We start from the raw sequence: 283,650 nt of genomic DNA on the forward strand, positions 1-283,650 counted from the left end.
AAATTGAAAATCAGTTTGTTAGGTATTCAACTCAAGAAACTAAAAAAAGTGACAAAACAAAATTAAAGGAAGATGGAAAATCATATAAAATATAGGCAAAGAAATTAATGCAACAGAATTCAAAGAGACAATGGAGGATAAACAAAACCCAGGACTGACTCTTCAGGGTGGGATGGGGAAAATCTAGCAAAACAAGCAAACCTCTAATTAGAAAACAATGAGAAAAGACACAAACAATATTAGAAAGAAAAACGATGCAATAACTACAGATATGGTCAAGATTTACTCCAAATTTATATGTGTAATTTTATGCCAAAGAAAGTTGAAAACCTACATGAAATGGAAATTTTTCTAGAAAAAAATGTAAATAATTAAAATTACTCCAATAGAAATTGACAAACTAATTAACCATGCAATCAAAAATTAAATTTGTAATCAAATGTCTCCCTGCCTCTGTCCACCCAGTGTCCCCACAGAAAAGAAGAACGTATGGATTTTCCAGGTAAGGTCTACCAAATCTTCAAGGAAAAGATAATCTTTATTTTAAATAAACAGTTTCAGAAATTAGAATAAGAGAGAAAGCTTCTCAACTCATTTTGTGAAGTAATTATATAACCTTTCCTAAACAATGACAGAACAAAAAAACGAATGTTAAAAATAAATCTTGCTAAGGCATATAGGTGCAAAAATCTAAGTAAAATATTAACAAATTGAATTCATCAGTATATTTTAAAAAATATGTTATGATTCTAGCATATACTGCTAGTTTTTCCTCAACATCAATTTTTCCCTTTATGCAGTCTAATAGAATTTTCAACCAGACATATATTATCTACAAAGAAATTGCATTTCCAAGGCTCCTTTGCAGGTAATGTTGAAATATGACTAAAGTCAGCCAATGATATGCAGGAAGAACAGCTAATTTGTAGTTTAAGAGAGTATTTCAGATCACATCAACATCTTTTGTCTCTTCTTTTGCCCATCTTCCACACTACTACCCTGAATGCAAATGCTGCCATCTTGAATCTGGGGCTTAGGGCCACACCCTAGAGATGGTGAAGCAATGAGCTGGAAGAAACTTTGTCCCTGAGGACTTTGTGGAGCAGAGTTGCCATATCAGTCATAGATCACTTCCTTCCAGACTTTAATATTCAAAGCTAAACTTCCATCTTGGTTAAGTACTGTTTGCTTCTGCTCTTGTTATGATTATGTGAAAAGTGACTTTAAATTGCTTTTAAGAATTGTAAAATGTCAAAAAAGTTTTTTAATGGTATACCTGAACCAATTATAAAATACAACTAAAAGACTTTGACGTGGGGCAAAGTGTTCATTATTCTTTCATTGCTTTTACAAACAATTTTATATAAAATGTGTAGAAATTAGATAAATGCAAAATATTGAATACAAGAGGCACTGCTGAGTAGTGGGATTATGAATCCTTTTTATTTTTTATTTTAAATATTCTATTTTTTCCTACAAAAAAATAATCGTTATTCACATCAGAACTATAAGTGATCCCATAGTATATCTTCAAGAAATCCTTGCAAGCAAGCAGATTCATAAGCATGCACACCAGGGAGAAAAGAAACACACCTTACCACATGAGGAAATGATAATTGTGCCATGAATGAAACAAAAATCTTAACAACAACAATCAACCATGGGGATCTCTAGAGTGCAATAAACTGTGGAATGTAAATATTGATGATCTTGCAATACTAGGTCTAAATTATCATTTGCATCTGGATTTGGTATGATAAAAACAGAAAGAGAAAGGAAGGAAAGAAAGAAAGAAGGAAGGAAGGAAGAGAGAGAGGGAGGGAGGGAGAAAGGGAGTGAAGAAAGGAGAAAAGGAGGGAGAAAGAGGGAAAAAGTGTGGAATGTCCCTCTGCTTTTTACCTCAGTCCAAGAGAAGAATGAAAGATGAGGCAGTTCTTGTGGCAGGAAATAGAAACCACAGGATGAAAACACTTCTTTGAAATGAGACAGTAATTACTGCTGAAAAGAATTGGCTCAAACTTCTTCTCCAGAGCCTTCGTTCACAGCAAAACAATTCTGAAAAGCATGAACAAAAGAATTCACGCTACCCCATTTCAAAACTTATTATAAAGTGACAATAATTAATCCAGTGTGTTATTCACAAAAGGATAGCCACATAGATCAATAGAAAGGAAGAGACAGTTGAGACGTAGCCCCATACAAATATAGACAACTGACTTTTGATAAGGGTGCCAGGGCAATTCAATGAAGAAAGGATGTTTTTGTCAACAAATGGTTCTGGAACAATTGGCTATCTATATGCACAGAAAGAAAGAAAAAAAAAGCCTTGACACATTCCTCTCACCTTATACTAAAGTTAAATCGAAATAGATCATTGACCTAAATATAAAAGGTAAAGTTACAAAGCTTCTCAAAGAAAACATAGGAGAAAATTTGTTTGGCATTGAGTCTGACAGAGTTTTTCAGTGTAATATCAAAAACAGAATCCACAAAAGAAAAATGGACAAAATGAACATTACCCAAAATCCAAAACTTTCATTCTGTGAAAGATACTAAGAGAATGAAAAGACAAGGCATGGACAAGGAATAAAATAGTTGCAAAGCACATAGGTGATAAAGGACTTATAACCACAATATAAAAGGATTTTAAAAATTCAACAATAGGGGCCGGCCTGTGGCCGAGTGGTAAATTTGCGCAATCCACTTCAGAGGCTCAGGATTTCCCCAGTTCGGTGGCTCGGATGTGGTACCTCTCATCAAGCCATGCTGAGGCGGAGACACACATGCCACACTAGAAGGTCTCACAACTAAAAACACACAACTATGTACTGGGGGGCTTTAGGGAGAAAAACGAAAAATAAAATCTTTAAAAAAAAAATTCAATAATAAGCAAGCAACCTAATTTTTTTTAAATAGGCAAAAATCTGTAAACACTTCACCAAATAAGATATAGTTATATTCACATATGAATGATCAACATCACTAGTCATTAGGGAAATGCAAATTAAAATCACAATGAAATACCACTACACATCTTTTAAAATGACTAAAATAAAAAAAAACCACTGACAATACTAGGTGCCAGTAAAGACGCAGAGCAACTAGAACTCTCCTGCATTGCTAGTGGGAATGAAAAATAGTACAACTACTCTGGAAAATAGTTTGGCAGTTTCTTACAAAGTTAAATGCTTACTGTGCAACCTAGAAATTCTACTCCCAGGGATTTGCCCAAGTGAAATAAAAACTTATATATGTGAACGTTTACAGCAGCTCATTCATCATTGCCAAAAAATTGGAAACAACTCAGATGTCCTTCAACAGGAGAAGGGATAAACCAACTGGTATATCCATACAATGGAGTATTACTCAACAATAAAAGTGGCTGAACTATCAATTCTCATGGCAATATGGTTAAATCTTAAATACATTTTGCTAAGGAAAAGAAGCCAGACCAAAAAGGCTACATACTATCAAATTTATTTATATGACATCTGGAAAAGGCAACACTATTGGGACAGAAAACAAATTGGTGGTTGCTAGGGACTTTGGGGTTGGGTTGGGAAGTGGGATTGACTACAAAGGGTAGCATGAGGGAATTTATAGAGTGATGGAAGTGCTATACATGGTACTTTGATGGTGGATAGACAGCTGTACGCATTTGTCAAATGCATAAAACTGTATACCACAAAAGATGAATTTTACTGTATACAATTTTTTTTTAAAATCAACCAAGAAGTCATGAGAAGCTAAGATGGAATGTAGACCGTGACAACTGAATCTACCTGCAGTATAATTTTAAGACATAACCACATTAAAGTGGGTGGGGAAGAAAGGAGCAGACCTGAGTAATTTTAGAAGCAGTTCTTTTGACTAGATAATACAAGGCTAAGAACAAAGCGAAATGTAAACAAACACTAGATTCTAGTTGGTGAATTTGTTTTCTACATGGATATGGGTTAGCAAGTCAGAAACCACTTTACATCTATACTAAAACTAAACAAATAAGTAAATACACCGTAGATAACTAGAGTCAGGTTTTTCAGTGTTGGAGAAAAAAAGTTATAAATGACCAAAACGGGTAATGCTAGAGTGAAACTTGTAGTGTAGAATAGGAATCAGAGGTATCAGCATGAAGTCACATATATTTTAACAGGTAGATGATAACTAGGTAGATAGATAGACAGACAGATGTGTGTATATGTTAGTATAGTGCTGATAGAGCCTAGAAAAAGTGATACGAACAAGCACACCCAGCATCTACATCATGGTCTCTAAATACCTCTCTCCAACAAAAGGAATTAAGACTCCTTGGAGACATAGCTAATTCTAGGGTTGAGCAGGATGCCTGGAGCATCCTATAATGCCAGAAAGTAAGGAAGTGCTTAATAAAAATGGAGTCATCCAAAAAAAAAAAAATGGAGCTATAGCAAAAAGACATAAGATCCAACCCCAAAGAGTTCCCATTTGCCAAACCTTGAACAATTTGAGCAAGAAAATAAATAAAAATGGTGTTGCGTTATAATAGAAAGAATAAATATAAAATAAAATCCATGAGTACATACTAATGCAAATAAATGTTTGATTAAATAAATGTGTGAAAGGAACAACCTTTCCTCACAGAAGAAATCTAATTAATACCAGTGAAAGGAATGAGGAAAATAGAAAATTAGAACACCACAGTAATGTAGTAATTGTTGCTGGCACCATCCACTGATGAATCTAAAATTAGTGGGCAAAGGTTTAAAGAAAATCAAGATAGATGCTTAGCTTCAAAGTATCTCCTCCCGAATATTACTGTGGGGTTTTAAAATATGTCCACAAATTCTTTGAGATTTGTCCTTCCAGGAAGCAAAGTTTAATTTCTCTTTCCTTGAGTATGAGCCAGACTTAGTGACTCACTTCTAATGAATAGAGTATAAAAGGAGAAAAAAAAGATTAATTTTATGATGCAGAAAACTGGCAGATATCATCTTAACCAAGTGATCAACTTTAATGTCACCAGTAATAGGACATTGATAGCGTGTACCCCCTGCAATGAGAAAGGCACGCCACCTCTGTGGTATTCTTCCCCAAATTCCATAACCCCAGTCTAACCATAAGAAAACAGGAGACAAATCCAAATGAAGGAATTACAAAATATCTGACCAGTACTCTTCAAAACCGTCAAGGTCATTAAAGAAAGGGAATGACCAAGAATCTGTTACAGATTAGAGGAGACTAAGGAACCATAATGATTAAATGCAATGCAGTATTCCAGATTGGATCTTGGAGCAAGAAAAGAACGTTTGTGGAAAAACTGGAAAATTCCCTATAAAGCCTACAGTTTAGTTCATAGTATTGTAACCTTGTTAATTTCTTAGTTTTGATCATTTTACCATGGTTGGGTAAGATGTGAGCAATCGGGGAAGCTGGGTGAAGGGTACAGTCACATGTCACATAATGACATTTTAGTCAATGACAGACCACATATAAAACAGTGGTCCCATAAGATTAGTCTCATAGAGCCTAGGTGTGTAGTAGGCTATACCATCTAGGTTTGTGTAAGTATACTCTATGATGGTCACACAATGACAAAATCGCCTATCAACACATTTCTCAGAATGCATCCCCATCATTAATTGACACATGACTACACATGGGAATTCTCTGTACCATCTTTACAATGCACCCGTATGTCAAAAACTATTTCAAAAACTATTTCAAAACAACAAGCTAAACATATAACCAAATAAACTGGACTTGTTTAAGTTATTCTCTCTGTCCTTAATGACTCAAGAGTCTTCTTCATGAGTTTTCTTTGGTTAGAAACACACTTGAATACATCCAAGATATATTTAGGAAATTGGATATGCCATTTAGGTATTGGTCTACCAGTTCTACTTTAAGAAGGTCATATCTGACAAGGGAAATGTGATATATACACACAACGGAATATTACTCAGCCATAAAAAAGAATGAAATCCTGCCATTTGTGACAACATGGATGGATCTAGAAGGTATTATGCTAAGTGAAATAAAACAGAGAAAGAAGAATACAGTATGATTTCACCTATATGTGGAACCTAAAAAAACAAAACAAATGAACAAAGAAAACAAAAAAGAAACATTCATAGATACAGAGAACAAACTGGTAGTTTCCAGAGGGGAAAGGGGTACGCAAAAGAGCAAATTAAGAGGTAAGAGAATTAAGGGAAGAGAATTAAGAGTACAAACTTCTAGTCATAAAATAAATGTCATGGAGATATATTGTACAGCATAGAGAATATAGTCAACAGTATTGTAATAACTTTGTATGGTGACAGATAGTTACTAGTCTTATCAGGGTGATCATTTTGTAATGTATGTAAATGTCAAACCATTATGTTATAGACCTGAAACTAATACAATATTGTCTATCAACTATACTTCAATAAAAAAATCATCTTTTCACCTAGAAAGATTACTTCATCCCACTTCAGACCACCTCTGGGAATTACCATCAACAATATTCTTCTTTCCTTTGCAGGAAGCAACTCTGCCACAAGCTGTGACAAGCAGAGCCTCTTCTAAAGTGCCTTGAGGATGGCCATGGCCCCTGCTCCTGCCCACTGCCTCTCTGCAGAACTCCAACATTGTGAAGCCCAGTCCCTGGCTGAGGTCATCTGGTTCTGCATCTCCTTCCTCTGTCCTCTCTGTCTCTCAACAGTGTTTCCCTCACAGATGTTTTCCACAAAGAACTGCTGTGCTCTCACTCAACTTCACTGTTGATGCTCCCACACTTTATTTGCGCATTGGACTTGCAAAAGTTCAAGATTTATAGGGTGGCGGAACTGCCATTTCTCTGCATGCCTCTCATTGTAAAGAACTTCTCTGAGCTGAGAGTCACTGGTAAGGTCAGTCATTAACCAACAGGTGTCTGTGTACTGCCTCCTGGGGATCAGGCACTATGCTAGGAGGTGGGGTACAGTGATGAGCAAAACAAAGAAAGAGGCATCAGACCCTAAAGGGACCATGTCCCATTTCCCCTCACACTCTTGGAAGCCTTGATCAGCAGAAGGGGTGAGCCAGTGACAAGAACAAGCCTCTCTAAAACCAAATAAGAGGTCCTGAGATACTCCAGGCCTACTTGTCGACCTTAAACAAATAGATGGCCAGGTATTTCTCCAGCAAATTCATTCAGGATCAATAAAGAACTGCAATTTGGGCTCTGCACCCAAGGAAAGCCCCATGCAAGTTCTGAGCAACAAGGGGAGGAGAAACTCTTTATTATAAAGAGGAAGAGGATGTTGGGAGAGCTACTGTAAACAAAGGGTCCAAGGGAGGAATTAAGAGTTCCAATTTGTGAAGGCTTTTCATTGTCCAGGTTGTGACAGTCCCTCATTGGCTGAGCTCTTGCTGGGCAAGAAAAGGAAGTCTGTTCTCCCTGTTGGGCTCTGCCATCTTCTAGGGCACGAGAGCTCCCCCTTCTGGCCTCCCAACTCCATTTTGAATGGGTTTCTGTTTACTTATTTTCACATTTTACAAGCAGGTGGAAACAACCAGAGGGCAGCAGTTATTTACTACACTGTGCTCAAGGGAAAATATTTAGAGTTTAGGAATAGAAATTCAAAGATGAGACGATAAAATTCATAACAACTTGTCTAAAACAATTAATCAGGCCAGAAAACCTTTGAAGGCTTTTGCCTTGTTTATAAGAAGCATTAAGTAAAGGAGAAACCAAATGATGTGAAGATTTTTGAAGACATCTCACTCATCAACCTTCTCATTATCAGAATTCCTTCATTACCATTATTTTAGAACTATGTACATTCATAAAGATTAATATACTCTGAATTGAGAAATTCATTTATCATTATGTGTCCTATGCTTACATTTTAAAATCAGAAACCACGCCCCAAAGTTAAAAGTGATTCTTTTCTTCATTTCTTTTGGTTCTAATATTCCAAAATAGACAGGGTGACTTGCAGTGTTGTTTTTATCCTAAGGTTGGTTAGCCTACCTCACAAAGGAAGGGAGAACTTTTTCTTCAACCCTTATTTTCCTGGTGTCTTATTTAAAATAAAAGGTAAATTTGAGCGTGTAATCATTTATTGTATATATACCTAAAGAAATTTATTATCTCTCAAGTAATTTATTCTACTAAGAAGGTCTATCTCTTGAAAATTGGAGTCTTTCTCCTTTATTATTCTGATTTATAATAAATGTATGTTTGGTCTTTGTCCCTGTTTCTGGAAGAGCTCCTAAAACCCTTGGAATTTCCTAAGTGATAAGAGTTTGAAAGGTGTATTTTGTCATGTTAATAAGATGACTTTTGTAGGGCTTCTAAGGTTGGGGGCTGGTTGCCAGGAGAAGCAATCATGTGATTACAGGGTTGGAACTATCAGTCCCACCCACCATCAACCCCCACCTCTAGAGACAGGAGAGGGGCTAGAGATTGAGTTCCATCATCAATGGCCAATGATTTAATCAATCATGCCTATGTGATGAAGCCTCCATAAGAACCCAGAAAGACTGGATTTGGAGAGCTTGCAGGTTGCTGAACACATGGAGGTGCTGGGAGAGCGGCACACTGGGAGAGGGCATGGAACGTTTGCGCCCTTTGCTACACACCTTGCCCTATGCATCTCTTCCATCTGGATGTTCATCTGTATCTTTTATCACATCTTATTATAATAAACTGGTAAGCCTAAGTAAAATGTTTTCTTGAGTTCTGAGCCACTCCAGCAAATTAATCAAACCCGAGGAAGGGGATCATGGGAATCTCTGATTTATAACTGATCGGTCAGGAGCATAAGACAACCTGGACTTGCAATTAGCATCTGACATGGGGTGGGGACAGTCTTGTGGGACTGAGCCCTTAGCCTCTGAGATCTGATGCTATCTCCAGGTAGACAATGTCAGAATTCAGTTAAACTGTAGGACACCCAGCTGGTGTCATAGAACTTCTTGGTGTGGGGGGAAAAAGCCCACTCATTTGGTGACCAGAAGTGTCAGAAGTGAAGTGTTCTGTGTGAGTAGTAAAGAAAGTCTCACAGGTGGAAAATTGGGGGGTTTTTCCAACTCAAGTATTCTTCCCTTAAATGGTGAGGACACCATAAAAGACTACCAGGAAAAAAATGTTACCTTGTCAACCTTGCATTTAGTCTTTGGCACATACAAAAGGCTCTACAGGTCTTGGTAATAAACATAGTAGGTAAGAAAAGGGACTAGGGGACCAGGTGACTTGTGGTTGAATCTCAGCTCTATCTCTCTATGGATGTGTGACTGGATAAGTTATTTAGCCTCAGTTTCCTCATCTGCAACATAAAGATAATAAAAGTACACTCTTCACAGGGTTGTTGTGAGGCTTAAACATGATAATAAAGTGTTTGAACAGTGCCTAGCACATAAAAAGAACTTTATATATCTTTAAAGTTATTATTATTATTTTCAATCAGTTCCCTGAGGTCACAAGTGAAACTAAGTTAAATGTTGATTGGTGGGCAGATGTTTGAATTAACTGGAACTAGTAAAGAATACTACTCTCAGTACCATGCTAGTGGTTTATAAAAGAAAGTCTACTCAAGTCCTTCCTTGGGCCCAGTGACTGAACTAATACCAACATGCCCAAAAGAACGGAGAGAGCACTGGGAACCAAATGCTTCCATCATTTGCATCTCCAGATTTAGAGCTAAGAATTCTGAGATAAACAAATGGACTGAATTTGGAAATGATGCATCAACTGCTTCCTCCTGTGACACAAATAGTGGAAGCTTTCAGGGATCTGCCCATCAAATTCTAGGGAGAAATTTTCCTCCAGACACCAAAGAGGAGTAATAACTCAGCATGATGAAAACCTGCGGTTCCCCAGAAAATAAATTGTCACCTTTTTGGATCACCTTAGTTTTCACAATTATAGGCGCTGAATGCATCATTGGTATCTTTGCAAATGGATTCATCGTGGCTATAAATGCAGCTGAATGGATTCAGAATAAGGCAGTTTGCACAAGTGGCAGGATCCTGCTTTTCCTGAGCGTATCCCGAATAGCTCTCCAAAGCTTCCTGATGCTAGAACTTACCTTCAGCTCAACATCCCCAAGTTTTTATAATGAAGATGTTGTATATGACACATTCAAAGTAAGTTTCATGTTCTTAAATTATTGTAGCCTCTGGTTTGCTGCCTGGCTCAGTTTCTTCTACTTTGTGAAGATTGCTGATTTCTCCTACCCCGTTTTCCTCAAGCTGAAGTGGAGAATTTCTGGATTGATGCCCTGGCTTCTATGGCTATCAATGCTTATTTCCTTGGGCAACAGTGTGGTCTTCTTCAAAGACATCTACACCGTGTATTCTAACAATTCTTTTCCTATCCCCTCCTCCAACTCCACTGAGAAAAAATACTTCACTGAGACAAATGTGTTCAATCTGGTTCTTTTCTATTACCTGGGGATCCTCATTCCTCTGATCATGTTCATCCTTGCAGCCACCCTGCTGATCATCTCTCTCAAGAAACACACCCTATACATGGAAAGTAATGCCACTGGCTTCAGGGACCCCAGCATGGAGGCTCACATGGGGGCCATCAAAGCTACCAGCTACTTTCTCATTCTCTACGTTTTCAATGCAATTGCTCTATTTCTCTATATGTCCAACATCTTTGACATCAACAGTTCCTGGAACATTTCATGCAAAATCATCATGGCGGCCTACCCTGCTGGTCACTCCATTCTACTGATTCAGGACAACCCTGGGTTGAGAAGAGCCTTGAAGAGGCTTCAGGCTCGAGTTCATCTTTACCTAAAAGACTAGACTCTATGACTAACACTCAGATAATACCACAACACCTAACCCAACCAGCTCTGCTTTTCCCTCACCTGGTGGTGGTGGGGGGGGGGGGAGAGTCTCTTCCTGCCTCCTTTCTACCCCAAACCTGATTTGATCTTTTTACCTGATGTGGTTTTTTTGTATAAGAGGTTGATATTCATTTCTGTCTTTTACTTCATGGCACAATCTTAGTGATGCTTGACATATTCTTTACCTGATCCTTCTTTTTCTACCTCTCTTTGTTCTGTCGAAAGCAGTGATTCTAGACACTGGCTGTACATTAGAATCTCTAGGGAAGATTTTCTTTCTTTCTTTCTTCCTTTTTTCTTTTGCTGAGGAAGATTCACCCTGAGCTAATATCCACGCCAATCTTACTCTATTCTTTAGTATGTGGGCCATCAGCCCAGCACGGCCACTAACAGAGTGGTATAGGTCTGTGCCCAGGAACTGAACCCAGGCTGCTGAAGTGGAGCATGCTGAACTTAACCACTAGGTCACCAGGACCGGCCTTCTAAGGAAGACTTTTGAAAATACCAGTGCCCAGGCCAGATCCTAGATCAGTTAAGTCAGAATTTCTCGTGCTGGCACTTAGAAAATTTTTTTTTTAAGATTGACACGTGAGCTAACATCTGTTACTAATTTTTGTTTCTTTTCTGCTTCTTCTCCCCAAAGCCCCCCAGTACCTAGTTGTATATTATAGTTGTGGGTCTGTCTGGTTGTGCCATGTGGGATGCCACCTCAGCATGGCCTGATGAGTGGTGCCATGTCCGAACCCAGGATCCCAACCGGCGAACCCTGGGCTGCCGTAGTGGAACGTACAAACTTAACCACTGCGCCACCGGGCCGGCCCCACTGAGACAACTTTTGTTAACATTTTCTAAATGTGTATGGGCTCAAACTGAATATAAATTTTTTGGAACCTTTTGTTTTTACTTAACATCTTGATGTTTATTTCCAATTTTGTTTTCCAAACCTTAAAAGACTACTTTCAGATGTAATTTTTCACCTATCAGATTAGCAAACATCAAAAGTTTGGTAACACACTATACATGATTTTGGGGACCAGGCAATCTCATCAATTGACGCAAATGTTAACTGCTACTTCCTCAAGTGCAGTTTAGTAACACCTACAAAAATTATGAGAGTATATCCTTTTATTTAGCAACTTTCCTTGGGGGGAATTTATCTTACAGATATACTTGAGCATATAAAAATTGACATATGTACAAGTTATTTGTTGTAATACTGTTTATAATAAGAAAGAATAATAAAATTGAAATGTCTATCGATAGACATCCATACAAAGAAGGAAGGAAAGAATGGAGAGAGGAGAAGAGGAAAGAAAGAAAGAGGAAACATAAATATGTTTATATGTGTATATGGGAAGGCTTACAAATGTACCATTAGGGAAAAAAAAATGTTTAAAAAGCAGAGCCGTTAGTATACTATCATTTGTATTTAAAAGAGTTTTTAAAAATACTTTAACATGTGTGCTTGCAGATACGTAAATTCTCTCCAGAAGAATTTAATAAGAAACTAATAACATTGTTTTCTTCCAGAGAAATAAATTGGGTGGCTGGGAAACAGAAGTAGAAGACAACTTTCACTGTATATATTTTTGTATCTTCTGAATTTTCAATGGTATAAACATATCTGTTAAAAAAAAAAAAAAAAAGGGGGTTGGCCCCGTGGCCAAGTGGTTAAGTTCGCGCGCTCCGCTGCAGGCGGCCCAGTGTTTCCTTGGTTCGAATCCTGGGCGCGGACATGGCACTGCTCATCAAACCACGCTGAGGTAGCGTTCCACATGCCACAACTGGAAGGACCCACAACGAAGAATATACAACTATGTACTGGGGGGCTTTGGGGAGAAAAAGGAAAAAAATAAAATCTTTAAAAAAAATACACAAAATCTCAGCTGTTTTGTGCTACTAAACGTCGAGAACTTAGTGTGGTTACTATAATATCCACAACCATTCTCTGTGTTTCCAGATCTTTGGTCTGTTCAATTACAAGTGGCACAAAGATTTTTTTCATGACTGATCAAGAACTAGCATATGATATGTGGCGGCTATTCTCAGAGGGCCAGGAGTTCGCTCCGTGTGTGGTAACTTGAATTATGGGGGACATGTTTCTCTGATCTGATAGGTTTAAGAAATCGTGTGTTAAACCATGGTAAACAAGTTTCTCACCACAGCTCTCCTCAGAGCTTTTAATTTGCCAAGATGCATTGTGAACCTACATTTGGAAGTTTTAGAATGAGTTTCTACTTTTTGTATTTTGAATGGGATAGTTTATTACCAGACGTATAAATCAATTTTGCTATTGAACATCCTTCCTTTTGAGCTTTTCAATCTCATATACTTTATTCCCTATGCTTACATTTCTAAAATGGTTTGAGTGTTTTGTTGAATTGTTTTTTACTTCCTTCCTTTTCCTAAACTTGAGATAAAAATTTTTTGTATTGAAGAATGTTCACTGAGGTTTCTACCAACTTAAAACCTTTGTCTACTTAATAAGTGCTTGCTTGTAAATGTAAATTGTAGAACATCTCTCTAAGTGAGTCCTTTATTATCTATACATGAAACAAATTGTTTCTAATTCACCCACTATTGGTATGCTAAGGCCCAGAAAGCTGCCTCTCTCATTTCTATTACATGAACGATAAAACAACATCCCCCATATCATCGGCTGGTTTTTTAGCAGAGAGAATTTCTTTTGCTCAACAGGAGAGCAAGGTAACCTACAGTTGAGTTGAAAAGGCTAGACAGAGATACATGTAAAAAACCAGAGACTAAAAATCAACGGAAAACGAAATTCTGAGGAATCGGTAATTAGAAGCATGCTCGGAGCAGACAATTTGGTGAACCTTTAAAAAAATTGAATTATTTAACAACAAAAGTAGCAGCAATAACAACAAAATAACCACAAGAGAGAAAGTACATAGTCTATAGACAAGGAATAGTAAGACTACCAGTAGAATAGTTAAGTTCAAGTTGTAGTTCTAAATCTCTGCCATCTACTACCTGTTTATCCTTGAGCAAATAACTAACCTTACAAATTTTAACTCCCTCATCCATAAAATGAGGGGGATAATAATGCTGATCTCACAAGAGAGTCCAGAACAATAACTAAGATAATGTATACATGATAAATGACTGATACTTTTACCGAAAGTTCGGTCGCTGATCCTGATGCTAATCCAAATAATGAGAACAGAGTCTTGGGTGAAAAGGGAAAGGCTTTACTTTGCCAGGCAGAGGGAGCAAAGCATGGGCCAGTGACCCAAATGTTGCTAGCTCCCTGTTAAGAAACGGATAGGGGCTTTTATTTGGGGTTTTATTCAGGGGAGTGGGGGCTGTGGCCTTCCTGGTCAGCATTTTCCCATTGGCCTGTGTCTGGGGCTGCTTCCAGCAGAGGAGACAAAGGATTTCTCAGATGAGTGTCCTTGGCTGTTTATCTCCATGGTGGAAGGTAGACTCTGACATCAGGAAGCCGAGGAGTTGGGCCTGGGAAGCTTCGGTTTCTTGATATTCTCTGGACATTAGTTTCTGTATAAAAGAACTTCAAGGTCCTGTGATTAACCACAACTTTAGTGGGAGCCCAGCATGAGGCCATCTGGACTTTAACAATTTGTAACTTCTATTTGGCTCTATAGCTCAGGCAGTCAGAGGTTAAAGAAACCAACACTTACATATGAGTGAAACTAAAGAACCAGGGAACTGGGAATGTGTGCCTTTAGTTTTAACCCATATGCTGGGTTCACTGTAGGGCAACCAATATAAGGGCTGATATTAACTAAGAGCCGGTAGCAATAAGATGCCCGTATTCATTACTGAAAGGAGCCACCTGGAGAGTAGCAACTAATGTTAACAATCTCCAGAATTTAATCTATGATTACCAAATAAAACTTGTTCTACCTTCTCTTCCTATCTTCAAAGAACTAGGTTGAAGTCCTTCTGATATAGAGGCATTATTTCTTTTTCTTTTACTCTTTTCTTAAAAGAGTCTCATTTTCTGAACTTCAATGTCCATGGACTTCCAAGAGGAGATAAATAAAGGCAAAAGAGCAAAATGCAAGAAAGACCTTGAAATTTCAATCCAGGAAATAGATGCTCCACATCATTTGATTCTTTTCAGAGCAGGTCCTGGACTTCAGGTTGAGTCATTGCTCAAGACCTGGAGTGGAAAGGGCCATCATCCTGAGTGGAAAAGGGGTGAACTACCCTCCCTCATTTCATAACCAGTCTATAGGACCATCTGTAAACATGGACGCTTCTGGGAGAGTCCTCACTGGGCCAAAAACTTAGCTGAAGTAGCCAGTATTTCTCATATGGGCCACCATTAAAGGCTACCCACAAGTAATGTGACTTCTATTGACACCATGAAAGCCCTCTAGGAAGGAAAATGACTGTTTCAGGTGTGAGAGTAAGACATAGCCAGTATTTGTCATTTGATCTCTAACAAGGATTTTGTTGTTGTTTAAAAAAAAAAGTATTTGATATTCAAAATGATGACATGCTTCCATGTACCTTAACAAATGGATTTTGAATAATATACTGGATGCTGAGAAAACTGCTAAGTGTACTTTGTAAACACTTTTTCCAACTCATCATTCTCAGGGGCTGAAGGCATTAAGTCAATGCCAGTCAAAACAGTCATGGTCCCCGGAGATGGAGCATCAAAGCCATCAACAAGCCACCTGTGGGAAAATATCTCCTTGTGCAGCTCTCAACCATCCCAGTGACAGATAATTGGGGAAGTATATGTCACATGTCACAATTGTTTGTCACTATTTTTTGGTGATGTTGTGAGGTTTTATTTTCTTGTGAAATAGCCCGATTGCTAGAAAGTTATCTATTAAAAGCGTCATAAATCAACTTCTCACATGTGGCTTTTTAAAAATGAAATTGTCAATACCTACAAAAACATAATAATGTGACTCATTTATAAATCTCTACCCAAAAATGACAGAAGTGAAATTAGTGTTGTTTCAAGTTTTTTTGTTTGTTTGGTTTGGTTTGGGTTTTTTATTGCATTCATAACAGTTTAGATCACTGTGAAATTTCAATTGTACATTATTTCTTGTCCATCACCACATAAGTGCTCCCCTTCACCCCCTGTGCCCACTCCCCACCTCCCTTCTGCTGGTAACCACTGAACTGTTTTCTTAGTCCATGTATTTGTTTATATTCCACATATGAGTGAAATCATATGGTGTTTGTCTTTCTGAGTCTGGCTGTTTTCGCTTAGCATAATACCCTCCAGGTCCATCCCTGTTGTTGCAAATGGGTGATTTTGTCTTCTTTTATGGCTGAGTAGTATTCCATCATATATATATACATACTACATCTTCTTTATCCAATCATCAGTAGATGGGCACTTGGATTGTTTCCATGTCTTGACTATCGTGAATAGTGCTGCAATGAACATAGGGGGACATATGTTACTTTGGATTGTTGATTTCAGGTTGTTTGGGTAGATACCCAGTAGTGGGATAGTTGGATCTTATAGTATTTCTATTTTTAGTTTTTTGAGGAATCTCCATACTGTTTTCCATAGTGGCTGCACCAGTTTGCATTCCCACCAGCAGTGTATGAGGGTTCCCTTTTGGTCACACCTTCTCCAACATTTATTTTTAGTCATAGTGATTATAGCCATTTTAACAGATGTTAGGTGGTATCTTAGTGTAGTTTTGATTTGCATTTCCCTGATGATTAGTGATGCTGAACATCTTTTCATGTGTTTATTGGCCATCTGTTTATCTTCTTTGGAAAAATGTCTGTTCATCTCCTCTGCCCATTTTTTGTTTGGGCTGTTTGTTTTTTTGTTGTTCAGTTGTGTGAGTTCCTTATATATTATGGAGATTAACCCCTTGTCAGATATGATTTGCAAGTATTTTCTCCCAATTGGTGGGTTGTCTCTTTGTTTTGATCCTAGTTTCTTTTGCCTTGCAGAAGCTCTTTAGTCTGATGAAGACCCACTTGTTTATTTTTTCTTTTGTTTCCCTTGTCTGAGCAGACATGGTATTCAAAAAGATCCTTTTAAGTTTGATGTCAAAGAATGTACTACCTTTCAGGACTTATCTTTAAGTCTTTGATCCATTTTGAGTTTATTTTTGTGTATGGTGTGAGATAATGGTCTACTTTCAACCCTTTGCAAGTGGTTGTCCAGATTTCCCAACACCATTTATTGAAGAAATGATCTTTTCTCCATTGTATGTTCTTGGCAGTTTTGTTGAAGATTAGCTGTCCTCAAGCTTATTTTTTTAATTATTATTATCAAAGTAATACCAGTTTTTGGCCAAAAAAGAAAATCAAATGCTGAAAAAGTGTTTTGTGAAAAGCAACAGTCACCTGCCTCACTCCAATTTTCACTCCCTGGAAGCCACATTTCTATAGCTTTCCAGCTTTCGTTTTTATGGTGATTACTCTCACACGTCCAAGTGCATATACATACACACATATGCGCATACTTATATACACACATTATTCTATCTATCTGTAAAGAACATCCACTGACTTGTCACCGTAAAAGATAAGGACTTAAGTGTCACTTACATCGCCCTCAAATTTTCCCTTGTCCTCCTCCCAAATTTCAAGAGTTACACTACTTTTAGCTCTTACTCTTGTTGCCTTTATATTATTGAAGGATCATTTTAAGTTTCAATTTCTTCTTCCACTATTTATACTAATGTCCACCAACTCCAAATTATATAAAAAGAGGACATTAGCTCTGCTATCCTTCCTTCTACTTCTTCTCCCCTGTTCCACCTTCTAACTTCTGAAAGCAACATACCCCTTTTATATTGTTATATGCTGTTCTGAACTATAGTTCAGTTTTCTATTCTTTACCTATGAATCTATTTTAAATGTGGAGAACCAACAAGTAGCATTCCTAATATTGTTACTAAAAGTATTATTGGACTCAGGACCAAAAAGTGCTTTCCATTAAGTTCAATGACACAATCAATAGACCCAGATAGAAGGAGACTATTTCCAGCATAAAAATCAAATGCATTTTATTTTCTTACACTCCATCACTTACTCAACAACACGCAAGAGCTTAGTTTGAGTTTGTGAGAATTCTGCTTAATTGTCTTCCTTTATGTTGTTTAGACCCCACCCGCCCAAAAAAGATAAGTATATGCTTTACCACCTCCTCTAAGCAATTCAGGTTTGTAATCATGCTACTATCAGCTGGATGCAATCCACTTGTTTTTTCCCAGAAGCAACTTTCTCAAAGCCCTTTATCCTGTTATTTCATTCTGAACAACTGGCTCCTAACCCTGACTCACATTTGTCATCACTGAAAATTTCTTCACTGATTGTCTGGGTTATATCTATCAACTATTCTTTAGATCTCATCTTACTCTTTCTTTTCTTTCTTTAATTGAGATATATTTGACATATAACATTGGGTAAATTTAAGCTGTATAATATGTTAACTTGATACATTTATATATTGTAATATGATAGCCATTGTATCAATAATTAGTACTCTATCATGTTACATAATTATCCTTTTTTTACTGGTTGGAAAAGTTAAGTTCTAGCCTCTTAGCAAGTTTGATGATTATAATACAATATTGTTGTCTATATTCACTATACTGTGCATTAGATCTCTAGGGCTTATTTACTACTCGTTATAACTTTGTACCCTTAAACAACATCTACTCTATTCCCCTACCCCCCATCCCCTGGTAACCACCATTTTACTCTCTGTTTTTATTCTTTCATTTATTATTTCCTCTTATTTACTGGAACATATCCTCAAGTAACTTCCTCAGAAAGGTTACCGTAAGATGGTAAACTCTCTCAGTCCTTGAATGTCTGGAAATGTTTTTATTTTGCTCTCACTCTTGATTGGTAGTTTGGTGAGTATATAGTTCCAGGCCTAAAATCACTTCCCTTAAGTACTTAGAAGAAGTTTCGTTATCTTTTGGCATATTTTGTTACTAATTGGAAGTCAGAAAGCAACCTGTGCCTTTTTCCTGTATAAGTTTTTGTGTTTTCTTCCTCTAGAAGATTTTAAGATCTTTTTATCCTTAGTGATTCACTAGGATTGCACCACAACTGCGTAGAACAGGAAATCTGACTACAATGACCATATAATGCCCAATATTTTTTAACATAAATGAAGTCTACAGACTAGAGAAAATGCTCCAGGAAGTCATTAAGGACCCAGGAACATTCTAGCTTCCTGTCCTACCACCCTTACCATGTTGCCGACCCTCTTGTTCATCACAGGATGGCTGCTCCACACTGAGGCATCACCTCTATATTTCAGGCAGAACTGTGTGTACGGATGCCCCTGCTTGGAAATCTGTAGAAGAAATTATTTTTAATTTTTGATTGTGTACACTTTCACTCTAAACAAAACCGGGGCACTTATAATGAGTAAGAGAGATGCATGATCATGGCTTTAGGTAACTAGTATTGAATGCTCCATTTGGTGGAAATTGTATAAGCCCAACTCAGGATTTATCAATCAAAAGACCATATCTTTTATTAGCACTGAGAAATTTTCTTCTATTTTTAAAAAATAATTTATTTCTCTTCATTTTCTCTAATCTTGTTACCTGAAATTCCTTTCAGTCAGACTTTAGACCTCCTGAGTTAAACATCTGTGTCTCTTATCTTTTCTGTTATTTGTTATCTGAATCATTGATTTTTGCTCTGCATTCAGAGAAATTACCTTAACTTCATCTTATTTTTACTGAAATCATATATTAAGTGAATGTAATTTTAAATCATATTTTTAATTTCCAAAAGTGTCTTCTTGTTCCTTGCTTATTTTTCATAGCATCTTTCTCTTATTTTATGGATGCAATACCTTTTCTGCCTTCTCGGAAGATGTAAGTTTAAATTTTTTAAGTGTTATCTTTGATCTTTATTTCTTCAGGGATCATTTATTCTGAATGTTTATCTTGGTCTTCTCTTTCACGCTGTGTATTTTGCTCCTATTTCTGATAATCCTTGATTATTAATTCATGAAGGAAAAAGAAAGGTTGCTTTACGTAAGTACGTATTATTCCCCAGCAGGACATTCTCTAAATGGAAAGACTGATTGTGAGCTTTGTTTTGTAACTAGGCCATGCAGTTCCTCAAGACTGACTTCTGACAACTGGCTTTTCTCAGGTATGTGGGTGAGGAATCTGACAATAGCCTGGAAATCTAAAATGTCTAATAAGAAAGAATTTAATCCGTGTGCAAACACCCACACAGAAGCTCTAGTTCTTCCTGGGAAATGTGTTCAATTTCCCTAGAAAAGAATTGTCAATATGTCAATGGTTCTGTGTGCATCGGTGGGGAAAGGGTTGGAAGGGATCACTGACGCAGCTATCTGGCAGACAAAATTTTAATACTGCCTCTAATTTTGCACCCTGTCTCATTCTTACTATTCAAAGCTAGGAACCCTACATCCAAGGCCCTCAAGGCTTTCATCAAGCTGATCAGCCACCACATTCCCAGAGGTCCACCATGTGCATATTCTGAGCATCCTCTACTCCACTTCATCAACAATATGCTTTCATAGATGGTCCATATCCAAGAAACTGGAAGAAATCTCTAGTCCACCCTGGCCATCTCCACTTCTCTCTCTCCAATATTATGAGATTATTTTTTTCTCAATGAAGTCTCTGAAGAAAGGGGAGGCAAATGAATTTTGTTTGGTCTAACATTTAAAATCAAAAACCTTATACATAATATTTGTTTAACTACATAAGAACCTCTGAGCTTTTTCAGAAGCTTAATCTTTGGTGCCAACAATATTTTGTTATGGACAGTTTTGTATTGTCCAAATCTTAATTTGGGGTCATAAAAATCCCCCAAACTGGTTTTCTACAGGAAGTTTTTAAGGAAATTTTTGAACTGGAACATTAACTCTATTGATAACATGCTTATCTTGTTTTTGTTTTATGCCAGTGTTTTTCTCAATTTTTAACAGACCTGCTAATTCCCTTATGTGACCCCTTGAAAAATTTATCAACCCCTCAAATTGATTAGACAGGGGCAGCTCCCACTTCTTATAGAAAATTTCCAGAAAGCTTAAATTGGTGACAACTGATTGTTGGGCTAAAAATGAGAGGTTTTCATCAATAAGCTAAGTGGCTAAGATATTTAAAATAAAGGAAAACATCCATATGCGACATCTCAGAATGCACTCTACACAGCTATGCGCTTGTCCCTCACCATTATCTTGGGAATTTTTCCATAAGAACAAACACAGAAAAGATAAAAGCAGAATTTAGGACACCCCAGCCAACTCTAACTTGCCTGCCAAGTAGATAAGAAGACAGAATGGCTGATTCCCTGGGAAGACTTGTGCCTGTATCACCATGGAGACACTGCTCCAACAATCAAATAATGGGATTCTGTGCACAAGCATAGCTGAACATAACAATGGAGCTCTAGTTCCAGGAGAGTGAGGAAGAGAAGGGGCAGTCTAAGGGAGAGGAAGAGGTGCCGTATTGAACACAGGTGTCACAGTCAGAGGAAAGGGGGTTGCCGGCACTGACTCTGCAGATGGGAAAGATATGGCTGGTGACTGGATATTTGGCTTGGAGACCAGCCCCAACCACTTTCCTTCTACCTTTAACTAAGAGCAAGGCTCAAAGCACGGGAGAAAATCTTGAGAGGGATGATTGTAACATGAAATGAGTGAGTTTACTGAGAATTATGTTTTTACGCACCAGGTGGATTGGGGTGGGGGTGAGGCCTAGGTAGATATTAAACTAATTACTTTTAAAATGTAAGTTGCTTTCTCCCATTCTTGATTTGAAAATTTTAAAATTCATTCCTACTTTATGTGAGAGCTCATCTGGGATTTTGAAATGCCCTCACTGAGCATACATCTGCACATAAACCAATTCTAACCCTGGACTAGAATTTGGAGTAAAATCATCTCCAGGCAAGGCCTAGGGCCAGCGAGAGACAGGAAACAAGAGACTGAGAAGTGACAAGAACAGTTGAGATGGCCCCTTAAAAGTCACTGCTGATATCAGAAATAGACATGAATTATAATAAAACTGACTTTACAAGAGAACTGCAGAATGCTTGAAATGCCAAGGTAGCTCCATGACGCACTTTTCTCTCTCTCCTTGCATGCTCTCCCTGAGCAAACTCCTGCATTCTCATTGCTGAAGTCTGCCAGACAGCCAATGGCTTCCACATTTGTGTCTGTCCCTATCTCACTCCTGATCTCCATGCCCTCTCTATTCTGAGTCCCTTCTCCTTATCTCTTTTTTGGTCCCAAGACTTTTGCTAAGTGAATGATTCTGTCTCTAACTATCTTCTGCCTTGCAAATGAAAGCTCTTTCAGTTTTAAGAACTATTATGGACTGGCATTTATAGCTGAGATTAAAAATAACCCCCAGCAGACTGCCTGTAAGATGTGGTTTCCTGAGAACCTGCAGGCCCTGGGAATGCAAATCAGAAAATGATCCAATTGCCACCAACACTTACCAGATAGAACTGCCATTTGCATCTGCACTCCAGATCCTGGCTGACTGCAAATAAATCAGTGGCTCATTCAAACCAGAACCTGGGCACAGACTGAAGCTCAAGTGGAGGTGGATTTGGAAGGAGTGAAAAGGACACAGCTCTGGAAATTGGGACTTATGAGTCCATGTCACTGCCAAAACGGAAGGGTGGGCAGTACATTCCCTCATGTCTAGCCCTCAGCTGACTTTGAATTTTATGGACAGCATTCCTTTAGTTTAATGAGTGTTGTTTTCAACTGCCAGCCTTCCCGCCCCATCCAAAGACACCTTTCTATACTTTTAGTAACTACATCTTTTTTAATAATGTCATCATTGCCAGTGGCACATTTTCAGGCCTGGAGCAAAACGGAAGTGATTTTACTGAAAACACGTTGACATACTGTGATAGTAATAGCGCACTACGGCCACAAAGTGGAAACAAAGTCCGGCTTTATCTTGTTTAGGAAATAGATTTTCCTGAAACCACTTCTCTCCTCACACCAGAACACAGTAATTCCCTTCCCATCAATCCTTATCTGGTTCCCTAAACACCAAATCGTATTATATCATAAAACATCAATTAAATAAGTAAAAACTTGTTTCCTTTGAGATTCTAATTCCAAATTCTGACCTGGCTTCCCCTAATGGACAGTGTTTGACCTCTGTTCTGCAGCTTCAACTTCGTCTATACTAAAACTTCCACATTTAGCAACGCCACAGTGGTCTGGATTGCTCCAGAACAGACTAGGCTACCCTGCAAAACACATTATCTCTTGTCCTTGTTTTTAGGGAGCACACTGAAGCATTTCGGGGTGAAGGCGCATCATATCTGCAGTTTCCTCTCAAACAGTTGAGGGAAAAAGTAATGTATATACATATTGAGAGAGAGAGAGAAGAAGCATCGCAGTGAAATGGTAAGATCTGGGCAATCTGGATGAAGGTACGCAGGAAACTTTGTGCTCTTCTTGTAACTTTTCTAGAAGTCTGAAATTATGTCAAAATAAAAGTTAAAGGAAAGAAAAATTACCTTAGGAGCATGGTGAGATTTAGAGGAAATAATATGTATGAAAAAATGCTCTATAAATTATAAAGTGCTGTGTAAATGTTTTTAAACTAAAAATTATGATATATAAAGTAACCAATTTAATTCATTTTCCCTGAAAAAGAAAAAAATCCTAAAGTTTCAATGGCTTAAGAAAACACGTGTTCATTTCTTGCTCATTCGAAGCCCTCTGCAGGCGGAAGCAGCCAAGCGTAGCTGTTCTCCACACAGCATCTCAGGGATCCTGGCTGCTTAGCGCTAACGCTCCACCATCTCCAGAGGCCCCAGGGGTCTCCTTAGCAGAAGGGAGTCTGTGGAGCGGTCACACTTGCTTTTCAGTGCACTGGCAAGGATGTCACAAATCTCCCACTCACAGCGCATTGGCCAGAGCCCCACTCAACTGTAAGGGGTCAGGGAGGGAGAACTCCAGGGAATTCCATGCCATATTTGTGGAGCATCCTCTCTCTGCTCCGCTGTCTCCTGGAGTTCCCATTTTCTGCTGCAGTAAAAATGCTTTCTCTTTCTCAAGGAACGTGGAGAAGGAAAAGAAGAAAAGTACCTATCTTACTTTATTCCCTTATTTCTCTTCTAATCAGCTTCCCAATGCTCCAACTTAGACTCCCTACCTGACCCCGGTCAAATAGAGCAGGTGGCATTGCCTTCTTTAGGGATGATCCAGATTATGTCACCCCTCCTCAGAAACGTAGTGGCTTACACTTGTCAAAACAGAAGACAACCCTCTTGATCACAGACTTGGGGGCTTGACTAGAGAACAAATGAAGACAGCACTGAGAACAAAGAAAGGCAAAGAGTAAAGAATAAGCATTTTCAAATTCCACAAATATTGATCAGCGCCCACTCTGCACCTAGATTCTTAACATTTAATATTCAAAACATCTCTGTTTACACCCATCCAAGTTCCACCCATCTTAGAACAGACACATTTCACAGTCACAAAACTGGGGCCAGCAGGTGGCAGAGTGGTTAAGTTCTCATGTTCCGCCTCAGCGGCCCTGGGTTTTCCCAATTCAGGTCCTGGGTGCAGACATGGCACCACTGAACAGGCCACGCTGAGGCAGCATCCTACATAGCAGAACCAGAGGCATTCATAACTAGAATCTATAACTATGTACTGAGGGGCTTTGGAGAGAAGAAGACAAAAAAAAGAAGAAGAAAGTCACAATACAACACAAAGGCATTTGTGAAGTGAGAGCAAGAGCAATCCCTTCTGGGAATCACAGAATATGGAGAACTCCCCACCGCCCCAACAACAACAACGAAAAACAAGTGCAGAGTCCAAGGCTAACAGTACCAAACACGCAGACAGACAGAGGAGAACCAGCCTCCAGGGGGAGGATAAAGAAAGATCTTAAGGCAAGGCAGCAAATGAGGAGAGCTGTATTACTGTATTAGTGCAGCCAGAGAGAGACAATTTGACAGGTCTTTGCTGAGAATCTGCATTACAAGGGTCCATGAGCTCACTGGTGACCTATTCCATCTTCATGGCAATATTTCTTACCCTCGTTAAGAGAGTCAGGACAGTTCAATTCCTCCCACCACAAACCTGGAAGATCTGCCACCAAAGTCACCTCCTTGCTTTCTCTGTCACAACCCAAGCCCTGGGAGTTCCCTTCACAGAGCCAACCTCCTCCATAATCTCCTGTGCCACTCCTTGTAGCAAATTCATGCGCTGGAGCACACAAGCACACACATAAAGGTCTGTATTTCTTTTCTCCCTCCCTCCTTCCTTCCTTATTTCTTTCCTTCCCTTCCCTCCTTCCTTCACTTTTTCTCTCTTTCCTTCTTTCTCTCCTTTCTTTTCCTTCTTCCTTCCTTCCCTCTTTCCCTTCTAGCTGTCCTCCTTCTTTCCCTCTCTCCTTCCTTCAGCAAATTACTTATTGAGAGCCTAACGTGTGGACAGGCACAATCTCCTTAATTTCGAAAATAAGAGTTTACTACAAACAATTTAAAAGTAAAAGGCATCTGTCCCCCAGTAGACAGCTACAAATACATGGAGAGGGACAGAATCCAGCCTCAGTTAGATACTTCTACCCACCGGCCTGAGGAAAAGAAAAACATCCAGGTTCTTTTCTCTGCCAGATAATCATGGTTAAGATTTTGGGCATGAAGACAGCACACACCCACAGAGGTAATGAGCACATCAACAACATCCTGCTTCCAACATCTGCAGTGCTCCTGGAGGAGAGTTTTAGAAATTCATTCCCATTTAGAACCTAGAGAAAGGCGAATTCTCCTTAGCACCCCTCACTGCTCCCTGCCTCTCCCCATGTCACTCTCAAGCATGGCTCTGCTCTGGGAACCTGGAGCTCGGTAGAGGATTGTACTCTCTTCTCTTGCTTTGTAGTTCCCCAGGCCCTATACTGATGTGGAGTGTACAAAACATTCGTTTGTTTTATTGCATTCTCCTCATTACCTGCTGCACTTTATCTTGACTACTCTACTCCATTCAAACAGACTTTCCAATGCCTCTTTTCCTGCACAAAACACACGTCCATTTTTGGTGCTCCATAATCCCGCCCCCCAAAAATTTTCCCTCACCCCAAATCATTGTATCTCTCTTTTTGGAGCAACTTTTGGTAGAATACACTTGTCATTTTTGAATGCTTAAAATGGTCATTAAAGTTATGTATAAATATATCACATACAATAAAGAACCACAGATAATTTGGGTTTTAGCCTAACGATTGCCCCTCACAGGTTTTAGCCTTTGTGCGTGGCCTGCTCTACTGTGCCCTGGGTCCCAGGAGCGAAGGAAGCAGAAAATTGAGTTTAGATATCCTCTTGGTGTCCTTAAGAAACCCAGGAAAGTTTTCTAGCTATAGTTTAGGGTTTAGGCAGGCCATACATTCACACGTTGGGAAGCATTTTAAAGTTTGATTCAGAGCTGCACGCCGCACCTCTCTCCCTGGAGTGGCCATATGCCCCAGGTTTCCTGCCAGCACAGATTTGAAATACTGTCTACTTGTTGTTCCCCATGAGTAGTTATCAGCCCAGGTTTTTCCCCCTTTCCCCACTCTTTTCTCTTCTCGCTCTTCTTGACTTCTTTCCCCAAACTTCTAGGTGAGAGAAAAATCATCCAGTGTTCCTGGGTAAGTAGAGAAAAGCACGGGCGTCCCGAGGCCCCCTCATCCTCTGCCTCCTGTGCAGACAGGCTCAACACACAGCCACTTCTTTCTCTCTAGGAAGAGGGTCTTTTCAGTTTGTGTGGTGAATCAACAGAATTTTGAAACCCCCTCTTCCCCTAAAATCATCTTCTACCAGGTTTATTCAATGAGCTGAATTCTCCAAGGGACCCTGAACAGCGACTTTCTCTTCCCATCATTGTCTTCAATTTTACTGCTGAAGACCTCCTTTTCCAGACATCAGCAACCATCCAGGTAGACCCCAAGGCCTTGCAGACATGTTGGGAATTAAAACAGCATAATTTTCAGTTAACAGAAAGATTTCAGCCCTATTGTCATCAAAACCATTGTCTCTCGTCTAATTTAAAGCTCTTTCCCAGCTCCAGCTAGGCCTGAGTCACACAGCTCCATCGGTTCCAACGATGGGGAAGGGTGGGGTGAGATCTCTTTTTCTCACTCTCCGGATTTCTCACTTGCTCAGCTGCTTCCAGATCCAGGGAGGAGGCAGGTGGAAGAAGGAATTAGAAAGCACAGGGTATTACTTATTAGTGCTGGTGCAGTCTGGCTACTCAGTGCTCTCTGGTTGGCATGTGCCCAAATACTGATTGTGGTAGGCAGAATAATGCCTGCCCCAAAGATGTCCACATCCTAATCTGTGACACCTGTGAATATGTTAACTCCCATGGTAAAAGGGACTTTGTAGACAAGTGAAGTTTAGGACCTTCAGTTGGGAAGATTATCCTGGATGATCCAGATGGACCCAATGTAATCACAAGGGTCTTTACAAGAGGGAGGCAGGAGGGTCAGAGGCGGAGAAGGAGATGTGATGACAGAAGCAGAGGTCAGAGTGATGCCACTGCCGGCTGGGAGCTGGGAGCCAAGGAAAGGGCAGCCTCAAAAAGCTGGAAAGGGCAAGGAAGTCTCCACTCAAGCTCCCAGAGGGACACAGGCCTGCCATGTTGAACTTCTGGCCTCCAGAACTGTAAGGTCATAAGTGTGTGTGTTTTTTAAACCACTATGTTTTTGGTAATCTGTTACAGCAGCAATAGGAAACTAAAACGCTGAATCATGGGGCAGTGTGTGGGGCTTCCAGACCTCCACGGTGGGATTCTTGGAATGCACCTTTCTCAAAAGCAGTGCTTCCCAACCAGGGGTAATTTTTACCCCCAAGGGGGCATTTGACAATGTCTGGAGACATTTTAAATCATCATGACTTGGGGGAATGCCAATGGCATCTAGTGGGTAGAGGCCAGAGATGCTGCTAACCATCCTACAATGCACAGGACAGGCTCCTACAACCAAGAATGATCAGGTCCAAAATATCAGCAGTGTCAAGGTTGAAAAACCCTGATCTAAAGCAAGCAATGAACTCTTTGGTCTCTTGGGATCTCTCTCTTGTCGAACAGATGGCTCCCCTTCAAGAAGGTCCCTTCAAAATAACTTGAGCCTGATTCACCTGTACAGCATGTGCCTGAGGACCCTTCTTTGCTCCACCAAACACTCGCAGTTCAGGCAGCCCCTGCGCCACCCGTCCTCTTTGCTCTGCCATTAGTGGCAGCTGTAGGCAGACTCTTCTGGTTTCGCCAAGCAAAAGTCGAGTATCCATCTCTATATTGCTAGTGTCCCCAAAAACTGGAGCACTGGTTCTCAACCAGGGTAATTTTGCCCCCCAAGGGACATTTGGCAATGTCTGGAGATATTTTTGGTCATCACAATTATGGGAGGTGGGGGATGATACCTGCATCTAGTGGGTGGAGGCCAGGGATGCTGCTAAACATCCTACAGTGGACAGGATGGCCCCTCACAGCAAAGATTTCTCTGCCCAAAATGTCAATGGTGCTGAGGTTGAGAAGTTTGGCTCTAGAGATCCAGGTTATGCTCCTTCAAGAATGCCCTTGCTGTCTGCTCTGACAGCAACAAGGGCAGGTGGATGAGTAAGAGGCTGGTGTCCCTTTCTCCCATGTGTGTTGACTCTACTAGTGATGCTCTGGAAGCTCTGATCTCACTTGTCTTTGGGGGGAAGGGGAGGACAGCATTCTAGGGAAAAGGATAGGAAAAGCTGCATGCTCTCCTCTGACATAAATTCCCTTTGAAGGATTCTCTCCTGTGTAGGTTGGATGTGGGAATGAATGAAGGATTCCGTCTCCAGATTATGTGGCCACTTATCACCAATTGTATCCCACTTGAAGGGTTTAGCAAATACTCAAGAGCCTCATTTAACATCCTGTTACACACCTTTCTTAAGATGTTTAAGGCATTGTTAGGGCTTAGAGAATTCCCCGTTAACTAAGTCCGCAGGGAAGCATGGCAGGTAAGCATTCCCGTAGAACCATGATGGCTTTCATTCCCTGAATGTGTCTCTCACACAAGATTGTAGCATTAGAGTGGGTAGACGCACATTCTAATAGTGTATCTATCAGAGAAAGGGTATATACAAACAAAGGAGGAGAGAACAGGGAGCACAACAGGGTGTGTATGTTACTGCCCAAGGTGGGGGTCATCTGCTTGCCACAATATATGCTAATAGTCAGGAGGCAAGGTGGTAGGAGAGAAGGGACTTTATTACAGCTTGCTAGGAAGAGGGAAGATGGCCAACTCACATCCAAAAGAACCATCTCCCAGAACAAAGACTACAGGCCAGTTATATACAGGGCTGGTCTCCAGGTTGGGGAGGTGGCTGATCTCTGGGTGGGAGCAGACATCTGGTCCCAGTTCCTGATAGTCCTTTATTTTACTGGATATGTATCAGAGAATGGAGCAATGACCTTTCAGTTGTCATTGACGATGGCTATCAGCATAGGCTCTCTGCCGGGGCTCCTCACATTCCTAGAGAACTCTAAAGAACAAAGTTATCATCTTATCACAGCTGAGAGGGGCTATAAAATCTACAGAGTATGTCTGGGTTAGTTAATCAGAGGTCATTTAAAGTTACAATATGGTTTCTTTTCTACAATATAGCTTCCCTTATGTCAACCTTGTGTTGAGCCGGTATCATGTGGGCTTCATCCAGGTATTCATTAAATCAACAAATACTCTACTCAGATGCCACCATCCCCGTGAAACTTTCCCTGACCACAGTGTTTAAAATAACACACTGCTCACCTAGGCCCACTTTCTCTCTATCCTCTCACCCTACTTTTTCTTTTTTGAGATGTACTCCTATGCCATAAAATTCACTCTCTTAGTGTATAATTCAGTGGGTTTTAGCATATTTACAAGATTTGTGCAACCATCACGGCTACCTACTTCTGGAACATTTTCATCACCTTAAAAGGAAACCTTGTTTCTTTAGCAGTTATTCCCCATTTTCCACCTCCCCGGCCCCTGTCAAGCACCAATCTACTTTCTGTCTCTATGAAGTGGCCTATTCTGGACATTTCATATGAATTTGGAATCTTGTAATATGTGGCCTTTTGTGTTCGCTGCTTTGACTTAGCTTAATATTTTAAAGGTTTATCCTTGTTGTAGTGTATATCAGTACTTCATTCCTTTTCGTGGCTGAATAATATTCCATTGAAAGGATATACCACATTTTTTAAATCTGTTCATCAGGCATTTGGGTTGTTTCCTCTTTTTGACTATCATGAATAATGCTGCTATGAACATCCATTTTCAAGTTTTGATGTGGACATATGTTTTCAATTGCCTTCTCCTACCTAGGAGTAGAATTACTAGATCATATGGTAACTCTTATGTTTAACTTTTTGAGGAATTGATGAACTGTTTTCCAAAGAGGCTGCACTATTCTATATTCACCTCAGCAGTGTATGGGGGTTCCAATTTCTCCACATCCTTGTTAACACTTGTAATCGTTTTTTGTATTTTTGTGATCCTAGTGGGTGTAAAGTGGAATCTCATTGTGGTTTTGATTTGCATTTCCCTAATGACTAATGATGCTGAGTGTGCTTATTGGCTATTTGCATATCTTCTTTGAAAAAATATATATTCAAATACTTTGCCCATTTTTTAATTCGGCTGTTTTCTTGTTGAGTCACAAGAGTTCTTTATGTATTCTGGATACTAGACTCTTGTCAGATATATGATTTGCAAATATTTTCTCTAATTATGTGGATTATCTTTTCACTTTCTTGATGGTGCCTTTTGAAGCACAAAGTTTTAAATTTTGGTGAGGTCTGATTTCTTTATTTTTCTTGTGCTTTAAGTGTCATATTTAGGAAACCATGGCATAATCCAAGGTCACAAAGATTTATACCCATGTTTTCCTAATAAGTTTTATAGTTTTGGCTCCTGAATTTAAGTCTTTGATCCATTTTGAGTTAATTTTTTATATGGTATGAAATAGAAGTCTAACTTCATTCTTTTGCATGTAGATACTCAGTTTTTCCACTGTTTTTGAAAAGACTTATTTTCCCTCATTAAATTGTCGTGGCACCCTTGTTGAAAATCAATACTTTCTTTACGGCGCTTACTCCCATCTGAAATTACATCATCTAGTTACTTGTTTATTATTCCCAAACTCCCTCACTCCCCTTCCCCCTATACTTGCTCTCCCCTCACCCCACACATACAAACTAAACTGAGTTTCAAGAAGACAGAAACTTCCTCATTCACTGTTTATCTCCAGTGCTGGGACATAGTCAGCACTTAATAAATATTTGTTGAATGAATGAATAAATGACACTGAAGTTTTGCTTAGAAGCAATGACCATTTTATGTATCTATCCCTCCTCAGTGCAGGAAATCATTTAATTTAGGGCGAAAAAAGATTGTTGAGCACAAATGATTGTTGTGCCTAAATGATACTTCATAACCATTTCCTGGATTGGATGAGTTAGAGCCTAATTAGGCAAGTTAACTACCCATTGGTAAAGAGAGCCTGCAGAGAACTGTGACAGAAATCTGAAGGCAAGTGTAAAGGGACTCTCCAAGATGCACTCTTGATGTTCCAGTAATGACTTCAACCGGGATATAGCCTTAGGCAGTTGCCTTCACTTCTTAAAGCCTTCTTAGTTCACTCATCTCTGAACAGGGAGCTCGATGTACCACACCAGCTGTCGGGGTGCGTGCAGTACTAGTATTCTAGTGTTCCAATGTTTTGGATTCTTTAGAAACAGGTTCTGTAGTCAACTAAAGTTAGTCTATTCAAGGAATATTGTTTTTACTTGCAACTTACCTTTCAAAGATAAATATTAACCACTCTGTTAACAAAAAAGATACTTCATTAAAAGACAATATGAGTTTTCTCATGAAAACTGTCTGAAATAACTGTGACCATGAATATAAAGATTCAGTGCTCTCCCTAAAAGTAAGTAGATAAAACTCTTAGCCAACTGCCTAAAACAGAAAAGGTTTTCAAAGGTTCCCCTCTTCCCCCGCTCCTATTTAGAAGGAAAGAGCATGCCCTCCCACTAGTGGAGGAATTAAGCAACTGCTCCATTTTCCAAGAAGCTCCATTTATGAGCTCCATCTTGTGGTGAAAACTGTTAGCTAAGCTTTAGAGCCATTACATAATTCATTGCCCACACAATCATTGAAAACTCCAGAGTCTACAGAAGCCAGGGACATAAAGATCTACGAGGGAACATGGCAGAGGTAAGAAAAACAAACCAAGTGCCAGGAAAATAATCAAAACTTTATTTTTCTAAATTATGATTGCAACCATACCACATAATGCACACATGTATAACACTGGCAGTTGTATCTTAAATTCAAAATTGAAAAAATATAAAACAAAAATAGAAATATTCTACTTTTAACATTTTCTCTCACAATTTGTTGACTTTTGTTTTGGAACCAGGAATCTGCGACTTTTTCTTCAGCACCAACATGTCGTTGTTAAATCTTGGATCAAGTTCTATGTGAACACAGAATTTGGCCTTGCCAGGTAGCCCTGACTAGGAGTGATATTTAGTTTTACTTAGTTTACGGAAAACAGCTGTTTAAAAACCTAGGCATTTTCAAACATGATTTTCAAAAATCTTTGCACAATTGTTAAGATATCTACAGGAGCTTGGCGTTCTGGTGTCACTGCACTAAATGTTCCATCCCGTATTACACTGCACATCATCTTTTACACGATTGGTAAGGACTGGTAAAGGAGCACCAAGCAGTGGGAGGTTATCTTCAGAGTTTGAAATCAAATCTGGGAAGTCAGTTTCCACTGTATCACAATTTCCATCACTGGGTTCAGGCCATCAGTTACAGTTCCAGAAGCTAATTTTAGCATAGAAAAGAGAACTGAATAACTACACCAGATAACTTTCTCCATAATGTCTTATAGCTACTGTGGATGTCTTTGCAGGGAAATATCCAAAGTGTTTGTCAACCCGAAAGGCCACTTACGTGATAACGGCCTTTGCAGCTTAGCATAAGCAAAGATTTTTTTTTTCCTCAGAAGATGTGAATGAGTTTATTTCAACAGTTCAACACCTCTCCTTAGTGTTCTGCCATGACTAGGCCTCCCAACCTACGTGCAGTGAGCAGAGTCCTGTCTTACGTGTCCAATTCATCAAACAGCACCCGGAACACTCTATGGCCCAAGTCCCAGGAGGAGATCCAGCTTGCAGGTGGTGAGCTCTGTGTCCATGACATGTTCCATTTTTAACTTCTAGCAGAAAGCAATTCCTGCTGAAGGAAACAAATGAGTGGATGTAAGTCTGTGTCCTTACATAACCTGCCACATGGAACTTCAGTTTTATTGCAAGTCCAATATTAACACCATCTATCCCAGGAACATCATCTATATTAAATTGTTCGAAAGTTTCCTCTATTACAAAAATTAATTTCTTAGTTACTTCCTAGTGTGGTGCCTGTCATGGGCACACTGTCCAAAATATTTTTAGGCATATAAAAATTCTCAAACTCAGTGAATAAATAGAGCTAATTATTACATCTAAGTATTACTAAATATGTACCCATCAGCTGCAATAGTGAATGTCATGATGTTTAAAAATTGTCACACAATTTATCTTTAATTTCCTAGACATATTTCCAGTACACTGAACAACAGTATTTCTGGTTACACTTACATTCACACGTGCTTATATTTTTTCAGGACACACAATTTCTACTACATGCAATAGACACTCTTTTACAAATTGCTATCTGTGAAGAAATTGATGTCCTAGACAGATTTTTCACTTATACAAAACTGCTTATTTTATAAGCAACCAAAACAAACCTTGTTGACATTTCAATTCTCTTTGCAGTTCATTAGATTTTCATCACACATCTTTTCCACATCCCTGGTCTTTGTTCTTACAGTGATTTGTTTCATAAGGGCATCTAGGCCATTTTCTTTAATTATATCTTTTGCCAAATAAGCACATAGGAATGGTCTTTAATTTACAAAGTGGAACATATGATCTTCTAGGTCCGTCGTCTTCTCCTTTCTTCTCAGAGAGATATGAGAAATATTTTGCTTTTCTAACACTATACAGTGGATGTGACTTTCACAAGCCAGAAACTCAGTTTTGCAAAATACTATGATTATTTTATATAATTCAACCTCTCGATCTGGTCCCCTTCTAACTGATAGAAGAAAATGTCCTTTTAGTCTTCAGGAAGTCATTCAGTCACTTCTACAAGGATGCTGAGTGGCACTGTTCCTGCTGGCCCAGAATTGACCCTAAAGCCCGTACTCTAAACCATGAAGGAAGTATCCCTAAAGGGCAGTGGTTCTCAACACCCCCACACTCCCTATTAGAATTGTAATGGGAAGCTTTGGGAATGCCAATGCCTCACTTTTCTCCAGAACAATTACTCAGAATCTTTGAGGGTGGAATATAGGTATTGATTTTTTTAAAGCCCTTCAGGTAATTCAGGCAATTCTAGTATGTAGAGAGGGTTGAGAAGGACAGATCTAAAGAAAGCAGCGAAGAACTGAGGCTAGATACCTACCTGCAAAGCTTACCAAGAGGTGGCAATACCAGCCCTACCGACACCACCCATGGTCCCAACAGCAACCCTCCACCTAAGTCTATACCGATAAAAAGATGAGCAGAGGGGCCAGCCCAGTGGCACAGTGGTTAAGTTCATGCTGTCCGCTTCAGTGGCCTGGGGTTCACAGGTTCCAATCCTGGCTGCCAACCTAGCACCGCTTGTCAAGCCACTCTGTGGCAGCATCCCACATAAAATAGAGGAAGAATGGCATTCATGTTAGCTCAGGGACAGTCTTCCTCAAGTAAAAAGAGGAAGATTGGCAACAGATGTTAGCTCTTGGCCAATCTTCCTCACACACACACACAAAAAGACAAGCAGAGGGAGAGAGCGAGAGGAGTCACTAGAGTTATGTGCAGTACACTGGAGAGCTGCCACAGAGCCCTTTCACGGAACAGCCAGCATATGGATGCCTGGCCCCCAGAGTCACCCATAACCAGATGGCATTCGCCAGGGAAGCAGCAGCAACCACAAGGTAGCACATTTACCACAGCAGCCAGTCAAATAAAGAGACTGTCATCTATCCCCTCTCTCCCACACCAGTGCCCTGGAGAGCCAGGGCTGAAGAGGGAGGGATGGACGTCCCAGAGCCCACGCTGTCCCCATCCAATTCGAGCAGATGAGGTCTCAGCTCAAACTGTGCTTGGGGAAAAGGGAGCAGGTAAGGTTTAAACCAAATAAGAAACTAAATTGGACTGTTAAGTACCAAAAAAGACTAGAAAAGATTAAACTTGCCCAAGATATCACTATGGGATGGGGAAGGGAGATGCAACAGCACAGAGCTGAGCACTATGATTGAAGGAGAAAATCTTGTTCATGTTTATCCCACTCACTGAGTTGACATTGCTCCACAAACCAGTGTTTTCTCAGTCATACCAGACTTAAACACTATAATTACAAGATTTTCTCAGGGTTTCTTCTTCCTGACCTCTCTGAGGAAACATCTGTTATCCTTGGGATCAAACAGAGCCTTGGAGGGAGGCAGGGGGGAGTCTCTTCCATGGCCATTGCTCTGACCTTGCATTGGCTTCATCTGAACCCAAGCTCACAAAGCCTCCTTGATACGACCACCAGACTCCTTTGGAATCCATTAACTCCCTCAGCACATTTCCAGACCCCTTTTGTGAGCACAAGGAAGCTTTAGTAGCTCTCCCAAGTGTGGATGGGCTGTGGGCTCAGGAGCAATCTTGCAGCCCACCTCTGCCTTTGACACCCCCATGCAGCCAGGAGTGGTGGGCCAATATGTGGGGCCCCTTTCAGAAATGCTCCCCTTCTCTAACTCTTTCCTCACTCTTCCCCAACTTGGAAAAGCATTTGCTAGTCTGCATGGTGGTGCTTGAGAGAGAAGTGAAAGGAAAATGGTTCCCATAATCATATATTCTTCCAATCTGTTCTATCCTACCCCTAGACCAAAGCTTTTGAACTTAAAAACCAAGAATTTGAAAACTTTGGTGTTTGGCCCCCCCATGAGAATTTCCCTAAAATAAAGGTGCCTCATTCTAGCTCCCCCAGTGAGGAAGGAATACAGAATAAGAAATGAATTGACCCCACATCCCTATAAATATGCCACATGCTCACCAGACCCCACTGCTCTTGTCTCTTAAAATTAAAGAAAAATGGAAATGAACATCAACAGAAGATGGTACCCGAACAGTGGAAATTAACAATTATGTGCAAGAAATTTGGAGAGATATTATTTGCTACAAACTTGCATAAGTTGGGACAAAATAAACAAAAAAATGAGTTTGGCTCTTTTAAATATGTGAAAGCTGCTGACAAATATACTACTCTCCTCTATTAGCAGAAGTAACAGAAATTAGTGACTCTCTTACCAAAGATGCAGAACTTGTCAACGAATCTTCTTGTTTCCCGTTTCTGCCTATTACAAATAAAGCTACTATGGACATTCTTGTACAAGTCTATGTGTTGACCAGGACTTTTCATTTCTCTAAACAATGCTTTCTTAATTTTGCAATATATTGCTTTGTCTGGTGCTATGTCTATACAAATATGATTTAATAAGACAATTTTATAATAAAAATAAATCTCTGACTACTTGAAATAAATTAATTTGTGGGTGGAGAAATCTATTTTTATCATCCCTCCATTTATATTATAAAAATTATAATAAGGCAAGCACACTGGCACGAGGCCTCAGGGTCAAGAAGACACTAGGAATCGGTGGATACTATAACAAATTGAAAAGTGCATACTTACCTTGTTTTAAATGGGCAGCCACTATTCCACTTCAACCAATTCACCATGCAGATACAATATTGCCAAGTCTACTAATTTTCCAAGAGAAGACAAATTTTTTTTGTGCATCTATGCAATCTCCTAAATTTAAATGTTGGGCAATAAAAAAAATTAAGCACTAGTGGACTAATGCTGTCCAATATTAGACATTACAAGATAAAATACAACTGCAGGCCAGATTTGGCCTAAGACATTGGTTTCTAGCTAAGGCTTTGGTTCTCAATCCTGGCTATGAGCAATACGACCTTTCAGCTTTTTAAAAATACAGCATACCTGGTTTATCTCAGATTCTCCTTTACTAGATCAGCAATGAGTCCTGGGCATCTATCTCAGATTCTGATTCACTGGGTGAAGAATGAGTCCTGGGCATCTATATATTTTTTTAAAGTGCCAGAGCTCATTCTGTTTCACAGCCAGGGTTAAGAAGTAGGAAATTAAATTTCAAATCACAGTGTTTGGCCACATTTTCCAACTTCAACATCGTGTTTGAAACACTCTGAAGCCTTCCCAGACTAACTCTACCTGATTCTGAGCTCAAATAGTGATGGGGATATCAGTAAATTATAATTGGTGATAAAGACAGAAACAATGAAAATGTGACTGTCGAGTCTTTCTTGTCTCTAATTCCCCCAAATGGCATCCAATTTTGGCTTTTCTGTGTACTATTTGAGGACATTATAATATCTGTCCTTGGTGGAAGAAACTGATTCTAAGTAAAAGACATTCATGTATGAGCTGATAGGAATTTCTTATTCACAAACACACCAACCGAAGGAATGAAAACTCTCCCAAAATAAGGGAGATAATAAAGGAAGGAGGAGAAGGCAGATCAAAGAAGCTGTATGCATTTTTACAGATAATTTAGCAGATAACAGGTCTTGTGAGACTGTAGGACTCGAGGGAGGTAAGATCCCTAGCCTGGGATTCTTGCTCTGTCAGGTGAATATGGACTTAAAGTAAATATGGTAAGAAGGTGCTGGGATAGGAGGCTGTCTCACATTTTTTCCAATGGGCTCGTGAAGGCCCAAGACAAATGAGTATGAAAAATGGAGACAGCCAGTAACCAGATCCTCTCATCATTTGCATTTCAAGCCTCTAACTTGTAGTCATGTGACAAGCAAATGAAGACAAATTGGAAATAACCATTAACTGGGGGTGAGGGGGGGAATTATAATAACATTGAGTGAGGGTCAGAAGATTGCAGAGCATATACTAACATTTCTTGGCGTGGACACCTGAAAGTCAGGACCAAAGAGAATGGCGACAGTGAACACAGATGCCATGGATAAAGACACGTCCAGGTTTAAAATCATCTTTACCTTGCTGGTCTCCGGAATAGAGTGCACCATTGGCATCGTTGGGAATGGCTTCATCACAGCTATCTATGGGGCGGAGTGGGCCAGAGGCAAAAGACTACCCATTGGTGACCGCATCCTTTTGATGCTGAGCTTTTCCAGGTTCTTGCTACAGATCTGGATGATGCTGGAGAATACTTACAGTCTACTATTGCGGGTCATTTATACCCAAAACGCAGTGTATAAACTTTTCAAAGTCATCATCATGTTTCTGAACTATTCCAACCTCTGGCTTGCTGCCTGGCTCAATGTCTTCTATTGTCTTAGAATTGCAAGCTTTATTCATCCTTTGTTCTCCGTGATGAAGAGGAAAATCATGGTGCTGATGCCTTGGCTTCTGAGGCTGTCACTCCTCATCTCTTTATGCTTCAGCTTTCCCTTCTTTAAAGATATCTTCACTGTGTATGTGAATAGTTCCATTCCTATCCCCTTCTCCAACTCCACTGAGAAGAAATACTTCACTGAGACCAATGTCTTCAATCTGATTCTTCTTTATTATCTGGGGATCCTCATTCCTCTGATCATGTTCATCCTTGCAGCCACCCTGCTGATCATCTCTCTCAAGAGACACACCCTACACATGGAAAGCAATGCCACTGGCTTCAGGGACCCCAGCATGGAAGCTCACATGGGGGCCATCAAAGCTATCAGCTACTTTCTCATTCTCTACACTTTCAATGCAGTTGCTCTATTTCTTTCTATGTCCAACATCTTTAATGCTGATAGTTCCTGGAATATTTTGTGCAAAATCATCATGGCTGCCTACCCAGCTGGCCACTCAGTGCTACTGATCTTGGGAAATCCTGGGCTGAGAAGAGCCTGGAAGAGGTTTCAGAACCGAGTTCATCTTTACCTATAAGGGCAGACTCTATGACTGGAACCCACAGAGTACTACAGGTCCAGCCAGCTCTGCCTTTTCCTCCCTAGACTTCTCTCCTCACCCATCTTTTCTCCCCTAATCTTGCTCTGACACTTCTCCTCAGGTAACTGGATCCTTTCATGAATGTGAAGCTGAATTTTTAACTTGAGATCTTAGGCAGAAGTAGCTAAGCAACTCTAAGACAGATTGATGAAAGCTCCTTAATCTATGCTCATTCATATCCTACCCTGAGCTCCTCTCCACTTTGTCCTCCCCGGAGCCTAAAGGAGAGGGTGACCGGACATCTCCGTTTGCCTAGGATGATCTCTGTTTGTTCCTATTGTCACTGAGCAACCTTTAATTCTCAAGGATATCTTGGTCTGGATGAAAAATTATATGGTCACTTTGTTTTTTCTTTTGGCTTTTAGGTAATATGACAAGTTTTTAAATTATTTTATTTATTTTTTAATTGAAGAATAGTTGACATACAATATCCTTATTAGCTTCAGGTGTACATCATAGTGATTTGATATTCGATATTTATACACACCCTTCTTATGGCACCCTACTATCCCACAGTTAAGAAAAAAGAGGGCTAGTGATGAATCCTACAGAGAAAAGGGATTCAGGACAGAAAGGCTCACCAAAATTACCAAGTGTTGCAGAGGTTTCAGAAAAATGAAAAGTGAAGAAAAAGGCTATGGGCTTGACTAAATGGAGGCCACGTGCCCTATTAGTGGAGTGATGGGGTGGCATTCAGATTACAGGAGTTTCCAGGGAAGGTAATGAAGACAGTGAGGGAGTTTGTAAAGGCCAATAATTTCGGGAGGTTGTTCAGAGATAAAGATGAAATACAGGGTGGCAGGTGGTTAAGTGGATGGTCGATTGATGCTTTATTTTTCCAAATGAGAGTGGAGAAAGTGAGAAGAGAGGAAGGGAAGAATGAAGGAAAAAAAGTGACCTGTGCCAGAAGCAGAAAGGATAGAAAGAGGCCAGAGTAAAGGATCATCTATTTTGTTTTTCTCCTGACTCTGTGACAATGCAAGTGGCACCTGTGCCTCTGGCTTTACCCGTTTTAGGTCACCTCAAGGGCAGCCTACTTTGGAGTGGCTCTTTGAGAAGAAGGAAACATTATCACTTCATTGTCACTCTTCAGAATGATACTGTCAGCACTGCCTCAAAGGGCTGTTCACCAAATAGGAGACCCCACCCCCCAGATACCTTGGAACTGGAAAATTAGGAATTTGAGGTTTCCTTGTATTTGGTCTTTTTAAAATCAGAATTACTGAGGAAAATATGAAAAGAATGATACTGATCATATCAAGCTTAAGGAGCTCCCAAACGAAAATGTAAGATCAGCAGCACAGACTAAACTCTGAGCTCCTAGCTCTTGAGCACATATTTCAGAGAGTCCCTTACATCCATAAACTGCGAAAAATCACACACATGTGCACACACACTCACCCACAGACATCCCTTTATAGTTCAGACAGCTTGGGACTTATTTAACCAGAAAGGAAAATGTTTATGAAAACACCCTACTTTGATAGTTTTCCTAAAAGATATTTATTCATATGAATATTTAAGGTTGATATAGTTGTTAAAGTAAGATAAATTAGATTTTGAGGTTTCATTCTAATTCCTAAAGAATAGACAAACACATTTTTTTCCAAATAATATATACAAACACACCCACTGAGCGTACTCTAATACGTCACAAATAAAAACAGACAATTGATTTAAAGTCATCATTTCATTAATGTGAACCATGCCAAGATAACTGGATAAACCCTCTCTGTGCTTATTACAAAGAAATATTATCTCATTGTTTGCAAGAGCCGAAGACAGCAGAAAGCTAACAAGGATGAGGACACACTTATCAATAATGTACGCTGCCCTACCTTCAACCAGACAAAGTTCTCTCCAGCTCTCCCTTCCTCCTTCCCGCTCTCCCTTCCTTCCTTTTTCTTTCTTGCTTTGAAACCCACCTAAACTTCCAGAATGGGCCAGAATACCTTGTCTTCAAACTGGTTGTCTCTAGACAGAAATCAGAAGTCCTAAAGAATCCATTTTGCAAACTCTATGTGACACCCCTGTCCCTGAGAGAGGCTGAAAGTTACGGTGTGAAGGATTCCTTTACCTACAAAGTCACGCTGGACACTCACCCTCTATGTGGAGCAGGTAAGGTGATTTTGGTTCCCAAGGGACTCCAGTCTGGAAGGCCCAGTTCAGGGCAGGTGTCTCAAAACTGGTCAAGTCCTTACAAAGGAATACTAGACTAGCAGCCAGGGCCAATCTAAGGGCTGGGATTTGAGGGGAACCAGATTATCCCACAGTCCAGCATGATCTTCCCCTTCCAACTACCTCCTTGTCTGCTATATTCAGCCGTGGTCCCTGTTTTGCTTTGAGCTTGCTCTGTAAGAATTCTCTTTTATTATTCTCTCAGGAGTTCTTTACTTTGGGCTCCTAGGACAGAAACAGCTATTGAATGAGGGAAAAGAAACTACAAGTTCAATCAACCAGCAAGGAGTTTTGAGTTGGGGGAGGGGAGCAGAAACCAAGCATAGACATCAGAAGCAATCATGGCAGGAAGGGAAGGAAGAGACATCGAGTGAGAGGGAGCCCTCCCATCCCACTGCTGTTTCCTACTTCCCTCTGGAGAGAAATGGGATCCTTAGAGGAGAGGTGGGAGGAATGGAAATTTCTTACCTACTCAGAAAGACTGGTTTGTAGGAGAAGGAGGGAGGATAAACAAGCTGGGAGCCAGTCCTCAATGTGTGAAATCTGAGGGAGCTCTCTAGGAGTTGACACAGACTCTAATATGGGAGAGGTGAAAGTTGAAGGGAGATGCTCATCTCCGTGTCCTCTGGGAGGAGGTAACATGTTATGCAGTTAGAAGTTTCTGTTGGTAGCAGGAGGATGGAAACATTTTGGAGCCCGGGACATGGCCTAGAGGGGCAGGCCTGGGCACAAAGCAGCAGCAGACAGCACAAGCGGTTGGTGGGGGGTGGGGAGGGGGGGAGTGGAAGGCCAGGGCAGAAGGAAGCAGGACGCGGAAGGTGTGAAGGTGTTGAGTGCTGAAGACAAACTTGGCCAGTCCCAGTTGGGAGAAGCACTCAATTTATAGCTCCTGCCTGAGCCTTTGGGGATTATCCCTGCAAACAACAAAACAGAAAGTCTCCCAAGAGCTCTCCAGAGGACCATTTCTGGGTGGGACCCTTCACAGTTCAGGGTGCGGTACGGCAAAGGAGCTCTGTGTCTGCGAAGTTAGCCTATCAACCAGCCTCGCTGGGGGAAAAGTGGATTTGTTTTAAGTTTCTGTTTTGTCTCTCATTTGGTTTTCCTTATGTTCTTAGTCAAGTGTCTTTTGAATGTTCTGCCCCTTCTCAGTTGCGTCAGGAGAACATAAGAGAAAAGGGGTTTTGAAGACAGTCCAAAAAGAAAAAGAATCAACAATCCCCTGGGTCTGGTTTGGTTTGACTGTGGCAGAAGCAGCAAGATGGGATCCAAGGAAAGAATTCCGAGGTGGATGTTAAGGGAAAAATCTCATCTCAGGCAGCTGTGCCCACCTGCCCCACCTCACCTCCTCCCTCCTGCCATGCAGTCTCTGGAGTCAAGATGATTTAAGTGTGGGTCCTGGCTCTGCTACTTACTCATGTGTGACATAGGCATGTTATTGCATCTCTCTGAACTTCAGTTTCTGTATCTGTAAAATGGGAATGACAATAGTAATAATAATACCTTCCTTCTAGGATTATCTATCTCATCCTAAGAAATGAGTGAGACAAAACACACTATCTGACCCAGAGTCGGCTCTCAGTAAATGTTAGCTGTTAATATTCTAAAGGTAAGGGATGTGAGGCTGAGAGGCAGGGTGTCTAGAATGAGGATATTCAAAGCAGGCCAGATGTGAAAAGGCCTCAGCCCAGACTGCGCCGGATGCAGCGAGCTGGGCCCCCACTGTACACTAGGGGGCAGAACATGGCTCAATCCATAGCCGCTCAATCATCTTAGGGAGGGAGGGGTGTGAGTAGGGGGTGCCCTGAAGTATTCAACTCCTGTACCCTCTTCTGGCAACGTCAGAAAGACATCTAGTATGCCAGGGTTTAACCCCCTGGAGATTATTCAAGTGCCTATTTTGAACAAAGCAGGGCACTAGGTCAGAGGTCAACAAACTTTCTGTCAAGGGCCACAGAGTAAATATTTTAAGCTTTGTGGGTCGCGTGTAGTCCTTGTCACAGGTACTCAACTCTTCTGTTGTAGCACAAAAGCCACCAGAGACAACATGTAAATGAATGGATGTGGTTGTGTTCCAACAAAATTTTATTTATGGACACTGAAATGTGAACTTCATATAACTTTCACAAGTCATAAAATATTCTTTTGATTTATTTTTCAACCACTTAAACATTCGAAAAAGCATTCTTAACTCATGGGCTCTACAAAAACAGGCGGTAGCTCAGATCTGACCCCCAAGCCGCAGTTTGCTGACCCTGCACTGGGTACTTTCTCCAGCCCGCAGAGGCACTGAAACCCGCCACCAAACTCCAGTTACCTTCACTGTAAACCAGAGACACTTATCATGACAATTTTTGCCTTGTTTGAACATTGCAACTTCTTGAATAATTTTGCCACTTTCAATTTCTCCAGCTTTCATCTACCCATTTGCAATCCCTAAAACACAGTCCTTTAGTTCTTAGTAAAAAACAACTGATGCCTTAGTCCCCTCTCTCTCACCACCACGATGCTGTTAAGGACTGACACAGGGCCCTAAATGTATTTTTATCTGAAGCTTTAAAAGATACCACCTGAAGCTATTCAGTAGACAACAAGGAGTAAAAATTGGTAAAGAGGTTCCTACAGGGTCCTTGGGAAGGTTTTGAAGGTGAAGTTTCTAGCTCTGAAATGATCACGCTCCCACAAACTCCCGCTGTCAGACTGGATACGAAGCTGCGGCTTCGTATCCAGATCTGATCCAGTGGGGTGATGTTTCTATTTTCGTATTCTTTTCAGATGGCTAAGTAACTGGCTGGTTTATTACATGATGATGGGAAATGCCTAGAGTCACTGTAGCACATGAGAAGAACCTAGACTTTGTTGTCAAAGATCTAGATTTGAGTCCCCACTCTGGGTGATCTTTGGAAAGTCACTAAACCTCTCGTGGCCTCAGTTTCTCCATCTGGAAAACAGAGATGATCATCATATCCACTTCACAGGGTTGTTCTGAGGTTCAAAGGAAACAATATATATGTGCATAATAAACAATAAACCACTACACAAAGATGAGTGTGTTTGTTCATTCAGCAAAAGTATACTGAGGCTGTTGACTATGCACTGAACTAGATGCTGAGAACACAAACGTTAACTCGAGAAAAATTTCGTGCTCCAAGAGCTCAAAGGCTGGGAAAGAACAACTCATTAAATTACAATGTGGAAAATACTTCAGTGGAGGTCTATGTACTGTGTGGTCAGAGATGTACCTCAAACCTCAAATATTCACAATTAAAACTTCTCTCCAAAAAAATTTAAATCCTAATCTTTCTGTTTTATTTCCTTCTGAGGCAGAGAGAGGGGAACTTAGGACAGAACCCTTTTCTCTCAGTATCCACTGGACCAATCAGGAAAGATTAGGGCCAGAAGAATTGTTCCACTGAGCATCCTTAGAGATCCCTATCAGAGCCTGAGCATGCAAAAGAGAAAAGGGGCCCATTACATCCAGCCCTCCCTAGGGAAAGCAGCTGTTGGCATCTCCTGCCTAGAGCCCTCAGAGACTGCAAATAAATCTGTGGCTTATTCAAACCAGATGCTGGATAATAAATTATGGCTGGTGGCCCTGAGTGCAGCTGGGACCAGGAGTGATAGATATGCTTAGCAGGGAGAGGGTAGCAATTCGACTTGGAGAAAAATGTCTTGGAAAACTCAGACCAGCCCTTTGGAGGTTGTGTCTATACAGGGCCCTCCAGCCACTCTCCACCATTTCCTCACAGCCACGACCAGTCTCCCCCAGGAACAATGGTGTATCTGCCAGGAGGATTCTATGGGAGCATGGTTGAGAGAAACTGGATTTTGTATCCTACAATGAAGTTAGAGATAGGAGGAACCATGGCTTACCTCCTACCTCTACCCCTTACTTCCTGCCCCGCTGCCCCAATTGCCTCTCTCACAGCAGACCCATCCAGACGCCCCACCCCACTTGAGCAGGGAGATGGGTGGAGATAGCAATAGGGAATAAATAAAGTCAAAGGTAAGCTCTGGCCATAAAGTGACTGAGGTACAAGAAAGGAAAGGCTACGTGACTTTGTGGGTCTCTGGTTGAGCTGTATCCGAGAGGACAGAGCAACGCTCCAGTGAATCAGCACCCAGACAACCTCGGTGAGTAAACCCCATTATCCAAGCTGCAAACAGAGAATATACAGCCCAGGATCTGCTCTCCACACTGTCTGATGCAGCCTTCTGACAAAAGAAAAGTACCCACTATCACAGCAGAAGACTCTAACTCATCCTTCTATTCCCCAAAACCCCTGGCCCAGGACCTCATTCACAGTGCAGCATAACAAAGGCCAAGTGGACCACATAGATCAATTAATTAAGATTAGCAAGATGAGCAAGTAGGGTGAAATTACGTGCTGTGGAGTATACTATATTAGCTATATGTTTATGTTTTATATTTATACTTTTGACTACGATTTCTTCAACTTTACTTCTTTCTGGGGAAGAGAGAGATTTATTTTAATGTAATAAAAATTAAACATCTCCAAATATTGAAACAGATTGCTTTAACCTTTTTGTGACTAAATCAACCTGCTAAATGATGAAAATGCCTTTGTCTTTGCAATTTACCTTCTCATGAGTTATTTAACTAATTAATTCATGCATCCGTATTCTAATATCTAAAAGTATGATTTACATGTTTGGCCCTGCTTACATTACTTGTACCTGATGGGAGAAGTCTTTGTTTCCAAGGCTACGTACATAACTGAAGAAGATGTCTGGCAAGTCCCAATCTGAAGAAATCATTCTCAAAAGTCAGACCTATGGCCTGAATCTCCATCCTCTCTGGTCCCCCGGGGCATGGGGCGATGTTGACTACCCCCTCCTTTCTCTCCACCTTTGGCTTCTGTATCTGTTCAGCTGCCTCGTTTTTCTCCTGTTTCCTTATCCACCAAGACCCCTTCAAACATATAACTTACTCGCAATTTGTACACTGTATCTGTTGCCATCACTAAGGTGACCAACCATCCAGGTTTTAAAACTGAAAGTTCCGCATCTCAGAAAAACCCTGGGTCCTGGGAAAACCGGAAGAGCTGGTCATCCGAGCACCACCCACATAACTAAGGCTACATTCATATTTCAAGTATTACTTTCATCCAGAGCCATAATATTCACTCTAGTTCCATTCCTGTATGAGCAGACATACACACACTTGAACTTCACATACATATACACATATGTACACACACATGACCTGCTTAAAATCCCCCAATAGCTTCCGTTACCCGGAGACCTTCAGATGGGCATGCAAAGCCCTCCACGCTGCATCTCAAGTCTATCTTTTCTGACAGATCTTGATGCTTTATTTTATTCACTCTACTGAATATAATCATTTAAAGGACCTAATGGCCTGGTTCCCTTTTTAAATTTTAATTATGGAAAATTTCAAACATAACACAAAAGTAGAGAAAATAGTACAATGATCCCCTATGTATCTCAGCCTCAACAACCATCAACATTTTGCTAGTACTGTCTATTGAAGGCTTTTGAGGAGGATGATTATGTTTCAAATATTTCTGGTAGCTTTAGCCCAAAAGATTTTGTAGGTTCTTCTGATTCAAGCTAAAGTTTTAGTTCCTGGTAAGACTGACTAGGCGCCAATATACACCTCTGAAACACACAATATCTGAAATAAACCAAAATATACATCATTCTGGTAAAGATCTCTATATTTTCCCCTAATTCAACTTTGATGATTTCTTAGTTATGGATCATTTGGATGCACGAGATAGAAATCAACTCAAAGAGGCTAAAGTAAAATGTGGAATTATTAAAATGATTCAGGGGCTCTCATGGAACCCCATTCAGGCATTTTTAGGAAATATGGCTGGACTTCATGACAACCAGAAAACCAGCAGGGAATGTCCCTTCCCTCCCCCCTACTCCTCTCTCCCTCTTCATCCAGCTGTCACTAAACAGCTCATACTTCTATGTCTCTCTGCACATCTGTTCCCGGCTCCTCTCTTCATCACCTTCCACTGGAAGGAGATTCCTTACCCCTTATAATTCCAGCTTGCCTGTAGTTTGATATTGCCATGGCTCCAAATCTAAACGAACTTATAGCCCCGTATTGAATACTATGTTTTCTGTGACTTTTAGTTCAAATTCCCAGGGGATAATCTAGCACAGCTTGAATTAGGGGTTGACCTCTGCTCTAAAGAATTATAGCTAGGGGATCAGACGATAAAATTTTTGCATCTATTCCTGCCTAAGGGACGATGGAGGCATTTCCCAAAAAAGTGGGGGAGGACACACGGGCTAGAACTCCCAACATATCTTTCCTCCCATAAATTCTGTGAGGAATAACCCTCAGGTGTGTTCTTCTTACACAGTGTAACATAAATGCAGGTTGATGGTGATTATGTTTGTAGTAATAACATATCTCTGAGCAGTTGTTTCCTGAATAAAGTCAACAAGAATAAAGGTCTTCTCCCAATTACGTGTGTATATGTGAGTGTGCATGTGTGTGTGCAGGTGCACACGCAAAAGGATTTAGGAAGTTGTAGCAGCTCTGCGTCATTTCCCCTAAACGCCATGGCTGTTCTGTTTCTGATCGATTCCCTTCAAACTGGCGTACACGTGTTAGTTCTCTGAATTTTAACTCTTCAAATTCTCCTTTGCTCATTCCAACAATCGTCAAGTAGGTCCTGCTGTATTTAGCTTACATGATTCCTCTAAAAATGGTTCTGTTTGTTTTTCCTGACTCATCTGTCTCTTTGGTCACTTTTAACATGTGCTTTGCAACATACCCTGCACCTCTTTTGCTTTCTTTCCTCAGAAAGAGTTGAGCAACGTCACACTATTCTTCGATAAGTCTTTGTTCATTTTAGGTTCTACATTAGTCATAAACGACCTGTTTCTGTTCTAATACAAAAAATCAAAAAGAAAAGTCTTAAGATCTCTTTATCCTGTTTTTTTTTTTTTCAAAAACTAGGCTTTAATTACTTTCTAAATCTCTTTTCCAACTTCACTAAGAAAGCTTAGAGTTGTGTCTCTGAATTCTCAGTCTTTCTTACCCAGGGTGTGTCGGCAAACCAGCTCTCTGGGAAAAAAGAAAAAAGAGAGAAAGAAAGAAAAAAGCCCTGATGCGTAGAATTTTTTATTTCTGTTGTGTAAATACTCCCACCATGATGGGATTTGAACTACCAACATGATGTCACTGAATGGAATTTGGGAAGAGATGCACACCATTCACACTATCTAGCTGGCAGGAGTCAACTCCAGCATACCACTCCCTCTTCTTCTCAGGCAAAATAGCAAAAATTTTGAATATATCGATTCTAGAGTCATATACTCTAGATTTCAATGGAGTATTAGCTCTGTGACCTTGGGCAAGTTGCTTAACTCCTCTGAGCCTCAGTTTAATTTCTTCATATGTAAAATTGAGGTAATAAATATCTCTGTCTCATGAGGTTATTGCTATAATGTGCAAAATTCTTGGAATAGTGCCTAACTTATTGTAAGCCCTATAAAGTGTTGCCTAGCGTTATTTAGGACTGAAGATCAAATGGTGGTGTCTGCATTTATTGCCGCTAGATGGCATCCTCCTCATTTCTGTAGCACAAACCTTTTCTGCAGAGGTATTTGCAACTCAATACTCAACAAATCACTAATTTGAGTATATGAATTGATAAATAAATGGCAAGCAATAGCATATATTGGGGTATATGAGGAAACCATTTGGTGTAAAACTAAATCGGCCTGTCCTTGTTTTTCCAAAAGGGTCTGACTTGGCCATTGAGCATGCTTTGTATATTTGCTTAAGTTATTTATCATGTTCCAAAGACAAGAACAATGCCCTTTAAGATAATGAAAGATGTAACTTCCCCCACCTCCCCTTTCCTTAAGGATATGCATCTCTTCCTAGGCTAGGGATTGACTGTTGACCTGCCGCCCGCTCAGCTCAAGACCACAGACCTGCTACCTGCTGTGTTCATTAATTGCTGTGTGAATCACTGTGCCAGCTAGGCAGTCTCGTGACTGTTGTAAAAGGGACATGCCAATCATATGCAATACACGCTCTTTGACAATATATAACCTCTCCATACACCCCCACTTTGGAGTGCTCCATTCCTTTTTGAAAGGACTCTCCTGGGTTACATGGTCCTCAGATGTGGCTCATAATAAACTCATCCCAATTTTGATTTATAGATTGGTTATGGATTATTTTCATCAACAGAATTAACAGACATTTTTTCTCCTTCTTTCATCTCTCAGTTTAGGCTCCATATTTCCCTTTGAAACTCCCTTAGGAACCCAGCTTTTGACCCTCATCACTTCTAAAGCTCTATGTAGAGGCTAATCTCAATCAAACGTTGCTAATCTTATTCAGTAATTATAAGAATTAAAACAGAAGTCAAGTTGTCCCTGTTAGAGAAGAGATCAACTCCCTGATCTTTGCTCTCCTCATCTCTCCTCTTGCTCAAAAGAAGACACAATGGCTCCAAATGTGACCTCCATTATCACATGACTTGTTTCCCTGGACAGTCACCGAAAGGAGAGCATAAATCAGTTCATCAATGGATCAGTTCTATAAATATTTATTGAGCTACTATATATGCGAGATACCATGCCAGTTAAAAAGGATATGGAGGTAAATAAGAATCATATAGAAGCAAGGAATTTGCTTATCAATAAATCTAGTAGATCTTTCCAGAAATAAAATATGAATTTTTTGATGAGCCCAACAACTTACTCCAACATAGAAGAATAGAGGTCCTTGAATAGCTAATATCTCTACCAGACATTAAGGCATTCTACTGAGTTATAGTTAGACCAATAGAACAGGACAATGAGAATAAAAATAGACTTATTGGGGCCGGCCCGGTGGTGCAGTGGTTAAGTTCGCACGTTCCACTTCAGTGGTCCAGGGTTCGCCGGTTCGGATCCCAGATGCAGACCTACGCACTGCTTGTCAAGCCATGCTGTGGCAGGTGTCCACATATAAAGTAGAGGAGGATGGGTGCAGATGTTAACTCAGGGCCGGTCTTCCTCAGCAAAAGGAGGAGGATTGGTGGTGGATGTTAGCTCAGGGCTAATCTTTCCCCCTACCCCCCCCAAAAATAGACTCATTTATCCATGGGAACTTAAGATATGATAAAAGTGAACCATATCTAAGTGGGCAAAGGATAGATCACTTATTAAATGGTACTGGGAATGGGGCTCACTGTTTGGAGAAAAAGTTGGATCCCTTCCTTTTACTTTATACAAAGGTAAATCCAAATTGATAAAAAACCTAAATGTGGAAGATAAGTTTACAAAATTAACAGAAACAATATAGAATAACTTTGTGACTAAAAGGTAGGGAATGGATTATTAAACAAGACCTCAAAAGCTCAAAAATTGATTGGCGTTCCACTCAATGAAAGGCACAGATGAGAGTCAGGGAGAAGACATTTACAACATCTAAAAGCTACAAGAGACCACTAGCTAGACTACACAAGGAAGACTGCCACACACACACATACACACACAAACACAAATAGGCAGAGGAAACTCAAATGGCCAACAAACAGAAGTGTTCATCTTCACCTGTAACCAGAAACTAAATTAAAACAATAAAATACTATTTCACATTCATCAGAATAACCCAAAATTACCAAGTGTCAGTGAGGATGTTGGTGCTGCTGGCCAGAATGTGAAATTGTACCATTATTCTGGAGAGCAATCTGTCAGTACTGGATGAAATAAATTATTTATGTATGCTTTGACACACAGATCCGCTCCTGGGGACATCCCCAAGAGAAACCCTAGCATAGGCTCATGAGGGGACATAGGTAAGGATGTTTCTCGCAGCACTGCTTGTGGAAGTGATGAGTTGAAGTCACCCCAAACGAGGAGAATGGGTCAGTAGAGTGTGGTGGATGCCCGGTGTAGAATACCACACAGCAGTCAGCAGCGGAGAACTAGAAATACGAACAGCACTGTGGAGAGGCATCAAGAGAAAATATAAGAAGCAGAACAAGCTCTGTAGCCCAACAGCACTTATGTATATGAAAAACACCTCACACACAGAACAGCACTGTACATTTTAAGAGGTGATATTCATGTCCAGGGACATCACCAAACACAACAGCACATCTGTCTGGGAGAGCATATAGCACAGTAGTTAAGAGCTCAGCTTCTGCAGTCAGACCGCTTGGGTTCAAATCCTGACTTTGCTACTTACTTGCTGTGTCACCTTCAGCAAGTCTCTTAACCTCTCTGTTTAATCAGTTTCTTCATCCGAAAAATGGGAGATATAGTAACAACTCTATGGGGTTGTTGTAAGGATTAGCTGAGTTAATATAAAGTACTTCAACAACATCTGTCAGTAAGTGCTCACTAGGTGTTGTTGTTGTTGTTATGCATAATAATATGAGCAGGGGATCAAAAGTGGAAAAGAAAAATAAAATTAAAAAAAACAAGGGCGAGGTCTTGTATGTATGATAATAGGGAGCCGTGAATTGAAGGGAATGATTAACTCAACTCTCTCTGTACTTGAGGTTAAAGCACACACACAGTCTTCTTCCCTGCAGCAGCTTACAGTACAGTGGGAGAGACTGAAAATTTCAGTATACTATGGTAAGGGCCATGATAAGAGAATGCACGGAGTGAGAGACAAGAATCCAGAGAGGCACACTTAGCTTAGCCTGCAAGCTCACAAAGGAAGTCAGGAGGATAGGAGTCTTGGGGGCCAGGATGGTTTACGGCTTAAGATGTGGGATCTGAGTTTGGATCACAGTTGTGCCTCTTACTAGTCTGTATGATTTTTGACAAGTTACATTCCCAGAGTAACGACCTAGAAAACGACCATGTCCTAAGAACATATTACTAGAACTCAAAGCCCTTAGCAGAACCTCACCATAACCTCAACTATGATTAAGCTTCTCTCAAAGTAGTTCATATCTCCTGAAGAACAAGCCCCAAAATTACATATTATCGATCATGTATAAGTTAACGTAAAGGCCTAACAATGCATCTCCTCATTGGTTCGTGTAGAGCATGTCTCTTTTTTTGTAATTCTTAGCAAAGTACGGGTGCAGAGGGTGGCGATCACATCAAATCTTGGAAGCAGAAGGAAGCGATGACTGTGCTGGCCTTTAAAATCAGGAGGAAGCAATAACGAGTCAGAGGCAAAGGGCTTTTGAGCAATTGGCCCCTGAGTGCTGGAAGGTTGGCCCACATGCCATCATCAGCATGTGTACTGTGGGCGATCAGCTGCTGCATTAAAGAGAAATCCACAGGCACACACGTTGAATCCGTAGCTTGAATATTATTTTGTTCTAAGAAGCTGGTTCTTGGTCCAAGGAAGGGGACTTGGTCACTGGAGAGTTTATAAATCCCAGTTGCAAAACACTCACTAGGTTTGTTCATTTTTCTCACGATATGAACAGAAAAATAAAAATACTTGAGTGGCCTGAAATTTGCTTAGGGAATGACCTTGGAAGTAAAAAAGGAAAAGGATATCACAAACATTCCTTCAGACATAATTCCCACAGACAGAGCTGAATAATATTTTCTCTAGCAGTTTTGAAACCAAGATCAGGTAAGGGAAAGAAAGCAAGGCTCATCCTTTGAAATTGAGAACAATTTCCAACCCAAAAAGCGGTCACTAAAGTTTAATGTCAAGTTCACAGAGGCCAGCTCCAGATTGCACAAGTTCAATTCCCACCTCCACCACTTACAGGCTTTATGACCTTGTGCAAGTTTCTGAACCTCTCCACGCCTCAGTTTCCCCATCAATAAAATGGGGACCACAGTGATAACAGTACCTATCTGAACAGCCACTTTGGTGAACGGTTTGTCAGTTTCTTAAAAAATTAAGCATAAACTTACCATTAAAGCCAGTAATTCCACTCTCAGATAACTACTCAAGAGAAATGAAAATGTACGTCCACACCAAGACTCATATGCAAATATTCATAGCAGCATTGTTCAGCATGGCCAACAACTGGAAATAATCCAAATGCCCATTGTAGGGAGGAAGACAAATCCTCTACCCTCTGGGTCCTTCTGGCTGGGCTACGAATTAAATTGACATGAGACAGGATAACGGGAAAATCAAACAAAGCTTTATAACAAGTATACATCGGAGACCCTCAGGAAAACTGAACAACTCGCCAAAATGATGGAGACTCTCATCTTAAATACCATCTTCAGCTAAAGACAAAGGAGGATGTTGGGGGTGGGGGGAGTCAGTTATGGGAGATTACCAGAAAAGCATAGTATGAGACTTCTCTTTTCTCCACATCCTCACCAACATTTGTTGTTTTTTGTCTTGGTAATTATAGCCACTCTGACCAGTGTAAGGTGACGTCTCATGGTAGTTTTGATTTTCATTTCCCTAACAACTAGTGATGTTGAGCATCTTTTCACGTGTCTGTTGGCCATCTGTGCATCTTCCTTGGAACATACACTACTGGTGAGAATGCTAACTGGTGCAGCCATTATGGAGAACAGTATGGAGATTTCTCAAAAAATTAAAAATAGAAATACCATATGATACAGCTATCCCACTACTGGGTATTTATCCAAAAAACTTGAAGTCAATGATCCAAAGAGATTTATGCACCCCTAAGTTCATTGCAGCACAATTCACAACAGCCAGGATGTGGAAACAACCCAAGTGCCCTTCTACAGGTGAATGGAGAAAGAAGATGTGGCACATATATACAATAGAATATTACTCAGCCATAAAAAACAACAAAATGGCCCCATTTGCAACAACATGGATGGACCTGGAGAGTGTGATGTTAAGCAAAATAAGCCAGGCAAAGACAAATACTGCATGATTTCACTTATATGTGGAAGATAACAAATACATGGATAAAGAGAACAGATTAGTGGTTACCAGAGAGGAAGGAGGTTGGAGGATGGGCGAAAGGGACAAAGGGGCACATATGTATGGTGATAGATAAAAATTAGACTACTGGGAGTGAGCACAATGAAGGATATTCAGGAATTGATAAACAATAATGTGCACCCAAAATTACACAATGTTATAAACCATTATAATCCCAATTAAAAAAAAAAGAAAAGCATAGTAAACAAGTGTAAGGTTATTATGCAGATTTAAGTCCTTGCCTTCCACATTAGTAAGAGTTTCTAGTGATAAGGTCATCCCCTCTTCTTCCTGGTACAGAGACTGGAGATACCTTTTCAGATTGAGATTTCCCGTACAAGAGTAAATGTCTTGTACAAAGGGTAAATTCTACTTTTTAGAGCTTCTCTCATGTCTGCAGTTTTTAAAAGTAACAAGCCCAAAATGGAAATGTTCCAAGACTGGATTGTGGTGACGGTTGCACAACTCTATAAATTTAATAAAAATCATTTAATGGTACACTTACAATAGGTGAATTTTATGATACATAAATTAAACCTCAATAAAGTGCTAAAAATAGTACCCACCTTGTAGGGTTGTTACGACGACGATTAAATGAGTTAATTGTTATAAAGTACCTAGGACATTGTCTGACAGGTAGTAAGCGCTCTGTGCTCTGCGTGTATTTGCTATTTGATGGCTATGTGATTCATCACACAGGTAAATCAGTAACAGTTCTTGCATGTTTTTCTACACCACTTAAGCAATGGAATTACTTCTCTTCTATAAAATACTTTTTAAAAATCATACTAAGCTTGAGGTCATTCAAGTAGACGGAAACTTGTCCTGTGACCTGGCCTCTCCCTGTCTTCTCTTCAGCCTCATCTCTTGCCATTGCCCTCTCCCAAATCTTTCAGCCAAGGAGAACTTCTCTCAGCTCCTCGAGACTCTGGACAACTGTGCTTCTGCACCTGTTGCTGGCTCTGGGTGCGAATCCACCCGTTCTCCCTCTCCATCATCAAACTCCTACCTACCCTTCAAGTCTTCGTTTAGGGTCACTGTCTCTGGGAAGCTTTGTCTGATTCTTTCTCACTGCCCCAACACCCTCCCACACACACACACATACACAAACTTTATACTGACCTTGTCAGCCAACTTTTGGCCTTTTGATTCTCACATCAAAGGATACAGTGAGTGCTCATATTCCTGTGCACTCAGAAGAGTACATGGGGCATAAGGGACCCTCAATAAACACTAGTGCTGTGGTTCTCACTCCTCCAGGGGCGACTCTGACTCCTTGTCCTAGGCAACATCTAGCAATGCCATCCTTCAAAAAATTCTCATGCCAATTTTCAGTCAATCCCCACTCCCACTCCCAGCCTCAGGAGAAACCACTGATCCACTTTCTGTTTTCTATGGAAATTTCATGTAAGTTGAATCATACAATATGGAGTCCTTTGCATCTGTTTACTTTCACTTAGCATAATATTTTGTTGTCACAACTGGGGTTTGAGGTACTACTGGTATCTAGTGGGTAGAGGCCAGGGATGCTGCTAAACATCCCACAATGCACAGGACAGTCACCCACAACAAAATCATCCAGTCCAATATGTCACTAGTACTGAGAAATTCTGCACTCATGGAATGAAAGCACGAAGTGACAAATGGATCAGGTTTTAGACTTGAATTTAAGGATTGTTCTTACTGTCCTTTCAAATTCTAAAACCATCTCTAAAAATACTTCAATATCCCTTCCCTTTCTACAATTTGAACTTTGTTTCTCTAATGAAATTATTTTCAAAGAACCTTCTAGGATGGGAGAAATATCAGAATTATTATTTCAGAAACACTGTGATGTTCTGTACAGATCCCCCTTCAGACATGACCCCGAGCTGGTGGGGTGCTGCCAGCAGACAGCCTGAAGATGAAGAGTCACCCCAACCAAGGTCAGGCAGTCTTCCCAGGACAGCCCACATCCTGTGACTGGCTTATAAAGGAGTGGAAAGGACCAGCCAAATCACCCAACGCGGGGCAACTCTGAAGAATTTCCATGGGGTTGGCTGAGGCCTTTGTTAAGACAGCACCACAGGCCAATGTCTCCCTCAGCCCCATGCCATTTCCTTCCCTCCCCTCCCTACTCCTCCACAGGTGGTTATCATAAAAATCAATCCCTAATGAAGATGGAACACTTCCTAACACATTCTATGAGGCCAACATCACGCTGATACCAAAACCTGACAAGGACACCACAAAAAAATAAAACTACAGGACAATATCATTGATGAACATAGATGCAAAAATTCTAAACAAAATTTTGGCAACCAGAATTCAGCAATTCATCAAAAGGATCATACATCATGATCAGGTGGGATTCATACCAGGGACACAGGGATGGTTCAATATCCGCAAATCAATCAACGTGATACACCACATCAACAAACTGAGGAATAAAAACCACATGATCATCTCAATAGATGCAGAGAAGGCATTTGACAAGATCCAACAGCCATTTATGATAAAAACTCTGAACAAAATGGGCATAGAAGGAAACTACCTCAACATAATAAAGGCCATATACGACAAACCCATAGCCAACATCATACTCAATGGGCAAAAACTGAACGCCATCCCCCTGAAAACAGGAACGAGACAAGGATGCCTTCCATCACCACTCTTATTTAACATAGTACTGGAGGTCCTGGCCAGAGCAATAAGGCAAGAAAAAGGAATAAAAGGAATCCAAATAGGGAGGGAAGAAGTGAAACTCTCACTGTTTCCAGACGACACGATCTTATATACAGAAAACCCCAAAGAATCCATTGGAAAACTCTTAGAAATAATCAACAACTACAGCAAAGTTGCAGGTACAAAATCAATTTGCCTAAATCAGTAGCATTTCTACACTCCAATAATGAACTAACAGAAAAGAACTCAAGAACACAATACCATTCACAATCGCAACAAAAAGAATAAAATACCTTTGGGTAAATTTAACTAAGGAAGTGAAGGCTCTATATAATGAAAATTACAAGGCCTTTCTGAGAGAATTGGATGACGACATAAGGAGATGGAAAGACATTCCATGTACATGGATTGGAAGAATAAACATAGTTAAAATGTCCATTCTACCTAAAGCAATCTACAGATCCAACGCCATCCCAATCAGAATCCCAATGACATTCTTTACAGAATTAGAACAAAGAATCCTAAAATTCATATGGGGCAACAAAAGACCCCGAATTTCTAAAGCAATCCTGAGAAAAAAGAACAAAACGGGAGGCATCACAATCCCTGACTTCAAAACATACTACAAAGTTACAGTAATCAAAACAGCATGGTACTGGTACAAAAAGAGGTGCACAGATCAATGGAACAGAATTGAAAGCCCAGAAATAAAACCACACATCTATGGACAGCTTATCTTCGACAAATGAGCTGAGGGCATACAATGGAGAAAAGAAAGCCTTTTCAACAAACGGTGCTGGGAAAACTGGAAAGCCACATGTAAAAGAATGAAAACTGACCACTATTTTTCACCATTCACCAAAATAAACTCAAAATGGATCAAAGACCTAAAGGTGAGACCTGAAACCGTAAGGCTTCTAGAAGAAAACGTAGGCAGTACGCTCTTTGACATCAGTATTAAAAGGATCTTTTCGGACACCATGCCTTCTCAGAGAAGGGAAACAATAGAAAGAATAAACAAATGGGACTTCATCAGACTAAAGAGCTTCTTCAAGGCAAATGAAAACAGGATTGAAACAAAAAAACAACCTACTAACTGGGAAAAAATATTTGCAAGTCATATATCTGACAAAGGCTTAATATCCATAATATATAAAGAACTCTCACAACTCAACAACAAAAAATCAAACAACCCGATCAAAGAATGGGCTGGAGACATGAACAGACATTTCTCCAAAGAAGATATACGGATGGCCAATAGGCACATGAAAAGATGCTCATCATCGCTGATCATCAGGGAAATGTAAATCAAAACTACACTAAGATATCACCTTACACCCATTAGAACGACAAAAATATCTAAAACTAATACTAACAAATGTTGGAGAGGTTGTGGAGAAAAAGGAACCCTCATACACTGCTGGTGGGAATGCAAACTGGTGCAGCCACTATGGAAAACAGTATGGAGATTCCTCAAAAAATTAAAAATAGAACTACCACACGATCCAGCCATCCCACTACTGGGTATTTATCCAAAGAGCTTGAAGTCAGCAACCCCAAAAGTCCTATGTACCCCAATGTTCATTGCAGCATTATTTACAATAGCCAAGACATAGAAGCAACCTAAGTGCCCATCAACAGATGAATGGACAGAGAAGTTGTGGTACATATATACAATGGAATACTACTCAGCTGCAAAACAGAACAAAATCATTCCATTTGCAATAACATGGATGGACCTTGAGGGAATTATGCTACATGAAATAAGCCAGCTAGAGAAGGATAATCTGTGTATGACTCCACTCATATGAGGAATTTAAAAATGTGGACTAAGAACAGTTTAGTGGCTACCAGGGGAAAGTTGGGGTGGGGGGTGGGCACAAAGGGTGAAGTGGTGCACCTACAACACGAATGACAAACATTAATGTACAACCGAAATTTCACAAGATTGTAACCTATCATTAACTCAATAAAAAAAAAAAGTCAAGGGAAGACTACAAAACAGCCATATTCTTACATCAAAAGAAAAAAAAATCAATCCCTAATAAAACTCCTCCCCTCTAATCTCAGGAGTCTGCCTTCTACTGTGACACCAGGAAACAACAGCTCTGGCTTTGAACATTTATTTTGGAAAATGAAGACTTTTAATATATTTTTAAAAATCTAGTCTAATAGTGACAAAAAGATTAGTGCAAACTAATCTATAGAGACTGACAGCAGATCAGTGGTTGCTTGGGGATGGAGGGCAGGGAGGGGTGGCAGGAGGGATGCCAAGGGACACCAGGACACTTTCTGGGATGGTGGATATGTTCACTCTTTTGATTGTGGTTTTGAAGATGTATACATATGTCAAAACTTATTAACGTGTACACATTAAATATGTGCAGTTTATTGTATGTCATAGTTCAATAAAGGTGTTGTATAAAAAGGAAAAGAAAAACAAGATATTATCCAAGCCCTAAAGGGAGTCTGAGAAATTAAGAAAAATTGGGCATAATCCCTAAGACAGCTATTTTCATTTTTTTCCATTTTCTTTTGTCTTTGTCTACATACATACATATTTCACAAGGTATAATGGCAGCATATATTAGCTGTTCTCAGCCGCGATGTTGTCACACTGGTATGACGTGATCAACTGTGAGATGCTCCAACTAAATTTGTTATTAGTCATATTTAAAGTACTCCAGTTTGCCAAGGCTTATCTCTTTTAGTATAGCATAGCGTTTCCAAATTTAGAACCACAATAATGCCAACTTCACCCTCATGCATCTCGCTATGGTTTCTTAAGTGAGAAAGCTGGCACACAGAATTCCACACAACCCTTTGTGAATCCTTAGGAAAATGTCAGGCATTGAGGATCAGTGATGTAAATACTAAGTTGTATCTTGGCAAACGTTATATCTTAAAACTATGTCACATGTATGGCTACATGGCCTTCGTGATTGACATTTTCCTTAAATCCAAGAAAAATATACAAATGATAATAACTCATAAATAAGTCTCCTTGCAGTTGCCTCCCCCTTCTGCCAGTACTAATTTCTAAAGGTAACTTTCTCCCTTAATTTCTCTGCGTTCCTGCCTCTATCCCTCCTTTCTTCCTTTCTTTCTGGGTAGATAATAAATTCACAAGGGTCAAAAATATAAAAATATTAAATATTATATACAAAGAAAACTCCCACTCCTACCCTACCCTCAGTTACCTAGCTTCCCTACTCAAAAGCAATCATTTTATCTCTCCATCCAGCAGTGTCAACAAGCACACATGTGTATGTGTACACCCACACACTCAGAGAATATTTCAACCCTTAAAAAAAGATAGCAAATCAAATAACTGTTTTACATCTTGTTTTTTGCTTATCAATATATTAGCCAACACTAATATATAGAGCTTCCAAATTCTTTTTTACATTTGAAAATATATAAATATTGGTGTATTGAATTAGTCCCATACTGATGCACATTTAGGTAGTTTCCTTCGCTATAACAGTGCTGTAATAACCTCATAGCACATCATATTGCATGTAAGCAAGCTTGTTTATAGTATAAATTCTTACAAATGGAATAGCTAGGTCAAAGGGGTGTGTATGTTTGCAAAACAGAAAGATACTGCCAACCTGCTCTCCTTGGAGGTTGTTCTGATTTACTCCCATGAGTTATATAAAACAATGACTTTCCACTAATCCCTGCCAACACGCTGAGTCATCACACTTTGATCTTTGCCAACTTGATACATGAAAACATATGAGAGTGTAATGTTTAACTCACAATTTAAATAAACATGCACAGGCAGTTATTTTTATGAGAGTCATCTATGTGTCCATTTCTGTGAATGTTCTGTTCACTTCATTTGCCCATTTTTCCATTGGGCTTCTGTTCTTTTACTTGATTGATTTTTAGCTCTTTCCACATTAGGATAAATAGCTTTTTAATTGGGAAGTGAACCCAAATATTTTTCCCAGTTACTTTTTGACTTATTGGATTTTAGCCAAACAGATTTTTTTGAATTTTATGTAATTGACTGTGTAAAATATTTTCTTTTAAGGTTTCTGTATTTGGTTAGTAAGGCTGCCTCTACTCCCAGATATTTTTCTGAAAAGGTTTTTCCACAAGTTCCTCAGGTACTTTCTTGGTTTCTTTCTTTAACATTTAAATATTTGATCCTTCTAGACACGTTTTTTGTGTAAGGTTTGGGGTACGGGTCCAACTACATTTTGTTTAAACCTCCCAGTTGTCCCAATACCATTTATTGAATAATCCATCTTTTACTGTTTTGAAAAGATAACTTATTTAAAGCATTTCAGGTTTCAAATATTTAATTCCAAATTACAGGATTAACGCTCTAGTGATGTTTCAAATGGAGACAATATCATTGACTCATCTATGAGAGATGAGGATTCGGTTTACACACACCGCCCCTTCCCTCCCTCCTCCAAAGTCTGATAATCACCTCACGTTTAGTTCCTCTATTAGTTACTTTTGCACCTTAAATAATTGACTTACACCACTATTTCTTGTTCCAACAACTCTAATCAGTATCCAGACCCTCCTCTCAGCAATATGAAGACAACTGTGTATAGATGTTTACACATTTTTTGTTGTTGTTCCCACTCCATGTTATCCACAACAGGGCCCAATATAATAATAACAATAATAATAGTGTATGGAGGCAGGATGTAGGGATGCAGATCAATGTTTTACCATTCTATGATTCTTAAAATAAGTATCCATGAGTCCATACTGATACAAATAAATGACTGAATGAATGAATAAATAAACATACATGGGACAATTCTCCTTTCAGAAGAATTCCAAGTAACAAATATAGAAAAAGCAAAGGAAATAGGAAATCACCATTGGAACACCACAGAGATAAGTGCTGCAGGTAAGATCCACTGATGAATGACAACACTGGTGAGAGAAAGTTTAAGGGGGAACAGAATATCGCATAGCCTCAAAGTATCTCCCCGAAAATACTTCTTAACTACCACGGTGGTTTTAACATATGCTCTACAAATTCTTTGCTATTCCTTCCTCCAGGATGTGGATTTAATCTACCTAACCCCTATCACCACCCCCAGAGTGGGCTGCACTTAGTGACTCCCTTCCAAAGAACAGAGTATGGAAAGGAGGAAGGAGTGATTTTACAGTCAAGAAGCTTGACGGTTTCTCCATCTTAACCAAGTGGTCGTTAACATCACTGGTAACATGTTGTGTTGATAACAGGAAAATCCTGGCATGTCACCTGTATGGTACATTTCCCAAAAACCCATAACCCCAGCCTAGTCATGAGAAAACATCAAACCAAAATTGAGGGACATTCTACAAAATACCTGACCAATACTCTTCAATACTGTCAAGGGCATGAAATACAAAAAAAGGTCAAGAAACGTTCATAGACAGGAGGAGACTAAAGAGACATGATAACTAAATGTTATGTGGTTTCCTGGACTGGATCATGGAACAGAAAAAGGACATTAGTAGAAAAGCTGGTGAAATCTGAAAGAAGCCTGTAATCTATTTAATAGTAATGCACCAACATTCATTTCTTAGTTTTGATCACTATACCATGGTTATGTAAGATGTTCACATTAAGGGAAGTTGGATGAGGGGTATGCAGAAACTCTGTACTGTCTTTACAACTCTTCTGTAAGTCTAAAATTATTTCCAAATATAAAGGCTTTGAAAAATAAGTGATCTACTTTTAAAATAAAATCTTACATTACTGGGCTAAATTAGCTCTTGGATACTTTTAAACTAATATTACTGGAAAAAACAAAGTATAATTTTTCAGTTTCAGTGATGGTCGAGCAATTAGTTTAATTTACAAGTTGGTGAAGATAACATTATTTCTCATTCCATTTTACATGTTGTACTCTATGTAAAAGTTTGCATTGTGTCTTCGTGTTCTGAGGGCCTAGGGTTGTTTTTTCAATGAATACAAATGCGAAGTGGAATCTTTATAGCTATGGTTTTCCATTCATAAAATTGGTATTATTAAAAATAATTTTAATAAAATTAAGTGGAATTTAAAGTTTTGTTTATTAGCAGTAAATGTAATCTCAATATAAGACAATAAGGCATATTTGCAAATATAAGTAGGGCAGACCATTCGCCATTATCCCTCCAATTATCGGTTGCAGCGAAGCCTCGCTCTCTCCTTCACTCACTCACAAAATATGTATTGATTATCAAATATGGTCCAGCATTGTGCTAAACTCTGAGAAATACAAAAAGTGCACAATTTGGGCACTTCTTACTCTGCCCCAGTCCCAGGAAGTTCACGCAACTGCCAAGTAACACTAATAACTAACGTGTATCAGAGTCCTTTCACTCCTCACAACTCTACATGAGGTAAGGGGTGTCATTACGTATCCCTCATTTTTATCAGGGATGAGGAAACTGAGGTTCAGAGAGGTGGAGGGGCTTGCCAAAGGCGCAGCATGCGTCTCAAACCACCCTCTTTTGCCCCCGACGCCACCCCAGGGTGGGCAGTCACTGCGAGATGCGCGGGTGATCACACCACCGCGCTCCCCAAGAGACCCCTACGCGGCCCGGCAGCCGGCAGCCGCGCTCGGGGAACCCCGCCCGCCGGAGCCTGCCGGGCGGCTCTCCCCCGAGAGGCTGCGCGGCGAAGGCGGGGGCGGGGCCGTGGGCGCCGGGCCGGGGGCGGGACCGCCGCGCTCCAGAAAAAGCAAGCGCGCGCAGCCGCCCTTCCGCTAGCCGCTCGCTTCGCCTCCCCCGGCTGCAGCATGGAGGCCTTGCCGCGGACCGTGGAGCTCTTCTATGATGTGCTGTCCCCCTACTCCTGGCTGGGCTTCGAGGTGACGCCGGGGGAGCCGCATCGGCCGAGGCTTGGAGGGCGAGGGCAGAGGGAAGAGCGAGCGCAGGGCACAGGGCGCAGGGACTGCGGTCTCGTGAAATTCCTGGAGCTGCCCGATGGCGTTTAGGACAAGCAGATGGAGGGCCAGGGCTAAAGGTCACTTTGTGGTTTATAAACGGGGTACAGTCGCTGGCTCTAGGTCGAGCCGTTATATCCTTAGGCAGTGGTTTCTTACAGCGTTTGGAAGAAGAGGGGTACCTCCAACGAATCACAGAGAAATCCCTGGCGCTGACACCTCTCGGCCCTCCCATGTCAGTTTGGAGGGTGGAGTGCAGAACAGATGGAAACCGTCCACAGAGCAAAGATCCAAGGATCGATTTCTAGGAGTGAAGAGTTTCGCCATTTCAAACCAAACAACTTAGGGTGCCCGCATAACCCCTGCTCTGCGCTTAGAGCCTCTGGCTAATCAGCGGTGGGCTGTGAGACACCCTTCTGTTCCCTCAGCCATTTTCTCTCTTTCCTCCTTATACAATGGCTCTGGATCTTCACCTCTGCTCCTGCAGATCCTGTGCCGGTACAAGAACATCTGGAACATCAACCTGCACCTGCGCCCCAGCCTCATTTCAGGGATCATGAAAGACAGTGGTATAAAGGCAGCAGCGTTTGGGGCAGGGATGGGGGGGCGGTACCCTCAACTGGGTCTTTACGTTGGCACCAGCAGCTAGTAATTTGCCCTCTGCCCAAAACCCAGGTAGGGTCCCCCAAGCCTGGGACCCTTAGGTCATCTCAGCACTGTGCCCACCTTTCCACTTCCAGGAAACAAGCCGCCAGCTTTGCTTCCCCGCAAAGCCCAGTATTTGGCAAGAGACATTAGGCTCCTGAGACAACATCTCCAGGTTCCCATCCAGTTCCCCAAGGATTTCTTCTCTGTTATCCTTGAAAAAGGTGAAGAGAGTGGGATACAGATGTCGTATCAAGTGGAAGGCAGGGAAGTTGGAGAGTGTAGGCCCAGGAAGGAGGGGCTGCACGACTACATTAAATGAAACAAACCTTGGGAAAATGGAGGATCTGAGTTGAGTGAGCAGAAGGTTGTGGGGACAGAAGGGGAGAAAGAGCAGGACAAATCAGCTATAACAAACTTGGGTGGGAGGCTGAGGGCTGGAGCTCTGGGGCATTTCAGAAGCAGGAAAGAGCCCGTCCTCCATGGGAGTCCAGCTAGAGGAGCCCTACCTCTGAATGCCTCTGCCCCACAGGAAGTTTGTCAGCCATGCGATTCCTCACTGCTGTGAACTTGGAGCACCCTGAGGTGCTGGAGAAAGTGTCCAGGGAACTGTGGATGCGCGTCTGGTCTCGGGTAAGGGCAGGGCTCTAGGAACCCACTTGGGAGACTCTGGATGACTTGGTGACCCTCTCCTAGGCCCTTTTCCAGAGCCCTGGTTCTCCCCTCCCCTAGTGTTCACAGACCTCCTGTCCTCCATCACACCCCTCACCTCACCACCCCCTTCCTGCTGAGTGTCCTCTTCTTCCCAGGATGAAGACATCACGGAGCCTCAGAGCATCCTGGCTGTGAGTGTCCTGGCTCTGCCCCCACTATTCTCATAGGGAATCTGAGAACAGTTGGCATTTGAGGGTGGAGAGGACATAGTTTTCTTATTGGGTGGAAGAGGTCAGAGTTATTTGGGGAGAAAGGATGTGTTTGAGGAGCCAAATTACCGAAAAGTTGGAACCAAGAGGACTCTCAAAAGAATATCTCATGGTTGAAAGGGAGAGTTCAAAATTCTACATGGGTAGAATTTATTTGACGAAAGAAGTCGGTGGGAGAGAGATGATAAATGTTGGCACCTCCAGATGTGGAGAGCTGAAGTATTGGCAAGTCTTGGCCCCAAAGACTCCAACACAAACCTCACCAACACATCCAGAGTAGACAGCTGGAGACCTTAAACATAGGCTTGAAGAAGACAAAAAGAGAACGGACTCAAGCCAGAATTATAGAGAAGTCTGAGTGAGAACAAATGGAAATAGTTCAAAACATTGAAATGTATGCCAGCCATAAACAGAGGGTATAAAAAGTAGATTTTTCTTCAGGATTAAATCAGGAAATTCAAAACATATTTTCCCTTCAGTTTACCAAAGACAGTTGAGGCATATTCAAATTTAATATATAAAATGGCAAATCAGAAAAAAAGTTAAACGTACAAAGAAGGGCCAGTATATCCTCCAGTGTTTTTATTCCTGCAAAGTATATGCATAGGCTTGCCTTTTCACTTCAGTATCAACAGTCATTTTCCATGCCATTTTAAGCTCTTTGAAAGTATAATTCTTGGTTTCTACATAGCATTCCATTCAGTGGACCTATTTTTGTTTACTTAACCATTCCCATGTTGTTGAACATTTGGTCTGGGGGACAGTCCTCTCATTTAGCCAAATGAAAGATATTGTGTCATCCCAATGCACTGCGTAACTCTAGGTTTCCCCTCCAGATTGAGGGGGTCAGCCTTGGCTGACCATGGGTTCTCAACCTTGGCTGTATATTAAAAACACCTGGAGCACGTGAGTGCTGTCCTCCAGACATTCCGAAGTAATTGTTCTAGGGGATGGCCTGCGAATTGGGCTTTTTAAAGCTCCCCCAGGAGATTCTAATGTGCAGCCAAAGTTGAGAACCACTGATCCCAAACTATACCAACCATCCCCAAACTGAAGCCTTTCTCGTTCTCTTGAAGTCAGGCAGGTGGCCATTAGCTGTGTGCCCTGCTCAAAAGTCCTCAGGAAATTCCATGGGAATTAGAGCCCAGCCCCTGATTCAGAAAAGCAGAAGATAATCAGGGATTCTGAGAAGTAGGAAGGCAAGAATCAAGGCGTTCACTTCAGGGGACTTGGATTCCAGCACTGACTCTGCTACTAACAAGCTCTTTAATGCTGACCAAGTCATGTACTGCCTCTGGACTTCAGTCTCATTGGTTCATGAAGATGTCACAAAGCTGGTCTCTAAGATGCCCTCTGGCGTTAAGTTTCTGTAACTATGACTCTTTGCCACCTGCTCTTTCTACCAATCTCAAGATTTTAAAGGAAGAAAATAGCCTCTCTGAGCAAGGATAGACCCCCACTCATGCTTGATAAAGGCATTGCCAGGAACACTTGGGGACGGAAAATAAAAAGACCAGAGTTTTCTCCTGGGTCCCCCCCCACCCCCCGCCCTTGCTAATGCAGACAGTTGTGTTCCCTCCCACATCCCCTCAGGCTGCAGAGAAGGCTGGCATGTCCATGGCGCAAGCCCAAGGACTTCTGGGAAAGATCTCAACACCACAGGTGAAGAACCAGCTCAAGGAGACCACTGAGGCAGCCTGCAAATATGGGGTGAGCAAATTTTTCTGTGTGTCCCCAATCCCAGTGCTAAGACAGTCTAAGAATCTCTGCTGTGTCCCCACACTCCTGTCCAAAGGCTGCTCCCCGAGCTCTCCAGACAACCATCATCCTCTCCCTTCCTGTCCCTGATCCCAAGGAAAGGAAAGGAAGGAGACAGATGGTGAGAGCAGAGACAGAGCATCTGAGAGTTAGAAACAGAAAACTCTCCTTAGAGCCATGGAACCTCTTATCAAACACCTCTGGCTGCTTTGATATAACCTTAGACAAGTATTGACTCGCAGCCTTCAACCCCAGCCTAATAAACAGCTGCTCCGTCACCTTCCTCCCTGCACTGTAACTGCTTTCTCCAGGCCTTTGGTCTGCCCATCACCGTGGTCCACCTGGATGGCCAAACCCACATGCTGTTTGGCTCTGACCGGATGGAGTTGCTGGCATACTTGCTGGGTAAGTTACAGGTTCACAGTGTGCTGCCCCTGACCGCAACCCTACCTGCACTATATCAGTTGACCAGAAGGACAGATTCAAGGCAAATAATGTTCTAGGCATTTCCAACAATCAAGCCTCATACAGACAAAGGGGTGCTTGAGATTGAATGGGGAGGGGTCACCTTCATCCCCATAGGAGAGAAGGAAACCTTCTGTACCTTAAAACCAGGCAGAGCTCATCCTGGAAAACCACTGGGGGCTGGTGGGGCCAGCCTCTGACCTGAGTGATTTTCTCCATCCAGGAGAGAAGTGGATGGGCCCAGTGCCTCCAGCCATAAATGCCAGACTTTAAAGGATGCCCAGAGGAAGCAAAACTATTGGTATAAAAAAGCAGACCATCTGCCAACTCCTCCTCCACTGTGGGGTACTGGGACAGTTTCCCTGTGTAATAGAGGTGCCTGTGTAGCCCTGGGGGAGGCAGGGAGGGCTGAGCGGTGCAACTTTCATGGCTGCTCTTACTTCTGTGTCTCACTAGTGCCTTTCAAGAGCCTCAAGCTCTGCTTTCCCACAAAATAAACCTAATGCCATTAGGCATAATATTCCTGGGTCTGTGTCTTCACTGGTGTTTGTGCATTCTTGTTCTGTCCTGCAGTCATATCCTATCCACTCTAGATGTTTGAGAAGCAGCAGCAGCTGCAGGCAGCTTGCGTGGAAGGAACAGGAAACAGTCCCTCTCTCTCTTCTACAGAAACTCCCCAGGTGCCTCTGTCAGGGACAGATGACTAAGCCAAGTGGATCTTGCAGCTAACCAATTTGGCTTTTACTGTCTTCTGACGGGCCACAGTGCCTGAGAAGGCACTGGGACCAGAGGCCCTGTGGGAGTGAAGACTGGAGGGAACCAGAGCAAGACTGAGCTTGCGCCCAGGTATTTAAACCAGGTCCAGCTATGCTGACTGGCAGAACCAGGGATGGTGCAGGGGGACCAGCTGGAATTGCCATGGCCTCGGGGAGCGGCTCACCCCCCACCCACGGTGCAGATCCTGAGAAAGCCCCAGGCCTCTCCCTGGCCTAGTGTAACTCCTGTTCCTCTCACACAGACCTATAGCTTTCCCACTCCCCCAATTATTTATCCAAAGTCCTGCCTCCATCTGCACCCACTGCAATAATCAGAATACATTGTGTTTCAATAGTGTTTGGACCTCTTTAAGAATACTCTTTGTTCAGAAGCTGAAAGCACCATTGGACACTTGCTGGGAACCAGGTGTGGAGCCTTCAGTGGCTGAGGCGCTTTAGGAGGGGATGCCATCTTCCCTTTGCTCCCTCCCTCTGGCTCTTTCTCTACTCATATCCCACTTTCCCCTGTTGTCCCCCATTACTTCCTGTCTTCCTCCTCTGTTCCATTATTCCAGTGTACTCTAGGATTTCAAATCATCCTGACTTGCCTTATCTGTGATGTAATGCCAGAAATACTTCTCCAAATAAACACTCTCTCCTTCAAAGGAGATTTCGTGACATTTACAGCTAATATAAAATAAAAATATAGGAGTATCTCCAGTCTTAAGAAACATAAGTGCAAATTAAAACAAATTGTAACTTCTCATGTATCAAAGCCGCCTAGAATGTGGTGAGTGGGGACAAAGTTTTATGAATAAAGATGCTTGCCTCAGCATTATTTGTAACATCAGATAACTTAAATATCTAACAGTAGGAGGATGCTTGAATAAATTATGGTACATCCAGGATGCAATGTTTCATGGCCATCAAAAATTGTATTAGTGAAGAATTTTAAAGAACATTGGAAATTCTTAGGATATAATATTGATTGTAAAAAAAGATGAAGCTATATATAGTATGATCTTAATTATGTCTTGAGCTATAAAAATTTATTACATTACAGAGGACATTATTATATTAACCCTGGAATAAAATATCTCAAAATGTCTCCATTTTATTTATATAATTTATTAAATGATCATTCTGATAAACAAAAAGATATATATGTAGATAAAAAAATACAAGAATTTGTAGATTCACATTTAGGAACAATTGTGCATCCTTCCTGTTGTTTTCTAAACGTATCAACTGTCTAACTTAATCCTAAATCTTATCCCAGGCTAATGTCAGATAATCTCTTATCATGGATGCATATTTCCCAGCTCTGCCCTGTCTTCTTCAAAGACTCTAGCATCCTATTTTCCTAATCCAATAGCAGAATTTAATCTTCTTTGGAGGAATGAGACAATTTCTAGACTAATCCTTACACACATGATCTAGAGTATAATCTCTGAACTCCGTCTGCCAAATAGAATCCAAAAATGAGTGTATTAGTCAGGGTTTTCCAAAGAAACAGAACAAACAGGACATTTATAGATATATCATGAAATCAGAAAGAGATTATAAGGGATTGCTTACATGATCATGGAGGTTGAGACGTCCCACGATCTGCCCTCTGCAAGCTGGGGGCCCAGGAAAGCTGGTGGTGTTGGTCCAAGCTGAGTCCAGAGGCCTGAGAACCAGGAGCTCCAATGGCTGAGGGCGGGATATGGATGTCTCAGTTAAAGCAGAGAGAGCAAATTCGCCCTTCCTCTGCCTTTTTCTATCCCAGCCCTCAATGGATTAGATGATGCCAACCCACACAGTTTACCCTTCAAATGCTAATCTTCTGGAAACACCCTCACAGACCATCCAGACATGATGTTTTATCAGCTATCTGGGTATCCCTTAGCTCAGTGAAGATGACACATAAAATTAAGCATCACATCAAGAAAGGAAAAAGCCCCCAAATGCAGCCGTGTTTTTTGAAATAAAGGAACACTCTTTTCTTCTAATCCAAAGAGAGTTTCATACTTATTAGTTTCTTCCTCTCTTCCCCTTCTGATCAACAGTTGTAATGTGATATAAAATTAGCAATTATGTCTGTATTCAGAATTGAATCCTGAACCACTTTCTTACACTCTAGTTCAAATTCCAAGCTTACCAAATAACATTATGCTTCCAAAATACAAGCTTCTTAGGTAAAATTTCGACAAGTGATATTTTTTTACAGAGCCAAAACACCAGTGGTAATTGGCAACAACAACAAAAAAGTAATGCATGCACGTGGTCAAACAAACAAAACAAAAGCAAAAAAACAGAGCAAGCTGTCAAGTGAAAATTCAAGTGTCCCCTTTCACACTCGCATTCCTACTCTCCGGTTTTTTGTGTGCTCCCGGAAACGTCTGTACTTTTTAACACACAGATGTCAGACATAATACACAGAGATGCCGTACACCCTTCAACCAGTTTCCCCAGTGGTGACATCTTGCATAACGGGTGCAGTACCACCACCAGGAAACTGACATTGATACCGCCCATCAAACTTATTCAGACCTCACTAGTTTTATGTGCACTCATTTGTGTGTCTGTATTTAGTTCCATATAATTTTATCACCTGTAGACTCCTGTGACCGCCACCACGGTCAAGACAGAACATTTCTAGCATAAGAATCCCTCATTCCACCCTTTTGTAGCTACAGCCAGTTCCTTCTCTCCCCACTTCCCTAACCCCTGGCAACCACTAATCTGCTCTTCATATAGTTGGTTATTTCAAAAATACCGTATAAATGGAATCAGATGGGCGTAACTCGGCATAATTCCCTTGAGATCCACCCAAGGTGCTTCATATATCGGTCCTTTGTTCTTTTTATTGCTAAGTAGTGTTTCATGGCATGGAGGTGCCACAGTTTGGTTAACCTGTCGAAGGACATTTAGGTTGTTTCCACTTTGGGCTATTCCAAATAAAGCTGCTATGAAGGGCTGGCCCCATGGTGTAGTGGTTATGTTCTTGTGCTCCACTTCGGTGGCCCAGGGTTCACAGGTTCAAATCCCTGGCACTGACCTAGCACCGCTCATCAAGTAATGCTGTGAGAGCATCCCACACAAAATAGAGGGAGATTGGCACAGATGTTGGCTCAGCAACAATCTTCCTCAAACAAAAAGAGGAAGATTGGCGACAGATGTTAGCTCAGGACCAACCTTCTCAGGAAAAAAAAAAGCTGCTATGAACATTCATGTCTAGCTTTTTATGTGCATACAAGTTTTCACTTCCCTGGAGTAAATGCCCAGGAGTGCAATTGCTCAGTTATATGGTAAGTGCCTCTTTAGTTTTGTGAGAAACTGCAGTATTTTTCCAGAGTGGCCATGCCATTTTACCTTCCCACTAGTAATGCATGAGTAATCCAGTTTCTCCACATCCTCGCCAGCATTTGGTTTTATTACTATTTTTTATTTTGGCCTTTCTGATAGGAGTATAGTGATGTCTTATTGTGATTTTAATTTGCATTTCCCTAAGGGCTAATGATGTTGAACATCTTTTTGTTTGCTTATTTGCCATTTGTACATCCTCTTCAGTGAAGTATCTGTTCATTTCTTTTGCTCATTTCCTAATTGGATTGTTTTGAGAAGTTTCCATATCATTTTTAATAACAGATTTTGAAAGAATGTACACAGGGCCTGGCCTGATGGAGTAGTGGTTAAGTTCAGCACACTCTGCTTCAGTGGCCTGAGTTTGCAGGTCCTGATTCGGGGTTCGGATCCTGGGTGCAGACCTACACCACTCATCAGCCATACTGTGGTGGCAACCCACATTGAAAGTGGAGGAAGATTGGCACAGATGTTAGCTCAGGAGTAATCTTCCTCAAGCAAAAAAAAAAAAAAAAGAGGAGGATTGGCAACAGATGTTAGCTCAGGGCCAATCTTCCTCAGCAAAAAAAAAAAAAAGTACAAACTGTAAGAACACATTTTTGAGACAATTGGTGGATAATAACATAGACTAGGTATTAGGTGATATTAAGGAATTAATGTTAAGTTCACTAAGTGTGATAATGGCAGGGTGGCTGTGAATAAAAAAGTTCTTATGAGTTGGAATTGCATCCTGAAATATTTAGGGCAGAAGTGGCACAATGCCTTTTAAGAGGCAGGAGAGGTGGACGGAATTGATGAAACAAGAGTGGCAAAATATTGATAGTTGTTGAAGCAATGTGATGGGTACAAGGAGAGTTCATTATATTATCCTTCTTTTTACATGTGTTGGGATATTTCCATGATAGAAATGTTTTTAAAAGAGAATACAATGAGATTGTGACTCTGTGATATTACATATTTTCACCATATCCCCACAGTACTCTGCACACAAGGTTACCTTCATGGATTTGCAACATAGGTTCTTTTCTTTTTTTTTGTGGAAGATTAGCCCTGAGCTAACATCTGCCGCCAATCCTCCTCTTTTTGCTAAGGAAGACTGGGCCTGAGATAACATCTGTGCCCATCTTCCTCTACTTCATATGTGGGACACCTGCCACAGCACGGCTTGACAAGTGGTGCGTAGGTCTGCACCCAGGATCTGAACTGGCGAACCGCAAGCCACCAAAGTGGAACGTGCGAACTTAACTGCTGCGCCATTGGGCGGGCCCCATGCAACCCAAGTTCTAACACGGGGTCTCACACCTGGTTTAATGCTTTGCTGTCTCTGTCTTGAAATTCTTAATAATTTTGAACAAGGGGTCCTGCATATTCATTTTGCACTGGACCCCACAAATTATGTAGTCGTTGCTGATCCTGTAACCACATAATACATGCTAGGTAAATGCTTATCAAATAAATGGGACAAAGAAAAGAGAAGAAAGCGAGTGGTAGAAGGGAAAAAGGAGACAGAGGTGGTGTCAGGGAGGGAGAAATTCCCCCCTTCGACCCTTCCTGTGTTCTGATGCTGGACTAATGATAAAATTGACACAAGACAGATTAACAGCAGAAAAACCAAGTTTAATACATACACACTGGAGATCATAGAGAAATGATGCTCAGAGAGTGAACAAAGCAGGCAGTATATATATCTTTTACACAAAGAAATAACACATTTGTGAGGAATGACAGGACAAAGAAACTTAGACAACGTATATAATAAGTGGGGAATTGAAGCAGAGTTTAGGCTTGAAGCAGTAAATTCGGTTTGTTTATGCAGATTCTTAGCCCTGAGTCCACCAGCTCTGGGGATCAGGATGCAGGGAGAGCACGTTTCACATGGAGATTTATTTCCTGCTCTCAAGGGGAACAGAGACAGGAGGGGCAGAATGCCCGTTTTTCTTCTCAAGTAATTTTAATTCAAAGTACTCAGTATTCCCTTGTGGGATATTTTGGGGTGGCATGCCCTGGGCCCCAAGAGTAGCAAAAAGAAGAAAGAACAAGGTCAAATGAGAGATGGATAAAGTTACAAAGTAGAAAAGTTGAATGGAGACTGGAAGAAATGATGCTGCTGGGGAGACAGGGAGGTTGAGAGAGACAGTAGGAGTCCAGGTGGAGGAGTTTGGGCCCATTAGTCATCATTCTCCTTCTCAGAGTAATCACAGCCCTTCCTCTGACTACAATTCCCAGGTATAGGCAAAAGTGGAAGCAGCAAGAGGTAGCCACTTGGACCCCAGGGTAAGAGAGGACTGGAAGCTGGGAGGCCAACTGGACCGTCCACTCCTGGCTTCTCCAGGCCCTTAATCCCGGCCTAGAGAGTTCCTTCAAGGTCTTCACTGGGGAGTGGAGAAAATTAAAACCTGGCTTGGATCAGACCAATTCCCTCTTCCACCAAGCCCATGTTCAAGGCCATGGCTGGCTCAAACTGATGCCAGACTGAAAAAGACGGGAAAAGGGCATGTGTGGGCAGGGGTAGGCAACTGACAGAGGATCAAGGAGTCAAAAGATCATGAATCATTAAATCACCAGGTATTCACTAACAGGAAATGACACAAGTATTTATTGTCTACTCTATGCCTAATAATGAGAGGGATGTCAAAGCAGTGTAAACAAACCCCACTCTTATCCACGATGCATTCCTGGTCTCCACCCTTCTCAGCACGAAGTCTCTCCTCTGAACCCCAGCAGCACTTTGTACCTTGTCTCACAGTCAGTTATGGACATGTCTTTCCTCTTTGGGCAGCAAGCTCCCTGAGAGTGAGATTCCTATCCAATCTACTCTACATACCCGAGAGGGTCCCACATAGCAAGCGAACGATAAAAAATTTATTGAATCCGAGTTTGATAACCTGCTGTTGATCAGGGTGTGAGGAAACAAGTACTCCTGAATGTGGGTGCGAGTGTGAATTTTTATAACTCCTGTCAAGAGCAATTTGATGATATCTACCAGAAACTTCACTTTTATGAATTTTTCCGATTGATACATGTGAATAAAGACATATATAGAAATACGTTAATTGCAAAATCCTGGAAACAATCTAAATGGTTATCAGTTGGAGAGTCATTAAATAAATTAATGGTTGTTCCATAAAATAGAAACTATTTTTTAAAAAGAGTATAATAGATGGAAAGAAATCAAAACAATAGTGGCCTATGGGGTTGATTGGGGAGGAGCATGATGGAACTTTCTGGGTGATAGTAATGTTTCGTATCTTGATTGGAGTTTGGGTTATACCAGTGTAAGTTTTTATCCAAATTCACGGAATGGTCCATTTAAAATCTGTGTGTTTCACTGTGCAAAAATTTTGCTTCAAAAGAAAAATGTTAACTGTAAACTAATATTTAACTCTAGTTACTTTTATTCATGCCGAAGTAGTTAGGTAGAAGTGTGCTGATGCCTGCAGCTTGCTTTGAAATCTATCAAAAAATAAGATATACATTGATGGATGGGTAAAGCGATCGATAGATGGATAGATATGTAAAAAAGCAAATATGGTCAAATATTAATTGTAGAACATAGGTGGTGTGTACCTGGGTGTTCACTGTAAATTTCTTTTCTGTATGTTTTTAAGAATTCATAATAAAATGGTCTATATGTGCTGACCCATACATATTGATAAGAATAATCTTCAACACATGTTGTTAAATAGAAAAAGCAAAATATAAAACAGTATCTATGGCATGCTCCCATGTGTATAAAGAAAGGAGACTGATTGTATTACATTTGCATAGTCAAGTTCTCTCTGGGGGCTACCCAGAAAAAGTTGGGAAATTGTAGTTGTCTCTAGGAAAGGGAACTAAGAGACCGAGGCTTTGGGGTATAAAGAAGACTTACTTTTTACTATAATCTTTTTTAACTGTAGAAATTTACACCACGAGTATCGATTATTTTTTAATTAACTAAAATAATTATTTTTAGTAATCTATATCTTTAATTTTTCTGTTTTTAAAAATTTGTTAATATCCACACGTTGATACTTGCCCGGATCCCGTCCTTAATCATTATTTAACTCCTTCCTATCGGTATCATCTCTCCATCCACCTCAGAAAATCGTGGAGACCAAAATCAAAAGTGTTACATTTCCTGGGTAGATAATCTTATAGATTAGCACAGGGCTATGTACAATGTACAGTAGTCCCCCCTTATCTGTAATTTCGCTTTCTGAGGTTTCAGTTAGCTGTGGTCAATTTTGATCTGAAAATATTAAATGGAAAATTCCAGAAATAAACAATTAATAAGTTTTCAACTGCGTGCCATTCTGAGTAGCATGATGAAAGCTCATGCTGTAAAGCTCTGTCCCACCCAGGTCGTGAATTATCCCTCTGTCCAGTGTAACCACGCTATTTACACTAGCTGCCCGTTAGTCACTTAGAAGCCATCTCTGTTATCAGATCGACTGTTGACTCTCGCGGTATTGCAGTGCTTGTGTTCAAGTAACCCTTATTTTAGTTAGGAAAAGCCCCAAAGCACCAGACTAGTGATGCTGGCAATTCAGATATGCCAAAGTGAAGCCATAAAGTGCTTCCTTTAAGTGAAAAGGTGAAAGTTCTCAACTTAATAAGGAAATAAAAGAAAATCACGCTGAGGTTGCTAATATCTATGGTAGTTTTATTATAGTATATTGTTATAATTCTTCTATTTTATTCTTAGTTATTATTGTTAATCTCTTACTATGCCTAATTTATAAATTAAACTTTATCATAGGTTTGTATGTATAGGAAAAAACATAGTATAAATAGGGTTCGATAGTATGTGCAGCTTCAGGCATCCACTGGGGGTCTTGGAACATATCCCCTGCAAATAAGAGGGGACTACTGTAAGTTACAAATGCTCCACAGTGAAATCAAGTCCCAGTGACAGGATGGTGGCCCTGCTGGTCCCACACAGGTGTGCCCTTTACATTCAGACCTCGACTCTGGCTTTGGCTGCAGCTCACAGATCATAACCAGGTTGGAGGAGCATGGGGAGAAAGGGGTGATAAACTTGGGCTTATTTTAACCAACTTATAAATTAGGAACTGAAGCTCAGAAGGTTAAGTGCTTACCCAAGGTAAGTGGTAGAACTGAGACTTGAAACCTGGTTTGGCCATCTCCAAAAGATACGTGATTAACCACAATGCCTCCCTGTTTTCTCATATTTAGGTCTCATATTCATGTGGGACCCTGCTGCCACAATCTGTAGGTATTTCTAATAAACACAATGCTCTTTTTTCATTTGGCAACAAGTGCACTCAATTTCTCAAATTCCAGAATCACTTTCTGTGGTCTAGTGCTGAATATGTGAACAAGAGTGACAGCCTGAACCCCTCTGTTCACTCAGTACGTTACCGGTGAGCTTTGTACAAGTTACAGCTGGTTGGTGTGATGATAAGGTGTCCTTACATACTTTATGTTTATCCTTACGTACTTGAGGATTTATGATTCTTTGGGAGCATTTCCATCCCAGAAATACCAACGTTGCTGACCTACTTCATGTCAAATCATGTATCCACCTTCCTTACACATTTGGAGGAGCCGTGAGTGAGGCAACCAACACAGAGGAAAACAACACTCTTAAGTGAGTTAAAAGGTCAAGGTTCTGAGTTTGGTTCTGGCTAAATAAATCATGTACTTTCTCTGAGCTGGTTTCCTCCTCTTTAACATAAAAATGAGAATCAGACTTACCCCATGTGATTGTTATTAAGGAACAAATGAGATCGTGGATGTGGGCAAATTGTTCCTACGCACATATATATATATTACTACCAACACCCTTTTAGAAGTAGTCATGGCACATCGGGATTCTAGAGATGTTCCGTTAAAGATATTACCTTTTATAATCAGTCTTATTTAGCTCATAAAAGATAAGCATCCTGTTACAGAGCCTGCAGTCGTAATTTCCCAATCTTGCCTTATAGGTCAATAACCTTTTTTTATCTTCTCATATTCTCTTTTGCTGCCTCTGCTATCTAAAAAGCAGCCTTTTCTTAAAATGCCAAACAGTGGGGGAAAATAGCACGTAACCAGTGCTCCAGGGAAGCCCAGAGTAATGATCTTCGCCTGTCACAAGTGTTTTGTTAACTTATCATTACTCTGACAGCCAAAAGAGTCTTGAGAGTGGGGTGATTGAGTGGTTAAGAGCCAGCTTTCTGTACTGGAACTGCAGGTTCAAATCTTGACCCTACCCTTGATTAGCCCTACATTTTCCTCAAGTTTCTGACTTCATGTATAAAATGCACATAATAATAGTAACAATCTCTTACTACACTATATGTATTTTAAATTCCTTAATTTGTGTAAAGTATTTAGCACAGTGAACAGTACAATAAAAACCTCCACGCCTATTGCTAGGTCAACTATAACGCAGACCTAGATTCAGAAGCACGAAATCACAGAAATACAGAGACATAGAGAAGGAAATGGTGGGAGACATCCATCACCCTTCACCAGAAGTCTGTCAACTATCTCTGCTTCTCCCTTTTCCCCTTGACCTCCCACTTCCCTTCACCACGATCCCCCAAATTGAGCTGGGAATAGTGGGCAGAGAGGGGTGATCCAACCTCTAGCAAGGTTTGTCGAAGGCAAGCAAGTAGAAAGTGGAGTGACAACTGAATTAAGTGGTGTATTCATATTTTGCTAAGGAGACTAAATTGATGAAGAAAAAGAGACAGTAAAACCTTTGAGAAGCAGTTTGGCAATATATTTCAAAGCAATAAACACCTTCACATTGCTTGTCTCAATAATGACATTTCTTAGAATTTAACTGGAGGAAATAATTAAAAAAGAGGAAAAACTACACATATGTTCACTGTAGCATTATTTTTTAAACAGCTTTCTAGAGGTATAATTCAACTTTTTAAAGTATACAAATGAGTTGGCTTCATTTTTAGTATATTCACAGAGTTATGCAAGCATCACCAATACCTACTTTCAAAACATTTTCATTACCCCTAAAAGAAATTTATTAGCAGTTACTCCCTGTTCCTCCCTCTCTCTGGCCCTAACTGACCATTAGTCTACTGTTTGTCTCTTGAGGCATTATTTTTGATGACCAAAACAAATTTGAATAAAATAAACTCAATCTTATTAAGTAACATAGCATAAAGGTATGTTAATCAAATATGGTATATCCATTCAATAAAATATTATGTGGCTGTTAGATATCACTACAACAAAGACTATATCAAAAGGTGAACTGGGGCCAGCCTGGTGGCATAGTGGTCAAGTTCACGCGCTCCACTTTGGCGGCCCAGGGTTCACAGGTTCAGATCCTGGGAGCAGACCTACACACCACTCATCAAGCCATGCTGTGGTGGCGTCCCATACAGAAAGTAGAGGAAGACTGGCCTGAATGTTAGCTCAGGGACCATCTTCCTCAAGCAAAAAGAGGACGATTGGCAACAGATATTAGCTCAGGGCCAATCGTCCTCACAAAAAAGAGGGAAAAAAAAGAACTATATGCAACACAATGTTTAAAATTTTTTAAAGATATGAAATGGTGAATACACTCTGATCTTAACCAAAGTATGTTCTGGTTTGTATGTGGACAGACTGGAGGAAATATGTAGAAATTTTAAATGGCCATGTTAGGATAAATGAGACTGTGGATGATTTTTTCTTTAGCTTCTAAATATTTTGTAACGTTTTATATTTTTTTAACAAACGGAATGTTTAGAAGATCTATTTAAAGTTATTAGAATAGAGAATATTTTGAAGGTCACAGCTAGCCAGCAGCCCAAGCTCTCTGACTTGGATCCAGCTCTTTTCTCAATTAGCAGGTCTCTCTCGTACACACTCCTGGCAACCAAGAGCCTTACGCAAGAAGGGTGCCACCTCTCCCAGACTGCACAACCTCTCACACTGCAGACTTCCAGGCCCGCAGCCTTTGACCCCCCTGCTTCTCAGCCTATACCCTCCCCCTGCAATCTAGAACTCACTCTTTAACAAAGCCCTCTTACTTATCAGACATACCAACAACTCTTAGCCAATTTCCTTCTATTAATATATTAACTGTAGATCAAAATCCTTCTGATCCCAGGTGTACTTTCCCCATATGAGCTGAACAGGAAGGAATTTGGTGGAAAGAAAATAACAACCAGCTCTCCTCCCTCTCCATTCCCACTTCCAGTTGAGACACACCTCATTTACACATCTCTCTCTCCTCTCTAGTAGTCTGGGTCAGACAATCATCACTGACATCCCACCACTGCACACACACACACACCACGCTGGGCATACTCATCCTCCTTCCTTCCCTCCCACCAAATGTCCCCCCACATACACACTCCACAGCACATACTCCGTGGCAGCAGCCCTGGGTGTGCCCCTCAACTGTCCCTGGGATTGGGTTTGTCCACTGGTGACACTCTGAAGGCATGGAGCCCAGCCTTGTCCAGCTTTCTTTAGGTCTCAAGGACAAAGTATGCCTCCAGCCACTCTGCATCTCCTGGCACCTGCCTCACCCAGACCTACTGCCTGACTCAGTTGAAAAGAGTTGGTGCTGGCCCTCCAGTGTGTGGTGAGGCCAGGAAAATGGGAGCCTTCTTATAAAAGCATTCAACTCTGAGTGAGCACCTGCTATGTGTCAGGACACATATGTGTTAGTTTCAGGGATTCAGAGATGATTGAAAGTAATCGCTCACCTTGAGAAGCTCACAGTGGAAAAAAGATAAGTAAACAGAACAGATAAAGGCTGGGACAGGGTAGGAAGGAATGCTGTGGATCCACATGGAGACAGCCTCCGCAGCAGGCAGCACCTCGGGGGTGGATTTTGAAGAATCAAGAGTTAACCGGGCACACAAACACATCTTACCGGTCTGCAGAAAACAAGGAATTCATAGAAAACATACTTTGGCAGTGGAAGCAGGATACATCACTCAATGCCCACAGCAGTGTTTTCAGTGTGCAAAACACCACGTGATCTACAGAGATTAAATAAGCCTGGTCTCTGCTCCCAGGCGCAAAATATATTACCTCAATATGAGGCAAACTACTCAGAATACAATGCGCACTGAGAGGAAGGGAGAAGGAAAGGTGAATTTAACTCAGGTCTTAAGTACAAAGAGCACTGGGGATGAGGGTGGGGAGCACTCTCATTAAGGCTCTACATGGGGTGGGTAGGGTGAGTAAAACCCAGGAAAATCAAGGTGGGGCAGTCTAGGAGGTCAGCCTGCAGCAGAAGAGGGGAGGAGGAAGTCTGGGCAGGAACTGAGGGATTCGGGCAGAAGAGAGGGTGGGGCCAGTGGGCTCCGCCTCCTCCCCCCCCCCCAGTCTCCTGCTCCCCCCCCAACCTACTTGTGACCAGTCCGGCAGAGACAGGTGAGGGAGGAACTCCTCAGGCTGGTGAGAGGGGCCAGAGGGTCATGGCATTGGGGCCAGGGTGGAAGGAGGGGGTCTGGCCCCTTTTTGGAGTCCGCCACTTCTTGCTATGCAGAGTACAGAGAACTCCTGACAGGCTGGTTTTGGGGTGTGGGCTGCCTAGGCATTGCTGCTGGTTGCAGAGGAAAAACAAGGCTTCTCCCCACCAGCCTCCCAGACCCTGTGGTAACTCCAGGCAGGAAACTTGAAATCTGAGTTTACCGAGTTAGAGCCGCTAGAAGGTGGGGGACCCTGGCAGATATGGGGTGTAGAGAGGTCAGGAATTACCTGGGCCATTGTCTGTAAGATTCTCTCCCACGTAGTTGTGTTCCTGTGGCTTTGTTGTATCTCTGTGCACTTTCTGCCACCAAGTGAAGCATGGGCTGACTGGAGGAAATGGGAAGACGGGGTCAGACTGGGTAAGTGGTGCTCCCTCCCCCTTCTCTCCCTAACAGGGTCAGACTGAGGGCCTGTGACTGGGGAGGTGGGGGGCGGAGGTCCAGTGGGAGCAATGGAGCAGGGGAAAAAAGGCAGGACCTGCCCAGCTCCTGGATTCCAGAGATGCCAGTGAGCACCAAGGCCCCAGGCAGGGCCCGCCCAGGACTGGGTCCTAGATGGTGTAGAAAGATAGAGCTAGAAGGAAGACCGCAGGGGAGAAGGAAAAAGAAGGGTGGCAGGGCCACAATGCAGTAAATTCACATGAGGGCTGGGAGTCGGAATTCCTGGGCTAGTTTCCTGGCTGTCGCACACACACTGATACCCTGGGACAACAGTGTGATCCTAGAGAGAATGACAGAGCTGGAGGGGACCCTGCAGGTTATTTATTTTGGCCATTTATTTGATTTGAGATTGAAGAACCTGAAACCCAAACAAAGCTGTCTAATATGGTTACTTTGGAATCTGACCCAGCCACGATGCCAAGAGCTAGTTTAGACACAACAGCTGTGTGTCTTTTTGCAGGAGTCTGGGGAGGGGCCATGGTGCCAAGCCAGTTCTCGGGGAGACTGAAGAAGCTGCTTGTCTTCCTGTGCTGCGCCTCCCTCCTCCTGGGGCTGGCTTTGCTGGGCATACGGCCGGACACCGCCCCTATTGCTTATTTCTTTCTGGCCTTGGGTGGCTTCTTCTTGTTTGCCTGCCTCCTGGTCTGTTTTGTGGAATGTGGGTTACCATCAATGCAGACCCAGAGCCCGGGGGCTTCAGGCAATGCACGGTGAGTTAAGGGGCGGGCAGGATTGGAGGCATATACCGTGGACCCATTCTCCCTGTGTCCCTCTAGTCTCTCAGGCATACAGTCTCTGCTTTCTTCTGTCACTGGTATCAGTGAGAGGTGGGATCAGGGGCTAGTAGAGGGGTCTTCTGTTGGTAGAAGATAGGAAAAGGGGAAAGGGCTCCGTTCAGGAAGCTACCAATGACCTTATTTCTCCTCCCTCAGGGACAATGAAGCCTTTGAGGTGCCGACCTATTTAGAGGCCGTGGTGTTAGAATCACAGCGCTGCCCCCAAGAGTTGGATCTACCACCCCCCTACAACAGTGTTGTAATCGCCCCAGCACTGGAGGAGGGACAGCCTAGCCATCCAGAGGGGCCTATGAGAGCCAGACTGGAAAGGCGAGTGGGCTCAGAGGGGTCTATAATCACAGGAAGCCCTGGAAGAGTCAGCCTTCGGCTTCGGGGACCACGAGTCGCATCCACTGTTCCTGATCTGCAGAGCTTGGTGACCCTACAGAGGATCCCCACATTGGAGCCTCTTACTCCACCCCCTGCCTATGATGTCAGCTTTGATCACCCTGATGATGATAATGTTTTCTATGAAAACAACTGGACACCCCCCTAAAAGACTTTCCCAGGATATACCAACTCTGCACCAGACCCACTGATTCATTTGACCAATATTTCCCAGTGCCTGCAATGTGTCAGGGACTGTATTTCTGCCTGGACATCACAAATGGTGACTTTAACCCTGAGGGGAGTCAGGCTATCGTAATCCCTTCCCAGTTGAGATGTAGGTGGCACAATTTGAGTCTTCAGGCAACATTCGGTCACCTATCCCTTGTCCACTATTTCCAGAGTTAGACTGAGGGTGTGGTGAAGAGCTGATCCAGAGAACCTAGAGAAGGAAGAAGAAAAACAACGTCTGAGGGAAAGCGATGTCACTTCCGTCCTGGGTGCTTTGCCTCTATTTGATCACTTAGGCTTCCCAGCCTTATGATGTATTATTAGCCTCGGTGGAAAAATGAGGATTCCAGGGATCAAAGAAGTTTGATAATTTGCACAGGCGCATAATGTTGGTAAATAGCATAAAAGTGACTTGAACTCTCCTCTTCTGATCCCAAAGCCCATTGTGTTTTCAATACAACGTAACAGAAGCTGGGCCATCCGCGCATCTCTCAGTCTGTCTTGGACAACTGCTGGTGAGGGGTTACCCCGTTCATGTAGACAGAATAGGGGACCAGTTGTGTCCACAGAGAGGGTGGGCTGAGTGTGACCAGGAGGATACCTAACCTCCTAGAGGTGCAAAGCTAATCCGAGTTGTGAGGACCCCTGCTCCATGTGGGGAGGAGTCCCCCGGGCAGCATCTCATCCTACTGGGAAGCAGAGGTGTAAACTACCCCGGGGGATTTTGAGAATGGGTGGATAGGAGGGTCAAAAAAGATAAGACGTGAGCTTCTTGGTGAGGGGTGGTGGAGTATCTAAAGATCCCTCTTGAATCACCTATTACGAAGCACTGGAGCCACTTGCACTGTGCCTCGAATGGCTTCAGCCTCACCCCTGCGCTCGGATGGCTGGGGTTTTTACCTGGACCTCTGCCCTACTTCCTCAGATCCCAACAGAACACCAGATTTTCTGGAATCACGTGCTGCAGCTGTGATGTAGGTTTTAGCCACTGGGAGCTGCTCAATCATCGCTGACCCACCCTTCTTGGGATGCACTCCCCACTCTGGCCTTCATCATCGCGAGGGGATCTGTCTAGCGCCTTCTAGTGCTCTCCACGGCCTTCTTACCCTGGCCCCAACAGTTCAACTTCAATAAAGTGAAAAGGCCGGCCACACCCGTCTGCATGAAGTTCTTTCAACGGGGGGGGGGGGGGGCGGGGGGGGAGGGGAGGGGAAGGGGGAGGCGCCTGGGAGGGCACCGTGATTTCCGCGGGAACCGGTGACCAGTCTGATTCCCACGCAGATTTTGGGCGGCTCCTCGCTCTCCCCCCACCCCTTCCCCTTCCGCCGAGCGCGCTCTCTCACTCCATTGGACGGCGCTTCCACCGCGCGGGCTCTGCGCCTGCGCGCGCCCAGGCGGAAGCGTTGGCGGCGCGGCCGGCCTCGGATCGGGGTGGAGCTAGGCGAGAGGCGCGCAGGCGCGTTGTGCGCCGGCGGCCGGGGCGGGGGCTGCGGAGGAAGCGACGGCTTTTGGTTTGTTTGGATTGTGGGCGGTGCGTGCACAGCCCGGGAAAAGCGGGAAATGGCGGCGCCGAGCGCGGCCTCCCTGCCCGCGCTCCAGCAAAAGGGGCTAATGGCCGCGGACAGGGGGCGCAGGTGAGTAGGGGAGGGTCCCAGGGGTCCTTCATGGGGCCCAGGGCAGGAGAACGCGGGTGTCAGTCGTAAGGCCCTGGCGCCCCCTCCCCTCGGAGCCCCGGGAAGCAGCTTTCTACCAAGGGTGGGAGGCCGGGCTGAGCCCCTGAGGGGCGCGCGGGCGGCAGGCCTCTTCTCAGCCTTGTCCCTTGTCAGCAGAGACTGCCCAGCCTCCCTTCGTCCAACCCTGGGGGAGGCACACAAGGGGAGCTCTTTCCAGTCCTCCCAACTCTCGGCTTCTCTTAAAGATTCTCCATCTTTTATCCCCGTGGTTGCTTTATGAGAAACTATACTCTGCCGCCTGAAAATCAGGTGAGACCTGCAGACCTCAGAATTCTGCCTGATGTGCATTTGATTGGATTGAACGTATTATGACCCGTATTGTTTTGGATATAGTGAGCAGATTTTCAAAGCAGTTAGCACAGGCTTCGGGGTTTGAGTACTTTGAAAGGACAGGGAGGTTCCCGAGGCTGCGAATGTGTCTCTCCTCTGCCCCAGTTATATCATTTCATGGCAGACACCACCCAGGATAACATGTTTTAATGCCTCCTGGTCCGGACCCAGAAGATTAATTTAGGACTTCAGAGCTGGAACTTGCAGGACAGAGAATCAAGAGCTCCCTTTGTGTCCTTTTCTCCACCCCGTCCTCCTGATTATTTTAGGCTGGTTACTTTTGAAAACTGCAGAGGGGAAGGAGGCTCTAAGGAGTAGAATTTACTTACCCTTTGTTAAGAGACATTTACATTGTAAAGGAAATCTCCATCTGTACAGGTGTCTCCCTCTCTGTACCAGGAAGAAGAGGGGATGACTTTATCTCTAGAAAATCTTAAATCAATGCCAAAAGCAAGGACTTAAGTCTTGTTTATTGTGCTTGTCAGGTAACCTCTGTAACTGACCCCCCCTCCCCACCACCAACATCCTCTTTTGTCTTTAGCTGAAGATAATATTTAAGATGGTGGCTTCTGCCATTTACTTAACCCGGTTTGATTCTTATCTAAAAGTTATAAAACCACCCAATAACGAGACCCCACCTGCACTAATACCATTTTAACGACTTTTTTACATATTCTTTCCTTTGTCTTGTAAAGAAATAACTCACATACATATGCCTTAAATTTAGCCCTATTCTCAACCCACGTTGGCAGAGGCAGCAGCAGCTCCTCCAGCCCGTGGGTCCTGTCCCCCCACAGCAGCTCTGACTGCCCATGGGTCCTGTCCCCATGCAGCAGCAGCTCTTTACTGCCCATGGGTCCTGTCCCCATGCTGTTCCACACTATTCTCTAAATAAAAGAGCACTACTGCCAAACCTTGAGAGTCCAAGACGTCTTTCTTTCGACTCTGGGTTGCTGACCCCTCATCACTCCCATTGCAGACGTGTCCTAAATTTCTAGGTGATTGCAGTTACCTTTGGAACGTCCCCATTTGAGACTCTACATAATATGGAATACAGGAAGGAGCAGGTGTGTGAAGAATGGGTAATGCTTCAGATTAAGCCTAATGAGCTATTGATTGAAAATTTAAGTCTAGAACTTGAAAGAGGTAAGAACTGGGAGTCAATTAGTGAATTGTGAGTGTAGATGAGACTGAATAGGGAGAGGCTCTTTGAGAGGAGGGTGCTAATGGAATATCAGCATTTAAGGGCAAGCCAAAGTTCCTCTGAAGGAAACAGGAACATTAGGCAGAGAAAGGACCTGGAGAGAATGGTGTCATGGAAGCCAAGGGAGGAGAAAGTTAAGGGGAAACTGCTCTGGTAAACTAAGGGAAGAAACCTGAGTGAACCTTCTCCACTATCGTTATCAATCCTAAGGAAATACTCAGCATCCGGCTGTGATGTTATCTTGTCATTGGCCTCCTAACACTTATTTTTACTAGAGTACATATATGTCATCGTTGTGACTGCTTTGGTGTCTTCTAAGGTGATTCTTAAATGGGGTTTTTTCCTTTCTCTAGACGGTGTTGTAGCAGGTTTTTACTGAAGGTTTAGGGTAACAGGACTATTATAACAGAACAGAAACAAGAAGTTGAAATGGAGTTTCAAAGGGCTGGCCTGGCGGTGTAGTGGTTAAGTCTGCTGGTGCCACTTTGGTTGCTGGGGGTTCACAGGTTCAGATCCCAGGTGCAGACCTATACATCGCTCATCAAGCCATGCTGTGGTGGCATCCCACATGTAAAATAGAGGAAGATTGACACAGATGTTAGCTCAGGGACAATCTTCCTCACCAAAAAAAAAAAAAAGAGTTTCAAACATCACTTTCCCAAACCCAAAATTTAATCAAAGTTGGCTGCTTCCAAACCTGGGAATGTTTACTGACCATTTCATCTGCCTTTGGATTCCATGTGCTGTCTTCTTGGATCTCCCTCAGCTCTTCCAAGACACTGCTTTTTCCTCTAACTATGAATCTCTAACCCAGAGTTAAGCCAAGAACATCCTAAACTGCATGCTATCTCACTGATTCTAAGATGCACATTTATTCCCCCACATTTTAACATCTTTGGAATCAAGATGCATTTTTACATAAGTTTTTAAGTTATAAACTGAAGCTATTACTGTATTCTTTCTCACTGCCATGAGGCCCTTATAATCATGTATTTGGAAACTGACTAGGCTGGCAAGCTCTGGGTTCATATAAACTAGACACACAGATGTTATATATTGTACATGGGATTCTTTTAGTTCATAAACAAGCTGATCTACCAAACCTGTAGCAAAAGTGAGATATCTTTGAAATAAAGATATCCCTAGTAAATTCAACTACCAAAATAATTTAGCCTTTACATACTTTAACTTTTTAAGTGATTTAGAGTTATGTTGATTGTGTTCATCATTGGCATTTACCTACTGTGACTTTCTGTCATCTTTCTACTTACTCAGTTCTTACAGGATTCTGCTCATAAAAACCATAGTTGTAATTGGAATAAGTAGGCTAGAGAGTGAGTGTGTATGTGTGTCTATCTGTCTCATTTTTTTTTTGTGTTAAAGCTGGTCATTGGCTTGAGTTTTTGCCATTGTATTAAATTATTTTATTCCTCACCCAGAATCATTTTAAACTTACAGCACTTTCAGCAGCCTGGATAAATAATGTGAAATGGTTTCTGGAATAATCCCTAATTAAAATTTGTCTGTCAGATAGAAGAGTATTCTTTCTCATGAATATGTGTGCTTGTGTGTGTTGTTTTTGTCAAGAAAGATATTTCCCCTACTTAGACCATTCATCTCAGAAGATGGTCTCGGTTGAACATTCTCCATAAAGAATTATACATCACTTCCTTATGACCAATGTGTTACTGCTTAATACTTATTTAATTTTAACCAGATTCAATAAAATGTCTCTAATCTTGGTGATCATATGTCCTGTTCTTTTTGTTCTTCCTGTCCACACCTCTTCCACTCCACTTTTCTGTGCCAAGACTTGTGCTTGACTACCTTTTGTCCACCTTTATCTGTAGGATATTGGGAGTATGTGGCATGCATCCTGACCATCAGGAAGCTCTAAAAAAGAACCGAGTGGTGCTGGCCAAACAGCTGTTGCTGAGTGAACTGTTAGAACACCTCTTGGAGAAGGACATCATCACCTTAGAAATGCGGGAGCTCATTCAGGTATCTGGAGGCAAAAGAGAAAAGCCAGGAAAATAAATTGGTTGTAGCGTTTAACACAAAAGATGGATAATGCAAGAGTAATGGGAAGAACTTCACTCAACACATATTTTTCCTGTAAGAACAAACATGACATTACTAGGAAGCTCATCTGGAGACGTAGAATTATAGCTAGATAAGTAAATATGATTTTTATGTTTTATTCTTCTATCTTAGGCCAAAGTTACAAGTTTCGGCCAGAATGTGGAACTCCTCAACTTGCTGCCCAAGAGGGGTCCTCAGGCTTTTGAGGCTTTCTGTGTAGCCCTGAGGGAGACCAAGCAGGGTCACCTGGAGGATCTGTTACTCACAACCCTTTCTGGTCTTCAGCATGTACTCCCACCGGTATGGAGCCCTAGAAATATGGTGTGTTGAGAAGGGTTAGTTTGGCGGGAAAGGATTTTTTGAGACAGGGTGGAGGAGACTAGGTTTTTGTTTTCTTTGGACTGGACCATCTCCTTAAGGCCTGGCATGGTGGGTCCTGATTTCTTACAGTTGAGCTGTGACTACGACTTGAGTCTCCCTTTCCCGGTGTATGAGTCCTGTCCTCCTCACAAGCAGCTCCGCCTGTCTACAGGTGAGAATTGATGGGATAAAAAGGGTCCTGCAGGTTGACTTTTTTCTTGACTTGTATCGGACTTTGCCCTAGCACAATACCTATTTTCATTTATATTGGGAAGAGTTCCCTCAGTGAATTTTTTAGGGACTAACAGGACAGTTTAGTTGGGCCCATTTCCCTTCCATCACAGATGATATTTTTTATGGTAATTGGCCCTTGGAGCAGCCTGTACAGGTAGGAAATTCGTACATGTGATTGGCCTATCGCCTCTATAAAGCTGAGTTATTTTAGAATCAGAAAAGACTACATTTGAGACTGCCCTGCTGATTGCGTAGCCCAGTGATTAGAACAAGGCTTTTTATCAGATATCCCATTCAGTCGTTCAGTGAGTTGAGTACTTTCTATACGCAGGCTAAGTACAGAGGACCCAGTGATGAGCAAAAGCAGACAGGGTCTCTGCCCTCGTGGATCTTACAAATTAGCAAAACCCCAGTTCAGAAGGGTGCCTGAAGTTATGCTGAAGTACCAAGATTGATGCATAGATTGTGTGCTAGTTTTTTGGCTCTCTGTGGCACAGATACTGTGGAACACTCCCTAGACAACGGAGATGGTCCTCCTTGCCTTCAGGTGAAGCCTTGCACTCCTGAGTTTTATCAAGCACACTACCAGCTGGTGAGTCTTTCAGAATGGCAAGAGTTGAGGAATGAGATATCCTTCCTGGGCGTCTGAGCTTAGTTTGCATATACATTTCCTTCCTGCTTTATTTGTCAGAAAGTCATTGCTGATTGAATGTCTTAGGTGTGCATTTCTCTATTTTTATCTGGTGGGGTTAAGAAGAGTCTGATGTCTTTGTTTTCTTGAAGTGTCTTATCTAGTCAGGAAACATAGTTTCTGTCCTCAAGAAGCTCATGGTCTAATTGGCCTTCCCCCGCCAGGCCTATAGGTTGCAGTCTCGGCCTCGTGGCCTGGCACTGGTGCTGAGCAATGTGCACTTCACTGGAGAGAAGGACCTGGAGTTTCGCTCTGGAGGTGATGTGGACCACAGCACTCTAGTCACCCTCTTCAAGCTCTTGGGCTACAACGTCCATGTTCTACTTGACCAGACTGCAAAGGTACCCAAGGCAGGAAACACTGCCATGTAAATTAGAGAGCTGGGCGGTGCAAATTAGGGTCAGCCAACTGCTTCAGTATTGACTTCCTAGGATAGCTGTGCTCTCCTGAAGAGTAATAGTTCAGGGTTGAATTCTCATTTTTACATGTTAGGAAACTTGATTCCCAGTACTCGGGAGGTGAGGAAGTACTGAGATTCACCCAACCAACTCAGAAAAGATATTTATAGGCCAGGACAGTGCAGGACATTTACTTCTTGATTGATAATGCTACTTACAAGTCCAGTTATTGTTCAAAAGATTACTTTGGCAGATAAAATTCTTGTAAATGAAAGTTTGCTAAAATTGTCCTTATAAATACCATTTTTTTGACAGTTTAATGAATTAGCATATGGGGAAATTGCTCATTCTGAACAGTTGTGTGGCCACAAGACAGATCTTAGGGTAGATTACTTCTGGACTAGATTCCTGTAGATCATTAGCATTTTCATTATGGGTTGTTCCCTGTTGACCTCAATTACCGAGCTGCACTACTGACATTGTTACCTTTAGGTATTTCTGTTTTGAAATTGATAATAGCCTGTTGGTAAATCGATATTAATTATTGATTTTGATTCCAGAATACTAGTACTTTCCTAAATTTGCCTTTCGGAATGTCAGTGGTAACATTAAAGTTTCCAGGAGATTGACTTTGATCTGTTGAGATAGGGGATCTTTGTTTCGTCTTCAGCATTATCTGTGGTCTTTGTTTCTGTTTCTCAGCACTCTTGCTTCTGTGAGAATAATTAAGCATTTGCTCTACTTTTGGTAAGGCCAGTTTCATCAGTAGGTACTTGAGTGTTCTTCTTGACATGCTGTTTTTGCCAGCTTCCTAATGACAGCCCATGCAAAGAAGTAAACCCACCTTTGTTTCAAAGTTATGTCTGGAACAACTGCTTCAGTCATCAAGTATTTAGGTAGAATATGTGCTTTCCTGAGAAGGCTGCTGGGCATGAAGGCATAAGTGTAGGACACCAGCCATAATTCCTAGAGGGAATCCTATAAGAAGCTCACTTAATAAAATGAGTGCTGTTTATGTTTCATATGTTTTGGTCTAGCTGTTCCTTTTACTAGGAATTCATGTTATGGTTTTCCAAATTTTATGCAATTGATAAGGGATGTTCTACACTTGGTTAAAAATACAATCCTGAGTCGCCAAGTTGGCTATATACTACTGTTTTTCAGAAACGTTCAGTAGATTTAATGAGCCCATGAGCCCACTTCACAAATACCATTCCCACTTATGCCAAACCTGATGCAGATCCAAAAACCTATTGGGTCCTAATTCTCTGGTTACATTGTTCTATAAGTAGAATTGCAGATGAGTTAAACTTTGACTTCCTTAAAATGGGGGGGAACTATGTTAGATTTTTAAAATGTGGACCTTGAGTTTAAGGTACCTCATTTAGATAAGGGAGTCTTGACATCAGCCAAAAAGGAAGTGTATCCCTTATGTTCCTAAGGACTAAACAAGATTAGAGACAGTGTCTTCTATAGTAGTTAAGAGGAAGAAACAATCGCCTGATTCCGTATGCTCAGAAGGAGAACTGGAGGATATGAGACTTGAGCTGGTCTTGAAGGATAGAAGCTACTAAAGCAGAGCGGAGTGGTGAAGGGATCCTAGGCAGGGAGAATAGCATATAGAACAGAAATGTGCGTGTGATGTTAGGGACCTAGTGGGTAAACCAAATAAATGCCTAGGGCAAAGGACTGCCAAAAATAAGAATGAAAATAAAGGGACCAGAATGCACAGAGCCTTACTTCCCAAAGGAATTGAACTTCTTTGTTTTGACATTAGAATATCATTAATAATTTTTGAACAGAAAGGTGGTACATTCATAGTAATGATTCAGGAAGATTAATACAACACTATTGTAAAGGATGAAGTACAGACTAGTGGCAGGGAATCCAGTTTGGAGTTAATATTGTAATGCCCATATGAGATGTTGAGGGCCTGGGCAGGAAAGTAGACCAAACAGGAAAGAATTTCTGTGAAAAATAGTCTAATGGCGTGCTTGTACTATCAGCGCTTGGTGATTGATTGTATATGGAGAATGATGGGAAAATTAAGTAAGGAATTGAGGGCCTCAAAGGAAGTCAGGACCAAAGAGGAATTTGGGAATGACTTGTGTGGGAAAAATGCTTTAAGTAGTGAAAGAGTATGAGATCTTTGAGGAAGAGATTAGAGTAACAGGTACAAAAGGCTTAGGACTGAACTTTGGACTCTAGCCCTCCATGTAGCTTAATCCTCAGCTGTCAAGATTCAGAAATGTGAGGGCATGCAGAATCAAAATTGACAGTGCCCAAACTCTCAGATACAGTTAAAATCAGGTAATTACAATGGGTATGATAAATTGATACACTGGGCATCTGCACAAAATACTTTCCTCCTGGTAGGACCTCTCATGAGACTCAGCTCTTTTATCAGGTCATTATTTTATGAGCAAAGAATCAGAACCAAAAAAATTAAGATCCTCTCTTTTTTACCCCTATTATACCTTTTTGATTTTAGAGATAATTCCATTTAAAGATTGGAAGTAGTTTCGGCTTAGCGAATCCTCTTCCCTTGGCAGTGCTAAAGAGCATGCTGGTATTCTCACTGCTCACGTGGGTTTTCAATTTTTCTCTTCATCATCAAAGTCTTTCCTCATTGAGTCTCCCTCATGAGGTTGCTAGTTCTAGAATAATAGTTTCTCATATAATATTAGGAAATGAGACACATTTTAAACTGGCAAATTTCCTTTCACCATAAGTATTGGTTTTTAACTTGCATTTGGGTCACAGACTGCTTTGAGAATGTAGGGACAAGCTAAGGGTCATTCCAGGAAAATGGAGCTACCCAGAAAATTTTGCATATAATTTCACAGGTTCACAGGTTATTATTTTCTCCTCTGTCCCCCATACCCCCAGCCAAAAACACACACAAGAGTTAAGACTCTGCTATTTATAGAAGTACTGTAATTTTATCAGAAATAAATCTACGGATCCTATTTTAAGCTATGCTTCTTTTGGAAAAATTCCTCCAATGACTAATCCCCATTTATTGAATGGTTTAGTCTTATTAAATTCAGTTACAAAGTGTGTGTTCTCACTTTGGGCTTTGTTGTTCTCTATTTACTGACCTAATAATCTCACTTAAGTTTAATACTCGTAAGTGCCAAGCATATATTTTTATTCTCTTCTTTGAGCAAAATTAACCTTAACTACTATATGTTAAATTCTATCATGGTCAACTCCAGGGAGCATCATACTTATGTATTCTCTTGAGATTATATGTTCTTGAAATAAATGAATTTTGGATATATCTTATTACCTTAAGATTTACAATCTTATGGTTGGTTTCAGTTTGGCCAGAAAATATACATACTTTTTCAACAGAGCCAATTTCTCCGTTTCCAGTTAAGTTGCAGACTTTCAAGTTATTTTATGTCATTAAGTCTCAGTTATCTGCAAACAGAAGTATTCCAAACAAAGAGATCAGTAGTTCTCAAACTTTTGCATTTCAGAATCAACTGGAGGCTTTGTTAAACTACAGTTGCTGGGTCCCAAGACTTTGCATTTCTTACAAGTTCTCAGGTGATGCTGCTGTTTTAGGGACCACACTCTGAGATCCACTGCAATGTAATATACAAGTGTGCTTTTCACTGGGGGCTGTATATGGTAACTGTTGGATATACGTGTACTGTAACTGTTCTGCATAGGTAGCATATTCATCATTGTAGTTCATTCATAATAAAATGAACTTGTTTTCTCTTTGCTTATCTCAGATAGGAGAGACAACCCAAAAATCTTGAGCTGTAGAGGGAGACATAGGTTTAACCATTTGCATCAGATTGTTATACTATTAGATATAGTCTATTTTTCCATTGGATGGGCCAAATGCTTAAGGTAGAATGGTATTCATGTAGGGCAACTTAGTGCAAGATAAACAAGATTCTTAACTTGGACTACAAGATTGACCAATAATAGGTCTCTTCGAAAAAATGGTATCCTTGTTACTCTTTGTTAGACAAGCATATTATAATAGTGGCAGATCTTTGCAATATATGCCAGACATAGTAATAAGTCCTTTCTATTTAATATCTTATTTAATCTTCACAAACTTGGAGAAAATTTACTCTTAATTATCTTCTTAAAAAATAGGTATTAGAGCCTTGAGGGGCTAAGTAACTGGTTCCTGTTTATGAACCCAGGGGTCAAACCTAGGTTTGTCTGATTCCGTAACCTGTGTATGAAGTCGTAGCCCTGTACAGAATCCTCCATAGAGTGTGCTCTTCCCTGAACAAAGCATCTATTATACAGACGTTGTCACTGTCTCTGGGAACTTAAAATCTCAGACAGAATATAGCCTAGAAGTACTACTGCTGTTCTCTATTGTTATGATGCTGTTAGCCCTTTGTCACAGAGCAGGTTATTTTCCTATAATTGGAGAGGTAGGTTACTTATTCATTCACAGCTCACCTGGTGGTCCCCCTTGTGCCATATATTTGCAAGGGTATTGCTCTACAGAAGGATCTGGTTGATGACTGGAGAATGGATAAAGTTAATTCACCCATGATTAGCTTCATTAGTAACTTGCTTTAATCCGGGAGTTCTTAACATATCTCAGTGAGTCTGTGAATTTTGTGAAATTATGTTGAGAATTCTGTATCTGAAGTCATGCATTCTTCCGGTGAGTCCACAGCTTTCTTTAGCTTCTCAAAGGGTCTCTGACTTCAGTTATTGACCGCAGGAACGTTCAGAAAACATTTTAATCTTCTAATAGCTTAGAGTGTCAGACACCAAAGTAAAGCTTATGTTGGTGCTGTCTACAGTGAACAACACTAAAAGTTATCTTTATTCTAGGAAATGCAAGAGAAACTCCAGAATTTTGCCCAGTTACCTGCTCACCGTGTCACTGACTCCTGCATAGTGGCACTCCTCTCTCATGGCGTGGAGGGTGGCATCTATGGTGTGGATGGTAAACTGCTTCAGGTACGTGCAGTCTTGTGGATGATAGCTGTTGAAGCCAGGTGGCTTCGCCTCCCCTACCTGCCCGTCTTTCCAGTGATGGATGCTGTTGTATGTATAGAACTCAGGAGGTCCTACTGACTGCTTAACCTCCCTTCTCCCTTATTTCTTTCTGGCAGCTGCAAGAGGTTTTTCGGCTCTTTGACAATGCCAACTGCCCGAGCCTACAGAACAAGCCGAAAATGTTCTTCATCCAGGCCTGCCGTGGAGGTGAGTGCCCTAGCAGACCAGCACCTGGGTGGTGGCTCCTGGGCAGCCTCCCACCAGCTCTCACTTTCCTGTTTGCTCCTCTCAGGTGCTATTGGATCCCTTGGGCACCTCCTTCTGTTCACTGCTGCCACCGCCTCTCTTGCTCTGTAAGTGTCTCCCAATGCGTGGGGTGTGCTGGGACTTGGGCAGCCCATGGCTCTCAGGTTGGTCAGCTCTCTGTGCACCGTCATATCCTGTTCTCAAGACTCTCTTTATCTGTGTCTTTGCCTTCTTTCCTGAGAACTCTTCTTTTTTCTGTGCTTATTAATAACACTGATGCACTTTTTTTTGGTTACTCATTCCAGTTAAGGATTTTCTGTCTGTCTCTTCTTCCTGTCCCTCCCACTTCATCCCCTTCCTCTTTTCCTGTCTCCATCTCTCCCCCCCTTTCCACTTTCTCATTTACTTCTCTTTTCACCTATACTGCCATTCTTGCCTCCTTTCTTCCCTTTGTCATTCCTGTACCCTGCAGGATAGCAGTGCGGAAGCCCCATGTCAGCCTGTGGCTCTTACTCTTCCATGAGCTGCTTCCGTCCCTCTTCTTTCTTGCATGCAGACTGTTTTACCTCTTTAAGTGCCAGGACTCCGTGACTAGGCTCAGAAGACATGCGAGCATGCTGCTCATCCTAGAGGAAAACAGTAATAATTAAAAGCTCTATCCTTGGAGTCAGATTCTACCTCTACCACTGACTGGTTATGTCAAGTCAGAGAAGTTACTTGATGTCCCTCCACCTTAGTTTCCTCCATCAAAAATGTAGATAATTATCAGACGTACTTAAAGTTGTTGTGATGGTTAAATGAAATCATACGAATGAAGGGCTCGTAGTAAATCCACAGAAAATGTAACTGTGACTGTTATAACATGATCAAGGGGCTCGTTGTTTGGTTTAAAGGTCACTTTGTCCAAACATTCAAATAATTTTTTTTTATCTATTGCGTGTTCAACAAATGTAAATGGTTAATATTGTTATTATGCTCCTAATGTCACCAAAGAATATGGTTTGTTAAGGTCCTGTAACATGACGAGGACTATACAAAAGGAAAAGAAAATGTTTTCTCCAGGCCGGTCCTGTGGCGCAGCGGTTAAGTTTGCACGTTCCGCTTCTTGGCTGCCAGGGGTTCACCAGTTTGGATCCTGGGTGCGGACATGGCACTGCTTGGCACGCCATGCTGTAGTAGGCGTCCCACATATAAAGTAGAGGAAGATGGGCACGATGTTAGCTCAGGGCCAGGCTTCCTCAGCAAAAAAGTGGAGAACTGGCAGTAGTTAGCTCAGGGCTAATCTTCCTCAAAAAAAAAAAAGAAGAAAGTGTTTCCTCTCTCTAAAGAGCATACTGTTTCTCAGAAAATAAAGCAAATAAACATGAAGTAGCTTGAGAATGGTTCAAAAGCCTCAAGTAAACAAGAGTGAAATTAATGAGGTGTGAACATTTTAAGTGAGCTTAGTTTGAAGAGATTTTGTGGATAGGGTAAGGCTTTAATTTGGACCCAGAATGATAAGCTTTACATAGATGTGGAGTAGCAGGTAGAACCTTTCAGAGGAAAAGAGGGAATACAATATGAGAAGCATGCCAAGATTAAAAGGCTGCCCCCCCTCACCAAAAAAGAATGGTGTGTTGAACCAGAAGTATGCCCGTATCTAATTAAAAGTTGAGCATCTGTGTAAGTGTGTAGTGAGATGTGGCTGGCCACATGAGATAGATAAGCTGATTATAAACCTTTAGTCACAGCTGAGGTTTTGGACTTTAACAGATAATAGTATGGAGCTATTGTGAGCTTAAGTAAGAAATAATGTGACAAATTTTTTTCCAGGACAATTTCCATGGCGGGGTGCTGCACTAAGAAGAGTGTGTGAGAGCAGGAACTTATTTTTCACCTGCTGTATCTCTAGGCCCAGAGCATTGCCTTATACATGGTAGCCCTTAATAAACGTTGAAGGAACGGATGAAAACTAATTTGCCTAAAAAATTGTAGCAATAATGTAGAAAACAGATGTGGGGGTATTGTGAAGAAAGAACCGATAACATTTATTGATTAATAGATGTGAGATGTGAAGGCAAGAGAGAATTTTCCTTTCTCTTGAGGGACACATTCAGCTTGGCCTGTTTCCTTTTTACAAGGTATCACCAAGCAAAGTAAAATGAAATAAAGACATTCATGATCATTTTCTCCTATATTCAGAGATATGTACAGTGTAGATCTGGATTGGGAGAAATTGTTCTTTTCTGGGGTCATTTGAATCTTTTCTCTAAAATTAAATCCTTCAGGGAATGACCAGTGCTCCTTTGAAAATTTGAGCTCACCTGTCATCTGTCCTATTTAGTTAACGTAATTGATGTCTGTAAGAAGTCCCGTCCTCTGTCCTGTCGTCCCTGCCCCGCACCCCGCTCCTAAACTGAAGTGTAAGCTCCATCAGAGCAGCAGCCTTTTCTTCCCTGTATCCCTAGGGCTCAAAGCAGAAACAGTGCCTGGCATATGGCAGTTGCTCAGTAAATTTTTATTGGATCAGTGAATCTTGGTCATTTTCCCCATAATTCTTCAAGCTTCACTCTGCTTTTAGGCTCTCTTGAATGTTGCATGGAGCAGGAAATACTGTAAAAGAGCATACTCTTATCTTTCGTTTGTTGAGCTGTGTGTCCTCCCTGTCTTTCCTCCCTACAGCACCCCCAAAATAAAACAGCATCAAGATAAGAATATGTGTAGGGATAGATAAGGCCTGGGTCAAGACGTTGGGCATGTACTCAGGGTATGTTGAGAAATGACTGCTAAAATTGAACAATAGTGTTCTTTTTCAATTATATAGAAGAAAATAGTCAAATTATCCTAAGTTTTTCCTCTTTTAAATTTCTCTTGAATCTTGGATGCCTGCTACAATTTGGCTTATGAAATTAATAAACAAGTAGTAAGTGATTTAAAAATACCAAAAGCTGATTATGCTTAGTTTCATGGTGTTTTATTGATACATAGGTTTGAAGTTGTGATTTTATATAGCATGCATATAGTAATCATTTTTAGTTTATTAACTTTTTCTTTTTTATATAATAAAACTAAATGTATCCGTATTTTGTTGTGTATTGCAATAAAAAGCACTGTGACTCCCAGGTATATTGCTAATTGAACAAGGAAATCATGGACATGGATGATTTTTAGTTGTGTTTACAAGGAGTGTGGGATTCAGCACTTTTCCTGTCTTACACAGAATGGACAAAGCTTAGACCATATCTAAGTGCACATGCTTAAGCACCGTGCCTGGCCTGTAATGGGCACTCCCTGAGGAATGGAGGCATGCTGAGAGAGGAATGAGTAACGATTTTTGTTTTTGTTTTAACAGACATAGGTTGGAGGTAACAGCTGGAAATGGCTCTTCCTAGTCAAGATTGTAGGGAACTTGGGCTTGCCTATGATGGGCCCAAGAGAGATAGGAGGAACTAATGTCTTTGTCCATTCTGTCTGCCTTTTTACAGATGAAACAGATCGTGGGGTTGACCAGCAAGATGGAAAGAACCATGCAAAACCCCCTGAGTGCGAGGAGAGTGATGCTGGTAAAGAGGAGTTGCTGAAGATGCGACTGCCCACTCGCTCAGACATGATATGTGGCTATGCCTGCCTCAAAGGTATTTTGAGTTCTAAAAGTTGACACTCTCTTAGACATGTAGTTTTTCATACTGGCTCTCTGACTGGGGAAGGTACAAGGTGCCATGAAAGTCTAGTTTGGGATGTCCAGCTGTGTGAGGGTATTCTGTAACTTTCACACTGTGGTTAATACTGTCCTGTTTGCAGGGACTGCTGCCATGCGTAACACCAAAAGGGGTTCCTGGTACATTGAGGCCCTCACCCAAGTATTCTCTGAGAGAGCTTGTGACATGCACGTGGCCGACATGCTTGTTAAGGTACGTTGGCTCAGTTTGGCTCCATGAACCTTTTGCATCTCCACAGTGTTCTACCTTCCTCCTTCCATGCACTATTTTTCATAGTGTCTCTCCCCTTCTGGTTGTGCTGGTATCGTGCAAACACCACATTCTCAGACTTTGGACTGTTGCTTTCTGCCCTTCCAGGTGAATGCACTTATCAAGGAGCGTGAAGGATATGCCCCTGGCACAGAGTTCCACCGATGCAAGGAGATGTCTGAGTACTGTAGCACTCTGTGCCATCACCTCTATCTATTCCCAGGACACCCTCCCACGTGATGCCACCTCTCCATCATCCATGCTGGATAGAGGCCGCTGGACCACAGGAAGCATGAGACAGCCTTTTCTCTTCAAGATGCACAGTTTCTGTTCTCCCCTCTCAGGGATTGGGAATCTCTCAGGCTTGTTTCACACACTCATCATCTCCGCCTTTGAGTGTGGGACTACAGGCCAGCTTCTCCTATGTGAAGCTCTTTCCCTGTAGAGCTGGCTCTGGCTGGACTTATTGCCAAGTGTCTGGCTGCAGTAGAGGAGCCTGGTAAATGATGTTGTGAACACAGTGTCTTTATGGGGAGAGTGCATATGGGTTTCCTCGATGTTTGTGTTGAGTTCCTGCCCCCAGGGTTTCGTAGGTAGCACTTTGGTAATTGCTTTCGTTACATTAGTTAAGATGTCTCAGAGATCATCTCCTATGTTTTCTTTCATGTCCCAACCCCATTTGTCCCAGAGTGAGTTTGGAAGGTGTCCTGATTTAATGTAGGCATTTTTCATTTGTCTTCAAAAAGACCAACAAAACTAGAGACACACTCTGTTGCTATATGTGGAAATGACCTGTGCATTCCCTTCGGAACCGCAAGCCCACACAGTGGAAGGACAGTCTTCTTAGCTTAAGGAATTCAACTGTTCAGCAGAGCTTAGGGTTTGGATGCCTTGTGTCTGTAACTTGGTGATCTTTGCCCACAGAAGTTCCAAAGATCTTTTAATTGTTGTTCTCTCTCTGAACTTTGTTACTGAAATGAGCCTTGCAGAGAGTGTCAGCTCGTTGATCTTTGCCCACGGAAGTTGCAAAGATCTTTTAATTGGTGGTTCTCTCTCTGAACTTTGTTACTGAAATAAGCCTTGCAGAGTATCAGCAGAGGCAGAGAAGAGTAGCTTGTACTCTACAACCTGTCACCTTATCTTCTCTTTTCTTCCTATGAGAAATGTCCCTTTCTGTAAAAGCTTCCTAGTTGTTATCTCCCTGCTTCCTGTTTCCTCTCCTCTTTACCTTCATTTCATCCTGTTTATTGCTGCCCCCAAATTGCTTAGATAGTACTTAATTAGATCATTGGCTGCTCAAGGATATAATGCAGTACCTTGTTCCTGCTTTCTGCTTCAGTGTTAAATCCCCTTTTGATTTTATATGGCCTGTTTCCCCTTCCCATTACGTCTCCATTTCAAGGAGGGCACTTCTATATGTTATTTGGTTACCCTAGAAGCCTTTATCTTTGCTTCTATGAAACTCTCCTGTTCTTTAAGCCCTTCTTTTCTACTTCCATTCTTGCCCCCTCTAATCTAACCTCTATGTGACAGATTTTGGTTTTGATTTTTAAATATAAGTCTGATCATGTCACTCCCGTGTTTGGAACGCTTTGGTTTCCTTCTATACCTCAAATAAAATCCAACTTCTTACCTTGGCCTACAAGGCCCCTGCCTTCCCCCTTGAAACTCATTAAGTACTAATTTCCCTCTAAATGACAGCCACAGTGGCTTCTTCAGTTTCATAATTCTGAGCTCTTTCCTGTCCTGGACCATCTCACTTTTCTGGGGTCTCCCGCTCTTGGCTTGAGTGGCTTCTTCATTCTTCAAGTCTCAGCTTAAAGCCGCCCTCTGGAGGCCTTCCCAGGCCCTTCTATCTGTAAACAGTCTTCTCCTGTGCTTCTCTCTTACTGCATCCTGTTTAATTCCTTTGTTGCACATATCACAATCTATAATCATATATTTACTTGCTTCACCTGTTCATTTCTGTCTCCCCTACTAGGTCATAAGTTCCATGAGAGCAGAACCCTTGTCTCTCTTGTTCATCAGTATGTACCCAGTGCCTGGCACATGGTAGGTCTTCAGTAAATGTTTGTTGAATGAAAGCAGGAAGAAAGCAATCCTAGCTAGAATCCTCCTTTTTGACAAAATTTCCCTTTGATAATATACACAGTTAAGCGTTTGTACTCTATTTTTCCATGTGTTTTGTTTTATCCACTGGTATTAATTAGCTCCTGAAGACAGATGTCACGTGTGAGACAGATGTCACGTGTGAGACAACTTCCTCCACTTCCCCCATAGTGCCTGGCACAGTGCTCGGCCTACAGAAGTTCAGGTGCTTCGTCAATACTTGTTCTGTGAGCCAGGTGGTTCAGAGACTTGTTGCCAAGTCCTGCCCTTGGGTCAGTATCATATGGAAGTATTTGGGTGATAGAACCTTTCCACTTCCCACTGCCAGGATTTTGTATTGCCATCAGGTGCCAAATAAATGCTCGTATTTATTACTGATGTCTGTGTGTGTCTAGATACTCAGTCTTATGAATCCCACATATTTTCCTTCCGTAGCCCCTGACAGCATTCCTCACCATGTCACAAGGCATACTCAGGGCTGAACACCCCTTATTATTTTGCTGCTAGACCTTTATATGTACAGGTCCACACCTGAGATGAGCCCATCTTAGTTGTCACGGCCACAGACAACTGCTGAAAATGTAGTTAGCACTGGGATTTCTCATGGTCAGAAGATGGCAGAGTCATTAGCAAGCAGTGTTGCTTCTGGATTATTTAGATTATGAGATGGAGGCTGGAAAAACAGATTGGGCTGGAATAGGAGGATGGGGATTGTACAGTTCCATTTCTCATATGGTCCAATTTGGAGTTGATGGGCATAGATTGTAAGAGTGGACTCTAGGGCAGCATGGAAGAGCTCTAATCAATGGGCTGCGTGTGAGTTGGGGATTCTCGGGGTGCAATGTATCTAAAGTGTGTTCTTGGAGAGGCAAATGGGCTATGGAGGTTTAGCAGGGGATGGGAAATTCTGTAGGAGCATTTTGGTAGGAAGCAGCTGTGGACCCTTGGTGATAGTTGTTGAGAAATACACAGGGGAAGAACAAAAAGGGATTAAGTTGAGCTGAAGCCTCTCACCAGGTGGAGGGAGGGGAATTGACTGAGGAAGGACACAGGCAAAAGGCATGAATAGTAGACTGAAACTGGCTGGCTGTACTGTGAGAAAAACAGTGGGATATCTCAAGGGAGGAAGGAATACGAAGTCTAGGAGAGGTTAGGGACGTACTGGAATAGTGGGAGTAAGGTAAGTACCCATGTTCAGGATAGGAAGGCTTTTGGGAGGTGTGATATGTTTGGGGATTATAGAGCAGCATCTGTCTCTGAGCTGGGTTCCATATCCTTGCCAGCCCCGCCCTTGAATAAGGGTATCAGGTTGAATTTCACAGCCCTATTCCCTTCCCCCTGCTTGCCTTTGCCAGGGGATTCTCTGCTAAAATTATCCCCCTCCCTGAGCTGGGGGCTGCCCTTCTCTGCTGCCCTTCCCCATCCTGTTTCCTCTAATGGGGAAGAGGAAAAAAGGAAGAGATGAAACAAATGAGATATCAGAGCCAAGGCGGAAAGTATCTAATTGGAAGGGGGAAGACATTAATAGTCGACTGAGTGCTTGTGTGTCACAGATACTATGCTTGGGCTCTACAGTACGTCCTCCCCACAGGCCAACAAGGTAGTCATTTTTTCATTTTTATCAGAAAAGGAAAATGAGGCTTGGAGACTTGAATTATACAAAAAAGGAAGAAGTGTAGCTTTAAGGGCATGGCCTCTGGAATTAAATAGATTTTGAATGCGGGCTCAGCCTTTTAAGATACATGGGCTAAGGAACCTAACCCTACTGAACATCAGTCTCCCTCATCTGAAAATAAGGAAAGTTGTTTCTACCTTAAAACGTACCTATGAGATTACATGTGATAATGCATGGTGAATCGTGCTGTGTTAACACATTACAGATGCTTAGCGATTGTGAACTATCTTACAGAAGGAGCTTCAGTTTAGTAATACAAGTTAACATTCAGTGCCTACTGTGAAGCAAACACTATGTAGCTTTTTTGCATGCATCCTTATATCTGTATAACCCTCTAGATTACTGCCTTTCTGAAGAAACAGGCCAGGATGTGAACCGAAATCTGTCGGCTTGAGTGTACACTCTTTTTTCTTTTGGTGAGGAAGATTGGCCCTGAGCTAACATCTTTGCCAGTCTTCCTCTATTTTATGTGGGATGCTGCCACAGTATGGCTTGATGAAGTGGGCGTCTGCACCCGGGATCTGAATTCGTGAACCCTGGTCCACTGAAGCAGAGCGCGCAAACTTAACCACTACACCACGGGGCCAACCCAAGTGTGCACTCTTAACTAACAATATTGCTTCTGTGACTTTTCCTATCATGAGATCTCCTTCCTCACTTTTATTGGCTATAGATGCTTCCCACTGAGCTGGGAAAATGAGCCTGAAACCAAAGACTTTATTCCTTCATAGCCTAGTTGGGTAGAGAGTAGGGAAAAAATGTATCATATGTGAAAAACCAGAAGAGGGAGAAAGAGACCTGTCCAGCGCTATCAGGAAGGCCTCATATGCAGGGCATAGGACGGGACCAAGGATTTGTAAAGGATCTGGAAGGCAAGGTCCAATAAGGAGTGAAGAGAAATGACTACCAGTGAGTACGTGTACAAAGAGAGAGCATTTTCAGGAGGAAGTTGCGGTTACGTAAGTGAAATTTTAGAAAGGTGGGTGCTCGTGGTTCCAAGCTAGGTTGGATGAGTGAGGGACGGTGGTGACTGAGGACCTCCTTAAAGAGTATAGTGGTGTATTGTCCAGCAGGTTGGGGAGGCCAGACTTCAAGCGGTGGGAGTCTGAAAACAAGTGTGTAACAGAGAGAAAGTTCATACTTCAAAATTGATTTGGGGATGCCAAGGGACTGGCTCCTCTCGTCCACCTACACAGGTTTCCCCCAATATCTGAAAGCAGAGCGTTCCTATGAAGCCTTTCGTAAGCTGAAATGGCATAAAGCAAAGAAGCAATTACCATTTATTTATATGGGGAAATTTTTTGAGCGTTCCCTGGATCCAAAAAATAACCTACCAAATCATGCCAAATACCACATAAAACCTAAAAAAACATTTTAAAGCAGGAATAGTGTGAGAAATACACAGCTTATATAAAGTAGAAATAATGTATGTACAGTAATGTAGTTTCATGTACCAGAATGGGGGGGCCTGGGCACACTGGAAAGCTGAGAGGTGGTAGTGGTGATGATGGTGGGATTAGGCTGAATCATCAGAGGCTGAGGTGGCGGGAGGTCCAGGAGACGGGTGTAGGAGAGAGAGGAAGAGAGCCACCTATTAACATCTCATTGACTGAATCCATGAGGGCAGGCAGGTCACTAACAGCTACACCTATGTCTGCCTGCCTGGATGTTGAGGTTCATTGTCTGCTGTGGCTGATGTGAAACCTTGAAATACGACAGCGTGTTTGACTGTTTGGTCGCTGCAAAGCACAATGAATGCTTTTTTTTTTTTTTTCTTTGAGGAAGATTAGCCCTGAGCTAACATCTGCTGCCAATCCTCCTCTTTTTGCTGACGAAGACTGACCCTGAGCTAACATCCGTGCCCATCTTCCTCTGCTTTATACCTGGGATGCCTACCACAGCATGGCTTGCCAGGCAGTGCCATGTCCACACCTGGGATCTGAACCGGTGAACCCCGGGCTGCTGAAGCAGAATGTGCACACTTAACCGCCGTGCCACCAGGTGGCCCCGTGAAAGCAATTTTTGTTTTTTGCCTTTTTCGTAAAAGTGAAAATCCTCTTCGGATTTCTTTCAGTTAGCAAAAACAGATAATGTAGATCTTTCATAAAAGAGAAGTGGCATAAAGTGAACTTTTGGATGACCGGGGAAACCAGTACCCCAACACACACCATGGTCATTTGTGCCAACCTTTCTTCAAATAGCAATTCCATAAGCCTGTTAACCTTTTAGTATCACGGACCTCAAGAAAATCTATTTAAAACCCCAGAAGAATAAATATCTTACGCAGTATGCATATTTTATAGAATACATGGGTGCTTATGAATTTGTTTCCAAATTTAGGAGCTTTTCACAGAACCTCCTAGAAATTCAGCTTTGACCTTGCAAATGAGAACCTAAGCACTGTACCCATGGAGTGTTGCGGTGAGGGGCTGGGCATAATTTAATTTTATTTTCTTGTTCTCTTGCAGGATGAAAACCTATGAGATTTTAACTATTTCTAATCTCAAACATGGGAGAATTACTCTCAAATCCTTGCCCTCCAGCACCAGCAGCTGCAGATTTTCTTGACCCTCCTAATTTCAGAATCTGGTTTTTAGAATTGCAGCTGGTGCTTCGACTTGGCTTGGTCAAGTGTGAGGGTTTTCGCAGTCATGCTGATCCCTGCCTTCAAGTCTGAGAGTCCATAACCAGGACCAGACTTTCTCAGGAATAGTGAAGAAACAGAAATTGCATTAGATACCTGTTTCTTGGGGTTATCAAGTCCCCACAGAAACTGGCTACCTTCAGGAGAGCCAAGCTCGACCAGCACTTGATAGGCTTTTCTATTTCTGAAGCCCCCCAAAGAATATAATTTCATTTTGGCACTCTATTTTCTTTATTTACAAAAGCATGCCTTTCATCCCACACCCAACCCTTAGATCTCTTTCCTTATTTTCTGCCTGTGGAGAAGGCAGATATCACAGAGCCTTCAGTCCCTCGAGTCATCATCACAGGTTTGTGATCTTTGTGAGTGGATTATAGGCCTTTGGGCATGCAGGATTGTTAGAAAAGTGCTTTCATTAGTATCCATCTTCCCACCTGCTTTGGACAATTCCATTTAGCCTAGAGCAAAATTAATTTTAGACTAGATATTTGGTGTCCCTACCCTGTATCCCTGAACTCAGACTGTCCTGCAACAGACCCTGCTTGGTGATGGATCCTAATCTACACATTACCTCCTGTTTATAACTTTTCTTCTACAGAGAGGAGTTCATAGGAGAAGGAATGTCCTAGGAAAATTGGTAAATTAATAGATAAATAAGTAAAAGTGATGCAAGATAGGGTAGTTTGGCCTTGGCCAAAAATTATTTATTGGCCTGAAAAGGGAAGGATAGCAGAGTACTTCCCTGTCATCTGTCATGTTGTCAGGCTCATCATGGGAAACACTCACTCCCTTTCCCCTCCACCTCCCCATGCCCCTGGCCCACTTCCCCTTCTCCCCTGTTATCTGACTGGCCCCGATGGACCTAAGATGGGTGCTCGACAGTCTAAATGGAAGTGCAGTCCCTCGCTGTAAATCCAGGTTGCTAGCGTGGCTGACATATCACCTGGGAAGTGGGAGAAATGCTAGAACCCAAGGCTATCACCCCTGCTTCCCACAAGCACCCCACACCCAGTGAGTGATAAGGGTGGGGTCAGGGGATGGCACAAGGCATTATTAGCAGCCTGTGGCAGACAGAAAAAGCAGAGCTGGAGGAGAAAACTGAAACTTGGATGGGGTGGGAGAGCTGGTCTGACTGATGAGGACTGTGCCTCGGGAAGATACAGAGCTGGGAACAACCCCACAGGGAAAGATGGCAGAGAGGCGCCGGTTACTCTCCCAGGTGGGTTACTCTCCAGTGCTTGCAGACCTTCAAACCCCTCCATCTAGCACCCCGCCCCTCACCTTTCCACAGACTGATTTGAAAAGAGGCGGGACACAGAGGGTGCAGATTCCGCTCTCTCCAGGAGCACACAGGTTTGAGAGCATGCTAAGCATTTTTCCATCCTGGTCCGGGCAATATTTATAGAGGAACCAGTGGCTTGAGGCTGGAAGCCTCCTGGTAACTAAGGAGGGGGGCAGTGCTGCTGGCCCTGCTGAGGGAGTTCCCTGTGGGGCTGTTCCTCAGGTTCTCATCCAACCCCTCCCCCGCACTGCTCTCACACCTGCTTCGACCCCAGGCAGATCAGATGTGGCAGTGGGGGGGTCATGTGACGGAGAGATGGCTATAAATAGCTGGGGGTGGGCATGCTGCCCCAGACGCCTTGGGGACAGGCGAGAGGACAGGCTTAAGGAGCTGTATTGTGGGGAGGACTGGGGCAAGCAGGCCAAGGCCTGGCCAGGGGAGGGAGCATGGAGCCATCTGAGTCCCAGAGGCGTAGGGGCGAACAAAGCTGGTGGGGTAGTGCCCCCCAGTACCAGTATATGCCCTTTGAACACTGCACCAGCTACGGACTGCCCTCTGAGAATGGGGGCCTTCAGCACAGGCTCTGGAGGGATGCAGGCCACCATCCTAACGCCCACCCCACACAGGTAAAGTCCTAAGGGGAGGGGGCGGTGAATTTGAGGAGACAGAGGTGTGATGGATTGGGGTAAAGGAGGAATTAGGCAAAAAAAGGGAGCAGTGTTATCTTTTCTAACTTAAAAAAGTACATGATAATATGTTCAAAATATGAAAGTCCTTCAAGGGGCTGGTCTCAGCTGAGTGTGCACTTGGAGAGACGACACTTGTACTTTTATATAACCTTTACTAACAGAATCCTATGGGGACCAGCGGAGCCGCACATGCATGAGAAGCTCGTGCTTACATAACCCACATGGAGTGGCTGGCGTGGGAGCCCACACCTCTGCGTGTGCGAGCTGAGTCTTATACCCTCACCCACATGCAGGCGCCAACCAAATTTCTCCCTCCCCTCCCCTCCGCAGAACACACACAAATAAACACTTGTGCAGAAGGCAGGAGAGTTGGGATAATTGGAGAAAAGAGACTGAATTGCATATCAGTGATCAAAGGTATACTACCGTCAAAATGAGCAGAAAAAATCCAATCAAACGTTCAGGTGGGAAGATTTCTCCAGTGAGAACCTGATAAGTGGTAGGCACCTGGAAAGGCACGGACATATGAGCCTAGCAAGAGGGGCTTGCAAACTGACTCGGGGTGTCCAGGGATAATTATCCTCCAGGAGTGGGGATATAGGAGCGGGGAATGGGGTGGACACAACTAAAGGAAAGGTTGGGAGACTGTCACAGACAAAGGTTGTGATGAGTGAGTGCATGATGATGAGGGCACACAGAGTGTGACAGGATGGAACCTGTCAGGAGAAGTAGGAAACCAGAATTGAAAAGTATTTTAGCTAACGGAGGGGGAGGGGGAGCTTGCGCTTCCTTTAGTTTAGGGGATCTGTGCAGAGCTGGGAACCTGAGGGGGGGGCTGTGCCCGTGGTCTCAGCACTGGGGGTCAAGAGGATCCATGTCTCAGTCCTGATCAGTCCCTGGGGCTGGTTGTTAAAGGCAGCCTTGGGGAATCATTTGGTGAGTGGGGACACAAAAGTTAGGGGGGGCTCGAGTCAGAGGGGGCTTCCTTGAGAAGGTAGGGCCTGGCCTTGGAGCCCTGTGTGGGATTGGACAGAAAGACCCCTCCCTGTGGCCCTGTGCACACTCTCACCCACACAAATGTTCACATCTAGATGGGAGGACAGCTTGAGTAAAAGCTCAGTGGTGGTACTTTCTACTGACAGTGAGGAAGGCAGGCAAACTAGTGTGACGTTTCATGTTGGAAAGGAATGGCAAATTAATTTGGGAAGTAGGATTGGGCTGGTTTCCAGGGGGCCTTGAAAGCAAAGAAGAGCTTCAATGTAAGTTTTTCTGTGTTTAATTTTTTTCAATGGAAAATTTCAAACTTGCACAAAAATAAAGAGAATAGTATAATGAATCCCCAAGTACCCCTTAGCTAGCTTCAACAATTGTCAATAATTTGTTGACATCGTCTCATCTATCCTTCCCATTCCTGGCCTCATCCCTACACACACTGGTGTTTTTGTTAACAAATCCTAGACAAAGCATCCCTTTTGGAGTGAGTTTTGACATCTCCCTCCTCTCCCTTAGCCCTGCTCTGGTGTGGCGGTAAGCCCTGATCCAGCTAGCCAACAGCCAACACAGATTTGGCTTTTTTAGTGTTTCCCAGCACAGGTTTGGTATGAAGCACCCCTGCCCCTTCCTTGGGTCCATCAGTCTAGACCCAAGGGAGCTGAGACAACCTGTGGATGTGCACTCACCTCCATTGGTAGTGTCTTCTCTCTGGGTCCCAGGTAGGGTGTGGGGGAAACACTGCCCCCCTTCATCACTAATCTCATCCCAGAAGATGAAACAGTGTGAGCAGGGTATTAGTGTGCGCCTGTCCGGGACTCAGGCATAAACTCTGCTGCTCGTATTGTGAAATTAGATCTCTTCTACCCAGGCTCTCCCAGAACCAGCAACGTGGCCTGGCCTGACCCTGGCCCCAGAGGACAGAGTCAGTGCAGTGGGGGTGGGTAGGCTAAAAGCAGTTAGAGACCTTGCACTACCCCCTCACCCCACAAACACACATGCTCTAAGTCAGGATGAGAGTAGAGGACTACTAGATCTGAGGGCGCTGTTCCACCCTCTTCTTCTTTAGGTGAGCATCTAATTATCTTGCTCTGGGAAGAAGTAGATTGACTTGCCTTATCAGGACTGGTTCCTGTATGCATACAAGCACAGAGAGGTGAGGTGGATGGGCTTTCTCTAAGCTTCGCAGAGCATCTGAGCCGCCTCAAGTTAAGGCTAGACACACCAAGGCACAGTGCAACCAAGAGTCACCTGCTGGTCTGTCCTCACCCTGTCCACGTCAAGATTCCTAGGAGGGAAGTCAGTGCAGAGGGTCTGGGGAAATAAGAGAAGCTGAGATACGATAAGCAGAGTGACACATAAAACATCTAATTGACACAGATGCCCAGTCTTAGCACAGTTCTCGTATCTCTACTTCAGAATAGAACTTGGCGTCCTTGATGAAGGTTGTCATTGACCAAGATGAGTACAAATAGAGAGAGGATGAGGATGGACAGACAGAGATAAAGAGCAGATAGAGAACAGGCACTGGAGGGCAGGGATGACCACAAAGTGACTCTCCATGAGGCCCTCAACCTCCAGGATTTTAAAAACCTGTTTGTTTTTTCTGTGGGTCTATTCCTTTTGATCTTCAACAGGACAGACATTTCCTATTCTCCCTCTGCCCAGATTTATGGCCATCACAAAGAGCAATTCTCGGACAAGAAGCAGGACATGGGGATGCCCAAGAAGACAGACTCCAGTGCTACCATGGACAGCAAGGATGAGGATCACTCTTCCAAATGTCAAGGTGATGGGGCCTGAGGAATAAAAGAATCTGGACTAGAAGGAGGTACAGGGATTAGAAGACTAACCTAGATGTCCCCTTGCGTATATCCTGCCCTCCCTCTCCACATGCACACCTAAGCTCTCCTCCAAGTACTGAGGAAAGGCATCTCTCCCCTCATCTTCTCACGTTGCCTTGTTCCCTAGATCCCTCCCACCCAGCACCAAGAAACAAGAGTTTTAGAAAGGAATCGGGTATCCAGTGGGGAGTTGGACTTTGGAAGGACAGAGAGGTGAAGAGAAACTCAGTGAATGAGACATGTAGACAAGGCCCTAAGGGCCAGCACCTCCCCACAGTCCCGAGTCATTTCCCCAGAGTAGTGCCCAGCTGGCTGCTTCTCTCTACCCTATTCTCTTCCTAGATTGTATCCACCGCCTGGAACTCGTGGTGAGAAGAAAATTAGGGGAAGACTGGATCTTTTTGGTGCTTCTGGGACTACTTATGGCTCTGGTTAGCTGGAGCATGGATTACGTCAGTGCCAAAAGTCTTCAGGGTAGGTTTAACCTGGCCCTTTACCCTCAGCCTCTCTCCATGCTGCGGCTGTTTCTGGAGTTTCTCCACAGGCTAAGCCAGGTGTGTTTGGGGAGGGGGATGTTGCACAGAGGTCAGGTGTGACTCTGGTCCAGGACAAGACCAGATCCACTTCTCCTACTTTTCCCACTTTCTTCCAGCCATGGTGTGGGTGACCTCTAATAGGGTGACCAATTCATCCCAGTTCTCCCAAGACTTTACCAGTTTTGGCAATGTACATCCTGAGTCCCAGGAGCCCCGGTTCTGGGCAAACCGGGGTGGTTGGTGACCCCACAGCCTTTGACGCCCCACCCGCAGTGCCAGCACTCGACTGTGGTTTGCAGCACTGCCACCGTCTCTACCTCCTACAAGTGATGGGAACTTGAACAGGGCGTGTCACCTCCCGCAGCTCAGGTTCCCCACGTGTCAAATGCGAATAGTGGCATCTTGTGAGGTGAAACAGTGAGCACACTCCTTGCACGCTGTCCTGTGCTATGGTCGTGGGGGCGGTGGCGAGATTCCATCCACACTGGAATTGAGCTCAGGTGCGTGTCTCTGCAGCCTACAAGTGGACCTACTACCAGATGCAGCCCAGCCTGCCTCTCCAGTTCCTGGCCTGGGTCACCTTCCCACTTATTCTCATCCTCTTCAGCGCCCTCTTTTGCCACCTCATCTCCCCCCAGGCTGTTGGTGAGAACTTCCCCATGTATCCTACCCATGTCCTGTCATCAGCATGATCTCATTGGCCTGAAGACCTTTCCACCCCACATCCTCCTTCAGCAGCCCTGACACCTCTTCCACCTGCCTTGTCATGGTCCTCTGACCACAGCCCTCTTCATGCCCCCATCTTCATGTCCACTGTCTGGATGTTCATCTCCTTTTGAACCTCTAACTTGAACTTGCACATAATCATTTTTTAACCCCTTTAGGCTCTGGAATCCCTGAAATGAAGACAATTCTTCGTGGGGTTGTCCTGAAGGAATACCTCACCCTCAAGGCCTTCGTAGCCAAGGTTGTTGCCCTGACTGCGGGGCTGGGCAGTGGCATTCCTGTGGGGAAGGAGGTAGGTGCACCCTTACTGAGGTGTGAGCTAGACAGGCTGTCCAGCAGAGGGCAGCACCGAGTCTAGAGGGAGCTCTAGGAGCAGACGTGGACCACAGGCACAGGGACAGAGCCAGGGCCAAGGGGCATTAAGGAGGGGAAATACCTGGGAAGGTCCTCATCCTGAGGCAGAATGACAAAAACATAAGAGCTGGGAGTGCCTTAGTGCAGAGTCTCCCAACCTGGCCACTGCTGACATTTTGGGCTGAATAATTCTTAGTTACTGGGGACCATCCTGTGTACTGTAGGATGATTAGCAGCATCCCTGGCCTCTACCACTTAGCTGCTGGTAGCACCCCCAGTTGTGACAACCAGAGTGTCACCAGACATTGCCAAATGTCCCCTGGAGGGCAAATTCTCCCCCAGCTGAGGACCTTACCTTCGACCAATTCCCTTGTTTTTTGTTTTTTGGGTGTTTTTTTTTTGCCAAGGAAGATTTGCCCTGAGCTAATAGCCACTGCCACTCTTGCTCTTTTTGTATGTGAGCCACCGTCAAAGCATGGCCACTGACAGACAAGAGATGTATGTCCGCACCCGGAAATCAAACCAGGCTGCCCAAGTGGAGTGTGCCGAACTTAACCACTAGGCCACCGGGGCTGGCCCAAGTCCCTTGTTTTAATATGGGAGAACTGAGACCTAGAAAGAAGCTGTGCTCTGTTCAAGGCTATACTCATGCCCATTCTTGCCCCGCTACAGTTGCTGCAGTCCATACTCCACACAGCAGCCAGAGGCATCTTTTCAAAATGGAATCAGTAATGTCTGACCTCTGGACAAGAGCTTCTAATGTCTTTCCATTCTTCTTAGAGTGAAATCCACTTTTCTCCCTGGGGTCTAGAAGGCCTGTGGTGATCTGGCTCCTCTCTGTCCAGTCTTCTGTCCTCCCAGGCTGCCCCTCATTCACTGTCACTTTGGGTGACAAGGCCTTCTTCCTGTCCCTCAACCACGCAAGCTTGTCCCCCTCTCAGGGCTCCAGCACTTGCTGTTCCCTCAACCTGGAAAATTCTTCCTCCTGACACCCACATGGCTCACTCCCTCACTTCATTCAAGGCACCACACAGTTGTAACCTTCACTGAGCACCTTCCCTAGACACAACCCCACCCCACCCTCGTCTGTCCTGACTCTCTCTCTCCCCTTACCCTCCCTCACTCTCTTCACAGCCCTTAGCACCTTCTGAAGTGATAATATGCTGGTGCATCACCTCTTCCTCCCTGGGATGAAGTTTCCTAAGGGCAGAACCTCTCTCTCACTCACTTCTGTACTCCTGGTACCTAGTACAGTGCCTGGAGCAATCAATGTTCCTCCATCGAATGCCTCAAAGCCTCCCATGTGGGCCCCCTACTCCTGACCCCTCGCCCTCTTTCTCTCTCGCAGGGCCCTTTTGTCCACATCGCCAGCATTTGCGCTGCCGTCCTCAGCAAGTTTATGTCGGTGTTCTGTGGGGTATATGAGGTAAGGTTGAGAAAGTAAAATGAGGTAGGGCTGTGTGTGTCCAGGGTGTCGGAGGGCTGCCTTTGCTCGGGGCTGGCCGTGATGCTGAAATGGGGCATTGCGCTGCTCCACGCTCCCTCATCCTCCACACACATACCCCTACCACCCGCCTAGCCTAGCCACACGATGCCGCTGTTTAGCCTGTGCCGTCCCAGGACACACTGCCCTTCCTGGTCTGTGCACCCACCATGGTCCGCTCCTGTGCTGCCCCTGCTCTTCCATATGCCCCTTGTCTCAGTTCCCCTCCACATTGCCTTCCTGTGCTACCCCTGTCCTTTTGTCGTTCCTGCTCCTCCCACCCCTCCCCCGCCCCCCATCTCTCTTACGTAAGCACTGCCCCCTGCCCCACCCCCGCCCTCCTCGTTGCGCGTGCTTCTCTGTTGCAGACAGTGCCTGGGCGGCTTGATCTCCTGGTGTCGGCCTGCGCAGTGGGCGTGGGATGCTGCTTTGCGGCCCCTATCGGAGGCAAGTCCCACTTCCTCCCTACCCCGGTTGCCTGAGCATGACTTGGAAGGGGAGTTTGGGTGGCCGCCACAGCTTTGGGGTGGAGAGGGATGCTCGCTGAAGAAGCTGGTGGGTGAGCATTCAGGGAGTGACCCTGGATCGCAGCCCGTCTCCAGGCACCCACACTGTTCTACCAAAGGGCTGTGTTTCTTTCGAGGCTGGCGGCTGTTTGACGCAGGCTTTATTGGTACCATTTGTCTAAAGTCGTTTCCTGTCTCTCTTGCTGTTGGCATTCCTTGCCCTGATTATCCCCATCTCCAGCCCCTCTCTGGTGACCATTTACTGGCTTACCTGCCTTCCATGTATTTGCCTAACTTTTATTTCGTTTTCTATGTTTGCACTTGCGCTATAAGGTCACTTCCTGTTTGCCAAACTCACTGAGTTTCTCTTGGCCTGGGAATCGCTGGGGGAGACGGGACCACTATGATTCCCAGGGACTTAAGCCTCTCCTTCTGCCTTACTTCCTACCCTTGCTTGTCCTCCTTTCCTCTCTCTGCCCTCTTCCCCACCCCTCCCGCCTCTGTCCTTGTCTGTCTCTCCCCTAGTAGCAGCCGTACTATTACACTGATATGCTGACGGTGGGCTGTGCTGTAGGAGTTGGCTGTTGTTTTGGTACACCACTTGGAGGCAAGTGATTCCCCCCTCCTACACTAATCCACTTGCCTGATCTTGTTCCCAAAACAGTTTTTGTCAGCATCCCCAAGTGCAAGCATTACCAGTTAAAATGAGCATTACGAGAATAGCTAAAGTTTAGTGAGCATTTACTATGTGTAGGCAATGTTCTAAGCACTTTACATTCATTCCCACCAAAAACTGTACGAGACTGATATGGTAGAGGAGAGAGAGAAGGAAACTGGTGACAGAGAGGACAAGTGACCTGAGCAAGGTCATTCTGTTATCAAGTGTAGAGCCAGGAATGAAAACTGAGGCAGCCTCTATAGTTCCCCTACTTATATTAAAACCTTTTTGTGTTGTTGGGTTTTTTTGCCTTCCACTTGTATCTTCTAACAGGGGACTCTGCACTTTTTTCTCCAAGGGAAAACCTACATTTTGTTGTATGGTATTAAGGACACGGGGGTTTGGGTGGACCTTATTCAGATTAATGGTCAGTTTTAAACAAGGACCACTGGTGGAAGTGAAAGGATCATTGTTCCTGGACAGCAATTTAAAGTTGAGTTCAGCTCTTTCTACACATGTAAGGCAAAGAGTGACCTTTCCAATTATTTTCCTTGTCCTGGGTGACTAACAAATGGGCATGGTCAGGGAAAGCAATTGCATCTGTTTATTTACTCATTGATATTAGTTGATGAGTAAAGGGGGTTAACAGAGCAGGGGCTGTATGGATCATTCACGGTGATAAAAAGGACACCAAGTTGACAATTAGAGAAACAAAATTTCAGAAAAAACATATGCTTCTTAAATGCACCAGCTGTTAGATGTATCTTTTCAATTATGAAAGTGTAATCAGTTCTTTCGTAGAGGAGTCTTCAGGTAGCTAAGACGGCCTGACTCAGGAATGATACATGGATGAGCGTTTAGAGTTCATGAAAAGGTATCATGCTCCTTGTACCAACGCTGTGCCAATGCCTCAGCATGTGGAGATCAGATGAGCAGACGCGTCAGCTCGCAGCCTGTGTGCACTTCTGCTGTCAGCTCTTGTCATTAAAGTCATTAGTCCTCATCAGAGAAGGGTAGTGTGTTTCAACTTCTGCACACATTAAATGTTCACACTTACATTTATACCCACTTTCGCCTTTATTTACTCTTTCACCTTACAAATCCAGAAGGTCTGAAGAATATTTTTCAACAGGTAGAATTTTTTTGCTTTTGTTTTTAATCAGCTAGATCCGTCTAAAGCGAAGAGAATCTGCATTTCCAGCATAAAGCTGGAATTTCTGGGATGAATGAGGAAGGTTCTTTCTTGGTCCTGTGTAGAGTATGGGAAAGACCATAGGCAAGTTACAAATAAAACATGGCTCTTGACACAAGAAAACATTAACCCTGGAAAAGTTAAGATGCCATTTTCAGGATGTCTGTATTAAGTGGCAAGTAATAAATGTCCTGATAGGTAGCATTACTTGATGTTTTAATGAACATAGAATAATTCTGGAAGAAAAAATAAGTATTAAGATAACTTATTCACTAGATAGTCAACTCTTATTTCCCTACATCAATAAAAGAAGTTTCCTTCAACATTCTACTAAAATGACAAACATCTTTTTGCTTCTGTGATGTGCCCTCCATGCTGTGGGATTATAATTACAGCAGACCAGAACTGCTGGAGGATCCAGGGGAAGGAATGATAGGAAGTGAGTCTGGACAGGTAAATGGGGGCTGAATCATGAAGGACCTCGTAGGCCATGTACAAGAATGTAGATTTGATTCTCTAGGCTAGAATTTGCCCAAATGTGTTTTACAGAGTACTGTTCTTCATGGCATTACTAGATGTAAGGTAAAAAGGGTTCCAGCTCAAATAAGTTGGAAAATGTTGTGCTGAACAGATAGTTTTTTAAACTGGAAAAGTTATCAGAATGTTTGATATGCTGACATGCATTGTGAATATCCAAAATGTGGCTCAAATACAGCCTTTCCCACAGAATTCATTTTGCACACACATTCCTATAGGCCTAACTTCGGGAAATGCTGTCGTGGGTGAAGGGGAGCTCTGGAAGAATTTTGAGCAAAGGAATGACGTGGCCAGCTTTGGCAGATGTCTGCAGGATAGATCTGGCCCGTGGATTAACAGATTAATCCAAGATTCACAAGAAGACTATTGTCATAGGCCTGCTGCTAGATGATGAGAGACCGAACTAGGCAGAGGCAGGAGAGATAGAAAAGAGGATGATACATATGAGCAATAGAAAGTAAAATTGATGCAAGCTAATGGCTGATTTTATATGAGGATGTGAAGGATAAGAGAAAAGAAGGAATCTAGGTCAACTCCCAAGTTTATAACAAGGAAAATTGTGTGGATAATGATGCTAGTAAGCAAGATAGGGAATACAGGAAGTGAAACAAGTCTAGGGGAGTAGATACCTTTCACTTTGAATATGTTGAGTTTGGGGTTCCTGTGGCACATCCAAGTGATAGGCAGCTAGGCTGGTGAGTCTGAAGTTCAGGAACTGAGTTGAGAACATAGCTTTGCTAACCAGTAGCTTGTAGTGGTAGTTGAAGCCAGTTGAAGCCATGGGCGTGAATGAAATGGAGAGAGAAAGTGTGTCTGTGAGTGGCTAGAGTAGGAGACCAAGGTCAGGGACCTGGGTGGGGCAGGGGCCAGAGGAGAAGATGAGAACGTTCAGGAAGGACAGGAGAGGAACATTACAGAATCTGAGAGAAAAGAGGGTTTCCAAAAGCTGTTTGTGTTCTTAATGCTTTGTTTCCTTTTAGCAGCACACTTTCTGTTTGGCTCAGGCTAATATTAAAATTAGTTCTCGTTCCTGAGTATACAGTGACAGCCTGTTAGGGAAAGTGTCTCAGAACCACAACGTGGGAAAGAAAATCTAGCCTAGGATTTCAAAAAATGGTTGTGAAATATTCATAAGTTGGATAGTTTACACCCTAACAAATCAAAGCCAACTTTGGTCTTGTTACTGGTAAAGAAAAGGAGAAAGACTTGCTCTACCTGATTCCCCACTGTGTCAAATCCTCCTTTTAGGCAAGGAGGCAGCTTCCTTACCTGATGTGATTTGAGGAGCAGGGGCGAAGGGGTGGTTGGTAAAGCTCTGTCTGCCCCAGATTCCCCATTCCCTCGTTCCGTTTTCTGAAATTCCACCCATTCTATTCTCTTCTGTTCTCTTTCTTCCCTCCCCTCTCCTCTCCTGTTCATCCTTAGAACAGGCATTGGGCGCTGATCATGTACCAGGCACTGTATTAGGTGTTGGGTTCCAAGGAATTTTCAATCCTAGGGGGAGCTCAGATGTAAACTAATAACTACAGCTGAAAGTGCTAAGTGCTCTGATAGTCCCAAATTCTGAGAGAACAAGGTGAGGGAGGTACTGTTTCTATCTGAGGAGGGGGATTGGGGATGGCTTCCCAGGAATGGTGGCACTTGAGCTGACCACTAGGGATCCTCTGCCAAAATGCTACAGCTACTCCGTTAGGGAGTAACCTGGAGGTCACCCTCCCCTTGACTCAAATGACTTAGTGTAACTATTGCCTGTCACCTATGGAAGAGAGGGTGGGAGTCCCAAGGGATTCAAGAGATGTGATTTTGAATATAGAATAGGGAAGAGAAAATGCTTAGTATTTGCCACCTGAAGAGGGAAGCAGGTGGGAGTTCTTCGCCAGGCCATCAGCCGTTTGCTGTGCAGAGCAAGGAGAAGACCAACTTTACTAGTTCCTGGTCTTTCTTGGGGCCGCACCCCTTCTCCATTCATCTAATTATGGGCTGTATTTCCCTGGTTTCCCATTCTCTTTAGCTTAGCTAGGTTTGGGTAATCTTGTCATCAATTTTTTACTTTGCATCTAATCAAAGTCCACTCCCTTGCTCTAAATATGTTCAAAGATTTTTTCGTCTAATCTCAACTCTCTTCTGTGCCCTCATTAGCATCCCCACCAACCCTTGCTGTTTTTCTGGATGTCTGCCTCCTCATTTTCTGCTCCAGCATCTACTCTCAGAAACAGTGCTACTTGGGACAATTAATTAGCTTTCCTTCGACCTCACCTGCCTTTCTGAAGAATAATTGTCTTTAACTTCTTCCAGTCTCTTGGTTTTCCCCTTGCTTTGGTCCTTTTAAGTGACATTTTTAATAATAATTTTTTAAAAGTTTGGATGAATCCTCTATTTTCTTTTCTTGGAATATTGAGTAGTGTCAGCTCTTTTTTTACTCTTTCACCTTACAAATCCAAAGTCCTTTCCTGTTCCTTTTGCTTATTTCTTCCTCATCAAGTTGCCCTAGGGTACACGGTGCATGGGAGAAGGGAGGGAAGATTGGAGGGGTGTTAAGGAAGGTCCCTGTAAATCCTGGGCTCTGCTTGGCAGCTCTGTTGAGCACCTGCTCTGGAAGCTTTCTCTCTCAGAACTTTTCTGCAGAAATTTTTCAATGACCTTTAAATACCTGTTCATATCCGATAGATGTGAATCCTGCCCAACCCTGTTTTCTAAGGGGGAGTGGGTGGAGAGGGCAGAACTGCCTGATCCTGACTTTCTGTGGGTTGAGGTCCCTCGTTTCCCATCCTCTCTGTATCTTGTTGAACCGCATCCCAGCGTGAGCAGGTATATCGTTTAGAGCTTGAGACTCCAAGAGATCTTTGCTTCCCACTACTGCTTCCCCTCACGATTCAAGTTTCAGGAAGAGGTCCGCAGGGTGGGAGTGTGGGAGAGAGCCTTTCACTCTGTCTGCACCTGACCTGTCTTCCATGTCCCCATAGGAGTGCTATTTAGCATCGAGGTCACCTCCACCTACTTTGCCGTGCGGAACTACTGGCGAGGCTTCTTTGCAGCCACATTCAGTGCCTTTGTTTTCCGCGTGCTAGCGGTGTGGAACAAGGATGCTGGTAACAGGGGAGCCTTGGGCTGGAGGCAGTGTGAAATAAGGAGGCTGATAATGGGGCATGGAGGGAAGCTCTGTGGGGCAGTGCAGAAAAGGAATGGATGGCATTATTTGGGAAGTGGAACCAAGGCCCAAGGGTATAGGATAAAAATAAGGTCGTGGAGCAGACGAGTAATGGTTGTGCTTAGAAAAAGGAAATTAAATAGGAGACATTGGGGTTGGAGCAAGGAAGGAATTAATCCTTAAAGCTGATGACTTCTGGTTTCCTCTCTGTGGGTCTCTGTGATGCTCCCACCATGATCTTTGACCTTTCCGTCCTATAGTCACCATCACTGCTCTCTTCAGAACCAATTTCCGAATGGATTTCCCCTTTGACCTGCAGGAACTTCCAGCCTTTGCCATCATCGGGTCAGTAGGGTCACCTGCTCTGGGAGTGGTGAGCTGGGGCTGGGGTGTGGCTTTGGCTTGGAAGGGACCCAAGCTGGGCAGAAGGTGTGGCGGGCCTAGACAAAGTGTAAACTGTTGTGGGGAGGTGGGTAGAGAGGGAGAGTAGATGCCTGGTATTTGTTTCCCTCAGTGGCTAGATCCAAGGGATTAGGATTTCATTTCTTTATAACTTTTACCCTCAGGATTTGCTGTGGGTTCCTGGGAGCTGCATTTGTGTATGTGCATCGCCAAGTCATGCTCGGTGTCCGAAAGCACAAGGCCCTCAGCCAGTTTCTTGCAAAGCAGTGAGTCACCGACCTTCCTTTGCCCTACCCATTCACTTTTTTCAAGAGTTCCTCCCTTTTAATCTTTGTGGAAGGCATTGAATGCCTTTAGGTAGCCTGTGATAAAATATAGAAGCCCTGATACTATATGTAGGAGGTGAACGGTGTGGTTTCCCCTTCAAAGATTGCTTTTTGGTGGACAGAATGCTCTGTATTTGAAGAACTGAGACTACAGGAAACTTAAGTTTGCAGGAGTTCAGTGTGGTGTCCACTGGGGTTTGGCTATATTAGGGGGAGGATTAATTCTTTTCTTTTTCAGCCTCCTGCTGTATCCTGGAATCGTTACCTTTGTCATCGCCTCATTCACCTTTCCACCAGGAATGGGTCAATTCATGGCTGGAGAGGTCAGCTCCAAGGGAGTCAGAGGGTGGGTCAGGTCACTGAGCCAGGACTGGGCCACATGGAAAAGAGGAAACAGCACAGTTGTCCTTCAGGCTTCTGAACAAGTGTACTCTTGCCCAAGGGTAGAATCTCTCTCAGAAAAGAGCAAAAGGGACCCTTGAAAAATGAGATGGGGAATCAGTTCTCTATAAAAAGGAAGTACTGAACATCCCTGGAGAACTGCCGCCTTTCGCTTCCTCTTCTCACAGTTGATGCCTCGTGAAGCCATCAGTACCCTGTTTGACAACAATACGTGGGTAAAACATGTAGGTGACCCTGAAAGCCTGGGCCAGTCAGCTGTGTGGATCCACCCACGGGTCAACGTTGTCATCATCATCTTCCTCTTCTTTGTCATGAAGGTACCTACTCTACACTCTTGACCCCTAAGCGTCTATCTATTTTCAACCCAGGAACTCAGGGTTTGCCTAGGGTAGGAAAAGGTGTAACTTTATCTAATCTTCATCCAACCTAAAAAGAAATAGCTTGGAGACCACAGCCTAGATAAGTTGCTCCTCTATAGAAATGAACCAATATCTAGGCTAATTGTTCCATTCATGTCGACTTAGTGATGTTGCCGTAATTATTATATCCCATCTAATGGTTCCACTTGCTAAATTATTGAGACATCATAGCAGCCAAGTAAACAGGAATAAGATAGAGTTTATCAATATAGATAACTGCATAAAAACCTCCGAGAAATTAACCAAATCCCCCCATATATTAGATAATTAGGTACTTCCTTCTCCATGTATCTGATTATCCATTTTTAGATGATTTGCATATCCATTTCTTTTCCAGCCTAGTGGGTAATCTCTTTTCTAGACTTGCAAAAGAGATAAAATATTTAAATCAATTTTATTAGCGACTATAAGTAATTTTTATAAATGTTATTATTCTCCGTTTAGGTGGTGAGGCTGGGAGGATTTTGCCATTCGCAAACCACTTTTTTCTAACTGCAATTAGGAAACAAAAGCTGATCTTTCTTACGTCAGTTGTTTTTCATATCCGCCTGTCAAGAATCGTGTATTTATAGACTTCTCAATTACTGCCTTGTACAAAGATATTTTAACTTCCACCCCTGGTTATGACATCTATTACAGTTACTGATTGCTTTTTTTTTCTTTTTTGATGATTGCCTTATCACTAATAGTATGCCTCACCTGAATAGTCGAACATTTTCCTCTGAATATTAGGGCTTTCATTTAAAAGTCTGTCCACACTGAACTTTCACGCTTCTGAATATCTTACTATTAACTTATTCATGATACTTTGTAAGAATCTGTATTTCCCCAGGATATGAGTCACTAAGTTATATTTATTTTGTAATAGCTGAAGTGGGTTCATTTATTCATTTATTCAGGAAATGTTATTATGCACTTACTATGCATCAAATATATAATATACTTGATTGCTGATCTTTGGCTAATTGTATGCTTATGTTGAAAAAAATTATTGTGAAATTTCCTTCTTTGTTTTTTGCTACTCATTTAATGTACTTGTCAATGATCTTAGGATTAGAGATACCAGGTGTTTGACACACCAGGTTCCAACCCTGTAAGTTATATTCTCGAGATTTGCTGTGGGTTTCTGGAAGTTGTATATCTGTATGTTCTTTCCCATTCCACTCCAGGTGGCTTCACTGGGTCTATAGCTTCCGTATTTTGCACACTCACTTTGTTAATTAGATCCTTTTTTATTTCTTCCTTCAAAAGATTTGATATTTTTATCATAAGGAAGTTGTCGTTGTCTTGTTAGAGATTTGATTGTTGGAACTTTCATTATAGAGTTGATCTTCTCTGATTCATAAATCCCAACTGCTTGTAACTGGTTGTTGAGTGTACAAACCCATCTGTAGTAACCGAGCCCAAGTTCTGATGGCATCTCAGAATTTATTCTTCAATGATAATAACTGTGTTTTTCTGATATTCCTCTAGGCTGAGCTATATGGTAATTTTGAGCTCATATATGCTTTAACATATCAAGCTTTTGAAAATTTTTGGAGACACAAAACACTGTATATTTTTCAACATTTCCCCCATACCTCACCTCACCTCCCTGGCTTCTCAAGTATATATCTGGGTTCCACTTCACAGATTAAAGTTTATTCTGAGAAGCCTGCCTGGGTTATATAGAAGGACTCAGCTGCTTGTCACTGTTATTAATTTCTTCCTGAATTACATCTTTGATAATGTTTACATCGTAAGCAAATCAGGAAAAGGAACTCACCCACTTCCTGGGCTATAGTTCAAGCCCAGGAGTTTGCAGCAGGCCTATAAATTTATAAACATACAACCATTCACTGCTATAAATCCATGGTATTACTTAGTTATTGCTGCTTCCAGCATTTTTGCTCTCCTATCGCTGGACACATAAGCATACCCTTATTATTTCCAAAGTGTGGGCAATAGGCCACATAACCAAATCAAAATATAAAAGTGACTACAACTATTTTTCCACAGTCTGTCTTGGAATTTAGCGTATGTGGTCTTCTGGAAGTTTCAGTACAGGCAAATAAGATTCTCAGTTCAGCTTTTTTATAATATTCATAAAGGGAACTTCCTTCTTCCTCAATCTTAAGACATGGAAAATATCATCATGTTGTAAGTCAGGAGCTTTTACAATGAGTGTGAATATAATCCCAACTTCTCAGTTTCCCTTTTAGTAGGTCTGTCATTACCTACTATCAATGAGTTCTCCACACAGCCTGAGGGTCTGTAGAATTCTTTTTCCCTCATCTTCATATCGCTCTTTCTGGTAAAGAGTCTAACAAAAATGGAATCTGTGATAATGGGTCCCTAGTTTCCCAGTTTTCTAGAGTTGGGTGTTTAAAATCTTGGAGTTATTTGTGTCCCACATCACTTACATTACTTCTGGATCTTTCCTTTCGTGTGCTAACAGCTCAAAAAGTTTGCTAGGACCAGCCCCGGGAGCCAGGTGGTTAAGTTCAGGGCGCTCCACTTCGGCGGCCCAGGTTGAGTTCCCAGGCGTGGACCTACACCAGTCATCTGTCAGTGGCCATGCTGTGGTGGCATCTCACATACAAAATTGAGGAAGATTGGCAACAGATGTTAGCTCAGGGTGAATCTTCCTCAGGAAAAAAAAAAAAATTTCCTAATCTCATGTGTCATTCTTTGTGCTATAGGACTGGATAACTTGAATGCCCTCTGATCGTGATCTGTTCTTCCATGTATCTTAGAGAATAATCTAAAGTTCATCCTCTGAAATCAGACCTGAGGTCACCTATTATCTGTATTACCAGAGCTTTCAGATTAACCTGAGCCTACAAAATCCCTTATGGCTTTCGTGTACTTATTCCAAAGAGATGGTACAGAATAGTTCAAGAGGTCTCAAACTGTTGTATGTCAGAATCACTTAAGAAGCTCAAAGTACAAGTGCCTAGAACTCTGTCTCCAGACAGTCTGGTGTGGTAGCCTCCTATATCTGGTCATCTGCAGTTTATACGAGTCCCCCGTGAGCATTACTGTTAGGTGTTTTAGCAAATATTAGCTCTGAGAAGCTTTTTCTGCTTTGCATGAATACTATTTGACCAAGCTCTCTTCTTTCCTTCCTTCCTTCCTACATCCTGCCTACATTTACTGGGCATTGTGCTGGTGCAGAGAGAAGGCAGAAATAACAAGATACACTCTTGTTATACATTCGAGGAATTCTCAGTCTATATTCTTTTCATTGGTACATTTAGCTTTGTGGTTCTCAACCAGTTTAAACGATCATATTCTGACATGCAGAAGTATGTGTTCTTCTGGCATGAAGCCTTCTCACAGCCCCTGCCACTGCCTCTTGAGGTCAGCCCTAGCTCAAAGGAATTCTTTCTAAGGCTCAGGAAATTAAGAAATTTATTTCTGATTAGTTTATGATGCAATTGTTACAGTTTTTTAATTGCATATATTGTGATCCTGGCAATTTGTTCTGAACTTTAGCTGCTGCCATCCTTCACCAAATTAATTTGAGATCCTTTTCTAGGATTGGCTTACTTATTTTGGAAGTGATGTGTAAGTATGTTACTTAATTTATATATTATGTCTTCTATTTTTGTTTCTTTTACAGACATTTCAAAAGTTCAAGCACTACTCCTTTTTCCATTCTATTTCTTAATTCTTCTGCATTCTTTTTTTTTTTTTAAAGATTTTATTTTTCCTTCTCCCCAAAGCCCCCCGGTACACAGTTGTGTATTTTTAGTTGTGGGTCCTTCTAGTTGTGGCATGTGGGACGCTGCCTCGGCATGGTCTGACAAGCAGTGCCATGTCCGCGCCCAGGATGCGAACCAGCCAAACACTGAGCCGCTGAAGCAGAGAGTGCAAACTTAACCACTCGGCCATGGGGCCAGCCCCTCTTCTGCATTCTTTGTCACAGAATGTACATACTGCTTTTGCCTAAAATTGTCCCAATTTCTGTAGGTATACTGCCTGATAAATTTGGCCTTGGAGATCCTTTCTATTCATTGGCTGACTTATCTGGCATTCTCAGTTTGCCCTTGCAATATGACCAGGACAGATCTGATTTTTCAGTCCTTCATTAAAGGTGATTTGATGTCAAATGAAATGGTTCAGACAGGACAGTCTTCACTCTGGGTTCCCTTGTGAGGTTCGCCATACAGTGGCTTTGTAAATGACCATATTCAAGCTAAATTAGTCACAGTAAGTCACTAAGACTTTAAGATGGCTGCCACGGAGAACAAGGGCTCTTTTTCAGAAGCATAGTTTGACCAGGGAAAGGTATCCTCCAGCTTCAAGAGTTTCAGGCTGCTCTGCTGAGGTGAACTCTTTGGGTGAAGAGGGTACAGTGGTCTAGGGCCCTTTTGGGGCAGTGACATAGGAATCCTCTAGGCTCCTCTCCTTGTTCTAGATTGCCTAAGGGCAAATAGAGTGACTCCAAGTAAGAGGGTTTTGGAGGAACTTTCTTGTAGTGTTGTCTTTGGTGATCTCTTAGCCTGAGAGCTCCATGGTTTTTGGATCTGGAGGAAGGGTGACAGACAATATGGCTTCCAGAAGGATTAACTAGCCCAGGATTTCTGAGACTCTTGAAGCAAGAAGGACAAGAACAGTGGGAAGGAGGTTGAGCGTGTGTGTGTGTGTGTGTGTGTGTGTTGAGTAGGTGTCCTGATACCTCTTTTTACCCCAGTTCTGGATGTCCATTGTGGCCACCACTATGCCCATACCCTGCGGAGGCTTCATGCCTGTGTTTGTGCTAGGTAAGTTCTTATGGGAAGCCTGGGATCTTACTGACAGCTGCAATCTAGGGTACTGGGAAAATAAGGGAAGGGCTGGGGATGCTGGGGACTTGTATTTGGTCTTAGTACCCAAGGAGAGATTGGCTTTGAAAATATGGAGGATAAAGAACTTGGATCTCTCAATTCCTTCTTTTTTTCCTCTAGGAGCTGCATTTGGAAGGCTGGTAGGAGAGATCATGGCCATGCTATTCCCTGATGGCATCTTGTTTGATGGCATCATCTACAAGATCCTACCTGGGGGCTATGCAGTAATTGGTGAGACACATTCTATGCTCCTGTAACCAAATATTGAGCACCTCAAATCTCCACAGTCAGACTCTCCCATGACATCTTCATTCCAGCCTACACAGTATGGTTTTAATTTAATGTTATTTAATTCAACTTTTATTCAAATGATCAACCCTGGGCTCTGACTCTTGTTAGCTCTTATGAACTTCTTTGAGCCTTAATTTCTTCATGTAGAAAAAGGATTATGGGAATTAAGTGAGATAATAAGGATGAAAACACCTAGGATTGTGTCTGGATGTTTGTTAAGGGCTTTTTCTTTCCTTTCAAAGAATCATGGAAACAACACTGCAGGTGACTGGCTTGAATACTCCCAACCTTCAGGTGTGCTAATATTGATGAGCCTTAAGAGCACATGACTAAGAGCTAAGAAACATGGGCTCTGGACTCATCCCTGCCACTTGTCACCTGGATGACCATGGAGCAAGTTAGCTGCCTTTCTGAGCCATTCTAAAATGACTTCTGAGATATCTTACAGCTCTCACTTTCTGAAAGTCTATGATAATCTTTTTTGCCTTAAATCTGTTTTCCCATCTGACTAAAAACTGTGTCTAACACAGTGACCAACATAATCCCCAGAATTATTATGCCTCTTCCCTTCCTCCCTTCTTCACCAAAATCCATAACATCTAAGGCCGTGCCTCCTTGGATATAGAAGCACTAACCAGCCTCATAGCACATATGGTGACCTTACTCCCCCATCATAGTCCTTTAGAAGAGCTTCTTTCTTTAGTAGGAGTCTGCTCATATTCTCCATCTTCATGCCTCTTGGGTATCCCTTCATCCTCCCTGATGGAGATATACATATCTCCTGTGATAGTTTATGTCCTGAGGCATATTGTGTGCACCATCCGGTAGAACCATCCCTTCCCACACTTCCCTTTTGTGACCTTTTCTCTTCAATTTTCCTGTATGCCTTCCCAGCATCTTTTCTCATAGAATATCTCTCCCATATTTAAATATGAAGTATAGTTAATGGACAAGGGACTACTTTGGCTGATGGGAAAACATAACCAAAAACAAGTAAGATACAGTCTATCTTCAAAGAGCTTATATAATCATAATGTTTTAGATCTGCAAGGGCCTTAGAACTCATATAATGACCCCTTTCACCTTACAGATGAGAGCATGGGATTCCAAAAGAATTAAGTTCAACTCAAAAAGTTGAGAAATAGTAGATTCAGGATCTGATGCAGGTCTCATTGCTCCAAGAACACAGCATTATTTTTGGGTTTTCACACCATTCACTCATAAATTATTGGCATCAAAACCTAAGGTCCAAAGTAAAATGCCATAACTGGATTTCCAAATGCTCAGTTAAGAATGATCCAAACTTTCAAAAGCAAGGAATAGATAGGACATCACTATCTTTGTTTTATAAATGAAAATTTTGGCACACACAAAGATTTTGTGACTTAACCAAAGGTCATAGATGAGATCAAAATGATTTTCTAACAGTTCAGGATTCTAGCCCCTACTTTTAATGAATGGTTATCTCAGGAGTGTTGGCACTAACCAGGATCATGACTCCCCATTCAATGTCACTCCTGTCACATCCCCACGTGCCCTCCATGCCAAGAATGGTAGGCCTAACCCACCAGTACATTCCTGTGTTTCATTCTAGGAGCAGCAGCGCTGACTGGCGCAGTGTCCCACACAGTCTCCACCGCTGTGATTTGCTTCGAATTAACTGGTCAGATTGCTCACATCCTACCCATGATGGTGGCTGTTATCTTGGCCAATATGGTGGCTCAGAGCTTGCAGCCCTCCCTCTATGACAGCATCATCCAGGTCAAGAAGCTACCCTACTTGCCTGACCTTGGTTGGAACCAGCTCAGGTCAGGGGCACCAGCTGGGATTAGTTGAAACTTGATGGGGTGGAGGTTGGAAGTTCTGAGACTGAGATTGAGGTTAGGGTCAATGTTTGGAAGCAACTGCTTTTTATTTACTTTTATATTCCTATGTACTTAATAAATACTTGGAGTGATCAAATGCATGGCAAACCTCATGGGAGGAAGGGAAGGGACAGCAAAGGGACAGGCATATATGATGGGGCTAACCCATCATGCTTTCTTCCTCCATAGCAAATTTACAATCTTTGTTGAGGACATCATGGTACGTGATGTGAAGTTCGTTTCAGCTTCTTGCACATATGGGGAGTTGAAAACTCTGCTCCAGACCACCACAGTCAAGACTTTACCACTGGTTGATTCAAAAGGTCAGTGAGAAGGAAGGAAGCAGACTCCTGACCTAGTGACCTGAACAAGAGTTCCATAGAGGTGGAGGAGGCACTGTGGTGTGGGTTCATCTCTAGGGGGTATCCAGTCTGCTACAGGAGCCCCAGCCTGTGCTCCTTAGGGAACGTGATCATCCTTGAGGAAGGGAAAATACACCTATAATACAAGCACAAGAAGACAGTTAAAATCCAATTAAAGAAACACAGTCAATCCTAATTATTCGTCATAGTTATGTTTTATAAAGTTGCCACAAACACTGAATTAAGGATACTGTACTGAGCTGTTGCTCCTAGGGGAAAAACAGTTAGGTTCCTCTGGTCACAATATTTTCTTCAACTAATCATTGCATAACCTTGTTTTATTTGTGTTTCTCATTAAAGACACCTTATTTAATATATATTTTTGATTCAGTAACAGTGAACTCATGGCCAACAGCACTATAACTCACGCCTGAACCGATCTTATCTAGTACACGTATTTTCTCCATAGGCACGTCACAGCCTTTTTGCTTGGGGGCAATTTTAACAGCAAAATCACCAACACAAAACACAAAAATTCAAAAAACATGACATTAAATGGACCATGAAAAGAACACTTGTTTACGATATCAGAGGTGAAACAAGAAGGCAGATCATTGTCTTGTTCAACCTCAGTTGAGAATGCGTGCATGGGGCCACTCAAATTTTTGGCTGCTCTGCGCATGTCTGTGAATGACAGCGAAAGCACCGCAAGTACTATTGATTTTGGGTTACAAACATATTTTAGCCAATAGGTGGATTCGAAAATAGGGAATTCGCGAATAATGAGACTCAGCTGTAAATCTTATAATGCTGTACGTGGTTTTCTCTGCTGCGCAGCAAGAGCCTACCTGTTCTTTAATGCCCAACTTAAGGAGGAGATGGACAGTTTTATGAAGGATTGAATGGTTTTAGTAAGCATTGACTTCGCATTTCACTTCCTTCACTATCTGTCTACCCACCTTTGGCACTTAATCCTGCTTTGCATTATTTCTTATTGTGGTTTATATATATCCATGTCTTATCTTCCTCACTAAATTGGATATTCCTTGAGGGTAGAGACTATAACTTCTATCTCCCTCAGACTGCCTCCTTATAGGTATTTACTAGATATTAAATAAATATGAATACTTGCCCAATGTTTGAATTACTGCAATAGAGAAGAAGCATATAGGGCCATTTGGAGCAGTTAAAATTGTTAGTTCTGATTTCAGATAATCAGAGCATCCAAATGGCTCAAGTAAGATTAGTCCTAATATTTTCCCAAATCCCAAATACCTTCCAAGTGGCCTCTAAAGCAGTGGCTCTTCAGTGGAACAGGGGTAGAGCCAATGAGGTGCAGAGTTTTCATAATAATGACCAAGCCCTGGTGATTAGATTTATCTCAATAACACTGCTGCAATTTCATGGCCTTAAAACTTAAGAAAATGTTCACTATAGTAGCAGAATTTTGACAAACATATAAAAGACCTTCCCAGAAAAAGCAGACATTTTATTTATATCCTAAAAGGACCCAGATTCTTTAAGTGATTAAATATCAGGTGTCCTTGTAGACTTCTTTCAAAGTATGTTCACATCTCAGCCTATTTAAATGGCTTTTAATTTTCTTTTTTGGGGGGACAGTGTTGATTAGCCTACTTTAATACCAAGTTCACCTATTTGCAAACAGGCTATATGAGAGCTGAATCAAAATAAGTACACATTAGCACCAATTAGTGTACTATCATTTGAGTCTGTAAGTGCTAAATGGGTGAAATAAAAGGGATTGAGTGAGGTCAATTCTGGAAGGTTTTTGAAATGAGTTTTTAGGAAGAGAGGATAACAGCTGAGAAAAGAAATGGGGGCACTGGGCTTCTGTCTCTGACTCCATCCTGCTGAGTTGGCCAGAGGGGTGGGGACTGAGCAGACCCGCAGGCTGAGCTTGGCTCTCCCCCAGATTCAATGATCCTGCTGGGCTCTGTGGAGCGGTCAGAACTGCAGTCCCTCCTGCAGCGCCACCTGTGTCCTGAGCGGAGGTTGCGGGCAGCCCAGGACATGGCAAGGAAGCTGTTGGAGCTGCCTTACGATGGGAAGGCGCGGCAGACCCGGGGTGGGCATCGCAGCATCTCATCCCAGGGCCGACCTGAGTCCTTTGCCTTTGTGGATGAGGATGAAGATGAGGACCTCTCTGGGAAGCCCGAGGTGACGGGGCTGGGAAGGGCTGGGGGAATGGGATAGATAGGGGCAAGGAGAAAGTCGGAAGAGGGAGGGGAGATGCTGATCACTGAGCAAGTCCCTGGGTCCAGGGACTGAAGGAAATAAGGTTGTGGATGATGGTGCCGATGAGAATTGAAAAGCTTACAGGAATTCTGAACTGGGGAGGAAGAATAGAATTAGATAGATTTCCGAGGACGCTAGCTGGTAAAGGCAGGGAAGCACTGGGCAGCCTCTTATCCAGGACTGAGAATTTTTACTATTCCTTACAGCTGCCTCCTCTTCCTCCTCCTCACCCCTTTCCTACTGCTCCGTTGGCCTCGGAAGAGCCCAATGGGCCCCTGCCCAGCCACAGACAGCAGCCAGAAGCGCCAGAGCCTGCAGGTGAAGATTCTCCCATCATGCACCCTCACTCATGACTTGTGGGTTATCTCTGGGCTCTCGTCAACCTAAGGGCTACTACTGTAGGGAGGGGTGAGGCCAGGGGATGGTGGGAGGGGGTTCCTATTTGTTTAGTCTCCATATTACTGTCCCAAGAAGTGAAGGCAAGGGCTGATTTAGGAGGGTAGAAGAGAGGGTGTCCATGGAGGTGAGGCACCTAGGAAGTAGAGTCCTTGTGCAGCAAAGTGTCCAGGACCACTCGGGAGTCCCTGGTCATTTCCCTCCAGGACAGATATGGCTTTCTTTCCATTTCCATCTGCTCACCAATCCTCTCAGGTCCAAGACCCTCCATCTTTCAATCTCTGCTGCACTGTTTGCTGGGCAGAGCTCGCCCCAAAAAGAAGAAAACAACCCAGGTGAGAGGAGATGTGTTGGAAGGGGTGGTGCGGGGGAAAGGGAGCTTGTCTTGGAGGAGTGAGAAACCCATGGTCCTTAAATCAAGAGGGAGGAGTTCCTGTCAAGGAGAAGTTTTACCATATGGAAGGGATGATGAACTGGAAAGGAGGCATCTGTGGCCCTGACCAGGGGTAGATGGTTAATGGCTAATGGCACCATAGCTTCCATAGGAAGAAAAGGGAAAGAACTTGGACGTATGTCTTTCTTCTCTAGGATTCAACGGATTTAGTGGATAACATGTCACCTGAAGAGGTAAGTGAGAGAAACAGCAACTGGGGGTGGATTGTTCTGTCAAATGAAGACATTGCTCATTTTTTTCTACCTTCTTCATTGCGTTGTTTTAAGACTAAGACGCGAGTCTAGGCAGGAAAGCATTTTGAGAGATTGGAAATGAGGTATGACTACGGAGAGAGTGATGGGCACATTGCTCAGAGGTGGGGGAAACACGAGGGTGTTGTCTGAGGGGACCACCGTCATTTCAGAAAAGGAAAGTTTTGAGCCTCCATGCGTAGAGGGGACCATGGTGCTAAGATGAACCTTAGATCTTTTAGACATTAGGAATGTTCTGGACCAGGCAGAGGATATGCAGGAAGGAGGAGCTTTACCTGCAGTAAAATGGCACCAGGTGGCCAGCACTCGCATGGACCAATGTGGAAGAACAGCGTCGAGACTAAAATGGGGAAATCAGCGCCTGGTGCCGGTTACTATGCTGATCGACCAGGCCCTGACACAGTGGACAACTGGAAAATGCCAGGAAGTAAGACTGAGAAGAGCGCCACATTGAAGGCAAATATTGACAGTGGTGCCTCGTCAGGACAAACGCCTGTTTCCCAAAAGAGGTAGTTATCAAGTCCAGGCAAGAGAAAATCAAGCACACTGAGTGGGCTTGGTTGTGAGGCATGAACAGAATGTGGAGCCGTGACTGGGAGTGGGCAGCTGAGCAGTACTGATCAGTTGTGGAGAAACAACAAAATCTACTGCAACCCAGGGTTGGAGGAGGGGGTGGGGAGTGACAAGAGAGAAAGGAAGTCTTCCTTCTCTCCCCCAGCCAGCCCTCAAAACACACACTTCTGGGGCTGGCCCAGTGGCGCACTGGTTAAGTTTGCACATTCTACTTTGGTGGCCCTGGTTTCCCCGGTTCGGATCCCGGGTGTGGACATGGCACCGCTTGGCAAACCATGCTGTGGCAGGCGTCCCACATAGAAAGTAGAGGAAGATGGGCACAGATGTTAGCTCAGGGCCAGTCTTCCTCAGCAAAAAGAGGAGGATTGACAGCAGATGTTAGCTCAGGGCTAATCTTCCTCAAAAAAAAAAAAAAAAACCCAAAAACCAAAAGAACACACACTTCTGATAAATGACTTATGGGAAAATCAAATGGGTGAGCACAGAGGAAAAAGAAAAACTTGCTTCTGCCTACAAGCAGGAATCAGGTGGGTCCTAACTGCAATCACGGAGCACCTTGCTGGGCTGTGAAAACCAATAATAATACCTTTTTTTAATACACCAAAGAGAGAAAGCCACTTAGTTGATCAGTGAGGCTATTTAATGACCTTTGGAAATAAAGTGCAACCAGGGGTAAAAAGAAGACAAATCATACATTTTTAGCTTATGTCTTTCCAAGAAAGACGTTAAGCAGCTACCAACTCCCATGTGACCCATTGAGATGTTTTGGAGGGATAAGATCCAAAAGGAGCCAAAATTCAGGACATTCTGAACATGGTCTTCAGATTAGATCAAGATGACACCCTTGACAATATCAAGATGATACCTTTGGGGATAGTGAAAGAATTCAATTATAGGTCGCCAGAAGTCCTTGCTAGGACTTGTTTAATTCTGCTACTCTGTTAGGAGTACACACACAGGTAGAGCTCTGGTTTGGAACTGGGGCTGAGCTTTTTCAGGTAGCGGAACACATCCGACCCCAGAGCAGACATCTCCCTCTTCTTGGACAGAAGCTGGGGGTCCTGGACCACGGTCAGCAGTCACGGCCAGAAGACCAGCTCCAACTCTGGCTAATCTTGGACAAACGCCTTGCACACACTGTGCCTCTGTCTCCTCATCTGTAAACTGAAGATAATGATACTGTGGTTGGGGAGGATTAAATGAGTGAAGACGTGCAAAGCAAATCAAACAGTGCTTGGCACAGAGGAAGTGCTTGGTATGTGTGCAGTGGAAATGGTTGTTATTGTTGTTCCTTAAGGGGAGGCAAAATGGAACTAGAGAAGGCAGGACATGATCACAGAAATGTCCAGGAGGACAGGACCAACCAAACCAGGGTGGGTGAGGGTCCAGCTCTCAGTCCTATAAATAAATCATCTCTGCAACATACCTGCTAAGTGATCATCCATCCTGTGCTGTGAGAGCCAGCCAAACTCTGTGTGAACCTTTAGTCAGGGAAGGTGAGAGTTTAGAGGAGGTGTGATTGCAGTCCAGAAAGGTCAGGAAGGAACAGATGGAGAGAGCACCACCGTGGACTAAACATGACATGAGAACTCGGGGATGATGGACTTCGGGGATGTTCTCTGAAGCTGGTTCTGCTAAATTTGGACAAATAGAAAAAGAAATAAAGTAGTAGAGCATTCAGAGGGCACTGGCTGAAAAGAGATTTCAGAAAATTGTAGACTCATTTATGAAAGCCAGAGCTAAACTGGATTATTTGGAATCTTGGGGATTCTGGCGTGTGGATCTAAAATCAAGAAGAGAGTTGGCCTTTGTGCCTTAATGCTTCCATCATAGACAAAACAAGACAAACGCAAAGGATGGTTTTACTCAAGTCAACTCAGTGTCATGTGATGCAGTACAGCCCTTCAAATCCAGCAAATATTTGTAGGATCTACTGTGTAAAAGGCAGACGTGCTCATTTCTTCACTAGATGTAGCAATGGCCACCATGTAACACTCTCAAGGAGTTGACGTCTAGTGGGCAGCGGTGAGACAAATGCCAACACAAGAGCCATGCCAGTTCTGAAGAGAGGCCAGCAAAGGACTATGGGAACTGAAAAAAGGGCAAGGGGTCAGGAACACAGTATAGGGGCAGCGTGGGGCAGGTAAGGGAAATCCACGTGATGAGAGCCACAGATGCAGAAGAGGGAAGCACATCTGAGGAACCAAAAGCAGTCTGGTTTCACTGGAGCGGTGGAAAATAAGACTGGAAAGATGGATGGAAATAACAAGTGTTTGGGGCACCAGGGGGTGGGAGAATTGAGGAACAAGAAGGAGCCCTGTACTAAGTGCCCAAGGGTGAAGGTTGATTTGGGGCCTGAAGAGGGAGGAGAAACGAGGGTGCTGTCCCCTGAGGAGAAGGGAGGAGGTCTAGATATTTGCAGGATCTGTGATAGTTCATTGTGTATTTCAGGGTTCTGGGCTGGGGCTGGGACAACTTTTGAGGCCAAAGCCGCGGATCTGAGGTTGAAGGGGGTTCCCTGACATTGGGTGATTCCCCTACTCTGCCTGACAGATTGAAGCCTGGGAGCAGGAGCAGCTGAGCCAGCCTGTCTGTTTTGACTGCTGCTGTATTGACCAGTCTCCCTTCCAGCTGGTGGAGCAGACGTCCCTGCACAAAGCAAGTCCTTGCTGACCGCTCAGGGCAGCTGGGAGGGCAGGGGCGGTGTGGGGCCAGACCTGCGCTGACCTGCAGCTCTTTCCGTGCAGACTCACACGCTGTTCTCGCTCCTTGGCCTCCACCTTGCTTATGTGACCAGTATGGGGAAGCTCAGGGGTGTGCTGGCCCTGGAGGAGGTAATAGGATGTGTCCCATTTGAGCCGCAGGAGGGAGGGGTTGGCTCAGGACAAGGGGATGGGGACAGGGAGGGGATGGTTTTAATATCTGGGAGGTCCCCCAGATTTCCCTCTCTATTTCTCATGCAGAGAATGGAGAGGGGGCGGGTGCCACAATTGGGAGGTAGAGAGGACTGCAAAGTCTATTATGGCCACAGTCCTGGAGGGGACATAGCTCTCCACCCCAGATGTGGCCCGTGGTCTGCCATGGATGGCATGGGTTTGGGTGGGGGTTCTGAGCATGAGTCAGGGTATCATAGGGTGTATTCTGGGGAGGGCCATGGGAAGAGGGAAGAAATGGGATGTGTGTGAAGAGGCCTAAAGGTCAATAGGAAGGGGCCAAAGGAGGACCCGGAAGGGGCATTGAGATTCACTGCCCTGTAGCTAGGTCTCACACTGCCCCATCTTCTTTCTCTTCTCAATTCCATACCCACTTTCCCTTTTCCTCTACTCTCCAGCTGCAGAAGGCCATTGAGGGGCACACCAAGTCTGGGGTGCAACTCCGCCCTCCTCTTGCCAGCTTCAGGAATACAACTTCAATTCGAAAGAATCCTGGGGGCCCGCCCCCTCCCACAGAGGCGTGGAGCCTGCCTGAGGATGGAACTAGGGCCACTGAGGCAGAGGATATGCCTCCTGCCTCCCCAGAGACCCCTGTGCTACCCCCCTCCCAAGAGCACCCCCTCTCCCTGGCTCCAGCCAAGGTGGAGAGTGACCTGGAGGAGCTGGAGCTGGTGGAGAGTCCGGGGCCAGAAGAGGAGCTGGCTGACATCTTGCAGGGCCCAAGTCTTCGGTCCACAGATGAGGAAGATGAGGATGAACTGATCTTTTGACTACCCCCCGACCTCTTCATGCAGACCGTCAAGAGGCCTGGGCCAGAGGACAGATTTGTGTGGAAGAGGGTATGTCCTGATGTTGGAGAGATCACAACAATATCCTGGTGCCTCCTGGGCATTTTAAAATGTGATAGTGACAGTCTTAGAAGAAGAGTCAGAATTTGGGCAGAGAGTAGCCTCGGTCAATTATTTAGGCCATGTCCTCCCATCCCCAGGACACGCAGGTGGTTCTAACCCCACTGAAGGGCCCCTGATACTCTGTGGGGCTTCCTGAGTATTCCTGGAGTGTGGGTAGGGGATACCCTGCCTATCTCTGCCTCCCCTCACTCCCCCATGATGCCCCAGAGTTCTCATCCCAGTGCCTTCCTGGCCTTGCCTACCTGTCTGTCAGTTTCCACAGGGGTTGGGTCAACGGAGGCCTGGAATGACTGTGGCCCTGTGGAGGAGGAGATGGGACCACTTCATGGACTGATGGCCCCAGGATACACTCTCAAACTGTCTACAGCTCATCCTCTCAAAGCGCCTCTCCTCTCCTGTGCTCCCACTTGCTCATATCCACTCCCTAAAATTTGCCTCCAGACTCCCTCCTGGCTCCCACTATCTGTCCCCAGGCAAGGGCCGTTACTAGGGCACTGAAAGGCCAGTTCCACTTGCCCCTCCTTTGTCCCCAATTTAAGCAGCAAAATGTGGATAAAGAGACTGTGAGGAGGAGCAGGCTGGAAGAGAGAAGGTCTCTTTGTGGAAGGCTCCATATGGAAAGGGCAAGGGCCTTGTTGCCAAACACTCATGTTGCCCCAATGATTTTAACTCCCTCCAGCAGAAGTCTGTCCTATCTCACATCACATCATCCTCCAGTTTCCAGGTCACTCCCTAGAGAATACCTCCCCCCCCCACTGTAGCCATTGATCTGTTCTGCCCACGGTCAGCTCTGCCCTCAAGCTGCTCTGGCTGGGGCTTCTCCTGCCAAGAACTAAGGCTCAGGGCAGCCAGGCCACTGGGTCACTCAGACACACCAGCCCTTCTTAGATGAGTTCTCTATGTTTCTCCTCTGGGGGGGACAGCTGGGGGTTCACTGTCAAGATGGCAGGCATCTCTGATGCTTTCCACACTTGGGAATTCAGATCCTTATCCTCCCTGAATCAGCAACAGGGAGCCTGCCATTAACCTGCCTTTCCTATAAAGTGGTCCCAGGTGCTCTGAACATCCCAAAATCCTCGCTTCCACACCCAAGGCCTTTCTTCCTCCCTCCTTTCATGCCTTCTTCCGTTCTGCAGTTGTATCCCCTCTTGGACATTCTCCTCCTTCCCCTTCCTTGTGCCCAGTCTCCATCACCCCAAATAAGACACTCATAGTCAAAGGTGCCACCACATTCTGTTTAGTGCCATTGAACACAGCCTGTAGCCCTCTCCAGCATACATCCTTTCCCCCTCCCCAGGCCAAGAGAGAGAGGCTGCAGCCCGGGGAGGGAGCCTGTGCCCATGTGTATATAATCTATAATATTTATATATAGATATTTATATATAATTCTTTCTGTAATATATGTCATAGAATCTCTCTTGGGCCTGGAGTGGGAATGTCACATTAAGATAACATGCTAAGACTGGCCATAAGAATGGATATTCCCCAGACCTGGAGGACGGAGGATGGGATGTACAGGTGGGAGCAAGGAGAAGGCAATAAACCCTTTCACCAAGATCCCCTCCTTAACACAAAGACAGGAAGGTGTGTGTGTGGGGGCGGGGGGGGGGGGGTAGGTGGGGCACTGGAGGGGAGGAATGGAAGATTTGGATTTTCCTTTAATAAAGTGAATTGAGAATGAAAGTGCACCCCCCCCACCCAAAGAAAATCATTTAGCAAGAGCATTTTCATTCACAATAATATAAAAACAGCCCTGTTCCAGGACTGCTGTAAAACGTGCTACACAGCCTTTAACCCCAAAGGAAAAGCAACCCTCCCCCACCCCCCACCAGCCTCTTCCTGCACATGCCCCTCCCCTCCCCCTAAAATAGGCTGTAAGCAAACCCCATGCACCCTGCCCCCAGCACCAGAGAGGCAGCTCCTCCCTCTACAAGAGTCTTAAGAGGGTCCCAGGCCAGCTCCTTGGGTCTTCTCCCTCCAGAGCGGAAGGGGAGCTCCTTGAAAACTGCAGACCCCCCACCTGACCTCTGGTCTGTAGTGATGTGCCGGCACCCAGGGATGCCTAGCCCCCACTCATGTATGAACCCTGCTAGATTCCTTCATGGTTTTAGCCACCTTTCAGCAGGGACTGGTTGCCTTCCTCGGGGAAGGGAGGGAGGAGACAATGCTACTTTAATCTACTTTTCCTAACTCCACAGGGCCCTGAGCAAAAGGAACTGTAATGAATGAACCCACTCACTGGAGTGGATGTCTGCTGTGGTCTGGGGGCAGAATAAGCGACATGAAGGGGATGAAACCAAGAGGAAAAGATGATGCATTGAGAGAGTAGGTGGCACAAGGCGCAGAAACAGGGACCCTGTAGGAGGAGGGAACCGTGAGCATGCAGAACCCCAAGGACCTGAAGCAGGAGTCTAGGGCCAGAGCCAGCAGCCAGCCAGGGCATGGTAGGCCACTTCCCAGAGCTCCTAGACATGGGGTCCTAGTGCCTCCTGAGTCACATGATTAAACACAGGTGGTGTTCTCTCCAGAGAGCTTCAGATTAGGTCAGTGACTCTGCACCCACCACGCCCACCATGTCTACTCCTGTTTCCTCCAAGAACCAAGCCCAGGCTAGCCATTTTCCCCCTCCCCTGGAAGATATGGGACCCCAGCCTCGGCTGCATTTCAGGAGCACGTGTATATGAAAGTGTGGACTCAAGGAGAGGGCAGGAACAGATGGACAGAAACACCCCAACTCTCAACTTCCTCATTCCAAAGAAATAGAAGTCTGGGCCTGGGGGTGGGGAGTAGTTTGTGGCCAGGGTCTGGGAGAGGGTGACAGCACTCCCTTCCCAGCATTGTGTAAAGTAGTAGGACCCCTGACAGAGTTTGGGTAGGACACAAGGCCTCGGAGCTGGAGCCTTAGACGGGCATGAGGGAAGAGGGCAGGTAGGACGATGACCCTCTCAGCTTCCTTCTCCAACCCAGGTTCTCCCTATGCCAAGGGCTAGGGATGGAGGACCACTGCAGCAGGGAGGGGCAGCGTGCTGGCCAGCTCCACAGCTGCTGCCTCTTCCCTCTGCACCAGTCCCCTGCCGTCAGGATCTATAGAAGTGTTGGGGCTTCACGTACGTGTGCAGAAGCCCCCACCGCAATGGAAACTGGGTCTGAGAGGGCAAGCAGTTTCAGGGGCCTACACCTCACTGCAAACCCATCCTGGAAGGAAGACTACTCTGATCCTCCTCTCTCCTTCTGCAAGAGGCCTGCAAAGGAAAAGGGAGGGAGGATGCCTGGGAGGCCCTCCTGGAGTCCTGGGAGGAGCTGACAAAGGGGCAAAAGGAGCCGAGTGCCCACAATGCTCCTCAGCAAACAACCCACCCAGGCTGGTGCCTCACAGCACCAAACTCCTCCCTCCAGCCCACTCAACCCTGAGTCCCCAAGAAGTTATAAAAATGTAGAAAAGGCAAAGAGAAAAGTGTAAACAGCTCCAGAGAATTAGGGGGGTAGATGGAGGGAGACACAGCCCTCATGCTTCCCCACCTGGCCAGGACACCTGCATTCTGTGTCGCCCCCTCAGGGTCAGGGCTCCCAGAGCAGAGGATGGAAGAAGGCAGAAAAGGGACACAAGAGCTGGAGCAGCCAGCCCCGCTGGGTCCTTCCCAGATCCTTGGGATCCTCCTTTCAGTCATGGGATAGTCAAGGTCCCAGAACAAGTGGCCATGTTTGTTTTGGTCTCATCAGTGACTCTGCGGTCTCTGGGCAGGCCTTGATAGAAAGAATCATGTTTGTGCCCCAGTGCATCCCAGCGGCCATGCCTACCTCCTCTGTGACTCCTGGTCTCAGAAGCCACGTCACCCACTGAGGCAGGCACTCCACCCACTAAGGAGGCATGGCCTTTACATTGCTTCCCCTGTGCCGTTGAGCCACATTCAACAGCCCCTGAGGTCTGTTCCTCTTAGTAGGGATGAGCTGGGGCCACAACCAGAGAAAACAGAGTCAGAAAAAGCAAGAGTGACATGAAGAAAGGAGGCCTTCAGACAGCCACAGTCAGGCTCCTGGAAGACGAAATCAGGGAGTGAAAAACTGAGATCCAGCTGATGGCCACGGGCCGCTCTGTCCTCCTGTCCTCTGATACACACTGGAGCTTCATCATCACAGACCCAGAAGCCCACAGGCAAGCAAAGTTCACAGCCATCTAGTCGCTCAGTCGCTGGACCTGTAGTTTCTATAGCGTAAACCTGGATAAAATCCCATCCTGGCCCTCTAGTTTCCTGGCGAGGACTGGCAGCTCCCGGGTTCCTCGAGGTCTTCTGCCCAGGTTTCAGCCGTACCGCTGGGGGAAGGGAGGGTAGTGTTGCAGCCATGCCCCTCAAGTGGGCATGGAAGGCAGGGCGTGGAGTGGGAGGAAGCTAGTTGTTGGCCTCGCCTTCCTCCTCATCAAAGGACTGCACACCTGAGGATGTGACATCAGACACCTTCCGGCTCAGAGCAGTGGACATCTCGGGGTCTTCTCGTGGGGAAAGTGACTCCAGGTCCCGGCATCCTGCATCCTCTTCCTCCTCGGGGGCCAATGGCCTCTTCTCCTCCTCCGCAGGGCCCCTTGCCAGGTCCACCCCGCCCACCCCTGGAGCCCAGTCAGTGTCTCCCCCCAGCAAAGGTGGAGGCTCCTGAGCAGAGTATCCTGAAGCAAGTTGGGAAGGCCCCATTTCATGCAAGCTAGGCTGTGAGTCATCAAATGCAGGGCCAAGATAGGATCCTGTAGCTGGAGAGGCAATGAGGGACTGGTCGCTTGCTTCCCAGGCATCCGATGACCCCAGACAGTACATGCCCTGGGACACATAGGAGTGAGGCCATCCATCCATGGGGGCTTGAGCGAGGGCATCTGGAAAGAGAATCATGGAAGTCAGTCGGGTCACAGAATATCAAGGGCAGCGACAATTGCCCTTAATATTCTGTACAGAGAATTGAGGGTAAAGCATGGAGGAGGGAGGAGTGTAGGAAAGCTGAGGTGAACAGAGATGAATGGAGTTAGCCTAGATGGGGTTGGATTCTGGAACCATCCCTCACCCTGACTCTCCATCAACTCCTGGTAGTTGTCACTGTAGTTGCAGCCCAATGGCTCCTGAGTGGAATTGACACTCACGTCCTCACCGTCCATGGAAGACCAGGCCATGAGTGTTGCTTCAGAGATGGCAAACTGTTCCATGACGCCTGGGAGAAGAAATGTAGTTAGTACAAAATATCTTCCAGGAACCCTTAGACACATGCATGGGGTAGGGGTACATCAGTGCAGCGCTGTTCAATAGAAATATAATGCAAGCCACTTAACGCAATTTTAAATTTTCTAGTAGCCATATTAAAATTAAAAAGAAACAGGTGAAATTAATTTTAATAATGTATCTTATTTAACTCAATATATAGAAAAAATTATCATTTCAATATATAATCCATATAAAATTATTAATGAGATATTTTACATTCTTTTATTCACGTGAAGTCTTTTAAACCCAGTTGATATTTTACACTTACAGCATATCTCCATTCGGACTGGCCACATTTCAAGTTCTCAATAGCCACATGTGGCCAGTGGCTACTGTATTGGACAGCACAGCCTTTGTATATGCCCCGAAACAAGGCAAAATCGTGGGGGACTTCCCAGAAGGTCAGATTTAGGCTTCCTAGGGGAAAGAGTTGGGGGTCTTCTGGTGAGATATCCTAAGGGATTGAAATTAGGGATTTCCAGAAGTTTATCTTTGGAAGTCTTTAGGAATGGCAGTTAGTATTAGGTAGTTGAGGACAGAGGAATCTAGATGGAAGGGCTCAAGATCAACAGAGAATGCCCAAGGGAGCACCATGGGATTGTAGGTCCACAGTGGTATCAAGTTGAAAGTTCAAGGGATTGGAAGAAGAGAGGGAGGATAGAATAGTGGGAATGGGTAGAGTTGGGAGTCCTCGTTCTACTCCAAGCCATGAGTAAGTCGAAGCTTACATTGCTAGCTGCCCTCTACTACCCTCCCACTCGCTGTATATTTGTCTCCTCTTCCCACTGATATTTCTTCTATCACCAACACAAAGATACCTCCCATCTCTCCCAGATCTATCATTCTTCCTAGGTATCTTATAGAGACCTGCCACCAGGGCTTGGCCACCATTGTAAGTTCACTATATGCCTATCTTGTACCTATACTTCTTTCCTAGAATGGACTCTCTTGTCTACACCACCCTGTCCTCACCCAGGCCCCTTCATATTCTAGAAGCTGTCACAAGTAATGAGTCCAGTAAGTGAATCCATAACTGCAATGTGCTGGTGGGCAAAGGCTCAAAAAGACTCCCAAAGCCTTCCTTTCTTTTTCCTCAAGAAACATAAGTAGAAGCAGAGCCTTTCAGAGTCCAAGGTCCCTGCCTTTCTTTCTTGTACTGAGGGGGTCCAGGGTTAGATAGTCCCACCATGTAGGAGAGAGGGCATCTGGGACATGTGGACCCACAATCCCATGTGATTCCCCTCAATTTCTCAGATGATAATAAAAATGTTAGAGGGCATTTATGACAATTAATAAGTCAAAGTACTTGAAATTAGAACTGATTGGGAAATTAAGTCTTATGGTCATCATATGGTTAGAGTCAATCCTGTCATAGGGGATCAGGATGGAGGGTCAGTCTCTGGGCATCCGAAAATGTGTCTCCTAAGGGTCCAGGGAACAAGTACCTGCCAGGAAACGTGCCTCCTTCTCGCCATCGCTGAGGTCAGAGTAGGCATCTGTATCCCTGCGCACCGCCTCGTGGCTGTGTTGGGGCTGAATGGCTGGTGCCTTCCCCCAGCCTTGCCACTCAATCATGTGGGCCACCCGGCCTTGCCCCATGGCTGTGGGCTTTGTCACATGGTCCTTCATGCTTCTCGAAATCCCTGAGGGGCCAGACATTCCCCACATCCTCCAGAATATCACACAATATCCATTCCAAATCCTTCCCATTATCCACACCCAAGTCCCATGGGACTCCATCCCATCGGGGGGTGGGCCCCCCCTAGGACTCTGTATACAAGGGGCAGACTGGAAAAAGTTTCACAGAAAGAGCAAATAGGTCAGGGGAAGGGTGATGAAGGTCATCTTCAGGCCTGAAGGAGTAGGGAGAAGGAGATCAGGAGCCTATAAGCATTCCCCTGTCTGGATGCATCCCCAGGTCAGGAGTCTCACCTGAGAAAGATGACTTGGCCAGGGCCCCAATGCCATAGGCGTTAGAGTTTCGCTTAAGCTTCGGAAGAATGGAAGTGGTGTCCTCCATGGAGAGCTGGGAGAGGGAATGTGGGAAGAGGAGCAGAGGAAGAAGAGGGTATGGGGTGCTTTATATGTGGCGGGTTCATGGTTTCCACAAGGAAGGATCAGAGCTAGGGCAGGTGATAAGGAAACCATTATACCCAGGAGTCCCAAGGAGGCATATCCCCCAAACACCCGTGAAAGTTTAGGGGGCAGGCAGAGAATGTGTGGGCTCACAGTGCCTGTTGGAGTCAGGGAGCACTGTGTTCTGTAGATGGCCTATGGGAGAATACAAGGAAGAGAAGTTCGGGTGCTTTGGGGAGGTCTGGGGGCAACTGTACTCACGTTGATGCCGTCCCAGGAGAAATCAGTTCGGGTTTGCTGTGAGGAGAGAGGAAAAGGAGTGGGTATCTCAGGCACTTCCAGGAATGCAAGTAACCCCTCCTTCCTCAGAGGGACTTCCAGAAATGTGTGAAGTAGGGAAGGCTTTCCTGAGATTAACATAGGGAAATAGGATCTCAGCATGGAACATTTGGCTTGTATTTTGAGGGAAGTGGAGACATGTTGTATAAAAGTGTCAGTCTGAAGGAGTGTTTGGAATGTTGTCTCAGAATTTAGGAAGATCATGAAAGGACTAGGCAGCTAGGAATCTTTGTTTATGACGGTTCCTGGGGTCTTTGAGAGGTCCTTTGGTGAGGGGGCAGCTGAGCAGGAGGCCTCACCTCTGTGGATGGCCGGTGGAGGCTGCTTCCATGCAGTGAGCTGGTGCTGTCCATGTTGATTTGGTCGACATCCTTCAGGCCCTTCCAATCCACTGCAATCACCTCATTCCCTGAAGTGGCCACAGGGTTAGTCGCTCCACCTTCACCTCCAAATGTCCCACCCAAAAGGCCCCTCATTGGTCTCAGAACACTGAGACCACACACTGGGGCATCCCCTCCAGACCCTCCCTTCCCTCCAGCTACCACTCTGTCCTCTGATTGCCCGTTTCCTTTTACATCCCTACTCTCCCCAAATATTTGGTAGGAGAAATCATAATGCTGAGCCAAAATATTCAGTTTGAGCTCAAATAAGAATAGCACACTCAGAAAACGTGTTATATTCCCTTATTTGTTGTTGTTTGAATGGAGGGGTGGTCAGTGGTTGGTTTTAGAGGAAAACAGTTCTTCATTCTGTCCTGAGGAATCTCGGAGGGTTTCTACATGGAAGGACGTGGGAGCTGTGCTTTTCACTTACTATGTTACTACAAATCAGGGCAGAGCTTCTCCAGGTGAGCTCTCTGTGTGCGGGCTTTCTTATGTGTGAGGTGGAAGGACTGCATCTTCCCTAGTGGACCCTCCACGCAAGTTGGTCAATTTGTCTAACAGGAAGGATGTTTGGTGGGAATAGAGGCGGGAGTTGGGTGTGGGAGTTGGGTGTGTCCTCCCAGAAGCGGTGAAAGCAGAGTGAGATGGACTGCTGGGAGACAAGTGATGTATTAAAGGGGAGCAGAGTGGGACAGAGGGAGGAGAGCAGGGCACTATTTAAAATGGGAACTAAGAGAATTGGAATTCAAGTCAAAGAGAAGACAAAAGACAATGGGAGGGGGTGGACAAAGTTTGAGGGCTGACTGGGAAACCGCAGGGCCAAGGAGGATGATAACTGTGAAGGCGAGGCCAGAGCTGGTTGTGAAGGGAGATTGCTGGGATGAGGCAGGGGGTATCTACTGGGAGGCTTGGGGAAGAACCCGCTGGGTAGTTACAGAGGGATTCAAGCATCAGATGGCTGCTGAACCATCTGACCTTATAGATCCTTTCTACACGTGAAGTTTTATGATTCTGAATTTAGGGTTAGAGGCCCATTCTTGAGAAGGGGAGAACTGAGTGGAGTCTGGGGCATGAGGAGGCATTTAGCGTGCGACAGCCTGGTTTGTGCAAAAGGAAGGGATTGTGGTTAACAGGTCTGAGGGAGGCAGGACCCCTCCAAAGTGGGCCTGCTTTCTTTTGGGGCTACAAGGGAGTGGCGAGATGGATCAGACCAGAGGCTGTGGCTGGGCGGGTAGCGGAAAGATGAACATCTGGGCATAGAGAGCAGCGGCAATGGGGCAGCCAGAGAACAATCTCTGAAGAGAGGAGAGATGGGGAGGGCAGAGTGGGTGAGAGGGGAGGGGGGACGTGGCCTTTGTAGAGGAGGGACAGCTGAGTCAGAGCCGTGGGGGGCAGGGAGGGGGAGGGAGACAACCCCGAGAAGAGGTGAAAGCAGAAGAGGAGTGGGGTATCCATGGAAATAAATCGGGTCTCAGAGAAATCAGGCTTCCGGAGAGTGAGTTTGTTTGTAATAATAATACGAATTATTCTCTCAGCCTGAGGTCACTGGGGCGTGTAGGCGGGAGAAATTGGGAGTTGGAATGGGAAAAATTGGGGGGTTTGGGAGAGGGCTGGATTAATTTGTTGAGCTGTGAGAGTGGAGTGACTGCTTGGGGTGGGGGTAAGGGGGCGGTAGCAAGGCAAGGCTGAAGGGAGAAGACGAATTAGGAGGCGCCTCTGCGCCCTTCCCCAGTCAAAGGTAAATAAAGAGCCGGCCCCGCCCCGCCAGCCCCCGCTGACAGGTGCAGTCAGGTCCTGGGGTTCCTTCCCCGGGCCGCTCCACCCTCCTGAGAGCGGGTTCCCGACCCTTCTCGGTCCCTCTAAACCCTTCCCTCCTCCCCGCTCCACCGCTTTTCCCCTCCACCCCAGCTCAGCCCGGCCCCATTCCCTCCGGGCGTGGAACCCGTTCCCCTCCCCAGGCACCAGGCTCAGCCCGCCCCCGCCCCGAAGGGAAAATGCACGTGAACAAAGCAAATCGGGGGAGGCAAGAATGACAGAAAAAGGCAACTGAGAGGGAAAGAGATGGGGGCAAAGCACCCAAGCCAGATGGAGCCTGGCGGGGGGGTGGGGGCTGGAGATTGGGGTACATGCGAAAGATAGTTGGGACTGAGATTGAGGCTGGGGGTTCTTAGAAGGGGGGCTGCTCCAGAAATGGACGGGGGCGAGGAGGCGCTGGGGAAGGCAGAGTGAGGAGGATGGCCTGGAGGCGGAGGGTGAGGGGACTGGAGAGTAGAGGAGAGCGACGGAGGAGAAAAGAGGAGGTTGATGGAGAGATGATGGAGAGAGGGACCGCGCCTGCGGGAGGGCGATGGAAGGAAGCTGGAGGGAGATGGAGAGAACGAATCGAGCCAGAGGGATGCAAGCCCTGGAGGAGCGAGGGGAGAGCGGGGAGAAGAGAGGAATGTAAGGACCGCGAGGGCAAGGAGGGAAAGTGAGGGAGCGAAGCCGGGCAGGGCGGGCGCCGAGAGAGGTCCCCAGAGGGACGCGGAGAGAGATGGGGGAGGGGGTCGGAGGACCCGACCGGGACGAGCCTACCCTCGCCCGCCCCCGCCCGCCGCGGTACCCACCCACGGTCCGGGAGCCGATGCAGCCCATGGCTCCGGGGCCTCCGGGGCCGGGCCCTTAGCGCCGTGGGGCGGGCGCTGGGGGGAGCACCAGGAGCCGCGCCGCCGCCCCAACTGCTCTGCAGCGCCGCGGCTGTCTCCGCTCCGCTCCGCTCCCCCCTCCTCTCTCCATCCCTCCCCACGGCAGCCTCCGTCGCCGCCGCCGCCGCCGCCGCCTGGCTCCCCCGCCCCGGCTCGGCTCGCGGCCGGGGAGGGGGCGGCCCGGGGATTGGCTGCGCCCGGCACCTCCCCGCCCCTGCCCCCGATCCGGCCGCCCCGCTCCCGGAGCACCGCGCGGCGCTCCCCCGGGGGCCGGGCTGGCGGCGGGGCCTCTCGGCTCGCCTCCTCCTGCCCATCCCCAGCCCCACGCGGGGGCTCCTGGCCGCGTCCCCGCTGGGCTCGCGCCCGGGGGCTGTGGAGACCTGGAGAATGCCCGCCTTGGGTCTCAGGAGCCTGGTAAAGAACCTCGGGCCCACCGTTCGGTTCTGGGTGATTGATTTTGAGGGTCAGAGTTGGGGATGCCCAAAGAGAAAGTGGGGTAGGGGTGAGAAGAACGCCAGGATGAAGGGCTTTGGCCGCCAAATCCCGCAAACACTTGTTTTCTTCCCGGGGCTGCATCTGGGACACAGCGGGAGCGTGATTGGGTGCAGCTTCGGCTGCTCTGCGCTTCCTGCGCGCTGTCTTGTCCACCAAACAGATCGCGAAGTCTTTGCAAGTGGATCGTGTATTAGACTTCCCTGTGCTCGGCGCTCCCTGGAAATTCGGGGGTGGGTGTGGGGATGGTGCAGATAATCTAACTCCAAGCCTGATTGGGGATAGCGGAGCAGAATGAAGGGAATTTAATCCCACCTAGAGTGAAATAAAAATGTCAGGAACTGGGGGCTGTCTAGAAGACACAGTTTTAAATCCAATTTGACTTTTCTGAGCCTTGGTCTTCTCTGACAAATGAAAGCATGGATGTCACAAAGCAGTCAAGAGAGGGGAGGATTGCCCTCTGGCTAATGGGACCGTGTCTGGTAGGTACCAAGGGCCTCCTGGGTAAAAGAGTGAGAGAGAGAGATCAAAGTTGCAAGGGTCAAGTGGGCATCATAGTTACAGCAGGCAAGAAGTAGAGTCCAGAAAAGTCCCATGAGAAAACTCAAGGAGACTTTTGTTCACGCAGCACCCAGGAGACCCAGAGTGTCAGCAAGCAGACCCCTTAACGCCACTGAACAGATTAGCAAATGCTAATCCAGGGTCTGTTTGCTCCCCACCTGCTTTTATGTTCCTCTTGAGGTTGGACAGGGAGCAGGGCAGTGGTCCAGGGAGCCCTGATGTGGGCATGTAACAGGGAGACAGACCAAATTTTATGGATGCAATTTTTTAACCTTTAGCTTACGAATGGGGAACCACACTTTATGGTGATAAATGCTACATTCTATGGAATCCCAGAGGGGAGAAACGGGAGAAGATGCTAATAATCTAATTGCAGATCTGGGAGATTGGATTATGGAGAGAGAACTGATTTTTGGTTTCTGTGCATGAAGAAATAAACCAAATCTACGTCTATAAAACCATGAGAGAGAAGAGAGAACAGTCAGTTGTAGGTCTGCTTAGAATTTAATTGCCCCATAAATTGGTGGCATGATCTGATACCTTCTTTTGACAGTGCAGAGAATTACAAAGTATTTTTTTCCCATACCTACAATTGTTAGTTATACAAAAGAAGTATCAAATGGTTTCTGCCCTCCTGGAGTATATTGTCTGGCTGCAAAGGAAAGAAAATGGAAAGATGGTAAAAAAGAAAAAGAGAAGAAGAAACAACCTCCATTACTATAGCAGTGCCACCTAAACTCCTAGCGTTTGAGAAGAGAAATCATTGACAGGAATCTCCAGGTCAGGAGAAAATGGGCCGAGTGGCCAGCTCTGCCCACATCTTCCCACCTGCAACAGCTCTTCCCTCCGGGTGCTCTCTGATTCCACAGCTTCCACTGTTACTCTGGTCCAAATGTGGCTATAAACCTCTCCCTAGGTCCCCTTGACACAGCTGTATAAGGCTGGATTTATCCAAATGATTTAAGTCAAGACAAGGGGTTCCAGGTCTTGAAGACTCAGTCCCATCCCACATTCTCTTTTCAAGGTATTTCCTGCACTTGAGAATAGTAGAATATCATAGCACAATGCTGGCCTGCTTCCTTCCTGGCTCTTATACAGGATCCTCTTACTTCTTACTAGTTAGAGGCATTCTCTCAGTCTCTTTGCCATCTTCTGAGACAAGGTCAAAGACTCCAGTTCTGGTATGAACGGGAGCAACCTTTCTGGAGGACAATCTGACAGCACTGATCAAAAGATCTTTAAAATATGCATTGCTGTTGTTGTTGTTACTAAATTGTGACACAGCTATTCCATTTATAGAAATATTCTAAGGAAATAAAAATAGAATGTGGACAAAGATTTGGTCTACAGCGTTCATCAGAGCACTATTTACATAATCATGAAAGATTGTACACAATGCACATGTTCAAACCTGGGGATTAATTAAATAAATTATGGTATATGCTTATAATACAATACTATGCAGCCATCAGTAATATTTTATAACTGTATTTGTTGACAGGAAATTATTCATGATATATTGTGACATTATAAAAAAGCAGGCTATAATATAAGAATTACAGATTATCATTTTTTTGTTTAAAAATCACACATACACATTCTTTTCCTGCCTTTTGTCATGCTTGCCACCCCAAGTAATTTATGGGATTCCTTGAGGAAAGCCTATGTTTTACAAATGTCCAACCCCACTCATTGGTTACACTTTGGCCCTCAGTGAAATCATAATATTAACCAGTCCATTTCCAAAGTCTAAAAATATAGGACTTTGGCAGAATGCCCCAGGATGGTGCTCACACTTCCTAACTGGCCCCCTTTGGGACACAACCCCAAGGTGAAATTATGCTTCCATCCTCTCTGTGGTTGCTGCTTCATGCTCCTACTCTCCTGTGGATAACTCATGGACGGAAGGAACAAGCCAAGTTCAGAGACAGTACTGTCTAAAACAGGGACTCTTGTCCCAAGATCCATGGAAGGAATCCAAAGTCCATAACCTTGGATGGGAAAGCTTACATCTTCAAGTTCACTAACTTGTAACTGAAATTCCCCACGTACTTCAGTTACGCACGTAGGCAGCAAACCACAGTAGTATTAGAGGAGTTGTGCTATGTCTTTATCACCCATAAAAATCGTAGATGTTTCTATTATACAACAGATGATGTAGATTTCTTACAGCATCCTTTATGTTCATCACCACTTTGAAATAATAGTAGTAGTGAACTTGACTCTACATTTTCTTATTTAATGCTTTTATAAAGAAGCAGATATATTACTATATCACAATTTCATAATAATGGTGCTTTTATATAATTAGTTCCCTTTGCAATCCTATGTATTTTATTTTATGCATTTAGTGTAATTCTGACAGGGAAACCATGGATTTTCCAGATTGACAAGGGTCCAGGGCACAAAAAAGTTTAAGAACCCCTAGACTCTAAATACATATTTGGTGGTCAGGGAGAGTTCTCTAATTATTCAGGAGCTTAATAATCCTGTTAATAGTAGCAACTTGAATGACCAAGCAAGACAGTTAACATTCCATTTGGAAGCCTGAGTCCCCAAGAACAAAGATATTTCCCTTTTATCTGCAGAACTGAAAAAGCCGCACCAAAGCTTCACGCCTGCCCCCAACAAATGGAGATGCAGCCCTAAAGCACATGGGCTTACTAAAGTATTTCTTTTGTTTTAATGGGAGACATTAGATCACAGTTAAGGGCCTATGAAAAGATCCAACTGAGAGGGAGAGATTCAAAGTATAGGAGAGAGGAAGATCAATGGACACTGAGTGTAAATTCCTATGGCAGCCCCAAGGGATGGGAGCAAAGCTCAGGGAGAGGGATTAATGGAGCTGAAATGGAGGCCCCAGCTCCTCTATTCTAGCAGAAGGAAAGATGGGGCAGATGCCAGCATATTGCATGTTTGGTGTCGGGAAGACGAGGGATTCCTGTCTGATGGCATCTATTTTCTCTGAGGAGTAGGAGGTGAGATCATCTACTAAGAGCCTGGGAGTGGGGGAGATAGAGAATAAAATAATAATAAATAATACACAAATATCACTTTAAAATTGACAGAGTTTGCAGTCTCTTCTTACAACAACCCACTAAGGAGGTTGTTATCTTTGCATTGCAGCTGAGAAAACCAGGAGTAGAGGCCAATTCACTGTCATTTCCCCGATTACCCAGCTGGAAAGAGAAGGAGCTGGAGCTTAAACTCAGCCCGTCAGGTGGAAATTCATCCTGGATGCTGTAGGAAAAGTTTTATGTATGTGTTTGTTCATTTGCTTTTTAAATAATTAGAGTTACTTGGTTCAGGAAATTTTATTTGAAAATTTTGAAGTGGAAAAGCAACGATCTTTCCTCAGGGTGACTAGCAGCCCTGCTATAGGTCTTTGGTGCTGTCACAAAGCACTGATGACAGGAGCATCTCAGTTCCTACTGTCAAAGTCTATGTATTGTATCAGAGTCTCTGTGTCTCATGGAGACAAGGAGGTGAGTCAGGCCTCCCCCAAGTTTCATCAGCTTTGGGGCAGCTCTTAGTAGCTCACAGGAGGCCCCAGAAGTGGGTGTGCTGATACTGGAGAACTTGGTAAAGGGCTGGAGCAGATTGTTTGGCAAGGCATACCTGAAATAGCATGGCCGGCTGGGTGGAAATCAGAAGAGTCTAAGAATGAGTGGTGATGGAGGTCTGTACTCCTTTAAACAGGAATAATTTCCTTAATACTCAGTGAAAAGGAAGACAAGGAACGGGGTTTGGGGGTTAGGATGCTGACACATAGGGGAGACTCAGAGCTAAGTCATGGATGGGTGGGGATGTTGATAGTGTGTAAATTTTATTTCCACAAAGTAGGAAGTGGCCATGGAATCTGTGCTGGTGGTGTGTGGAGTTCTCTTCCCCACCCCACCCTGCCTCCAGGTGGATTCCAGAGTAATCAATAGTGAGGATCCTGGCCTTTGTGCTCCGCAGGGTGTTTCCGGGCAGGGCAAGTTTCTTGAGGAAGCTGGTTATACATGATGACACTTCCCATAGCAGAAGTTCTCTGGTTTCAGTGTTGGTGGTGGGGACAAAAAGGCCTCATATGACCAATGTCTGATCTGTTGGACCCTGAGGAAGGTAAAACCTTTTAGACTAGCATGGGTCATTGCTCATTTGACTTTTAGATGAAGTTTGAAACCTTTGCAAAATAGTAGGGATCTAAGGTGAGCTCATTCCAATGTGTAGTGAGATAAGGAAGCTTGGCAGCATGGTGGCAATCCCCTCCCACTCTGCCCCTCCCTCCCATCATGGTGCAATCCCCAGAGACCCACCTCCATGCAGGTCAGCATCACTGAATCCACATTAGCAGGATCCTGTGGCTCCATTCAGCAGAGGAGAGTGCTCACACAAATGTTTCCCTGGTGACCCGAATAGAGTTTATTCTTTAGATTATCAGGGGTATGCATTTATCCTGTCCTTTCTTTGAGAAGCAGCCCTGCGGCAAAGCCTAGAAGAGAATCACTTCAGATTTGGGGGTTCCATCCAAACATTCTGATGAGAAAGACCAGGCCAGGGGTTCTGGGTTAATGGGATCCTACATCCCTCTCAGAGAAGGGGAGTGTTTGGTCCAGAGGGCCTGGAACAATGTCAGTGCTTTACTGCAGCTTCCCAGTCAGGCCCCAAATCATAGTCAGGGCCTTGGGGTACCATCATCATGTCCAGGTCACAGGCAGCTGCAGACCTGGCAGGATGCCGGGACCAAGGAGGCAGGCCCGGAGTCTGGGCAGCCATGAGTCAGAAGCCAGGTGAGCAATAAAAGATAGAGTTCATCAATCCCAGGGAGCTGGACCAGATGGAATCTTCAGAGGCCAAGCAAGTCCTCGGCATTCACAAATCTCAGAGCCACTGACAGGGAAAGGAAAGAATTAATCACCGGGCAGTTGCTTCTCCCAGCCTCAATGACCCTACCTGCCAACGTCATACTCCTCCCACCAGGAGGGCCAGTGAGAACCTGGAATTGGAAGGCTTGTCCCTGAGCATGGACAGCTGCCTGGCTAATATTTATGAACTCAGGGGAGAGGAGCAGCTGGTGTCACATCATGCCTCTGGAGCCTTCCTGTCTCCCCTGTTGGCATCCCTGAGCCCCCACCCTTATGCCCAGCTCGTCCAGGAAAGATACTGTGCGTAAGCTTACAAGGCATCATCCCCTAGTCCTGCCTCTGAATCACACCCTGGTGGCTGATGCTTCCTTACTTCCAGACTTCTCTGTCACCAGCTGACAGCTGACAGCCCACCTCTCGGATTCCTGAATATACCCTCATTCTGGGTTCCCCAACACCATGCCTTCCCTAGCTTTTGGGATATCCTGCAACCTCAGCTTGGATTCCTCCTGCAAGTGCTTTCTTGAATGAGGATCTGTTTTTGCTGCAAAGTCTGACTTTGAACCTTTTGCCTGGAACCTTTTGTTCTTTCCTGCAACTGATCCTAATTCTTTTTTTTAAGATTGGCCCTGAGCTAACATCTGTTGTCAATCTTTTTATTATTATTATTATTATTATTCTCCCCAAAGCCCCCCAGTACACAGTTGTATATTCTAGTTGTCGGTCCTTCTAGTTCTGCTATGTGGGACGCCACCTCAGCATGGCTTGATGAGTGGTGCTAGGTCCACACCCAGGATCCGAATCAGCAAAACCCTGGGCCACCAAAGTGCAGTGTGCAAACCCAACCACTTGGCCATGGGGTGGGTCCCCTGGTCCTGATTCTAAATGGTATGTTTAATACATAATGGGTCGGTGTAGCACCAGGTCTCAGCCCCTTCCAGTCTGCCACCTCCTTCTCTAAGCAAGCTGCCCAGGTCCAGAGAGGACAGCGGAGGCATTTTCAAGACAGTGAAGGAGCAGTGGATATGCAGGGCATTAAGTACAGATCCTTGAGGTTACAACTGGATGAGACCTTAGAAATCAAGTCTGTTGCTGTACTTTCAAAGACAAGGGAACATTGGTCTCTCCGATTTTTACAGTCGTACAACTAGTAAGTGGCTGAACTGTGACCAAAATTCAGATCCTCTAAGTCTTTTCTAGCAATCTCTTCCCTATCCTATGAGGCCTCCCTAAATCTAGGTTAGATTACTTTTCTGATTTTTATTGCAACACTAAACACTCCTGAAACATGCTCAGGCCTCATGCTCCTTTCATTCATGTAGATGGATCAACTCCTTTTGGATAAAATGAGGTGAAAACGTTGTAAGAGGGTAGATTCCATCTTAAGGGTTCTTACTGCAATAAAATTAAACAGAAAAGAAAAGAACATATTGTCTTAACTTGGGTGTTCCAGAGCTAACTGTTCTCTTGTTCTTTGTGTTTAAGAATGGGCGTGTGATCCTTGAGTGTATGTTCAGGTCATTGTTTGGTTAAGGTTTTTTCATGGTGATAAGCTGAGAGGGGAAAAGATTTTACTCTCCTGAGTGGTGGTGAGGGTGGGCGTTCACTTGAGGGCTGTTCATTCACTGAGTCAGTCATGATTGTCCTGACAATGGGCAGTGGACCCACCCAGATGGGAAAGTCCAAAAGAGACTGGAAACTTTGAACTCCAGGTCGTGGGTATGTGTTTCTCTCAAGTAATATGTACCCATTTTAGAAAAATTTAAAAATGCAGACAAGCAAAAAGAAGAAAATCAGTCATCACCCTATTTCTTACACTATTAACATTTTACACATTTCCTTTCAAACTTCTTTGTACATGTACATGTGATGAGGTGGCTAATGGTAGGATAGTTGAGTTCTATTACTGATGGTGGAAAATTGTGTTGAGGGAGGGAGTGGAAGCAATTTCTGCATTCTAAGGTGGGAGCTGGAATTTGCCACTTGATCTTTCTCTCCCTGTATCTCTCTAGTTTCCTTCACAGCCAAAGTTCTTGAAAGAGCTGCCAACATTCATCTTCATTTCCTCACCTCCATTTAGTCCTCATCCCACTCCAATCTGGCATCTTCACTTTACTGAAACAGCTCACACAGGGATCTCCCATATCCTTCACGTCAGTAGGTTTTGTTGGTTTCTAATCTTAGCCTGACACATCAGGGGCATTCCACACTGTTGACCACTCCCTTGCTCCTGAACACTCTTTCCTGGTTTTCCTCCTGCCTTTCTGGCTGCTCCTTCTCTACCTTCTTTGCTAGTTCATTTCATTCATTCATTCCATGTTACCAGTATTTACTGAGTACCTACTCTATGTCAGTGTGTTCTAGGTGCTAGGGGCTGAAACTCACGCCTTCATGAGTTTTACAGTCTAGTGAGAAGTAGTAGGGAGGAGACAGCAATAATTAATTTAAGTAAGTGATATAATTTTTTTGGTGTCAAAACCCAGGGCCAAATTATGTAATATATTTAAAGTGATAAATGCTATGAAGAAAAATGAAGGAAAAGAAGATAATAAATAAAGGGTGTTGGTATATGTAGTTTTAAATAGGATGGTTAGGGATGGCCTCACTAAGAAGGCAGTGTTTGAGGAAAGATATGAAAGACACAATAGAGTGATCCATGCAGAAGTCTAGGGAAGAGCCCCTCAGGCAGAGAAACAGCAAGTGCAAGTTCTGAGATAGGAATGTGCCTTGCACGTTGGAGGGACAGCCAGGAGGCCAGTGTGGATGGAGCAGAATGAGCCATAGCAGATGAACCCAGGGAGTGTGTGGGACTCATTGGGGCAGAGCCTTATACTCTGCTGTCAGAACTTTGGTTTTCATTAGCAGTGAAATGGGAAAGGAGAATTTTGTTCAGAATAACATGATCTGAAATAAGATGAAAGGATAACATTGGCTGCTATATTGAGAGTAGATTGTAGAGTGGAAGGATATTGCAGTAAGTCAGGAGAGATGATGGAGGTTCTGACCAAGAAGGTAGTGGCAGAGATTCTGGAAATGTTTTGACAACAATCACCAGGATTTGATGGATTTGGAGTGCCAAAGAAAGAGAAATGTCAGACGACTCCAAAATTTTTTGCCTGAGCCAAATAATGGAGTTTCTACTAGTTGACATGAAGGTGATTATGGGTAGAACATGTTTTGGGGTGAAAGAGTGGAATTAAATTTTGGAGATATTCAATTTGAAATGTCTATTAGATAATCAAGTGGGAATTATGAGTAAGAGGTTGGATATATATGTTGTTAGGTCAGAGGAAAGGTCCAAGATAGAGATATAAATTTAGGGATCATTAACATATAGATGGCATATAAAGGCTTGAAACTGGGTATGGTCATCAGGAAGAGAGTATAGACAGAGGCGAAGAGGTCAAAGGACTCAATCCTGGAGCACCCGAACATTTAGAGGCTGAGCAGATAAGCTGAAGCCAAACAAAGAGACTGAGATGTATGACCCAGTGAGGTTGGAGGGAAAGTAGGAAAATGTGATGTGTGGAGAGTGAAGTAACAAATGTTTCACAAAGAAGAGAGTAAACAACTGAATCAAATATAGCTGATATGTCAAGAAAAGTGGGAACTGAAAGTTGTCCATTGAACTTAGCAATGTGGAGGTCATTGCTCATCTTGAGAGGAGTTATTTTGGTGAAGCAGTGAGGGTAAAAGATGATTGGAGCAAGTTAAGAGAAAACAGGAGAAGAGAAATTAGAGATAGCAAGTAAAGAAAACTTAAGGAGCTTTGCTGCAGAATTGAGCAGAGAAATGGAATGGTAGCTGAAGGGGAAAACGAGGTTAATTATTATTTTTTTTGCTGGGAAAGATTCACCCTAAGCTAACATCTGTTGCCAATCTTCCTTTCTCTCTCTCCTTTGTTTGTCCCCTCCTGAAAGCCCCAGTACATAGTTGTATATTCTGCTTGTAAGTCCTTCTGGTTCTTCTGTGTGAGCTGCTGCCACAGCATGGCTACTGACAGACGAGTGCGGTGGTTTGGCACGTGGGAACTGGGCTCAGGCTGGCAAAGTGGAGCACACTGAACTTTAACCACTAGGCCATCAGGGCTGGCTCTAATTATCCTTTTTAAGTTGAGGCAAACACTAGCATATCTGTATACTGACGAGAATGATCTAGTAGAGAGGGAAAAACTGAAATTCAAGAGAGTGCATTAAATGCTGGAGTAACATCCTGGAGCAGGTGAGAACAGAATCTAATGCAAGAGTGGTGGAGATGGTTTTAAATAGGACCATGGGTAGTTCATTATAGTAAGAGGAAGGAAGGGAGCGGGCAGGAATGCAGACTCAGGTGGGAGGGTGGGTGTAGGGGGAACCCAGGCAAGGTGTTTTCAGTTTCTTCAATTTTCTCAGTGCAAGAGGAAGCAAGGTCATTGGCTGCGTGTGAGGATGGGGAAGGAGAAGTTGAAGAGAGAGGAAAAGGTCTAGAAGTCTTCCAAAAGAGTGGGAGAGTGAAGAGGCAGGAGGCATTGGCATGCTCACCAGGAAGTAGAATTGCTGGCTGGCACTTGAAGCTCCTTGTCATGAATTATAAAATGCAACAGATCAGAAGGACAGAAACAAACAGAAGGACTGTTTTCCTCCAGCCCCCTGAGCTGCCTAGGTGCAGGTGTGGGGTTGGTAGAGTTGGACTGAACCCAGGTGTGGGTTTTGCCCAGTGAGTAGCACAGAGTGAGAGAGAGGCAGAAGGGAGCTGAGAGCACATACAAGGGAGCGACTCTCATGATTGCCCAAGGCATTTAAACTGGGTAAGGAGGGCATGTTGGGGGGGAAGGCAGAGAGAAAAGCCAACACGAATTGTAGGTCCCAGTGGGTCCACGGATTGTGAAGGTTAAAGTAAAAGAAAGGAGTTAGCTGGAAAGACAGAAGGAGCTGGTTGGAGAGAGGGTCACCTAAAATTGAGACTGCGAAGGAGTGGCACAAGGTCTCTCTAGAGCTGGATGGTCCAGTGCAGTAGCCGCTAGCAATCTGTGACCACTGAGCACCAGAAATGAGACTAGTCTGAACAGAGATGTGCTATAAGGATAAAATACAAACCAATTCCCAAAACTTAGTACCAAAACCAAAAAAGAATATATTTCATTAATAATTTAAAAAATATTGATTACATGTTGAGATGGTAATATTTTGGATACAGTAGGTTAAAGTATATTATTAAAATTACTGTCACTTGTTTCTTTTTTAGTTTCTTTTTAAGTTACATATGTGGCTCACATCATATCTCTACTGGTCAGTGTTGGTTTAGGGTGTTACCAGGGAGATAGTGGTTGGGGTAGAATAAAGTCATGGGAGGAGAGAAGTTCAAGGAACAGAGAGGCAGGGGGAAGGATCATCAATGTGGTATTGAAATCACATTAATATTAATAGCAAAGTCATTTTGGGGAGAGTGCCATGGGGCTAGGACATAACAATGTTCGAGAAATGAGGATGAGTGACCCAGGGCAGTAGATGTCTGTACAAGGACGGGCAGTAGGTGTATGAACTCCAGAGGGCACCCCTGACTGTTTTTTTTGTTTTGTCTTTTTTTTTTTTAAAGATTTTACTTTTCCTTTTTCTCCCCAAAGCCCCGGGGTACATAGTTGTGTATTTTTAGTTGTGGGTCCTTCTAGCTGTGACATGTGGGATGCAGCCTCAATATGGCTTGATGAGCGGTGCCATGTCCGCACCCAGGATCCGAACCGGCGAAACCCTGGGCCACTGAAGCGGAGCGTGCGAACTTAACCACTCGGCCGTGGGCCCCGCCCCACCCACCCACCCCGACTGGTTTTAAGAGTTGGGCAGGAGAGCGAGATGTGGGGTGAGCTGGGAATCTGGGGCTTCTTATGGTGACTGACATATCGGGGTTAAAGGACTTAATGCAATTAGTTCTGGTGGTCTCCAGGCAAAGCAGATGGAGGCGAGGTGGTGAGTGCAGGTGGATTCAGGGGAGGAGGTGTCCTTTCTTCACTCCTGGTGGGGAGAGTCACGCCTCCCTCTTTCACCTGTCCATCCAATGCTGTAATCATCAAAGCCCATCCTAGGCCCTCTCAACTTCTCATGCAATACTCACTAGGGGATTTTTTTAGCCAATAACAGCTTAAAATTACTACTTGGAAGCAGATGCCTCATAAATGTGTGTCTTCAGCATGGTTCTCTCTGCTCTGCTCTGGACCTGGATATCCCACCGCTTACCATACACCGTCTCCTTCTCTGCATGTCCAGAACGAAACACACAGTCTTACTCCCAGACCTGCACCTCTCTGCAGAGGGCACAGCACTCCTGGGAGGTACCAGCCAGAAGCTGGGCTGGGTCGACGCTGTCTCTTTCTCCCCCGCCGCCCAACATCCCCACCTCAAATTCAGTCCATCATTAGGTTCTGTGGATGATTTCATGTCCTAAATAGCTCTCTAATCTATCCACTTGTGTCCATCACCACAAACCCCCCTTTGGACCTAGAACCCTACAATAGCCTCCTAACTGGTCTGTCCATGTCCGTACTGGACCCTCCTGTTATGCTCAGCATTGCCCTGATGGTGACATTTTCAAAATTCCCGAGTCTTTTCATGCCATTCTTTTCAACCTAAAATTCTGCAGTGGCTCCCCACTGCTCTCAGGACAAAGTGGAAACTCTTTACCACAGTCTGCATGTCTGCACAGCCCACGCCGGCACCTCACTCTCAGATACCCGGGCCAAGCCTGCCTTCCCTCGGTGCTCACATGGCTGTGTCACAGCCATTGCAGGGCTTTGCGCCTGCTGCTCCCTCTGCATGGAATGCTTTCCCCTCCCACTTTGCCTAGTCAACTCCTCCTTATGTTTCAGATCTCAGCATGGACATCCATCCTTTCCTTGAGCTCCCCGACCAGGTCCCATCGAATTACATGCTCTATCACATGCATCCTATAGCTTTCTCTGGAGCTCCTTGTACCAGTTGCAGTTTTACATTTGTTTGTGATTACTTGATTAATATTTATCTCCCCTAGTAGACTCCTCAAAGGTATAGGCCCTCCAGGAGGGGTGGGATCATGTCTGTTTTTGCTGAATATAATATCCCCAGCACCTAACAAAGTGTCCTGCCCATAGTCAGTGCTCAATAAATAATTGTTAAATAAACAAATGAATGATTCAAGATGATTCAAAAGTCCTTAAGCTTTACGAAACATAGGGCCTCCCTTGATCTGAGATTTCCATGGTTCTGGAACTCAATTTCAGACAGTAAATGTATATAAGGCCGTGGCTTGGTGGCAGGTACTGAGCTGGGCCTCCTATGCTAGGCTACTGCTGAGCATACACTGATAACTTGCTGGAACTGGGCAGATTACTCTGTGGCATAAGTGGCCTCTGGTAGCATCTCACACTTGGGTGCAAAGGCCTATCTCCCAGCTTGCTCGAGCATGTTGAGAAGTCTATGTGGGAAAACGTCTCCTGTTCTGGCTGGATCCCCTTCCCTCTTTCTGAGACTGAGCGTCCATTTGCCACATTCATGGTATCTCTGGATGGCAGGTAAAGAACAACAACCCGGGTGGCAGGAAGGGCAGCCTGAGGAAGCATGAGCAAGCTCTGAGGGTTTGCTCAGGATCACCCTCTTCCTGAGTCAGGTTAGCCTGGTGGGCTTCATCATATTAGATGCACCTTACTAAAGGGAGTGGAGGTGGCAGGAGTCACTAGAGAAACCTAAGTACCTCTCACTTCAAGCAAGCTAGGTTATCTGTCTATATTTAACCCCCCACTGCCCAAAATGTTTACTCACTATAGTGACTTAGTTGGCTATTTGCAGTGACAAACACTCAGCTTCTAGGCTAAGTGCTCTCAGATATGGCTTCCTCTGGGTTCAGGGAGAAGGAAGGCAGCAGATGCTCCACTAGCGGCTGCCTTGGTGCCAGCAACCTGCCTGTGCTGCTGTTGGTGCCCTGGGTCTCTTTTCCTGTCTGCCCTTCCCAGCTCCCTCGGCTGCTGACTCTTTGCCATCTGACCATCTGCCTTGCTCTGCCCCCACAACCAGCACACATTTCTACCTTGCTGACACCTGCAGTGCCTTTGGGTGCCCATCTGGTTCAAACCTTGGGATGTATGGACCCCTGCCTTCTGCTCCTCTCTGCTCCCTAGATGCCCAATGCAGGCTCTGCTCACTGCTGCTTTGGACCTGGTGGGATAATAATCATGAGGTTTAAATGGCGAGAAGGCCACCCAGCTACTGTAAGTAGGGTAGCCACACCAGGCAAGCACTATTGGGTGGGTGAAGACTTTTTTCTAATATTAAGACTTTACCTTATTATACTAAAATACCTACTTAATTGTTTTTTTTCTCTAGCTGGAGAGTTTCTTGAAGACAAGAATTGGGTTTATTTATGTTTATATCCAGAGTACCTGGAATATAGAAGATATTGGTAAATATTGGTTGAACTGAGGTTGGGGAATGGAAGAGAAAAGTGCACAAAGCGTGATGTTCTGATGTCAGCCTACTGGGCTGATCCTAGAAGAAAGGAAGAAAAAGAGGGCATTTATGGTTGTCAGTCCATCCCTTCCGTTGGGGGTGGCATCAGAGCAGGGTAGGAACCTGCTCTTCCTTGGTTTTGCCACAAAATTCCCTGGGTCTTTCTAAGCGCTTCACCGGCCCCCACCCCCATTCCCACCCACCTCCTCCATTGTGTCTGCAGTCCCACCACCGAGAGATTCTTTTGCAGTGACAAGCAAATGCAAGTGGGACTAGGAGAGGGGTAAATTTGGGAGGAAGTGGGAAAGCTGCAGACCGTGTGCACGCAGTACTCGGTGCAAGAAAACACTCTGATATATGGAAAAAGAGATGATGCTTCCATCATTTCTCTACTTTCTGTTCCTTTTTAAAAAATTATAAAGTAACACATGTTCATGGAGAAAAAGACAACAGTTATAAAAGTCTTCTGCTTTCCCCTAATTCTATACTGTACACCAACCACTGCTAACAATTCTTTGAGAAACCTTCTGGAAATGTTCTACTATACAAAAGCATATATATATATATATAATGTATATGTATTATATATAATATAATTATATTTAATATATAGCATATATATTTAATATATTTAAATATAAAATATATATAATATAAAAATATCTATAAAAGTTACATATACAAAACATGTGTCTGTATATCTACACATGCAAATGGCCAGATAGAATTTGATGGCCCCATGTGATGGAAAAAGAAAATGGTGGCTCAAGGACTTAAAGTGGGGGATGGAGTTGGAGGCTGACCCGAAGAGGTTGTTGATTCACCAGGCTGAAGCACCTGAAGGGAAGAAAGGATGGACTGCAAGGATGTAAGTGGGGGGCAGAGGTGTCTTCAAATAATATTCACATTGCAAAAAGTTTTTGCAGATTAGGAAGTGAAAAATCCAACATCTAACCGGCCTTGGTGTTTTCTTAACTGAAAAATGGGATAATAATGTACATTCCTCATGAGTTTATTGTGAGGATTAAATGGGGGTAATATGTTTAAAAGCTATCCTGGTGGTCTAGTGGTTAAGATTCAGTGCTGTCACACCACGGCCCAGGTTCCTTTCCGGGTCAGGGGACAACATCACCCCACCATCAGTTGTCAGGTTTCAGTGAAGCTTCCAGAGTAAGACAGACTAGGAAGAAGGACCTGGCCACCCACTTCCAAAAAAATTAGCCATGAAAATCTTATGGATAGCAGCAGAGCATTGTCTGATATAGCGCTGGAAGGTGAGAGGATAGTGCAAAAAGACCAGGCCCGTTTAGCTCTGCTGTACACAGGATTGCTAAGAGCTGGAATTCACTCTATGGCACGAACAAAAAAAAGATGTTTAAAATGCTTAGTATTGTTCCTAGTGCTATATCCTAAGCTTTACGTAAATGTGTGCTGTTATCGTTGTTGTTGTTATGGTGGTTGTGTTCCTGCTGTTGCTCGAGTGCCCCTTGCATAACTACCCTCTGTCCATCTGCAGCCAGCATCGGGAAGGACCCTCGTGATAGCACCCGAATTCATTTCAGAATTCCCTTTTTTGCCACAGCTCTTCTTCCTCCCTTTTTTTTTTCTTGACTGCTTCTAACTTTTTACTTTATGTTGTGTGCCCTTCAAGAAGACTTTCTGGTACCTGCTGGATATAAATCCTTGGAGGTGTGTAGAGATGTTTTAGGTTGCAAAGGTCCCTGCCCATTTTCTTGCTTCCTCTCCCTTGCCTGTCCCCAAGCTGTTGGAAATGATTAGATGGGAACATCTACTTACCTGCTACACTGCACACATGCTACCTGAGGGGAGCAATCAGAATTGCTTAGTTAAGAAAAAGACCTAAGAATCATTAGGGCTGCTCCTGTTCATTGTGTGCATCTTCATAGCATTGCCCCAGCAATTCCACTTGAGACATCCTGGCCTAGTGGGTCTGTCCTTCTGGGACACTCTGTGTTTCTGCTTGTATTTAGAATGGCTGGCTTAAAACTCGCAGCTTTAATATTCTGCATCCCGAATGCTCTTAGTTGTCAGAAACACTAAGCCTGCCTACGCACTCTTCTATTCTTGATTTATAAATAGGTTCAGCTGCCTAACAATTAAACACACTATATTTTGCACATGCACATTCCTTAAGGAGACATTTAGAGGATAAATGGCTTTTACTTTGGTGACACTATCTGGAAATCATCTTCCTAGCTTTTTTCCCCAAGTGGGTATATTTTTTCCAAGTGGGTGATGACACTTTTGGTCTGTTAAGCCCGAGACACAATTTCCAAAATGCTCAGGAAATCCAGTATCACATTTCTAGCAGATACGCATAGGGACAGGCCCAGGATCAGCTCATACGTGTCAAAGAAGGTCTGTGCTGCATGCTTTACATCAGACATGGCCACACATGCTGGTGGTTGTGAGAAATGCTGGTGACACAGTAAGAAGCCAGAGGAAAGAAAGATCAGTGGGGTCTGAGGGGGAGATGAAGATGTACTCTTAGGTATAATTAAGTATTGATAAGGTTGAAGGAAGGAGAAGGCATTGCATACACCAAGCCCATCAGAGATCTTCTTGGCAATCCAGAAGGGGACATATGGGGAAAACTGCCTTAGGTTAACCGTTGCAATTTCCATTCTGGGCAGAACTCGGACTTAAATAATTCTGAGTATTATATAGCACTTTCAGATACGGAATTTCATTTATTTCTCCATATAATGCAATAAGGTAGGTGGATTAAATATCATTACTCTTACATAGGGAGAAAATGAAGTGGAGAGAATGAAGAGACTTGTCAATTAGTTTGGGCACTCAAGCTGAATCTCTGCACGCTCACCTCACTCTGCTCTGTTGTATCCAGGGTTGCTTCACCTGACGCCAGGCTGTAGGGGAATGAGCTCTGACATCGGAGAGGTCAAAACACCGGGTTCTAGCCTAGACCCTGCGGCCAACTGGGCTTGACCCTGGACCCATCTCTCAAGCTCCCAGCCTGTTTCCTCATGCATGGCAAATGTAAGGGGTGAGTCTGGACGATCTCCAGAGCATAGTCCAGATGCTCGTTGACAGTGCGGTGTAGCCCATTTGGAGGGCTGGGGACTGAAAATACTGAGTAGAGTGTGCACGAGAGGATTGCCTTAGATGGCAGTGAGGGCGGGCAGCACAGAAGGAGAGAAAAGAAGCTCCTGAGGGTGGTGTATTGGACTTAAAGGCCATATGACTCCACAGTTGGTAGGTAGTGAGGGTGGAAGAATTCAGGAGGCAATTGGGTAAGTTTCCATGTTCAATTGAAAAAAAGGAAAGAAAAGAACGTAAGTCTGTCCCTTTCGCATATCCTGGGGCACAGAGTCCTACGCTGTGGAATCCGGTCAGACCAGTGGGGGGCTCCACCGAGTGCCTCTCCGAATCACCCGATAGCCGCACCGCCGCCCAAAGGTTCCATGAGGGGTGGGCGCTGGTGAACTGTCGAAGACGTGTCGCCCGCGTCCACGCCCGTCCTTCCTGGCCCCAAGTGCGCCGGCTGCCCTCGCCTCCGCCCCGCCCTCCCACCTCCACTCCCACCCTGGCGGGCCCGGTCTCTCCCTCCCGCAAGGTTTAACCGAGCCGCAGGCGGTGGCGCGGGTGATGCGAATTCCTAGAAGCCTTAAGAGGCTGCCCAGGATTTGAAGTTAGGATCCCCCAAGGACCCTTAAGTTTCCTGCTCGCATCCCACGCCCCCATCTCCCGGGTCACAGAAGGGCCTAGGGGGGCGTGGGCAGAATCGAACGCCCCGCTCAACATCCCCGCCCACCCTGGAGCCCAGTCCGGGCTGACCCGGAGGGGATTTGGGTGGGGAGGTGGAGGAGAAGCTGGATGGAGGTGGCGAGGGTGGGTAACAGCAGGCCTGCAGAGGAAGGGGGTGGGCCGCAGCGGAGGCGCAACTCGTCTGTTTCGGTACCTCTGGGGCACCCTTCGGACCTCCGGCGGCTTAGCCCGGAGCGGGGACAGTGAGTCAGATCCCGGGCACCCGCGAGTCGAGCGGGGACGGCGGGGCAAGTCAGGAAATGACATCAGAGGCCTGTGCTTGGGGAGGGGTGGTCTGGGCCTGGCCGGGGCGGCAGCGGGGGCAGGAGGGAGGGGGTTGGGGACGGGGGCGGGAGGACCTTGGTGGAGCCTCCGGCCCCGGGGCAGGATCGGGGCCCCTTCCTGGGGGAGTTTCCTGCCTCGTCCACCCTCCCCGCCTCTCCCCGCCCCCTCTCCGGGCCGCTCCTTGTATGGTCTCGCTGCCGCTCTCTCCCCGCCCCCTCCCGCCCTCCCTCTTCGCTGCGTCCCTCCCCGGCTGGCTGGAGGCTGCTCGGGACCGGGACGCAGAGTCCGCGGACCCGGCGCCGAGGCGGCCACCGAGATCCGTCGTGCACGCTCCGGCCCGCGGTGAGGCGCGGGGAGCCGCCCGCGGCCGGCCACCGGGAGGGGCGGGAGGCGCCGAGGGGAGCCGGGCGGCACGGGGGTCCTCTGCCGGCTCGGCGCCGCGTAACCCGGCCCCCCACCGTCCACAGCTCGGCCTGGCCATGGCTGCCCCGCGCCCGCCTCCCGCGATCTCCGTCTCGGTTTCGGCTCCAGCTTTTTACGCCCCGCAGAAGAAGTTCGGCCCGGTCGTGGCCCCAAAGCCCAAAGTGAATCCTTTCCGGCCCGGGGACAGCGAGGCTCCCTCGGCCGCCGGGGCTCAGCGCGCACAGATGGGCCGGGTGGGCGAGATTCCCCCGCCTCCCCCGGAAGGTATGCGGCTGGGCTTGGGGGGGACCCGGGCGGGCGCCAGGCTGGGGGCAGTCGTTTCGGGAATTTGGGGGTGTCTGGAAAGGCTGCAGCAGAGGGGGCTGGGCGCAGCCACCCTGTCCCGAGCAGATGTTCTTACCTCATCGTGGAGCTCATGGCGGGGAGCCAGGGCTCCTGGGACGGTTCCAAGTCCCCCGCCTGGGGGTGGGAGGCGGGGATGTGGGGCGCGAATCTTCCCCTCTGGGTCCGTTTTCCGAAGTGTAACGGGAGCTAACACCGCTCCTTGGCCGAGCCCTCGACCTTTCCTGACCCCGTGTTCCCAGGGCGTCCTGCACCCCCCTTTCCTTCCCAAACGCTCCGGGACCCCCGAGAAAGTTCTGGGTTAGGAGTTGGAAGTGGAGAAGGAAGGGAACTTGGAGAAGGGTAGAGGGTTCTCTGCTGACTGCTCACACTCCTTCCTACCCCAGACTTGCCCTTACCGCCCCCACCCCTCCTTGGGGATGGCGACGACACGGAGGGCGCCCTGGGAGGTGCCTTCCCACCGCCGCCTCCCCCGATCGAGGAACCATTTCCCCCTGCACCTCTGGAGGAAGAGATCTTCCCTTCGCCGCCCCCTCCGGTGGTGGAGGAGGGAGGGCCTGAGGCCCCCATACCGCTCCCCCCACAGGTATGGAGGCCCCCGAGAGGCAGCTACACTGGGACACCCCCGAAGGGGGAGAGGAGGGTCCTTTCTTCTGACCTCCCCTGCACCTCTACCCTGATGGGGTGGGGCGGGGGGGAATGGAGGACTGGAATGGGTGCTCTGACCCCTGACCCTCTAGCCCAGGGAGAAGGTGAGCAGTATTGATCTGGAGATCGACTCTCTGTCCTCCCTGCTGGATGACATGACCAAGAATGATCCCTTCAAAGCCCGGGTAAGGGACAGGAGAGGAGGAGAGGCAGAGCTGGGAGGAAAGTCTGGGGATGGAACTAGGGAGGCAAGGCAGCACCCTCCTCTAACCACACTTCTCTCCCCTCTGCCTGCCCTTGCAGGTGTCATCTGGATATACACCCCCAGCAGTCGCCACTCCATTCATTTCCAAGTCCAGTACTAAGCCTGCAACTGGGGGCACAGCACCCCTGCCTCCTTGGAAGTCCCCTTCTAGCTCTCAGTCTCTGCCCCAGGCTCAGGCTCAGTCTCCCAGCCAGACACAGTTCCATGTGCAGCCCCAGCCCCAGGCCAAGCCTCAGGTCCAGCTCCATGTCCAGCCCCAGCCGCAGTCTGTGCCTTTGGCTAACACCCAGCCTCGAGGGCCTCCAGCCCCACCTCCAGCCCCTAAGTTTTCTCCAGTGACTCCCAAGTTTACTCCTGTGGCTTCCAAGTTCAGCCCTGGAGCCCCAGGTGGACCCGGGTCACAGCCCAATCAAAAATTGGGACCCCCTGAAGTTCCCTCTTCTACTGGTCCAGGCTCCCCTCAGCCCCCCAGCTTCACCTATGCTCAACAGAGGGAGAAGCCCCGCGTGCAGGAGAAACAGCACCCAGTGCCCCCACCGGCTCAAAATCAAAACCAGGTGAGGGAGAGTGGGAGGACTAGGCTGAGACAGGGGGTTGGGGGGGCGCCTAAGTCAGGAGCCAGAGAAGGAGGTTGACAGGGAGAGTAGGGTGGGTGTGCGGGTGGTGGGATAGGAGTTTTCCACCTCTAGGGGTGGACTGGTGAGACAACGGTGAGAGAGAGAGCTCTTCTGGAGCAGGGCCTGCAGGGTCTGGGGCTGGGTGGGGCCAGACTGGGGGCGGGGAGGGGAGAGCAGCACAGACTGAATTAGGAGACGGCTCTGGTTGCCCTTCCTTTGCACCCTGCCCCAGAGTGTTAAAGGGGAGAGATGAGATCATAACCAGTCCAACCTCGGTTCTTCTCCCTTCTAGGATTCTTGAGTTAATATCTCTGCTCCTCTGAGGCGCTCAATGCCCCAGGCCCTAGCTGGTGCTGAGTCGCCACATTAGTAAACTCTGGAGCCAGCCTCTGCTGAGTGCCAGGCACTGTGCTCTGTGCTCGAGAGGGAAGAGATCTCTCAAAGAGCTTAGGCCTGAGGGAGTCGGTGGACCTGGGGTAGAATTCTCACTCGCAACTCATGAGACCCCAGGCAAGCTAGGTGAACTTTGAGCCTCAGTTTCCCCTTCTTTAAAATAACACCATCGACCCTATATGATGGTTGTGAAGATTAAGTGAGCTAATGCATAGAAAGTGCTGGAATCTGTATCTAGCACATGAATGCTCAAAATAGAAAGGTTATCTATCATTCCTACCTGGTCATTCCTGCCTTCCAGTTGAGGAGACGAGATCTCCCGAGTTGAAGGGACCCTGATGGCCATAGAGTAACTGTAGCGTGAATGTCTGTGTGTGTGCAGGCACAGTGTAGGAAGAGATGCCAAGTGCCAATGAGTTTTGCAGAATCCTGTGTTACAGGAACTCCAAACAGGGAGTCACCATGGAGGTTGGCAAGTGAGGACAGGCATCATGGCGCTGGTGTGCCTTGAAGGATGGGTGGGACCTAAGAATCCGGAGAGGAGAGAGAAGGGCATACGGGTGGGAATAGCATGAGCAAAACTCAAGGGCATACGTATAGCCAGGGTGTTTGGAGAATAGAAAGTAGAAAGTTCCTGTGGGAAAATTATCGAGCTATACTTGGAGAGGTAGGTGGGGACTCGAGGGAGGAGGAAATGAAATAGCACACCAAGGGAGCCTGTGGGTACTGCAGAGTTGTTAATGGTTTCTGAGTAGGTGTGTGGTCGGGACGGAAGGGCTGGTGACAGCCATGCTTTTGGAAGTTTTTGGGAAAGTTTTTCCAGCAGAGGTGTGGATTAGAGGTAGGAGGCCAGTGATGTGTGGTGGTTCCCTCCTCGGCGTCCACAACATTAGTCGAAGTGAAAAATAAGGCCCAGATAGGAGCTGTTGCAAAGGAAGAGCCTCCAGGACGTGGTAACCGATAAGCAGTTGGAAAGGCCTGGGTTTGTTGGAGAATGACCATATTGCTGACAAAATAGAGAAGTTCAGAAGGGGAAATGGTTTCGACAGGAAGAAGAGGGGTCCAGCTGTCAACATGTTGAGCAACAGGTTCCAGATTTCAGCTGGAACTGTCAATTCAGTTAGAAATGGAGGACCGGGTTTTAGGAGAGGGCCCCGGACTGGGCATGTGCGTATGCGTGGTCGTTGTGTGCAGTGATAGTAAAGCAGCAGGGCCTGACGAGGCAGCCCGAGGATGCAAACACAGGAGGAGCTGAGAGCCTCGGAAGAACCTTGGGTGATGCTCATGTTGACCAGGTGGGAAGGGGAAGCAGAGCCCGCAAAAAGGATGGAAGAATGGTGGAAGGAGGAGGACAGTCTCAAGTCAGGGTGGGATCTCAGAGAAGAGAACGTGATGACTGAAGAGCTCTTCAGTGGGGAGTTTGAGGACCAAGAGAAAGCCGGAGATTTGACTATGCAGGAGTCATAGATGCCGTGGAGTGGCCTGTTTGTGCCCTGTAGTGGGGACATAGTGAAAGGAGTTGAGGAGTGAGTGGGTGGTGAGAAAATGGAGTTGCCAGCGTAGCCTGCTCTTGGAGGTTGGCAGGGAGATGAAATGACTAGGGGAGGGACTCTGTGTTCGTGTTCGTGTGTGTGTGTGTGTGTGTGTGTTCGTGTGTGTGTGTGTGTGTGAGAGTGTGTGAGAGAGAGAGAGATTTCTTCAAGTTAGGGGAGGAGGGCTCAGGTGTGAGTGTCAACCAGGAGGAAGAAGCCCAAGGACGAGGGTTAATGATGCCCGAGAGCCGGGCTCCTTCTGGGCTGGAATCCTGGAGGAGAGCGTGGTGACGCCCCCCAGAGGCATTGTCAGGGAGCAAGGACAGTGTCACCACAGTGTTTTCTGTGGAGAGGAGGAACGAGGAGGGAGCTTGAGCTGGCTGGCTTCCATTTTCTAAGTCGTGTAGGAGGTGAGGTCATCGGGGAGAGCAAGGGGGCAAAGCAGTTGGGGGCTCAGGAGATGGAAAGGTTTGGAACAGCTGCTGTGGGGAAGACAACTGGGAATCCGCAGTATTTGACTGGGAATCCGCATGAGCAAATACCAGACAGCCGCGCTGAGACTGGAGGGCACGGAGGGTGCTGCAGTGTTCTGGGAACTCCCTCTGCAGTGTTCAGTGATCTCTCCACCTACTTTCTGCAGCTTGGAGGCAGAAACAGGAAGCAGGCAGTGGTGTGACCCAGGGTTGAGAGTAGGCCTTATCTGGTGGCTGAGGGTAGCAGAGTGGCCATGAAAGCCTTGTAGAAATAGATGGTCAAGGGGCTAGGCTGGGAGGAGGCAAGCCAGAAGGGCTTGATGCACAGGCTCACTGGGGAGGTTGGGAGTCAGTGAAGGAACTGAAGCCTTTCTGAGTAGGTTCATTCTGTAGGTATGAATGGGGGAAGGGGGAGGAAGGGAGTGGTTGGGAGGTCAAGCCCAAGGTCCTGGAGGTAAAGGAACCAGTAAATCTCAGGTTCAAGGTGTCCCATGGTAGAAGATGCCTGAGATGGAGGGAAATTTGGAGCCACTGGAGTTGAAGAGCCAGAGGTCTGAGTGCCATGGGTGTTCAAACTGTGACATCGATGCTGGCTGGCAGGCAGACAGGGAAAACTGGCTGGATTGAGTGTGTTCTGAAGGAGCATGGTTATCCACGAGAGCTGATGTCTATGAGTAGTTCATACTTCCAAAGATTGGAACAGGCATTTCAACTGGCACCAGAGAGCAAGGGCTGGCTGAGTCTGTTTCCTCTGTCCCCAAGATGCCAGGAAAGGAAGATTGTGAGAGGAAAGGGTGAAGCTTACATTGTGGAGGAGGATTTCACGGGATGCAGTCAATTAAGGGCAGGAGGTGGCAGGAGTCTGCAGGGAAAATGGCTAAGAGCTGGGGCATCTATGGATCTGTGTTTCCCTGGGCGGATGCAGCTCTGGATGCAGACTGAGGTGTGAGAGTGGTAGAGCCAGGGCAGAGGGGAAGCCATGGGAAGAGGTAGCTGGAGGCTTTGAAGTTCCAAGTGACAGGAATGAAGGCTTTGGCATGTAGAACTTTTAGTGATGGAGGCCACAGTCCTGGGTCGACTTAACCTAGTAATAGAGAAGACCACCTAGCATTCCCATTGCAGCGTCTCTTGGAAATGCTGGTGCAGGTCAGACAGGCCTTGGGGCACCTCCTCTTGGGACTTCTCGGGGTTCCTGGGAGTACCCCCCTAACCCCATCCCTACCCCCAGTCTCCACATCTCTCAGGATCCCCTAAATAGGGGTGGGTGGGCCTGGGGAGTGGCCCTTCTCTGAGGCCTATTAGGGAGGGAGTGGGGTCAGGCAGTCCAGGAACCCCTGTCTCTGGAGGGACTGCAGGACCTCTGCATGGGGAGCTGGGGGCGGGGCACCTGCAGACAGCTCTGGGGGTTTAACCTGTGATTCCCGCCTGTGTTGTATCCTCACGCTGACAGGGGCTGCTCAGCAGCAGGCGGGACGGGTAGGTGTGTGTGTGCGTGGGTGCGCACGCCGTCGCGTGCCAGCCTCTTCTGTGGGGGGCCATGTCCAAGCATGCTCTGTGGAGTTGATGCGTGGCCTAGTGTGTTCGGTGCTTCAGTGACCTGAGCTGCTGTGTATGTGGCCTCCGTCCGCTCAGTCATTCTGGCCTGTCTGTGACTGCCCAGGGGGGTTTGGGCAAAGTGGGTGGAAGGGTCATCTCCTTCCTTGTATTTGCGTGGTGCTGGGGGTTGGGGGTGGCGGAGACTGAGGAGCTTTCAGGGTCAAACCTGAGTGTCTAGGAAATGGGAGGAGAGAGAGTCCTTACTGGAAGAAAGTGGGTTAGCTGGCTTGGGAGGGTTCTTGGAGGGGGTGACCCTTGAGAGAGTATGAAGAAAGTGTTGGGGTTTCAGGTGCGCTCCCCTGGGGCCCCAGGACCTCTGACTCTGAAGGAGGTGGAGGAGCTGGAGCAGCTGACCCAGCAGCTGATGCAGGACATGGAGCATCCGCAGAGGCAGAATGTTGCCGTCAATGGTGAGCCCGCCACCCACCTGCTGGGACATCTCCCCCCTCCATTACTGTGCTGGCCAGTGCCTATGGCTCCACTCCCTCTCCGAGCCAGCTGATCCCTTGCAAACTCACCCCTGTCCTCCTATTTATTTCTGTCTTCTCTGGTCTTCTCAGAGTTCTGTGGCCGGTGTCACCAGCCCCTGGCACGTGCACAGCCCGCAGTTCGTGCTCTGGGGCAGCTGTTCCACATCACCTGCTTTACCTGCCACCAGTGTGAGCAGCAGCTGCAAGGACAGCAGTTCTACAGCCTGGAGGGTGCACCATACTGTGAGGGCTGCTATACTGTGAGTCAGGGTTGGGGCTGAGGGGGCACCCCTGGCTCAGCCAGGGGCCAAGGGTGGACGTGCCTTGGCAGCTGGCTGTTGGGTGCCAGCTCCCTGCCAACCTTCTACTGCTCCCTCCTCAGGACACCCTCGAGAAGTGCAACACCTGTGGGCAGCCTATCACTGACCGCATGCTGAGGGCCACGGGCAAAGCCTACCACCCGCAGTGTTTCACCTGTGTGGTCTGCGCCTGTCCTCTGGAGGGCACCTCCTTCATTGTGGACCAGAACAACCGGCCCCACTGCGTCCCTGACTACCACAAGTGAGGACCCACCCCCCACCTTCTAGGCTCCTCTCTGGGTTCCAACCATGGTTTGTCTAGGAGCCAGGCTGCCCCCTGACTCCAAGGCAGCTCCAAACCCCTGGTCTTGCTTTCTGGCCGCACATCCTGTCTGTCGAGGGCAGAGACCGGTTCATCTGGATTTAGCTGTCCAGGGGCCTTGGACCTGGGTAGCAAGTCCTGTCCCCTACCCCCCCTCGCTGCCCTGGGGCCTTGGCTCGGTGAGGCTCTTTTTGGGTGTGGTCTTGCGTTCAGCAGTGTATGCGGCAGTGACTTCATTTCACACAGGCTGGTTTCCCAAAGCTCCTTTGGAGATCAGCTGTTTGGAACTCTGGTTTCCCCCTAGAAACAATGTTTACAGGGTGGTTACTTTCTCAAGCCAGCGGCAAAATCCCGTATTGGAGCTAAAGGGTGGTGTGGGAAAACGGCAGAGTCTGGCTCCCATTCCGACAGGGTGTTTGAGGCGTACGTTTTTGGGATTCCAGCTTGGGCTGCCAGAACTTCACATCCCTCTGTGTGCCTCAGCCCTGTGTAGGCCAGGGTCAGGGGTCCAGGGATGAGACCGGAGAGGGGCGCCTCTGGGTGTTCTTTCTGCAGGAGCTGCAGTGTGGATGTGACAGGGGCAAGGACCTGGTGACAGAGGTTCCCAGGCAGATGAAGCTTTGGGGGGAGTGACCGGAGGGGTGGGAAATCCCCTTGATAAGGGCCAGTCACGGCAGCCAGTCTTAGGCCTTTCTGTGGAGCTTCCTCCACCTAGAGATGTGGGGCAAGATGGGCAAAGAAGTCTGCCCTGTGGGCATGCAATTGCCATCTCATTTCCTCTGCTCTCACGGGTGGCGCAAGCCGCCTTGCCCCATTTGGACTCCCACCTGCTCTCTGCCCTCCAGGCAGTATGCCCCGCGGTGCTCTGTCTGCGCGGAGCCCATCATGCCCGAGCCTGGCCGTGAGGAGACTGTGCGAGTGGTCGCCCTGGACAAGAACTTCCACATGAAGTGCTACAAGTGTGAGGTCAGCTGTCCCTGCGGCCCCTCAGGGCTGGAATGGTGGGACACTGCTCACCAACCAGGTGGTGGATGGCGCCAGCCTTGTGGGAATGGGTGCTGCAATTTTGAGGGTGGCCAGTGGCAGTGCCCATGCCCACGGGCTCAGATGCCTCCATTGCTGCAGGAAAGAGAGTGTGGGGGTTTTGGAGGGTTACTTTGAGTTGCAGATAAACCAAGAAAGGGGTCCGACCAATGGGAGGGAAGGGTATTGCGTTTTGTTATGGTCTGGGTTGGGGTCTCTGAGGTTAAGGAAGAGGTCAGAATGGAGTTGAGACAGGTGGGAGAGCCCCCATTTCCCTTACTGGGGTGGGTGCCTTGGAAGCAGTTCCACCCACTGCCCATCCTCATGCAGGAGAGGCCAAGGGACAAAAAAGTGAAAGTGGGTAATAGCAGAAGGAGGGGTAGGAGTGGGGGGCGGGTGTGGTAGGAGGACACAGATGATGAGGGCAGCAGCTGAGCAGGAAGCATTTGTCTTCCTAACTTAAAGATGGGGCTGGGGGTTGCACAATGGCCTCCCGCCACTGTGCTCCTCCTCTTCCTTCCTCCCAGGACTGTGGGAAGCTGCTGTCCATTGAGGCGGATGATAACGGCTGCTTCCCCCTCGACGGCCACGTGCTCTGCCGGAAGTGCCACACTGCCAGAGCCCAGACCTGAGTGAGGACTGCAACCCCATTTCCCAACAGCGGACCACCCACACTGAGACCATCCCACCCCTCCACCTGCTCCGCCCTCCTCAGTTATTTTTTGATGTCCAGCCCCTCCCTCCATTCAGACCCCACCCCAGTGTCCCAAGTGCCCTGATGTAGGGCCCTGACGTGGCCTCAGGCTGCAGAGTCCTCCCCTATCCTGCAGGGACCACCACCCCCCCCCAGCTCCCCCACCTGAGGGGGCGCCAGGTTGAGCGCTGCTGCTTTCACTGCTGCACCGATGCCCTCGGCTGGCCCCTGAGCAGCCTCCTCGTCCTCTGCTTGCTGAGGGCTGGAGACACCCTGACCCTCTGGGAGGCTGGATTGGGCCGGGCTCACCTGCCTGGACATTCCCACCTGCCCCCTTGCTGCCAGGTTGTGGCTACAGCTACAAATAAAAACCTTGTTTTCCAGAATTCTTAGTCAACTCTTCTGTGCTTACAGCCCTCACTGGTGGGATGGAGGAGAGAGGGATAAAAAACCAGGGTAAAGGTGAAAACTCAGTTCCTGTTTATTTACAAAAATATATATGTATATGTTTATATATATTAAACCCTCCCCCAGACTCCTCCCACAATTATCTTTTTACTTCTACCCCCACCTCCCTTTTTAAAACAAAGAGGCTCTAGAGGCAAGTTCCTCAGGGAGAGGTGGGCAGGAGCAGCACCAAATGCCCCTCGTAGGTTGAGGGGAGGGACACGATGAGTGACCACAGCCCCATCCTTGCTCCGTGAGGACAGGGTCAGCTGAGGCGAGGGCTCAGTCCTTGAATCCTTGAATACTGCAAAGAATGCGCTTCTGGTGTCCCGGCAGTGTGATCCCCATCTGCACCAGGTCCCTGTGGGCAAGGAAGGCCAGTTGTGAGTGTGTGGCTCAAACCCCAGCTGCGTCCGCCTACCCGTTCCCCAGGGTCCTCACTCAGCCGTCAGCTCCAGCACACACTCCATGGTGTCCAGCCCGGCTGAGTGGAAGTGCAGGATGTAGCGTTTCATTCGTATGGACTCCAGCCACTCAGGGACGCTTCGATAGGGGATCCCATCTGAGCCACTCAAGCTGGGCAGGCGAAGAGTCACCCTGTGGGACACGGGCTACCTCAGTCTCAGGGAGATGCTGAGGCTGTCCTCAGCCTTCCGTCCCCAGCTTTCCTGAAATCGGGGCTCAGCCTACAAGCATCTGCAGCCAGCATTCAAGTTGGGTGTCTGAGCACAGAGATTATCTAGATTTTGTGGATTAACTCAGCCATTGTCTGCAAACCCACTTCCTGGCCTGTTTCCTGGTGTGCTCACAGCAACAGACAGGCTGACAGTCCTGCTACACTGACAGACCGAGGTGAAGCAGCAGCCCTAGAAGTCTCGAGCAGAAGCGAACCTCCACTGGAGTGGCCAGCTCTGGACAACCGACTGGAGGCTGGTTAAGAAATGAAAGTCTCAACTACCCGGCTGAGAGGAAGCAGAAGGCAGGAAAGCCGAGGCCTTGGAAGGCGGGTGTGGTCCTGCCTTTTTTCAGGGTGGCCCCTTGTGTTCTGGGAGCAGCCCCTGCTTGCCACCTCCAACCTCTGCTGTTATTCTTGCACTCTGACACCCACAATACAATGAGTGTTCCTCTACTAGAGCCAGCCAGAGCCAAAAACCATTAGCAAAGTAAATCTGCTGGGGGAAAAATATCCAACATTCCAGAAAGATTAGCACATGCAGTCTCCAGTGTACAAGGGAGTTGTGCTCCAAAAGATAGTTTCAAAAGTTGGAACTTGGAGCACATTTTCTCCCAGAAACAAGGTTATATATGGTGGTTTGATACAAAGGCCAGCACACCAGGGCTAGTTGACCTGATAAAGCATTTGAAGTCCGGCCTTGCTCATCTCCCCCACCTTACCCCCTCCACCAGTTCATTCTCCAAATTCTGGCAATGTTTTTAGTAAAATGCAATTCTGACCATGTCCCTCCCATGGACAGTTTTCAAAAATTTAAAAACCTGTGCTCAGCATAAAGTCAGAACTTCTCAGCAGACCTGGTCCTCCTTGCACTGACCCCTCTCCAGCTTCAACTCTGGCCACTGTCCCTGAACGCTGCTGTCACCCTGCACTATTTGCATTGTGATTCACCTGCCCTCGGCTCCTCAACCCATGCTAGCCACACAGTCTGGGAGCCTTCCCAGACCCCACAAGGTTGCCCCTCCCAAGTCAGGACTCGCATCCCACTGTCTGGCACTTGCTGGGTTCTCTGTCTTCCCCACCCCAATCGAGCTGACCCAGCCCCCTGGAGCAGGTTATCAGCTTGTAAGCACTGCTCCCACGTGCCTTCCATCTCAGTGTGTTTGCTTCCTATCTTCTATCAGACAAGAGCTATCAAGGGTAAGACCACATCTCCTCACATCAAGGTGGACTCTCCCTGAGGGTGCAGGCGTGGTCTTGCCTCATATGCTGGCACCCAGGCCCAGCACTTGGTGAATGTGGCTGAACTGGGAATGTGGCCCATTTCCATTCTCCCAGATCTGCCCTCCCCAGTGTGACCTGGGATCAAAGTTAGCGATGGTCCGCAGGGAGTGGGGGTTGGCAAGCAAATGATCCAGGTGTGCCTTCAGCTGGTGGAAGTGGGGCCGGCGGGCCCGGTCGTAGGCCCAGCAGTTCTTCATGAGCTCATAGAGAGGGGCAGGGCAGTCCACGGGAGGGGGCAACCGGTACCCATCCTCAATACTCTTCATTACCTGTAGCAGCAGAGAGGGGAAGGAGGCCTGAGGTAGGAAACTAACCTGGCGGCCCGTGAGAAACCTCTGTTCACCTAAGATCATGGCAATGGAGCCTCTAAGCCCCCTGACCAGGGTGGGGGTAGTACAGGGGGTGTGAGCCAAGGTGACCAGAACAGATAGGAGTACAGAAAAACTGTGGATCAGGAAGAAGAAATAAAGGTATTTGCAGGAGGATTTTGGGAAGGGATGAGAAGCGACTGAGGGATGATGTGGGGAGAATTGCCCTGGGCTTACCTCCTGATTGCTCATCTCCCCATAGGGCTTATCCCCAAAGCTCAGCACCTCCCACATCACGATCCCAAAGCTCCATACATCGCTGGCCGTGGTAAAGATCCGATGGGCAATGGCTTCAGGGGCTGTCCAACGGATGGGGATCTTTCCTCCCTAATAGGGCATGTGGAACAGAAAGCTGATGTGTTTCAGGGCATGAAGGGGGGTGGAAAAAACAGCTGTGTGAAGGGGATGGGAAGTTATTGTGTCCAAATGAGCATGCATCTCGTGCTCATATGTGTGACTGCACGAGTGGCATGTAATTGTGTGTGAACATGCATGCGGCGAGTACAGGGCTCTGACCTGGGTTTCATAGGTGCCATCAGAGTTGTCTAGGAAGCGGGTCAGGCCGAAGTCAGACACCTTGCAACATAGGTTCTGACTCACTAAGATGTTCCTGGCGGCCAGGTCCCGGTGGACATAATTGTGGTCACTGAGGTAGTTCATACCAGATGCAATGCCCTGCAGCATGGCCACTAGCTGTCCAGGGATCAGCTGGTCCTCCCGCTCCTGCGGCAGGTAAGTTGGGTGAGTTAAGGGATGAGCAGGGTCTCTTCTTCCCAGGCCAGGAGCCAATACCCAGGGACCCGTGGCGCATCCCCTTTCCCAGCTGGTCCTCGGCCTGCCTCACCCTCAAGAAGGCATCCAGGGCTCCGTTCTCCATAAACTCTGTGATGATCATGATGGGCTTTCCTGAGACACAAAGCACATGTCACTACGGCAGCCTCCACCCTGTCTCCACCCAGAACCAGACTTCTGCCCCTGGCAGCACATCTTCCCTGCGCTTCCGTGGTCCCATCCCTCCCAGGCTTCCGGAGACCACTCCTCATACTCTTTGTGATGACGCCTTCCAGGTGCAGAATGTGTGGGTGGTTGAACTGGCCCATGATAGTTGCCTCTCGAAGGAAGTTCCACCACTGACCATCTGGAGATGTATCTTTCAACGTCTTAATGGCCACAGTCTTGCAGTCCTGGCTGGGGATTCTCAGGGTCCCTCGATACACTTCCCCAAACTCTCCTGGGTAGAAGGAAAACAGGGCCATGGCCTGATGCACTGTCAGCCTCCCCCGGGGGATAGGCAGCGATATCCTCCAGTCCTTCAGTTCTCTTTTCCTTTCTGGATCCAAAACCTAGCATGCCCTTTCTGGGGCAAGGGCTTGGGGTGTACTTTCCAGGGAAGGGGACAGGACTCTGGGACAGGAGTGCAGCTCTGTGACCTGTTCAGCTGTCTCCTGGGTTAGCAGAGATCTTGGCTAACGGCAGATCATCAGTAAATGCTGGGCGAATACACATTGTGCAGTGGTCCTGGAGTGTGTTCATGAAGGGCAGGCTGGTCCAGGGCCAGTGCATAAGTGAGCGGGAGGCTGACCACTGCCGCCTCTCTTCCGCGAGCTCCTCTGGTCACAGCTTGGCCGACCTGGCCGCACAATCAGCAAGGACACTGCCAAGCTTTGTTCTCTGCTCAGATCCATTTCCCCCGGTGACCCAAGGAATCAGGGCAGCCCAAGGACACTGGGCCCTCGTGGGGTGGAATGCAGGGCGAGGGAGGCTCTGAATTTCTCCCACGTTTGGGAACCATCTGAGAATAACCTGAGCCTGGGCACAGCGATCCCTCTTCTGACAAAGAGGATGTGTTTAACACTCTTTATCAGAAACTCCATAACCACGGAAGCAGACCTCGTAGGAGGCTCGTATCCAGGACACCTGATAAGGGGGTTATAACATGAACACAGCAGTTCAAGGGGGATACAGGGTAGAGCAGGGAGGGAACTCATCTGGGGGAGCTCTTGTGCCAGAGGAAAGGCCAGCTGGGATCCTCCTCAGGGAAGGGCCAGAAGGAAGGGGCTGGCTAGCAGCTCTGTGCTGCCACGGGGGGGAACCTGCAGGGCTCACCTTCCCCTATGACGGTGTCTACAATCAGCCAGGTTGGATCGAGCTCCTGGGTGAAGTCCAGGGCTCCCTGGGCAGGGTCCTCATATGCCTGGAGGTCCACATACGGCTTCAGCCACAGCTTGTCCTCTGTGGGGAGAACGGCAGAGCTCGGCCACAAGAGCTCCCACATTGGGGCTCAGGAGTATTGGGTGGGGGAGGCAGAGAGGGGCCAGCTCCAGACCCCAGACTTCTCATTCTTCTGTTCCCTGAGGAGTGCTGTTTTGTGGCTGAAGTGGGAGAAAGTCTCCATCCTTGGCAACAAAGCGTCCATAGCCCACTGTCCTTTCTCCTGTCTAAACGCAAAGCTCCGGTGTCCTCAACCTCCAAGGGCCAGAGCAGTGGGCCAGGACCCAGGCCCAAAAGTGTGTTCACGGCCTCAAGTTACCCAACGTTCCCGTGGCTCGATGACCCACGCTTCGAATTCCTTGCCCTTCCTTCTCACAGCTGCTCACCATATTCCTCCAGTCACTCACACCTCGTTCACATTCCAAGACAAGCCTCACACCCGCCTCATTACTTGGATGGACCACTGACTCCCCCTTTTGTGGGCACTAATGAGGTGACCAGCAGGAAGCCCACATGCCTCAGAGGACTTTAGGGAGCCTGCTGGCAATCCTCTCCCGCCCAGCCTCAGCCCGCAGACCTGCCCAGCTAGGAGGGGGAAGGCCGCCCAGAGCCTGGTGCAGGTACAGGGGCACCAGCAGCTAACAGGCAATGGCACAGAGCCTCTGGGGGGCTTTCAGGACACAGTTAATTAACCAAAGTTAATTAGGCAGCAAAACACAAGAGCCCTGGAGACAACAACTTCACTTGTGCTCCCAGAGTTGGCCTAGCAAATGTGGGTCCCTTGGTCCCATCCCAGCGGCACCTCCCAACACATACGCACATGTGCACGCACACACACAGGCACTCCTGGCTCACCTCGGTTCACGCTGGTGACATGATCACGCGGCCTCTGCTGCCGTCGCCGCTTAGATTTCCTGTGGGGGTTAGGGGGCAGCTTCTTCAGGGTCCCCGGACCACCTCAGGGGCCCAGTGGGCACTGGCTGAGTTTTCCCCAGAAACAAAAGGGGGTGGGGCACAGGGTGGGTGGAGGGACACACTGGAGCTTTGGTACTAGGGGGTGGGAGGGTCGTTGGGGCTGCATTCAGGGGCTTCTGACCAGGCAAAGGGACCAGGATGGTGGGTGGGGAAGGGCAAGAGCAGCACCTTGAGCGGAAGACAAGTATCCCGAGCAGCAGACCTACACCCAGCAGCAGCCCAAAGATGACGGCCACGATCTCGCCTCCAGTCAGGCTCCTGGAAACTGTGGCACACAAGGTGAGGAAGTCTGGGGGGGGCTCAGAGTCCAGAGGGATGATGGAGGCTACAAGGGACCACCTGGGCCAGGTCCCTCAGTGGGCCTCGGGTGTGCGTCCCCTAACCGGGGAGATGGGTGAGAGAAAGCATGTGGGAAGTGCCTCACACAGGGACCACTAGCTGGGGGCTGCCGGTGGCAGAGCACAAAGCCGAGGGGTCAGGGATTTTATAAGACACTGGCTGACAGTGTCCAGTACCAGTAGGTGTGTCTGAGGAGACCACTACAGGGAGGGGAGTCGGCGTGAGTCCGTGTGGGGTTCTCCCTGAAGAGGCAGCATGCGTGTGTGTGTGTGTGTGTGTGTGTGTGTAGAGGAAGAGAAAGGGCCACCGACTAGAACGTGGTCTAAGTCTCAGTGGAGGACAGAAGCATATGTGTTTGGGGCAGAACACAGGGTAAGCTACCCACCTGGTGGGCTGGTCCGAAACTCCTGATCAGGGGAGAAAGGGCCAGGGCCCAGTGGGGTCAGCATTCGGACTCTGACGATGTACGTGGTGTCTGGCTGCAGTTCAGTCAGCAAGACCCTGGGTTCTAGAACCATCTGATGCCGTTCTTCGTCCTGAGGATGGGGACTCATGTTAACTGGGCTATGCAGAGCCAGACCTGGTGGAGATGATGGGCAGTCGGGAGCATGTGGGGGCAAACGGGTTGGGGAATGTTAAGGGAACAGGCTGTCTGCAGACTTTTATCCTGAGAAAGCCACACAGTTCACTTTGGGCAGTTTTCTCCCCATCCTGCACCCCAGGCTAGCATGTTGGGGTGTGCCCAGGCACAGACACTGGAGACTGTCTCTCAGCCGCATCCTCACCTGGTTCAGCACGTGCAGCTCATAGCTTAGGTTCCCCCCAGGGCTGCGAGGCCGGGATCCCGCCCAGGTCAGCTCCAGCTGTCGCGGTTCCTTCTTTACCAGCCTCAGGGACAGGCCTGACAGTGACTCTGAGAGAACCGAGGGTTCCAGTTGGATTTGGAAGGAGACAGGAAATAACTTAAGCAGCTGTTCAATTGCATCCTGCCCATCAATTTGTCCCTGTGGCCTTACGGCCTTCTGGTTTCCTCCCAGTCCTGTGCCGGCCCCTCTCCAGGTCCCTCACCTGCATGCCCCATGCTGATGCTGAGCAAGGCGCTGGCTGGCTTGGAGGTGTCCAGCCCTGACACTCCATTTTGGGCTGCGATGTTAAAGGTGTAGTTGGCGTAGGGTTCAAGGCCGTCAACACGCACAGCAGGAGCAGCGAGCCCGTCGGCCGAGGGGGAGAAGCGCACACTTCCCCCACAGGGCTGGCAGGGCCCTCCATCCAGCGCTGCTCCCCGACACTGAGAGCACCCCACACTGTATCTGACGTCCTGGCGACCCCCCGTATCTGCTGGGGGTTGCCAACTCAGGGAGAGCTTGGTCCCCAAAACAGAGAAGCTCAGGTTTTGGGGGGCTGAGGGGGGACCTGTGGGAGAAGAAGGGCCATCAGTAGGAGCCTGCTTTGTTCTCACTCAAGCTGCTGACATCTTGCCTTCTTTCATCACAATTCTTGAAGTCCTATGAAAGCTTTGCTGAGAGATTTGATTCCTACTGAGGAAAAAGAAGCTTAAGCGTATCTCTGCGTTCTTCCAGAGAGAGCAGGGGGCAGAGGAGGGGCTTTAAGAGTCTAGCACCCTGCATGGCCCCCAATATGTGATAAACTCTGGAAAATTCCAACGCTAACAAAGGCTCAAAAAAGGTCCTGCACCTCCTCACAGATGGCCTAGCCCCTCCCCCTCGACTCACGTGTACATGCTGCCTGGGGGCCCTCCCCAGGGGCTCGGTAATGGCCGTCCTCACAGGTACAGATGGTGGCCCCCTCAGTCTCAGCTGTGCTGTGCTGGGGGCACTGGAGACAATGGGGTGCACCCATGTCAGCCCGGTAGGAGCCGCCAGGGCAGGCTGGAGAGAGAAGGCAGTAGAGCCGTAGTTATCCAGCGTCTTACAGGCAGAATCACACTCATCCCCACCCCATGTATCAGAAACACCCCTGCATGTGTCTCCCTGGGGCCCTGGGACACTCAGTTTAAAAATCGCTGAGGTGGAGTGTTGGTTTCCTTCTTTTCCTTGACACCCCAGAGACCCTCCCTTGAGTCGTCCCTACAGGTTCTCACCACCTCCTCAAGTCTCCTTACCAAGGCATCCCTCGCCATCGCCACCTTCCTCATAGCCAGGCTCACAGTGGCACCGCCCCACCGGTACCAACCACTCGCCGTCGGGGCTGCAGTGCATGCGGGCGGCACCTGAGGGGCCAGGGCTGGCCTGGGCATGGGGCAAGCAGGTCCCTGCCACTTCCACCAACCCGCCCAGTCTGGGGAGAGTGTCAGGAAATTGGGCCAAGCCATGCACAGCCTCGGGACAGCGCTGGTAGAACACCCGTACGGACACCAGGGCCACACAGGCACCCGGGTTGTGGAAAGCAAGGTAGAGTCCACGGCGGGTCAGGAGGCCCAAGGAGCAGTGCTCCACGTTCAGTTTCACTGAGCCGGATGCAAGGTCTCGGATGGTGAAGCTCTGGTCTGCGGCCACCGTGGTTACCTGAGAAGAAGGTGGGGGGAAGAGGGGAGCAACAGCAAAGTCATGTTTCATTCCCACATAACAGAAATGATTGTTTGCTTAATACTTTACAATTTATACAACCATAAACCGAGGGCTTATTATGTGTGAGCTACTGAGCTAAGCATTTTACGTGCTGTTGACTCCATGCAATCATCCTATGAGGTAGGATGGATTACCATCCCCATTTAACAGATGAGGGAACCAAGGCTGAGAGAGGTTAAAGACCCTGTCTGAGATCACACAATTAACTTCACGACGGGGCTAGAAGTGGAACCCAGGCATGAGACTCCACAGCCCATATAATTTCCACTATTTGAAGGTGTTTCCAGCCTCACTGCCAATGGAGTGATCAGTTATAAAATGTGTCATCATTAATTTATTACTAATAAGAAACTTTACAGCATCTTCTCTTTGGAAAAAAAGAAAGCACACCCTGTAATAACACGCTCCTTACTCTTCTGCATTCCAGTCTGTTTTCTTGAATAGGATAAAGGGATGGTATTAGAGAGAAAGCCTGCACAGAACCATCTTCCTACACAACTCTAGCTATACTCATGCGGATGTGTCACACGTGAATGTCGTGGGCACTGATGGAAAAAGTCAAAATACGTGTTCCCTGCCCCCACCAGGGCACACCGCTATCTCAGTGGATGCATGCAGAAGCCTCTAAAACAGATGAGGCTGGCACTGTTATCATCACTATTTTAAGATAAAGAAACCAAAGCTCAGAGAGGCTAAGTGATGCGCCCAAAGTCAGGACACAGCAGAAAAGGTACTCAGATCCAGCTCTTCTGATTTCTAGTCCCACATTCTTCCCATTATTGTACACCTACACTCTCTTTCTGTTTCTGCCACCTTTTCTTTTTCTTAGCTAAGTGGGGTCATGGAAAGGAGTGAGGCAGGGATCAATGTCAGGATTGAAATGGCACTGAGGGGTAGGAGCACCTTCTGGAACAAGGGCCGTCGGAGCTGAATGCCCACGTCCTGGTCACTCTCCATGTACAGGAGGTTGAAGGTCTCCTTGCAGCCCAGGGGCCTGGCTCCCCCGGGGAAGCTCTTGCAATCCCGCACGGTGAACTGCAGCTCCACGTGGACACGTGACGCCTCCTCCCCCCGGTAGATCCAATTGGAGCGAAGCCAGTGGTCAGTGTCTCCGCCTTCTTGCACTGGGCAGTCCTGGTACATGTACAGGGGTGTCCCATTCAGCATCTGCTGCACCTCACTCCACTGTGAAAGGAAAACCAGAGTCAGGCTCCAAGTCATCACCTGCAGCCCAAACTCAGGTTTTCTAGAGCTGACGGAGAGGAGGCGGGTGTCAGAGGCCCTCAGGTCCATGTTACTTGTCCTGCCCTCTCCCCACCCCTCAGCCTCAGGAGAGTAGGTTAAATATTTAGGGTAGGGAATTTATTTGGATATAGGATGGGCAGCACATCACCCCCTTAACATCCCTAGCCAGCAGCCCTGGTCCCTTCAACTAGCCCGCTCGAATTGCAGGAGTGGGAGCACCCATTTTTACCTAGTTGATCAGCAGAGCTGTCAGGTACCCCAGAGGCAGACTTTCATAGCAAAAACTCATGCACAAAACCTTTCTGCTAATTTGTTCAGGGAAGAGAGGCTGTGTTTAATATTGAGGCCCTGAAACTTCTGGAGGGCAACAACGAGCATAGAAGTCTGTATAAGGGAATTTCACCTTCTCCAATATTCTTTCCAGTTACGGCCACTGTCAAAATCAACAACTGACAGAGCTGGCTGGACTCCTAGACACAATCCAGTCCACGCCACTTAATTTCTTTTATGTTAAAAAAAGTTTTTAAGCTTAGTTAGTAATGACCACTACTAATATAGTGCTTAGCATGGGCCAGTCACTGTTGAAAGCATTTTCCATGAGGAAACTGAGTCACAGCGAGGTCAAATGATGTGCCCAAGGCACTCAGCTATTAAGAGGCAGAGCTGGGACGTGCACCCAGGCACTCATGGATCCGGTTTATGCTCTTAATCATTATGCTTCTATCTACTCATTATAAAAAGTCAAAGAATAAAAACTCACATATAATAAAAAGTAAAAGTTCTCCCCTCTGTGCACCCCATTCCCAGAAGGAGCCACTCTTACAAATTTGGAGTAAAACTTTCCAGATCATTTTCGGTGCCTCTAGAGAAATGTTTGAATGTTTTTCTGTGTGTGTGTGTGTTTTTAACATAATTTTTTTTCCTAACAAGTGTTAGAATAACAAATGTTATTCTGTAAGCTACTTTTTGTTTTGAAAAATGCCTTTGAAAGATGCCCACATGAGTCTATATGGATTTACATAATTCTTTTTAGCAATCCATAAAATAGTATTCCATTGAATGGATATACTATAACCTACTTAATCATTCACCTATTGTTGGACAATTAGGTAGCTTCTAGCTTTTTTGTTTTTTATTTTAAGGAAAATGTACAGATTTCTGTAGAACTGCTATATCAAAGGGCAAACATATACGTTTGATAAGATGGTGCCAATTGTCCTCCGGAAAGGCTTTATCAGTTTACACTTCCACCAATAATGCATGAGGGCTCATCTTCTCAAAAGCTCAACACTCGATATTGATGATCTTTTTAGTTTTTGCCAATCTTACGGACAAAACACAGCTTCTTGCCATTTTAACTTACTTTTCTTTGAGGAGGAGGTTGCATGTTTCTCTTGTTCACTGGCTATTTGTAGCTTTATGCAATTATCTGTTTGTAATCTTTGATATTCTATTGTTACCTTTTGATTGCTTGTTTGGATGAGCTTTCTTCTTAATATTATAGACATTAATCATTGGCTTGAAACGTCTGTTTCAAATATTTTCTCCCTGTCATGCCACTTAACTTTGCCAATGATGACGATTTAAAATTTTTAAATGATGACATCTATAGTCTTTGCTTTGTTATTTTTTGGGTTGTGTATTTTGCTTGGGAACCTCTCCCATCACAACCTTATAAAGGTCTCCTATATTTTCTCGTAATATGTTTGTAGCTTTGGTTTTTAGATTTAGATTTTGATCTCCCTAGAATTTTTTGTGTAGAGTGTAAACTGGAGATGCAACTTTACCTTCTCTTTTTTAGCTATGGACATCTAATTGTCAGTTTATTGACTAGGCTATACTTTCCATATGAATTTGCAATTCTAATGTTACCACACACTAAAATCTCACCTAACGTGGGTTTGTTTTTGGACTTTCTATTCTGCTCCACTGACTGAGGCTTCTTGTGCAATGCCACATGTGTTAATTGTAGATGACGCATAGTATGTTTTGATATCTGGTAGGACAAGTCTCCCATTTCATTATTCTTGTTTTTCAAAAAAAATTACCAGCCATTCTTAAGTATTTTCTCTGTCAGATGAATTTAAGGAAGAAGCTCTTAAATTCTACAAAATATTCCACTGACATTTTGGTTGCAATCCCTTGATTTTATAGAGAAGTCACTGTGAGGCCCTTAGAGAGTTCACTTTCCCAAGGGCTTTTACTCCCTATCAGGCACAGGCTTTTATTGCTACTCTTAGCTCTGGGAAAAGGCAAGAAAAAGCACCAATAACAAAGAATTTGGGGTAGGGTGGGGCAGGGGCAGAAATATAAGCTACTGTGAGCACATATTTTGCATCATGTTAGGGAGTTCAGGGACCGGGCAACGGGTGTCGAGGCAATGAAGCTGCAATGATGGAAGGCACCCAGGGCTGTTCTTAAGAGGCAGCTGTGATGGGGATGCCAGAGTGGAAGGCATGGGGTGGAGGTCAGGTGGAAGGGTGGTGGGTGGTTAATGTGTAGCTCATTAGCTAGACTGCCACAGCTGCAGCTGGAGCCAGGAGAAGCAGATGTGCCCAGCTGTAACTCGCCTCTCTCAGTTCCAGCAGTGACAGATGGGAGAGGACCAGCTGCCCAGGATCAGCAACAAGGATCCTTTCACTTATCAGTCGGGTTTCTGGCTGCCACATGGATACATTCTGGGGAACCTGAACCAATATGCGTGTGTGTGTGTGTGTGTGTGTGTGTGTATGTGTGTATGTTTTGAAAAGATGGGGAGAACGGACAAGGCAGACAGTTGGACTGTGTGACTGCTGCTGTCTCCTTGCCCTCCTAGTACCGCTTAGTCTGAGCTGTGAAAGGGGCCTTACTTCCACTCCAGCCCAATTAGGGAAGAGTTATTTGGGTGAGGGTGGCAGGGGCACAGTGAAGGCTGGTGGGAGCCAGCAGATGGACCTGCAACCCTTGCTGTGGAGTGATTAGCTGGTTTATGAGATGAGGCACCTATTAGGATTGGCCTAATCCAGGATTTTCCAAGCAGCCCGTCCTGTAGGATACATTATGGTTCAGTCTATTAATTCTAATTACAGGCTACTCTGTGGGAGAGCCGAGAGTGGAGCCAGGACCCAGAGGGAAAGAAAGCAAGGAACCCCAATCCCAGAAATAAAGGCCAGATTCCTACTGGAGTAGGAAAGGGGAAAGGGAAAACCTAGAGAACTGAGTCTGGGACCAGAGAGGAGAGAGGGCTGAGGCCAGAGTCCTGGAGGCTGAGGGAAATGGGGCAGCCTCCCGTGGTTCTGCGGCCAGCTCTGCTGAGCAGCGGAAAGGTACTCAGAAAGGTACTCGCTGGGACTCACAAGATGCGACCTCTGCTCACTGGGTATTTGGAATGTCCAAGGAGGGCAGGGACTTGGAGCAGGCTCAAACAGCTGGAATGCATGGTGTGCCTGACTGGGGAGGATGGAGGGCGTGCCGAGGGCTCAGGGACTTCTACTGGGGCAGCTTTTCACTTTGGGGGAGTCAAAGACCCTTTGAAGAATTTGATGAAAACTTTGGCTCTCCTCTCCAGCAAAAAATGTCCACATACATATACACAATTTTGAATACACTTTTATGGGGTTCTCTGACCCCCTGAAACCTATCTGTGCAACTCTATTGGGATTGAAGACACTTTTCCTGTGTTTTGGCCTCAGCCTTCAACCCCAGGATGGTCCATTCTCTCCCAGGAGGAGGTGGGCTCATCCCTGGCAGGACCTCACAAGTATTCAGCCCTCCCTCACTGGGGCAGGGAGGGGAGGAGCTAGGCATTGAAGCTTCCCCATGGGGTGCAGACTGACCCCCCCCATGTCCCATTCAGGAGGCTCTGACTCACTTCCCCTCCCCCTCCCTGAGGAGACACTTCCAGTTTTTCCAGCTCTTTTCTCTGTTCCTCCACCCACCTCTCCGCCCAATTTCCCACTGGCCTTCAGACTTGAGCCATCCTAGGTCCTTCCCTCCCCTGACACTTACCCCATCCTCTGGGGGATCCAGCAGCCAGCCCAACTCTCCCTGTGCCGTGCTTGTGTCCATCAGGGTGACTGAAGGTGGGGAGAAAAGGGGCCTGTCACCTCTGGGGGAGGAGGCCCCACATGTGCAACCCACCTTCCTCCTTCTGGGCCCCCAGCCCAAGACCTCAACATCCTGTTCCTAACAGCCGTGCCTTCCTGAGGCTTAGGGGAGAAAAACAGCCCCGGAAGGAGGAGTGAAGAGCTCCAGGGATTAGTCTGTCTTCCTCCAGAGTGGGAAGGGAGGAAGGCAGAGGGGGGCAAGGGGTGAGGGCTGGATCTTCGACCAAAGTCAACGCAGGAAGCCTTAAGAAGAGCAGCCCCATAGAAGACGTGCACCCTGTCACCCAGCGGGGGCTGGTGCAGCCTGGGGGGGACCCATCAGCTGTAGAACCGAAAGGGTGCCTTTGACGAGAGGCGCTCAGCCTCTGGAGGTCTGGAGTGGGTAGGCTGTGGACAGGGGACTTTAGAGGGGGTTCCTGGGTGGGGAGGCTCCCTCGTGCTCTGCCTGTGATTACGAGTTTGCAGTGGGGTACAAGGCTCGGCTCTGAGTGTGCGAAGTGGGGGTAATAGGGCTGGAGAGGTTGTGTAAGCCTTCACATTAAGGCTTGACCTCTACCACTGGGAACCCCTGCACCCTAGCTTTGCCCCCAGACGCTGGCAGAAGGCGACTTCCAACCTCTGACTTCAGAGGGTTCAGATCTCTGGATTGGGCACCTAAGGCTGAGACTGCTTGGGAATGTGGGGTCCCCACGATTGCTGGGGTGCGGGTCTGGACGCTGCTGCCTCGCAGCTGTCAGGCGCTCACTCCCCACCCCCAGGCGCAAACTGCTGGCCAGCAGGGCCAGGGGTGACTGACCCGGGAAAGGTAGTTGTTTGGGGTTAAAGATCAAAGATTGGCCTAGGCGGTCGATCTCCTGGCGGGCGGGGAAATAGCGCAGGAGCGGGGCGCGAGGAGAGGCCTCCTCAGGAATGCCGGCTCCGGAAGGAGGGGGCCTGCCGGGCCCGGGGGGCGGGGGTGGGGGTCGGTACCTTCCTTGGCGCGCGCCCCCGGGGTCAGCGTGGCGCAGAGCAGCAGCAGCAGCCCGAGCCCCAGGGGCCAGCGCCGCTCCATGGCGCCGGGCCGGGACCTGGGACCGCGGCCCGCTCCGCTGCGCCAGGTCCCGCGGACTGGACGAGCCGGGCGGGGGCGGGGGGCGGGGCCAGCTCCGGGGGCGGAGCCCCGGCCTCACCTGGATCACCTTCTTAAAGGGACAGTAGGGCAGGAAGGAAACTTGTCAGGCAGGTAGTAAACTTCAAGAACCGGAGGCGTCTTGTCCGGAATGGGACTGCGGGCGCCGCCTAGTGGGTGGAATTAGGAATGACTAACCCAGTTCTCATTCCGGTTCTAGACCCAACCCAGTCTTGAGCCAGCCTTTAGCCTAATTCTACCTCGGATTTGAACTACATCCTTGTATTTCTCTTTCTCCCTCTCTTCAGGGCCAAGCACTGTAATAGACCCCGGGCAAGACAGAAGTTTATGCTCCAGTCGGGGAAGCTTGGATGACCATAAGGCAATGCATGGCGGGGCACAACCCTTAGAGAAGCACCTGGAAGGCTGAAAGAGGAAGTAGGCCCAGCTGGCGGGGCACATCGGCTGCGTCTTCAAGAAGACATGGGAACTAGTTTTTCAGTGGCAGAGACTGGGAAAGGCATGAGCAAGGGCCTGAGGACGGGGAGCCTCAAGGGGTGCTCTGGGAGTGGTGAATGGACCCGTCTGACTGCTGGGGCACAGGATTTGTCTTGGGAGGGAGGTAGAAAGGCGGATGTGGGCCAGAGCAGGGAAAGTCTTGATAAACACGTTAAGGAGTTTGAACCTTACCATGCCCTTTATAGAGCAAACATGAGGAATCTGTGAGGTTCTGAGCACAAGTGGTAAAGAAGGAGCAGATCCAGCCTGCAACAGCCCTGTAGTGGTATCCACCCACGGCCCTCCCACCCTCTCGGAGGCTGCCTTACATTATATTTAATAAATGTTTATTCAGTTTCTACTCTGCATGCATTAAGCTCTGAAAGCATCAAGCAAGAGTAAGACAGTCCCTGCCCTAAACAAACTATTAGTCTGAGGAGTGTTGGAGGCTAGTGGGTGCAGCAAGCACACCTGACTCCAGTGACAGGCAAGAGTGGTGCATGAAGGGGGACACAGTGGCTCAAAGGGGAGTGATGTACCACTGAGGAGCTGGCTGTAGGCTCCGTTCCTGGGGCTTCTCCTCCCTGCGCCCCTCCCTGGCTCCGTCTCTTTTGGGTGAATCATCCATGGTTTTTCTATGACTTAAGCTGTTGCATGTTTCAGTCATTGTGGAGGAAGGGAGGCGGTACATTATAGGTGCTTATTTTTTTTCCAAAAGTTAATACTTCTCAATTTTTAATCTTTTTTATGCAGATAGGAGTAAGAAGAAAATGGCTCATAATTTCCTGGCCTAGACTATCCTCACTGGCATAAATAAATGTAATCCATGTACTTTGGTTGGAAAACTCACATTGAACAGAAAAACAAAATGGAAAGTAGAATCCTCCCTCCTCCCGTCCTCCAAATCCTGTCCCCAAAGTTAACCACCATCAACTGTTTCTTGTGATTCCTGGGTTTTTTCCCTGTGTACACACCATCATATGTTTCTCCCCTACATGTACATGCTTTGGAATATACACACACAGAGGGGCCATAGGACGCACACTGCTCTGCACCAGGGGTCTCTTTCTAATGGTAAGGACTTTGGGGAGGAGGCAGAGGCTCCTGCAGGCTCGCTGGGGCCAGAGATTTGTGATTTCAGCAGGTAGGAATGGGTGAATGGCACATCCAACCAAGGGGGGTGGGGGGGGGGGAGCCGAGCAAGCTTTGGACAATTGCTGCTAGGAAATCAGCCAGACTGTGGTGAGGTAATGCATGTGCTCGGTGCTGTAGTTTGTTAGTACCAGACCCCTGGGACTCCAGGGGCTGGGGTGGGGCTGGCTCTGAGTGAGCGGGGAGTGGAGAGGGCTGCAGAAGAGGCTTGCTCCTGGTGTAGGATTGCGTCTCTGTCCAGGTCTGGAAGCTGCGCAGGAGGGGAATGAAAGCCCACTTCCATCTCTATTCTGGAAGACCCTGAGTTAACAATTGCTCACTCCGTTCGTTGTGGGAGGGGTACAGCTTTGATTGTGGCCTCTCTGACTAGCAGGGTGGCTTTCCTCAAGTGATTTCTACTCTCTAGACCTTGGTTTCTTCAGATCCCCATGATCTCTGAGGCCTTTTCCAGGAAAGATGGCGGTATTCAGAGCGGGGAGATTTACGTCAGCTCTTTTAGCTGTTCTGTGTCTCCGTTTCCTTAGCTATAAAATGGGGTTAATCGTGCCCACCTCACGGAGTGGGTGTGATGGTCAAAAGAGGAGAAAGCGCTTCACTAACTGTAAGGTACGGAACCAGCGTTAACGTGCTGGGAGAATGACAGAGGCTCTGACTGACTGAGGTTCTCCAACAGGCCTCCAGGTCACTCCCAGAGTGAACAACCTCTGTGACTAAGACATCATTTTTTTTTTCTTTAAAAGCAACTTTATTGCAGGATAATTTGCATAAAATAAATTGCACCCATTCCAAGTGCACAGTTCAATGGGTTCTGACAAATGCATACGCCCTCATAACCAGCGGCTCAGTGAAGTTACAGCATCCTTCCATCACCCAAAAAATGTCCTTCAGTGCCCTTTGTGGTCAGTCCCACTGCTGGGCCCCAGGCTTGCTGTCAGTATACATAAATTTTGCCCCGTCCATTATTTCATGTAGTCTCCTGAGTCTGGCTTTTCACTTCAGCATGACACCCCCAAGGCCCACCCATGTTGTGGGGGTCAGCAGTTTGTCCCTTCTGGTTGCTGACTAGTATTCCCTGTATGGATGCCCTAAGAGCTCATCTAACAATACAAAAATCAAGACCAAAAAGTCTTCCTCTGCTCTGCTCTCCCAGGAGCTGTGGGCCTCTTAGCTGACAGGGCTTCCCAGAGGCACAGCTGTATTCTCGCGTAGGTGGAGAGACCCCAAGTCACCCGGCCCTGTTCTCACTCTCAGTCAGGAGGGAAAGCCTGCATGTCCCTCCACCTCGGACCTCCTGGGCTCTGCTTACTCCTGCAGCCCGGGCCTTGACACTACCCTGTTTATGTTGCCCCCCCGACCCACCCCACCTGGCTCTTTGCTGACCTGGGATAAGGTGAAATTCCACCCGGCCTGGGGCAAAGACTCATATGTTCCATAAGTCTCTGGTTAAAATGCAGCTTAACCAGGAGGGTAACCCAGTAAAGCTGCCAGCAACCACTGCGAGAGCATCAGTACAAATGGGTTTATCAGATTAGTATCAGGTCCCTAGTGGGGCCTGTGTGGATGGCACCAAAACAGCTTTGTTTTGTCTGTGTTGGGCTGGCCTGCGCTTGTAAGCAGCAGGACCTGGGAGACTGTGTGGGCAGTGGGAAGGGGAGAAACAGCCCTCTCCGTATGGCATGTGAGTGGATTCTGCGCTTCTTTGATCACAAGGCTGTTTGGTCCTTCCCCTTCCTGCTCCTCTGCGCTCTCTCCTATCTGTTCTCTGAGCCTGGTTTACCATCAGGCAGGGGCGGGATAATCACAGTTACATTTATTGCAGCCCCCACACACACTGCCGGGGCGTGGCACATCCATGAGTTCATTGACTTCTCACACCAACTCTTGGAGGAAGGTATTGTTAGTCCCATTTTATAGATGGGAAAACCTGAGGTGCAGGGAACTTAAGTTACTTGTTCACAGTCACTCAGTTGTAGAATCAGGATTTGAATCCAGGTCCGTCTGACTCTGAGGACTGTGGCCCCTGCTCAGGGTTTCCAGGAGCAAAGAAGGTAAGGAACGCCTAAATTTTGCTTTACTAACTACCCTCTGCCCCAACCCCTACCCCACCTGAGAGTGACCAGTATCCCTTCGTAAAACAGCATGGATTAAGCTCACCTGTTTTCAAAAAATGGAATCATCTGACATGTATTCATTTATTCATGTGTGTGAGATTTACTCGTGTGGTTGCGTGCTGATTCATTCTTATTGCTGTCTGGTATTCCATTGTATAAAGAACTCCTTATTTTAAAGACCTCTTGACTTGCGGTTGTTTAAATGTCCCACACTTGAATTGCTACACTGGGCCACTCCCGTAGTTTATCCGGCTCATCTGGGTGTCTCTGAAACAGTCTTAATCTTCCCAGAAGGTACTTCTGTTTTTAAAGGAGACCTTTCTGCTAATCCTGTGGCTCCTTAGTTAATTAAAGATATGAGGAGGTGGTCTGTGAGCAATGCTCCCGGCCCAATTATCCCCCACTCCCAACCCCCCTTTGCATGTCCCTCCCTTCTTCTGTGACTTTGCCAAGAGAAAAACACCTGATATTGTTTAAGTAGCTGCAAGTTTTCATACCAGAAAGAGGGCTGTTTTGAGATAGAAGCCATTTGAAGTTTTCTCTGAAATGTCAGGAGCAAAGGTATCTACTAGGAAGTTCTCATACTGTCACTTAACAGCTGTGCAATCTCGGGCAAATCATCCAGCATCCTTGAGCCTCAGCCTCCTGTCTACAAGGTGGTGGAAATGTTGATAATGACGTTCGTCCTGAATACCTACCTCCCAGTATACAAGGCGAGTACAGACATGATAAACTATGAAGCAGAGGCTCCTGGTAACGCTGTATAACTCACAGACACATCCTTTTCATTTCTGTGTCCTCCTACTCAGGGTTATTTGCAAGACAGACTTGGGAGAGTGAAGGGAAAAGTCTGCTGAAGGAAGGCGGAGACTGAGTAGCATCAGCCCCTGAATTAAAAGAGGTGTTTACTCGAAACTCAGATTTTGAGAAAAGGCAAGAGAAGAATAAAGAAAGACCTAAGAGAAATCACTCTTGATTCATTTCAATTTTGAGGCATTATGGGAATAAATACCATTCTAAACTTTCAGGACATATCGCGATTCTTACTGCACCTGTTTTTGTTTGTTTGTTTTTTAATCCTGTCTCTCTTTGCAATATTAAAACCCTCCAAAGCATTCCATTTGTTTTAGAGGCAAGAAGGCAATGGAGAAGCTGTGAGCCTGCCTTGCATTCTAGCATGAGCCACAATGAAGAGGAAACTCAAGTCGAAGGATGGATGGTAGCAGTCACTAAGAAGGGGTAGGATTGTTTCTGGCACTGATGGGAGAGACAAAGCGGGTGAAGTGGGAATTCGCTTGTGGCTATGCCTTACAGCCAACTGTGCATTTAGGTAAGCTTTACCTCAACACCTTCCTCACCCCATTCTGAACTGATCTCACTCCAAAATAAAAGTAAAACCAATTCAAAATTGTCCTATTTGTTCATTTGATTTCTAGAGCGGTGACGTGAAATCGTGGAGGGGTCAGTTACACGAGGAGGCTGTGACCTCCAAATTCATTCTACTGATATTTGTGTGTGTCTCATGAGAAACTTTTGCATTTCTACCTTAACTTGACTGCTTGGCTGCCTGAGAAGATTGTATTGCTAACCTGAGAAGTTAATACGCTGCCTTAATGCTTGGGCAGGTAGAGGGAGGGAGAGAAAGGAAGAGAACAAATGTGTCTCAGAGAACACGGGAACATCAGAAATTTAATAAGAACAAGTTGAGACAAGTGCTAAACACCACAATCCCCCAGGAGGAAGAGCGATAGCTTGGTCCTTGTCAAAATGTTTACTGGTTAGACCACAGGAAGAGAAAAGAGAAAGTGGTAAACCAGCCACGTTTTAAAGTCAATTTTAGTTTAGCTGGTATGAGAGAGGACAGGGTGGAAATAAGCCATCAGTTTTGTCTTCCAGATTAGGCTAACACAGTTTATTTGGAACACGTGCAGTTGTATTGCTAGTCTAGGCTGGGAGTGAGGGCTGGGATGTAAATGGACATAACCCTACTCTTACAGTGTTAAGTTACTGGTCCTATGCTCCAGAGGTAATATTACATCACTGTCTTCTAAAAGAAGTATTTGTTAAGTATGGGCGCTATTAATTGGGCATAGAATTTTAAATTTTGCTTTGAAAAGTTTTTTATAAAGGATTCTAATAGGGAAATCTATAATCTCTCCTAAAAAGTTCTAGTTAGAAAGTGAGTGTTATAGAAGTATACACACAGAAACGTACACGTCTGAACCTACAGATGCCAGCCACGTCTCTTAAGAAATTAATGAACAGTTCTCCAAAGACATCCCTGAGTTTGGAAGGGATCCAGGCAGTGGGTCCTAAAATATGAGCGCCACCTGGTGAGACAAGTAGGTAACTGCACCTGTATCTTCAAACTCCAGGTACGCTATCAACAGATAATTATTGTTTATAAAATCTTAAAATATTTATCAACATGATGTGAAAGTGATAGATATTTTCATATATTCTCATTATTACGAAAATGGGTAGGCTTTAGGCTATAAAGTAGCTTTCTTAGCTTGCCGTGTCATCCCAGTAATGGTAGCCTCTGACAGGAGGGAAGGTAGGGTCCGGGTGGAAAAGGAAGAGAGGAAAGAGTCTGCAATGATGTGATGAGGGCCTTGTCCTACTTTCAGGCTTTAGTTCTGGATACACAAAAAAAGCAGAAACCAAGTTGTCTAGAAGGCACTGGCTGGGAGGAAAGGGCCATCATCATTTGCAATGTGTCTGTTAGGTACAAGCTGGAGAGCAATGCTTCCACTCTAATTAAGCCTTCTTATGCTGAAGATGCCTTATCATCAGAGCAGAGCACTGATTAAGAAAAGTGTCAGAAGTGTTGCTTTTCTTTTGCTTTCTTCCTCCCTCCTTTTTTTTTTCTTTTTAAAATAATTCTTAGGAAGTGCTATTTATTAGACCAAAATTAAGACCTGTCCTCATTGTCCTGGGTGCTTAAGATACATAGGAAGTTTTTGAGGGGCAGCGAGGGTTAGTGCAAAGGATGTTTAGTAGCCTTTGGATTCACACCGACTTTGAGTTGAATTCCGGCTTCCTGCCTCCCGGATGTAAGACTTTGGGCATTTTTCTTCTCTGAGACTCAACTTCCTCACATGCAAACAGTTCATTTACCTTCTACCTCCCAGTGGAAGGCAGCTCTGGGAAGCCCTGAGACAGAAGCAGAAGCAAACAGCCATGGAACACGGGAGGCTGATTTTGACAGGAACAATACGACAAAAGAGTGACCTTTGCATTAGGCCTGGCAGTACGACGTCAATAGGGCAATTCATTCAACAAACATTTGTTGATCCCTATTATGAGCTAGGCACTGTTCTTGGTGCTGGGCATACAGAGGTAAACAAGGAAATAGAAAAAAATAAACCCTGCCCTCACTGAGTTTATTTTCTAGAGGGAGGAGCCCGACAGTACACAAATAAATAACAAAACGTGTTTTCCAGATGGTGAGAAATCCTGCAAGAACAACTAAAACAGGGGAATGGCGTAGGGATTGTATGAGGGGGCCTTTATTTCAGACAGATGAGGTGAATTTGGGGCAGAGAATTGAAAGAGAGGGAGCAACCCCAGCGCAGGACACTGCCCCAGGCCCGGCAGGTTGGTGCAGAAGTTCATGGAAGGGCAGGAGGCCCGGGTTTTAGGTCCAGTGAGCAAGAGGGGAAGTGGTCAGAGAGAGGTGTCGAGAGGGGAACATACGGGGCCCTCCAGGCCATTTTAAAGACTTTGGCTTTTCCTTTCACTGAGATGAGGACCCTTAGAGGGAAGTCAGTGGAAGGAGATGGACGTTCTGACTTACCTTTCAGGGAGTCACTCTGGCTGGTGTGCAGCGATTCGGTGGGGGTGGGGTAAGGTGCAGGCGTCCCCGCAGGGCAGGGACAACTTAGGAGGCTTAGTCTTAGTCTAAATGGGAGCTGAGAGGGTTTCAGGAAGGGTGTCAGTGGACTGTGCAGGGTCGGGTGAGAGTCAGTTGTGCAGCAAAGGTTATTTCAAGCCTAGGCAGGCAAAAGCTTGATACAGCGCGGGAAAATGGCGGTCTGTCCAGGAAATGGCTGCGGATGGTGTGATGGGCTGGGCTGGAGTGAGGAGGGAGAAACGGGAGATCAGCTCAGGAAGGCAGGCTGGAGTTGGCCTTGGTGACCAGTTTACAGTTTGAATTTTCTTTTCTACGTAATCTGCAGGAAGCAAAAGTTTTGAACGTGGGAACCATATGAGCAGTCCAGGGTTTTGAGCCCTCGTGGCCAATAGAGGAAAGACTGCAGGGGGAGGAGAGAATCAAAGACACAATGGTCCTGGTAAGAAATAATGAGGGCTCAAACGGGCAGTGAGTAGAAAGGATTATGAGTAACATTTCACTGGTAGAATAACAGGGTGTGTTGGCCGGTTAGACAGGGAGGTGCGGGAACTTAACCAGCTCACACATAGTAAGCATACTGATAGAGTCATATTTTTGATTTGAAAAAACCATATCTCAGTGTGAAAGTAGGTGTGTTGAAATGAATTTCTGCCCCCTGGTAAATGCTTTAGAGATAATGATGATGAATCAATGCAATATTGTCACTTATAGTAAGAAATGTATTTGGTGTTAGTCCCCATTTCTAGCACAGAGCTCCTAAAACCATTGGAATTTCTCGAGATGAGAGGATAAAGGTGTCTTTTATTATGTTAATAAGGCGACTACTGGAAAGCTCCTGTGTCACTTAAGGATGGGGGCTAGTTGTCAGGGGACCCAACCACGTGATTGGAGGGTTAGGACTCCCCATCTCTGGGGAAGGGAGAGGGGTTGGAGGTGGATTCAGTAGCCAGTGACCCATGATGTAATCAATGGTGAACATGTGGAGATTTGGGGAAAATGGTGGGCTCAGAGACAGTATGGAAGCTCTGCGCCCATTGCCCATGCCTTGCCATATGCATCTCTTCCATCTGGCTATTCTGGAGTTACAGCCTTTTATAACAAACAGTAATCTAGCAAGTGGACTGTTTTCCTGAGTTCTGTGAGCTGCTCTAGCAAATTAATCCAATCTGAGGAGGGGGTCGTTAGAACCTCTGATTTAGAGGCAGTGGGTCAGAAGCACAGGTGACAACCTGGACTTGGCGATTGGCGTATGAAGTGGAGGGCAGTCTTGTGGAACTGAGCCCTCAACTTGTGGGATCTGATGCTGTCTCCAGGTAGATAGTGTCAGAATTGAGCTGAATAGTAGACAGACACCCAGCTGGTGTCACAGAATTGCTTGGTGGGTGTTGGGGAAAAAATCCATACAGCAAAATTGGGTGCAGAATTATAGTTGGAATCAGAATCGTCAATCGGGGTTTTGTTTGGCTGAGTGAGGCCTGCTGGCTGGGGAGACTAAGAAGTGGGGAACCAGAGAAGCCTGGAAGAGGGTAGTTTGAGAGAGGACAAGAGGATAAGTCGAGATGTGGCAGGTACCTTTCAGAGCAGAACATTGGTTAGAAATGGGAAAGCGATTTCAAGGGGACATTTATGAAGAGTTGCAATGAGGTCAGATTAGCATGTGAGGTAGCCCCCCATCTCTGTCTCCCTATAGAGCCTTCTGTAGAAACTGAGTCATTATATGGGGCTTTTGCATTCAGATTCTTGGTTTTTCTTGGAAGCATAGGATGCCAAGGACAGTTCCCCAGGACGAGGTCAGTCTTTTTGTTTTGCTCTGCTGCTTGTCACCTGGTAGGAGAAAGAAACCAATGAAAATTTCAACTCCACTTGGATATTTTTCTCTCTTTTTCTCTGTTTAATGTGTTCTATTCCTGCTGTCTGCTCTTTTAAGCCCCATGTTTTGCTCCTGCTCTGTGACGTAGGATTTACTTTGTATCTCCCAACAGTCTAGCTGGATTGAAAAGAAAGGTCACTATCTACTGCTGCTTTGCTCTCCAGCCCGCCGGCTCAGCACCCGGATGTTCGGCAGTCCTCCCTGTGGGGCTGGCCTTCTGCCAAAAGGTGGTATTTGTCTAGAAGAGGCGCTGAGGTTTACTTAGTTCTTTACTTGTCTTTTCTTTCCTGGCGAGGGTTTGTTTTTGTTCCTTCTTCATCACCTTTCCAGCTTGAAATACATCCTCTGCTGTCATTTTGCAATTCTCAGAACTAAAAAGAAAACCAATAGGATAACAGAAAAATGGCATTTACTTTGTCATCCTCGTAATTATCGTTACCTTTATTGCTAAGTCTTGAGGAAGCATCTAATTGTAACTGGCCTGTGGGGACAGCAGTGGGTAAGCATAATTATTGTACAGAAACTCTCTGGGTCCTTAGGGAGTTGAGAGTTTGACACTAGAACCATGGACACTCACATACCGCGGAAGTGACCAAATATCCTAATGTTTTGGGGTAAATTCTAACTTCCTGTAGCCTTTGATCCCCCATCCTTCACTAGCTGTGAGACCCTCAGCAAATCTTTTGAGCTCTCTTGGCTTTGAGTGGGAATAATAAATTCAGAAGCAGGACCACATAATCTCCTAAAGTTGCAATATTAAGAGCTGCAATTCAATGAATCTATTTACTTCAAGTTTCCAGAAACAAAGTCATAGTCATTTGAGCATAATTTCCTACTCTCTCACAGAAGCGTTCTAATAAGGTGATACCAAAGAAATGAGACAGTATATAAGTCAGAATACAGGTCTTTAAAATGTACTTTGTTGCATAGGAAAGTTGTAATGGAGCTTCACCTGCATAGCTCTCCAGGTGGCTCTGGGACAGAATATTGGTAGCTTTTGGAGTTCTCGTATGAGCCCGAACTGTGCTATGTACTTCGTGTACACTGTCATTTAATCGTTATAAGAACTGCATGTGGTACGTTCATTGTATAGAGGGAGCTGAAATCCAGGGCAGCTGAGTAACTAGCTCAAGATTATTAGCTGGAAATGGTAAAGGTGGCCTTCAGACCCAGATGATCTGACACCAGCACTTGCCTCTCAATCACTGTATTTATGCTCATCTATCTGTGTAGACACCAGGAATCTTATTTATGTGAAGAGTTTGTTAGTGATGGCTGGTTCTGGGGACTCTGGGGTTTACATTGTGTAAAAAATAAAGGAGCAGAAAGGCTGTTACCTAACTGGACACCTGGAAGGCAGGGAACTTGAAGCCAGGTCTGGAGTGAGTGAAGGTGTGTGAGCTGTCATGGGACACTGATCTTGTCATTAAGGAGGACTTCTCAGGGGTCCTGGTCCTGAGCTACCTGTCTCAAGTGTGTCTCCTGATGGGAGAAAGGCCTGTGTGATCACTTAAAAGCTTGACTTTCTAAGGCTGATGGAAACAGGATATTCCTTGTAGGTAAGACCACTCCTCTAAGTCTCGGAGCCTCAGAACTTGGGTGGTGACATGATGACATGAATTGGGATGGACAGCAACAACAGGGAGGCTGACAGCTGTGGGAGCAGAACCCTGCACAGCTGTGCGGGGGCTGGAGGTCTGTCGGGGAGCTGGGTGTGGAGATCCACAGACCAGGCTGGCGGGGCACACAGAGCCTAGTGCCATCATTTTGCGTCATTAGTCTCCTAGACTAATGGGTCTTGGGGAAATAACTGTTACTACTGCATACAAATGAAAATTTTTTTTTTGAGGAAGATTGGCCCTGTTGCCAATCTTCCTCTTTTTCCTTTTATTTTTTTTCCCACAGCCCCAGTACATAGTTGGATATTCTAGTTGTAGCTCATTCTAGTTCTTCTATGTGGGATGCCACCACAGCATGGCCTGACGTGTGGTGTGTAGGTCTGTGCTCAGGATCTGAACTGGTGAACCCCAGGCCGCCTAAGCAGAGTGCATGAACCCAACTACTCGGCCATAGGGCCGGCCTCCAAGTGGATCTTTTATATTTGGAACATCTTCCTCCAAATTGGGCTTATATCAATGTACTCTTCTACTGCTGTAGCTGCCTTACCAAAGGGTAAGTTGCAAGTTGTCTGTTGCGCTTAATATTGACAGTAAGCCCAGTTTACTTCTGAGACGAGGCACTTTTTGCTGACCATCACCCGTGAGATCACTACAGTTTGGTCACACGGGATCGTGGGATGAGGTGCTTGCTTCTTCAGAGTGCATCGAGCCCTCCACCCTTCAGTGACGGCAGAAGGCCCAGGAGTCCCCGTGGATTCTCTGATGCTCCCACCTCCTTCCTGTTATGTGTCTCGGGTCTCCAAATGCTTAATAGGGTTGGTCTGGAACAGAGGGCGGGAGCCCAGTTTGGCTCAGTCCTGCCTTGATGGCTGCATGAAATTGGCCTTCTGCACTGGGTGAAGGGTTAGGGCCTCCTTTAGGGCTGATGTGACAATGCTGTGCTGTTCCCTGGAGTGGCAATCCTTTGATTGGAATGCCCTCTTCCCACAGATGCCACACTCAGTGGAGGGCTCCACCTGAACTGGGGGACCCTAAGTCAAAGTGCTTTCTATTCCTGTCTCCAGAGCAGAAATATGCAGGAATCCAGGCGTGGCCAGCCAGTGCTGAGGGACCTCAGGGCGCTGCCGGCAGGGCTCAAAGAGCCTTGGGACTGCGCGGCACCTGTGAAGTCCCTCCAGTAGGAGAGGCTGGCTCTAGGGGAGGTGGCCTGACTGTGCTGAGGCAGCTTCTGCAGAAGGCCACCGGGAAGTTCAGGCCAGGAACACCGGAGTCACAGAGTGGGAACTCGACATAGCTTTTTCTTTCTTTCTTTTATTGAGGTAACGTCACTTGATAACATTATATAAATTTCAAGTGTATATCATGACATTTCAAGTTCTGTATACACTGCATCATGCTCACTAAAATTCTCATTGCCATCCTTCACTGTACACATGTGCCCCTGTACCCTTTTTGCCCTCTGCCCACCCCCTTCCCGTCTGGTAACCACCAATCTGGTTTCTGTATCTATGTGTTTGTGTGTTTATCTTGCACATATGAGTGAGATCATACGGTGTTTGTCTTTCTCTATCTGACATACTTCGTTTAGTGTAGTACCCTCAGTCCATCCATGTTGTCACAAATGGCATGATTTCATTGTTTTTTATGGCTGAATAGTATTCCATTTTATGTATATATACCATATCTTGTTTATCCATTCACTCATGGATGGGCACTCAGGTTGCTTCCAAGTCTTGGCTATTGTGAATAATACTGCAATGAACATGGCGTGCAAACACCTTTTCAAATTAGTGTTCTTTGGATAAATACCCAGTAGTAGAATAACTGGATTATATGGTAATTCTATTTTTAATTTTTTGAGGAATCTCCATACTGTTTTCCATAGTGGCTGCACCAGTTTACAATCCCACCAGCCGTGTATGAGAGTTCCCTTGTCTCACATCCTCTTGAACACTTATTTTGTCGTTTTAATGATACCCATTCTGATGGGGGTGAGGTGACTTCTCATTGTAGTTTTCATTTACATTTCCTTAATAATTAGTGATGTTGAACATCTTTTCATGTGCCTGTTCTGCAATTCTTTTCAAAATTTTTATTTTAGCACTTTTTAATTATGTAATGGACACCTGCAGGCATTCTCTCTGTACACGTTCAAGCACTACAAATAAAGCGGAAACTCACCTGGACAACCATTCCTGATTCCGTCTCCCTGTTATTTGTCCATTTTGAAAACTTTCAGATGTTTCCTCCATGCATTTTCTCTCTATATACATTCATATACATAGTGTGGTTTTTTGTGTATGTATTTTCATGTGATTGGCATCAGCTGTATAAATTTCTCTGAAACAGCTTTCTTCACTCAACTGTCTGTCTTAGAGATTTTTGCATATCAGTATATATATATTTAGCCAATCCTTTTAACTGTTGCAAAATCTTCCATAATATCGTGTGTTATATTTTATTTAATTAAAAATACTCTGTGTGGACCAGTGCCCCCTTTTTATAAAAACATTGGGGAATTCCCCACATGCTATCCAGAAATGAAATTTATAAATAAAAAAAATTGCTTAAAATATGATTAAAAATGAATGTAATTTCTAGCTATAATATAAGGATATAAAAGAAAGGAATTTATAAAAAATTAATCTGTTTTGATATATAAATGGCTTGGGCACACTGCGGCAGATGACATCATAAAGTAGACAATGCTTGCGCCTATGCATAGGCTCAGTGCCCCAGATGCAGGCAGACTGAGGCGTGTTTCGTTGCTGATTTAAGTCCTGGTGTCATGTTGCCATCCATTTCGTGATTTTTCTGAGACGATGAACAACTCATGGCAAAGATTCACTAGACAAAATTCCAGTGTGTCTCAGTTTATTTGGTGGCTCCAGTCTTAGAAAAATGATCGTATATTAAAATTGTGCAAATATGACTTTGTACACAGCAGAGTTAAATTCTTGGTGTAAATGTTTTTCACGTACACAGGTGTCTGGGAAGACAGCCTAAGTCCTTGCTGGATGAGGCAGATTCTTCGTTGTGTGAGATACATCGTGGCCCCCAACCAGTAAGTGCCAGTCATAACCCCAAAGATGGTGACAATCAAAAACACCAACATAAATTTCCTAAGTATTCCTTCGAGGAATGACACTGTCCTCATTAAGAACCAATAATCTAATGATGGCATTTATACTTGTTTTCCTCTAGACTTTTCCTACTATAGACAAAGCAGCAAGGAGCGTCCTTGCATCCATCTTTTTATGCACACATCAGAAAAATTCATCAGGGAAAGATGAATCGCCAAGTCATTTCAACTAAGGTTTCCTCACACGTAGGCCAGGGCGTGAAGTGTGACTTCTCTAGAGGATGGCTCTTTCTGTTTCACTTCTTTTCACTTTTCCGGGTGGCTCCCAGACCTGAGTCACAGCGCGCTCCCGTTCACTCGGAAAAGCCAGAGCCATGGCCTCCCTTTCATCTCCAGGAACGCAGCCTTCCTCTTACCTGCCCTTCTGAGGGAAGGGGCGCATTCATGATTTCAAAGAGCTCACCCTGCTCTTCCAAGGAGGTCCTCCTCTGCCACTCCGACTCACAATTTCTACTGTGAGGTGTAATCTCTGGTGGGACACCCCCTTGGTGGGGAGGCCACTACTGGACCAAATGTCAGGTTCAGAATAGGAGCAAAGTATCAGAAGCTATTATTATTAGATTCCTTTGATTGATGAGGTATCTTAGTTGTGCATATTGAAAATTACGAGTAGCTTGAGGGCGTTTCTTGGAGAGGTGGTGAAGTTGGACTTTTTCCCAGAGAGACTGATGAAGAAGAAAGAGGTAAAAGTTCTCAGACAGTGACGAGAAAAGAGAGAGTCAGAAACTGGACTCTCAGGCTAGCAGGCAACTCTGAGGACATTTGGTCCGAGGTCTTTGATGCCCATTCCGAGAGAGAGACCCCCTCAGGAAGCCCCAGGTGAGGTAGGTGCCACTGAACGTTCTGAGAGAGAAGCAGGATTCTAAAACATTACAAAGAAGCTGTTCGAAGATTTGAGATCTGTTCATTAGTAGAAATAGGAGGCCTTTGTTTTTTTTTTTTTTAAACGAGGAAAGACTTTGGAGCAGGAATGTTGTGGAAATAGGTTTCCCTTCAGAAAAATAGAACAGTAGACAGATAAGGAGTTTGAGTTTTGTTTCCTTCGCTTTGTCTACGTTATCTTTTCTGAGTTGTGTCTGTTTTACTAAATAGCTACTATATATGGGGCTCAACAATGGAGGCTTTATGTATATTGCCTCATCTAACATTCACAAACTTGCCAAAGGGCCAGCCGGGTGGTGCAGCAGTTAAGTTCGCATGTTCTGCTTGTCGGCAGCCCGGGCTTTGCCGGTTCGATTCCCGGGTGCGGACATGGCACCGCTTAGCACGCCATGCTATGGTAGGCGTCCCACATATAAAGTAGAGGAAGATGGGCACGGATGTTAGCTCAGGGCCAGGCTTCCTCAGCAAAAAGAGGAGGACTGGCAGTAGTTAGCTCAGGGCTAATCTTCCTCAAAAACAAACAAACAAACAAAAAACGTAAACTTGCCAAGTGTTTATCATCACAGTTGTACACAAAGAGGTTGAAAAAGAGGGAGAGACTTAATCTTAGGTTACACTTTGAGAAAGTGACAGAAATAAAACTCAAGCCCAGGTCCTCTGAATCTAAGTTCTGTGCCCTTTTCAACAAACGAGCTCTAAGTTAGTTTAAACTTGTAGAATGTTAAGATGGGCATTTTATGTTTGTAACTTTCTTTGGAATATCATATTTTTTAGATTCTCTCGAATGTTTGCCTGCTTGGCCATATTTACTCGTTGCCACCTCGTGGTAGATAAGAAATGTTATGGGGAAGAGGAGAAACGGGGAGATGAGAAAACACTTGTTAGTTACTCCAAAGAGCAATCTTGGTTCAGAAATTTGAGATTCAGTCACTGAAAAGTGGCAAGCAGATAAAGCTGGTTTCCTTTGGCGCCAGCAGGCAATGGAACACACTGTGAAGCGCCGTGGCGTCGTGATCTTCCATTCAGGGCAAAGGCAGACTTGCAACAGCTTCACTCTATTTTCCTGATGGAAAAAGCAAAGACATGGGCAGTGTATTTAATAATAAAAAGAAAAATCTGGATCGCATATGGCAACCTTAAATAAGATTAAATGAGAAAATGATGTAGGCAAATGTGTTTAGCAAAATGCCAGCCACAAATTAGCTTTTCAATAAATATTAGTTCAATTTGAGATTGTGTGTCTTTCCTAGAACTCCCTACTTAAAACATTGTGACTTGAAAAAAATATTTTTCTCCTCTTACTTTTATTACCATGATCTGATGGAGAAAAACTAACTAATCCATCCACCGACCCAACTGGGAGCCCAGTGCCCATCCCTACTGAGTCCTCACTCACTCAGGTTCCTGCGCCATTCTGCAAAGTCCTCCCCTGGGTTTACCCCAGCTGGAAACCCTACCGAGGAGGCCACACTGAAATCCCTCTTTTTCCTGCATTTCTGTACATGCAGACAGAATGAGGGGAGTTTTCCACAGGGAATGTCAGGAGGAGCTAGATGAGGAGAATGCTTTTGTAAACTCCTTCTCTTCTCCATTGAGTTTAAGAGGAAATGTGTGAGCTTCCACATGGTTTTGGGAACATAAGGGATGCTGTGCTAGGTTCTTCATTTTATCCCCCAGTTCCCAGCATCATCAAACCACTAATAGTGGTACACAGGTGAGCACATTTTGGCCTCATCCTAAGAAATGTTCCTGATCTGCTACTGCCAACACTCCCCTCACCCCCTGTGCCTCTGGGAAGGTGTATGATGATGAATGCTGGTGGGAGCTGTTCCAGGATCTGAAGAGGGACAAGGTGGAGAAGGGTGGAGAGAAAAAATCAGGAGAAAAGTCATCATCTGAAAAGCGGAAATCTTGGATTATGATTTTTTTTTAATCAAGATGATTAAGCTATTTTAGAAACATGACTCATATATTGACTTCTGCCCTTCCTTCCTCCAATGATTATGAAAAACACATACTTGGAAGATTTTAGTAAAATTATGAGTAATACTAGAACATTTTAGTTCCTGTTTATGGAGGACAGCAGTCCAATACTTAATTGCAAGAGGAAAATGAATCCATGTCTAGGGGACACTGCCAGTTATAAAAACCAAGGAAGAATAATTTGGCTATTGTTGCTTGTAGCCCTCTCTGTGCTGCCTTTTCTCATTTCTTCTTAAGTTTTGTCACAGGTATATATACATCAGGTTTAAAGAGCCAGGTATTTCTACCAGTTGGTTTTGAACAACAGTGGTTCCTGCTCCCATCCTCTTACATCCCCTTCTTTCCCAAGGCAATTGCTTTCACTCTTTAGCTGGTGTGTGTGTGTGTGTGTGTGTGTGTGTTTACGTCTTTGTCTTGACATTATATGCTTGTATTGCTACTTTTCATTTTTCAGTCTTGGGCATACTTTCCGCTCTGGAATATGAAAACTTAGTTCTTCCCTCTCACCTCATTCCCATAAGAGACCTTTTCCATCCCTCTTCTTTTTGTTTGTTTTTTGGTGAGGAAGATTGGCTCTGAGCTAACATCCATTGCCAATCTTCCTCTTTTTTCGCTCGAGGAAGATTGTCCCTGAGCTAACATCTGTGCCAATCTTTCCCTATTTTGTTTGTGGGTTGCCACAACAACACAGCTTGATGAGTAGCGTAGGTCTGCACCTGGGATCTGAACCCGTGAGCCCACGCCACCAAAGCAGAGTGCTCTAAACTTAGCCACTACACCATGGGGCCAGCCCCCATCCCACTTGTCAATATAGTTTTATTGTAATGTTGGCTAAATCAATATTCAGTGTTCAAAATATTATGACTGTGATATGATAAGAAATATATACTTGATCTCTGACTCTGGTTCCTGACAGAGAGCTCCTAAAACCCTTGTAATTTTCTGCATAATAGGGGTGCTAGGAGCATCTTTTGTTCTAATATATGGCCTTTGACACAAGAGCTTCTAAGACCCTTGGAATCTCTGGTGATGGGAGTGTCTTTTTGTATGCTATTGAGATCACTGGTGGCTGGGGCTCTAGCTTCAACATGGGGGCTGGTCCTCCAGAGAGACCAAGGTATGATTAGAAGGCTGCAACTTGTAGCTCCACTCCCAACCTCTGAAGAGGGAAGAGGGGTTGGAGATTGAGTTAATCACCAGTGGTCAGTGATTTAATCCCTCATACATACATAATGGAGCCTCCATAAAAACCCTAAACAAAGGGGTTCAGAGGTATTCTGGGTTGGTGACATACCCACATCCAGGAGGGTGGGCCACCCTAACTCCATGGGGGCAAAAACTACTGCTCTCAGAACCTACCAGATCTTGCCCTATGAACCTCTTGATTTGGCTGTTCATCTAATCCTTCATAATAAACCAGTAAACATAAGTAAGTTGTTTCCCTGAGTTCTCTGAGCAGTTTTAGCAAATTATTGACACTGAGAAGTGAGTGTGGGAATACCCGATAGATAGCTGGTTGGTCAGAAGTACTGGTGGCAACCTAGGACTTGCTACTGTCATCTGAAGTGGGGGCGGTCTTGTGGGACTGAGCACTAACTTTGAGTAGTGAGTCAGAACTGAACTGTAGGACACCCAGTTGTTGTCCGGAGAGCTGAAGAACCATTTAGTGTGAGAAATCCTTCCACACATTTGGTGTCAGAAGTGTTGTGAGTAGAGAAGCAAGTTTTTTTTAATGACAATGTAAATGCTATTCATGATGGAACCGTGTGTTAATAGTTGCATTTTCTTTCCTGCACACATTTTTTTGTTTTCTGTTGCACTAATAATTGCCTTGTTTTGTTTGCTTTTTGCTCTCAAACTCTTCATCAATGGTCTGAAACTTTCTGAATAATTTCTCAATAATACACATCTGGTATTCTAAGATTTTATCTGCATGAAAAGTCTCTCCTAGAGCCTCTTGTCCTGCTCCAAACTGGACTTGTCCTCATGCTCAGTGTCCCACCATTCACCCTGAGATCTGCCTTAACAATGGTCCTGGTGATCCTTTGCCTCTCTCTCATCATGGATCTGTATTGTCTGTACCCTGTCTTCCTTTATCCTGATACACTCTGTAGCTCTGGAGGAGTAGTTCCCAGAGAAAGAGTCCATAGAAAGTAAATTTTTTTGGACTTGGCTTGTCTGAAAGTCTTAATTTTGCCCTTGCACTTACTTATCCAGATAGAGAATTCTAGGTTAGAGACAAGATTTCATTGCCTTCTAGCTTCCAAAATTACCTTTAAGAAGTCTGAGACCAGTTTAATTTTTAATAATTTGAATTTGATATTCTCGCCTCCCTCCTTCCCTCTCTAGAAGCTTGTAGGGTCATCTCTTTACGCTCAGTACTCTGAAATTTTACGAAAATGGACCAGGTACTTGGAGGACCATATTAATATGACAACCTATGTCCTTTAGTTCTGGAAATTTTTCTTCAATTATCTTGTGGATGGTTTTCTGCCCTCCATTTATTATTTCTTTCTTTTTAGAATCCCTGTTTCTTGGATATTGGATTTCCTGGATTGGCATTCTTTTGTTTTTCACTTACATTTTTTTGCTCTACTTTTTGATATATTTCATAAATTTTGTTTTCCAGCTCTTCACTGAGTTTTTAATTTCAGGTATCATATTTTTAATTCCCAAGAGCCCCCCTTTTAAAAATTTGGACTATTTTTTTTTTAACAACATCCCGTTATTTTATATGGCTTGCTATATTCTCTTAACTCTCTAGAATATTAAGGCTTTTTTGAGAAAGGTTTCCTTTCCTTGCATTGTTTTTTCCTCCTAGTGGCTACTGTAGTTCTTTGTTTTGGTCTTATCTTCCATCCTTTCTCAGGAGTTTTCCAAACTCCTCATTGCCTGCTTATGTTGTGTAAGGGACAGAAAGGTTGACTGGAAACTCTGAACTCATGGATGGGACTTGTTGAGCACAAACTTCACTGTAGATGGATTGGTTGGGCCAATTAGTTGAGGCATCTCTGATATTAGTGTCTTTAGATCTTCTGCTTGGAAAGTTTAGATTCTAAGAAAAGATAATACTCACATCCTGCCTGGAGGGTGAAGGCCCAGGTGCCAGTGTTCTGGAAGCCAAGGGAGGGAAAAGCATTTGTTCACCTGCTTTCCCTGATTTCAGTATACTCTTGCCTCAAATGTGATTGATATACACCCAGCTCAGAGATCTTGTTTTATCCTCTCCAAAGAATACAGCTCCAGTCTTTTCCTAGGGTGGGGGAGGAGTGGTTGCCCAATTATGCAAAAAGAGAAAGGTGATCTGGGAATCTGGATCTTAAATTGACTTATAACCAATTTTTACCTATTTTTCTTCAGAAAAATAGTACTGGTACTGCAAATCCTGAGCAAAAGTCAGGTTAGTTCTTAACTTTTCGTTCTGCTTGCATAGAATTCAATTTTCTCAGATCTGCTATGTTTTGACCACTCTTTTATCTACTTTCTAGCTTCTGAAATGTTTTTTGTTTTCTCTTTCCCTCTGTTATTGTGGATTGAAGCCTTGAAAAATCATTTCTAAAAATTCCTTGATAGTTAACTTAGAAGACTTTTGGGGAGGGAGTGAAGGAAGATGCATTGATTTAATCCTTTTCTCTCCTGATGACTTTTGATCTAGGACAGCAGTTTAAATTTTGTTTTTTGTGGTGGAATCCTGTGTTTAACTGAAATCTTAAATGGAAACTCAGTCTATAAAGTAGATATAAACAGATCTGCTCTTTTGAAGAGAGGATGAAGGCCTGTGGTACTACTTTCTCGGTTCTCCTTCTGTTCCTTCCCTACTATGAGAACCTCCTGGAAGGCATGGCTTGTCATCCACTGATTAAGAAGCTGAACATGATTTATCTTTCCAATAGATGTTAGACATTCAAGTGATGTTTATGGCTTTATGCAAGGAGCATTGATTTGTTCCTTAAGAGATTAATTTTATTGCTTCATACTGCTCAAATGAGGCAAGACAGAAAAGAACTGTTTGAAAGAATTTTGAGTGGGTATGAAATTGGAATCTGGACCTCCTGGCAGGCTAACCTCGTAGTTGTAAAAACAACTTTAAAATGTTATTTTTCATTTGAAAGGAGAGTGTGTAAATTTACCTGAATATTACACAATAATTAACTGTGCTTATACATTTTGGTAGTTGAGGATGTTTAAAACTTCCAAATTTACTTTCAGAGAGCTCAATTCTATTTTATATTGGATTGCTATTAGATCTAATGTTTTATCCAAAATTAGTTACCTGAATATATGAGTAAGAGAAGGTCTGTAGCGTCAGGAAAATATTTAGAGCTTATTCTGTGTGAAATCATTATTTAACTTATGCCTGATTTAACTTAATATTTATGAGCAGTCTAGCCATTAAAAACATTGTTATTTCCTTCCTCCTCCACCTTTCTGGCACAGACCATCAGTTACCTGATGAAACCGTGGAAGAATGTGGAAGTAATCCCACGGTGCTGATCCCTTAAGGGCTCAGTGAAGAATGGAAACAAGATTTACAAATTCTGCCAAGTAAATTGTGTATTTTCACGTCTCTAAGGTAACCCCATGCACCTTTTAATGTAATAAGAAAATGTAACATAAAAAATAAACTAGTGAACAGAAACCGAAAAACTCCTTTGCTGCTGTAGAGAACGAAAATGAAGGAAGTGCAAGTAGGTCTCTTCAGAATTGTCCACTTGGAGTCTGACATTCTGCTGTTACTTGTTTGACACTAGCATTATTTCACAGGGGACTCAGGCATCACTCTAAAAAATATATTGTCAATGGTGCTACAGAAAAGGATTCATCAGCTTCTCTTGCAGGCATGAGACACCTTTAGAAAAGAGAAACATGACAGAAGTCTTGTGAGAAACACCCAGTATTTTGACTGCTGTTGCATATTGGAAGGAATCTCAAAAACAACTAACAGTATTGTCCTGCTTGCAGCCTCTTTTGGAGGCAGGCTATGAATGGGACATGAGACCTCTGTAAGACATATCTAGTGGAGCACTGTGAGATGGATGAACAGGTGCCTGAGGAGGGGTACTCTTTCAGCCTTCTTACAGAAGAGTACTGAAAGAGGAGAAAACATTGGTTTCACAGAGCCGTCAACTGTAGAGAAGGAAAAGTCCTGAGAAAGAGTATTTCTGGAGAAGTGGATGCTGTGATGACTGTGGAAGTCACATGAAATTGCGTGTGAGCACACAGGGATACTCAGTTACATGTGACTGCAACAGGGCATGTGTGCCAAGGCCTCAACCAGCTTCTTGATGACATCATGAAGCTGGCCTTTCACCAAAATGTTGTGAAACACGTGGAAGCCACTCATTGCTGCTTCTTCAAGAAGAAGCCAGAGGAAAGCATGCAAAGAACTAAACCAAATCACTAAAGCTGTCTTTCAAAACTGTTGATCAGATTGCATTATCTACTCTTTGATAATCTTTTGAGAAAAATGCAGCAGCTCTTAAGCCAATGCTGTATTTGAGAGGTAGTTGAACTTCTTTTTCCTGAGGTCTCCACTATGAATGCTAATCCTAGTTTTTATTTCTCTTTAATGTTTCAGACATAGACTTCTCACCTGTTGGCTCGTGAGGGAGACCATGTAAAGTGGGAGGCAAGCCCATGATCTGTGAGAGGTCATGGGGCAGGATGGAGACTCCAGGATCTTGGCCATCTGAAGAGGTCTCCTTTCCCTGATTCTCCACCTGCATTCCTCCTTCTCTCTCTTCCCTCTTTCTCCTTTTTCTTTTCTATTTTTCAAGTTCGTAGGCATTCTTGCTCCTTAAATCCACCTTAGTTGGGTCTTTCCGCCTTTCTCTGTCTTTCTCTTCTTTTCATTATTACTTCTCTACTCTTTCTCATTTCTTCAGAGCCTTCTTATGAAAGGATTAATTTTGGTTTGTCAAGCATATTGAATCTAAGGTGTTAATGGCTAAGAGCTTTGATGTTAACATCTCAGGGAAATTTACATTTTAACTAGAGACTCCTGGAACTTCAAGATGGAGCTTGCCAGTGAAATTTTTGGCAGCATGAGAGCTCAGTGGAGGAGAAAGAGAAGGCTTTTCTTTGTTCTTCCAAGACTTGTGCATATGAATGATTTCTTACTCTACCCGTTCAGGAGGTGAGTTTTAATATAAAGTATACTGGCTATTAAATAAAATATTAACCCGGGTCATGATGGATCAGGGAAGGTTTGTGGTTAGAGGGGGAAAAGGGATAAAAGCATCTTTTAAGGAAAAGTAGGTAAGAAATAGTACAGTAAGAAACAAAGTGCAAAATATGGGTATTTCAGTCACTCCTGGAGCCTCTATTTTGTTAAAATTTTGCTGCATCTGGCTCTGATAAAGACCAGGCAAATACAGGTAATGCAAATAGAGACAGGGTGTCATTGAGCTGGGAGTGATTTGCATGGCAAGGGAGATCACAGGAATCCTGTTTTCAAATCCTGGGGGATTGGGGTTGTATGCTGGTATCTAGGCTTTTGCATGAGTCCAAGGACAGAGCTTTCTGCATCTCTGGTCTCAGCAGGGTGGCTTGGTCACAGAGGCTCTTTTTCCCTGTGGCTGTGTCACAGAACTTCAGAGTAGGAGCCAAGTCTGAGCAGAACTTCCCTGGAGAAGATGCCCTCCTCATCCACTCTGATCTTCGTGGTCATCTTTTTCCTGGAGACCTTGGCTGCAATGTTGCAGAACGGCTTCATGGTTGCTGTGCTGGGCAGGGAGTGGATGCGATGCTGCACACTGCCTGCAGGTGACATGATTGTGGCCTGCCTGGCTGCCTCTAGGTTCTGCCTGCATGGGATGGCCCTCCTGAACAACCTCCTGGACTCCTTTAATTTTCGTTCCATCGTTTCCTATTTCAACATCCCTTGGAACTTTATCAACACTCTCACTTACTGGCTTACTGCCTGGCTTGCTGTCTTCTACTGTGTGAAGATCTCATCCTTCTCTCATCCCATCTTCTGCTGGCTGAAGTGGAGGATTTCTCGGTCAGTGCCCAGGCTGCTGCTGGGTTCCCTGATCATATCTGGTGTGACAGTCATCCCAGCAGTCACCAGAGATATAATTCTTATACAGATGATTGCCTCCCAGAGTTCCCATGGAAACTGCACTCTGGCTGATAGAACACAGACCTTCCATAGGTACTTTTTGATGCCTATTATAGTGCTGGTATTGTCGATTCCCTTCCTCCTGTTCCTGGTGTCCACCCTTTTGCTCATGTTCTCACTGCACCGGCACTTGCGGCAGATGAGGGCCCACAGATCCAGCCCACGTGATCCCAGCACCCAGGCTCACACCATGGCCCTGAAGTCACTTACCTTCTTCCTCGTGTTCTACACATCACATTTCCTGTCCCTGATTATTGCTTTTATGAAAATCACAACCCTGAAGGATCAGTGGCACTGGGCCTGGGAAGTGGTGACCTATGCAGGCATCTGTTTGCACTCCAGCATCCTGGTGCTAAGCAGCCCCAAGCTGAGAAAGGCCCTGAAGATGAGGCTTTGGAAAGCCCTGGACAAAAGGCAGTTTATTTTGAGTTATCATTATCAATAACAAATATCAATAGACAAGCCCATGAGTGGGAAGAATGTGCAAGGTTTTGGCCCCGTCTTTCTTTCTTTGCATTTCCGTCTTCCTTTTCCACTCCTTCAATGCCTTTTTAACTCTTTTTCCATCCTTCTCTATTCCTACTATCCCCACCACTGCTCTTAGTCCATAGTCTGGGTCCCAAACCACCTTGACTAGGATGGTGACCTAATTTCCTCACAGGCCTCTCTCACTCTCTATATAAGAAAGCCTAATAATATTCTCCAAGCACCATTGTGGTCTGTACCTCCTTTAGAGATGTGTAACAGTTGTCAGTTTTCTCTGTGGTCAACATGAAGGTTTTTAAAAAAAAATTGTAGAATAGATCTTCCCACGCTGTCCACTTTGTGATGACAACTACCACCCCTCACTGCTTTGCTCTCAGCTCAGTCTCTCTGCTTCAGCCCAGTAAAGCTTCTTTTCATCTCTCCTCATGTTCCTCCCTCCAGCCTGTGGTCATTTGGACCACCTGAAACTTCCTTCTTTCCTTTCTCTGCCAATCTTTGCCATGCCCTTCTTTTGTGACCTGCTTAAGGCTAATTCCCCACAAGGAACTTTTTCAATTTGATCCCATGGGAGGCTGAGGGCAGATAGGAGTCTTTGCCACTATAAATCCTGGCCATGATTTTGTGTGTTTACTGCATGTTGAATTAAAAAGATTGTCTGATGTTATAATACTTGTAGGTTTTGGCCAACAGAAGATAGAGAAGGAAAAGAAAGGAAATTCACTACAGTTCTTAATTTTGACAATCTTTCTCTTTCTGTCCACTCAGCCAAGAGGTGGACCTTTGATGCTGATGCCTAGGGTAATCTTCCCCAAATTGGTGTGTTTACATACAAGAGTGTGAACAAACTGATCCTTTGGATGTAGGAAGAAAAGTGTGGCAACTTCAATTTATTTTTATCTCATCCCTTTAATTCCTATTTTTTGATATATATTTATGAAGTACCTAATGTATTAGTAAAGTAGTAGATGCATATAATTAAAATAAATAAGTATACATATTGTGGGATTCATGTTCATAAGTGGTTTTTTGTAACTGACAGATTTCACCATAAAATAAGTATGGAAACTAAGAGACTAGAAGAAATTGGGAAAAGCACCAGACATGGTTAAGAGAGATTCATGTGTTTGAGCTAGTCTAAATAGGAGTAAAAATAACAGGACAGAGTAGACATTACTTAGAATTTCAGATAAGTGTTGCATTTATGGTAAGTTACCCAACAACCTTGGGAAGCTGAGGCCCCAAAACCTTATGTTATAATGATAGCTGGAGGCTGAATTGTGGCAAGAGGAGAGAGGAAGAGAGAAGCATGGATGAGCTAACAGGGTCAGGAGTTTTAGATTGGAAGAATTTATGATTAAGATTTTAAAAGGGCAGAACTAAAACTCTTGTAATTTTCTGGATGATAGAGGTGCAAGGAGTATCTTTTGTTCTAATATATGGTCTTTGACCTCAGTTCTTGACACAAGATCTTCTAAAATCCTTAGAATCTCTTGAATGATAGGAGCATTTTTTTGTATGCTAATACAATGACTGGTGGCTGGGGGCCCTAGCTTCAGCATGGGAGCTGATCCACAAGAAAGACCAAGGCGTGATTATAATGTTGAAACTTTCAACACCACCTCCAATCTCAAGGGGGTGGAGATTGAGTCAATAACCAGTAGTCAGTGATTTAATCAATCATACCTACATAATGAAGCCTCCATAAAAATCCTAAACAAAGGTGTTCAGGGAGCTTCTGCATTGGTGAACACATCCACATTCCAGGAGGGGAACACCAACTCCACAGAGGTAGAAGCCCCTGTGCTTGGAATCCTTCAGGTCTCACCCTATGTATCTCTCATCTGGCTGTTCATCTGAATCATTTATAATAACTGAAATGTAAGGAGTTCTCTGAGTTGTTTTAGCAAATTGTTGAACCTGAGGAGGGAGTTAAAGCCTCAATATGTAGCTGGTTGGTCAGAAGTACAGGTGACAACCTGGGACTTGCCACTGGTGCCTGAAGTGGGGAGCAGTCTTGTGGGACTGTGCCTTTAACCTGTGGGTCTGCACTACCTTTGAGTGGTGAGGGTCAGAATTGAACTGTAGGACATAAAGTTGTTGTCTGCAGTGTTGGAGAATTGGTTGATGTGAGAAATCTCCACACACACATGGCGTCAGAAGTGTTGTGAGCAGAGAAACAAATTTTATTGTAATAACAATGTAAATGCTATTCATGATGCAACCATGTGTTAAGCAGTTACATTTTCTTTTCTGTACAAATTTTTGCTTTCTGTTGCCTTAATAATTGCCTTGTTTTGTTTGCCTTTGCTCTCAAACTCTTCATCAATGCTCTAAATCTTTCTCAGCAATTTTGGAGTCATCAAGTATTCTAAACTTTTATTTGTGTGAGGAAGTCTCTCCTGGAACCTCTTGTTCCCCTCCAATCTGGACTTGTCCCTATGCACGATGCATCTCCCTTCATCCTGAGAGCCACCATTATAATCCATCCTGGTGACCCTTTGCCTCTCTCTCATCATGGATCTTGTATTGTCTGTCCCCATGTCTTCCTTTATCATGGTATTCTCTCTAGCTCTGGAGGAGTTTATTCTCCAGTAGCTCCCAGAAAAGGTCAATATATAGTATTGACCTAAAACAAATAGACAGCCAGTTATTTTACCAGCAGTGTAAGTTTTTTTCAGGAATGGTGAAGAATTGCAATTTGGGAGATGCAGTCTATGGTGAAACACACACAAGTCTGGAGAAAACAAAGGAGACAAGTGTTCTGTGAAGTTAGGAGAGGCTGTCATAAACAAATAGTCCATTGGAGGAGACTGAGAATTCAAAGTGTAGCAACTTTTCTTTGGCTAAGTTATGAAAGTCTCTCATTGGCTGAGCCCTTGCTGGGCAAGCCCTTCTGCTGGGGTAGTAAGTAGTATTGCTTCTTGTAGGAAATGCAAGGTATGTTTGTTCTTATTGGGGTCAGTAGTGTCTTTTGAGTGGTATGTGGATGAGAGTTCTCTCTTCTGGGCTTCCAACTCCATTTTAAATGTAGTTTACATATATTAATTTTCACATTTTCCCATTTTGATCAAGATCTTTCTCTGACACCATTGCTGACTGAGAGTCAAGTTTTTCCAGATTTAGTGGGCTTTTTTCCCTCCACGCCAGGAAGGACCTTTGCTGGGTGTTGTGTCCCACTTCACTGGGAGTGAACAGATTGGAAACCTGTTGAGGTCACATTAGCGTAACAAGGAGGGTAAGGAGGGAGATCTCTTAGGCATTTCCCATCTAAGTCTGTGTCCTTCTGATAGGCCTGGTCTGGATGTCCATCTTGAGAAAGCTGTCTCATTGGATGTTGTCTGCTCCAATTCTGGAAAACCTTTACCTTTTCAGGTTACCAGAGGGTGTGCAGGTCTAGTCAATATTTGGTGCTTTTTTTAGATGTGTCACACAATTACAAGGGTCTATTCCTTGGAGGTTGGCAGCACAAGGACTAGTTAGCAGCACTTGATAAGGGCATTTCCAGTGAAGCTAAAGAGAGTCTTTCTGAAGATATCTTTTCCAATAGACGAAATCCCTAGATTGGAAGGTGTGATGCTTAATGTCTTTGTCTTCCTGGAGCACACCATGAAAAGATTTATCTACCATAACATGGTTATTTTTGATAGAAACACTTAGGCATTAACAATATTGAAGTACATCTCCTTTTATCAGCTGCAGATCAAAAGAGGCAGGGGCAAGGTGCATTGGGCATCCTGTGACTATCCCAAAGGGTGAGAGTTTATGAGTTCCAAAAGGCATAGGTCTGACATTTAGAAGGACCAACCAAAATATTTTTGGCCAAGGTATTTGGAAAGTCTCTGCAAATTTTGCCAATTGAGTCTTAATATCACTGTTAGTGCATTCAACTAATCAGAGGATTGGGGGTGGTAAGCACAGTGAAAATGTAAAAATGGCCAAACAGCAAAGATTTGTCAGGGCACTTGGCTGGTAAAATGGGTTCTTTGATCACTGTGAATTTCAAGACAGGTTCCCCAAGTAGGCATAATCTTTTCCAAAAGAACTTTAGCCACAGAAGAGGCAGTAGCCTGTCTAAAAGGGAAGGCTTCAGTCAAGTGAGAAAATATATAGACTGTAACTAAAACACATTTATATCCATGAGATAGGTGCAACTGTAGAAATCCATTGGTTGGGGCTCAAATGGCCCATTAGGCAATTTAAAATGTCCAGGAGCAGTGCAAACAGGCTGCCCTGGATTGTGTTTTGGAGAGGTGGGACAAGTGAATTATTAATAAGGTGTATTAATAAGGTATTAATAAGGCCTTATGAATAGTTCCCCATCAATATTGATTTATGAATTATATCATTTTGCCAGTGGACCGATGGTTTAATGCATGTACAGTGGTTAAAAGTGGAAATTTTAGAGTCCGTGGTAGGACTGAGTTGTTATTTGGTCCAAACCAGAGCTTTCTATTTTTATTAAAGCAACAATTGCTGAATTTCCAACTTTGTTTTTCCTTTTTTAAGGCCAATTGTTGGACATCTCTTGTTAGATTTTCCTAAGTTAACATTTGGGGAAATATCTCTTTGGACCACAACAGAGATTTGGCTGCTGTTGGTTCCTTTAAGTGTAGCATTTCTTGTGGAAGTGTCAACAAGATGATTTCCCTTAGCATCAAGAGAGTCAAGTTTAGAATTCCCTGGTATCTTAATAACAACTAAAGTAGCAGATAAAATTGTAGCGTCCAATAATTTGTGAACGTAAGAGTCATTTTTAGTTTTCTCTCTGCTGGAAGTAAGGAAGCCATGTTGCTTCCACAGCATTCCAAAATCATAAGCCACTTCAAAAATGTATCTACTATCAACAAAATGTTAGCAGTTTTCCCATTGGCTAGGGTTTAGGTCCATTTGAGTGTGTATAATTTGGTTTGTTGGGCTGTAGTAGCCAAAGGCAAAGGTGCCACTTCAATTCCATCAAAGGTGTTGATATTGCAAATCTAGCACAATATTTGCCAACGTCATCTTTTAAATAAGAATCATCAGTGAACCATGAGAACTCAGTGTTACTCAAAGGAGTTTCCTGCAGATCATCACGAGGAGTCAGGAGGCAATCCATCAGTGTTAAGCAGGTGTAAAGGACTTCATCAGTAATTGAATTGAGAAGAGTAACAGGGTTAAGGTTGTTATAATGTGAAAGAATTACGTGAAGAGGAGTTAGCAAAAGGATTTCAGAGGAGGTGAGGCAGCTGGCAGAAAAACGCTGAGTGTGATGAGAATTCAGGAGAACTTCTACTGCGTGAGATACTAAAATGGTTAAAGGAGATCCCACAACTATTTTCTGATGACCTTAACCAAAACGGCAGTAGCAGTAATGGCTCTAATGCAAGAGGGTATTCCCATATCACAGGGTCCACTTTTGGGTTATAATACCTTCTGAGTCAATGGTGGTCCCCATGTTTTTGGTTATTCGCTTCCTTTTCATATACAAAAAAGAAATAGGGAAGCTGAGAATTGGGATACTCAAGAGCAGGTGGTTCCCCTACTCTCCTTTAAGGCTTTAAAGGTTATGTTGCCCTGTTCTTTTCATAGGACTGGGTCAGGGTTTTGAATTTATTAAAATATACGGAGGTTTGTCCATAAGAGAGAAATTTGGAATCCAATTTTAGCAATAACCAGCTAGCCTGAGAAAATCTCACAGTTGATGCTTAGTTTTTGGTTTGGAGAAACTTAGGACACCATGAAGCCTATCTGGATATATGTGTAGCCCTTGTTTTCATATAACATGTCCTAAATATCAGATCTGGGTTTGGAGAAACTGCAATTTTTCCGTGGTGACTTTGTGACCCTTTAAAGCTGAAAGCTTTAGCAAGTGGATGCTGTCTTCTTGTGAGGAGGCTTGGGAGGGAGAGCAAAGAAGTAAATCATCTACATATTTTAACAACGTAAATCTCCTAGGAAACTTTATATCATCCAGATCAACTTTCAGGATTTGTGAGAAATAAGCAGGATTCTCAGCAAAACCCTGAGGCACTAATGTCCAGGTGAATTGTTTTCCTTCCCAAGTGAAGGCAAAAAGTTATTGGCTAGCTTTGTCAACTGAAATACTAAAAAATGCACTGCATAAATCATTTACAGTAAGGAATTTGCTTTCAGTTGGGAATGGATGTTAGTAGCGTATGAGGATTAGTAAGAAGAATGTGTCGAGAGATAACAATGTTGCATATTTCTTGGAGCTCCTGGACAAATGGCCACCACGGGCCTTTGAGTTTTCTCATAAGTAAAATAAGAGTTTTACAGGGACTGGTGCAAGGGATAATGAGATCCCGACTCTTGTAATCTTCTATTATGGGCTTTTCACCTTAAAGGGCTCTTTTACTTATAGAGTATTGATTAATTCTGGGGAGAGGTTTTAGGATTCTATTTGAATCTTGATGGGAGGTGCACTGTGGATTTTGCCAATATCCACATATTTCTTTGTGGGAGATTTTGCCCATAAATAGGGTGGTAGTTGATTCACCAGGGGAAAATGATCGGTGTCTCCAGAGTCAGCTCTAGTTCCATCAGAAATGGCACAAACAAAAGATGTTGAAGGGTCACTTAGTTTACTTGGTTGGCTATTTTGATTGTTAATACAAAATTGTAGAATTATTTCTTCTTTTTGGGAGAAAGAGATACTAGCATGATACTTTTCTAAGAAGCTTCAATCTAATAAGTGAATAGGGGCAGAGGAGCTAAGGAAAAAAAGGTTGGATATTTCCGAAAGGGCCTAAACAAAAGAGAGCAGGTTCAGAGACAGAAACATCTTCAGGTTTATTAGAAACCCCCATTATGTGAACTGTTGTAGTGAAGCAGGGGCCACCTTATAGTAGTGGAGTTGAGCATTGTGTGGCTCTGGTGCCAATAAGGACAGACAGAGATTCATTCTCAACCTGGAAAACTGTTTCTCTTAGCCAATTAAATGGGAGGAATGGGTAAGGCCCCTGGAGTTCCTCAGGGCTCCATCTTTGGGATTTAGAAGGACACTGGAAAGGTTAGTTAGAGGGCTGAAAGTTCCTGAAGCACCTAGGTTTGTAAGAATCTCTTTTCCAATGTCCTGGCTCTTTGCAATAATAGCAGAAACTAGGAGGTTTTTGGTTTTGTGTAGGGATATTCACTTGCCAGATTTGAAGATTAAGAATTTTGGCAGTCTTTCTTTTAGGCAACTCATGTAGGGTGTGAGTGAGCTGATTTGCCAAATCAACTAAATTTATAGAGCGCGCAGTTTCCCATTCCACCCTGGTCCTTTTTACTAAAAGGGAAAGGCCCCGGTTCAGTCCGTTAATACACATAAAGTTAAAAGCTACCCATGTGGATGCCACATCTGAAGGAAGATCAGAATTTTGTCTGGAGACAATCTGAAGGCAATTATAATAGTCATGAAGAGGTTTACCAGATTTTTGTGCATAAGCCTGAATTTTGTCCCAATCAATAGGCTTAGGAAAAACTACTGTAATTGCTTGGTGGATTTTCCCAGCAAGTGATATAGCCTTTAGTCAAAAGTTAGGTCTAAATTTTTTCTAAATCCCTTTCAGGATTTTCCCATCGGGCACATTTTATCCAATGTTTGACTTGACCCTCACCAACAAGCATGTGGACTAACTGATATAGGTCTGAAAAACCAGGTTGATAAGTGAATAACTATGTTAGATACTTCAGCAACCTACAGGGATACTCAGGTACTTTAGAAAACTCTTCAACTGTGGCTCATAATTGAATATCCAGGGAACATACAAGATTTGACTTTTCTTTGGATCCTCAAAAGATTTAACAGGTTCTCATAGGTTCAGAGAAGGAGGGAGCAGGGAGATGCTTAGAGAAAAGAGGAAGTTTGGTGAGAGAATTAGAATGGGGAAACTAAGGATGTAGAAGAGGTGTAGGCAGTATAGAAGGGAAGGAGGAATATGGCACTGGAGTTGGGGCCTAAGCTGATGCAGGTCCGGAGACAAAGGAGGTGAGAGAGGAGAAAGAGAGGGTTTGAAGCCACTTTTCATTTCTTTAATTGTTTATTTGCCTCAGTTAATCTTAACATTTTATTTTTCAGAGAAGCAATTTGAAGACTCCTGGTAACATATGGAAACCTCAAAATTCCAATTGAAATATCCATTCCATTCAATTTTGGCAATTTCAGAGCTATGGTTATCCAATTTGGTTTTAAGAACAGTAAGTTTGGGGAGTTCAAAAGTTCCCCATAATGACCACTGGTGTTCTAAATTGCTTTTGGTTAAGTCAGCTCATTTTATTCAGAAAGGCGCATCAGCAGGGATCGTGATTTTTAAACATAAAACCAGCCAGAATCTCTGAAGGGGGGTGTGCCCTAAAAACATTTAGATGACTGGGATCCAACTTCTCAGAGGTCTTTCTCTAAAACAAAAGAAAAATTTCTAAACAGCCTGCAGGACAAATACCTTCACAACTCCAATAGAAGAGCCTAGTTCCAAGAGGAATTGAACCAAAGGCCAACACAGTTCTGGTAAGAACAGTCCAATTCCAAAGGAATCAAACTAAAGTCTAGCACCATTCCCACAGGAACAATCTGATTCCAAAGAAGTCAGACCACAGGTTGAATGGCATAATTCCAGTAGGAACACTCCTGTTCTGAAAGGAATCAGACCAAAGTCCAAAGGAGTAGTGGAAGAAAGGGCAAAAGCCTTTATTAACAAAAGGACAAGTTCTGAGTAAAGCCTGAAGAGCTTCAAACACAAGGAGAGCGGACCTCAAGATCCAGGAGAAAGCCTACCCTCAAACTTGTGACAACTAATCAACAGAAACCTCCTTAAATTGGAGTCAAGAGGCCAGAATGGGGAGCTCTCATGCCCTATGTCTATATGAGAGCCCAACAGGAAAGAGAAGGTCTTACTCTTGCTTCCCGGCAACAGCTCAGCCAATGAGAGACTGTCACAACCTAGCGAATGATAAGCCAGTACATTTCAAACTCCTAGTCTCCTCCAATGGACTCTGTTTACAGTACTAAACTTACAACTTCTTCTTCCTTCTATAAAAGAATTTCTCCCCTCTTGTTACTCCAGACTTGCACATGGTCATCACAGTTGTAGACCCCAAATTTGCAATTCTTTACTGATCCTAAATACATCTATTTTGCTGGAGAAATAAGTGGCTATCTATTTGTTTAAGGTGAGCATTTTGGTGGCTTATATGAGGATCCAGAGAAGACCCCCAACGACTCCATGGCTGGTGAGCAAACAAGTGCAGTACTCACTAGAGCCCATCGAACTTGCTGCTTTTCTCATCAACCCTGGAGTTTGAGGGTCAGTCTCTCTCTTCGATTCAAGCTTCCACTGTCATTGCATTTGAGATTCTACAAGCTTTATTCAAGATCTATTTTAAGGTTTCATCCTTTTCTGGTTAAGGCCTTGTTTTGTCTGTGAAAACTCAGTTGACTCTTTGGCCTGACTTTTCTGAATCAGGCTGTTCTATTTGAATGGGCTGTTCAGCCATTAGCCCAATTCCTCTGGAATTAGACTGTTTAACTGGAACTGTGGCATTCAGCCTCCAGCCTGACTCCAAAGGAATTTGGCTGTTCTATTGGAACTGTGCTGTTTAACTTTCAACCCAACTCACTTGGAACTAAGCTATTCTAGTGGAACTGTACTTTCAGTCTTCAGCCTAACTCCTTTAGGATTAGGCTATTCCATTTAACTGTGGTGTTTAGGTTTTGGCCTGACTCCTTTAGAATTAGGCTGTTCTTTTAGAACTGTGATGGCATTAACAAGGTCATTTTTTTAAATAAAATTTATCTTTAGCTTTTTACTTTGTTTTTTTTTTCTCTTAAAGATTTTGTTTTTCCTTTTTCTCCCCAAAGTCCCCTGGTACATAGTTGTATATTTTATTTGTAGGTCCTCCTAGTTGTGCCATGTGGGATGCCACCTCAGCGTGGCCTGATGAGCGGTGCCATGTCTGTGCCCAGGATCCGAACCGGTGAAACCCTGGGCTGCTAAAGCAGAGCATGCAAACTTAACCACTGGGCCACGGGGCCAGCCCCAACAATAAGGTCATTTTTAAAAGAAAAGTAGTAAAGAGATAATGCAGTAAGAAATAAAGTTAAAGTATAGGTATTTTAAGTCACCCCCAGAGCCTCTATTTTGTTAAAATTTTACTGCATCTGGCTTTTGTGAAGAACAGGCCAATACAGGTTATGCAAATAAAGATCGGGCATAATTGAGCTGAGAGTGATTTGGATGGCAAGGAAGATCACAGAAATCCTGTTTGCAAATCCTGGGATGCTAAGGGTCTAGTCTGGTAACTAGGCTTTTGTGTGAATCCAAGGAGAGAGTTTTCTACATCTCTGGTCTCAACAGGGTAGCTTGGCCAGAGAAGCTGTTTTTCCCTGTGGATGTGTCCTAGCACTTCAGAGTAGGATCTGAGTCTAAGCAAAACCTCCCTGGAGAAGATGTCCTCCTCACCCATGTTGATCTTCATGGTCATCTTTTTCTTGGAGTCCTTGGCTGCAAATTTGCAGAATGGCTTCATGGTTGCTGTACTGGGCAGGCATTGGATGCAGTGCCACACATTGCTCACAGATGACATGACTGTGGCTTGCTTAGCTGCCTCCAGGTTCTTCCTGCATTGGATGATTCCCCTGAATAAACTTCTGGCTTCCTTTGATTTTTGCTCCAAAATTCACTATTTCAACATCCCTTGGAGCTTCATCAACACACTTTCTGCCTCCCTGCCTGGCTTGCTGTCTTCTACTGTGTGAAGATCTCGTCCTTCTCTCATCCAGTCTTCTTTTTGCTGAAGTGGAGGATTTCTCAGTCACTGCCAAGGCTGCTGCTGGGTTCCCTGATCATATCTGGTGTGACAGTCATCTCATTAGCCACTGGGCATAGCATTCTTGTGTAGATGGTTGCCTGCCATATTTCCTATGGAAACAGCACTGTGGCTGATATAACAGAGCACATCTCTTTGTACATTTTTCTGGCTAAGATACTGCTTGTGTTATTGATTTCCTTCCTCCTGTTCCTGGTGTTCACTCTCTTGCTCATGTTCTCACTTCACCGGTCCTTGAGGCAGATGAGGGATAATAGACCTGGCCCACACGATCCCAGCACCCAGGCTCACACTATGGCCCCGAAGTCACTTGCTGTCTCTCTCATCTTCTACACATAATATTTCTTGTCCCTCATTATTGTTTCTATGCATATCACAACACTTCATAATCACTGGAACTGAGTCTAGGATGTGGTGATCTATGCAGGCATCTGTCTATGCTCCAGCATCCTGGTACAAAGCAGCCTCAAGCTGAGAAAGGCCCTGAAGATGATGTTTTGGAAATCCCTGGACAAAAGGTGATTCATCTCAAGTTATCAGTGTCAATAACCAGTATCCGAAGACAAAGCCATGAGTGGGAAGAACGCACAAGATTTGGGCCCTGTCCTCTCTTTTAATTTCCTTCTTTTTCCCCACTTCTTCCATGCTCCATTAATTCTCTTTCCATCCCTCTCTGTTTCTATCACCCTCCCCACTGCTCCTAGTCCCTAATTTGGGTACAAAACTACCTTGTCTAGCATTCTGACCTCATTTCCTTACAGGTCTCTCTCATTCTCTATTCGAGTAACACTAATTAGATTCTCTAAATGTCTTTGTGGTTTGTGCTCCCTTTATAGAGACATGTAATGGTTGTCAGTTTTTTCTGTGGTCAATCTAAAGTGTTTTTATTTTTAATGTTATCATAGATTGTCCCACCTCACCCACTTTGTGACATCAACTTCCCCACTCTCACTGCTCTGTTCTCATTCAGTTTCTCTACTCCAGCCCAGTAAAGCTTATTTCGATCTCCTCTTGTGTTCCTCCCTCCAGTCAGTGGTGTTTGGCCCACCTGCAACTTCTTGCTTTCCTTTATCTGCCAATCTTTGCCATTCCCTTCTTTTCTGCCCTGCTTAAGACCAAATTCACACATGGAGCTTTATCAGTTTGATCCAGTGAAAGTCTGAGGGATGATATGAGTTTTGTACCACTGTATGTCCCGTTCAGGTGTTACTGCAATTGCTCCAGGTTGAATTGAAAAGAATAGTCTAATGTTGAAGTGCTCTTAGGTTTTGGCCAACAAAGACAGAGAAGCAATACAATGGAAATTTACTACAATTCTTAAAATTGATAATCCTATTCTTCTTGGCCCTCAGCCAGGAGTGGACCCTGGATGCTAATACCTAAGATTGTAGTCTCCAAATTGAGATGTTTACACCTCAGAGTGTGTGCAAAATGATCCATTTGAGGTGTAAAGACAGTGTGGCAACTTCAATTTCCATTTATTTATTTTTTTAAAGATTTTATTTTTTCCTTTTTCTCCCCAAAGCCCCCCAGTACATAGTTGTATATTCTTAGTTGTGGGTCCTTCTAGTTGTGGCATGTGGGATGCCGCCTCGGTGCGGCTGGATGAGCAGTGCCATGTCCGTGCCCAAGATTTGAGCTGATCAAACACTGGTCAGCCTGCAGCGGAGCATGTGAACTTAACCCCTCGGCCACGGGGCTGGCCCCAATTTCCATTTATTTTTATCTCATCCTTTAAATTCCTATTTTTGTTGTATGCTTTATGATGTGCATAATGTATTACTAAAGTAGTACATGCCTATAATTAAAGTAAATAAGTATGCATATGTTCGGATTCATATTTATATATATATTTTTACCAATGGTGTCCACTATAAAAATATATTGATATCAAGAGGCTAGAAGCAATTTGCAAAAGCATGAGACACAGTTAAGAGAGATTTGTTGGGGAAGAAGAAATATTTCTCTACCCTTCTAGGTTCTTCTGGCTGGTCTAAGAATTAAATTAATGTGGTACAGAATAACAGGAGAAAATCAAATAAATTTAATAGCATGTATACATGGAAGAAACCCAGGAAAACTGAGTAACTCGCCAAAATGGCTGAAGGTACCAACTTACATACCATCTCCAGCTAAAGGCAAAGGAGGATATTGGGTATAGTGGTTTGGGACTTCAAAGGGGAGGATGGCAATTCACATGGAGGTGGAAAAGCATATTTGGTAAACAAATGTTTGCCATGCCTTGAAAATACCATGAGACATGGAGAGGACTTTGATCAAATGGGCCTTGCTATGTCCTCCTTGTCTACTACAGCTATTTCATATTATACTGTACTTGTCTACGGTATTAGCTCCTTCCTGAAGCAGGCCTTATATTCTTTTAGACATTTAGGGAGAAGGTCAAAGTTTCTTACTGAGGCTGTTGTTCTTAAAAATAATCAAGCAAAAGAGACACATTTTTGGGTAACTAATTATGTTCCCCTACATTTCCACTGTCGAAACTTTAAGAAGTTTCCCATTCTAGAGGCTGAGTTGGCAGGTTGTTCCATGTCATTGATCAAGTCTCTTAGTCCTGACAATAGGTCAGTCCAGTTAAATTCACTTCAGGAGGTGGTGATGCAGGTGGATTTCCAATGTTAGGCCTATCTTGTGTAAGCAAACAATCAGGTATTTAATAAGAGACATTTCTATGGAAACAAAAAGAAAAACAAGATTAATGCTTTAAGCAAATTTTAAACCAGTTTCTGAGCCCAGGGTATACCCAGTCAAGAAGATTTGTAGATGTCAGGGTTGAAGCATCTTTTGCAGTTTGAAACATCTCTGATGATGTCATTGGGTGTTCATTTATCTTTCTGAATGGCTTACACAGCAACAGGCATGAAGATGATCTAAATATGAGCTGTCGTGGTGATCAATGTTAATTTTATATTAAATTGTCCAGCTTTAGTTTGCAGGGCTTCAGGAAAAAGGGAGTTTCAGTTCTCAATTATTCCAAATCAAAAGATGAAGAAAATGGAAAATGTTAATTTGGATACTTGTAACCAGGTAATTAAGGAAACTAGAATTTAGGATCCAGTTCAGTTTACAGGTAGAAAACAAAGCTTCAGAGACAGTTAACAGAACTAGACTCTAATACCCACTAATGTGGATTATAGTTCTAATGAAACATAATTTTTCTCTCTAAAATAACCCCCATTTTTACCAAAGGTAGCCAAATTAAGACTCATTGATTTGTAAAATATGTTTAATTTCAATAAACTTGGCCCACTATTTATAAAAGTACAGCAAGAATAGTGATTGATCATTAGGTCTCTTAAATCTGCTTTGCTGGAACTTTTTGTAAGGTATCTAAGATGGAACTTTTAAAGGTGCCTCAAGACCAGGACAGCCAATCCAAGGACTTGTCATCAGACTCTGCCCTCAATACCTATAGATTTGGGTGAATTCCTGTCTTCTAATGGTCCCCAAAATATCTTGAGTTTCTAGCACCTACCAGGAAGTGACCTTCTTTACTCACCTGGTAAGGTTGCTGGGAACCCTGTGAGTAATGTAGCAGGCTAATAATTCTAAGGGGCTTTATTTGTTCCATAAAGTCAAACTTTGTTCGTGAAAGCTATCTGGTCATATCTGAGGCTATGCATGTCTCTCTCAAATATTACATTCCAGTCAAAACCTTGGTAATTTAACCAGTATTTCCAACTGTGTCCTGTTATAAGGAGTACAGGTTTTCCTTGAGCTTATGCAAATCACTCTAGTGCCATGAAAATAAGAATACTCACTCATGAAGAGTTTACAAATTCTGGAGGGATCAGGTATGGAGGAGGACTAGATAAATGGTTCTCTTCTGCTTAAAAGATATAATTTACCAAATTGCATAAGTCATAATTAGCTTAAGAGAAAAGAGAAAAAGCTTTCTTTAAATCTGGAAAAACAAAACATTAAAAAAATAAACAATATTTTAAACAAAAAGTCATAAATTATAATCATCCTCATCAGTCCACTCACTCCCATGTAATCAATTCTTGATCTTGATCTTTTGTTCTCAGTTTTATGAAGCAATCAGTTTCTCCATTGGAGTTCTGTAATTTCTTACCCAGTTCAGTTTTATGATCTGAGAATTTATCAAAAACCTGCATTCTAGAGTATGTGTCAGAGTCCGTTCCATGAATCTCTCTGAAGATGACACATATTTGCATAAACATCAGAGTAAGACCGTAACTGTCAGTAAATCACGAAAGACTTATAATGTCAGGGTTAAAGATGTGATTACAATGTAATTGCCAAAGAAACTTATTTTTTCCTGTAAGACACATTTTAACATAGTACTTAGACTGATAACATTATTACAGGACTTACCAGAAAAAATTCATACAACTTCTAGAATATTTATATAAATAATATATGCATTCAAGGATATCCATAAGGGAAGTTTAGCATCACTTATTGACAATGCTTTCCAAGCCATTTAACATACCAAATGACTCTAATTAGTTTAATATCTCCTTCTTTATAGGAAAAAAGAACAAATTCTTTGAGAAGTCCCAGAGTTCTGCTGGAAATTCTCAAAGTTACATTCAGGTCAAAGGAAAGATATTATTTAGGATTTGAATTTTGGGAAAATTTGTCAAATACCAAAAAGCTTTAAAATGCTTGGTTAAATATGATCACAGGTCACTGTGAAACAATTTTTAGCTATCCATTTAACCAAAGTGACAACAGAAAATGTTAAAGGGAAACATAGAGAGCTAAACAGGTGGAAAAAAAGTAGCTCCTTTAATAGAGAGTCTTTACGTTTTTGAACATAGGAAATTATTTTGACACAACATAGGAATTTTTGCCATCCATATAGACTTACTCAAAAATAAAGAAAAATCTTTCATAACTTCTCTATCAAGAGCAGGTGAGAAGTCCAAGAAAACTATTCTTTTTAAGAGAGAGAGAGAAAAACAAATTCTAATTTTGTACCTGCTTACTTTTGATATTAAAAGTCATTTACCTAATTAAACTCAGTCCAGTCATAACCAAATTGACAATGCAGAGAACTCTTTTCTGAGGGTTCCTCTTTCACACACCATCTATAACTTTCTTTTTATATTCAGAATTTGTCTGTCCCTTGCCTTTCCTCCTTCTTAGCATATCCTTAGGACAAAATTTACTTTCCTCTTTCTCATAACCACATTTAGTTTAGGGCAAATTCATTTTCTTAACAAAAGAAACAAAAATATCTCCATTCCTTATACTTTCTTTTCTGAAAACATGCATCTTACTTGTTGTATCCAGAAATGTTTTCCTTATTTTAATTGTTTTAATCACATATGTTAATTAGAATTCTTGATGTATAGAAACCTTAATTTTTAGTGAAAACCAAGAAGTAAGCAATTATGAACTATCTTTTACATTAACATTTGTCAGCTTGGCAAATTTATAAATAATTTTCATAATTTCTAGAAACATATGCTACTTTATAGTGCAATTTTCAGTAAAGCATGACATATGTTTACTAATAGACTCCAATATATTTTAGTTTCTCTATAATAAAAGCCAAAAGTAGGTAAACTTAGACTTGTTTAGCAATTAATGTTTCACTATTTTATCCTATTTGAAAATGATCTAGATATTCAATAAATTTTCCATCATTTAATCAAATCTAGCAAAACTTTAAAGTTTCAAGTCACCAAAGAGATTTTGGAAGTTATTTTAAATACACATGCTATAGAATATAATTATTGCTTATCTATAAACTCATCTCACTTGCATCTATCTAAATCATATGCTCCCAACAGTTATGTTTAGATTACCCATGAAAAGTTTATGAGACATTAGACAAAATTAGCTATCATTCTAAGTTATTTTTTTCTGACAAATTTGCAACAGAGATAACATGAGTTTATTTGACTAGTAAACCCAGGCTGCATGTCTGCATCATCTCCTATGCTGATAACTCTAAGGACGTGCCTATTTCAATGAAACCAACAAACTTAAATGAGCTTTTATTTACCAAAGATTGTTATGTATTAAGTTAATTTCAAAAACATTTGAATTAGTTTCTATTACATTTAGAAATGACTTATATAAGTGCTTACTTTAAGCTAATTAAATGGAGCTCTTAATTTTGGCTATACCATCTGTAGGCAGAAAAATATCTCACATTTACAACATATTCATATAGATGTACATGAACACACAGACACAGATACCCTATATCTTTCATTAGAGTTTTGCTATGAACCAGGTGCAATATAAAACTGACTAGTTTATAAAAGAAGAGCTGGATCCAAATTTTGTTTTAGCAGTTGGACAGAGTTAAGTTCATCTACTAAATCTTTTTACTAATATTTGTGGAGAGGACATTTAAGGTGATTTTTTTTTTGCCAAATTTTAAAATATTTCCTTCCCTCTTTTGCAAGATGAAGATTGTTGTTTTTAATTTCTTAAATACTGGAGTTGTAGCCTGAATAGTCTCAAAAGGCTGATCCACTCATCCAACTATATTTTCTTTAATTTGCTCCTTTATATCAGGGAGATTTTTAACTAAGAGGTAAATCAAAAGATTTTTATGTTCTAAAACTTCAGGACCATGTGCCATACCTTTAAAAAGTCTGCACAAAGCATTCAACAAAGGTTCTCTTTTCCAGTGCACAATTCAAAGCTAGACCAATGCACCTCGAGGGGCTTCCATTGTCTTTCTTATTAGTCCTATCAACTCCCTTGAGCATGTTTAATTAACATTGTCTGAAGGGCAGACTTTTATGCCCTCTGTCTTACAATATCAGGGAGGGGAAAGAGTCCCCAGTGAGACACAATGTCCATCTCCATAATACAACCCATAACACTTTCAGGCAAAAGAGATGAAATAACTCTGTATAAAACCTGTTCAAATTCACCAATTTTCCTACCATCTTTCACCTTAAATCCTTCAAATCTTATACCTCTAACTGTAGCTTCCATTAGGACCCCATCAACAAATCTCAGTCTTATAATTCTGAGTAGTGGAAGCATTCCCAGCCAGACATAACACCCATTCCCCAAAAACACTCAGGCAAAGTTAACATAACCTCTTCATATAATATTAGTTCAAGCATTCTAACTTTTATAATCCTATTAAGACAGTCTTTTTCATTTTATCAATTTAATTGTAGGCTGAATCAGGGTCCCACCAATGGGTTTTGTTACCACAGCTCAGGTTCCTGGATCATGAAGTGTTAGAAATTTCTCCTCTCTGTCTTCTGGTCATTTAAAATTTTTCTGTGCAAAAGGCTTTGAGTCCTCAGTGAGAGGTTGAATCAAGGGTTCCTAGCCCTTTTCTTATCTTTACCTTGACTAACTGTCCTAAATGTTGCCCCATGGGATTGTTGGTCAGATTTCTCATTGTGATCTCTCCTTCTGGCTTTTTAAATTTCTCCAAACTGGGATAAATAGAGTGGATTCATTTAGGGCTCTTTAATGTTAGTGCTGCTGGTAGGGGATCTCTTTGGCCTATCCATCCTTAGGTAGTACAATATTAAAACCTTTATTCACCTCCATTAAAGTCCATTTTATTCATCCAACTTTTAAATAATCAGCTGAGTCAGCCTATGCTTACATCCTGCCCTAAGTTTTTCTTCTTTTTATGGCAAACAATTGAAAAGACAGGGACAAGGAAAGACAATGACCATCTCTGGGAAGAGAAGGATCAATAAACCAAAGAGTATGCTAGTAAATTTCCCAGAGTCACTGGATCCAAGAAAGTAGCTTCACAAATATTTTCTCTAGCTAATCCAAATTTAGAAAAGGAAAAAACTTACCAGTGTAGGTTCCACTCTCCTTCAGGGACTGATGTAGGATACTGATGTGGCAAGAACTCTTACTTTCTCCCAGCTCTTGTCAGAGGTCCAGGATTTCTCAGCTTCAGTGGTGGCAGAGCAAGGAATGTCCAGCCAGTTAAGTTTTATCTCATGCTAATCACTACCTGTAGGGAAGTAAGAAATATTTCTCTACCCATTTAGCTTCTTTTGGCTGGTCTAAGAATTAAATTGACATGACAGAATAACAGGAGAAAATCAAACAAGTTTAATAGTATGAATACATGGGAGAAATCCAGGAAAACTGAGTAACTAACCAACATGGCTTAAGCTACCACCTTAAATATCATCTTCAGCTAAAGACATAAAAGGATGTTGAGGCTAGTGGTTTGAAACATAAAAGGGGAAGATGGCAATTCACACCATGGAGGTGTGAGGAGCAAATTTGGTAAACAAATGTTTGCCATGCCTTGCAAAGATGACGAGACATGGAGAGAACTTTGATAAAAAGGGCCTCCCTAGATTCCTCCCTGTCTATTACACCTAGTTCACATCATATATAGTTACCTATGATATTGGCTCCTTCCTGAAACATGCCTTCTCTCTTAAATTCTTAGGCAGTTGGGGGAAGGTCAAAGTTTCCTCCTGAGTCTTTTGTTTTTAAATACAATCAAGTCAAAGAGACATATTTTGGGGTAGCAAATTCTGCTCCCATACAGATTCATATGTTTGAGCTAGTCAAAATAGGATAAAAATAACAAGACAGAATAGAGGTTACATAGAATTTTCAAATAAATAACTGAATTTATGGTAAGTTGTCAAAAAATCTGGGAAGCTGAGGCCCCAAAACGTTATGTTGCAAGGCTAGCTGGAGATTGAGCTATGGTAAGAGGAGAGAGGAACAGAAGAGCACAGATGAGCTAACAGAGTCATGAGTTTTCACTTGGAAGAATATGGTTAAGGCTTTAGAAGAGGAGAATTCCTAAAATTCTTGTAATTTCCTGAGTGACAGGCATGTTGGGAGCATCTTTTGTTCTAATATATGGTCTTTGACCTCAGTTCTTGACACGATACCTTCTAAGACCCTTGGAATCTCTGCTGATGGGAGTGACGTTTTGTATGCTAATCAGATGACTGGTGGTTGAGCATTCTAGCTTCAGGATGAGGGCTGGTCCACCAGAAAGACCAAGGCATGAGTAGGAGGCTGCAACTCTCAGCCCAACCACCAATCTCTGAAGAGGAAAGAGTGGCTGGAGATTGAGTTAATTACCAGAGGCCAATGATTTCATCAATCATACCTACATAATGGAGCCTCCATAAAAACCCTAAAGATGGGTGTTCAGAGAGCTTCCGGGTTGGTGGTACATTCACCTGATGAGAGGTTGGGGAACCCCAATTCCAGGGAGACAGAAGTTCCTGCACTCAGAACTCTTCCAGATCTCACCTTATCTTGCTATTCATATGAATCTTTCATAATAAGCCAGTAAATGTAAGTAAATTGTTTCCCTGAGATCTCTGAGTTGTTTTAGCAAAATGTTGAACCTGAGAAGGGAGTGCAGGAACCCTTAATATATAGCTGGTTGGTCAGAAATACAGGTGACAACTGTCATCTGAAGTGGGAGGCAATCTTGCTGGACTGAGCCTTTAACCTGTGGGTCTGCACTAACTTCAAGTAGTGTGAGTCAGAACTGAATTATAGGACACCCAGTTATTGTCTGGAGAGTTGGAGAATTGGTTAGTGTGAGAAAATCCCACACACATATCTTGTCAGAAGTCAGAAGTGTTGCAAGTAGAGAAAAAAGTTTTCCTATATTGAAAGTGGAAATGCTATTCATAATGGAAGTACGTATTAAACAATTACATGTTCTTTCTTGTGTAAACTTTTGTTTTCTGTTGTATTAACAATTATTTTGCTGTGTTTGCTTTTCCTTTCAAACTCTTCATCAAAAGTCTAAATATTTCTCAACATTTTAGAGTCATGATGTATTCTAACATTTTATTTGCCTGAGAAAGTCTCTCCTGGAGCCTCTTGTACTGTTCCAGTCTGGACTTGTCCCCATGCTTGGTGTCCTTCCATTCATCCTGAGATCTGCCTTTATGATGGTCCTGGCGATCCTTTGCCTCTCTCTCATCGTGGATCTGTATTGTCTATACCCCATGTCTTCCTTTATCATGGCATACTCCATAGCTTTAGAAGAGTAGTTCCAAGAGAAAGAGTGCTTAGAAAGTAAACCTTTTTTGGACTTGGCTTGTTCCCAAGTCAAGTCTTGATTTTTCTCTTGCACTTGAGTATTCAGATAGAGAATTCTAGGTTAGAGATAATGGTTTCATGGCTTTCTAGCTTCCAAAGTTACTTTTAAAAAGTGTGAGACCAATTTAATTTTTAAAATATTTTGAACTCCTATCCTCCCCTCTCCTTTCTCTCTCTAAAAGATTGTAGGATCTTCTCTTTATGCTCATTACTCTGAAATTTTATGACCATGGACCAGATATTGGAGGGCCCTTTTAATATGATAACCCATGTCTTTTAGTTCTGAGAATTTTTCTTCAACTATTTTGTTGATGGTTTTCTGCCCTCCATTTATTATTTCTCTCTTTTTAGAATCCCTATTACTTGGATATTTGATATCCTGGATTGTCATTCTCTTGTTTCTCACCTAATTTTTTTTCTCTACTTTCTAAGATATTTCATATATTTTATCTTCGACCTCTTCTGCTGGGTGATTAGTTTCAGATCCCATGTTTTTAATCCCAAGCACTCCCCTTTTAAAAATTTTGTGTATTTTTAAACTACACTCTCTTATTTTATATGGCTTTGTTATATTCTCTTGACCCCCTGAGAATATTGGTTTTTTGGGGGAAAGGTTTCTTCTTGCATTTTTTTTCTTCCAAGTAGCTATTTGATTTCTTTGTTTTGGTCTTATCTTCCACCTTTTCTCTGCTGTCCCAAACTCCCTGTTGTTTGCTCATCTTGAGTAAGGAATGGAAAGGCTGATTGGAAATTCTGAACTCATGAATGGGACTTGTTGACCACAAGCTTCACTGTGGAGTGATAGACTGAGCAAATTATTTGAGGCATTCAGTCTTTAGATCTTACTCTTGGAAAGTTTAGATTCTTAGAAAAAAATACACTCATCTCCTGCCTAGAGGGTGAAGGCCTGGGGGCCAATGTTCACCATTGTCATGGGAAGCCAGGTGAGGGAAAAGCATTTGTTCAGCCAATTTTCCTCTTTTCAGGATGCCCTTGCCTCAAACGTGGTTGAGATACACCCAGCTCGGAGATCCTGTTTTATTCTCTCCAGAGAATACAATTACAGTCTTTTCCCAGGGAGGGCAGGAGTGTTTTCCCAGTTATGCAAAGGGGAGAAATGATCTCAAAATCTGAATCTTAAACTGATTTATAACCAAGTTTTACCTGTTTTTCTTCAGAAGTACCCGGCACTGCAAATCCTGAGTAAAAGTCAGATTAGTTCTCAACTTTTCTTTCAGCTTGCATAGGATTCAATTTTCTTAATTCTATGTTTTGATCACTCTTTCATCTACTTTCCAGCTTCCAAAATGTTTTCTGTTTTCCCTTTCTCTCTGTCATTGTGGATTGGAGCCTTGAAAATAATTTCTAAAAATTCCTTGAGAGACAATTTAGATAAATTTTGTGGAGGGAGTGAAAGAAGATGCGTTGATTAAATCTTTTCCTCTCTGATGACTTTTGGTCTAGGACATCAGTTTTAATTTTGTTTTTTGTGGTGGAGTCCGGTGTTTAACTGAAATCTTATCTAGAAACTCAGTCTATAAAGTAGATATAAACATAGAGGTTCAGTTTGAAGAGAGGATGTGGGCCTGTGGTTCTACTTTCTCAGTTCTCCTTTTGCTCCTTCCCTACTATGAGAACCTCCCGGAAGGTATGGCTTGTCATCCACTGAGTTAGAAGCTAGACATGATTTATCTCTCCAGTAGATGTTACGTATTCAAATGAAGTTTATGGCCTTATGCAAGCAGCATTGATTTATTCCTTAAGAGATTAATTTTATTGCTTCCAACTGCTTGAATGGTGCAAGACAGAGAAGAGAACTATTCAAAAGGCTTTTGAGTTGGTATGAAATTGCAATCTGGACCTCCCTGCTGGCTAACTTCATTATTGTAAAAATAACTTTAAAATGCTATTTTTCATTTGAAAGGAAAGTGTGTAAATTTACCTGAATATTAAAGAATACTTAACTGTGTTTGCACATTTTGATAATTAACGATGTTTAAAACTTCCAAATTTACTTTCAGAAAGCTCAATTCTATTTTATGTTGGATTGCTGTTAGATCCAATGTTTTATCCAAAATTATTTACCTGAATATATGAATAAGAGGAGGTCTGTAGAGTCAGGAAAATACTTAGAGCTTATTCTGTGTGAAATTGTGATTTAATTTCTGCATGATTTAATTTAATATTTATGAGCAGTCTAGCCATTAAAAACATTGTTATTTCCTTCCTCCTCCACCTTTCTGTCACAGACCATCAGTTACCTGATGAAACCATGGAAGAACGTGGAGATAACCCCACAGTGCTTATCCTTCAAAGGCTCAGTGAAGAATGGAACCAAGATTTACAAATTCTACCAAATAAATTGTGTATTTTCACATCCTTAAGATGACTCAAGGCATTTTTGAATGTAATAAGAAAAAATAACATAAAAAACAAAGTGGTGGACAGAACCCAAAAACTCCTTTGCTACTGTAGAGGAGCAAAATGAAGGAAGTGCTCTGAAGTGGTCTCTTCAGAATCATTCACTTGGAATCTGACCTTCTGCTCTTACTTGTTTGACACTAGCACCATTTCACAGAGGACCCAGGCATCAACTAAAACATATATTGCCAATGGTGCTGCAGAAAAGGATTCATCAACTTCATTTGCAAGCATGGGACACCTTTAGAAAAGAGAAACATGATGCAGCTTTTGTGAGAAACATGTAGTATTTTGATTGCTGGTGCATATTGGAAGACTCTGAAAAACACCTAACAGCATTGTCCTGCTTGCATCCTCTTTTGGAGACAGACTATGAATGGGACGTGAGACTTCTATAAGACATATCTAGTGGAACCCTGAGAGATGGATGAACTTGTGCCTCAGGAGGAATATTCTTTCTTCCTTCTTATGGAAGAGTACTGAAAGAGGAGAAAATATTGACTTTGTCGAGCTGTTAATTGTAGAAAAGGAAAAGTCTCAGGAAAGACTGTTTCTGGGGAAGTGTATGCTGTGATGAATGTGTAAGTCACATGAAAGTTGCCTGTGAGCACACAGGGATACTCGGTTACGTATGACAGCACCAGGGTGTGTGTACCATTGCCTCAATGAGCTTCTTGGTGGCATCATGAAGCTGGCCTTTGGCCAAGGGATTCTGAGAAGAGCCAAAATGTTGTGAAACAGACAGAAGCCACTCATTGCTGCTGTCTTCAGGAACTAGCCAGAGGAAAACATGCAGAGAACTAAACCAAGTCACTGAAGCTGTGTTGGAAGACTGTTGATCAGATTTCATTACATCCTCTTTGATAAGCTTCTGAGAAAAATGAAAAAGCTCTTAAGCAAATACCATATTTGAAAGGTAGCTGATTTTCTTTTTCCTGTGGTCTCCTCTATAAATGTTAATCCTAGTTTTTATTTCTCTTTAATGTTTCACACATAGTCCTCTCACCTGGAATCTTGAGTGAGACCAGGTAAGTTGAGAGGCAGGGCCCTGATCCCTAAGAGGTCATGGGGGAGGACCGTGACTCTAGCATCTTCACCATCTGAAAAGTGGACTCTATCCACTGCTTCTTTACCTCTCTTTTTTCTACCCTCCTTCTCTCTCTTCCCTCTTTCTCTCTTTTCTTTTCTGTTTTTCATGTTCATAGGCATTCCAGGCTTTTAAACTCACCTTAGCTGGATCTTTCATCATGACTCCCTGAGCCTGGGTGGCTGATCTGAAGGAGTGTCACGTTGTATGGTTGTTGGTGGACGCAAAATGTAATGTATTAAATCCTTTATAAATGGAGAGGTGCTCTAACAGGTTGGTTGTTATTCTCTTAAGCATTGTTGTAGGATGTGGCTCATCCTGCATAAAGCAGTCCTTACCTGTGTGCTCATTGTGAGCTTTGTTCTGAGTTCCTCCTTTCATCCCACTAACTCTTGCTTTCTTGGCTCCTACTGTGAAGTCTGTTCTGTATCTGATCTACCAGTTTCACCTTCTCTGTCTTTCCCTTCTTCTCATTATGACTTCTCAACTCTTTTCTCATTTCTTCAGAGCTTTCTTAGGAAAGGATTAATTTTGGTTTGTTAAGCACATTGAAGCTAAGGTGTTGATGGCTTAGAGCTTTGATGTTACCTTATCAGGGAAACTTATACTTAACTGGAGACTCCTGGAACATCAATATGAAGCCTGACAGTGAAATTTTAGGATGGTGAGAGATCAGTGGAGGATAAAAGGGAGCTTAGTTCTTCCACAACTTGTCCATATGAATGACTTCTTACTCCACACTTTCGGGAGGGGGTCTTAATAATGTATACATGCTATTAAATAAAGTATTAACCCAGGTCATGAAGGGTCAGGGAAGTTCGTGGTTAGAGGTGGGTGAAAGACGTAGTATAGTAAGAAATAAAGTGCAAAATATGGGTATTTCAATCACTCCTGGGGCCTCTGTTTTGTTAAAACTTCACTGCATCTGGCTGTGATAAAAATACAGGCAAATGCAGGTTATGCAAATAGAGACAGGGTCTCATTGAGCTTGGAGTGATTTGAATGGCAAGGGAGATCACAGGAATCCTGTTTTCAAATTTTGGGTACTGGAGGTGTTTGCTAGGTAGCTAGGTTTTTGCATGAATCTAGAGTGAGAGTTTACTACATTTATAGTCTCATCTGTGGATTTCTCCCAGCATGTGTGAACAGGAGCTGAGTCTGAGCAGAACCTCCTGGGAGAAGATGCCTTCCTCACTCACATTGATTTTCATGGTCATCTTTCTTCTAGAGTCCTTGGCTGCAATGTCGCAGAATGGCTTCATTGTTGTTGTGCTAGGCAGGGAATGGGTGCGATGCCGCACACTGCCCTCAGGTGACATGATTGTGTCCTGCCTGGCTGCCTCCCGGTTCTGCCTGCATGGGATGGCTCTCCTAAGCAACTTTATGTCGTTATTTAATTTTTGTTCCCAAGTTTCCTATTTGGGCGCTCTTTGGGAGTTTATCAACAGTCTCACTTTCTGGCTTACTGCCTGGCTTGCTGCCTTCTACTGTGTGAAGATCTCATCCTTCTCTCATCCCATCTTCTTCTGGCTGAAGTGGAGACTTTCTCGGTCAGTGCCCAGGCTGCTGCTGGGCTCCCTGATCATATCTGTTGTGACAGGCATCTCATCAGTCAGTGGGAATATAATTCTTATGCAGATGATTGCCTCCCTGAGGTCCCATGGAAACCACACTCTGGCTGATAGAATAAGGACCTTCTCTTGGCACTTTTTTCTACCTCAAGATGTGCTTGCAATGTCAATTCCCTTCCTCCTGTTCCTGGTATCCACTCTCTTGCTCATGTTCTCACTGTGCTGGCACTTGCGGCAGATGAGGGCCCATAGACCCGGCCCACATGATCCCAGCACCCAGGCTCACACCATGGCCCTGAAGTCACTTACCTTCTTCCTCGTGTTCTACACATCATATTTCCTGTCCCTGATTATTACTGTTATGAAAATCACAACTCTGCAGGATCAGTGGCACTGGGCCTGGGAAATGGTAACCTATGCAGGCATCTATCTGCACTCCAGCATTCTTGTGCTAAGCAGCCCCAAGCTGAGAAAGGCCCTGAAGATGAGACTTTGGAAAGCCCCGGAGAAAAGGTGGTTCATCGCAAGTATCAATATCAATAATCAGTATCAACAGACAAGCCCTTAAGTGTGAAGAATGCACAAGATTTGGGTGCTGTTCTTCTCTCTTTTGTTTTGCTCTCCTTTCTCACTCCATCCCTTCCCCATTAATTCTTTTTCCATCCCCCTCTTTTCCAAATGTAGGGGAGTTCCTTCCTCTCTAGTTCCTTCTGGCTTGACTATGAATTAAATTGACATGAGACAGAATAACAGGAGCAAAATCAAACAAGTTTAATAACATGTATACATGGGAGAAACCCAGGAAACCTGGGTAACTCCCAGAATGGCTGAGGTTATCATCTTAAATACCATCTTCATGTTGGGGCTGGGAGTCAGTTATGAGAGATTCCCAGAAAAGGACAGTAAACGAGAGTAAGGTTATTATGACAATTTAAGTCCTTGTCTTCCACTTTGATAAGAATTTCTAGAGATAAGGTCATCCCTCATTCTTCCTGGCACAGAGAGGGAGGCCCCTTTACAAGTGGAGACTTCCCCTACAAATGTAAATGTCTCTTACAAAGGGTAACTTCTACTTTTCAGTGCTTCTTCCCTGTCTGCAGTTTCTTAAAAGTAACTGGCCCGAAATAATCCTCATGCCGAAGAAACACATTTTGGTGTGGCTAATTCTGATCCTCCACACTAGCATTCCCTCCACTGCTCCTAGTCCCTAGTCTGGATCCAAACCACCTTGGGCTGGGATAGTGGCTGTGTTTCCTCACAGGCTTCTCTTACTCTCTATATGAGCAACACTAATAATATTCTTCAAGCATAATTGTGCTCTGTACTCCTTTTCCAGAGATATGTAATGGTTGTCTGTTTTCTCTGTGGTCAATCTCAACTGTTTTTTTGTAACAGTAGCATAGATTGTCCCACACCACCCACTTTGTGACATCAACTCCTCTCACTGCTCTGCTCTCTGCTCACTCTTTCCGCTTTGGCCTAGTAAGGCTTCCTTCCATCTCCCCTCATGTTCCTCCCTCCAGGCTGTTGTTATTTGGCTCACTTGGAACTTCCTTCTTTCTTTTCTCTGCCCATGTTTGCCATTCCCTTCTTCTCTACCTTGCTTAAGACTGATACCATGCATGGAGCTTTTTCAGTTTGATCCCATAGAAAGCTGAAGGCAGATATGAGTTTCATGCATTTATAGATCCTATCCATGATTTCATGAGTTTACAGGAATCATCTGATATTGAAATGCTTCTAAGTTTTGGCCAACAGAAGGCAGAGAAAAAAACAAATGAAATTTGTTACAGTTCTTAAATTTAACAATTCTACTCTTCTTGTCTACTCAGTCAGTGGACCCTGGATGCTGATGCTTTGGATGATAGTCTCCAAATTGAGATGTTTACATTCTAGAATGTGTGCAAAATGATCTATTGGAAGTAGTCAGAAAAATTGGCAACTTCAACTTCCATTTATTTTTATTTCATCATTTTATCTCCTATTTTTTGGTGTATATTTATGATGTACATAATGTATTAACAAAGTAGTACGTACATATAATTAAAATAAATAAATATACATATGGTTGGGTGCATGTTCATAATCTTTTTTACTGATGAATTTTTCCATAAAAATGTATGGAGACCAAGAGACTGGGAGAGGTTGGGAAAAGCATCAGAATGGTTAAGAGAGATTTATACACTTGAGCTAGTCAAAATTGGAGTAATAACAGAACAAACAGAGATTACATAGAATTGAATAAATAACTGCATTTATGGTAAGTTATCCAACAATCTGGGAAGCTGAGGCCTAAAAAGTTGTGTTACAATGCTGGCTGGAGGCTGAGCTATGGTAAGAGGAGTGAGGAAGAGAAGAGCACAGATGAGCTAACAGGGTGAGGAGTTTTTCACTTGCAAGAACATGACTAAAGCATTAAATGAAGAGAACTCCTAAAGTGCTTGTAATTTCCTGAGTGATTGGGGTGCAAGGAACATTTTTTGTTCTACTATATGGTGTTTGACCCCAGTTCCTGACAGAAGAGTTTCTGAAGTACTTAGAATCTCTGGGGACAAGCATGTCTTTTTGTATGCTAATGAGATGACTGGTGGCTGGGGTCCCTAGCTTCAGTATGAGGGCTACTCCACTAGAAAGGCCAGGAGTGATTTGAAGGCTGCAACTTTCAGCCCAACCACCAACCTCTGAAGAGGGGAGAGGGGCTGGGGACCGAGTTAAAGACCAGTGGTCAATGATTTTATCAATCATACCTACGTAATGAAGTCTCCATAAAAACCTAAACAAGTTCAGAGAGCTTCTGGGTTAGTGACACATCCACATGGCAGAAGTGGAACCCAATTCCACAGGGACAGAAGCTCTGGCAATTGGAACGCTTCTGGATCTTTCCCTATGAACCTCTTCATCTGGCTGTCCAACTGAATCCTTCATAATAAACCAGTCAGCCTAAGTAAATTGTTTCCCTGAGTTCTCTGAGCTGTTATAGCAAGTTAGTGAGCCTGAGGAGGGAGTGTGGGAACCTCCAATATATAGCTGGCTGGTCAGAAGAACAGGTGACAACCTGGAACTTGCCACTGTCATCTGAAATGGGGGCAGTCTTGTGGGACTGAGCCCTTAACCTGTGGATCTGCACTAACTTCGAGTAGTGAGGGTCAGAATTGAAGTGTAGCACACCCAGTTCTTGTCTGGAGAGTTGGAGAATTGGGTAGTGTGAGAAAACTCCACACACGTTTGGTGTCAGAAGTGTTGTGAGTAGCGAAACGAGTTCTTTTTTATAATGACAATGTAAATACTATTCATGATGGATTCATGTATTAAACACTTATATTTTCTTTCTCGCACAAATTTTTGTTTTCTGTTGCATTAATAATTACCTTGTTTAGGGGCTGGCCTGGCGGTGTAGTGCTTAAGTTTAAGCATTCTGCTTTGGCTGCCTGGGGTCCAAGGGCTCGGATCCTGTGTGCGGACCTACACACTGCTCATCAAGCCATGCTGTGGTGGCATCCCACAGACAAAATAGAGGGAGGTTGGCACAGACGTAAGCTCAGGGCCAATGTTCTTCACCAAAAAAAGAAAAAAAAATGTAGTCAAAAAGAAATAATTTCCTTCTTTTGTTTGCTTTTCCTCTCAAACTCTTCATCAATGGTCTAAAAGATTCTTGATAATTTTGGACACTTCTGATATTCTAAGATTTTGTTTGCCTGACAAAATCTCTCCTGGATCATCTTGTCCTGCTCCAATCTTGACTTGTTGCCATGCTTAGTGCCCCTCTTTTCAACCTGAGATCTGCCTTTACACTGGTCCTTGTGATCCTTTGCCTCTCTTTCATTTTGGATCTGCTATTGTCTGTCCTCATGTTTTCTTTCATAATATTATTCTCCCTAGCTCTGGAGGAATATATTCTCCACTAGCTCCCAGAAAAGGAGTTCATAGTGTTGACCTAAAACAAATAAGCAACCAGTTATTTTACCACAGAATGAGTTTATTCAGGAATGGCAAAGAATTGCGGTTTGGAGCATACAGTCTATGGCAAATCACATACAATTCAGAGAAAATGAAGGAGAGAATTTTTTTAAAAAAATTATTTATTTAGTTATTTTTGGATGTACATCATAATATATTTGAATTCTGTGTAGATTGCATCATGTTCACCACCCAAAAACTAATTATAGTCCATCCCCTCACATGTGAGCCTAATCACTCCTTTTGCCCTCCCCCGACCCCCCTCCCTCTATGGTAACCACCAATCCAATCTACAATGCTATGTGTTTGTTTGTCGTTGTTTTTATCTTCTACTTATGAGTGAGATCATATGGTATTTGACTTTCTCCCTCTGACTTATTTCACTCGGCATAATGCCCTCAAGGTCCATCCGTGTTGTCACAAATGGCCAGATTTCATCATTTCTTATGGCCGAGTAGCAGTACATCATGTATAAATATCACATCTTTATCCGTTTGTCCCTTCATGGGCACCTAGGTTGCTTCCAAGTCTTGGCTATTGTGTATAATGCTGCAATGAACATAGGGGTGCAAGTATCTTTATGCCTTTGTGTTTTCAAGTTCTTTGGATAAACACCCAGCAGTGGGATAGCTGGATCATATGGTAGATCTATCCTTAATTTTCTGAAGATACTCCATACTGCTTTCCACAGTGGCTGCACCAGTTTGCACACCCACCAGCAGTGAACGAGGGTTCCCTTCTCTCCACATCCTCTCCAACATTTGTTGTTTCCTGTCTTGTTAATTATAGCCATTCTGACTGGAGTGAGATGATACCTCATTGTAGTTTTGATTTGTATTTCCCTGAGAGCTAATGATGTTGAGCATCTTTTCATATGCCTGTTGGCCATCCGTATATCTTCTTTGGAGAAATGTCTGTTCAGATCCCTTGCCCATTTTTTAATTGGATTGTTGGTTTTTTTGTTGTTGAGCTGTATTAGTTCTTTGTATAGTTTGGATGTTAACCCCTTATCTGATATATGGTTTGAAAATATCTTTCCAAATTGTTAGGTTGTCTTTTCATTTTGTTGATGGTTTCCTTTGCTCTGCAGAAGATTTTTAGTTTGATGTAGTCCCATTTGTTCATTTTTTCTTTTGTTTCCCTTGCCCGGTCAGACATGGGACTTGAAAATATGCTGCTCAGGTGGATCTCAAATAGTGTACTGCCTATGTTTTCTTCTAGAAGTTTCATGGTTTTGGGTCTTACATTCAAGTCTTTAATCCATTTTGAGTTGATTTTTGTGCATGGTGTAAGGGAATGGTCTACTCTCATTCTTTTGCATGTGGCTGTCCAGTCTTCCCGACAGCATTTATTGAAGAGACTCTCCTTTCTCCATCATATGCTCTTGGCTCCCTTGTTGAATATTAGCTGTCCATAAATGTGTGGGTTTACTTCTGGGCTCTGGATTCTGTTCCATTGATCTGTGTGTCTGTTTTTGTGCCAGTACCGTGCTGTTTCGGTTACTATGGCTTTGTAGTATATTTTGACGTCGGAGTGTGACCCCTCAGCTTTGTTCTTTTTTTTCTCAGGAATCATTTGGCTATTTGGGGTCTTTTGTTGTTTGATATAAATTTTAGGATTCTTTGTTCTATTTCTGTGAAAAATGTTGCTGGAACTTTGACGGGGATTGTGTTGAATCTATAGATTGCTTTAGGAAGTACGGACAGTTTAATGATGTTAATTCTTCCAATCCAAGAGCACGGAATATCTTTCCATTTCTTTGTGTCTTCTTTGATTTCTTTCAACAATGTTTTATAGTTTTTGGTGTACAGATTTTTCACCTCTTTGGTTAAGTTTATTCCTAGGTATTTTATTCTTTTGTTGCAATTGTAAATGGGGTTGTATTCTTAATTTCTCTTTCTGCTACTTTGTTGTTAGTGTATAGAAACACAACCGATTTTTGTACATTGATTTTGTATCCCGTGACTTGACTGTATTCCTTTATTGTTTCTAAAAGTTTTTTAATGGAATCTTTAGGGTTTTCTAGATATAAAATCATGTCATCTTTAGAGAGTGACAGCTTCACTTCTTCTTTTCCAATGTGGATCCCTTTTATTTCTTTTTCTTGCCTGATTGCTCTGGCTAGGACTTCCAATACTATGTTAAATAAGAGTGGTGACAATGGGCATCCTTGTCTGGTCCCTGTTCTTAGACGGATAGCTTTCAGTTTTTCTCCATTTAGAATATTAGCTGTGGGTTTGTCATGTATGGCCTTTATTATGTCGAGGTATTTTCCTTCTATACCCATTTTATTTAGAGTCTTTATCATAAATTGATGCTGTAACTTGTCAAATGCTTTCTCTGCATCAATTGAGATGATCATGTGATTTTTATTCTTCATTTTGTTAATGTGGTGTATCACGTAGATAGATCTGCAGATGTTGAATCATTCCTGCATCCCTGGAATGAAACCCACTTGATCATGACGTATGATCTTTTTAACGTATTGTTGTAATTGATTTGCTAGTATTTTCTTGAGGACTTTTGCATCGATGTTCATCAGTGATATTGGCCTGTAATTTTCCTTTTTTGTGTTGTCCTTGTCTGGTTTTGGTGTCAGGATAATGTTGACTTCGTAGAATGAGTTAGGAAGCCTCCCTTCTTCTTCAATTTTTTGGAAGAGTTTGAAAAGGATAGGTATTAATTCTTCTTTGAATGTTTGGTAGAATTCACCAGGGAAGCCATTTGGTCCTGGACTTATATTTTTTGGGAGGTTTTTGATTACTGTTTCAATCTCCTTACTGATAATCGGTCTACTCAAATTTTCTACCTCTTCTTGGCCCAGTTTTGGAAGGTTTTATGTTTCTAAGAATTTATCCATTTCTTCTAGATTATCCAATTTGTTGATGTATAGCTTTTCATAGTATTCTTGTTATCTTTTGTATTTCTGAGGTGTCCGTTTTAATCTCTCCTCTTTCATTTCTGATTTTATTTATTTGAACCTTCTCTCTTTTTTTCTTGGTGAGTCTAGCTAAAGGTTTGTCAATTCTGTTTATCTTTGCAAAGGAACCATCTCTTGGTTTCATTAATTTTTTCTGCTGTTTTTTTAGTCTCTATTTTGCTTATTTCTGCTCTGGTTTTTGTTATTTCCTTCCTTCTGCTGATTTTGGGTTTTGTTTGTTGTTCTTTTTCCAGTATCTTTAGATGTGCTTTTAGATTGTCTATTTGGGATTTTTCCTCTTTGTTGAGGTGGGCCTGAATTGCTATAAACTTCCCTCTTAGAAGTGCTTTTGCTGTATCCCACAGATTTGGCATGTCGTGTTTTCATTTTCATTTGTCTCCAGGAATTTTTTGATTTCTTCTTTGATTTCTTCATTGACCCATTCGTTGCTCAGTAGAATTTTGTTTAATCTCCACATTTTTGTGGCTTTTCTGGTTTTCTTCCTGTAGTTGATTTCTAGTTTCATACCTTTGTGGTCAGAGAAGATGCATGGTATTATTTCAATCTTCTTAAATTTATTGAGACTTGTTTTGTGGTCTAATATGTGATCAATCCTGGAGAATGTTCCATGGGCATTTGAAAAGAATGTGTATTCTGTGGTTTTTGGATGGAATGTTCTGTATATATCTACTAAGTCCATCTGGTCTAAAGTGTCCTTTAAGGCCAGTGTTTCCCTATTGATCTTCTGTTTGGATGATCTATCCATTCGTGTAAGTGGAGTGTTAAAGTCCCCTACTATTATTGTGTTACTGTCTATTACTCCTCTTATGTCTGTTAACAATTGCTTTATATATTTAGGTGCTCCTACGTTGGGTGCATAGATATTAACAAGTGTTATATTTTCTTGTTGGATTGTTCCCTTTATTGTTATGTAGTGCCCGTCTTTGTCTCTTGTTACAGTTTTTGTTTTAAACTATATTTTGTCTGATATAAGTATTGCTACCCCTGCTTTCTTTTCTTTGCCGTTTGCATGGAATATCTTTTTCTATCCTTTCACTTTCAGTTTGTGAGTGTCTTTAGGTCTGAAGTGTTTCTTGTATGCAGCATGTACATGGGTCTTGTTTTTTTTTTTATCCAATTGTCACCCTATGGCATTTGATTGGAGCATTTAGTCCACTGACATTTAAAGTAGCTATTGATAAATGTGTATATATTGCCATTTTGTTACTTTTTTTTCTGGGTGTTTTAATGGTTTTTCTCTGTTCCTTTCTTTGTCTCTTGCTCTCTTCCCTTGTGGTTTGATGGCTTTCTTTAGTAATATGTTTGATTTCTTTTGTCCTACTTTTCTTTCGCTTGTTATAGGTTTCTGATTTGTGATTACCATAAGGATCCTATTTAATATTCTATGCATACAACAGTCTATATTGAGTTGAAAGACTCTTTAGCTTGACCACTTTCTAAAAACTCTACTTTTTCACTCCCCTTGTCCAACATTATGTTTTTCAAATCATACATAGTCTCTTGTTTAGTGTGTGTCCATCCATTACCCTCTTATCATTGAAATAGGTGATTTTAGTACATTTGTCTTTTAACCTTCATATTATCTTCACAGGTAGTTGATCTGCTACCTTTACTATATTTTTACCTTTACAAGTGATTTTATTGCCTGATTTTTCATTGTTGTTTTGTTTTTTTGATATATATTTTTTTATCTGTGTTTGTGGTCATTGCTTTCCCACTTAAATATCTCCCTTCAGCATTTCTTGCAGAACTGGTTTCTTGGTGATAAACTCCTTTAATTTTTGCTTGTCTAGGAAGCTCTTTATGTCTCCTTCCATTCTGAATGACAACCTTGATGGATAGAGTATTCTTGGCTGTAGGATTTTTCCATTTAGCACTTTAAATACATCATGCCATTCTCTTCTTGCCGTAGAGTCTCAGCTGAGAAGTCCGCTGATAGCCCAATGGGCTTCCCTTTATATGTCACTTGTGGCCTTTCTCTTGCTGCTTTTAGGATTCTCTCTTTGTCTTTAATTTTGGACATTTTAATTATAATATGTCTTGGTGTGGGCCTCTTTGGGCTTATCTTGCTTGGAGCTCTCTGTGCTTCCTGAACTTGGGTGTCTGTTTCCTTTTTCAGGTTAGGAAAATTTTCATCTATTATTTCTACAAATAAATTTTATGTCCCTTTGTCTCTCTCTTCTCCTTCTGGGACACCTATAATCTGAACATTAGCATGCTTGATATTGTCCCAGAGTTCCCCTACACTGTTCTCATTCTGTCTAATTCTTTTTTCTCTTTTCTATTCTACTTGGGTGATTTCCTCCAGTCTTTCGTCTAGCTCGCTGATCCATTCTTCTGCATCCTCTACTCTGCTATTGAGTCCCTCTAGTGAATTTCTCATTTTGAGTATTGTATTCTTCATTTCTGATTTTTTTTAATATCTTCCAATTCTTTGTGGATGTGTTCACTGTGTTCATCCATTCTTCTCCCCATATCTGTGAGCATCCTCATGATATGTTTGAACTCTTTGTCGAGTAGGTTGCTTGTTTCTGTTTCATTTAGTTCTTTTTCTGGGGTTTTGTCCTGTTCCCTTGCTTGGAAAGTATTCTTTTGTCTCCTCATTATGCCTCTTTCTCTGTGCTTATTTCTATGTATTAGGTGAGTCAGCTATGTCTCCTGATCTTGGAGAAGTGGTCTTATGTATGAGATGCCTTATGAGACCCAGCAGTGTGCTTCCCTCTCATCACCAGTCCATAAGAACCAGGAGTGACCCTTTTGTGAGCTACTTGTGTCCTTGTGCTGTGGCAGGGTTGTTCCCACTGCAGGTACCCAGGGAGTCTAGTCTTTCCTTCCCTGGCCAGCTGTTTGTAAATCTTGTTTGGGGAGCCTCAGCACTGGTGGCTACAAAGTCTATCAGCACATTTCTATTGCAGTTTTCCTCTTAATTGGGTTGGTATCTAGTGTAGCTGGTTGCTAGGCTCAGGGGCTTACAGTATGATAGGCCTCAGGCTTACAAGGCTGTTGTCAGTTCTCTTAGGAGTGCAGCTGAGTGGGGCTGTCCCTTGGCATGGGGGAACTCAATTGTTTCAGGCTTTGGGAGGTGGGGCTGATCCTTTTTATGGCTATTTGTGAAGCACAGGTCTTCTGCCACTGATAAGCCTCATCCCCCACAGGACCACATACACCATCAACACAGTCCTGGTCTGTGCACACTTCTCAACCCCCTGGAGCATACCCCAATGCCCCACTGCATAGGCCCCCACCTCTCCACCAATGCCCCCCACAGTTCATCTGATCCTCACACAGGTCTTGCCCCACAGAGGCAGACACCCTTGCCTGCCTGTAGAGGATCAAGGCACCCAGTCAATGTAGGCTGAAAAGTAGCCTGAGGGCTTGCTGTTAGGTGGGGCCAGTCCCTATGGCAGGTTGCCTGTGCTGGCTGAACTGGATTAAATCTGTTCTCTAGTGGGCGTTGCAGACCCCTGGACTAACAGGCCAAAGGATGAACCTCAATGGCGCCCACCGGGGTCCGTGTCAGCATGCCTGGACCAGCTTAGAACAATGGCCCCCACCAATGTCTCAGTCTCCACAGAGGTCCCTCCTCTCACCAAGATGCCCCCAGAGCCCACCAGATGAGTCTTGTTTCACCAAAGGACTGTCAGCCTTCTCTCTCATGATTTTAGGTTGTTGCAATGAGTGAGTTTATGCATGGGCCCTTTAAGACCAAGGTCTTTTTGGCTTTCGGCCAATAGCTTTTCTGGGGGTATCCTTGCTGCAGTTAATAGCCAGCAAAGCCAGATAGTAAGACCACCGTCTCAGTTGGGCTGAGTCTGAAGTATGCTTATAGCAGTATTGCCCCTCCTCTGGACCTCACTCCTCTAGGGAGGGCTGTGTACCTTAGGGTGTCTCCTGCCTGGCCAGCTGAGAAGCTCCGTTGCTACCAAAGGTGGCTTTTTTCCTCTACAGCAGGAATTTCTGCCTCTTATGCCTTCGTCAGGACTGTCCCTTGTTGTGGGGGTTCTTTTTATCCAGTTTTCAGTTTTCAATCCTGGGTAATTTTTCCAAAAATAGTTGTCACCTGGTTGTGTTTGTGGGAGGAGATGAGTTCAAACTCTGCTCACACTGCCATCTTGATGAGATCTCAAGAAACGTTTTTTTTTGTTTATGAAGTTAGGAGAGGCTGCTGTAAACATAGGGTCCATTGGGGGACACTGGGAGTTCAAAGTGTAGTGACTTTTCTTTGGCTAAGTTACGGCAATATCTCATTGGCTGAGCCCTTGCTGGCCTCCCAACTCCATCTTATTTATTTATTTGGTGAGGAAGATTGGCCCTGAGATAATGTCCATTGCCAATCTTCCTCTTTTTGCTTGAGGAACATTGTCCCTGTGCTAACATCTGTGCCAATCTTCCTCTATTTTTTATGTGAGATGCCACCACAGTATGGCTTGATGAGTGGTGTATGGATCCATGCCTAGGATCCAGACCTGTGAACCATGGGCTGCTGAAGCAGAGTGCACAAACTTAACCACTATGCCACCAGGCTGCCCCCCCAATTCAATTTTAAATGTGATTTCCATTTATGAATTTTCATATTTTCCCCTTTTGATCAAGATATTTCTCTGAAAGCATCACTGATCAAGAGTCAGTTTTTTTCCAGATTCAGTGGTCTTTTGTCCCTCAGCCGGGAGAGAACTTTCCTGTGTGTCATGTCCCCCATCAGAGGGAAAGTGAACAGATTGGAAACGTGTTGAAGACACATTTGAGTGACAAGGATGGGTAGGAGGGAGAGCTCTCAGGTATTTCCCAATTAAATCTCTATATTTCTAAAAGACCTGGTCTGGACTTCTTGGAAAAGCTGTGCCATTGGAGGTCATCTGCTTCAATTCTGAGAAATCATTTCCTTCAGGTTATCAGATGGCTTTGTATGGGCTTCCTTACTTGGGGATATTGATTAATTCTGGGGATATGTTTTGAGGGACCTATTTGAATCTTGATGGGAGGTACACTGTGTATTTTGCCAATATCAGTTGGAATTTTGCCCCTAAGTAGGGTGGTAGTTGATTCACTAGGGGAAAATGATCAATGTCTTCAGAATCAGCTCTATTTGCTTCAGAAATGGAGCAAAATATAGGATGCTGAAGGGTCATTTAATTTACTTGGTTGGCTATTTTGATTGTTACTGTCAAATTCTAGAATTATTTCCTGCATTTGGGAAAGATACCAGCATGATACCTTTCTAAGAAGTCTCAACCTAATAAACGAATAGGGGCAGAGGAGCTAAGGAAAAAAGGGTGGGTATCTCGCAAAGGGCTTAAACAAAAGGGAATAGGTTCAGAAACAGACACCTTTTGAGGTTTATTATAAACCTTCACTATTAGAACTGTTGTAGTACTCCGAGGCAGGGGCTGCTTTATAAGATTGGGGTTGAACACCAAGTGTTGCCTCCAGTGGCAATAAGGATAGAGAAAGATTCATTCACAATCTGGAGAGTTGATTCTCTGAGCCGATTCAGAGGAAGGAATGGGAAGAGCCCCTGTAGTTCCTTGAAGCCACATCATTGGGAATTAGGAGGACATTGGAAAGGCTAGTTAGAGGATAGATGGCACGATGGCACCTGAAGAACTTAAGTTTGTAATAGTCTATTTTCCAAAGTCCTGATTCTTTGCAATAATAGCAGAAACTAGGAGGTTTTTGCTTTTGTATTTAGTATTGAAGGTTAAGAATTTTGGTGTTTTTTTTTTTTTAGGTAACTCATCTAGGGTGAGAGTGAGTTGATTTGCCAAATTAACTAAATCTGGAGTGGATAGAGTTTCCCATTCCTCCCTGGTGCTTTTAACTAAAAGGGAAAGGTCCTGGTTCAGCTGGTTAATAAACACAGAGTTAAAACCTACCCAGGTGGATGTAACATCTGAAGCAAGACCAGAATTTTTTGAAAACAATCTGAAGGCAATTATAATAGTCATGAACAGGTTCCTCAGACTTTTGTGCATAAGCTTGAATTTTGTCCCAATCAATAGGCTTAGGAAAAACTACTGTAATTGTTTGGTGGCGTTTTCCCACAGGTGGTTTAGCCTCTTGCCTAAAGTTAGGGGTTTGTTTTTCTAAATCCCTTTCAGGATTTTCCCATTGGGCAAGTTTCATCCAATGTGTGGCTTGACCCTCACTGTGGGGTGGACTAACTGATATAGGTCTGAAAAACCAGATTAGTATGTTTGTACAACTATATTAAATTCTTTAGTAAACCTACGGGGATGTTCAGTTACTTTAAAAAACTCTCTAACTATAGCTGGTAATGCAGCTAGGGAACATAAGAGATTTGAAGTTTGTTTGGATCCTCAGAAGACTTAATAGGTTCTGATTGATTTGGTGGAGGAGGGAGCAGGGAGAAGCTTAGGGAAAAAGGGAAGTTTGGTGAGAGAATTAGAATGGGGAAGCTGAGGGCATGGAGGAGGTGTAGGCAGTATAGAAGGGAAGGAAGAAGGTGGCGCTAGAGTCAGGACCTAAGCGCAAGGTAACTGATGCAGGTCCAGAGACAAAGGAGATGGGGGAGGGGAAAGAGAGGCTTGGGAAACCATTTTGTCTTTCTTTAATTGTTTGTATGCCTCAGTTAATCTTAAAATTTTATTTTACAGAGAGGAATTTTAGACTCCTTCCTAGCTTGGAAGCCCCAAAATGCCAATCCAAATAGGCGTTCCATTCAGTTTTAGCAATTTCAGAGCTATGGCAGTCCAATTTGGTTTTAATAAAATTAAGTTTCAGGAGTTCAAAAGTTCCCCATTGTGGCCATTGGTGTTCTAAATTACTTTTGGTTAGTTGGTTCATTTAGTCAGGAAGGTGCATGATTAGGGACCATGATTTTTAAACATAAAATCAGCCAAAGTCTCTGAATTGGGAGGTGGATCCTTAAACATTTAGATGACTGGGATCCTGTTTCTCAGAGATCTTAATCTAGAGCAAAAGAAAAATGTCTAAAGATGTGCAGGCCAAATACCAGCACAGCTCCAAAAGAGGAGCCTGGTTCTAAGAGGAATTAAACCACAGGCCAGCACAGGTCTGATAGGAACAGCCTGGTTCCAAAGGAACCAGACTAAAGTCTAGCACCATTCCCATAGGAACAGTCTGGTTCTAAAAAAGTCAGGCCAAAGGTTGAAAAGCACAGTCCAGCAGGAACAGTCCTGTTCCAAAAGGAATCAGGCTAAAGACAAAGTGAGTAATTGCAAAAAGGACAAAACCCTTTAACAGAAAGGACAGGTTGTGAATAAAGGCTGAAGAGCTTGAAACTCAAGAAGCATGGGGCTCGAGATCCAGGAGAAAACTTACCTTCAAACTTGTGAAAACTAATCAACAGAAACCTCCTTAAATTGGAGTCAGGAGGCCAGAATGGGGGACTCTCATGCCCAATGTCTATAGAAGAGCCCAATAGGAAAGAGAAAGACTTCCTCTTCCTGCCTAGCAACAGCTCAGTTGATGAGAGACACTCCCAACCCAGCCAATGACAATCTACTATACTTTGAACACCCAGTCTCCTCCAATGGACCCTGTTTACAATAGTTCTCTCAACTTCTGTTCCTCTTTATAAGAATTTCTCCTCCCCTTGTTGTGCTAGACTTGAATGTGGTCACCATGGTTGTAGACCCCAAATTTGCAGTTCTTTGCTGATCCTGAACAAATCCATTTTTTTTTTTTGCTGGAGAAATAGGTGGCTGTCTATTCGTTTAAGGTCAACATTTTGGTGGCTGTACCAGGGATTCAGAGAAGACTCTTGATGATTCCAAAGCTAGGGAGCAAACAAATGTGGTACCCACAAAAGAATCCATTGATCTTACTCCGTTTCTCTCTAACTCTGGGGTTTGAGGGTAAGTCTTTCTACTGGACTTTTCACCCTTTGTGCCTTTAAGGCTCTCTTGCCTTTATTCAGGATCTATTTTAAGGCTTCATCCTTTTCTGGTTAAGGCCTTGTTTTTTCTGCAATTATCAGTTGGCTCTTCAGCCTCACTCTTCTGAATCAGGCATTCATTGGAACTTGTTGCTCCGTCTTAGATCTGATTCCAAATCAGACAGTTTCATTGGAACTGTGCTATTCAGCCTTTGGCCCAAGTCCTTTGGATCAGGCTATTCTATTGGAACTGTGCTGTTTAACCTTTGGCCTAACTCCTTTGGAATGGTGCTGTTCTAGTGGAACTGTGGTTTCAGCCTTTTGCCTAACTCCTTCAACATTAGGCTGTTCCATTGGAACTGTGCTGTTTAGACTTCAGTCTGACTCCTTTAGAATTAGGCTGTTGTTTTAGAACTGTGCTGGTATTAAGGATAAGGTCATTTTTAAAGTTAAAGTAGGAAAGAAATAGTACAGTTAGAAATAAAGTATAAAGTTTAGTTATTTTCAGTCAACCCTGGAGCCTCTATTTTGTTAAAATTTCACTGCATCTGGCTCTGATAAAGACCAGGCAAATACGTTTATGCAAATAAAGACAGTGTGTCATTGAGCTGGGAGTGATTTGCATGGCAAAGGAGATCACAGGAATCCTGTTTTCAAATCCTGGGAGACTAGGGTTGTATGCTGGTAGCTACGATTTTGTATGAATCCATATTCCTGCATCTCTGGTCTCAGCAGGGTGGCTTGGTCACAGAGACTGTTTTTCCCTGTGGATGTGTCCTAGCACTTCAGAGTAAGAACTGAGTCTGAGCAGAACTTCCCCGGAGGAGATGCCCTCCTCATCCATGTTGATCTTCATGGTCATCTTTTTCATGGAGACCTTGGCTACAATGTTGCAGAATGGCTTCATTGTTGCTGTACTGGGCAGGGAGTGGGTGAGATGCTGCACACTGCCTTCAGGTGACATAATGGTATCCTGCCTGGCTGCCTCCTTATTCTGCCTGCATGGGATGGCCCTCCTAAACAATCTCATTGACTCCTTTAACTTTTGTTCCAAAGTTTACTATTTCAACACTTCCTGGGGCTTTATCAACGCTCTTACTTTCTGGCTTACTGCCTAGCTTGCTGCCTTCTACTGTGTGAAGATCTCATCCTTCTTTCATCCTGTCTTCCTCTGGCTAAAGTGGAGGATTTCTCGGTCAGTGCCCAGGCTGCTGCTGGGCTCCATGATTATATCTATCGTGCCAGTCATTCCATTAGCCACTTGGAATAGCATTCTTGTGCAGCTGAGTGCCTCCCAGAGTTCCCATGGAAACGGCACCCTATGTGAAAGAATACAGACCATCTCTCTCTACTCTTTTTTGCCTACAGTGCTTATGTTGTTGATTCCCTTTCTCCTGTTCCTTGTGTCCACCCTCTTGCTCATATTCTCACTGTACAGGCACTTGGGGCAAATGAGGGACCACAGATCCGGCCCATGTGATCCCAGCACCCAGTCTCACACCATGGCCCTGAAGTCATTTACTGTCTTCCTTGTCTTCTACACATCATATTTCCTCTCCCTGATTATTGCTTTTATGAAAATCACAACACTGAAGAATCAGAGCCACGGGGCCTGGGAAGTGGTGACCTATGCAGGCATCTGTCTGCATTCTAGCATCCTGGTGCTAAGCAGCCCAAAACTGAGAAAGGCCCTGAAGAGAATCCTTTGCAAGTCCCTGGACAAAAGATGGTTCGTCACAAGTATCAATATCAATAATCAGTATCAATAGATAAGCCCTGAGTGGCAAAAATCTGCAAGGTTTGGGTCCTGTTCTTTCTTCATTTCCTCTTCTTTCCCACCCCTTCCCTGACCCATTAATTCTTTTTCCATTTGTCTCTGTTCCTGCATCCTTCCATTGCTCCCAGTCCCTAATCTGTGTCCCAAACTACCTTGACTAGGATGTTGTCCTCATTTCCTCACAGGCTCTCTCAGCCTTTGTATAAGCAACTCTAATTGTATCCTCTAGGCATCACTGTGGTCTTTAATCCCTTTACAGAGACTAGTAACAGTTGTCAGATTTCTCTGTAGTCAATCTCAAGTAATTTTTTTTTAAGAGTAGCATGGATTGCCCCATAGCATTCACTTTGTGACATCAACTGGTCTCCTTATTCTTGCTCTGCTCTCAGCTCAGCCTCTCTATTTCAGCCCAATAAAGCTTATTTCCACCTCCCTGCATGTTCCTCCCTCCAGCCTGTGGTCAATAGGCCTACCTGGGACTTCCTTTTGTCCTTTCTCGATCAATCATTGCCATTCCCTCCTTTTTTGCCCTGCTTAAGGAAGATTCCCCCCATGGGACTTTTTCAGTTTGATCTCATGGAAGGCTGAGGGTCAGTATGAGTTTTGTGTCCCTATAGGTCTTGTCCATGATTTTGTGCATTTGTTACATCTTGAATTAAAAGGAATTGTCTAATGTTGAAATGCTTCTAGGTTTTGGCCAACAGAAGAAAGAGAAGGAGAACAGAGAAAATTTTCTATAGTTCTTAAATTTGATAAGTCTTCTCCTCCTGTCCACTGAGCCTGGAATGCACCCTGAAGGCCAATGCCTAGGATGGTAGTCTCCAAATTGGACTGTTTCCATCTCAGAGTATGGGCAAAATGATCCATTTGATGTATGAAGAAAGTTTGGCAACTTCAATTTCTATTTATTTTTATCACATGTTTTTAGTTCCTATTTGTTGGTGTATGTTTTATGATGCACATAATGTATTAGTAAGGTAGTACATGCTGTTAATTAAAGAAAATAATATGCATACATTGGGATGCATATTTATATATATTTTTTCCCAATGGAGTTCACCATAAAAGACTATGGAGACCAAGAGACTAGAAGAGATTGGGGAAATCAGCAGACATGGTTAAAGGAGATTCATAGGTGAGAAAGAAATTTCCTCTACTTTTCTAGGCTTTTCTGGCAGGTCTAAGAATTAAATTCACATGAGACATAATAAGAGGGGAAAATTAAACAAATTTAATAACATATATATGTGGGAACATCCCAGGAAAACTGAGTAACTGACCAAAATGGCTGAGGCCACCACCTTACATACCCTTGTCAGCTAAAGACAAAGGAGCACGTTGAGGGTAGTGGTTTGGGATTTCCAAGAGGAAGAAGACTATTCACATGGAGATGGAAAAATAGATGTTTGGCAAACAGATCTTTGTTATGTCTTGCAAAGGCAATGAGACCTGGACAGGGCTTTGATCAAATGGGCCTTGCCAGATTCCTCCCTGTCTACCACAGCTAGTTCATATTATACTATAGTTATCTATGGTATTAGCTCTTTCTTGAAACATGCCTTCTCCCTTAAATTCTTAGGCAGTTGGGGGAGGCTCAACGTTTCTTCCTGAGTCTTTTGTTCTTAAATATAATCAAGCCAAAGAGACAGATTTTGGGGTAGCAAATTCTGTTCCCCTACAGTTTCATGTGTTTGTCAAATAGGAGTGAAAAAAGAAAACAAGAGAGAATAGAGGTACATAGAATTTCCAAATACACCCCTCCAATTATGGTAAGTAGTCCAACGATCATGAAAATTTCATCTTCCAATGCTTCTGAGTGTTTAATTTCAGATATCATGTTTTCAATTCCCAAGAACTCCTCTTTTAAAAATTTGAGTATTCCTTAATAACATTGTGTTACTTTATATGGCTTTCTTATACTCTCGTAACTGTCTGAAATTATCAATGCTTTTGTTAATGAAAGGTTTCTTCTCCTTGCATTGTTGTTTGCTCCAAGTAGCTAATTTGTCTGTCTTTTGGTCTTATCTTCATCTTTTCTCAGATGTCCCAAACTCCCTGTTTGCTGATGTTGAGTAAGGGATGCAAAGGCTGATTGGAAACTCTGACCTCATGAATGGGTCTTGTTGATCACAAGCTTCACTGTAGAGGGATTGGCCTGGCCAATTATTTGAGGCATCTCTGATATTGGTGTCTTTAGATCTTCCTCTTGGAAAGTTTATATTCTTAGCAAAGACTATACTCATTTCCTGCTTGGAGGCTGAAGGCTTGCATGCTGGTGTCCCGGAACTAAAGTGAGGGAAAAAGATTTGTTCACCTAATTTTCCTGTTTTCAGTATACTCTTTCTGCCACAAATGTGGTTGAGATACACACAGCTTAGGGATCCTGTTTTGTTCTCTCCAGAGAATACACCTCCAGTTTTTCCTGGGGTGGGCAGGAGTGTCTGCCCAGTTACTCAAAAGGGAAGAAGTGATCTCAAAATCTGAATCTTAAACTGACTTATAACCAATTTTTACCTATTCTTCTCCAGAGGTACCAGGTATTGCAAATCCTGAGTAAAAGTCAGGTTAGTTCTTGATTTTCTTTCTGTTTGCGTAGGATTTAATTTTCTCAGATCTGCTATGTTTTGACCACTCTTTCATCTACTTTCCAGCTTCCGAAATGCTTTTGTTTTCTCTTTCTCTTTGTTATCGTGGATTGGAGCCTTGAAAATAATTTCTAAGACTTCCTTTACAGTAAATTTAGAAGACCTTTGAGAAAGGAATAAAGGAAGATGCATTGATTTAATCCTTTTCCCTCTTGATGACTTTTGATGCAGGAAAGCAGTTTCAATTTTGTTTTTTATGGTGGCGTCCTGTCTTTAACTGGAATCTTGTGCAGAAGCTCAGTCTATAAAGTAGATAGATAGATCTGCTCTTTTGAAGAGGGGATGAAGGACTGTGGTTCTACTTTCTCAGTTCTCCTTCTGTTCCTTCCCTACTATGAGAACCTCCTGGATGGCATGGTTTGTCATCCACCGATTTAGAAGCCGAACGTGATTTATCTCTCCAGTAGATGTTTTTAGACATTCAAGAAAGTTTATGGCTTTATGCAAGGAGCATCGATTTATTCCTTAAGAGATTAACTTTATTGTTTCCAATTGCACAAATAGTGCAAGACAGAGAAAAGAACGGTTCTAAAGATTTTTGCATTGGGATACAATTGGACTATGCACCTCATGGCAGGCTAATGTTATAATCTTAAAAACAACTTTAAAATGCTATTTTTAAAATTTGATATGAAAGTGTGTAAATTTACCTGAATATTAAACAATATTTAACTATGCTTACACATTTTGATAATTGAGGATGCTGGAGACTCCAAATTTATTTTTAGATAGTTATAATTCTATTTTATACACTCTTACTATTAGATGCATTGCTTTATCCAAAATTATTTACCTGATTATATGAGTAAGATGATATTTGTAGAGTTACAAAAGTATCTAGAGCTTATCCTGTGTGAAATCATTAGTAAATTTTTGCATGGTTTAACCTAATATATATGTGCAGTCTAGCTATTAAAAATTTATTTCATTCCTCCTCTACTTTTCCATGGCAGAGACCATCAGTGACCTGATGAAACCATGGAAGAATGTGGAAGTATTCGTACACTTTAGGTCACTCAAAGGTCCGGGGGGGAAACGGACACTAAGATTTAGAGATTCTGCCAAATAAAATGTATGTTATCACATCTCTAAGATGACTCAATGCATTTTTGAAGGTAATGAGAAAAAGTAAAATAAAAAGAAACTAATGAACAGAAACCAAAAAATTCCTTTGCTACTGTAGAGAACCAAAATGAAGGAAGTTCTCGTAGGTCTCTTCAGAATCATCCACTTGGAGTCTGACCTTCTGCTGTTACTTGTTTGACACTAGCATCATTTCATGGAGGAATCAGACACCACCCTAAAAAATATATTGCCAATTGTGCTAGAGAAAGATTTATCAGCTTCATTCGCAGGCATGGGACACCTTTAGGAAAAAGAAACATGGTGGAACTCTTGTGAGAAACAGCTAGTATTTTGATTGCTGTTGCATGTGGAAGGACTCCGAAAACAGCTGACATCACTGTCCACCTGTGGCCTCTTTTGGATGCAGACTATGAATGGGACATGAGACCTCTGTACGACATATCTATTGGAGCACTGAGAGACGGATGAGCATGTGCCTGAGGAGAGGTACTCTTTCAACCTCCTACAGAAGAGTACTGAAAGAGCAGAAAACATTGACTTTATTGACCTGTCAGCCGTAGAGAAGCAAATTCCTGAGAAAGAGTGTTGCTGGGGAACAGTCTTGTGATGCTGTGATGACTGTGTAAGTCACATCAAGGTCATCTATGGTACAAAAGAATATTCAGTTATGTGTGACTGCAACAGAGCATGTGTGCTACAGCCTCAACCAGCTTCTTGAAGACATCATGAAGCTGGCGTGTTGCCAAAAGATTTCGAGACTAGCCAGAATGTGAAATAGGCAGAAGCCATTCATTGCTGCCATCTTCAAGAAGGAGACAGGAAAACACTCAGAGAACTAAACCAAGTCACTGAAGCTGAGTTTCAAACCCTTGATCAGATTGCATTATCTGCTCTTTGATAATCTTTTTACAGAAATGAAGCAGCTCTTCAACCAAATGGCATATTATGAAGGCACCAAACCTCATTTTCTTGAGGTTTCCACAATAAATGTTTATATGTTTTGATTTCTCTAATGTTTCACATGCAGACTTTTCATTTGTGGAATCTTACGTGCAACCATGTAATGTGGGGGGCAAAGGTCATAAGGGAGGACTGTGACTCCAGGATCCTCGTCATCTGAAGAGCGGACTCTCTCTCCTGCTTCTCCACCTGCATCTCTGCTTTGTGTTACCCTCCTTCTTTCTCTTCCCTCTTTCTCCTTTTGCTTTTCTTTTTTTTCATGTTCATGGTCATCCTACCTTTTAAACCTGCCTTAGCTGAATCTTCATGGCTCCCTGAGCCTGTATTGGCTGATCTGAACTAGTATCACATTGTGTAGTTGTTGGTGGAGGCAAAATGCAACGTGTGAAATCATTTTATAAATGGAGAGATGTTCTAACAAGTTGGTTGTTACCCTATAAAACATTGTTATAGGAGGTGGCTCACCCTGCATACGGCAGTCCCTCCCTGTGTGTTTGTTGTGAGCTTTGTTCTGAGCTCCTCTTTTCATCCCACTGACTCTTACTTCCCTCGCTCCTACTGGGAGGTCTGTTCTGGATCTGATCTCCCAGTTTCCTTTCTCTGTCTTTCCCTTCTCCTTATTGTGACTTCTCTACTCTTTTTCATCCCTTCAGAGCCTTCTTAGGAAAGGATTAATTTTGGTTTGCCATGCACATTGAAGCTAAGGTGTTAATCACTAACAGTTTTGATGTTAATATGTCAGCAAAATTCATATTTTAACTGGAGACTCCTTGAACTCCAATATGGAGACTGCCAGGGAAATTCTGAGGAGCATGAGAGGTCAGTGGAGGAGTTAATGAAGCCTGTTCCTAGTTCTTCCAAGACTTGTGCATATGAATGACATTTTACTCCACCCATTCAGGAGGTGGGTCTCAAAATAGTATGCATTATATTATTTGAATAGAATATTAACCTAGGTCATGAAAGGTCAGGGAAAGTTTGTTGTTAAAGGTGGAAAGCAAGGAGAAGGGGATTTTATTTTATTTTATTTTTTTTAGTGATTGACCCTGAGCTAAAATCTATTGCCAATCTTATCTTTTTTTCATCTTCTCCCTAAAGCCTCCAGTAGATAGTTGTATAGTCTAGTTGTAGGTTCTTCTACTTCTGCTATGTGGGACACCACCTCAGCATGGCTTGATGAGTGGTGCTAGGTCCATGCCCAGGATCCAAATCTGTGAAACACTGGGCCGCGTGAACTTAACCACTCAGCTGTGGGCTGGCCCCTGGATATGGTCATTTTAAAGGGAAAGTAGTAAAGAAATAGTACAGTAAGAAATAAAGTGCAAAATATAGGCATTTCAATCACTCCTGGAGCCTCTATTTTGTTAAAATTTCACTGAATCTGGCTCTGAAAAGAACAGGCAAATAAAGGTAATGCAAATAGAGACAAAGTGTTATTGAGCCGGGAGTGATTTGCATGGCAACGGAGATCACAGGAATCCTGTTTTCAAATCCTAGGAGATTAGGGTTCTATGCTGGTAGCTAGGCTTTTGCATGAATCCATATTTCCTGCATCTCTGATCTCAAAAGGGTGGCTTGGCCACAGAGGCTGTTTTTCCTTGTGGATGTGTCTCAGAACTTCAAAGTAGGAACTGATTCTCAGCAGAACTTCCCTGGAGAAGATGCCCTCTTCACTCATGTTGATCTTCATGGCCACTTTTTCCCTGGAGACGTTGATTGCAATGTTGCAGAATGGCTTCATTGTTGCTGTACTGGGCAGGGAGTGGGTACAAGGCCGCACACCCCCCTCGGGGGATGTGATTGTGGCCTGCCTGGCTGCGTCCCGGTTCTGCCTGCATGGGCTGGCCCTCCTGAACAGCTTCCTGGGCTTCTTTAAGTTTTCTTCCAAAATTTACTATTTCAGCATCCCCTGGGACTTTATCAACACTCTCAATTTCTGGCTGACTGCCTGGCTTGCTGTCTTCTACTGTGTGAAGATCTCAACCTTCTCTCATCCCACCTTCCTCTGGCTGAAGTGGAGGATTTCTCGGTCAGTGCCCAGGCTTCTGCTGGGCTCCCTGATCATATCTGGTGTGACAGTCATCTCATCAGCTACTGGGAATAGCATCGCTGTGCTGAGGAGTACCTCCCAGAGTTCCCCTGGAAACCACACTTTGGCTGATAGAATAAGCCCCTTCTTTTGGCACTTTTTTCTGAGTCAAGAGCTACTTGTGTTGTTGCTTCCTTTTCTCCTGTTCCTGGTGTCCACCCTCTTGCTCATGTTCTCACTGCACCAGCACCTGCAGCAGATGAGGGCCCACAGACCCAGCCCACATGATCCCAGCACCCAGGTTCACATCACGGCCCTGAAGTCACTTTCCTTCTTCTTTGTGTTCTACACATCATATTTCCTGTCCCTGATTATTGTTTCTATGCAAATCACAGCCCTGCAGCATCAGTGGCACTGGGCCTGGGAAGTGGTGACCTATGCAGGCATTTGTCTGCATTCCAGCATCCTGGTGCTAAGCAGCCCCAAGCTGAGAAAGGCCCTGAAGACAATCTTTGGAAAGCCCTTGACAAAAGATGCTTCATCTCAAGTTATCAGTATCAATAACCAGTATCAATGGACAAGCCCATGAGTGGCAAGAATGCACCAGGTTTGGGTGCTGACCTTATCTCTTTTAATGTCCTTCCTTTCCCACCCCTTCCATGCCCCATTATTCTTTTTCTATCCATCTCTGCACCTACCCTTCATTACACTGCTCCTAGTGCCTAATCTGTGCACTAAACTACCTTGACTAAGATGGCGGCCTCATTTCCTCACAGGCCCCTATCACCCTCTATATGAGTGACTCTAATTATATTCTCTAAGCACCACTGTAGTCTGTACTCCCTTTACAGAGACTGGTAATGGTTGTCAGTTTCTTCTGTGGTCAACCTCAAGTGTTAGTTTTTAATGGTAGCATAAATTGCCCCACACCATCCACTTTGTGACATCAACTGGCTCCTCATTCTCACTCTGCTTTCAGCTCAGTCTCTCTACTTCAGCCCAATAAAGCTTATTTCCATCTCCCTGCATGTTCCTCCCTCCAGCCTGTGGTTAATAGGCCTAGCTGGAACTTCGTTTTTTCCTTTCTTTGTCAATCTTTGTCATTCCGTGCTTTTCTGCCCTGCTTAAGGTCAAATCCACTCATGGGACTTTTTCAATTTGATCTCATGTTAGGCTGAGAGTTGGTATGATTTTTGTGTCCCTATAGGTCTTGTCCATGATTTTGTGCATTTGTTACATCTTGAATTAAAAGGAATTGTCTAATGTTGAAATGCTTCTAGGTTTTGGCCAACAGAAGAAAGAGAAGGAGAACAGAGAAAACTTTCTATAGTTCTTAAATTTGATCAGTCTTCTCCTCCTGTCCACTGAGCCCGGATTGCACCCTGAAGGCCAATGCTTAGGATGGTAATCTCCAAATTGGACTGTTTCCATTCCAGAGTGTGGGCAAAATGATCCATTTGATATATGAAGAAAGTGTGGCAACTTCAATTTCCATTTATTTTTATCATATCTTTTGAGTTCCTATTTATTGGTGTATGTTTTATGATGCACATAATGTATTAGTAAGGTAGTACATGCTGTTAATTAAAGAAAATAATGTGCATACATTGGGGTGCATATTTATAATTTTTTTTTCATGATGGGGTTCACCATAAAAGAGTACGGAGACCAAGAGACTAGAAGAGATTGGGGAAAGCAGCAGACATGGTTAAAGGAGATTTGTAGGCGAGAAAGAAATTTCCTCTACTCTTCCAACTGGTCTGAGAATTAAATTAAGACATAATAAGAGGAGAAAATTAAACAAATTTAGCAACATATATATGTGGGAAAATCCCAGGAAAACTGAGTAACTGACCAAAATGGCTGAGGCCACCACCTTACATACCCTTGTCAGCTAAAGACAAAGGAGCAGGTTGGGGGTAGTGGTTTGGGATTTCCAAGAGGGGGAAGGCTATTCACATGGAGATGGAAAAATAGATGTTTGGTAAACAAATATTTCCTATGTCTTGCAGAGACAGTGAGACCTGGACAGGGCTTTGATCAAATGGGCCTTGCCAGATTCCTCCCTGTCTACCACAGCTAGTTCATATTATGCTATGGTTATCTATGGTATTAGCTCTTTCTTGAAACATGCCTTCTCCCTTAAATTCTTAGGCAGTTGGGGGAGGCTCAACGTTTCTTCCTGAGTCTTTTGTTCTTAAATATAATCAAGCCAAAGAGACAGATTTTGGGGTAGCAAATTCTGTTCCCCTACAGTTTCATGTGTTTGACCATGTCAAAATCAGTGTAAAAATAACAGGAGAGAATAGAGGTTGTATAGAATTTTCATATAAACACCTGCATTTATTGTAAGTAGTGCAACAGTCATGGGAAGCTGAAGCCCCAAAGCATTACGTTACAATGCTAGCAGGAGCTTGGGCAATGGCAAAAGGAAAGAGAGAGAGAGGAGCAGAGATGAGCTAACAGGGTGAGAAGTTTTTCACTCTGAAGAAGATGATTAAAGCTCTAAAGGAGATGACTCCGAAAGCCCTTGTAATTTCTTGTGTGATAAGTGTGCTGGGAGAATCTTTTGCTCTAATATATGGTCTTTGACCCCAGTTCCTGACACAAGAACTTATAAGACTCTTGGAATGTCTGGTGATGGGAATGATTTTTTGTATGCTAATGAGATGACTGGTGGTTGGGGGTTCTAGCTTCAGGATAGTGAGTGGTTTACCAGAAAGAGTAGGCATGAATAGAAGGTGCGTATTTCAGCCCAACCACCAACCTCTGAAGAGAGGTCAGGGACTGGATACTGAGTTAGTCATGAGTGGCCTGTGATTTCATCAATAATATCTACATAATGGAGCCTCCATATAAATGCTAAACAAGGGGTTCAGAGAGCTTTTGAGTTGGTGACACATCCACATGGTGGGAGGGTGGGACACCCCAATTCCACAGAGACAGAAGCTCCTGTGATCAGAACACTTCCAGAGCTCACCCTATGAAACTACTGATCTGGTTGTTCATCTGAATCCTTCATAATATACTAGCAAATGTAAGTAAATTGTTTTCCTGAGTTCTGTGAACCCTTTAGCCAATTATTAAATCTAAGGAGGGAGTGTGGGAACAGTCAATATATAGCTAGTGAGTCAGAAGTACAGGTGGCAACCTGAGACTTGCCACTGCCATCTGAAGTGGGGGCAGTCTTGTGGGACTGAGCCCTTAACCTATGAATCTGGACTGACTTCGAGTAGTGAGGGTCAGAATTGAATTGTAGGACCCCCAGTTGTTGACTAGAGAGTTGGAGAATTGCGTAGTGTGAGAAAAGTCCACATACATTTGGTGTCAGAAGTGTTGTGAGTAGAGAAACAAGTTTTCTTATAATGAAAATGTAAATGCTATTCATGATGGAACCATGTATTAAACCATAACGTTTTCTTTCCTGCACAAATTGTTGTTTTCTGTTGCATTAATAAGTGTCTTGTTTTGTTTGGTATTGCTCTCAAACTCTTCATCAATGGTCTAAGTCTTTCTCAGCAATTTTGGAGTCATCAGGTATTCTAAGATTTTATCTGCGTGAGAAAGTCCTTCCTGGAGCCTCTTGTCCTGCTCCAATCTGGACTTGTCCCCATGCTCAGTGTCCCACCATTCACCCTGAGATCGGCTTTTACAATGGTCCTGGCGATCCTTTGCCTTTTTTTCATTGTGGATCTGCATTGTCTGTACCCTGTGTCTTCCTTTATCATGATACAGTCTATAGCTCTGGAGGTATAGTTCCTAGAGAAAGAGTACATAGAAAGTAAACTTTTTTGTGCTTGCCTTTTCTGGAAAGTCTTAATTTTGTCCTTGCCCTTGAATATCCAGATAGAGAATTCTATGTTAGAGATAGTGCTTTCATTGCCTTCTGGCTTCCAAAATTATCTTTAAAAAGTCTGAGACCACTTTAATTTTTAATATTTTGAATTTGGTATCCTCGCCTCCCGCTTCCCTCTCTAGAGGCTTGTAGGATCATCTCTTTATGCTCAGTAATCTAAAATTTTATGATAGTGGGTCAGGTATTTGTAGGGCCCTTTTAATATGAAAACCCTTTTCCTTTAGTTCTGGGAATTTTTCTCCATATTTTGTTAATAATTATCTGCCCTCCATTTATTATTATTATTTTTATTTTTAGAATCTCTATTACTAGGATATTGCATACCTGGGATTGGCATTCTCTTGTTTTTCACCCACTGTTTTGTTCTCTACTTTCTGAGACATTTCATAAATTTCACCCTCCAACTCTTCTGCTGAGTGTTTAATTTCAGATGCCATGTTTTTAATTCCCAAGAACTTCTCTTTTAAAAATTTAAGTATTCTTTAACAAAATCCTGTTATTTTGTATGGCTTTGTTATATTCTCTTAACTGTCTGAGAATATTGATGCTTTTTTTTAATGAAAAGTTTCCTCTCCTTGCAATGTTTTTTCCTCCAAGTAGCTATTTTTTTCTGTGTTTTGGTCTTATCTTCATCTTTCTTCAGATGTCCCAAACTCCCTGTTGTCTGCTCTTGTTGAGTAAGGGACAGAGAGGCTTACTGAAAACTCTGAACTCGTGAATAGAGCTTGTTGAACACAGGCTTCACTGTAGAGGGATTGGCTGTGTCAATTATTTGAGGCATCTCAAATATCGGCATATTTAGATCTTCTTCTTGGAATGTTCCGATTCTTGGAAAAAACTATACTCCTCCCCTGCCTAGAGGGTGAAGGCCTGGGTGCCAGTGTTCTGGAAGCAAAGTGAGGGAAAATCATTTGTTCACTCAATTTTCCTATTTTCAGTATACTTTTCCTGCCTCAAATGTAGTTGACACACAACTCAGCTTAGGAATCCTGTTTTATCCTCTCCAGAGAATACACCTCCAGTTTTTCCTAGAGTGAGCAGGAGTGTTTGCCCAGTTATGCAAAGGGGAGAAGTGCTCTCAAAATCTGAATCTTAAACTGACTTATAACTAATTTTTACCTATTTTTTTCCAGGAGTACCTGGTATTGCAAATTCTGAGTAAAAGTCAGGTTAGTTCTTGACTTTCCTTCTGTTTGTATAGGATTCAGTTTTCTCAGATCTGCTATGTTTTGACCACTCTTTCATCTACTTTCCAGTTTCCAAAATGTTTTTTTGTTTTCTCCTTCTCCTTGTTATTGTGGATTGGAGCCTTGAAAATTATTTCTAAAAATTCCTTTACAGTCAACTTAGAAGACTTTTGGGAAGGGAGCAAAGAAGATGCATTGATTCAATCCTTTTCTGTCTTGATGACTTTTGGTCCAGGACATCAGTTTCAAATTTTTTTGTGTGGTTTAGTCCTATATTTAACTTAAATCTTATCCAGATGCTCAGTCTATAAAGTAGGTAAACAGATCTGCTCTTTTCAAGAAAGGGTGAAGGCCTGTGGTTCTACGTTCGCAGTGCTCCTTTTGCTCCTTCCCTACTATGAGAACCTCCTGGAAGGCATGGTTTGTCAACCACTGATTTAGAAGCTGAATATGATTTATCTCTCCAGTAGATGTTAGACATTCAAGTGAAGTTTACAGCATTATGGAAGGAGCCTTGATTTATTCCTTAAGAGATTAATTTTATTGCTTCCAATTGTGCAAACAGTGCAAGACAGAGAAAAGAATGGTTCTAAAGATTTTTGCATTGGGATACAATTGGACTATGCACCTCATGCCCGGCTAAGCTTATAATCTTAAACATAACTTTAAAATGATATTTTTTAATTTGATATGAAAATGTGTAAATTTACCTGAATATTAAACATTATTTAACTGTGCTTACACATTTTGATAATTGAGAATGCTGGAGACTCCAAATTTATTTTCAGATGGTTAAAATTCTATTTTATACTCTGTTGCTAGTAGATCCATTGTTTTATCCAAAATTATTTACCTGATTATATGAGTAAGAAGAGGTTTGTAGCATGAGAAAAATATTTAGCACTTATTTGTGTGTGAAATCATTATTAAATTTTTGCATGATTTAACCTAATATATCTGTGAAGATTAAAAACATTGTTATTTCTTTCCTCCTCCACCTTTCTGTGGCACAGACCATCAGTGACCTGATGAAACCATGGAAGAATGTGAAGTCATTCACACACTGTAGGTCACTCAAAAATCCAGGGGGAAATGGACACCAAGGTTTAGAGATTCTGCCAAATTAAATGTATGTTATCACATCTCTAAGATGACCCAATGCATTTTTGAAGGTAATAAGAAAACATAAAATAAAAAGAAACTAATGAAGTGAAACCAAAAAATTCCTTTGCTACTGTAGAGAACCAAAATGAAGGAAGTACAAGTGGGTTTCTTCAGAATCGTCCACTTGGAGTCTGACCTTCTGCTATTACTTGTTTGACACTAGCATCACTTAGAAGAATTAGGTATCACTCTAAAAAATATATTGACAACTGTGCTATAGAAAAGGACTTGCCAGGAAAGGGACACATTTAGAGAAAAGAAACATGGCAGAACTCTTGTGTGAAACAGCTAATATTTTGATTGCTGTTGCTTATAGAAGGACTGAAAACAGCTGACATCACTGTCCAACTGTGGCCTCTTTGGAGGCAGTTATGAATGGGACATGAGACCTCTGTAAGACATATCTATTGGGGAATTGAGAGATGGATGAACAGGTGCCTGAGGAGGGGTACTCTTTCAACGTCTTATAGAAGAGTACTGAAAGAGGAGAAAATATTGACTTTTTAGAGCTGTCAACTGTAGAGAAGGAAAAGTCCTGAGAAAGACCGTTTCTGGAGAAGTGTATGCTGTGATGACTGTGGGTGTCACATGAAGGTTGCCTGTGAGCACATAGGGATACTCAGTTACATGTGACTGCAACAGAGCGTGTGTGCTGTGGCCTCAACCAGCTTCTTGAAGACATGGTGAAGCTGGCCTCATGCCAAAGGATTTAGAGAAGAGCCAAAATGTTGTATAACACTCAGAAGTCAATCATTGCTGCTGTCTTCAAGAAGGAGACAGAGGAGAACATGCAAAGAACTAAACCAAGTCACTGGAGCTGAGTTGCAAACAATTGATCAGATTGAATTCTTTCCTCTTTGATAATCTTGTTAGAGAAATGATCAGCTCTTCAACAAAATGCCATATCTGAGAGGAGTTGAACCTTGTTTTCCTGAGGTTTCCGCTATAAATCTTCATCTGTCTTTATTTCTCTTTGATGTTTCACAAATAGACCTCTCACTTGTGGAATCTTGATTATGACCATGTAATGTGGGTGTGAAGCCATGATCTGTAAGAGTCCGTGAGGGAGGACCCTGACTCCAGGATCCTAGCTATCTGAAGAGGAAACTCCCTCCTCTGCTTCTCCACATATATCTCTGCTTCGCTTTACCTTCCTTCTCTCTCTTCTCTTTTTCTCCTTTTGCTTTTCTTTTTTTCTTTTTCATGGTCATTCCTACCTTTTAAACTTGCCTTAACTGAATCTTGACGGCTCCCAGAGCCTGAGTGGCTGATCTGAACTAGTATCACATTGTGTGGTTGTGGGTGGAGGCAAAATGCAACGTGTGAAATCACTTTATAAATGGAGTGGTGTTCTAATGGGTTGGTTGTTACTCTATTAAGCATTGATATAGGATGTAGTTTATCCTGTACACAGCAGTTCCTCCCTGTGGGCTTGTGCTGAGCTTTGTTCTGAGCTCCTCTTTTCATCCCACTGACTCTTGCTTCCTTGGCTCCTACTGTGAGGTCTGTTCTGGATCTGATCTCCCAGTTTCCTTTCTCTCTTTTTCCCTTCTTCTCATTACTGCCTCTCTACTCTTTCGCATTTCTTCAAAGCCTTCTTAGGAAAGGACTAATTTTGGTTTGCCACGCACATTGAAGCTAAGGTGTTAATCACTAACAGTTTTGATGTTAACATGTCAGCGAAATTCACATTTTAACTGGAGACTCCTTGAACTCCGATATGGAGACTGCCTGGGAAATTTCGAGGAGCATGAGAGGCCACTGGAGGAGTTAATGAAGCCTGTCCCTAGTTCTTCCAAGACTCGTGCAGATGAATGACATTTTACTCCGCCCATTCAGGAGGTGGGTCTCAATATAAGGTGTACAGGATATTGAATAAAATATTAACCCGGGTCATGAAGGGTCAGGGAAGGTTTGTGGCAAGAGTTGGAAAACAAGGATAAGGGCATTTTAGAGGGAAAGTAGTAAAGAAATAGTACAGTAAGAAATAAAGTGCAAAATATGGGTATTTCAATCACTCCTGGAGCCTCTATTTTGTTAAAATTTCACTGAATCTGGCTCTGATAAAGAACAGGCAAATACAGGTAATGCAAATAGAGACAGGGTGTCACTGAGCTGGGAGTGATTTGCATGGCAAGTGAGATCACAGGAATCCTGTTTTCAAATCCTAGGAGATTACAGTTGTATGATGGTAGCTAGGCTTTTGCATGTACCATATTTCCTGCCTTTCTGGTCTCAACAGAGTGGCTTGGCCACAGAGGCTGTTTTTCCCTGTGGATGTGTCCTCGTACTTCAGAGTAGGAGCCAAGTCTGAGCAGAACGTCCCTGGAGAAGATGCCCTTCTCACCCATGTTGATCTTCGTGGTCATCTTTTTCCTGGAGACCTTGGCTGCGATGTTGCAGAATGGCTTCATGGTTGCTGTGCTGGGCAGGGAGTGGGTGATTTGCCGCACACTGCCTGCATGTGACATGATTGTGGCCTGTCTAGCTGCCTCTAGGTTCTGCCTGCATGGGATGGCCCTCCTAAACAACCTCATTGACTCCTTTAACTTTTGTTCCAAAGTTTACTATTTCAACATCCTCTGGAACTTTATCAACATTCTCACTTACTGGCTTACTGCCTGGCTTGCTGTCTTCTACTGTGTGAAGATCTCATCCTTCTCTCATCCCATCTTCTTCTGGCTGAAGTGGAGGATTTCTCGGTCAGTGCCCAGGCTGCTGCTGGGCTCCCTGATCATCTCTGTTGTGACAGTCATTCCAGCAGCAGCTAGCAATGTAATTCTTATACAGATGATTGCCTCGCAGAGTTCCCATGGAAACCACACTCTGGCTGATAGAGCACAGACCTTCCATAGGTACTTTTCTCTGTCTAATTTAGTGCTTGTATTGTTGATTCCCTTCCTGCTGTTCCTGGTATCCACTCTTTTGCTCATATTCTCACTGCACCAGCACTTGGGACAGATGAGGGCCCACAGACCCGGCTCACGTGATCCCAGCACCCAGGCTCACATCATGGCCTTGAAGTCACTTACCTTCTTTCTTGTGTTCTACGCATCGTATTTCCTGTCCCTGATTATTGCGTTTATGAAAATCACAGCCCTGCGGCGTCAGTGGCACTGGGCCTGGGAAGTGGTGACCTATGCAGGCATCTGTCTGCACTCCAGCATCCTGGTGCTAAGCAGCCCTAAGCTGAGAAATACCCTGAAGACAAAGCTTTGGAAAGCCCTGGACAAAAGGTGATTCATTTCAACTTATCAGTATCAATAACCAGTATCAATGGACCAGCCTATGAGTGGCAAGAATACACCAGGTTTGGGTGCTGTCCTTCTTTCTTTTTATTTCTTTCCTTCTTTCCCACTCCTTCCCTTCCCCATCAATTATTTTTCCATCCCTCTGTGCTCCTACCATCCCCACCACTGCTCCTAGTATGTAGTCGAGTTCAAAACCACTTCAGTTTCATATGGTGGCCTCATTTCCTCACAGGGCTCTCTCCCTCTGTACATGAGCAACCTTAGTAATATTCTCCAAGCATCATTGTTGTCTGTACTCCCTTTACAGAGACGTGTAATGGTTGTCAGTTTTCTCTGTAGTGAATCCGAAGTGTTTTTTTTTAATGGTAGCATAGATTGCCCCACACCATCCTCTTTGTGACATCAACCAGCCTCCTCATCCTTGCTCTCAGCTCAGTCTCTCTACTTCAGCCTGGTAAAGGTTTTTCCATTTCCCCTCATGTTCCTCCCTCCAGCCCATGGTGTTTTGCCCACCTGCAGTTTCCTTCTTTCCTTTCATCGCCAATCTTTGCCATCCCAATCTTTCCACCTTGCTTAAGACTGATTCCACCTGGGGAGCTTTTTCAGTTTGATCCCATGGAAGGCTGAGGGTGGATTTGAATTTTTGCCACTATATGTCCTGTCCATGATTTCGTGTGTTTACTCCATGTTTAATTAAAAGGAATTGTCTGATGTTTAAATGCTTCTGGGTTTGGCCAACAGAAGATAAAGAAGGAAAACAAAGGAAATTATCTACAGTTCTTAATTTTGATAATGCTACTCTTCCTGTTTTCTCAGCCAGCAATGGACCCTGGATGCCAGTGCCTAGAATGATATTCTCCAAACTGAGGTGTTTGTGTACCAGAGTGTGTGTGAAGTAATTCTTTGGATCTGGGAAGAAAAATGTTGCAACTTAAATTTCCATTTATTTTTATCTCATTCTTTTAATTCCTATTTTTTGATGTGTGTTTATAATATACATAATGTAGTAAAGTAGTATATGCACATAATTAAAATAAATAAATATACATATGGTGGAATGCATGTTCATAATTTTTTTTACCTCTTGGAATTCACCATAAAAAAGTACGGAGACAAAAAGAGTAAAAGAGATTGGGAATAGCACCAGACATGGTATAGAGATTCATATGTTTGAGCTAGTCAAAATTGCACTAATAAATAACAGGACAGAATGAGGTTACAAAATTTTCAAATAAATGACTACATTTGTGGTAAGTTATCCAACAATCTTGGGGAGGTGAGTCCCCCCAAAATTGCATTACAGTGTTGGCTGGAGGCTGAGCTATAGCAAGAGGAGAGAGAGAGAGAGGAGCAGAGAGAAATGAAGAAGGTCAAGAGTGTTTCCTTGGAAGAAGATGATTAAAGCTTTAAAGGAGGAGATCCCCAAATTGCTGAAGAGGAGCATAAGGGATTTCTCAGAGAGTAGAGAGAAGGTGAGACTAGATAGAGGAAACTGTGGTACTATCAAGAAGAGTTTTTCTTTGTTCTTTTCTTTTCTTTATTTTGCTGTCACATGAGTGAGCTGATGACTTCTTAAAGGGAGGGCAATAAGAAATTGTGGAGAGTGAGTCTTGAGGCTTAAGTCCCAAGAAAGTTGGGTAGATTCAGCAAAGGCAGGAGCATCAGGGGTGTCATCTGGAAGACTTGCCTTTCCCTTGTACAGAGTTCCAGAACTTTACTGAATGTCTTGAGTGGGGAGGGTGGTGGTGGGACTCTCATGTTCTGCAATATTTCCATAGCTGTTTGAGTTATGCCAGATCTAATGGGCTTATCTCAAAATTTTTCAATTGGTTGATGTTCTCAACCTCCCTTTCCTAGACTTTAGCTCATAAAAGAGCCCAGAAATGTTGGGTGGCTCCATCTTGACCAAAGATACAACCCAGTATCGGATCCCGCCTTTCAAGACTTTCTGTGATCTCTCCCCATCCTACCTTTTCAGCTTGACATGCCACCATTTCCATTTGTGAATCTTCTGCTGTAGCCAAACTTATCTAATCATTCCCTAAACATAATCACAGTTCCACCTCCTTTACTGATTTCATGTCTCTTTTCTTCTAACATGCAAGACAGCATATTTGCTGTCCCACAATGGAGGGGATGCTGCTGCTGCTACTGAACTCTTCTGAGAATCCTTGGACTGGGAATAGGATGACATATAACATTTAAAACCACAGCCTGAGATTCCTGCATTTTTATACCTCTGAGAGAGATACTGAATTGAGTGTTTCCCATATAGAGAACCTACTCAGGATTCCTACCTCTACCACCCTCTTGATAACACATATAAAGACTAGCTGTGAAAACTTTAAATTCCCAGACTTGGCTTCCATCTAAGAAGATAAACCTGAATATGGGAAACAAAAATGCAACAAATGAAAAGCACAAACAATCAAAGAGTCACCATAAAACATATTGCATATTTAAGTACTATGATTATTCACCCTTTTGGATTAACTTAATCTGCACATAGAACATTCCCAGTGAATGTTTGTAATTTATGATTAGTGTGTGAAAGCACTTTGAAGGCAAATAGTTCATTGTTGTAGGCCCAGTACCGTTCACAGGGTCGTTATGACATATAGAAGATGCTTAATAAGTGGTTGTTCAGTGAATTGAGTGTTAAAAGCACATCTTCCCCACTGTATGAGTCATCAAAGATGCAGAAGGTAGGTGGGAAAAGACATGAGTTTTCCATGTTAGGAGGTTTGTGACTGGCCAAACTCCAGAGCTATGAGCCCAAAGTTTGCCCTATTGCTCCAGGTTCCAGTAGGAAACAGGAACATGTCAGCCAGAGGAGCAAGGGCAGGGAAGAAAGCAGCTGGGAACTCTAGTCCCTGGAAATCTGCATCTTCCCAGAAAGGCAGAGTGAAAGCATTATCTTAGTTCATCTCCTTTCTTCTCCTCACGAATGTAGTATTCACTACAGCTGGACCCCTGTGTTGGGAGAACAGTTCTGCCTGAACCTTTATTCCAGGTGGACTGGGGACTGGAAAGAGATGCTGAGTGTTCTGCATTCTATTCTCTCTTTGTGGGGTTCTATGCATGGAACTGGTAGGCTATGGTGCTGGCCAGGAGGTCAGTATAATATAAAATCTTCCCTCACTTTCATGTTACTTGATCATGAGCCTTCAATATTGCCATATATGACCCAGAAAAATTTCTGCTTGCCTATTTCCCTATGACACATTAACCTGCTTACATTCATCTGGGCAAGTAAGCACTCACCTGATTGCTGGGTTTTTTTTTTTTTTTTTTGACTCTTGGAACATAATTTCTATGGAAAATGTGGCCTTTGCTTACTCCACCTTTCTCTGGTTAAAGTAGATGGTCCAATATTTGGTGCCCTGGACCTCTGCTGCATCCCTGGCATTCTCTTGAATTCTCCCTGGACTGTTTGCCACTCCACAGGATGGGCAGAATGGAAGGTGGTCATTAAAATAACAGTCATCATAATCATCATAATTATTTCTTATGCATGTGCAGATTTATAGTTTCCAAATTACTTTCATATATATATGATCACATTTATTTGTGATCCAAATATTTTATAGATGAAGAAAGAGGGGTTCAGACAGGTTAAATGACTGGCCTAAAGATCCATAGATAGTGATTGTGACAAGACTCAAAACCTGGTCTTCTGCCTTCAGCTACAGATGAAGAAGAAAAGAGTAAAAGATGTGTTGCTAACTATGGCAAAGATCTCTGGTCCTGAAATCAGTTTGGGTTTTGGTCTTTCCTCCACTGTGACTTTAGGTCTGAGTCTTAATCTATAATTTGAGGCTTCATTTCTTTCGTCTATAAAATTATTTTAGTGTCTTCTTTCACTCTAAAAACTGAGGTAGTAGTCTTAGATTCTAGTCTAATCCTGTAAATTAGAACAGATGATACTTTTCACATCTTACAGATGGAGAAACTGAGGCACAAGGGGCTAACTGACATACCCACTAACTCAAAGTGAGAGGTTGAACTTGGACTAAGGCCTGTCTTGACTCCTAGTCCAGGATTCTTTCTGCCATATCCCATCCATTCTAAAGCTATCCTGCTTGGGGGTTCCTCTGTGAAATGCCAATTTAAAAGTCATTAATTATAAAATATTGTAAAAAATTCACCTGCATAATTATACATAATGGCCTCCTACATTTTATTTGATGGTGATAGTTTCCACAAGTTATAGGATTTGAACTAACGTTTCTCAGCAGAGATTTTGCTTGGTTTTATTTTTGTCTGTGAAGGGGGTATTCTAAAAAGCACATACTTTGGTTGGCCATTGTGGGAACTAAAGACAATGGAGAACACTTAGAACAATGCCCAGAATGTAAAAACCAACCAATGGATGTGAGCCCTGACTGTCTGTAGGGAGTGCACCCTGTGGATTTCCTTGCTGAGCTACCAAGTATGTGGTCATGCCTAGGGTGTCAGCTTAGAGAAGTATAACTTCCTGTGTAAGGGATGCTAATGTAAGGGCCTGATATATTATCCACATGGATATTGACATGGGCAGAGGGTAGGCAGAGAAAGGGCAGGCAAATTCTCGGGCAGGAAGGTGGACTTTTGAAATTGAAACTCGACAGTATTTGCATCTATTCTGAGAAGAAGAAACCTCTTCCCCATCCTCAGATAGCCTGAGTCCTCTACTCTATCCTCTACACTTGGGACAGCTGGAGGGACAAACAGCATACAAGACCTTCCAGAGAAAAGCTACCGGAATAGCCCTTGAAGTCTTGGGACTCATCTTGTCCACAGGAGGATGAATGGACATGACATGGTTTCAGGATGTTGGTGATTGATAGGAGAGCCATCACCTTGGCTATCATTTTATTCCTTTTGTGCCTGGTGGCAGAGATGGGCAATGGCTTCATCACTGTGGCACTGGGCATGGAGTGGTTACTATGGAGAACATTGTCACCTTGTGATGTTATTGGTCAGCCTGGGAGTCTCTTGCTTCTATGTGCAGTGGGTGGTGATGAGTAAGAACATTTACGCTAGAATTGTGTGTCCACTGGCCCTTCCATACAACCCTGTACTATAGTTTCTAGCCTTATAGTGGGACTTCTTGAACACTACCACCTTTTGGTTCTCTACCTGGCTCAGTGTCCTCTATTGCAGGAAAATTTCAACCTTCACTCACCCTGTCTTCCTCTGGCTAAAACAGAAGGTGTCTGGGTTGGTTCCCTTGATGCTGCTCAGCTCCATGGGGTTCTCTAGCTTGAGCACCATCCTATTTTTCACAGGCAACCAGAGCCTATATCAGAACTTTTTAAGGAGAGGTCTGCAATATTGGAATATCATCAGGAATCCTATAAGGAGATCACATGAGAAATTCTACTTCTTTTGTTTAAAATTCGTTACTTAGGCAGTTCCTGCTGTTGTCTCCCTCACTGGTAGGATTTTAGCTCATCATGTCTCTCGGAAGACACACCAATAAGCCCTTTCTGTCTGTCTCGGGCTTTTGCCATCCTAGTGCCCAGGCACACATCAGGACTTTCCTGGCTCTCATCTCCTTTGCTATCTTCTTCAATTCCTATTTTCTGTCACTGGTGCTCAGTGCTGCAGTTATTTTTCCATCTTAGGAATTTAGGTACTGGGTGTGGCAGACAGTGATTTATCGGTGCACAGTAGTCCACCCCATCAGTCTACTCTTGAGCAACACCAGGCTGAGAGTGGTGCCGGAGAGGAGCTGCTCCTCAAGGCATGGGGCATCTTGAGTTGCAATTGATGGAAAACCTCAGAGACTCTAATGCAGAAGGCATGGGAACAATGGGACATTGCTTCTTTAAATCTCTATGCCATATTTAATGATCTTCCCCTCTTTGTCACATTTAATGATGGAGAGAATAACTTCAATGAAATAGGATTTCAAGATGAGATTGAAGGCGCTAAAATATGGGATAGCATCACTGATTTATACTCAGCAAGCATATAACCGATACAGTTATGCTCCCGGTGGGACTTGATGTGGCCAAAGAATCAGGAAACTTTGACTTTCCCTGTGATCAGTCTCTTGGTGTTTACAATTTTCCTTCTGGAAACTGGATGCAAGGATCATGACACATCATTCAATTTTTATCTGTTGAATCAGACTGTAGGAGAATTTTGGGACCTCCCTTTTCTTCTGGCTCTGTGCTGTAAACCACCTTTCCCATTTCATCACTTCACTGTTTCCCAGTCATGAAGTTTCCCTGCAGTGAAGCTCTCTTTCCTTCCATGCAAGAGATCTTGGCATCTGAATTCTCTTCACAAAGCATGGCTTAGTTTATGTGTGTGTGTGGCAGAGTGTGTTATCTGGGGTTTGTATATTCACAGATAGCTTTTTGAGATTCTTCTAAATTCTAGGAGTTTATGATTTATATATTGTTGATGTTCTCTCCATAGCCCAGTCTGTTAATCTGTTTTGTAAATGTTAAGGTCCATGAAACCAGATGTGACTTCTTTTATGTTGCTATTGGGACCTAGTGAAGCTGTTGACATGGAGAGGTTCATCTATATCTATCTGACACTTAGGCTTGAAGAAGAAAAAGACTCTTGGCTTGGTTTGGTGAAGAACGTAGACTGCTTCTGTGCCTTTCACAGGTCTTCTCAAACCTTCCTCAGGCTCGGTTACCTCTTGAACCATTCACACCGAGATCCCTAAACATCCTTCGGCTTGCTTTACCATCTCTCAGCCTCATTTCCTATTTTTCACCCTCTCCTCTCTGCATTAGAAGACAAGTCCCTGCTTTTGGCTTTTAGCTTTTGGCTAACATTTGTGCTCTCTTAACCCCACACTCCCCTGCCTCTTTTCTATCCCTTGTTTAGTCAAGGATTCTCACCTCTACACAGATCTTCAGGCTTTCCCTCTTTATTGTCCTTACCTTCTTCAACAAATGCACTTAACTTCTTTCCTTAAACAAATCACCTCAACTGTCTTACCTCTTCAAGTGACCATCATGCTAATTAGTCACTTGCCGAGAGTCCCTCTGTGGCCCCTTACAATCCTCTTCTGCTCCTCCATTCTGTTGAAATGTGTTTCTAAGGGACACACATGAGTTCCTAATCCCTAAAATTGATATTATCTTCAGCCCTCATTCTCCTATGTCTCTTTAGTATTTACCTCTTTTGCTAACAAATTGTGTCTTTAAAAATAACATTAAAATTAGCACGCTTCACTTCGGCGGCCCAGGTTGGGTTCCAGGACATGGACCTACACCACTCATCTATCAGTACCCATGCTGTCACAGCAGCTCACACGTAAAAAGAGGAAGATTGGCGATTAGATATTAGCTGAGGGCAAATACTCTTCAGCAAAAACAAAACAAAACAAGACTGATTAAAAATATTTTTGCAAAAGTAATACCTGATCTTGGTGGAAGATTTTTTAAAAAGGCAAATAAACATCACTCTTACTTGTCCATCACATGTCTTCAAAGTCCTTTTTATCTTGCCTCCAATGGTGCTGCACTAGGTTTCCTCCCCTGCTCTGCCACTCCTTTTAGGTCAGCCTCTGCTCAGCCTCTGCTCAGCCTCTGGCCCCTGGTTCTTCCCTTAGCCAGCCCTCTTCTTTCTTTGAGATTAATCTGCTCCTGGTGGGTAGAGCACTGGGTGAAACAGGTAAAGGGGATAAATTAAGAGGCACAAACTTCCAGTTATAAAATAAATAAGTCAGGGATATAAGGTACAACAAAGGGAATATACTCGATAATATTGTAATAACTTTATACAGTGACAGACGGTTACTAGACTTATCGTGGTGATCATTTTGTAATGTACATAAATGTTGAATCACTGTTGTACACCTGAAACTAGCATAATACTGTGTGTCAACTATACTTCAATTCAAAAAAGAGATTAATCTACTCCTTTGTCCTTCGTGTTTACATCTACTCACATAGCTTCAGCTATGACCTTCATGCAAATCATCACTAAAGCCTTGACCTACCTCCAAACTCTCAACCTACATTTTCTTCTGCTTGCTGGGCATTTCCACCTGATAGTACAGGAGCACTTCAAACTTGGCAAGTTCAAAATAGCTGTTTTTCTTTTCCTCCTCTTCCTCTTCCTTTCCCTCCACCAGCCTCCTCCACTGCTCAGCTGAATCTATTTTTTCTATTATTCATATCCAGGAAATCAAGTTTCCTATCTCTGAGTTAATTTTCACTCCCTGCTCTCCACTGAGCCCTTCTGTCTAATCGGCAGCTTGTCTTCAATTGCTACCTCTGGAATATCTCTATGATCTGTCCCCTTCTTCCTGTTCCTGTGGATCCTATTTTAGATCAGACTGTCCTTCTCGCTCACCTGGATTGCTAAATTTATTCTTCGCCACTTGCTCCATTACACCTCCCCTCCTCCATCAAAACTACCATTACCAGATCAACCTCCTTAAGGTATAACCCTGATCGTTTCACCCACACTCTCATCGCCTCTCAGTGCCTATCAAATGAAGCACGGGTCGCTAAATTTGGCAATTAAGGACCTCCATAGTATGGCAACACTTTTATCTTTCACTGTTTCCATTCTAGTAGAATTCTATTTTGCAGTAAAATTGGCTTATCATTGTTCTGGACATATCTGGAGCTTCCTCCCTGACACGCTGAAATGTGTTCTCTTAACCTCACATCTACCTGTCAAACTCTTATTTAATTGTTTTTCCTATTTAACTTTCAAATGTTAATTCAAATGTCTCCTCTTCAGGGAAGCTTTTCTGGATGCCCCTTGTCCATCTCCAACCCTGACATGCCTGGCTTTGATCTCTCTCACTTCTGAGGACATATAAATGGAATGTTCCTCAGTTGTGACATGAATTCTGCCTTGTGGCGGTATGATCTGCATGCACATTTTATTCTCCCTAGCATATTTTAAAGTTCATAAGGCTTGGGCTGCCTCATACTCTTCCCTGTGTCCCCTGAAGCTCTTATACACACTTGCTACATTGAAAAGAAGGATTCTTTTGCACCTGGAACCCAGTTGTAAGCACCTATACGTTTGTCTGTGTATTTCTCTCTTGGCTACCTACTACATTTGTCTGCTTATGTTTGAGCTGTATTTTCTTCACTGTCTGCCCAGCTTATTTTTGGAGGTCAAACACATTCCGTTTCTCTTTGACTTATGCACATGTAGAAAAAATAAACAGGTAAGTTGAGAAAGTAAAATTTGCCTGACTTGTGAAGCCTTCACCATCTTTCTTTCCTGTCCATATGCATATTGCTAAGCAACTATGAACAAGGAGCTTAGCTCCTTCCTACTGGAAACTAAGTGAAGTGCCTCTTCTGTTCCTGACCCAGTCTTCCTTTCGAAAGCCCCCTCTATAAGCTACTCTTTGTTCCTTCTATACTTCACATCCTTAGCCTAGAAGAGAATATCTACCAGAATCTGAATGAGCTCCCCATGGGAACAAATTTCCTTGGAGCTTGAACACACAGGGAGAAATAAAAGAGAAGTAGGGTTTGTTGTATTTTTAAAATACTCAGTAACATTATTATCACTGATTTTTGCCTATAGTGTAATTTTTTCATGAACTATGATGATGTTAAACACAATCATTTACGAATGCCTATTTTTTGTAAGGCATGGGGCTACAAAATTTCTTTATTTAAATTTTTTCTATACTTAATTCTTAAAACAACACTGCAAAGTAGAAACTGAGGCTTAGAGAAGTTTACTGAGGTCTCAAGGTCTCAAGTGAGTGATAGAACTGGGAAACTTTAGAGCTGTAGTATTTGAAACAGTGTGGCATTGATGTAGGAATAGATAAATACAACAACAGACAGTCTAGGTAAGAGTTACAGGGAAAATTATACATGATAAGGAAAATACTTAAAATCAATGGGGGAAAAGGTGGTCATTTAGTGGTGTTGCAACATATTGGTACTACAATTGGAAGAACAAAAATAAAATTAGAACCAACGTTTTATTCTAAATTCCAAATAGATGATCTTTATTTAATTTTTTAAAAGCTCCTCCTTCTTTGGTAATTGAATTTTTCCTATATTTTATTCCATAAAATATCGCCTTTAAATTTCACAGAAATGTTGACTGTTCTCTCCTCAGCTTTTTGGATGTCATTGTAGAGTATGTACATACCCGTCAGCTCCCACAAACCAGAGAACCCCTGTTTTCTTAGGCCTTCTTAAACAAAATTTGAAATATCAAGTCATAATGGAAATAATTGGTAAATTTGACTAGAGAAAAATTTAAAACTTTTTTTAATGAAAAGATCCTATAAATGTAGAGATCATTGAAGTTCTTTCTAATTTTAAAGGACAAGTAACAGATTGCCAGAAAATACTTACAAATATTTATAAAGATAAAAGCTACTACCTCTAATATACAAAGAGCTTCTACAAACCAATAAGAAACATACAAGCAAACTAATAGAATGCTGGTTAAATGATAAAAATAGATCATACAGATTGCCAAATAAACATGTGGAAAGAAGGTTATCATCACTGTTGGTCAAGGAAATGCAAATTAAAACAACAGCTATAACAAATTAAAACAATCTGCTATAAACACAGCTGCATAATCAGTCGTTTCCCCCTATTTTCCTGGGAAAGCATATAAAAGCAACCAGAAAGTTGAAAAAGATTCTGAAAATTTCCTTTTTCAGTGAAGCTAAGAGATAGCTAATCCACAAATTTCAAATTATGTGACATCACTACCAATCACAGATGAGATCAGGTAGAGTCAAGAAAGAAAGTAAAAAAGAAGAAGTATGGAGAGAAATTAGAGGGCTCAATGGGGCAGAGACAATATTCCAGCATAAATACGCTTCTGCATAAAAGAGACCTACCTTGGAATGCAAAAGTCCCTTTAGTGTGCATGTATTATCTATTGCTGTGCAACAACTTA

The 283,650-nt window shown here is 43.9% G+C and overlaps 15 protein-coding genes and 2 long non-coding RNA genes across 29 annotated transcripts; 14 read left to right on the plus strand and 3 right to left on the minus strand.

Moving 5' to 3' along the window:
• The first annotated feature begins 9,804 nt into the window (after positions 1-9,804).
• On the plus strand, positions 9,805-10,764 carry TAS2R39 (taste 2 receptor member 39). Its single transcript, XM_014845256.2, has one exon. It carries the CDS (start codon positions 9,805-9,807, stop codon positions 10,762-10,764), a length of 960 nt encoding a protein of 319 aa, XP_014700742.2.
• A 26,952-nt stretch (positions 10,765-37,716) lies between these two features.
• On the plus strand, positions 37,717-38,941 carry TAS2R40 (taste 2 receptor member 40). The gene has a single exon (XM_014845216.3). It carries the CDS (start codon positions 37,856-37,858, stop codon positions 38,810-38,812), a length of 957 nt encoding a protein of 318 aa, XP_014700702.1. The 5' UTR covers positions 37,717-37,855; the 3' UTR covers positions 38,813-38,941.
• A 24,264-nt stretch (positions 38,942-63,205) lies between these two features.
• Positions 63,206-67,783, plus strand: GSTK1 (glutathione S-transferase kappa 1). The gene is made up of 8 exons (XM_014845213.3): positions 63,206-63,391; positions 63,954-64,035; positions 64,207-64,335; positions 64,644-64,744; positions 64,921-64,956; positions 66,628-66,744; positions 67,104-67,197; positions 67,481-67,783. The coding sequence occupies exons 1-8, from the start codon at positions 63,320-63,322 to the stop codon at positions 67,528-67,530; spliced, it is 681 nt and encodes a 226-aa protein (XP_014700699.2). The 5' UTR covers positions 63,206-63,319; the 3' UTR covers positions 67,531-67,783.
• Positions 67,784-80,356: 12,573 nt separating this feature from the next.
• TMEM139 (transmembrane protein 139) lies at positions 80,357-83,775 on the plus strand. Of its 3 annotated transcripts, none has more exons than XM_070515023.1 (4): positions 80,357-80,408; positions 81,056-81,151; positions 81,693-81,942; positions 82,165-83,775. In XM_070515023.1, the coding sequence occupies exons 3-4, from the start codon at positions 81,710-81,712 to the stop codon at positions 82,562-82,564; spliced, it is 633 nt and encodes a 210-aa protein (XP_070371124.1). In that variant the 5' UTR covers positions 80,357-80,408; positions 81,056-81,151; positions 81,693-81,709; the 3' UTR covers positions 82,565-83,775. The 3 variants fall into 3 exon arrangements, with proteins under 3 accessions (XP_070371124.1, XP_070371121.1, XP_070371112.1); XM_070515020.1 differs by lacking the exon at positions 80,357-80,408 and adding an exon at positions 80,576-80,693; XM_070515011.1 differs by lacking the exon at positions 80,357-80,408 and adding an exon at positions 80,675-80,717.
• Positions 83,776-84,008: 233 nt separating this feature from the next.
• CASP2 (caspase 2) lies at positions 84,009-101,330 on the plus strand. Of its 3 annotated transcripts, XR_011505022.1 has the most exons (12): positions 84,086-84,260; positions 87,744-87,894; positions 88,108-88,275; positions 88,426-88,507; positions 89,067-89,161; positions 89,425-89,601; positions 94,483-94,611; positions 94,767-94,857; positions 94,943-95,003; positions 98,361-98,510; positions 98,677-98,786; positions 98,952-101,328. XR_011505022.1 is itself a non-coding variant. In XM_044768262.2 (11 exons), the coding sequence occupies exons 1-11, from the start codon at positions 84,187-84,189 to the stop codon at positions 99,081-99,083; spliced, it is 1,359 nt and encodes a 452-aa protein (XP_044624197.1). In that variant the 5' UTR covers positions 84,009-84,186; the 3' UTR covers positions 99,084-101,330. The 3 variants fall into 3 exon arrangements, 2 of the variants coding, with proteins under 2 accessions (XP_044624197.1, XP_044624138.1); XM_044768262.2 differs by lacking the exon at positions 94,943-95,003 and having other exon boundaries at positions 84,009-84,260; positions 98,952-101,330; XM_044768203.2 differs by lacking the exon at positions 94,943-95,003 and having other exon boundaries at positions 84,097-84,260; positions 88,108-88,296; positions 98,952-101,329.
• On the minus strand, positions 95,407-109,057 carry LOC139045854 (uncharacterized). The gene is made up of 3 exons (XR_011505025.1): positions 108,922-109,057; positions 107,669-107,749; positions 95,407-95,522 (listed from the first exon to the last, which is right to left on the minus strand). It is a non-coding gene; the product is annotated as an uncharacterized lncRNA (long non-coding RNA).
• Positions 106,889-135,901, plus strand: CLCN1 (chloride voltage-gated channel 1). 7 transcript variants are annotated; one of them, XM_014858298.3, is made up of 23 exons: positions 106,891-107,179; positions 109,901-110,021; positions 110,419-110,550; positions 111,129-111,257; positions 111,497-111,630; positions 113,041-113,118; positions 114,210-114,288; positions 119,032-119,157; positions 119,477-119,561; positions 119,783-119,884; positions 120,183-120,267; positions 120,514-120,663; positions 125,444-125,513; positions 125,697-125,807; positions 127,462-127,675; positions 127,922-128,055; positions 130,028-130,272; positions 130,557-130,668; positions 131,002-131,081; positions 131,335-131,373; positions 134,578-134,682; positions 134,772-134,858; positions 135,356-135,901. In XM_014858298.3, exons 1-23 carry the CDS (start codon positions 107,000-107,002, stop codon positions 135,725-135,727), a joined length of 2,970 nt encoding a protein of 989 aa, XP_014713784.1. In that variant the 5' UTR covers positions 106,891-106,999; the 3' UTR covers positions 135,728-135,901. The 7 variants fall into 7 exon arrangements, 5 of the variants coding, with proteins under 5 accessions (XP_070371157.1, XP_014713784.1, XP_070371145.1 ...); XR_011505019.1 differs by lacking the exons at positions 134,772-134,858; positions 135,356-135,901 and adding an exon at positions 133,074-133,279 and having other exon boundaries at positions 106,889-107,179; XR_011505014.1 differs by lacking the exons at positions 134,578-134,682; positions 134,772-134,858; positions 135,356-135,901 and adding exons at positions 131,696-131,960; positions 133,074-133,201 and having other exon boundaries at positions 106,889-107,179.
• A 1,606-nt stretch (positions 135,902-137,507) lies between these two features.
• Positions 137,508-146,726, minus strand: FAM131B (family with sequence similarity 131 member B). Its single transcript, XM_014858324.3, has 7 exons — positions 146,513-146,726; positions 143,823-143,932; positions 143,446-143,481; positions 143,041-143,134; positions 142,554-142,751; positions 140,915-141,058; positions 137,508-140,729 (listed from the first exon to the last, which is right to left on the minus strand). Exons 1-7 carry the CDS (start codon positions 146,538-146,540, stop codon positions 140,257-140,259), a joined length of 1,083 nt encoding a protein of 360 aa, XP_014713810.1. The 5' UTR covers positions 146,541-146,726; the 3' UTR covers positions 137,508-140,256.
• A 136-nt stretch (positions 146,727-146,862) lies between these two features.
• Positions 146,863-163,971, plus strand: LOC139045855 (uncharacterized). Its single transcript, XR_011505026.1, has 3 exons — positions 146,863-147,004; positions 150,770-150,901; positions 163,813-163,971. It is a non-coding gene; the product is annotated as an uncharacterized lncRNA (long non-coding RNA).
• A 795-nt stretch (positions 163,972-164,766) lies between these two features.
• Positions 164,767-174,500, plus strand: ZYX (zyxin). Of its 2 annotated transcripts, none has more exons than XM_070515087.1 (10): positions 164,767-164,935; positions 165,485-165,704; positions 166,169-166,368; positions 166,523-166,615; positions 166,734-167,252; positions 171,596-171,716; positions 171,867-172,036; positions 172,159-172,337; positions 173,243-173,363; positions 173,948-174,500. In XM_070515087.1, exons 2-10 carry the CDS (start codon positions 165,497-165,499, stop codon positions 174,050-174,052), a joined length of 1,716 nt encoding a protein of 571 aa, XP_070371188.1. In that variant the 5' UTR covers positions 164,767-164,935; positions 165,485-165,496; the 3' UTR covers positions 174,053-174,500. The 2 variants fall into 2 exon arrangements, with proteins under 2 accessions (XP_070371188.1, XP_044623999.2); XM_044768064.2 differs by lacking the exon at positions 164,767-164,935 and adding an exon at positions 165,045-165,359.
• A 71-nt stretch (positions 174,501-174,571) lies between these two features.
• EPHA1 (EPH receptor A1) lies at positions 174,572-189,457 on the minus strand. 2 transcript variants are annotated; one of them, XM_044767914.2, is made up of 18 exons: positions 189,299-189,457; positions 188,232-188,299; positions 183,903-184,184; positions 182,534-182,936; positions 182,145-182,300; positions 181,480-181,824; positions 181,197-181,324; positions 180,797-180,947; positions 180,241-180,337; positions 179,953-180,011; positions 178,993-179,118; positions 177,932-178,117; positions 177,731-177,792; positions 177,403-177,609; positions 177,064-177,213; positions 176,594-176,787; positions 175,003-175,158; positions 174,572-174,922 (listed from the first exon to the last, which is right to left on the minus strand). In XM_044767914.2, exons 1-18 carry the CDS (start codon positions 189,378-189,380, stop codon positions 174,844-174,846), a joined length of 2,931 nt encoding a protein of 976 aa, XP_044623849.2. In that variant the 5' UTR covers positions 189,381-189,457; the 3' UTR covers positions 174,572-174,843. The 2 variants fall into 2 exon arrangements, with proteins under 2 accessions (XP_044623849.2, XP_044623917.2); XM_044767982.2 differs by lacking the exon at positions 188,232-188,299 and having other exon boundaries at positions 189,299-189,427.
• Positions 189,458-213,164: 23,707 nt separating this feature from the next.
• Positions 213,165-214,118, plus strand: LOC106841748 (taste receptor type 2 member 143-like). Its single transcript, XM_070517351.1, has one exon. It carries the CDS (start codon positions 213,186-213,188, stop codon positions 214,116-214,118), a length of 933 nt encoding a protein of 310 aa, XP_070373452.1. The 5' UTR covers positions 213,165-213,185.
• A 25,545-nt stretch (positions 214,119-239,663) lies between these two features.
• Positions 239,664-240,644, plus strand: LOC106841762 (taste receptor type 2 member 143-like). The gene has a single exon (XM_014857928.3). The coding sequence runs from the start codon at positions 239,688-239,690 to the stop codon at positions 240,642-240,644; it is 957 nt and encodes a 318-aa protein (XP_014713414.3). The 5' UTR covers positions 239,664-239,687.
• Positions 240,645-255,659: 15,015 nt separating this feature from the next.
• On the plus strand, positions 255,660-256,601 carry LOC106841767 (taste receptor type 2 member 62-like). The gene is given in 1 exon segment (XM_070517366.1): positions 255,660-256,601. A coding segment is annotated over 1 exon segment (942 nt).
• A 6,360-nt stretch (positions 256,602-262,961) lies between these two features.
• LOC106841773 (taste receptor type 2 member 134-like) lies at positions 262,962-263,918 on the plus strand. The gene has a single exon (XM_014857955.3). It carries the CDS (start codon positions 262,962-262,964, stop codon positions 263,916-263,918), a length of 957 nt encoding a protein of 318 aa, XP_014713441.1.
• A 7,931-nt stretch (positions 263,919-271,849) lies between these two features.
• LOC106841777 (taste receptor type 2 member 143-like) lies at positions 271,850-272,776 on the plus strand. The gene has a single exon (XM_070517373.1). The coding sequence runs from the start codon at positions 271,871-271,873 to the stop codon at positions 272,774-272,776; it is 906 nt and encodes a 301-aa protein (XP_070373474.1). The 5' UTR covers positions 271,850-271,870.
• Positions 272,777-277,573: 4,797 nt separating this feature from the next.
• Positions 277,574-278,531, plus strand: TAS2R60 (taste 2 receptor member 60). Its single transcript, XM_014857977.3, is given in 4 exon segments — positions 277,574-277,601; positions 277,604-277,739; positions 277,741-278,218; positions 278,220-278,531. Coding segments are annotated over 4 exon segments (954 nt in total).
• Positions 278,532-283,650: the final 5,119 nt, after the last annotated feature.

Source organism: Equus asinus, chromosome 1 (assembly GCF_041296235.1).
Source record: "Equus asinus isolate D_3611 breed Donkey chromosome 1, EquAss-T2T_v2, whole genome shotgun sequence".
In the NCBI taxonomy this organism is placed as follows: Eukaryota; Metazoa; Chordata; class Mammalia; order Perissodactyla; family Equidae; genus Equus; species Equus asinus.

Bases quoted from the DNA above. Each gene is read 5' to 3' on its own strand.
- TAS2R39 (XM_014845256.2), top strand. From the start codon at position 9,805: ATGATGAAAACCTGCGGTTCCCCAGAAAATAAATTGTCACCTTTTTGG.
- TAS2R40 (XM_014845216.3), top strand. From the start codon at position 37,856: ATGGCGACAGTGAACACAGATGCCATGGATAAAGACACGTCCAGGTTT.
- GSTK1 (XM_014845213.3), top strand. From the start codon at position 63,320: ATGGAGGCCTTGCCGCGGACCGTGGAGCTCTTCTATGATGTGCTGTCC. The intron at 64,745-64,920 runs GTAAGGGCAGGG...TCTTCTTCCCAG, and splicing joins GGATGCGCGTCTGGTCTCGG to GATGAAGACATCACGGAGCC. The intron at 64,957-66,627 runs GTGAGTGTCCTG...ACATCCCCTCAG, and splicing joins AGCCTCAGAGCATCCTGGCT to GCTGCAGAGAAGGCTGGCAT.
- TMEM139 (XM_070515023.1), top strand. From the start codon at position 81,710: ATGGTGCCAAGCCAGTTCTCGGGGAGACTGAAGAAGCTGCTTGTCTTC. The intron at 81,943-82,164 runs GTGAGTTAAGGG...CTCCTCCCTCAG, and splicing joins GGGGCTTCAGGCAATGCACG to GGACAATGAAGCCTTTGAGG.
- CASP2 (XM_044768203.2), top strand. From the start codon at position 84,187: ATGGCGGCGCCGAGCGCGGCCTCCCTGCCCGCGCTCCAGCAAAAGGGG. The intron at 89,162-89,424 runs GTGAGTCTTTCA...TTCCCCCGCCAG, and splicing joins ATCAAGCACACTACCAGCTG to GCCTATAGGTTGCAGTCTCG. The intron at 98,511-98,676 runs GTATTTTGAGTT...TCCTGTTTGCAG, and splicing joins TGGCTATGCCTGCCTCAAAG to GGACTGCTGCCATGCGTAAC.
- CLCN1 (XM_014858298.3), top strand. From the start codon at position 107,000: ATGGAGCCATCTGAGTCCCAGAGGCGTAGGGGCGAACAAAGCTGGTGG. The intron at 128,056-130,027 runs GTCAGTGAGAAG...GCTCTCCCCCAG, and splicing joins ACCACTGGTTGATTCAAAAG to ATTCAATGATCCTGCTGGGC. The intron at 130,669-131,001 runs GTGAAGATTCTC...CAATCCTCTCAG, and splicing joins AGAAGCGCCAGAGCCTGCAG to GTCCAAGACCCTCCATCTTT.
- FAM131B (XM_014858324.3), bottom strand. From the start codon at position 146,540: ATGGGCTGCATCGGCTCCCGGACCGTGG. The intron at 141,059-142,553 runs GTACTTGTTCCC...TTCTTCTCCCAG, and splicing joins GGAGGCACGTTTCCTGGCAG to GCGTCATGGAACAGTTTGCC. The intron at 140,730-140,914 runs GTGAGGGATGGT...TTCTCTTTCCAG, and splicing joins GGAGTTGATGGAGAGTCAGG to ATGCCCTCGCTCAAGCCCCC.
- ZYX (XM_070515087.1), top strand. From the start codon at position 165,497: ATGGCTGCCCCGCGCCCGCCTCCCGCGATCTCCGTCTCGGTTTCGGCT. The intron at 171,717-171,866 runs GTGAGCCCGCCA...TGGTCTTCTCAG, and splicing joins GCAGAATGTTGCCGTCAATG to AGTTCTGTGGCCGGTGTCAC. The intron at 172,037-172,158 runs GTGAGTCAGGGT...CTCCCTCCTCAG, and splicing joins ACTGTGAGGGCTGCTATACT to GACACCCTCGAGAAGTGCAA.
- EPHA1 (XM_044767914.2), bottom strand. From the start codon at position 189,380: ATGGAGCGGCGCTGGCCCCTGGGGCTCGGGCTGCTGCTGCTGCTCTGC. The intron at 182,301-182,533 runs GTAAGGAGACTT...TTCTCTCTCCAG, and splicing joins CGATGGCGAGGGATGCCTTG to CCTGCCCTGGCGGCTCCTAC. The intron at 178,118-178,992 runs GTGAGCCCTGCA...CCTTCTACCCAG, and splicing joins AGACACCGTCATAGGGGAAG to GAGAGTTTGGGGAAGTGTAT.
- LOC106841748 (XM_070517351.1), top strand. From the start codon at position 213,186: ATGCCCTCCTCATCCACTCTGATCTTCGTGGTCATCTTTTTCCTGGAG.
- LOC106841762 (XM_014857928.3), top strand. From the start codon at position 239,688: ATGCCTTCCTCACTCACATTGATTTTCATGGTCATCTTTCTTCTAGAG.
- LOC106841773 (XM_014857955.3), top strand. From the start codon at position 262,962: ATGCCCTCTTCACTCATGTTGATCTTCATGGCCACTTTTTCCCTGGAG.
- LOC106841777 (XM_070517373.1), top strand. From the start codon at position 271,871: ATGCCCTTCTCACCCATGTTGATCTTCGTGGTCATCTTTTTCCTGGAG.